The 241,227-nt window shown below is 39.2% G+C and overlaps 4 protein-coding genes, 3 long non-coding RNA genes, 1 other non-coding gene and 3 pseudogenes across 12 annotated transcripts; 5 read left to right on the top strand and 6 right to left on the bottom strand.

Moving 5' to 3' along the window:
• Positions 1 to 18,275: 18,275 nt before the first annotated feature.
• On the bottom strand, positions 18,276 to 32,970 carry FBXO43 (F-box protein 43). The gene is made up of 5 exons (XM_086696060.1): positions 32,108 to 32,970; positions 26,245 to 27,715; positions 23,364 to 23,466; positions 18,858 to 19,061; positions 18,276 to 18,754 (listed from the first exon to the last, which is right to left on the bottom strand). The coding sequence occupies exons 2-5, from the start codon at positions 27,696 to 27,698 to the stop codon at positions 18,506 to 18,508; spliced, it is 2,010 nt and encodes a 669-aa protein (XP_086552186.1). The 5' UTR covers positions 27,699 to 27,715; positions 32,108 to 32,970; the 3' UTR covers positions 18,276 to 18,505.
• A 4,048-nt stretch (positions 32,971 to 37,018) lies between these two features.
• Positions 37,019 to 39,644, top strand: POLR2K (RNA polymerase II, I and III subunit K). Its single transcript, XM_025922816.2, has 4 exons — positions 37,019 to 37,142; positions 37,734 to 37,801; positions 38,524 to 38,616; positions 39,444 to 39,644. The coding sequence occupies exons 2-4, from the start codon at positions 37,741 to 37,743 to the stop codon at positions 39,464 to 39,466; spliced, it is 177 nt and encodes a 58-aa protein (XP_025778601.1). The 5' UTR covers positions 37,019 to 37,142; positions 37,734 to 37,740; the 3' UTR covers positions 39,467 to 39,644.
• A 3,809-nt stretch (positions 39,645 to 43,453) lies between these two features.
• On the bottom strand, positions 43,454 to 44,640 carry LOC147571957 (uncharacterized). The gene is made up of 2 exons (XR_015246478.1): positions 44,233 to 44,640; positions 43,454 to 43,838 (listed from the first exon to the last, which is right to left on the bottom strand). It is a non-coding gene; the product is annotated as an uncharacterized LOC147571957 (long non-coding RNA).
• SPAG1 (sperm associated antigen 1) lies at positions 43,790 to 128,653 on the top strand. 4 transcript variants are annotated; one of them, XM_025922710.2, is made up of 20 exons: positions 43,790 to 44,288; positions 47,127 to 47,268; positions 49,299 to 49,458; positions 56,007 to 56,132; positions 60,253 to 60,317; positions 60,914 to 61,023; positions 61,865 to 61,970; positions 65,279 to 65,409; positions 67,656 to 67,762; positions 78,195 to 78,354; positions 89,201 to 89,575; positions 89,896 to 89,995; positions 95,300 to 95,452; positions 99,800 to 99,963; positions 103,351 to 103,483; positions 105,339 to 105,465; positions 114,213 to 114,368; positions 115,338 to 115,709; positions 115,812 to 115,930; positions 126,790 to 128,653. In XM_025922710.2, the coding sequence occupies exons 2-20, from the start codon at positions 47,129 to 47,131 to the stop codon at positions 126,800 to 126,802; spliced, it is 2,817 nt and encodes a 938-aa protein (XP_025778495.2). In that variant the 5' UTR covers positions 43,790 to 44,288; positions 47,127 to 47,128; the 3' UTR covers positions 126,803 to 128,653. The 4 variants fall into 4 exon arrangements, with proteins under 4 accessions (XP_025778495.2, XP_086551035.1, XP_086551036.1 ...); XM_086694909.1 differs by lacking the exon at positions 126,790 to 128,653 and having other exon boundaries at positions 115,812 to 116,794; XM_086694910.1 differs by lacking the exons at positions 43,790 to 44,288; positions 47,127 to 47,268; positions 60,253 to 60,317; positions 126,790 to 128,653 and having other exon boundaries at positions 49,321 to 49,458; positions 115,812 to 116,794.
• Positions 62,042 to 62,114, bottom strand: TRNAR-CCU (transfer RNA arginine (anticodon CCU)). The gene has a single exon. It is a non-coding gene; the product is annotated as a tRNA-Arg (tRNA).
• LOC147571955 (large ribosomal subunit protein mL39 pseudogene) lies at positions 68,458 to 71,826 on the top strand (annotated as a pseudogene).
• LOC147571954 (small ribosomal subunit protein uS5 pseudogene) lies at positions 116,928 to 123,105 on the top strand (annotated as a pseudogene).
• Positions 128,654 to 136,009: 7,356 nt separating the features above from the next.
• RNF19A (ring finger protein 19A, RBR E3 ubiquitin protein ligase) lies at positions 136,010 to 194,120 on the bottom strand. 2 transcript variants are annotated; one of them, XM_086694912.1, is made up of 10 exons: positions 193,980 to 194,120; positions 169,023 to 169,790; positions 155,087 to 155,295; positions 150,322 to 150,466; positions 148,877 to 149,039; positions 144,730 to 144,844; positions 143,794 to 143,955; positions 141,137 to 141,350; positions 139,300 to 139,443; positions 136,010 to 138,190 (listed from the first exon to the last, which is right to left on the bottom strand). In XM_086694912.1, the coding sequence occupies exons 2-10, from the start codon at positions 169,694 to 169,696 to the stop codon at positions 137,500 to 137,502; spliced, it is 2,517 nt and encodes an 838-aa protein (XP_086551038.1). In that variant the 5' UTR covers positions 169,697 to 169,790; positions 193,980 to 194,120; the 3' UTR covers positions 136,010 to 137,499. The 2 variants fall into 2 exon arrangements, with proteins under 2 accessions (XP_086551038.1, XP_086551040.1); XM_086694914.1 differs by lacking the exon at positions 193,980 to 194,120 and adding an exon at positions 171,077 to 171,298.
• Positions 177,259 to 182,208, bottom strand: LOC147571953 (uncharacterized). The gene is made up of 2 exons (XR_015246558.1): positions 180,179 to 182,208; positions 177,259 to 179,912 (listed from the first exon to the last, which is right to left on the bottom strand). It is a non-coding gene; the product is annotated as an uncharacterized LOC147571953 (long non-coding RNA).
• Positions 194,121 to 196,769: 2,649 nt separating the features above from the next.
• LOC147571952 (uncharacterized) lies at positions 196,770 to 200,198 on the top strand. The gene is made up of 2 exons (XR_015246539.1): positions 196,770 to 196,968; positions 200,030 to 200,198. It is a non-coding gene; the product is annotated as an uncharacterized LOC147571952 (long non-coding RNA).
• Positions 200,199 to 204,968: 4,770 nt separating this feature from the next.
• On the bottom strand, positions 204,969 to 205,507 carry LOC147571951 (large ribosomal subunit protein eL20 pseudogene; annotated as a pseudogene).
• Between the last annotated feature and the right edge of the window lie 35,720 nt (positions 205,508 to 241,227).

Raw genomic sequence — 241,227 nt, 5'->3', positions numbered from 1 at the left:
GCTCAACCCACGGTGGTAGCAGTGACAGGTTTGAGAACTCAGATCCTGCATGTATTTTAAAGGTAGAGCCAAGCGGATTTCCTGACAAGTTGACTGTGGGAAGGAAACAAAGGAAGTAGTCGAGAGTAACTCCAAGGATTCTGGCAGGAACAAACAGAAGGATAGAGGTGCCACCACTGGAGATGAGGAAAGTTGTGAGTGGACCACGTTGTGAGGGAGAGTTTAAGAAGTCTATGAGCCATCCAAGTGAAGATTTTGATCTTGCACTTGATATAGAAGCCCGGAATGTAGGAGATGTGAGTTTGAGAGCTGACATATAAATAGGCTTCTTAGGCATTTGCCTGCGCTGTTTTTGCTGCTAGGGAAGCCTTTTGGCCTTTTTCAAGCAAAAATTTCTCATTCTCCAATAGTGAGCTTGAGTGTCATCTTCTCTAATGTACCTTCCCATGAATTCCTTTCACTGGCCTCTCCTATTGTTCCTGTATCCTTGGTAAAAAAAAAAACTCGTATCTCAAAAACATACTAATATTAAAATAATCTGTACAGAGAGGCAGACAGTAAACTCCTGGGGATTGAAAGAGATACATCTTATTTCACCCCCAATCCCAACCTCCAACTCACCCTATGGAGTGCTTGCCACTTTGTAAATATTTGTTGAAATATCTTCTCTGCATTGTAGTTATTCTGCACTGTGCCCTGTTCACAGAAAAGATTTGTTTATCCCTGTTTCAGATAACCACACCAATGGGAGGTCAATTGTTGTTTTATCATCAACTGTGGCTAACACTAATTGCACACTTACTATGGGCCTCTAACAATATCTGTAAGAGACTGGTATTATTCCCAACAGTTTAGGAAACTGAGTCTTCCAGAGGTGAGATAATTTGCTCAAAGACAAACAGCTTTAAAGTGTTCAAGCCGCAAGCTGATCCAGGTCTGATTCCAAAGCCTTGCTCTTTTACAACCATGCTATGTAGACTTTCTTTCTAAAAATAATCTCATGAGATTTAAAAAACAACCCAAGAACGACACTGTAATTTGAACCCAAATGCATAAGTTGTAAGTTATTCTAACGTTTTGGTGATTTTATTTTTCTAACAGCTTTATTAGATGTGATTTGTATATCATCCAATTCACCTATCTAAAGTGTATGCTTTAGGGGCACCTCAGTGGCCCAGTCAGTTAAGCATCTGACTGGTGATTTCAGCTCAGGACATGATCTCACGGTTCATGAGTTCAAGCCCCACATTGGGCTCTGCGCTGACAGTGAGGAGGCTACTTGGGAATTCTGTCTCCCTTTCTCTCTGTCCTTTCCTTGCTCACTTGCTACCTCTCTTGAAACAAAAAAACAATAAAACTTTAATAAAATTTTATAAAAAATAAAGTGTACACTTCAATGATTTTTAGTACATTCATAGTTGTGCAACTATCAGCAGAATGAATTTTAGAACATTTTTATTACCTCAAAAAAGTCTCATACCCTTTAGCTATTATCCCCAATTCCTCCTTCCCCCACCCCTAAGCAACCAGTAAACTACCTTCTGTTTCTGTGTATTTTCCTATTCTAGACATTTCATATCAATGGAATCATACCATATGTTGGGCTTTCATGACTGGTTTCTTTCACTTAGCATAATGTTTCTAAGATCCACTCATATTGTGGCATGAATCAGTGCTTCATTCCTTGTTATTGCTGAATAATCTTCCATTGTGCAGATATATCACAATTTGTCCATTCATCAGTTGGTAGACATTGGGTTGTTTCTACTTTTTGGCTATTATGAATGATGCTTCTATTAACAGTCATGTACAAGTTTTTGCGTGGACATATGTTTTCATTTCTCTTGAATATATACCTAGGAGTAGAATTGCTGGGTCAAAAGGTAATCCTGTGTTTGTTTGGCAACTCTTTGTAATTTTACTACCAGTAGCGGATTGAGGGTTCTGGTTTCACCGCATCCTCACTAACATTTGTTATCACCTTTTTTATTACAGCCATTCCACTGGGCGTGAAATGGTTGTTATCTCTTGGTAGGTTTGATTTGCATTACCCTGATGACTAGATTTTATTTATTTTAAAAATATTTTATTCTGTCTCTACTCCCCAAACTAGCTAGTTTTTCCAAAAAGGCCTTTGTCTACAACTAGTCTGTTTCACTGTTGAAAACCAATGCAGTCCCAAACCCAAAGTTTATAATGGGAATTATATCTACATAAATGGAATTAAGTTTCTGTTTACTCTGATTCTGCACATATTGTTAGCAAATTTGAAGGATGTGTTTGAGATGCCTTTACTTAAAAATAGACTTTGCGGGGGCACCTGTGTGGCTTAGTCGGTTGAGCATCCAACTTCGGTTCAAGTCATGATCTCGCGGACTGTGGGTTCGAGCCTGACATCGGGCTCTGTGCTGACAGCTCAGAGCCTGGAGCCTGCTTCAGATTCTGTGTCTCCCTCTCTCTCTGCCCCTCCCCTGCTCATGCTCTGTCTCTCTCTCTGTCAAAAATAAACATTAAAAAATTTTTTTTTTGAAAAATAGACTTTGCAGTATACCTGTAATTCAATTTGGAGAACTCTGGAGAGCAGCTCAATCTCCCTGTAAAACAGCTAAGATTGTAATGAGAAGCCAACATAACCATGGAACAGAAGTGATATCATGTTAAGCTGCTGTGGACAAAGAAAAATGATCAGGTTTCAAATATGAGGCCCAAACCAAATGTTTCAAGGGCTGACCTAAATTGCAAAGACTAATTTACATAAAGGCTACTCTGTAGCCTGCTCAGGGGGAGAAGGTACAAGGATTTATTCAGTGATTTTCCCAAGTACTGCTGGAGAGATGTGCTAGGATGTGTATGTGTATGTGTATCTATATCTCCCTGACAATCAAAAGTAAACTTTCGGGCATCCTAGCCGTTTAATGATTTAGAAGTACTACTCCTTTCTTGAGTTTGGTGTGGTCAGGTCCCACTTAAGCCAATCCTAAACTTTGTTGAATGTGAACAGGAATAGCACCAAAAGCTAAAATTTGTATTATCACTGTGATTTTAATTCTTAATAGTAATGAGATTTTTTTTTTAAATAGCTGAGAGTCTGAATATACAAATGGACAATGACCAGACCATATATGCTAATAGAACTCTGACTCAAACCCCTGCAGCAACCAGTCTTAGAAACCAGATAACAACCTCTGCAGCAGTAGACCCAGAATGGCCAAGACTTGGTCAGTAACTGTCAGTTTCCCTAATTTTTGTCCCTATTTCCAATTAAGAACCAACCAGAGAAAACCAAGTATGCTTTCCAAACCAATCACATAGGATGCCCTCGAGATTCCAGCTAGCTTGCTTCCCTCTCCCCCATGCCAACGACCTCCAATCAGAGCATACCTGAAGTCTTCCCCTTTTTTCACCGTATAGCTTTCCCCCTCTCTTGCTTGCCTTTGAGTCTCTACCAAATGCGTGTGATGGTGACTGACTCCTTTGCCACATATGTAAGCTCTGAATAAATACCCTTTGCTTGTTCTTATTTGGATTGTTTTCATTTATTTCCACATGGCTAAACCATATTTTTAATTTTTACACACAAATGAATCAAAATGACAGAACAGTGCAGTAGATGTTTTCCCTGGCAGCTGGAGGGCAACATCTAATAACTTATGATACCAACCCCCACGGCAGTCCCTAAAGTAACTGCTGTTGTGGCAAGGAGATCAGAAACGCAAACTATAAAATTTATATTTTGTTTTTATTTATATTCTTTTTGATAATAATTACCTTTCCTTTTTATGACATTACATATCTATATTAGATAACAACTATATATCCGTATCACGTTTGACTGGAAAACAGCGTTGTTTTTCTATTTCTTAACAGTTCATGATTTTTCGAAGAAGGAATATAATTAGTTTAATACTAGGCAGTTTATTAACTTATCCAAGATAACTACCATCTGGACTTGCTGGTTTAGATTTATTATAATTATCAATATATTCCATTACATTACTTTGCTTCTTGCACAGACTGATGAGATCATTCAATTTTTAACCCTTCCCCAGTTAAAGTTTTAAACTCTAATATTGCTCTAGGCTATTGTAGTTTTTACAAACAGAGGATATAGTTGACACTTGAACAACATGGGGGTTAGGGAAACCAACCCCCTGCACAGTTGAAAATCCATGCATATCTTCTGACCCCCCCAAACTTAACTCCTAATAGCCTACTGTTGATCAGAAGCCTTACCGAAAATATCAAAAGTCAGACAACACGTATTTTGTATGTTATATGTATTATATAATGTATTCTTACAATAAAGTAAGCTAGGGAGAAAGTATTAAAATCCTGAGAAAGAAAATACACTGGGGTGCCTGTGTGGCTCAGTTAAGCATCTGACTTCGGCTCAGGTCATGATCTCCTGGTTCATGGGTTTGAGCCCTCATATGACTCTGTCCTGACAGCTCAGAGCCTGGAGCCTGCTTCAGTCTGTGTCTCCTTCTCTCTCTGCCCCTCCCCCACTCACACTCTATCTCTGTCTCTCTCTCTCTCAAAAATAAACATTAAAAAAAAAGAAAGAAAATAAACTGACAGTACTCTACTGTATCGAAAAAAATCTACATACCTACATATAAGTAGACCCAGTCAGCTTAAATCCATGTTGTTGAAGGGTCAACTGTACTTGAAAGTTGCTTAGAGAGTAGATCTTAAATGTTCTCATCACAGAAAAAATGTTAACTACGTGATGGGATGAAGGTGTTAGCTGATATGATTGTGGTGATCATTGTGCAATATAAAAGTGTATCAAATGTTGTACACCTTAAATATGCACAATGCTTTATGTCAATATCTCAATTAAGCTGGAAAAAAGGGAATATTACTTTTCTTCTTTTATTTTAATATTAGTACAATGTCTTGAATATATATTTCCCTCTTTAAAAAATTTTTTAAATATTTATTTTTGAGAGAGAGAGAGAGACCGAGCGTGAGCAAGAGAGGGGCAGAGAGAGAGGGAGACACAGAATCCGAAGCAGACTCCAGGCTCAGAGCTGTCAGCACAGAACCTGATGCGGGGCTGGAACTCACGAACCAGGAGATCATGACCTGAGCCAAAGTCAGACTGTGCCACCCAGGCGCCTTAACCGACTGTGCCACCCAGGCGCCCCAATGTATTTCCCTCTTTTGGTACCAACGCAAAAATATCTCGGCTGCCCTAGTGCATAAAAATGTGAACATCATGTTGTTTGCTTTCTGCATGTGTAGTTTTTTACCACTTAATTCTAAAATGATGCATATTTCACCTCCAAAGGCCAATATCTTCTACCCCTAAACACCTAATGTGTGTATACACACACATTTTAATTCAGCAAATGATTATCATATGGTTCATTATCATATCATGTGACAATCATTATTAATACAACAATTAATGTTTGCTCCATCATCTATCATGCACAAGACATTCTGCTAAAGGAGGTGGGGGGTGAGTAAAACGGTTCTACTCTTAAGGAACTGTTGCTACAAGTTTGTTGTAGAAAACTACAAGAATTTAATACAAATTAAGACATGCCAGAAACACTACAACAAAGGTATAAATAAACACTAGATTCAAAGAAGGTAAAAATTTCATCTTGTTAGAGAGATCGTTGAAAATGACTCGTGGAGGGGGCGCCTGGGTGGCGCAGTCGGTTAAGCGTCCGACTTCAGCCAGGTCACGATCTCGCGGTCTGGGAGTTCGAGCCCCGCGTCAGGCTCTGGGCTGATGGCTCGGAGCCTGGAGCCTGTTTCCGATTCTGTGTCTCCCTCTCTCTCTGCCCCTCCCCCATTCATGCTCTGTCTCTCTCTGTCCCAAAAAATAAATAAACGTTGAAAATGACTCGTGGAAAGAAACTCAGGATTAGCTGGATTTGATGGGATTTGGTATAGCAAAGGAGAGGGGAAGTGGGAAAAAGCAGAGGGGAGATTTAGGAAACCGTAAGGAGTCTAGTTTGGCTGGAACAAAGTGTATAGGGTGGAATAGTGAGAGAGATTGCTAGAAAGTTAGGACCATTAGGAGATCCTGAGTTCAGCTACATTTTTAATAGGAAGCAACATAATTGGAGCCACATTTCAGTACAAATTATCTGGCAATGGCTATTTAGGACAGATTTAGATGGGGAGGAAGTAAAAGCAAAAAGGCCTGTTAGGAAGCATTTACAGAAACTAGGTAAGCTGTGATTAGGACCTGAACCAAGCAAGCTCCACCTTCCTGCAGAAATGAGAATACCAGAGGGAAATAATTGGTAGCACACCACTGTTCAAACCAGGACTCACCATCATGGCTCTACTGCTCCTTTCACTCCTCTGGCTCCACTGTCCATGATGAGGGAGCCAGGAGGGCAGAGCCATTGGGCAAGTAAGTACAGACGGCCAAGGCAAAGACCCAGGTGCTAACAAGGTGTTCTAAGTCATCCCAGAAAACAGTGCACTCTTGCAATCCAGCTAAAATATTTTAATTAGCAACTCTGAGTAATAACTATTACCTAAATTTATTATACATGCATTTTTAAAGTTAAGTCAAGGAACATTTCCCCTATCTGGCAATGTCACATTACATCAACGTGAAATACATAAAAGTGAAATGAACTTTTTCAAAGGAGACCCAAAATCACCATAAATGAGTCTTTGGTGCCCCCTTGTGGAATGTTTAGTGTGAGCTTTGAAGTAAGTTACCTTCCACAGAGAAACAGTAGTGGGTTATTTCCATCTTTTAAGACATTTAAAGTACTTTCTATATAGGCTACATTATTTTTAAGAGACACAACTTAAAATAAGGCCATATAGGGGTGCCTAAGTGGTTCAGTCGGTTAAGCGTCCGACTTGATTCCAGCTCAGATCGTGATCTCACTGTTCGCGGGTTGGAGCCCACATCAGGCTGTTCACTGAAGGTGCAGAGCCTGCTTGGGATTCTCTCTCTGCCTCTCTCTCTCTCTGCCCCTCCCCTGCGTGCATGCACTCTTTGTCACTCAAAAACAAACAAACATTAAAAAGTAACTTGAACTAAGGCCATATAAATAACCTAATTCAAACAAGAAACATAAAAGATCATATGTTGAAAATGTTCAGTACATTTTTGTCCTAAATTTACCATTTGTGTGTGTGTGTGTGAATCATAAATTAAGAAAAAGTAATGGAAAAACTTAGCTTTATACGGGGCTAGGTAAGTACCAAAACTGTTTTCTCAATAGCACTTCTACCGTCAACTTTATTTATTAAAGTATTTAAATAGCTGGAATAATTCTTAACATCCATATTTATGCCCATACAAATGTTAGTGCAAAATGATCAGATAACTCTTAAAATGTTGTTTCTCCAAAAAAAAAAAAAAAAAAAAAAGAGGTTAGAGTGGGAGAGAGCCAAAACATAAGAGACTGTTAAAAACTGAGAACAGACCTTGAGGAAGATGGCGGCGTAGGAGGACGCTGGGCTCACCGCGCGTCCTGCTGATCACTTAGATTCCACCTACACCTGCCTAAATAACCCAGAAAACCACCAGAGGATTAGCAGAACGGAGTCGCCAGAGCCAAGCGCAGACGAGAGGCCCACGGAAGAGGGTAGGAAGGGCGGCGAGGCGGTGCGCGCTCCACGGACTGGCGGGAGGGAGCCGGGGCGGAGGGGCGGCTCGCCGGCCAAGCAGAGCCCCCGAGTCTGGCTTGCAAAAAGCGGAGGGCCTGACGGACTGTGTTCCGACAGCAAGCGCGACTTAGCGTCTGGGAAGTCATAAGCTAACAGCTCTGCTCAGAAAGCGGGAAGGCTGGAGGACAAAGGGAAGGAGAGCTGCTGAGCCCCCGGACGACAGAGCTCAGTTTGGTGGGGAACAAAGGCGCTCGCCAGCGCCATCTTCCCCGCCCATCCCCCAGCCAAAATCCCAAAGAGAACCAGTTCCTGCCAGGGAACTTGCTCGCTCCGCGCAAACACCCAACTCTGCGCTTCTGCGGAGCCAAACCTCCGGCAGCGGATCTGACTCCCTCCTGCTGCCACAGGGCCCCTCCTGAAGTGGATCACCTAAGGAGAAGCAAGCTAAGCCTGCCCCTCCTGCCCCTGTGCACCTTGCCTACCCACCCCAGCTAAGACGCCAGATCCCCAGCATCACAAGCCTGGCAGTGTGCAAGTAGCCCAGACAGACCACCCCACCCCACAGTGAATCCCGCCCCTAGGAGAGGGGAAGAGAAGGCACGCACCAGTCTGACTGTGGCCCCAGCGGTGGGCTGGGAGCAGACATCAGGTCTGACTGCGGCTCCGCCCACCAACTCCAGTTATACACCACAGCACAGGGGAAGTGCCCTGCAGGTCCTCACCACGCCAGGGACTATCCAAAATGACCAAGCGGAAGAATTCCCCTCAGAAGAATCTCCAGGAAATAACAACAGCTAATGAGCTGATCAAAAAGGATTTAAATAATATAACAGAAAGTGAATTTAGAATAATAGTCATAAAATTAATCGCTGGGCTTGAAAACAGTATAGCTGACAGCAGAGACTCTCTTGCTACAGAGATCAAGGGACTAAGGAACAGTCACGAGGAGCTGAAAAACGCTTTAAACGAAATGCATAACAAAATGGAAACCACCACGGCTCGGATTGAAGAGGCAGAGGAGAGAATAGGTGAACTAGAAGATAAAGTTATGGAAAAAGAGGAAGCTGAGAAAAAGAGGGATAAAAAAATCCAGGAATATGAGGGGAAAATTAGAGAACTAAGTGATACACTAAAAAGAAATAATATACGCATCATTGGTATCCCAGAGGAGGAAGAGAGAGGGAAAGGTGCTGAAGGGGTACTTGAAGAAATAATAGCTGAGAACTTCCCTGAACTGGGGAAGGAAAAAGGCATTGAAATCCAAGAGGCACAGAGAACTCCCTTCAGACGTAACTTGAATCGATCTTCTGCACGACATATCATAGTGAAACTGGCAAAATACAAGGATAAAGAGAAAATTCTGAAAGCAGCAAGGGGTAAACGTGCCCTCACATATAAAGGGAGACCTATAAGACTCGTGACTGATCTCTCTTTTGAAACTTGGCAGGCCAGAAAGAATTGGAACGAGATTTTCAGGGTGCTAGACAGAAAAAATATGCAGCCGAGAATCCTTTATCCAGCAAGTCTGTCATTTAGAATAGAAGGAGAGATAAAGGTCTTCCCAAACAAACAAAAACTGAAGGAATTTGTCACCACTAAACCAGCCCTCCAAGAGATCCTAAGGGGGACCCTGTGAGACAAAGTACCAGAGACATCACTACAGGCATAAAACATACAGACATCACAATGACTCTAAACCCATATCTTTCTATAATAACACTGAATGTAAATGGACTAAATGCGCCAACCAAAAGACATAGGGTATCAGAATGGATAAAAAAACAAGACCCATCTATTTGCTGTCTACAAGAGACTCATTTTAGACCTGAGGACACCTTCAGATTGAAAGTGAGGGGATGGAGAACTATTTATCATGCTACTGGAAGCCAAAAGAAAGCTGGAGTAGCCATCCTTATATCAGACAAACTAGATTTTAAATTAAAGGCTGTAACAAGAGATGAAGAAGGACATTATATAATAGTGACAGGGTCTATCCATCAGGAAGAGCTAACAATTATAAATGTCTACGCGCCGAATACCGGAGCGCCCAAATATATAAAACAATTACTCATAAACACAAGCAACCTTATTGATAAGAATGTGGTAATTGCAGGGGACTTTAACACCCCACTTACAGAAATGGATAGATCATCTAGACACACGATCAATAAAGAAACAAGGGCCCTGAATGAGACATTGGATCAGATGGACTTGACAGATATATTTAGAACTCTGCATCCCAAAGCAACAGAATATACTTTCTTCTCGAGTGCACATGGAACATTCTCCAAGATAGATCATATACTGGGTCACAAAACAGCCCTTCATAAGTTTACAAGAATTGAAATCATACCATGCATACTTTCAGACCACAACGCTATGAAGCTTGAAATCAACCACAGAAAAAAGTCTGGAAAACCTCCAAAAGGATGGAGGTTAAAGAACACCCTACTAACGAATGAGTGGGTCAACCAGGCAATTAGAGAAGAAATTAAAAAATATATGGAAACAAACGAAAATGAAAATACAACAATCCAAACGCTTTGGGACGCAGCGAAGGCAGTCCTGAGAGGAAAATACATTGCAATCCAGGCCTATCTCAAGAAACAAGAAAAATCCCAAATACAAAATCTAACAGCACACCTAAAGGAACTAGAAGCAGAACAGCAAAGGCAGCCTAAACCCAGCAGAAGAAGAGAAATAATAAAGATCAGAGCAGAAATAAACAATATAGAATCTAAAAAAACTGTAGAGCAGATCAACGAAACCAAGAGTTGGTTTTTTGAAAAAATAAACAAAATTGACAAACCTCTAGCCAGGCTTCTCAAAAAGAAAAGGGAGATGACCCAAATAGATAAAATCATGAATGAAAATGGAATTATTACAACCAATCCCTCAGAGATACAAACAATTATCAGGGAATACTATGAAAAATTATATGCCAACAAATTGGACAACCTAGAAGAAATGGACAAATTCCTGAACACCCACACTCTTCCAAAACTCAATCAGGAGGAAATAGAAAGCTTGAACAGACCCATCACCAGCGAAGAAATTGAATCGGTTATCAAAAATCTCCCAACAAATAAGAGTCCAGGACCAGATGGCTTCCCAGGGGAGTTCTACCAGACGTTTAAAGCAGAGATAATACCTATCCTTCTCAAGCTATTCCAAGAAATAGAAAGGGAAGGAAAACTTCCAGACTCATTCTATGAAGCCAGTATTACTTTGATTCCTAAACCAGACAGAGACCCAGTAAAAAAAGAGAACTACCGGCCAATATCCCTGATGAATATGGATGCAAAAATTCTCAATAAGATACTAGCAAATCGAATTCAACGGCATATAAAAAGAATTATTCACCATGATCAAGTGGGATTCATTCCTGGGATGCAGGGCTGGTTCAACATTCGCAAATCAATCAACGTGATACATCACATTAACAAAAAAAAAGAGAAAAACCATATGATCCTGTCAATCGATGCAGAAAAGGCCTTTGACAAAATCCAGCACCCTTTCTTAATAAAAACTCTTGAGAAAGTCGGGATAGAAGGAACATACTTAAAGATCATAAAAGCCATTTATGAAAAGCCCACAGCTAACATCATCCTCAACGGGGAAAAACTGAGAGCTTTTTCCCTGAGATCAGGAACACGACAGGGATGCCCACTCTCACCGCTGTTGTTTAACATAGTGCTGGAAGTTCTAGCATCAGCAATCAGACAACAAAAGGAAATCAAAGGCGTCAAAATTGGCAAAGATGAAGTCAAGCTTTCGCTCTTTGCAGATGACATGATATTATACATGGAAAATCCGATAGACTCCACCAAAAGTCTGCTAGAACTGATCCATGAATTCAGCAAAGTTGCAGGATACAAAATCAATGTACAGAAATCAGTTGCATTCTTATACACTAACAATGAAGCAACAGAAAGACAAATAAAGAAACTGATCCCATTCACAATTGCACCAAGAAGCATAAAATACCTAGGAATCAATCTAACCAAAGATGTAAAGGATCTGTATGCTGAAAACTATAGAAAGCTTTTGAAGGTAATTGAAGAAGATTTAAAGAAATGGAAAGACATTCCCTGCTCATGGATTGGAAGAATAAATATTGTCAAAATGTCAATACTACCCAAAGCTATCTACACGTTCAATGCAATCCCAATCAAAATTGCACCAGCATTCTTCTCGAAACTAGAACAAGCAATCCTAAAATTCATATGGAACCACAAAAGGCCCCGAATAGCCAAAGTAATTTTGAAGAAGAAGACCAAAGCAGGAGGCATCACAATCCCAGACTTTAGCCTCTACTACAAAGCTGTCATCATCAAGACAGCATGGTATTGGCACCAAAACAGACACATAGACCAATGGAATAGAATAGAAACCCCGGAACTAGACCCACAAACGTACGGCCAACTCATCTTTGACAAAGCAGGAAAGAACATCCAATGGAAAAAAGACAGTCTCTTCAACAAATGGTGCTGGGAGAACTGGACAGCAACATGCAGAAGGTTGAAACTAGACCACTTTCTCACACCATTCACAAAAATAAACTCCAAATGGATAAAGGACCTGAATGTGAGACAGGAAACCATCAAAACCTTAGAGGAGAAAGCAGGAAAAGACCTCTCTGACCTCAGCCGTAGCAATCTCTTACTCGACACATCCCCAAAGGCAAGGGAATTAAAAGCAAAAGTGAATTACTGGGACCTTATGAAGATAAAAAGCTTCTGCACAGCAAAGGAAACAACCAACAAAACTAAAAGGCAACCAACGGAATGGGAAAAGATATTTGCAAATGACATATCGGACAAAGGGCTAGTCTCCAAAATCTATAAAGAGCTCACCAAACTCCACACCCGAAAAGCAAATAACCCAGTGAAGAAATGGGCAGAAAACATGAATAGACACTTCTCTAAAGAAGACATCCGGATGGCCAACAGGCACATGAAAAGATGTTCAGCGTCGCTCCTTATCAGGGAAATACAAATCAAAACCACACTCAGATATCACCTCACGCCAGTCAGAGTGGCCAAAATGAACAAATCAGGAGACTATAGATGCTGGAGAGGATGTGGAGAAACGGGAACCCTCTTGCACTGTTGGTGGGAATGCAAATTGGTGCAGCCGCTCTGGAAAGCAGTGTGGAGGTTCCTCAGAAAATTAAAAATAGACCTACCCTATGACCCAGCAATAGCACTGCTAGGAATTTATCCAAGGGACACAGGAGTACTGATGCATAGGGGCACTTGTACCCCAATGTTCATAGCAGCACTCTCAACAATAGCCAAATTATGGAAAGAGCCTAAATGTCCATCAACTGATGAATGGATAAAGAAATTGTGGTTTATATACACAATGGAGTACTACGTGGCAATGAGAAAAAATGAAATATGGCCTTTTGTAGCAACGTGGATGGAACTGGAGAGTGTGATGCTAAGTGAAATAAGCCATACAGAGAAAGACAGATACCATATGGTTTCACTCTTATGTGGATCCTGAGAAACTTAAGAGAAACCCATGGGGGAGGGGAACAAAAAAAAAAAAAAAAAAAAAGAGGTTAGAGTGGGAGAGAGCCAAAGCATAAGAGACTGTTGAGAACTGAGAACAAACTAAGGGTTGATGGGGGGTGGGAGGGAGGAGAGGGTGGGTGATGGGTACTGAGGAGGGCACCTTTTGGGATGAGCACTGGGTGTTGTATGGAAACCAATTTGACAATAAATTTCATATATAAATAAAAAAAATAAAAAAATAAAAAAAATAAAAAAAAAAAAAAAAAAAAAAAAAAACTGAGAACAAACTGAGGGTTGATGGGGGGTGGGAGGGAGGAGAGGGTGGGTGATGGGTATTGAGGGCACCTTTTGGGATGAGCACTGGGTGTTGTATGGAAACCAATCTGACAATAAATTTCATATATTAAAAAAAAAATGTTGTTTCTCCTTATATCACTTAACATAAGTTTCTGACCATTTGTTTTCCAAACCAGGGGATCAGAAATAAGAAAGTCCTCTGTTTATTGGAAATAGGCAGAAGCCAAAAAGAAAAATAATATTCCTGTCCATTGGCTAACAACGCTGTCGAGGGGGCAGACCATTGTGGGAAAAGATTGTTTCCTATCCTAAATCAGTAGAAGGTAAAGTATTTGTTGGTTTTCCCCAGATTTAACACGCATTTTTCCCTTATGTCCTTATTAAGCAGAAAAAAATTTAAAAATAAAGTGCCATTTTTAATCATCTATCTTGTTTTGCAATCTTTTGAGGAACACAGAATAGACCTATCAATAATCATTTGGTGAAATTTTACTTGTTACTTTCACTCAATAATCAAAATGTGTAAGAATATAGTAATTACTGGAATGTGTTAATACTTATTTTCATGCCTTGTGTCTTTAGGTTGCAAAGACCTTAGACTGGAACAGTAGCCTTTCTCTGGAACTGAGTTCTCAGATAATAGTATATTCACGTGGTTCATTTAGTTTTCCAAATTATAAAGTTGCAAGGAACTACCAAGATAAGGAACTACTTCATTCAGGCAGAGTTGTTTTTAAATTAGAATTTTTCCCCCAACATGCCAATAGACTTTTCTCTTTTTTTTAAGCTTATTTATTAATAAATAAATATTTCTTATTTTATAGAGAGAGGGAGAGAGAGAATTCCAAGCAGGTTCAGTGCCGCCAGAGCAGAGCCCAATATGTGGCTTGAACTCATGAGCCATGAGATCATGACCTGAGCTGAAACCAAGAGTCAGGCACTTAACCGACTGAGCCACCGAGGTGTCACTAGATTTTTCTTTAATGGCAAAACAATCTTCCTTTTAAGACATGGTAATTATATGCATATTGAATTTATCACCGGGATCCTGCAAAGAGTTTTGTCATGTAAAAGTGACAGACTCCCTCTGGTGGAATCTCCACTTGTTGCCTGTGTGATCTTAGATTATTCAACCTACTTCTTGGTTTACCTGATATATATAAAAACATAAGATAATAACTGCCTTATAGAGTCACTGTGAAGAATAAATGAATTAACACATGTAAGGGATTTAGAACAGTCCCTATACGTAGTAAATGCTCAATTTAGGATTGAATTTTTTTTTTCCAAGCAGACATCTTTTACAAGCAAGTTAGAGGTTGACTTTATAGTTTCATTTAGCATAATGCTAATGATATCAAGATCATATATTCTATCTTCATAAATGGTATCTTGTCTTATTCTATTCATATTTAGCCAAATGTGTAGCTATACAAATTAGTACAACACTTTTAAAGAGTTTCAACAGTGATTTCATCGTACACCATTTATTTTCATTTTTCTCACTTATAGATAGAAGAAATGGGTTCAGAACCAATAAGTAACTTGCAGAAGGGCACAGCTAGTAAGTAGTTCAGGATATCCACTCGGGCTTTTTGACTCCTAACCTAGCACTCCTATTACATTGTAAGGAAAGTAGCTTCAAAAAATGTGTAAACCAAACAAATCCACTGATTACATGTTTGAAGCTACTTAAGAAATCATTTAGATCCCACTTTTTTGTATAATGAAGCATTAATCACTAAGATCAAATATTAAGAGATTACCAGATCATTAGGATAGAGTTGTAATGATTTACTTGATAAAAGTTACTAGTGGCACAAAAAAAATCTACTCGTTCAGTAAATATTTATGGAGCACCTTCTACTTGCCTGGCACTAGGCAAGGTCCTAGGGCTGTAATAGTATTTATTTATTTATTTTTTTTAATTTTTTTTTTCAACGTTTATTTATTTTGGGGACAGAGAGAGACAGAGCATGAACGGGGGAGGGGCAGAGAGAGAGGGAGACACAGAATCGGAAACAGGCTCCAGGCTCTGAGCCATCAGCCCAGAGCCCGACGCGGGGCTCGAACTCACGGACCGCGAGATCGTGACCTGGCTGAAGTCGGACGCTTAACCGACTGCGCCACCCAGGCGCCCTGTAATAGTATTTAAATCAAACATGATATAGTCCAGGTCTTCACAGAGTTTATAATCTGATGCAGAAAGAAAATTAAACAAATAGTTTGAATAAAGTAATCTAAGTACCATCCTATACACAGGAAGTACAGGATGCTATGGCAGACACCGTAGGGTAACTGCTCCAGTGGGTTACTGTAATACCTAATAATTTACAATAATTAGGGTGGTGGTGATTATTTTTTGAATAGTTAGAGCCTTTGTTTAATAAAGTTATTCAGGAATACTACATGATTTTCTTCCACTTAACCTACCCCTTAACCTCATTACAAATATAAAACCTACCAATAAAAAGCTTATCTTTTGAATTCCTACCCTGATCTTTTCTTTCTTAAGAATTGTTATTATATCTCTGTCCCAAAAATAAATAAAAACGTTGAAAAAAAAATTAAAAAAAAAAAAAAAAGGGGCGCCTGGGTGGCGCAGTCGGTTAAGCGTCCGACTTCAGCCAGGTCACGATCTCGCGGTCCGTGAGTTGGAGCCCCGCGTCAGGCTCTGGGCTGATGGCTCAGAGCCTGGAGCCTGTTTCCGATTCTGTGTCTCCCTCTCTCTCTGCCCCTCCCCCGTTCATGCTCTGTCTCTCTCTGTCCCAAAAATAAATAAAAACGTTGAAAAAAAATTAAAAAAAAAAAAGAATTGTTATTATAAAATCATTAAAATATGTGGTACTAAGCCCTTACACTATTTTCCTCATAACTACTTGACCATGATACTCAAATCCCAATTGAAACCAGAGATATAAAAATGTGAAACTTCATTGCTAACAGTACCTGTAGTAGACAAAAATACATGTAGATTATTGATTTCTAAAACTAAATGTGGTAAAATCTATGTTTTCAAAAGCAGAGTAAGATAAAATATTACACTTCAATAGACTGGGCAGCCACAAGACCACAAAGGTGATCCCATGGAGAGGGCAATGTAATTGCAACACATAAGACAACTACAAAGTGCTTCCTAATGGACAGGAACTAGGATTCCAGATTCTTACACTGCACTACTTACAATTTCAAGGATAAAGAGGCAAAAGAAATGCTTATCCTTCCTTTTTCATTTTCTGTGATAAAATAATAAAAATCAGTAAGATATGGGGAAATAAACTTTTAAAATTATATAGAATAGAGAATCTTGCATTTCAGCTTTTAAAAACGTATCATAAAATTGGATCTGTGTTTTTTAAGGCTTAAGAAGTCACTTCTGAAAAAAAAAGGGGGGGGGATGGGGGGTTACTTCTGGAATGGCATTTAAGCTAGGAAGAAATCCAGAGCATAAAATAGCAAAAATGTTCATATGACAGAAGATATGATTTGATCTGAGCCACAGAAAGAGAGGTCAAAGACAGATTAAATCAGAGTCATCTTTTATTAAAAGAATCAAGACTGGGAATAAGTTTCCTAAACACAAAGAAAATTCAATGAGGTTAATTAAATGATGTTAATAAGTATATTGATCCTGATGTGGAAGATATCTCAGGAAATTACATAGACACTGAAAACTAAACTTGATTCACATCAGTCAGAAAATGTGATATAAAATTCATGGACTGTGTAACTTATTAAAGACAAGTGACAATTTACTTATATTTATATTTAGCCTCCAAACATTCTTTGTGGAATTAGAAGGGTTATAGATAAAATTTAATATTTAGAAGTTAATTTTTTTAGTGAGTTAAACAACAAATTAAAATTTAGAACAGATTTTTGCAAATATCTCTCTAATTCACACTTTAAAATTGTCTTAAAATAATGCGTAAGAAGAGCTTCATTTTACATCTCTGTGTAGAATGTGTACACAGACATATACACACATCAGTTACCTAAAGACAAAGAAACTGTGACACTATACTCAAATTTTCCCCTCGTTTTAGTAATTTGTTGAACAACAGAACTTACCTCTTTCTTGTTGCTATTCTACAAATGGAACATCCCACCTCAAACCATTTTTGGAAAGAGGTACATTATAAACAATTTAGTAAATCTGATTATTAAAAAAACCCAATCTTGTCCAACTAGTCCGAATTTGTCACAATACTGATGCCCAGCCTAGATAAAACAAGTGGAATCTGTGATTATGGTTCTGGAATTTTTACGTTTATTTTTATTTACTTGGAGAGATAGAGAGCAAGCAGGGGAGGGACAGAGACAGGGAGACAGAATCCCAGGCAGGATCCATGCTGTCAAGCTCAGGGCCCGATGTGGGGCTTAAACTCACAACCCGAACCGTGAGATCATGACCTAAGCCAAAGTCAAGAGTTGGACGCTTAACCAACTGAGCCACCCAGGCACCCTTATAGTTCTGGAATTTAAAAAAATACTTATGTGAAATGCATGACTTTACTAAGATTCTCATTGTGAATAATCACGTCTAATAATTTACTTTTTATGTCTTCTTAGAAATCAATATGAAGTAAATTTTCTTTAACCAGAAGTCTGCTCAAATATGACACTAAATTGAAAGATTGAAATTATTGAGTGAATTCAATAGAACTTCTGAAAACATTTTATTTATATTTCATTTCAGATACTCATTTTCCAAATCTATAAGGCCATCTGTCTCAAGTTCAAAATTTGTAATATTATTTGGAAAACTATTTTTAAAAAGTGATAGAAGAACATTTCAACACATAGTGGTGAAATGCACAATTTTTAAAGGTTACATGAAACAGTTAAATACATACATAAGATAACATTAAAAATTCTTTATTTAAAAACACTGTTATTAAAATGGGTAAATATGACACAGTAAAACACTTTAAAGAAAACAGACATGGATTATGATATATACAAAATAGGAAATAAATCATCATCTGTCATTAATGGGAAAATTTGCATACTTTCAAAATATTCATAATTTTAAGTCAGACAAAACGTTGTTTAGAGGGAATGCTTCTTTTATATTTAAAGTCTCTTTAAAGGCGTTTTAAATTCCGCTTACTCTGGGCACTTCCTGGAAGAGCATCTTTTCTATTTCTTGGCTTTGCTGCTCCTCTGCTACATTCTTCAGACCCATGATAAGCACACAAACATAACACACAAAAGTCAAAACCACAGGCTGTGCGGCTACAGAGTCCCCTTTTCTTATATGGCTGGTACTTAGCAGGGGATTGGCACCTCGGGCAAGGTTTTAATGCTTCATCAATAAAAAGTGTTTTGGCAACCTGCAGTGAAAGCATACACACTAAATCTTCCAGTTTCATATAGAGAAACACTTTATGTCAAACTCTGAGTATTTATTTCTAATAATTGATGATAAATACTCACCTTAACATATTCTTCCTGTTTACTACTTAAGTGAGTAACAGAAGAGCTTGCTATAGGTGTCAAAACTTCTCCCCAAGGAGAACGTGTTGAAACTTGTTCTCTATGAAAACCTGGTATCCTAGCCTGAGCTTGTACAGATCTTAAAGCTGATCGATTTAAAAGATGGAGCCTAGTGGCAGCGTCCTCAACATTTAATAGAGCCCCCTGCAGCAAAAGATGAGAGGGGTCAATACGGTAATATCAAAAGTTCCAGAACAGTTTTCTGATTTAAATGTTGAAAGTGGTTTCACACTAAATTCCACAAGAATTTTCTCCCTAAGCTTTCCCTTTTGGAAAATTTTTTCTCTCTCATCTAACATTTAAATGTCAAAGAAATATAAATGAACAAAATTAAAACAATAAATGTTAGCTTTAAGTTTGCAAGATTGGTTATTTTTCTCTTTAAGGCATGGGTTGGCAAACTTTTCCTGAAAAGGGCCAGATGGTATATATTTTACATTTTGCAGGCCAGATAGTCACAGCTACTCAACTGCCATTTTAGCAAAAGCAGCTGTAGAGATATGTAAATGAAAGAGCAAGGCTATGTTCCAATGCAACTGACTTTAAAAGCAGAAGTGACGGACAGGATTTGGCCCACAGACTGGCGTTTGCCAACCCTTGTTTTAAGGCAAGGTTTAAGAAGAGGTGAATCTTTTCCAAGTTTGCCACAGGATATCATGGAATTCTCTGAAGGTTTCTTACCTTAGCCACACATCAGAAAAATAATGGGCCTGGTTAGACCATGAAATCCCATTGGCTTGGCTAGTTTTTACATGTAAATACTGGAGTCATTTTTACACTTACATTTTAAACAAGGAGGAAAAAAGGTACCTCTTATCTGAACCGGATTTCCATATTACTTCAATATTCAGCCAAGAAATATTTTCAGTAAGCCTTCTATTTTGTGAAGGTTGATAATTGGCATTCTTAACCAATTATCAAAATACAATGTGAAGCTCCTCGTGTGTCTAACTAAAATTGTGTTTCTTCTCCCTTAATTGTCTCCCTTTCTCACAATTGGCTCCTAACAGTGAGAAGAGTGAAAATATGAGAAATTATAGTAGGATAAGTATAGGAAATAAGGTTAGCTGATCATGAAAAATTCCGTGATTAAGTTTAACAACATATACATAAGTGTGAAGGATAAATATTCATTTTCTGAAATTAAAATGAATACAACTGAACTTTTTCAAGGACTCGATGCATCTCTTTATAGTACATTTGTATAAATAATTTGCAGGCTAGGCCACAAGCACACAACACTGGAGCACACCAAAATTCTGACAAATTTTGATGCAGTTGGTAAACACAGTGTGCATAAATTTAAAAAAATGAAGAGAGATACATTGTTGAAACACATTTCTGCCACAGATTAAACATTCATTTATTTAATAAATATTTCTAGAACTCCTAAAGGTACCAAGTGAATAAAACAGTGTAACTCCTGTCCTCCTCGAGTTAAAATGTGTGCTGCCATCTCGGAACAAAAGGAGGCAAAGCAGTAAACAAAGGCACATGTTCGTGAATGCCAAAATTTTTCAAACATAGTCACATCATGTTGCCAGAAAATATTTAAATGTGAGAGTGAAGTCACCATGTGGTTGTTCATTTCCATGATTATAAAAGAACAGTGAAGAATACAGTAAACTAAGAAATGCGATGGAAAAGGTGTGGTATCCCAATTCTTATGCTCATTCTTATGGCTGCAAAGCAAAGAGATAGAATTGTGATCTTAATACACACAGCTGGTGTGTGCCTTCCAATTTTCACACATAAGGAGCTTTCAGAGATATTACACAAGTATGAGGAAAACCATTAAACAACTTTGTTTTACAATGTTTCTTTTTGGGTTAACGATACACATTAGGATAGCTCAAGTGGAAAGCAACTAGTCCATATCAGAACAGGAGTGCAAAGTGCACCGGGAAGAATGTTTCTAGGGACAAGAAGGAACAGGAAGAATACCTGATTTGTTTGGACTTACACAGAGGAGATTTCCAGTTCTGGTGGATAATAGGAGATGAATCAGGGATCTGTATAGAGAAACACTAAGCAAAACAAAAGAAAGAAACTGGGCAATTATTAACTCTGGAAAAAAAAAAGTTATATAGGAAAAAAGGTGTATTCATAGTGTACTGCATGTTACAGCTGTCAATAACTCATAATAATCTCGACACATTCTTCATAATGTCAGCACCTAATTCTGACCGACTCCCACATGATGGTGTGGTTACAATGGTGAGACAGGAGAAAGGAATTCAGAGAGACAGGTGGGTGGGTAGGTAGTGGTAGTGGCGGTGAGAAGTTAGAGAACAAACACTCTCTCTAAAAAGTCAAGAAATAGCAGTAAAGGTGTGCTATTTAGAAATGTGGAGGTAAATCTCAGGAGGAACAACTGAAGAGTTGGAGGTAAGTGACTTGGGCACAAGAATCAAGAGTGAGAAGGGATAGGCAGGAGAATGTGTTTTGACCTAAGCCTCACAGTCCAATTGGACTTTTTAGACCATGTACTTGTTTTACTCTGAAAAAAAAATTAAAAAGCAAACGAAAATAAGAAAAAAGTTCAAGTAAGGAAAAAAAAGTATAGTCTTTGAGAAACAAAGTTAGAAAAGAAAAGTGGTGGCCAGGATATAAAGACAGAATATTTTGGGGCGCCTGGGTGGCGCAGTCGGTTAAGCGTCCGACTTCAGCCAGGTCACGATCTTGCGGTCCGTGAGTTCGAGCCCCGCGTCGGGCTCTGGGCTGATGGCTCGGAGCCTGGAGCCTGTTTCCGATTCTGTGTCTCCCTCTCTCTCTGCCCCTCGCCCATTCATGCTCTGTCTCTCTCTGTCCCAAAAATAAATAAACGTTGAAAAAAAAAATTAAAAAAAAAAAAAAAAAGACAGAATATTTTATCTAGAATTACCTGAAGTGTTGCAAAACACAAGCAGGTTTCTTTCCCTGTAGGATGTACAATGTAAATGGAGCTAACAGGTTAATATTATTAGGTGTTTGCTTAAAAACTGTTTTTTAAGTAGGTCCTCAGCATATAGAGCAGCACTCTAATAAGATAAGAAGAAGGCAGTTAATAATTTCACTATTATAAGCTCCCAGGATCAGAAGGCAGCAGTAAGTAGCCAGGGAGGGGCTGTGAATAAGTTGTAAGGCAATATCATAGGTAAGAAAGTAAAACTTTTCTTCAAAGTCAAATAGAAAGTCAATGTTTAAGTTAACTCAGTCCCTAGTATTTCATTGCTATGAGAAACCCACCAATCTGCGTCTAGGTGTTTATATCTGTTTGTACCATGCTTCATCTCAAGTATTGTGTTTTGTCAAATTAGAAATTTACATTATTTATGTTACCTAATGAAATAATAATTTATTAAATACTTTTTACTAGAACAAGAATAAGAGCATGAACTATCAGTTTCTTTCAGTAATGATGGGTAGGAAAAGGTTAAAAGTTGTGTATATAATACATATGGGTGCCAGAGTCATTAGATGCATTACATAAAGTTGTGTCCACAGGAAAAATTAGTCAGCTTCTACAGGACTTTTCCTGTACCCTCAAAGCTGGTCCTCAAATCTCCAAGAAAATACAAGCTTATGATACTTTACCAGTCCTAATCTGCCACGCTGACTCACCTCCAGGCCTTCCTGGATGCTAAACTCTCAGCTGAAACACTCTTCCCTGTCTTCACCTGGCTAACCACTCATTGGTCCTTCAGGTCTCAGTTGAGTTGCACTTTTTCTGAAAAGCCTTCTGTTGATTCTCAAGCATCAAATACTCCGTTTAAATGTTCCAACCGAGGGGCGCCTGGGTGGCTCAGTCAGTTGGGCGTAGGACTTCTGCTCAGGTCATGATGTCATGGTTCATGGGTTTGAGCCCCACGTCGGGCTCTGTGCTGACAGCTCAGAGCCTGGAGCCTGCTTCCGATTCTGTGTCTCCCTCTCTCTGCCCCTCCCCTGCTCGTGCTTTGTCTCTCAAAAATAAATAAGCTTTTTTTAAAAAAATGTTTTTTTAATGTTCCAATAGAACTAATTCTGGCCTTCCTCTAACACACCCATATTATAATCACCTGTTTACTTGTAACACCCACAGGGCATGAGCTCCAAGAGAGCAGAGATCATTTCAAAAAGGTTCACAATTGTAATCTGAGCAATTGGCACAATAATAGCCACTCAAAAGGCTAAATAGAAAATGCTATAAGGGTATCTAATTATGAATAAGACCCAGCATAGCACCAGTATTCAAACACTGCACACACACCCAAACAACATAATCCCACAAGACGCTCTTGATGTTAGGTTATCTACTCCACTTATGGACTGGAAGGAAATGGAGTTGGGGAAAAGTAAAACATTCGTGAGTGAATGTTTGGTAAATGGAAAAAGTTAAAAGATAGCAGGAAAACCAAATTAGGCTGTCCAGCAATATGAGATTATTATTTTTACAAATCCATTTGAGAAAAGTATTATATACGTTACCTCAGAATCTGTTTTCAGTTGTGAGATGTAAAATTTCCTCCTCCGATTTGCGTTTTTATCTTGAACAATAATTTCACGCCAATTTCTGCTTACTTTCCAAACACTATAACATAAAGGTCAGTTTTATATTGTATATATTCCACAAAATTAACTTTTTTTTTTTTTTTTTTTTGCCAATGGCAATAAGAAAAACTTAAAGATTCTGGACAATAAATTTAAACCTAAATATTTACATTAAAAATATGATTTGATCTACATTGTTGTTTCATATTATTTCACCATATGAAAGAATTCCTATTAAAACATTAAATATATGCCAGCATTATATCAATAAAGTATCTTATAAATGGTTAACAGAAAAACATAGTTTCGTATAAGACCAATATGAGCCCACTGAGAGACTGATTAAGAGGATTTAACTTCAAATGTGACCCAACAATAAAAAAAATTAGAACACAACATGCAGAAAATGATTATCATCTATAGAGTCCAAGAGGTTTTTTATCTGTTTCTCCTATTAAATCTATAGGAGGAAATCTACCATTGTTGATTAAACTTAGCAAACTTACCATTGTTGATTAAACAAACGTAAGAACTATCAATAATTCATTAGAAGTAGTAGATGCAAAATAACGATTATTATGATGGCTAGCACTCCAAAGTTCCTATTTTATAAACCAAAGTTTATGAGAATGAAGCAGCTAAAGAAAAAAAACCCCAACTTACATCCAGTGGTTGCCTATTGTCAATAACTTTGGCTATACTAATTATTAAAGAAAAATAATCTTTCAAGTGTTACTCTGCTCTTTTTTTACTACTCTAACTTAAATCACTCAAAGGGAGTAAGACCAGACAGCTAAAAAAAAAGTCCCTTGTTGTTACAGAGGTAATAAGTACTTGAGTTGTTAAGCTGGAGTACTTCCCAGCTGTCATGGCCACTTCAGTTGCCTTGCCTCTCCCCAAGCCAATACATGGGTCTTATAACAGATTAAGGAGAGAGAAAGGCAGCTAGACACCTATTAATGGGGAAGAAATGAACTATATAATTGGATATTTGCCAGTTATTTCAACTGACCATAATCTCTCACATTACCAAGAATAAACACTACTAACATTATACATGCATTCTACAGTACAAATACTATAAATCTGAAGGGGTGGGGAGAAGAGGTAATTATCAAAATATGATTGAATATCAACTACTCCCACAAATGAGCACCCAAAAGTATTACTCATTTTTTAACTGGTCTATATCCAAATACTCCAGCATATAAAAATAAAATTCCTGTATTTCAGCCATCCCTTTGATTTTATTAAACAACTATCCCATTTGAACATTTTTTTAAAGGCACATACATACAGGTGCACTAATCTGTTTATTATCCTACTTGGGTTACACCAAGTACGTTCCTGATCAAGTCTATTTAGAAAGGCCTTAAACCTTAATGTGAGTTTGTGGGACACTATTGGATTAGAAATCAGAGGGCTCAGTTATAGACCTAGATATATTCCTATGTCCTTGAATGACTGCTGGCAGATCACTTAACTTCTCTGGAACTCAGTTTCCTCATCTGAAAAATATGTGACTAGACTAGATGTTTAATGACTAGACTTCCATCTATGAAATTCTATGATTTTCTACAATAGCCTACAATTAATTTGTGGAGGAAAGGTGAGGAAGGGTTCAAATAGAGGTAGTGGCCATAAAAACGGCAAGGATTCTATGAACCAAACTTTTGACATATCCCTATGGAAAAACAAGTTTACCAACTCTCCCACACGTCCTCCCCCAACTGCCACTTGCAGAAGTCCTGTTCCACAAGGCTTCCCTCCTTCCGGCCATGGCATTCCCAAGGGTCTCGTCTTCTGATAGTCCTGCAACTCCCCAAAATTACCAGTATGAACACAGTCTCACTTTAGTCTTTGTAACCCTAGTTCCCACCCTTAATAATCCTAAATGTCTGTTTCTCTTTCATTATGTAGCAGCATTCAACATACTGAAATTTCTGTTAGCACAAATTCTTGTTTCTAATTCCTTGAAATTTTCAAAAGCAATTACCTTCCATGGCACTGTTGGCAATGAAAATGAACTAATCCGTATTCCCTTGGTCTCTAGAAAAACTAAGCCCTAAAATGAAAGCTAACCGTCATTTTGTATTCTAGAACTTAGATTCAATAACTAAATGGTATCCTTTGTATGTTGCCCTTTCTTAGTCAACATGACATTTTACAATATTTCTGACCAAGTGTCCTAACATTAATCCAATTTGCAATCTGGCAACAGGATGTGGACTATTAAATCATCAAATAATTTTCATGGAATAAAGCTTGCCAGTCTTGAAAATTTAAAGTTCGACTTTTAGAAACTCTCTTCCCAAATGACAGTGCCATGAACCTTACCCAGAAGACTATATTGACGCATCTGAAACAGGATTTAAATTTTTTTTTTAATGTTTATTTATTTTTGAGACAGAGAGAGACAGAGCATGAAAAGGGGAGGGTCAGAGAGAGGGAGACACAGAATCGGAAGCAGGCTCCAGGCTCTGAGCTGTCAGCACAGAGCCTGACGCAGGGCTCAAACTCACGGACTGTGAGATCATGAGCTGAGCTGAAGCCAGATGCTTAACCGACTGAGCCACCCAGGCGCCCCTGAAACAGGATTTTAAACAGAAGGAACCTATGTTACTAAGCTCTAGTAATATAGTAACTTTAGGGAAGTTCACTAAACCACCTTTGATAAAGTGTGAGACAACCAAAGAGAGAGATAATAAAACAAATAAAAAACAGGACAACTGTTCAACTCATAGAAAAGCTTTCCAATTAAAAAAAAAAAAAGTGATAAGAAGGAAGTTTTATTTCAGAAAAAAAAATTATTTCTTACCTGAATAGGCTTTCTGCAGTCAAGGAATCTAAAACCATAGCAAGAATATGCTTTAAATTTCTGTATTTTAATTCTGTTAAGACGTCCAGTTTCTCTATACCCATTTTCTTGCCAATCAGTCCCGTAAGTATACACTGAAGCACGGCTATTTGCCCCCCATCCCTTTCTTCTAATAATTCATGTGCACCATTCTGCTGGAATCTTTTTCTTTTGTTTCTCATGAAGAGCTCGTGCACTAACTGCAAGGCTGGGGTCTTTGATAAATTCTTAAAGCTTAACATCTTAGTGTCACTGCTCAGCTGACTCTCTGAGGGGTCTGAGGCAGCCGCTGGTGTTGTTTTAGAGTCAGAGTGGTCAGTCTGCTTTTCCCCTTCTGTCTCAGATTGTGAGCCATGCTCCTCCAGGGTGGACAATCTTCTCAGCCTTCTAAGATGCCTTGACTTTTTTACGGTGCTCCCCACTCTGACAGTTCCCTTATGTTTCTGAAGTTCTTGAAAAGAACCCTCCTGGTCAGAGAGGGAGTCTTCTGATTTTTCCAAGCAAAGTGAGTTAAAACCACTGTCTTCAGGTGTTGAAATATTGCCCCTCACTTTAGTTGAAGGGGAGAGCCTTTGACTTGCATTAAATTTAATGTTTGCTACAAGATTACTTATTGGAGTCACACGTATGTCCCCATCTGTCCCACAAGTTGTTCCACTAACAGAGGAGCCCAGAGGTTTGGGATATGTATTCTCATCATTAACAAACAGACTGCTATCACTAAGGTCATATGGGATAGAGTCTCTAAAACTATTGCCCTGAATCGGAGATAGACATTCAACTTCAAACAGGCTACAGTCATCTTTGGAATCATCAACCGTGGAAGTCTTCTGTTGAGAAAAATTAAGTCTCAATTTTTGACTGCTAGAGGTTGCTTCTTCTGTCTTCAAAGTACTAGTAACTAAAGGACTAAAACTGTTTTGCCGTGGAAGACCTGAAACATGGCTTGGAATATTTTTTTCTAAGTTGAGGACTTGGTTCATACTACTTTCTAGAGAACTATTTTGTGATTCAAAGTCCCCTGTTAGAAGAGAGAAAGATGTGTCCAACCTTCTGCGCTGCAAAAATTTTTTCCCACTGAGTTTAGGAGTTTCACAAAGTTCGGGGCTTTTCTCCTTTTCCTTCCTAGAAAAGACACCTCTCTTTTTTTGAGTTGGAGATTCTAAAGGATGAGTCAAGCCCAGATCTGAAGTTTCAGGATGTTCATGGATTAATGGTGGGCCTTTTCCTTTCTTTCCAAATAATTCTTTACCTGTATTCTCATCGTTGCAAGGCTGTAACAACTCATTGTAGCCACTGTCTTGAAATGAAGATGTAGAACAGTAGTCTCTGAAGCTGGAATACGTGAAATTGACAGGAGAGTCCACCTCATTTTCTGCTCCAGGGCAAGTCTGACCTAAATGTCTCTCTGACATCTTCAAAAGCTCTGTTTCTACAGAGGAAAACAAATTTTATTCTTCCTTTGAAATGAGGAGTTTGGCAGCTTACACCAAAATACATTTGTTAGGACTATAGATAATAATAGAAAATGCTACGGCAATAAAAAAAAGCTACTTTAAAAAACAAATCTACTCTAATATATACTCAAGTGTATCTTACTTAAGCCAACTTTTAACATCCTAAAAACCAAAACTTTTGGGTTATACATATTCACGGATTACTTGATAAGCTTAGTCTAAGCACCATGCACAAATATTTTCTTGAACTACACTTGAGAAAAAAATCTGACGGCATCATTTTTAGATAACCTCATGATATTAACAGCATTGATGTGCATAATTATAGTTTTAATATTTTAGCTATTTCTCTTGGCCTGTATCTAGTCAGTTGGATATTTCCCTTCAAAATTCTGGGTTATAAGTAAAGCTGCTTAAACAAACTATATGCTAATTTTTAAACACGTCTCTGGAAAGGTGTCAAATGAGTGCTGTCACTAGATTTAACTGCAATTTGGCTAAGCAACTCCAGGATAATGTTATTCATACTTGTAACATAGGCCTGTCACAGAAATCCAGTCCCCATGACTGCTCTCAACGTCTGAATTTCCAGACTCACTACTTTGAAAAGACTCCCTGGCTTATTGATAAATTACGAATACATTCTTCTTGAGCTAACTAAAATGAACCAGTGCCACATAGACATAGGGCCATTACAAACTTGGCATGTTATGCTTATTCATGTGTCATTTTGTAAATATTTTGAGATATAACATCCACTTGCAGGCCAGATTTCACAGATAACAGACAACTATTTACGGGAAATGCACCCTTTATAATATTCTTGAAATTGCAAGGACAGAATTCAAGTAAATTACTTAAGTTACTCAGTAATTATATTTGTAAGAAACAACACAAGGAAATACTCTATTCCTTAACCTTTTTAAACAGTATTATCACATTCCTTCTTTTTATAAACTCAAATCTTAACCCAAAGGGCACTAAGGGAAGAAAATCATCACAGTTTCTGGTATTTTTCCAGATTATTCAAAGGACACTAAGAAAACTGTCATTCTTTTAAAGTTTTCTCCAGACCAAATGCATGGTTTTTCTCTATTAAAAGATCCTAGGAAGAAAAACTTCAGTTGACTACAATGGGAAAGGAATATATTTATGCCTAGGTTACACCAGTTAAGTATACAAGTGAATGAGTTCTTAAAAACAACAAATCACTACTCCAACCGCAAAACAAAACGGTTTCTTTATGGTAAAATGATCACTGGAAGATTATTACTGGGCAAAGTATCTATGTGTTTTTCAACCTTTTAAACTTAATTCAATTTTGGTAAATTTGATACATGTTCTCTTCCCATCTAGATCCCCTCAGATCATGAGAATGGCTGCTATCTTCTGTACGTGCTTACCAGCCAAGATCATCAAACTTTGCTTTCTATAATTTGTATTGTATTTTCAAACAAAATATTAAGTTAATGACATATAATGAGCTTCCAAATTACACCTCTACCCATGAATATTTCCCCCTGAGAATCATTCTATTAAGTTAAAATTAGGTCGCAAAATCCTTCTAAAAAGAGCAAATGTAACAATTCGACGTCACCACTAGGTGTCTCACAGTGCTAGAATCTGGGAAACCGAGGCAAATTGTTAGAAACAAAATGGGGATGCAGATATAATCCTCTCCCCCCACCAACCATAGGCCACTTGATACAAACACATATATATATAAAAATCTAATTTCTTCTGTTCATCTATACATTCGAAGTTGCCTCCAATGTGCTTTTTTTCTCTGCTGTCATCATGCTCATCTTTCCATTTTCCCAAGATGTTGGTCTTAAGCAAAACTTGGCTGTTCAAAACTTAATTTTTAAATCTTTTAAACAGACATGCAGAATTATGAAATTCCTATTGACATATTTAATTTTACCGACTCAACAGTTCACTGATTAATCAAATGAGCCTCCTTAATACTCATGTTTAAAAAATTGTTAAAGCTTATTTATTTATTTTGAGAGAGAGAAAGTGAGAGAGAGAGAGAGAGAGAGAGAGAGAGAGAGAAAGTGAGCCAGCAGGGAACGGGCAGAGAGAGGGAGGGAGAGAATCCCAAGCAGGTTCTGTGCTGTCAGCACAGAGCCCAATGCAGGGCTCGATCTCATGACGATCCGTGAGATTATGACCTAAGCCAAAATCAAGAGTCAGAATCTTAACCAACTGAGCCACGGAGGCACCCTCTTTGAATGTTGAGAACATTTATCTCTACAGCGCTCTCAAGAAAGAAAAAAATTGGCAAGGATGGGGAGAAAAGGGAACCTTCATGAACTGTTGGTGGGAATGCAAATTGGTTCAGGTACTATGGAAAACAGTATGGGGGTTCCTTAAAAATTAAAGATAGAACTATCAAATGATCTAGTAATTCCGCTTCTGGATATTTATCCAAAGAAAATGAAAACACTAATTTGAAAGGATATATGCCTCCCTATGTTTATTGCAGCATTATTTACAATAGCCAAGATATGGAAGCAACCTAAGCGTCCATCAATAGATGAACTAATAAAAATAAGGTACATATATGCAATAAAATATTACTCTGCCATAAAAAAAAAAAAACTCTTGCCATTTGTGACAACATGGATGGACTCATAGGGTATTATGCTAAGAAGAATGAGTCAGACAAAAACAAATACCATATGATTTCACTTATATGTGGAATCTAAGAAACAAAACAAATTAACAAACAAAACAGAAACAGACTCATAGAGAACAAACTTGTGGTTGCCAGAGGCGATGAGGGTAGGGGGTGGTCTAAATACGTGAAGGGGATTAAGAGGTACAAACTTCTACAGCGACATGCAGAAGAATGAACCTGGACCACTTTCTTACACCATACACAAAAATAAACTCTAAATGGATGAAAGACCTAAATGTAAGACAGGAAGCCATCAAAATCCTCCAGGAAAAAGCAGGCAAAAACCTCTTTGATCTTGGTGGCAGCAACTTCTTACTCAACATGTTTCCGGAGGCAAGGGAAACAAAAGCGAAATTTATTTTGATGGGACCTCATCAAAATAAAAAGCTTCTGCACAGCAAAGGAAACAATCAACAAAACCAAAAGGCAACCGACAGAATGGGAGAAGATATTTGCATATGATATGTCAGATAAAGGGTTAGTATCCAAAATCTATAAAGAACTTATCAAACTCAACACCCAAAAAACAAATAATCCAGTGAAGAAATGGGCAAAAGACTCGAATAGACACTTCTCCAAAGAAGACATCCAGATCGGTAACGGACACATGAAAAAATGCTCAACATCACTCATCATCAGGGAAATACAAATCAAAACCACAATGAAATATCACCTTACACCTGTCAGAATGGCTAACATTAACAACTCAGGCAACAACAGATGTTGGCGAGGATGCAGAGAAAGAGGATCTCTTTTGCATTGTTGGTGGCAATGCAAGCTGGTGCAGCCACTCTCTCAAACAGTATGGAGGTTCCTCAAAAAACTAAAAATAGAACTACCCTACAAGACAGCCGTTGCACTACTAGGCATTTATCCATGGGATACAGGTGTGCTGTTTCCAAGGGACACATACACCCCCATGTTTATAGCAGCACCGTCAACAATAGCCAAAGTACGGAAAGAGCCCAAATGCCCAGTGATGGGTGAATGGATAAAGATGTGGTATACGTATACAATGGAGTACTACTCGGCAATCAAAAAGAATGAAATTTTGCCATTTGCAACTACGTGGATGGAACTGGAGGGTATTATGCTAAGCGAAATTAGTCAGAGAAAGACAAAAATCATATGACTTCACTCATATGAGGACTTGAAGAGACACAACACATGAACATAAGGGAAGGGAAACAAAAATAATATAAAAACAGGGAGGGGGACAAAACAGAAGAGACTCATAAATATGGAGAACAAACTGAGGGTTGCTGGAGGGGTTGTGGGAGGGGGATGGGCTAAATGGGTAAGAGGCACTAAGGAATCTACTGGTGAAATCATTGTTGCACTATATGCTAACCAATTTGGATGTAAATTTTAAAAAATAAAAAAAATTAAAAAAAAAGAGGTACAAACTTCTAGTTGTAAAATAAGTCATGGGAGTGTAATATATGCCATAGGGAATATAGTGAATAATGCTGTAGCAACTTTTTATAATGACAGATAATAAATAGACCTATCAAGGTGATCACTTTGTAATATATAAAAATATAGAATCATTGTGTTGTACACCTGACACTAACATTGTATGTCAATTATAATTCAATTTTTAAGAACACTTGTTAGAGAATGAAATACTACTTAACTATATAAAAAACAAATTTTCTTCATTTGTTAAATTGGAAAATCTTACCATCAGTAAATCTTGAGCTCTTAGATGTCAGTTATGAGGGCTTCCAAACAAGAAAATCTTTCACTCTGCCTTTAAAATTCATGCCAAAGTAATACCACTTAAAGAGAAACGTGCAGCAGCACGTGGCTGCTAAAATCGGAAAGGTACATAAAACACATGCTGCAGGGATTATTTCTAACATATGAAAAGGCCTAAATCACTTCGAATTTCCTCCAGCTTTCCAAATAATAGTAATTTCAATATCCTGGTTTTCTCCAGCTAGTCTCGGAACTGAGGAATCTTCCCGAAATCGGGTTTTTGAAAATGCAGTGTAAGCCGCAGCGCTGTCATTGACTTCCCCAAGGTGCTATCGGCGGGTGGGTGGTTAACGGTCTCACCAGGGCGTCCTTTGGCCCCGCTCGTCCCTCCCCGACCTTCCCAAGGCCAGGCTGGCGGCGGCCCGGGGTCGCCTCGGTTCCGCCGCCACGGCTCAGGGCCCAGAACGCCACCGAGAGGCCGAGGGCGGGTGGGCGTCACCAGGAGCGGAGCGAGCGGGCAAGAGGCCGGCTTCGGGGCCCCTCTCTAGTCCCAGCACCTAGAAAGCAAAGTGGGCCCCGGGCCGGCGGACGACCAGAGGCCCGCTAGCGGGCACACACCTGGGCCCCCCACTCCCGCCCACTTGGAGACCGAGGCGCGCCCGCACCGACCGGGCCGCGGGGCCAGGCGGGAGGGGAGACAGGCAGCCGCCGCTGGGTGCGTCAGGCAGGAGCCGCCGCCTCGCCCCCAGGGATGCCCGGCTATGGCAACCCCCACGCCACGTTCGCGTGGGGCCGCCGAGATTCCCTCCTTCAGTTTGAACTGCCCGCCCTGAGTAACCGCTACGCGCCGCCGCGCCGCCCCGCCTCGCCCCGCGCCGCCCCTTCCTCCCGCTCCGCGACGCCCCCGCCGGCCGCCCGGCGATCCGCAGGCTCTGGTCCGGCTTCTCCCAGAGGAGTCTCGTCCTTTTCCCACCCTTCCACCCCCACCACAAGCGCAGCCGGGCTTTCTAACTTCATGGGCTCTGTCTCTCCCCATTCTCACTTTGGGAAGCATTGTGTATCCAAGCTACTAGGTCCTGCAGTGAGATGCCAATAAAAATAATGTAGGTGAACGTTTGCTTGACAATGTTTCCGAGATAATCAGGTATAAAAAGCAGGTTACAAACCAAATGACGCCTTTTAGAAGTATAGATACACACAGGATACAGATATACACAGGATGAGGTCGGAACGGTATGACTTTACAGTATCTCTACAAGGGATTATGCTTGATTATGCTAGACGGGATGTTTTATATTACTCATTGGGCACCTATTCTATGCCAGGCTCCATCCTTCTGCTCTTGGCAGCTTCATACTAGTCTCCTTTATCTGGCTGTTTTCCCCTCTGCCTTTTCCCTACATGAGGCATCCTACCTCAGCATTTTATTGGGGGGGGGGGGGGGCTTTACCATTATGTGCCTACATAATTCTCATGCAGAGTTTCACCCATTACTTTTAAGCCAGTAATAGCAGCTACCACCACTCTCCTCCAACTGGACATTTCTGTATCTGGATGCCCTTTAGCCATCCAAAATGGAACATATCCAAAGTCAAACTCACTAACACCTATTAAGCTCTGCTCTATGTGCCAATCACTGGGCTAGGTACTGGGAAAGCAAAGATGAGTACACCACAGTTACTGGCCTTAAGGGGTTCACAAGTGCTGTAAGGGAGGAACAGTAGTAGTACTAAGGAAAGAGGACCAACTAACCCTAAGGAAGAAGAGGGGGTGGAACTAACTTTATAAAGACCATGACTTTGGGATGGATTTTGAAGCACAAGTGGCAATTTAAAAGTCAGACAACAGGTGATTGCAATCTCAAAACAAAATGTACAAGAGCAGGAAAACTGAAACAGTTGGGAAAACTATAGTTTGTTATAGCCAGAAACTAAGACTTATTTGAGGAAAGACCGAAGAAAATTCTTGAGAAGGGGAAGAAGCCAAGTCATGGAGAATTTTGGATGCATTTAAGAGAAGTTTATCCTCTAGGCCATGCAGAGCATTTTAGAAAGATCACTCCCATGGCAGAGTGGAGAACAGAAGGAAAAGAAGTGAGGGTGGTTGCAAGGAGACCACTTAGGAAGCTACTACATTACTCTGGAAGCCAGTGGGGCTGAAGAACCTGAATTCAGCATATTCAGTCAGCAGAATCAACTGCATGGGGTGGGGGGAGCACAGAGAACAGGTTTGGAAGAAAATAAATTGAATTTAGTATGTGGTTAGGGGACCTCGCTGGCTTAGTTGGTTAAGCATCCTACTTCAGCTGAGGTCATGATTTCACAGTTCATGGGTTTGAACCTTGTGTCGGGCTCTGTGCCAATAGCTCAGAGCCTGGAGCCTGCTTCGAATTCTGTGTCTCCCCCTCTCTCTGCCCCTCCCCTGTTTGCACTCTGTCTCTCTCTCTCAAAAATAAACATTAAAAAAAATTTAGTATGAGGTTGTTAAGTTTGAGGTACCTGTAGGACTTAAGATTAGGAATTGATGAATTACATATGCTTCAAGATAGCACCTGTCTGAAGCTGCCCCCATACACCCAGGTAGAGCGAATAGTGCTCTCTCTAGCTCTTCAAACAAATCTCTATGACAGCCATTTTGCCTTTCTCCACACAACATTTGCAATCCTCTGCTGAATTTTCTCCATGTAGTTTATCACCTTCTAAAATACCATATTATTTACTTATCTTGTTTAATGTCTGCTCCCCACTCCTACTTTAATGTAAACAGGGCAGGGAATCTTGCCCATGGTTTTAAAAAATTCACACAGTCCCAAACACCATTTAAACGCTGCCCTTTTCTTTCTCTAGTTAATTTATTTTTTTTCAGATATTACGACTGAAGAGCAGAAAAGTATATAACTCCTTTCTATCATTCAAAGAATAATCTTTACCTCCCCCCCCCCACCAAAAGTGCAAAAAGGAACCGAGTTACATGTAGCTTGTCCTGACTTTACTCACATACCCCAAATATAAATCACTCACATTTTCCTATTCTTTACCCACCACAGTCCTTGGCCTTTTTGTTTCCCTTTCTGGATTGGATGTCATCCCATTTCTTACCTCAGTAGTCTAAACCCATCTATTTCCCACAAGATCTAATTCTTCTTTTGGGGACCATGCAGCAAAACATAATGAAAGACTTTTCCAATCACCAAGACATTCAAGCTATGCAGGTATATTTAAAAGAATACGATCAAGGAAAATGAAAAACAGAGATTCAGGAGGAATCTTGCATCTTCATAACCATATTACAAGGAGTTAAAAGCACTAGTATCCAAGATAACAAGACATCCACCCTCATTGGGAGAAGGCAGTACAGAGGTATCTGGCGCATATTAAGTGCTCAAGAAAAGTTAGCTGTTACCAATGATAATAGCTTCCACTGACCACGCTCCCTACTGATCCTAAAACTATCGGTTCCTGCTAATTGGAAAAAGGGTGTTGGAGTGAGAACTAGCATCTACATGGACTCTTGTTGAAATTCTGGATTTCCTTGACACCACTTGTAATTAATCTACCCTTCCATAGGGTCCCAAGACCCATTTGTGTTCTACATGTGTTGATCCATTCTGATCTCCATAGTCTGTGTTATGTGCCAGAATCATCTTGATACCTCAACTGGAGAGTCAGAATCCAGGAAAGTTTGCAATTATTTGTGAAACTTTCTGGATCAATCCATTATCTTTCTCTTATGATAACAATAGTTTTATTTAATAATTCTTGTAGTAAAGCCTATTTTGACTGTTGTATTGAATTACCTTCTTCTCTTTGGTTGAGAGGAGGGATATTTTGTAAGAGAGCTAATGGTCAAAATATTTATGCTGTATGTCAGCCTGTCTGTGAAGGAAGAAGCAGGAAAATCCATGGTTTTCCTGGAAATTAAAAAACTGGCAGCCAGGAAGACTAGGAATATGAAGTAGTTGTATCCCCTATGCTGGTCTGTAGAGGTGTAACCAGTTGGAACTCCTCAAAGCAAAAGGTGAAGCTCAAAGTTCTCACGTTGCTGGATGGAAGACTGGAAAGCAGTATATTCTGCTTAATAACAAATCAAAGACAAAATAAATCAAAGATATTAACCTGTTTCTCTGCTGAACTATAATCGTTATTAACAACTGATCATCCCCTAGATTTTAGTTACTTCATTTTCTTCCTCCTTCTGATATAAAACGTCTGCTATGAAAGAAGCAAACGAATGTAAATGTTGTGAATCAAACTGATATTAATCCCATGATATTTTGATCTCTCAAAAAACACACCTCCACTGAGCAGATCGTTTGTTTCATCTAGGGAGGAATACATGAGATGGAAGGAAGGTCAGTAAATAGTTACTGCTACTAATATCCCTTAGTTTTAGGTAGAATTAGTTGGTGTAGCTGCCCTCATACCCACCTTTGCTTTAAAATGAGTAAAAGGAGTGGGTCATGACAAAAGCCTATGAAAGTTTCGAAAAGCAAAAATGAAATTATGCGAAAGATAGGGGGCAGCTGCTTCACTGGTCCAGCACAGGTATCAATCCACTGGAAAAAAACGTAATTTGAAAAGTGCTTTTCTACGTGAAAATCAGTGATGGGAGTTGTTGCCGTTGTGTACCTCTGAGTAACGGCTAACCTAGGATTCCAGGGGCACTTGGCATTTTCTTTTAACCCTCAGCCCTCCTGGAAAAGTGTTACTTTCTACTGACTTCCTTAGAGAAACAGACTTCCTCCGATTTGAGGAACTATTGGAATGCTTTGCTTTCCTTAAAAACGAAATAAACTGGGGCGAAACAAGAAAGCCGCAGAAACTAACACAAAAGTTCAAGCTTTGCCGCCTGTATGCAATCCGGGTTCTCGGCCACGCCTGGGGCGGAAGGGGCGGAGACTCCATGCATCATATGCCAGCGCCGGAAGTTGGTTGAGACACAGCGACGAGCCGTAATCTGGTTAAAGCGCGGAGTGCGAAGCTTCGCCGCGTAGGGAATTGGCTGGTTGGGATTAAGAGGTAGGTATTTGGGTTGAAACTGGAAAGACCCTCAAGGTTAAAAAGGTCCGGTATGGAAATCGGGAGAAGCTGGAGATTGAGGAGTGAATGGTGTTAGTACTTTGGTTTCGTTCAGTTTAGTTTGGCTTTTGGGAGTTACTCTTCTTAACTTCTGTTCGCATGTTTTCCTATTGAGGGATATAGTTTTTTGCTTTCTGCTAAAGTTTGGAAAAACAGGACTTGTGTTAAATGGAACGCGAGTTTTGCAGTCAGATTCCAGTGCCCCTGCCTGTTAGTAGCTGCATAATCCTGCGCAAATTAATTTACAAGCCTGGGTTTCTTCACCTGAAAAGTAAGGGCAGTACCTCCTAGGATTGTTGTAAAGATTATAATGAAATAACATGTGTAAAATGTTATCGTGTCCGGTTTGGGGGTTAGCGCGCAATACATTGTGTTTTTGTTTCGTCCTTTAGCTCTACCTATACAGTTTGAAAAAGTACAGGTTAGGAATTGGGACTTTTTTAGATTTCCCTGAGAAAAAATGAGGTATGGTTGGATTTGCAAGGAGCCCCTTTGAGATATTCAATATTTGAGTCTGTGATTTGATTTCAGACTATCAATGGATACTCAGAAGGACGTTCAACCCCCAAAGCAGCAGCCAATGATATATATCTGCGGAGGTAAGGGCACTTACATACATAAAGTGGGAGTGTTTTACTTCAGTTTTGAAATAATTACATTATACTTAGTCTTAAACGAGTCTTTAAAGTTACAAAGCAGAACACCAGCAACCCTAAAAAAACCTCTCATTAAGAGCTCATTTACTCACCAAGAAAAAGTGCAGCGCCCACTACTCTTTTTTCTTTCCTCCTTAATATGTTGGTTGTTAAATAACAAAAGTTCAACTGAGTACATTTTAAAGATGTGATAGGCTTTATTAATCCATTCATGAATCTGGCAGCATCCTGTCTAGCAAGTAGATGAGAACTCCAAAAGGTTACAGAAAAGGAAAGGTTTGTAAAGGTAGAGAGGAGTGGAAAAATGAAAATTATTAGCGAAGAATCCTGTGTTTAAGGTAAGGTCACCCTTCTAAGAGGAATGGAAAAATCAGTAAATTTCCTAGCACTGACAAGGAAATTCCCATATTGACTGGTCAAAGGTTGCGTTTCTGCAGGGCTGAAACTGCAGTTAGGTTAGGTGTTAGGTCTTGGTTTACTGATTTGGGGCCTCAACCCAAGTGAGGCCATTTGGGGCCTGTAGTTTTCTTTTTAACATGGCCACAGCACCATACTCTTGAGATTGAGTACATTTTAGTGCTTTGGGTGAAAAATACAGTTAAGATAATTTGCTTGTCTGTAATATTTTTCCTCTAGACATTGAATAAACATGCTTTCTTTTTTAGAATGTCACACGGAAAATGAAATAAAATCCAGGGATCCAATCAGATGCAGAGAATGTGGATACAGAATAATGTACAAGAAAAGAACTAAAAGATGTATCCTTTTAACTTGTTAAATATGAAGTAGATGGAAGTGAAGAATAATGCTTGGGTTGCTAGTCAAAGACTAATTTCTGGTAAATGGTAATAATTTTTGGTCTACTTACCAAAAAAAAAAAAAAAAAGCATGATTAGGATTTTCATAATCATTTTTATTTTCATAATAATTAATTCAGATGCATATACTAAATATATACTAGATTTTGGATCTCATAAGTCTATTTTTCAGGCTTCTATATTTAACTTATTTTACTTATACTCATTTTTGAGTTTGAGTTCATGGACAAACTAAATTATACAAAGAGAAATACAAATACTGTATATGAATGCTACCTTATGGAAAAAGCGAGGCTTACAAATTGGCCATAAGACTGAGAATACATTGTTATGTGGTAACTACAAATACAATATTTTTTAAACCAGTAAGTTACCTTGCCAGCATTGCTTTAGTGTTTTTTGGTGCATTGATCTTTTGTATCATGGAAAGGGGACTAATGAAAATTGAAATCTTTTTTTGTAGTTCTTTTCTAGTTGTTATAGTAAATAGTGAGTTCCGTTCTTTTGTGTATTTTATTTTATTAAAGTCATTTATTTAATCTCTACACCCAACGTGGGCCTCGAACTCACAACCTGAGATTAAGCATCACATGCTGTTCCAACTTAACCAGTTAGGCACCCCCCCCCTTTTTTTTTAAGTTTATTTATTTAATCTCTGTTTTTTGCATTTTAGATCACATAACTAGCAAATAGAAAGTGACTTGGAAGTGTTAATCTTTCATGTAATTTTTAAATATGTGTTTTGTCCTTAACTCAGTTTAATACAGTGGTGGTTTTTGATGCTCGATGAAACATGGAATTCAGAAGATTATCTTTATTTGGACTTGGACTTGCTGTTAATGTTGTATAGCTTTTGATGAGTGTATTTATCTTTATGAATACAACTACATGATTTCGTTTTAAAATTCATCTTGTATTTAGGCATCTATTAATAATGTCTATAAAGAAAAATTCTTTGTTCAATTACATTATTTATAATTTCCTTTTTTTTTTAATGTTTATTTTTGAGAGAGTACGAGCAAGGGAGGGGCAGAGAGAGGGGGACAGCATATCTGAAGCAGGTTCTTGGATCTGTGCACTGACAGCAGCAAGCCTGATGTGGGTCTCAAACTCAAGAACCGTGAGATCATGACCTGAGCCCAAGTGGGACACTCAGCTGTTTCAGCCACCTGGGCACCCCTAATTCACTTGTATTGTATGTGTAATCTGACACATAGGGAAAGTTAAAAGTGCTTCCCTAAATCACACTTTTAATCAAGACCTAGAATCTTGTAGGGGCCTTGTTGAGAATGAAGTTTACCAGTGCCCTGTGAAGGTCTGATTAAGTAAGTTCCTTGGAAACTACTGTTTTACATCAAATCTGTAAACCCTCCAGCATCATTTTGTATTGAGTATACCAGTGTACTTACTGTCACACATATAATGCATGCATTATTTTGAGTTATATTTTTCATTTGTTACTTGGTATAGGCCTTCTGATAAAATGCTTAACTATTTTTTAAATCTTGGGTGAGGGAAAAGAAACTTCAATGGTTGTTTCTGTAAGGCAAAGTCAACCCTAGGTAAAGTGGATGAGGCAGACTATTAAGGCAGGTGTAGTTTCTGAGGTGCAGTCATTAAGGTAAAAAATTCTGCTTTCAGGATATTAAAAAAGGGACTAGTTTACACTGAACTGTGGTTGGATGTTTAAAACTTTTGCCTTGATCTTAGGGATATGGATACTCAGACACTCCATCTGTTCCAGGATTCCATCACTATGGAATGTCCTCTGATAATCATTTCAAAGAGTAGATACATTCCACCTTCACTAATAGCTATGTGTGTCTGAAATTCAAAATCTTCATCATGCCATTTAAAAAAAAAAACCCCTGTGTTTCTACCACTGTCTTTGAATATTAAGTTCTGTAAATTTATTATGTGCTGTACAAAGTACTACCATGCTGAAATTTTTAAAGAGTGCTTCCTAGGTCTAGGTTTTCTTTAGCCATGGCTTTCATAATTTTGTAATTCTGCTATGTTCCTTGACCTTGTCTCTTTTAGATAAAAGAGTCCCAAATAAATATGATACGACAGTCCCCTAAAAAACTCCCAACACTTTGGATAATGTTGCTGTTAACTTTTTTATTTCATCCTAGGTCTTTTACATATTGTTAGTTTAATTGAATATTGTTAGCTTGTTAATTAGACAGTGGTTTAATGGAAAAAGTATTACCACTGGAATCCAAGACCAACATTTCAATCAGTCACCTCTTTGTGTCCCTTTCATCTATAAAAATGGAAGTAATTTTACCTCTTGCCTTTTTAAGGAAAAAAAAAAGACAAAAGATATATAATTGCTTTAAAAGATTCTTTTGAATAGTGATGTATAAATATAAAAATCAGTAAATCTGAGCTTAAAGTTGACATATAACTTGTTGCCTACTTAAACTGCTTACCAATGACTATGGATATGTATGTTCATGAAAAATGCATGGAAACAGGTTCAAATCCAGCCTTGCTACTCAGTGACTGGCCAGTTCATTTAACTTCAGCTTCATTGTCAAAATGAAGGAATTTATGATGGTCAGTACAGTGCTTTGAGATTCTGAAGTTACCTTCAGAGATTGAAGTTATGAAAAATTTAAAAATAGTAGATGAAATCAGAAATGGCCACTCTTAATAAAATACATAAGGTATGAAAGTGTAAACTGAGAAGATGTAAAAATGAGTTGCCTCTTCACATATACAAATCCATGGACACTTCCACCCCTCCTAGAACAATTCTGTGTAGAAAATTGGTCAAGGGGGACTGGCTCTTTGAGCAGAGGGCTGGAGGATGAGAAGGAACCTGACATAGCAAGACAAGAGGAAGGAGTATCCCTGAAATTGAGGAAATAGCCAGTATATAATGGCTCAGGGGTTGAAAGTAAGCTTGCCTTGTTCACACTTCAGAATGAAGCCCTTGTGATACACACTTTGAGGTAGGCAGGGAGGCCTGCTCACTTACGGTCTCGGGATGGGAGTAAGCAGGAGAGTGATACGGATTAAGACTTACTTGAGCTGTTCTGTAAGAATGGACAATGTAGGAATGGGTGATGGATGGGCAAGCTAGTTAAGGGCCACATGTAAATAGTTCAGGATAATAATGATGGCTGAGCCAGGGTGGTAGCTGTGGAGGGAAGTAAGAAGTACTTGGTTGTAACATAACATTTTGAAGTTGAGGTTAATGAGACTTATTGGTTAGTACTTAAGAGCTTAGTAAACAGTATGGACTTGGTAAAAGGCTTTGGGTTCAGATATCCAGTGTCCTTTATTGACTGGCCGTGTGACTTCACCAGGATTCGCTTTCCTCATTTGTAGTATAGGCATGAAATAATAGCACCTACCTCAGAGGTTAGTTGCAAAAGAAAATCCATAAAAGCTTTTACCCTAACAAATGTTAACTATTACCACCATTACTGTCTAAGTATTACTGTTTTCCACAAAGATGATTTTGTTAGTTTTAGGATTAGTCTTCCAGCTATGGGCCTTGCTGTCTCCATACTCTTGAGATTGCTCTTTCTGAAATACAGATTTCATGGCGCTGTCCTGCTGAAAATCCTCAGTAGCTCTCCATTTTGATAAAGTCAAAACTATTGGGAATGGTATATTTGATTCTTGATAATATGACTCCTTTTCTATCTCTGTCACAAGTTCAGCCCACTTAAACCACTTAATCTTTTGGTTCTAAGGAGATCTCTGCAGTTCCTTAAGCAGGTAACAGGACTTATTTCTTTCTTATCTGTCCTTTCCCATGCTTTTCCCCCTGCGTTGAAATGATCTTTTCTGGTGTTCTTCACCAGCATCAGAATTTTGAAGGATTGTTTTATAGTCCACTAGTTTCCAATATCGTTGAGAAATCCAAAACCATTCTTCTATCTAATTCTTTGTGTGTGATGACTTTTCTTTCTGGAAAATTAGAGTTTTCCTTGCCAGTGTATCGAAATTTTATAATATGTGCCTTGGTATGGGGCTCTTTTCCACTGTTCTGGTCACTTGGGTGGGTACTTTCAACCTGGAAAGTAAAGCTCTTCAATTCTGGGAAATTTTCTTGAATTGTTTAGTAACTTCCTGCCCTCGATATTTTCTTCTCTCTAGGTCTTTTTTTAAAAATCTAATATTAGACTTCATTGGCCTTTCTTATCTTTCCTTTTCCTTTGTTTCTTTGCTCTGTAAAAGGTGCCTTCAATTTTTCTTTCTTTTTTTTTTTTTTTAAAGTAAGCTCTACACACAACATGGGGCCTCAATTAATGACCCCAAAATCAAGAGTCACACGCTCCACTAACAGCCAGCCAGGCACTCCTCAATTTTAGTTTCTAATCCATTTATTGGGATTTTCATTTCTGGTATAATTTTAATTTCTACAAGGTTATTAGTTTTTCTTCAAAAATATATTTGAATATATATACATTCAAAGAAAAAGTATATATCCATCCTTGTTTCTTGGATGCAAGTCTTAACTCTATGAAGATGATAGTGATAATTTTCTTTTGCCTACATAGTCTATTCCAGTCATTTTACTTTTTATCCTACTTGTTTATTCAGCATAAATGTATATACATAATTATAACCAGAAGAAAACAGTGAAAAGAAAATTACAGGGCATGTGGAATTACAACCATTTCACCGAATATTTAAAGGATTTCTCCCATGCTGGAAGTTAGAATAGCCAGTGTTTTAAACCTAGGACATAGTTTTGAGTGAAGTTTGTTGGCTGGAATGAGGTGTGAAATGATTATGCATGGATTGGGGCATGTGATGACGTTCCCCATGACAATTTAATAAAGCTTACTAAGGATTATGCTAAAGTTTGAATCTGTCTATAAATATCAAATTTAACATTCTCTAGCACTGGCAATGGAAATAATAATAAATGTTAATCATGTTTTTAGCAGAGTTTTTACCACTATTGGTGCTGCTAAAGGACTGTAGATTTAATTTAAGTGCAGAGAGGAGGGCGAATTGCATTAATGAATTCCTGTTATGTGCCAGGCACTAATCTGAAATTATAAAGTGAAATCTATTTCCCCACAAATGATACCTATTGTTTTATTCATTTGGATTGTATTGTGCCTTATTTGCTTTTGTATCCCGGTGCCCAGTACAGTGTCTGACTCAACCAGCGGTCAGAAAATGTTGAACACCTGCAAAGGAAGGCAGAATCTTTCATTTACTCTTTTGTCTAAAGGGGAAGGGCTGAATCTGGATTGCCTTGTAGATATCCTGAACATTTAATTATATTTCTAAAATTGAAATGGAATGGTTATCAGTTTACAGTTCTGGATAGTTTTAACTATCCAGAACTGTAACGGCGTTTTAACGCCATCAAAAACGAATGCAAAACAGAAAGGGAACCCTCTCACTTGGACTCTTAACTTCTCCCCAATGATCTGTGCCGGCAAAGCTGGGCGCGGAGGCCAATCAGTGCGGCAGATCGAGGGCCAGCCAATCATTCGCAGAGGCTCTAGTCCCGCCCCCGGCGCTCAGCCTCTGGCCTTTGGGTACCCAGGCGGGGCGACACTCCCCCCATATCGGCACCTGCGGTGAATTGTGTAGCGGTCTCGTCCTTCCACAACGCTGGGTCTGAGAGCCAGGTGAGTACCTGCCGGCCAGGCGTAAATTACATCTTCCCATCGCAGTTCCCTCAGGGAGCTGGGGTGAAAGGCGGACCCTAAGAAGCAAATGTACGGTCGGACTCGACTGAGGGAGCGAGTTATGGGATGAACAAACGGGCTTTAGTTTCCTGCAGCTGACGGTGGCCGATGTTGGGACGGGGGTTGCTGGGGTCCGCCGGCGGCGACCAGAGCTGGGGAATGGGGAGCAATCTCAGTGTCCTCAAGGGCCCGTTGACCTTTGGGTTGGCTGTAGAGCTGAGGGTTCCCGGCCTGTCCCTGGCCAGCCTCCCCCGCCCCTCGGCGGCCGCGCTGTATACAAACCGTTGCTATGGCTGAGGAAGCCATTTCCTTTCGGTCTCCGCCTGCAGGGGGCGCTCGGCCCTGTGGTTTCTGGAAAGAAGGTGCCCAGGTGGAAGAAAACCGGTTTTCTTGTTGCGCATCACACTTTGCACTGGAGGTTATTTCTGCCCGCTGATTAGGGAATATGGGAAATAGATGTGGATCAGGATGATGATGAAGAGATTAAATCCAACTAGGACCGAGGTTTTTCCTAATCAAATTCCAAACAGATGTGGAAAGGTTCAAATGAGAGCGAATATTGTATGACTTCCTCTTTGGAACTTGAGAATTAACATTTAGTAAGATGCGCATTGTGCCGGAAAACAGCCCAAACAAACATGGTAGTTTTCAAAAAGGATTTTCAGGGAAATGTTAAAACTGTGCAGAATGAAATTCATTTGCTTAGGTAAGAGATGGCTCTGCTATTTCAAATGCTTTTCACTGTGATTTCTTCAAATCGTGAAATTTCAGGGGTTGCAAGATAAATTCAATTTGAGATCATGTATTTTAATCCTGTTGGATGTTTTTAAGTTTCTCCCATGAAAGATCCTCCAACTCTTTGGAAAAATTCTACTAATGCAACCCATTCTTTTCTGGGCAGCGGCAATCATTTAAAAGTTCTTCATGTTGCTCTCCAGTAACTTCTACCCTTAAAGCTGTCCTTGTGATGGGACATATTCATCATCCTGGGCCTTGCCAGTATAGTGTGCAAACCATAATCTCAGTTCTCAGTTGGATTTCATCCAAGAGCTGATGAACTGGCAATCCCTTTTCTATGCCCAAGTCAAGGCCAGCAGGAACATGGAGGACCAGAAGCACCTCTCTGCAGAGGTCTGATGTAGGACCAGAATCCCAGAGGGCAGGCATGCTGGAGGAAATACTCCTGGTGAATTAGACCCATTGCTACTTAATTGTTTTAAAATTTATAAACCAATATGTTTTACTGCAGTGTTTTTAAACATTTTTGGCAATGACTCATGATAAATTTATTTGCAACATGTGCATGTATTTCCACACATTTGTCATTTGTATAGACATGAAATAAAAGTTTTTACAAAACAAGTATTTACTTTAATGGTATGTGAAGTAGTCAGATATTTTTGTTGCTGTTCTGTTCTGTCTCATTGTAAGACAGTGCTAATCGCAACTCACTAAATTGATTCCAGGGGTTGCCACCTGCAGATGAAAAGCCTGGGTGTGATGCTAAGTATGTAGGCTCTGCAGTTGCCAACTGAGATTCAAATCCCCACTTCACTATTTAGTAGTTACATGACTTCGAGCAGGTTACTTAAAATACCAACTTCCGTATCTGTACAATAGTAATTATTAATTCCCCTCTCGAGAGTGGTTTTGAAGATTATGTGAGATAATCCATGGCATACAGTAACTTAGATCCCTAAGTGTTAACTGTTATTACAGCACTTTACTTAAAATAAAACCTACCTGTTACAGTAGTTGAAAGATTAAATGAGGTAATGTATGTAAAGTTCTTAGGGTGGTGCCCAGCACTCATTTAGAACTGTGTATTTTTTGCTGTTATTATTATCATCATAATTAGCAGCAGTATCCTTAAAGTGAAACTGTCCAAGGCCCCCATTCCCATTTCAGCTCAGCATTTCTTTTTTTTTTTTTTAATTTTTTTTTTTAATGTTTATTTTTTTTGAGAGAGAGATAGAGTACGAGCAGGGGAGGGGCAGAGAGGGAGACGCAGAATCCAAAGCAGGCTCCAGGCTCCGAGCTGTCAGCACAGAGCCTGATGTGGGGTTCGAACTCATGAGCCGTGAGATCATGACCTGAGCTGAAGTTGGACACTTAACCAACTGAGCCACCCAGGTGCCCCTCAGCAAGTGTTTCTTAAAGGTCTAAGGCACTACTTATGTTAGTCCTGAATATATGATGATGAATAAAGTAAGATCTCACTGTCTAGAAGGGAAGACAAAAATACATAATTAAAATACATGCCATGAGGGGCGCCTGGGTGGCGCAGTCGGTTAAGTGTCCGACTTCAGCCAGGTCACGATCTCGCGGTCCGTGAGTTCGAGCCCTGCGTCGGGCTCTGGGCTGATGGCTCAGAGCCTGGAGCCTGTTTCCGATTCTGTGTCTCCCTCTCTCTCTGCCCCTCCCCCGTTCATGCTCTGTCTCTCTCTGTCCCCCAAAAAATAAATAAACGTTAAAAAAAAAAATTAAAAAAAAATACATGCCATGAGAAAGGTATGGGCACAGTGCCATTAGAACACAGATCTGGGAGCTGTTCGTTGATGTGACGGCAGCAGGGAATGTAAAGGCAGGGAATGACTTAACTGTTGTTATCAGGGAGAGAGAGTTTAAAATGAGCAGCCTTCCTTCTTAGAAAAAACACAGCTCCTTTTCCATAGACTTGAAAAATAAATGTTACAGAAATGCCTAGATGGTTACTACTATCCAAATTAAGTCTTACTATGTATATACTTCATAACTTTTTTCTGTGCTACATTTCAGCCATGACTACCAAAGATTATCCATCATTGTGGGGTTTTGGAACAACAAAAACATTTAAAATTCCCGTTGAACATTTGGATTTCAAGTATATTGAAAAATGTTCAGATGTTAAACACTTGGAAAAAATTCTTTGTGTGCTCAGGTAAGCATTCAAAAATCATTTTATGTTTCAGTGTGCCAATTATATCGTGCCTTCTGAAAGTTGAAACTCTCAGAAATATTGCAGAAATTTTTCAAACATTGATGTTGGTTTTTTTGTTTTGTTTTGTTTTTCCCCCAAGTTAGGTTCCAAAATCATTGTTTTGATCCAGTGGTTAGTTTGGAGGGTTCTGGCTAGGTCTACTTCCAGCATGCCATTTAGGCTCATTAGTATTCAAGAGGATATTTTTCTTGCTTCCTCCACGTTTTCTAGGAGAAGGTAAAGTAGCCGTAGGAGTAGCCATTAGGAGATAAGGTTAGCTCACCAGCCTACCGGTTGATAAAGTTCTTTGGTACTCTCCCCCTCCATACTATCTGCCAACAAAGATGCCAACTTACTGTGAGCTGGTCACAAGAGAGGATGACGGGAAGATCAGGAAGTAGGACCAGAAGGCAGGGGATCTGGGCCTTCTTAGGGGGAGGACCCCGTGGTGGTGATTATTAGACTTTAATATACATCAGATATGGTTGTTAAAAATGCAAATTTGAGGGTCCCATTCCCAGAGATCCTGCCTCAGGAAATCTGGAGTGGGGCCCAGGAACATATGTTTTTAAACAAGTGCCTGGCTTATTGACATGCAGGTGGTCAAGGGAGCCCATTCCAAGAAACACTGCCCTGTGGCATACCAATCTGTGCCACCTATTTTGGATGTCATGGGGGGTTTTCCTTTCCTTCCTAATATTGCAGAAGCACTTGTGGAACAGGAATTACTCCTTTTGAGCACATCAATAGTATTGCTTTTGCTTGGTGGCAGTTCTATATTTTTTCCCTTGTGACCCCCTTCCTCATCACTGTGTCCTGTCCTTTTTTTCTCTGTTAACACCTTCAGCCTCCTGTCCTCCCTAAGCATCCCTGCTTATGCCCAGGCAGAGTAGATGTCATAACCTCATCATTTCTGAAATGGAACGATGAAAGATATCATATTTTTCCTTTTTTTCTCAGCAGTGTATGCACCTTTTCATTTATGTTTGGTCAAGGACTGATAAAGCAAATGAGAAGTTTGCACGATGGAAGAGTTTAAAAGCCACGTTATGTTGGTTCTAAGAAATTCTGTGAATGGCTTAATTAAATTACATTGCATTGGTTTGGAACTTATTTAATAATTTTTTTTTTTAAAGTTTATTTATTTTTGAGACAGAGAGAGACAGAGCATGAACGGGGGAGGGGCAGAGAGAGAGGGAGACACAGAATCGGAAGCAGGCTCCAGGCTCTGAGCCATCAGCCCAGAGCCCGACGCGGGGCTCGAACTCACAGACCGTGAGATCGTGACCTGAGCTGAAGTCGGAGGCTCAACCGACTGAGCCACCCAGGCGCCCCGGTTTGGAACTTATTTTAAAAATTTTAATTTGAAAGTGGGATTTTTTTTCTCAATTTTTCTAAAAATTTAAAAGTAAACAGGCTTACAAGAGAAATGGAAAGGATTGATTTTCTTTAAACAGCCATGAACAGAGTTTTCCATTTAACTCTCTAGGAGTGAATTCTGTTCCTGGAATGGTTGGTTAGAGATGTGTTGTTCTGAACCCTTCCTTCGCCATTTTCTTCCTATCCCTTTGGGGGAAAAAAATTGAGCTACAAACTCCTCCTTGGAAGGGAAATCCAGTCTCACTGTGTGCCTATCTCTAATATTGAATTTCCATTTGTAAGTTAAAATTATCTTATGTAACAAAGTGAACACGTTACAGAGGAGAGAAAATGTTACTTACTCAACTTTCAAAGTGTGTGATGGAAACTGGTGTCTTTGGGGCTCCATTTTTTCCTTCGCAGCTTCACTCCATAGAGTAACGTAAAAATGGAGGTTGTGCTGGTTGAGGAAGGGGAGTGGGGAGCCCACACTCCGGCCCTCATCCCTGTGCAGGGGCTGCCCTGGAGATCTCCACAGAACCCCTCTGCTCCACAGAGCCCAGCCTGTAAACCACCAGACTACATGATCTCTAAATAAAGTGGTAACTCCAAAGTCTGAATTTTTTTTAAAGGTCTGGTGAGGAAGGATATTATCCTGAACTTACGGAATTTTGTGAAAAGCGCCTTAAAGGCTTGGCTCCTGAAAGTAGAGCTTTGAGGAAAGATAAGCCTGCAGCAACAGCATCCAGCTTTACAGCAGAAGAATGGGAAAAAATTGACGGTGATATAAAGGTATAGAGTGACCCCGGTTTTTGTGGGTTTTGTGACATTGTCACATTAAATATATGTCCACTTCACTTTTCCAAAATCATAGACTTCTTTCCTTTTTTGTCAGTGAATGGCTTTTAGTGGCAATCACGTAGTATTGGTTGCTTCTCATACGCAGGAGAATATTGTGAATGTGTATGTTTGTGTCTGTACATCCACGTGTGTATTTTGTTTTATTTTATATATTTTTTGGTGTTTATTTATTTTTGAGAGAGAGGGAAAAACAGCACAAGTGGGGACGGGCAGAGAGAGAGGGAAACACAGAACCTGAAGCAGGCTCCAGGCTCTGAACTGTCAGCACAAAGCCCGACGCGGGGCTCGAACTCTTGAAGCAGGAGATCATGCCCTGAGCCGAAGTCCGACACTTAACTGACTGAGCCATCCAGGTGCCCCACGTGTGTATTTTAAATGACTGAACAAAATTCTATCAAGAAAATAATTCACTCAGCTTCTGTAAATAGAGCTCTACAAACATGTTGATTTATAATTTCTTTTGTATCATCCTGGTTATTTCCTCAGGATAAATTATTAGTATTCAAGCTGCTTGATCAAAGGATTTGAATAATTCTAAGACTGTTGAGACACATTTGCATATTCTCAGAAAAGTTGTGCCTTTTTGCCAACAGTATATAAGAATGCCCGTTTAAGGCATTCTTCACGGGGGCCCTTGGGTGGCTCAGTCGGTTAAGTGTCTGACTTTAGCTCAGGTCATGATCTCGTGTTCCGTGAGCCCGAGCCCTGCTTTGGGCTCTGCGCTGACAGCTCAGAGGCTGGAGCCTGCTTTGGATTCTGTGTCTTCTTCTCTCTCTGCCCCTCCCCTGCCTACTCTCTTGTGCACACGCTCTGTCCCTATCTCTCTCTCAAAAATAAATAAACATTAAAAAAAAATTAAGGTATTCTTCACTGGATACTGTAATCATTTTTTAATCAATTAAATAATTGAAAACATGATAAGGATGTATTTGATTACTAGCAACATTAAATTTTTTTATCAGTTGAATTTCTTCTTTTGTTAATAGCTATATCTTTAGTGATTTAGCTTTATTGAGGTATAATTTACATTCAATAAAAAATAGCAATGGTCTACATTTCACTGAGTTTTGACACATGTATATGCTATAAAACATTTCTATTAGCCTAAAAAGTTTTCTTGTGCCCCTGTGTAGTCAATGCTGACTCCACACCCTGGTCCCTGGTAACCGCTGATCTGCTTTCTGTCATACGGATTTGTCTTTTCTAGACTTTCCTATAAATGTAGCCATACAGTATGTGTGGTCTTTTGTGTCTTCTGTCATTTGGCATCATGCTTTTGAGATGTGTCTACGTTGTTGCATGTTCACAGTTGGTTTCTTTTAATCGCTGAGCAGCATTGAATTGTGTGGGTATCTCACAGTTCGTTTATCCACTTTCCGGTTGAGCAAAATGTTTTCCAAAGTGGCATTCCTGCCAGCAGTGTATAAAAGTTCCTGTTGCTGGGGTGCCTGGGTGGCTGGCTCAGTTGGTTAAGCGTCTGCCTTCAGTTCAGGTCATGATTTCATGGTTCGTGAGTTGAAGCCCTGCATCAGGCTCTGTGGTAACAGCTCAGAGCCTGGAGCCTGCTTCGGATTCTCTCTCTCTGTTCCTCCCCCACTCATGCTGTCTCTCTCTGTCTCTCGATAATAAATAATCGTTAACAAAAGAAAAGTTCCTGTTGCTCTGCATCCTGGTTGGCAGTTCGTAATGCCAGTTTTGTTAATTTTAGCTATTTTATTAAGTATGCCGTGGTGTTTCATTGTGGTTTTAATTTCCATTTTAATGACTGACTTTCCTGAGTGTCTTTTCATGTGCTTATTTGCCATACATAGATCTTCTTTTGTGAAAAGTCTTGAAATCCTTTGCCCATTAAAAAAAAATTGAATTATTTGTGTTCTTATTGAGTTGTAACACACGTATCTTTCATTAGATACACCATTTGCAGGTATTTTCTATATCCTGTGGATTCCCTTTTCATTTTTTTAATAGTGTCTTTGGAAGAGCAAAGGTTTTTAATTTGATAAAATCAATTTTTCTTTTACAGTCTGTACTTTGTGTCCTATTTAGGAAGTCTTTGTCTAATAATCCCAGATCCCCAAGTTCCTTCATATGATTCTTCTAGAAAGTTTCTAGCTTTAACTTTTAAATTTAGTTCTAGGATCAGTTATCATTTTTGGATACACACATACAATATAGGTATTCAAGGTTTCAAGCACCATTTAATGAAAGATTATCCTTTCCCCATGGAACACCTTGGTAGCATTGTCAAAAATGAATTGACCGTGTATGTAGGGGTCTATTTCTGGACTCTCTCTATTCTCTTTCATTAATCTAATGGCTCTCTTTACTCCAGTACCTCATTCTCTTGATTGTGGTAAGGCTTATATTAAGTCTAAAATTGGATAGTACAAGTCCTCCAACTTTGTTCTCTTTTTTCATCGTTGTTTTAGCTCTTGTAGGTCGTTTGCTTGCCAGTTACTACAAAATAACTTGCTTGTCTTTGGGTTGGGATTGTGATGAATTTATGGATCAATTTTGGAATAATTGACATCTTAACAATATTGAAATTCTCTGATCCGTGAACATCATATGTTTTCTGTTCATTTAAGTCTTCTTTAAAGTTTTGTCCCTGTATCTTGTAGTTTTTTTTAGTGTGTAGTTCTTGCATATTTTTAAAATTTATTCCTAAGTATATAATATACTTTATGCTATTGTAAAAGTTAATGTTTTTTATTTTTAAAAATTTTTTAAGTTTTATTTATTTATTTTGAGAGAGAGAGAGAGAGAGAGAGAGAGAGAGCATGCGTGTGGGAGGGGCAGAGAGACAGGGAGAGAAGGAATCCCAAGCAGGCTCTGCTTTGTTAGTGCAGAGCTTGATGAGGGGCTTAACTCACAAACTGTAGGATCATGACTTGAGCTGAAATCAAGAGAAGGATGCTTAACTGATTGAGCCACCCAGGCACCCCAAAGTTAATGTTTTTTAATTTCAATTTTTTTGCTTATTCTAAGTCACTTTAGTTATGAAATTTTATGTATGTACTATGTATTTATTTGTTTTTGGTGTAATAAAATACGTATCACACAAAATTTACCATCTTAGCCATTTTTAAGTGTACATTAGTGTTATATTCACATTGTTATATTCAGACATGAAAAAAATTTTTTTAATTTTTTAAATTTTTTGAAGTTTATTTATTTTGAGAGAGAGAGTGTGAGCATGAGTGGGGAGGGGCAGGGAGAGAGGGAGACAGAGAATCCCAAGCAGGCTCCATGCTGTCAGCGCAGAGCCCGACACGGGGCTCAATCTCACAAACTGTGGGATCATGACCTGAGCTGAAACCAAGAATCACACGCTTAACTGACTAAGCCATTCCAGGTGCCCATTATATTCAGAGATTTTTGAGTATACAGTTCAGTAGTGTTATATTCATCTTGTATAATCAATCTTCAGAACTTTATTTTATAAAACTGAAGCTCTATACCCATTAAACAACAGTTCTCCAATTCCCCGTGCCTTCAGCCCCTGGCAAACACCATTCTACTTTCTGTTTCATAAGTTTGACTAATGTAGATACCTCATATCAGTGGAATTTTAATTTCATTTTTATTTGTCCATTGCAAGTTTATAGTTTATGGTCTTCCTATATTGACTGTTACATTTACAAATTAGTTCTAGTAACTTTTTTTTAGATTCATTGGAATTTTTTATATTTAGGATCATGTTACCCACAAATAATAAAAGGTCTCCTTTGGCTTTTCCAGAATGGCTGCCTTTTATTTCTTTTACTTTCATTATTGCACAGGCTTGGCTCTCTAGTACAATGTTGAATAGAAATGGTAAGAGCAAATATCCTTGTCTTGCTCACAATATTAGGGAGATTATCATTCAGCTTTTTCTTCACCATTAAGTATAATGTTGCCTTTAGATTTTATGATGTGACCCTTTATAATGCTGAGGAGGGTCCCTTCTATTCCTTATTTGATGAGAATTTTTATCATGAATAGTTATAGAAGTTTATAAATTCTTTTCCTGCATTGAGAGGAAAATAAGATTTTCTTTGTAGCCTGTTAATAAGGTATATTATGTGCACTCTTTTCAAATGTTATACCAGTCTAGCACTCAGGGATAAATTCTACTTGGTCATGATGTGTCTTTTTTATATATTGCTGGATTTAATTTGCTAAAATCTTTTGAAGTATATTTGTGTCTGCAGTCATGAGAGTTCCTAGTCTGTAGTTTTCTTGTAATGTTGTTGTCTGGTATTGGTAACATGGTAATGGTGGCTTTTTAGAATGAGTTGGGACGTGTTCTCTCTTCTTGAATTTTCTAGGAAAGATTGTGTGTAATTGCTGTTATTTCTTCCTTAAATATTTTCCAGAATTCACCATTGATACCATCTAGGTCTCAAGTTTTCTTTATAAGCAAGATTTTGACTATGAATTAAATTTCTTGAACAGATATACAGTGCTATTCAGGTCATCTTTAGTGTTGTCGCTCTGTCTGGCTCCCTCTTCTTGGCTATTTTGCACCCCGTATCTCTGCAGTCTTTGCCTCCCTGAAGCCTGCACTCTGTTCCTCTGAATTCAATGAGACCACAGGGCTGTTTGGGTTGCCCTTCCCTATGTTGTAGCCTGGAAATTATAGCAGTAAATTGGGACAGATGCAGGACTTACCTCGTTTGTTGCCTTTCTTTCAGGGATCATTGTCCTGTGCTATCTATTGTCCAGTGTCTGAAAATCGTTGTTTCATATATTTTATCTGGTTTTCTAGAGTTAAGCAAGAGGGTGAATCCAGTCCCTGATACTCTATCAGGGCCAGGAGGAGATATCCCTTTATTGATTTTTCTATTGCTGTGTTTCTTACTAATTTGTAAGAGATCTGTCGTATATAGTCTAAATTTTCTTTCAATTTGTCATTAGTCTTTTAAATGTTGTGTGTGGTGTTCTTCATGTTTATTCATTAAAAATATTTTATGTGATAACTCTTCTTGGTTTTATCCTTTATTATCTTTTCTTGCATTTATATTTAGGAAAACTTCCTCTCCACCAGATACATATTTGCTGTGTTTCCTCAGAGTTCTTTGTGGTTTCCTTTTGCTGAAGAGATAACTTCCTCAAATGGATTCTGGAGAAATAGTTCTTTGTTGTTTTACTTTATTTATTCAGCATATTTTACTGGGTTGGATAATATATTTGAAGACAATTTTGAGGAATATGTATTCTCTAACCCAGGAAACTACACTTTTAAAAACTTTCTCATTTTGCCATTTTATTGACTTGAAATTGAAAATCTGGTAATTAATCTACGAGTTAAAATAGTAGTTTATGTCCAGAGTTCTTTGGCTTTATTTTCCAGGGAAAAACAGCTTAGTTTTAGTTGCAGAATCTGCTTTTTCCCAACCGTGTGTTCTTTCTCAGTCACTTCTTGATTTTGTCTCCTCATCTCCCTTTCTTTCATGCTTTTCCCTGCCACTTCTCCCTCTCTGTGCTGCTGCCCCCTGCCCCCCTTCTCTCTTTCTTTCTTCTTTTGTAATTCCTCCTCTTCCTTTTCACCTTTCTTCCCTTACTGTTTTTCTGTTTCTTCTTCTGTTTCACCTGTCTGCCTCCTTTTTGTCTCCCTGCCTCCTGATGCAGATAATATAGTTTATCACTATATCAACCATGTCTAATTTAATATGGTTTGACATATATTAGACCCTCACTATATAGCTGCTGAATAATAATAATAGAATTTCACAGATAACAAAGAAACCTCTCAATTTCTTCCTAGAACCTGTAACAATTCAGTTTAATAGACATTATTACGAACCTGTTATGTGCCAGGCACTGTGCTAGGTTCATACATAACGAAGATGAGACGAAGACATAGGTTCTGCCTCCAAAGGAATTTACAGAATGTGAGAGAGATGAACAATACATGGATGATTTTAAATCTCTGTGCTAATACATGGAGGAGGAGCATTTCGAGTCCAACCAGGAAGTTCAGGAAAAGCTTGTTTGAAGGGATGAGAGTAAGCTTGCAAGATAATGAAAGTAGGAAGGGCAGCACCATGTGAATGTGTGTAACAATCCTGAACTGTACACTTAAAAATGGTTAAGGTGATGCATTTTGTTTTGTGTATTTTACCACAATTTAAAGGAAGAGTAGATTGGGGCGCCTGAGTGGCTCAGTTGGTTAAGGGTCCAACTCTTGATTTTGGCTCATGGCATGATCTCACAGTTGGTGAGTTCAAGCCCCACATAGGGCTTTCTGCTGATGGCGCAGAGCATGCTTGGTATTCTCTATCTCCCTCTGCCCTCCCCTATTCATGCTCTCTGTCCTTAAAATAAATAAACATTAAAAAAAATAAAATAGCAGAAGAACATTACAGATAGAATGGCATGACCAAATAGTCCCCCCAAAAATGAACACTTAAGAAACTATGATGATGTATAGTCCTTTCTAACACCTGGTTAATTACTTCAAACTGTATGTTCATCTTTCTTCTCCCTCTTCTCAGAGTTGGGTATCAGAAATTAAAAATGAAGAAAATAAAATATACTTTCATGAAACTGAAACATTTCCAGTGGTGGAAGATAATTTGCCTCCAGTTCGTGGTTCAAACAGCCGTCTTCATGTTAGTAAGGTAGGCCATTTTGGTGTGGGGAGTGGGTGGGTGGGGGGGGGGGAGACGATTGTTGTTTATTGAGGGCGCTAGCTCAGTTTAATCAGAGTAACCACAGTGTGATGTCCTCTGAGAGTGGGGGTTATCCTTCAGCTGGCCGTGTGCTATTGCCTTCTTGAGTTGGCTGTGTTTCATCACCTGGTGATCAAAATGAAATGCCATTTCCCTTTGAAGACTTGCATCTTGAGCTTACCGCCTTTCTTCATTTTTCATTTGTTATGCCATGATCTTATGTGCTCATAAGATCTAATTCAGTGTGTGAGCATTTCAGGGAATAATTTTATCTGTCCAGTAGAAGCATAGAGGAAATAATTTGTAACATAATTAACTATGGACTTAAAGTACTCAAGCAGTTATATATGTCATTCCTCTGTTTATTGCATATTTTCCCCCTTATTTCCCCAGCCCCTTGTGATGATTTTTCTGTGGTTGATCCCTATTTTGTTCTGTAGACCTGTCCTTTTTAACCCATGGGTTTCATAGAGAAAAAACCTGTTGGAGTTCTAGGTCCATTTATATATTTTTTTTAATGTTTATGTATTTATTTTGAGAGAGAGAGAGCAAGAGAGAGGGTGAGTGGAGGAGATGGAGAGAGAGAGAGAATCCCATACAGAGCCCAACAGCACAGGGCCTGACACAGGGCTTGATCTCACTAACTGTGAGATCATGACCTGAGCCGAAATCCAGAGTCAGATGCTTAACCAACTGAGCCACCTATGTGCCTCCGGGTCCATTTATACTTAACTTCAGGTTACAACTGAGCTTCTGAGCATCCACCTGACTCGGATATTATAGAATCTAAGCCATTGTCTCACAGGCATTGGGAGTCTCTGGGCTGTTACATGGATCACACATTCCATTCCCTCTCCCCCCAATTTTTTCCTTTATTCCTATCATTTGTGGAAGATTGGCTACCCAGATCTCTTCATTCTGGATTAACTCGTTATTGTTATTCTCATTTCTTCTTTGAATACTCAATTTTATTTAAAAAACATCCATAGCTCTTCATCACACAGCTCTCTGATAATTAACTTTCCTGCATCTTTTTACTCCCCATTAAGAATAACTCATGTAACCAAGGTACACAGTAATATTGTAAGGATGCCACTGTCTGTAATCAATAAATTTGTTTTTATTGGACACCCGTTTTGTGCTAAGTCTGTGCTGTAAAAATGTAACAGGAGGTTATATAGTTCAGTGTGGTATTGTGATTATGAAAGTATGATCCGTGGATCCTGGGTGTCCCAGAGATCCTTCCAGAGGGTCTAGAAAGTCAATGCTATTTTAAAAAATAATGCTAATTCTTTGTCTTTTTCTCTGTGTTGACATTTGCAGCAGGTGCAGCTGCTGGTGTCTTAGCACAAATCAAGGCAGTGAGTGGGACCAAACTATACTAGTAGTTACTTTTCTCCACTGCTACCCATTTATAGTAAACATTCCAATTTAACTTAAAAATGTCTTCTATGAAACAACAAGACTTCTTTATTTTGTTAAATCTTGAGTCTTGAGGACTTATCTTTTTACTATTCTGTGTGACAAAATATGAAGTATTCAAAAAAATGCTTCAAGAGCCGCCAAGGTGGCTCAGTCAGTTAAACATCGACTCTTGATCTTGGCTCAGGTCATGATCTCATGGTTTAGAGGATCGAGCCCCGTGCATCGGGCTCTGTGCTAACAGCATGGAGCCTGCTTGAAATGTTTCTTTCTCTCTCTCTCTCTCTCTCTCTCTCCCCAACCCTCACCATGTCAAAATAAATAAATAAACTTAAAACACACACACACAAAAATGAAAAGCACTTCATGGTGAAGAGAAATCTAGGTTATTTTGAGATTTGTAGGTTCAGTTCAGTTTGCCAGCTTAAGTAAGCACTTTTTCCTGGAACAGTTTTTTTTTGGTTTTTTTTTGTTTTTTTTTTAATTTTTTTTTTCAACGTTTTTATTTATTTTTGGGACAGAGAGAGACAGAGCATGAACGGGGGAGGGGCAGAGAGAGAGGGAGACACAGAATCGGAAACAGGCTCCAGGCTCTGAGCCATCAGCCCAGAGCCTGACGCGGGGCTCGAACTCACGGACCGCGAGATCGTGACCTGGCTGAAGTCGGACGCTTAACCGACTGCGCCACCCAGGCGCCCCTTTTGTTTTTTTTTTTTTTAACGTTTATTGATTTTTGAGACAGAGAGAGACAGAGCATGAACGGGGCAGGGGCAGAGAGAGGGAGACACAGAACCCGAAACAGGCTCCAGGCTCTGAGCTGTCAGCACAGGGCCCGACGTGGGGCTCAAACTCACGGACCGCGAGATCATGACCTGAGCGAAGTCGGACGCTTAACCGACTGAGCCACCCAGGCGCCCCATGAACAGTTTTTAACTTGAAAGAGTGATTGACAGACAAATTGTGGTTATTCAGACTTAGGTGTTTAACAGACACTGTATTGAAAATGAATCAAGTGGGAGTGTCACTTTAAGGAAAAGAACTGACAGTGGTTTTTGCTAGTGATAAAATCTGGGCTTTCAAGTGCAGCTTAGAGTATTTCAGAATCTTATATGGCTCTTAAATAGTTGTGACAAAAAAATTTCTCCTTAAGGGGATACTTAAAGACTTTTCTGATGAGCTCCATGCAGATATTAACAGATACGATTTTTATTTTTATTTGTTTACTTTTTAAATGTTTATTTGGGGGGGGGGGGGGACAGAGGATCCAAAATGGGCTGTGCACTGACAGCAGGGAGCCCAGCGCTGGTTTCAAATTCACCAACAGTGAAATCATGACCTGAGCCGAAGTGGGACTCTCAACCGACTGAGCCACCCAGGTGCCCCAAGATTTTTAAACTGTAAAATGAAATGTAGGAATATTTGGAAGATCTGCATAACTCCAAGTGACCGTTGCCCAATGTTACAAAATTGTGCATAGGTAAATGACCCATTCAAAGTGGTTTCAGATTGTGACTAACTTTTAAGAAACCATTTAAGAAACTGTTGAACATTATGGCTATTGTTTGCTTTCCTCTGTTTCCCTTCTGGTGCTTGTGGGGGGCATGTGACCGAGGTTGGGCTGCTGAATGGCAGGGAGCTAGTGTCTGCTTAGGGATGGGCACCTGACCCAAGCTAGCCAATCCTGAATCCTTCCCTGGGATTTCTCTAACTGAAGTTAGAGAGGAGTCATTCTCCTTTTCCTTCCTTCCTTCCTTCCTTTCTTTTTTTTTTCTTTTTATAAAGACTTTAATTTTTTAATTTTAATTTTAATTTTAGAGAGAGAGAGAGAGAGCATGTGATTGGGAGAAAGAGGGAAAGGGGCAAAAGGAGAGAGAGAATCCCAAGCAGGCTCCATGCTCGGCGCAGACCCCAACTCGGGGCTCAATCCCATGACCCTGGGACCAGGACCTGAACCAATCAAGAGTCGGGTGCTCAACCGACTGAGCCACCCAGGTGCCCTCTCCTTTTCCTTTCTGATTGGGAGTCCCGTGAGTTTATAATCCCACACTGCTTGTGGCCACTATGCCTGCTACGTGGAAAAAGAAGAGCCAGCGGGGAAAAGGAAATCAGTAGGCAGAAAGAAACAGGGACTGGGGACAAGGGGAGAGTGGAAGAGCTGGAGGGGGTATCAGAATCTTTTATCTAGCAATACTGCTGCCTCTTCATCAGTTTGGTTACATAAGCCAATAGTTTATTTTTTTTAATAGAATTAGTCCCAGTTGGGAATCTGTCATTGGAAACAAAACTATTCTAATGCACCAAAGTAGTTAATCTTATTTCTCCAGTGCCTAGGTTTTAAAAGACTGAATGATAGTTCATTACTTTTTTGTTACAAGAAAATCACTAAAAATGAAATTTCACACACGTAAGTTTTTAAATTTTATATATGTACTTAAAGTCCTGTAGATCGCTCCCAGAATTAACTACCAATTTAAAATCCTTTTTTAACATACTGTATGTTATAGTTACAATACTGGAGTTGTTATAACTTCAAGAGTACCTATTTTTCTTAATTGGTATGTCTTAATCCAATACTTCACATTGTGTTTATCATAAAATCTAATCTTATGTTAAATATGTCTCATAAAATATGATTTTATTCTTTCAGGAAAAATATTCTAATAGTAGACCAACTAAAAGGAAAATCCCAAGGGATTATGCAGAATGGGATAAGTATGTTTTATATTTCTTTATACAAAACTTGTCACTGAAAAATTCTCTATCATAGAATATTGTAGTAATCTCTTAATTATTATAAATCTGAACTACCAAGTTACTTTGGCAGAGTACTAAGAGTATCTGGTCTAAGCACTTTTGATCTTCATTTTTCACTGAATAAATATCTATAGCATCCTTTTGTTTATAAAAGCAACCAAAAATAGGTAATCCTATGCCCACTGAAAAGAAAAAGGAACAAACATTTTAAATAGATAAATTATAATTTTAATTACAAAGCTCTGAACAGTTTCGGTCTGATTAACATGTATATCCTCTTCCCTCTCTCTCTGCTCCTCCCCTGGTTGCACTCTGTCTCTCTCTCTCTCAAAAATAAATAAACGTTAAAAACAAAACAAAACAAAAAAACCCCATGTAGATCCTCAATGAGTTGCATGGTTTCTAAGAGTGAAACAGGTAATTTGTGGCATAAACCTATTACGCATTTTCAGAATATGTCTCTAAAGGCACAGTGGTACAACTATAAGAATATCAATAATATATTTTATTTTCTTAGAATGTACATTTTTTCAGTTTTTTTCCTTTCATTTAAGATTTGACGTGGAAAAAGAATGTTCAAAAATTGACGAAGATTACAAAGAAAAAGCCGTAGTAAACAACAAGTCACATTTGTCTAAAATTGAGACAAGAATAGACACAGCAGGTAATTGGGGAAAAATAAGAATAATTTAGTAGTCTTTACAGTTTACATTTTAAAAATTATAGTAAAAGCTATTAGGTCTAGAAGGTCTAGAAGACCTTCTTTTTAAATTTTTTTTTTTTTTCAACGTTTATTTATTTTGGGGACAGAGAGAGACAGAGCGTGAACGGGGGAGGGGCAGAGAGAGAGGGAGACACAGAATCGGAAACAGGCTCCAGGCTCTGAGCCATCAGCCCAGAGCCTGACGCGGGGCTCGAACCCACGGACCGCGAGATCGTGACCTGGCCGAAGTCGGATGCCCAACCGACTGCGCCACCCAGGCGCCCCATAGAAGACCTTCTTTTTAAGCAGTACAGATTTCCATTAAAAGTTCATGGATTTTCTCCTAGAGTTGACCACCTCTAACAAATTCAGTTCCATCCTTTAACTACCTAATTTTATAAGTAATAGTTACACTGAGGTTTAGTAAGACTCAAAAATATAAGTATAAAACTATGTTTTTACTATAATTTTTCACTTTTTTTCAAATCCTCTTTTTCTCCAGATACCTCATTTTTTTTCTTTTTACCTCAAAATAAAAAGATATAGCAGTTTGTTTTCATTTGAAGTCCATAGGTGTATAGCTCCTTTAAAGTGAAGTAAAACCAATAATAGAAAAAATCTAAACACTCACAAATTGTGATGATTTAAAGAAACATTTCCTAAACTTAAGAAACCTTCTATTTCCTTTTATTTCCTTCACAATTTACTGCTTCTGTTGAAGTAAGCATTCTTGGATTTAAATTTTTTTAAAATTCTATTCAATTATATATTTTTTTATTTATAGCAGATAATTTATTTCTAGGTCTAACTGAGAAAGAAAAGACTTCCCTTGCTACTCGTGAAAAGGAAAAAGGAAATGAAGCTTTCAACTCAGGAGATTATGAGGAGGCTGTGATGTATTATACTAGGTGAGCAGATTTTTCTGTGATTTATGTTGCTTTTTTTTTTTTTTCTTTTTTTTTTTTTTAAGTAGGCTCCAAGCCCAACATGGGGCTTGAACTCATGACCCTGAGATCAGGAGTCACATGCTTTACCAACTGAGCCAGCCAGGAACCCTTTGTAGTGGTTTAAACTTCCCATTTAAAAAAAAAAAAAAAAAAGATAATGTTTCTATTTAATTGTTGAAATGATATAAATAAAAAGTCTTTCAGAATCATTTAAGATATTATACTTATGATTTATCATAAATTTACTTGTGTTTGGTTTGTTTTTTAAATACTTTTTCTCAACCCTTTAAGCTCCCCACCCCACCCCCAGTTTTGACAGAGGTCCTAACTTTCCTATTTGACAGAGAAAATAGAAGGCATCTGAATGGAACTCGACAGAAAGTCCATATAGCATAGAGGTTAAGAATTCAGGTTCTGTAGTCATACTGCCTAGATTTAATCATGACACTTATGATACTACCTCCCACCACAGGGTCTTTGCATATGCTGGGTCTCTGTGTAAAATATTCTTTCCTTTTCTCATTATCTAGTTAATTCTAACTTACCTTCAGATCTCATCCCATGCTTTACTTCTTTGGGGGAAGTCTTCCTTTACCTCCCAGACAAGGTTAAATCTTTACCCTACCCTCCACTCCTCCCCACCCTTAACCCCTAATTTATATGCTCTTGTAGCAGTCTTGCCTCTCCTTTTTTTTTTAAATTTTTTTTTTTGACGTTTATTTGTTTTTGAGACAGAGAGAGACAGAGCATGAACAGGGGAGGGGCAGAGAGAGAGGGAGACACAGAATCTGAAACAGGCTCCAGGCTCTGAGCGGTCATCACAGAGCCCGACGCGGGGCTCGAACTCACGGACCGTGAGATCATGACCTGACCCGAAGTCGGACGCTTAACCGACCAAGCCACCCAGGCGCCCCCAGTCTTGCCTCTCCTTTGTGGTACTTATTGGAGGTATAATTTAAGTTCGTGTGATTTGATAGTAAGTAGACTGTAAGCTCTGTCAGAGCATAGTGCCCTTGTCAGTTTTTTTATACCTTTGTATTCCCAGTGTCCAACAAAGTTCTTGGTTCATAGTAGATGTTCAATAAATACCTATATGAGCTTTTGAAGCTCTTATAGTCCATGAAAAGTAGACTAATTTCCTAAAACATTGTTACAAACTAATTGTGCTGATAGAATCCCTTACACCATCTTAGAAATAAACTCTCTACAAACTTTTATCCACCTTTGAAAAGAAGATTTTCTTTTTCAATGTTGTGTCTCTAAAGCATTTTATCTCTTCTGATTAGGTGGACATACAAGGTATGTTCTTTTATTCAGTATAGTCTTCCCCTTTCAGATAGATGGACATCAATACTGATGTTGTTCTCTTTTTGTAGATTTCCACCAGTGGAGTATCTTAGTCTATTATAGGGAACAAAATTTTTCTTGTCTTCTTTTAAGAAATCATAGAGGGAGGGGCACCTGGGTGGCTCAGTCAGTTAAGCGTCCAACTTCAGCTCCGGTCATGATCTCACAGCCCGTGAGTTTAAGCCCCGTTGGGCCTTGTGCTGACAGCTCGGAGCCTGGAGCCTGCTTCAGATTCTGTGTCTCCCTCTCTCTCTCGGCCCCTCCCCTTTGTACTCTGTCTCTCTGTCTCTCTCAAAAATAAACATTAAGAAAAAAAATTAAAAAAAAAAAGAAATCAAAGAGGGAAAAAGTAAAGCGGCATGGCATAATGGCTAAAGGAACTCAGACTGCCACTTTCTGACGTCGGGCAGATTCCTCACCTCTCTTGCCTCAGTTTTCTCAGTGTGATGACGCTGGTGTAGTGCCTACTTCGGAGCAGCTGTGAGGACTAAATAAAGCAACATACTGAAAGGCAGGATAACACGGTGGTAACAATAGCAGGTGCTGGAGTAGACTGGGTTTGAGTCCTGATTCTCATTTACTAACTTGTGGCCTTGGGCATGTTACTTAGCCTTTCTGTTACATCATTTTTTTTCATCCGTAAAGTAGGAAGAGCAGTAATATGTCTTTCGTGGATTGTAGTGAGAATTAAAGGAGCTTAGTGTTGAGTGCCTGGCACGTGGGAAGTGCTCAGTGTCAGGTACTTGTATTAGTTATTCTTACTTGTATTTTCTGTGTTTGGTCTCTACCCAACCATGTCATTGCTTTATAATTATCTTTAATGATCTTAGTAAATTGCTACTTTTTCTGGCTCTTCCATTTTCATCCTGTATTCTTCTGGATTTAGAAAACTCAACGCACCAATACCCTTATCTTTCCTATACTTCGGAATACATTATTTCACAGCATTCCAAATCAACTTTTTAAACAGCAACCAAGTAGGTTGTAAGTTCCTTCTCTCATCAGTTATTTTGCATTCATACTCTTAACACAACAAAATGTGCTCGTAAAGTCTGTATTCCTCAGTTACTACTACTCACCTGTTTTTCTTCAGTTAAACTTCTCAGATTAAATTATGAGCATTGCCTTAGAGTTAAATCTTTTAGATTATAAGCTAAACTCCTGTTTTTAGATTATAAACTAAACTCAACATAATAGCTTAATAAAGGGTATTAGTTGTGATTGATTGCTCCATTTTTTTTGTACTAGGAAATTGTCTCTAAGGGGTCAAAACATGTATTTGATGTTAACTAAACTGGTTTTTTGGGAGATCTATGGGCGTTTAGGTTACCATGTCACTTGTAAAGCCAGAGCCAACCTTAAACTGCTTAACTGGATATTTAAGCATCTGTGTAAATAGTGATTCAGTATGTTTACAGAGCTGTATTTTATTGCTTTTGATCCTGCAGGCTGTATTAGCTTGCTAGGACTGCCATAATAAAGTGCCACAGACTGAGGGGCTCAAACAGAAATGTATTTTCTCACCATCCTGGAGGCTACAAATCTGATCAAAGTGTCAGGAGGGCTGGCGTCTTCTGGGCCCCTGTTCTGGCTTGTAGGTGACTGTCTTCTCTCTGTGTCTTCAAGTGGTCTTTCCTCGGCATGTGTCTGTGTTCTAATCTCTTCTTATAAGGACACCAGTCATATTGGATGAAGGTACACCATCATGACCTCATTTTGACTTCATCATCTCTGTAAAGACAACGTCCAAATATAGTTATGTTCTGAGCTACTGGGGATGAGGACTTCAGCATGAGTTTTGGGGACACAATGCCACCCATGGCATGGGCTATGATTGTTCTCTTTACAACTTTACCTGAGTTTCTCTATCTTCATATGTTTTCCTCTGGTCAACTTGTTGCCAATAAGTGTCTCTCTTGTAGGAGTATATCAGTGCTTCCCAATGTAGTGGCCTATAACAATCGCGCTCAAGCAGAACTCAAGCTACAGAACTGGAACAGTGCTTTTCAGGATTGTGAAAAGGTGTTGGAGTTAGAACCTGGAAACTTAAAGGGTAAAAACTATTCATAGAATGCTTTAAATTTACATCAGGATTTGTTGGACCATTTGTACACACTGTAATTATACTAAGAATATTTCAAATACACTCTAATTTCTATATGTGAATCATCATCTTCATAAAGTGACTTTTAACTTCAAGTTTAACTTAGAATTTGAATTCCTGGTTATTTGTATTGAAGTAGTTAATAATGCCAGGGGTGTGAGTTTGGTAGGAGCAGAGAGAGAGGGAGGGAGACACAGAATCTGAAACAGACTCCAGGCTCTGAGCTCAAACTCACAAACCATGAGATCATGACCTGAGCCGAAGTGGGATGCTTAACCAAGTGAGCTACCCAGGCTCCCCTGTCTTTTTTTAAAATCTTCTATTTAATGTTTATTTGTTTTGACAGAGAGAGAGAGAAAATGAATGAGCGGGGGAGGGGCAGTGAGAGAGGGGGACAGAGGATCCGAAGCGGACTCTGTGCTGACAGCAGAGAGCCTAATGTGGGGCTTGAACTCACGAACCATGAGATCATGACCTGAGCAGAAGTCGGATGCTTAACCGACTAAGCCACCCAGGTGTCCCAATATTTGCCTTCTTGTTACTTACTTATCAAACTATCTTTTTATCCAAAAAATATCTAAGTGTAATTTAATACAGATTTTCTAACATTTATTAATATAATAAGCCCACACCAGAGCTCTAGAACCTTCTACCAGTGGCTTTGTGGGCATTTCCACTTATATGTCCATAGACATTTTAAATGTGTCCAAAACCAACTATATGTTTTCACCAACACCAGCACTCTGTTCTGATTTCCTGTCTCTGTGACTGCACAACTTTGCCATGGTCTATGTCCAAGGTATACAAGTCAGACTTTGCTTTCCTTTTCTGTTATCAAGAAGCAATCACTCCACAAGGGAGTAGCATAATTTACAATAGACTCTTTCTATTTCTTTTAAAAAAATTTTTTTAATGTTTATTTTATTTTTGAGAGAGAGAGACAGAGTGTGAGCAGGGGAGGGGCTGAGAGAGAGGGTGACACAGAATCTGAAGCAGGCTCCAGGCTGTGAGCTGTCAGCACAGAGCCCGATGTGGGAGTCAAACTCATGAACCATGAGATCATGACTTGAGCCGAGTCAGACGTTTAACCGACTGAGCCATCCAGGCACCCGGACTCTATTTCTTTAAGTGTTTATGTATTTGAGTAAATATAAACACTTAATTTTTTTCACATTGAATGTAATCTTTTGTGACTGTGAACATGGGTGTGCAGAAACCAGAGGTTCATGGCTCATTCTTTTTTTTTTTTAACGTTATTTATTGTCAGGTTAGCTAACATACAGTGTATACAGTGTGCTCTTGGCTTCGGGAGTAGATTCCCATGATTCATCGCTTACATACAACACGCAGTGCTCATCCCACGTACCCTCCTTAATGCCTGTCACCCATTTTCCCCTCTCTCCTGCCCCTACCTCATCAACCCTCAGTTTGTTCTCTGTATTTAAGAGTCTCTTATGGTTTGATTCATGGCTCATTTTAAGACTAGAAGCAAATTGGTCAAATTTACATTTTAAAATAGCATATTAAGGGGCGCCTGGGTGGCGCAGTCGGTTAAGCGTCCGACTTCAACCAGGTCACGATCTCGCGGTCCGTGAGTTCGAGCCCCGCGTCGGGCTCTGGGCTGATGGCTCAGAGCCTGGAGCCTGTTTCCGACTCTGTGTCTCCTTCTCTCTCTGCCCCTCCCCCATTCATGCTCTGTCTCTCTCTGTCCCAAAAATAAATAAACGTTGAAAAAAAAAATTTTAAATAGCATATTAAAATATACCAGATATAAAATTCTTACTTTTCAAAATTTCTAAGCCTGATTCTTCTCAAAATAATAACTATACAAAGTTCTCTCATTATACCTGGATAATGATGGGGCTATAAAGGCATTCATTATCAGTTTTAAATAGTTACCAAATTAGGGGCACCTGAGTGACTGTTGGGTAAGTGGCCGACGTCAACTCAGGTTATGATCTTGTGGTTTGTGAGTTTGAGCCCCGCGTCCGGCTCTGTGCTGACAGCTTAGAGCTGGGAGCCTGCTTCAGATCCTGTGTCTCCCTCTATCTCTGCCCCTCCTCTGCTAGCTCTCTCTCTCTCTCTCTCTCTCTCTCTCTCAAAAACAAATAAACATTAAAAAAAGAAAAGAAAAATATGTTCTAACCATGCTAGTGTACATTAAAAGATATAACTTTTTCTCGGTAAATTTTCAGCTCTTCTGCGCCGTGCCACTACATATAAACATCAAAACAAGCTCCAGGAAGCTATAGAAGATTTGAATAAAGTACTGAATGTTGAACCTGATAATGAGTTGGCCAAAGTAAGTACAGAAAGTGATTCCTCACCTAATTCTATTATTTCTGTATTTATGTTAAAATGATATCAGTCTTGCTGGATGAATGATGTTGAGAATTAGGTCACAGCTTTAAAAACTAGGTATATCCCAAACACCCTAAAGTGTTAATATCTATTTGAAGTGGAAGAAAGCAGGCTTTTAAATTGTCCAAAACTATAAGCCTACTTCTGAAGGATAAATATTTATTTATTGATTTAGATATATAACATTGTATAAGGTGTACATATGTTGATTAGATACATTTATGTATTGCAATATGATCACCACCTTAGCTTTAGCTAAGACCTCTGTCATATCACATAATTATTTCTCTTTTGTGGTAAGAACAATTAAGATCTAATCTCTTAGCAGCTTTGAAGTTTAGGATACAGTATTGCTGACTGTAATCTCTCTACTATGCATTAGCTCTCCAGAACTTATTTATCTACTCATTGCAAGTTTGTACCCTTAAACAACATCTCCCCAGTGTCCTTACCCCACCAGCCCCTGGTTAAAACCATTTTACTTTCTGTTTTTATGAATTTGGCTTTTGCAGATTTCACATATAAGTGATATCATACAATGGGGATATTTAATTTTTCTCTTTCCTGCAGTGTGGTAAGCAATGCTTTTCTCTGAGCCAATCTCAATTTATCATGCAGAGTGGTATGGAAGTTTCCTAGGTAGGATTAGGCACGCGCTCCATGGCCATAGAAGAGTGCATGGTAAGCATAGCACCACTGACAGTGTTTGCTGCCTGACTGAGCAGACTGATTCATATATGCACTCTGGGCTCTGTTTTGAGGCTTAAAGAGTAGAGGTAAGTGTTGAGAACAGTGAGGGGTCTGAGATTTTACCCTTCTTGCAAATTAACAAGCTAGCCTAGCAGAAGAAGCAAGACTTCTGGGTTAGACACAAAGTATTGTGTTATTCACACTATAGCAAACTGATGAGCTTCAAGTTCACGTCAGTTGCCCTGGCCCCCAAGTGCCCCAGGGAGGTGCAGAGTGGCCCAGATAGATGCTGCACACTCAGCAAGTTTATATCACAGCCAAGGAATCCCAAATTTAGGAATCCCCCATCTTTTATAGTGGAATACAAGCAAACCTATCCAAAATTCTGTTCCAGAGGGAAATATCTTTATTATACTGGAGAGCAAATATACCTCTCTCTTTTCTGAAGGGAAATACTCTCTGTTTTCCAAAGTTGTTCTCAGTACAAACATCCTCAAAAAGATAGTCCAGAACAAATGTCATTTATTGCCTCTGCTCACAACAGATTTAGAAATATGAGAAACCCATGGAGAAACTTTCAGCAGTAAGTTGTCGCTGTTTCCACATGCACCTTTTGGGTTATCTGTCTCACTCTCTCAGTAGCAGTTAATGTCCCTGGTGGATTTATCAAGTCAGCATTTCCGTGGATTAGGTTTAGGGCCCAGCTGAAAAAAATACGTCTTTTTCCCATAGTATTTCCATTTTATGGTGGTATATTTATTGAAAAGTTTGTATGACAATATTCTTAAAAATTTTTTCTTGTTTATTTATTTTGAGAGAGAGAAGGAAAGTGCATGTGAGTGGGAAAAGCAGAGAGAGAGAGGAAGAAAGAATCCTAAGCAGGCTCCATACTGTCAGCACAGAGCCCAACACGGGGTTCAATCCCACGAACTGTGAGATCACGACCTGAGCTGAAATCAAGAGTCAGACACTCAGCCAACTGAGCCACCCAGATGCCCCTCTCTAAAAAAAATTTTTAAACAAGCAGAACCACCTTTAATGTCACTACCCAATATAATTTCATATTTACATATTAACTTTCAAGACTTAACCATTTATATTTTAACTATATGCAAAGATTAACTCAAAATGGATCATATACCTCAGTGTAAAACCTAGAATATAAGAGTTCTGGAAGGAAACATAGGATAAAATTCATAAAAGAAAAAGTTGGTAAATTGGACTTCATTAAAATGTAAAACTTTTGCTCTCTGAAAGACATCATCAGAAGAAAAAACAGGACAAACCACAGACTAAGGAAAAAAAAATATTTTCAAATTGTATATCCAACAAAGGACTTGCATCACGAAAATACACATGGTCCCCAACGTACAATGTTTTGACTTACAAGTTTTTGATTTCCTAATGGTGCCAAAGTGATATGTATTCAGTACAAACTGTACTTTGAATTTTGAATTTTGAATTTTGATTTTCTTCCGAGCTAGTGATACGCTGGGCAGGGGCAGTGAGTGGCAGCTCCCAGTCAGCCATGTGGTCACACAGGGAAAGCGAGACACAACTGTTCTGTGCCCATACAGCCACTGTGTTTCTCACTTTCAGTATTCAGTAAATTACATGATGTGTTCATCACTTTATTATAAAATAGGCTTTGTGCTGGAGGATTTTGCCCAGCCATAGGGTAATATCAGTGTTCTGAGCACGTTTAAGGTGGGCTAGGCTAATAAGCTACAATGTTTGCTAAGTTAGGTGTATTAAATGCATTTTCAATTTACGATGGGCTTATTAGGACATAACCCCATTATAAGTTGAGGAAGAACTGTTAAGTTCTTCTCAAAACTCAATAACAAAGAAGCAAACAAGCAAATAATGCAGAATGATCTCTTTAATAAAGAGAAAAACAGGCAGTTATCATTAACTCCTCAAACTGAGAAGACTGAATTTAAACACGATGAGAAAACTGACCCTGGCACTGTCTTTGTGACGAATAAAAACATTTCAACTCCTTATAGTTGTGCTATCCATTTAAGTGAATGATCCTGCAGGAAGTCAATTCTGGGTCTTGTGGATGGACAACCTGGGGACATGTTTAAACCTTTGACCACATCCCAGGAAATTGAATTCCTTACTTTCAAAGATCATGGTCCAGTAGAAATGAATAAGGCTTATTAGCATTCTTGTGCCATGATGGTGAGCATTCAAAGATGAATGTGTGGTCAGTTTGGTCAGAGCTCCAGAGGTTTCTGTAATCTCTGGAGCCTTCTGCTATGATGCAGTTCTGGATAAGAGACGTGATAAGTGGATGCCAACAAAAGAGAACCTGTGTTCCTTCAGAGAAGATGCTCGTGTTTTAATTTATAAACATCTTCCATTTGAAACTCTGGAAGTGGAAACAAAAATGACATTAGAGATATTTCAACACAGCATGTATAAAATGGATTTCATAGAAGAGCAGTCATCTCAGAACCCTGAGAGAATAGTCAAGCTACACAGATTGGTCACTTCATTGATGTGAGTGAGGGTCCTTTTAGTCCAAGAACAAGTATTTGTTTCCATTAGGAAGTGGCAGCAGTTCACAATCTTCAAACCACCCAGTTGAATCTTGTATGAAGAATCCAGGGTCTGTCTTTACCTATACACTTAAGAGCACATGTTACAATATGGGATAAGTCATTGGAAAGATCTTGGAAAATGCTAACTGAAGCTCAAACTAAACCTACAGAGGAAAATGTACCGACCTAGCAACTTCCTAAAATGTAAATATGTATGGTAAATTAAAATACATATTTTCCTGTGAAAAAAATAAACTTAAAATCATACACCTACCGTATGATCTAACCATTCCACTCCTATGTATTTACCCAAGAAAAATGCAAGCATATGTCAATACAAAGATTTATGCACAGATGTTCTTAATGGCTTTTTTATTGCCAAAAATTAATAACAGCCTAAACATATTTCAATAGGTGAATGGATAAATTGTTATATCCATACTATAGACTACTACTCACAATAAAAAGGAATGAACTGATAGAGATATACAACAGTGTGGGTGAATTTCAAAATATTTATGCTGAGTAAAAAACAAAGTACATATAGTATGATTCTATTTATATAAAATCCTAGAAAATATAAACTAACCTATCATAACAAAAAGAACAGCTGATACAGGGGAGGGCCAAAAAGGAGATAGTTGAAAGAAACAGGAAGAAACTTGGGAATGATGGATATATTTATTATGGTCAAAAGCTATCAACATGTGCATTTGAAGTACACAAGTTTGTCAGCTATACCTCTGTAAGCTGTTAAAAATTGGGGGAAGGGGAGAGGGAAGATGGCGGCGTAGGAGGACGCTGGGCTCACCGCGCGTCCTGCTGATCACTTAGATTCCACCTACACCTGCCTAAATAACCCAGAAAACCGCCAGAGGATTAGCAGAACGGAGTCGCCGGAGCCAAGCGCAGACGAGAGGCCCACGGAAGAGGGTAGGAAGGGCGGCGAGGCGGTGCGCGCTCCACGGACTGGCGGGAGGGAGCCGGGGCGGAGGGGCGGCTCGCCGGCCAAGCAGAGCCCCCGAGTCTGGCTTGCAAAAAGCGGAGGGGCCTGACGGACTGTGTTCCGACAGCAAGCGCGACTTAGCGTCTGGGAGGTCATAAGTTAACAGCTCTGCTCAGAAAGCGGGAAGGCTGGAGGACAAAGGGAAGGAGAGCTGCTGAGCCCCCTGACGACAGAGCTCAGTTTGGTGGGGAACAAAGGCGCTCGCCAGCGCCATCTCCCCAGCCAAAATCCCAAAGAGAACCAGTTCCTGCCAGGGAACTTGCTCGCTCCGCGCAAACACCCAACTCTGCGCTTCTGCGGAGCCAAACCTCCGGCAGCGGATCTGACTCCCTCCTGCTGCCACAGGGCCCCTTCTGAAGTGGATCACCTAAGGAGAAGCAAGCTAAGCCTGCCCCTCCTGCCCCTGTGCACCTTGCCTACCCACCCCAGCTAAGACGCCAGATCCCCAGCATCACAAGCCTGGCAGTGTGCAAGTAGCCCAGAGGGGCCACGCCACCCCACAGTGAATCCCGCCCCTAGGAGAGGGGAAGAGAAGGCACACACCAGTCTGACTGTGGACACAGCGGTGGGCTGGGGGCAGACATCAGGTCTGACTGCGGCTCTGCCCACCAACTCCAGTTATACACCACAGCACAGGGGAAGTGCCCTGCAGGTCCTCACCATGCCAGGGACTATCCAAAATGACCAAGCGGAAGAATTCCCCTCAGAAGAATCTCCAGGAAATAACAACAGCTAATGAGCTGATCAAAAAGGATTTAAATAATATAACAGAAAGTGAATTTAGAATAATAGTCATAAAATTAATCGCTGGGCTTGAAAACAGTATAGCTGACAGCAGAGAAGCTCTTGCTACAGAGATCAAGGGACTAAGGAACAGTCACGAGGAGCTGAAAAACGCTTTAAACGAAATGCATAACAAAATGGAAACCACCACGGCTCGGATTGAAGAGGCAGAGGAGAGAATAGGTGAACTAGAAGATAAAGTTATGGAAAAAGAGGAAGCTGAGAAAAAGAGAGATAAAAAAATCCAGGAGTATGAGGGGAAAATTAGAGAACTAAGTGATACACTAAAAAGAAATAATATACGCATAATTGGTATCCCAGAGGAGGAAGAGAGAGGGAAAGGTGCTGAAGGGGTACTTGAAGAAATAATAGCTGAGAACTTCCCTGAACTGGGGAAGGAAAAAGGCATTGAAATCCAAGAGGCACAGAGAACTCCCTTCAGACGTAACTTGAATCGATCTTCTGCACGACATATCATAGTGAAACTGGCAAAATACAAGGATAAAGAGAAAATTCTGAAAGCAGCAAGGGGTAAACGTGCCCTCACATATAAAGGGAGACCTATAAGACTCGTGACTGATCTCTCTTTTGAAACTTGGCAGGCCAGAAAGAATTGGCACGAGATTTTCAGGGTGCTAGACAGAAAAAATATGCAGCCGAGAATCCTTTATCCAGCAAGTCTGTCATTTAGAATAGAAGGAGAGATAAAGGTCTTCCCAAACAAACAAAAACTGAAGGAATTTGTCACCACTAAACCAGCCCTACAAGAGATCCTAAGGGGGACCCTGTGAGACAAAGTACCAGAGACATCACTACAAGCATAAAACATACAGACATCACAATGACTCTAAATCCATATCTTTCTATAATAACACTGAATGTAAATGGATTAAATGCGCCAACCAAAAGACATAGGGTATCAGAATGGATAAAAAAACAAGACCCATCTATTTGCTGTCTACAAGAGACTCATTTTAGACCTGAGGACACCTTTAGATTGAGAGTGAGGGGATGGAGAACTATTTATCATGCTACTGGAAGCCAAAAGAAAGCTGGAGTAGCCATACTTATATCAGACAAACTAGACTTTAAATTAAAGGCTGTAACAAGAGATGAAGAAGGACATTATATAATAGTGACAGGGTCTATCCATCAGGAAGAGCTAACAATTATAAACGTCTATGCGCCGAATACCGGAGCGCCCAAATATATAAAACAATTACTCATAAACATAAGCAACCTTATTGAGAAGAATGTGGTAATTGCAGGGGACTTTAACACCCCACTTACAGAAATGGATAGATCATCTAGACACACGGTCAATAAAGAAACAAGGGCCCTGAATGAGACATTGGATCAGATGGACTTGACAGATATATTTAGAACTCTGCATCCCAAAGCAACAGAATATACTTTCTTCTCGAGTGCACATGGAACATTCTCCAAGATAGATCATATACTGGGTCACAAAACAGCCCTTCATAAGTTTACAAGAATTGAAATCATACCATGCATACTTTCAGACCACAATGCTATGAAGCTTGAAATCAACCACAGAAAAACGTCTGGAAAACCTCCAAAAGCATGGAGGTTAAAGAACACCCTACTAACGAATGAGTGGGTCAACCAGGCAATTAGAGAAGAAATTAAAAAATATATGGAAACAAACGAAAATGAAAATACAACAATCCAAACGCTTTGGGACGCAGCGAAGGCAGTCCTGAGAGGAAAATACATTGCAATACAGGCCTATCTCAAGAAACAAGAAAAATCCCAAATACAAAATCTAACAGCACACCTAAAGGAAATAGAAGCAGAACAGCAAAGGCAGCCTAAACCCAGCAGAAGAAGAGAAATCATAAAGATCAGAGCAGAAATAAACAATATAGAATCTAAAAAAACTGTAGAGCAGATCAACGAAACCAAGAGTTGGTTTTTTGAAAAAATAAACAAAATTGACAAACCTCTAGCCAGGCTTCTCAGAAAGAAAAGGGAGATGACCCAAATAGATAAAATCATGAATGAAAATGGAATTATTACAACCAATCCCTCAGAGATACAAACAATTATCAGGGAATACTATGAAAAATTATATGCCAACAAATTGGACAACCTGGAAGAAATGGACAAATTCCTGAACACCCACACTCTTCCAAAACTCGATCAGGAGGAAATAGAAAGCTTGAACAGACCCATAACCAGCGAAGAAATTGAATCGGTTATCAAAAATCTCCCAACAAATAAGAGTCCAGGACCAGATGGCTTCCCAGGGGAGTTCTACCAGACGTTTAAAGCAGAGATAATACCTATCCTTCTCAAGCTATTCCAAGAAATAGAAAGGGAAGGAAAACTTCCAGACTCATTCTATGAAGCCAGTATTACTTTGATTCCTAAACCAGACAGAGACCCAGTAAAAAAAGAGAACTACAGGCCAATATCCCTGATGAATATGGATGCAAAAATTCTCAATAAGATACTAGCAAATCGAATTCAACGGCATATAAAAGGAATTATTCACCATGATCAAGTGGGATTCATTCCTGGGATGCAGGGCTGGTTCAACATTCGCAAATCAATCAACGTGATACATCACATTAACAAAAAAAAAGAGAAAAACCATATGATCCTGTCAATCGATGCAGAAAAGGCCTTTGACAAAATCCAGCACCCTTTCTTAATAAAAACCCTTGAGAAAGTCGGGATAGAAGGAACATACTTAAAGATCATAAAAGCCGTTTATGAAAAGCCCACAGCTAACATCATCCTCAACGGGGAAAAACTGAGAGCTTTTTCCCTGAGATCAGGAACACGACAGGGATGCCCACTCTCACCGCTGTTGTTTAACATAGTGCTGGAAGTTCTAGCATCAGCAATCAGACAACAAAAGGAAATCAAAGGCATCAAAATTGGCAAAGATGAAGTCAAGCTTTCGCTTTTTGCAGATGACATGATATTATACATGGAAAAGCCGATAGACTCCACCAAAAGTCTGCTAGAACTGATACATGAATTCAGCAAAGTTGCAGGATACAAAATCAATGTACAGAAATCAGTTGCATTCTTATACACTAACAATGAAGCAACAGAAAGACAAAGAAACTGATCCCATTCACAATTGCACCAAGAAGCATAAAATACCTAGGAATAAATCTAACCAAAGATGTAAAGGATCTGTATGCTGAAAAGTATAGAAAGCTTATGAAGGTAATTGAAGAAGATTTAAAGAAATGGAAAGACGTTCCCTGCTCATGGATTGGAAGAATAAATATTGTCAAAATGTCAATACTACCCAAAGCTATCTACACATTCAATGCAATCCCAATCAAAATGGCACCAGCATTCTTCTCGAAACTAGAACAAGCAATCCTAAAATTCATATGGAACCACAAAAGGCCCCGAATAGCCAAAGTAATTTTGAAGAAGAAGACCAAAGCAGGAGGCATCACAATCCCAGTCTTTAGCCTCTACTACAAAGCTGTCATCATCAAGACAGCATGGTATTGGCACAAAAACAGACACATAGACCAACGGAATAGAATAGAAACCCCAGAACTAGACCCACAAACGTATGGCCAACTAATCTTTGACAAAGCAGGAAAGAACATCCAATGGAAAAAAGACAGTCTCTTTAACAAATGGTGCTGGGAGAACTGGACAGCAACATGCAGAAGGTTGAAACTAGACCACTTTCTCACACCATTCACAAAAATAAACTCAAAATGGATAAAGGACCTGAATGTGAGACAGGAAACCATCAAAACCTTAGAGGAGAAAGCAGGAAAAGACCTCTCTGACCTCAGCCGTAGCAATCTCTTCCTCGACACATCCCCAAAGGCAAGGGAATTAAAAGCAAAAGTGAATTACTGGGACCTTATGAAGATAAAAAGCTTCTGCACAGCAAAGGAAACAACCAACAAAACTAAAAGGCAACCAACGGAATGGGAAAAGATATTTGCAAATGACATATCGGACAAAGGGCTAGTATCCAAAATCTATAAAGAGCTCACCAAACTCCACACCCGAAAAGCAAATAACCCAGTGAAGAAATGGGCAGAAAACATGAATAGACACTTCTCTAAAGAAGACATCCGGATGGCCAACAGGCACATGAAAAGATGTTCAGTGTCGCTCCTTATCAGGGAAATACAAATCAAAACCACACTCAGGTAGCACCTCACGCCAGTCAGAGTGGCCAAAATGAACAAATCAGGAGACTATAGATGCTGGAGAGGATGTGGAGAAACGGGAACCCTCTTGCACTGTTGGTGGGAATGCAAATTGGTGCAGCCGCTCTGGAAAGCAGTGTGGAGGTTCCTCAGAAAATTAAAAATAGACCTACCCTATGACCCAGCAATAGCACTGCTAGGAATTTATCCAAGGGACACAGGAGTACTGATGCATAGGGGCACTTGTACCCCAATGTTCATAGCAGCACTCTCAACAATAGCCAAATTATGGAAAGAGCCTAAATGTCCATCAAGTGATGAATGGATAAAGAAATTGTGGTTTATATACACAATGGAATACTACGTGGCAATGAGAAAAAATGAAATATGGCCTTTTGTAGCAACGTGGATGGAACTGGAGAGTGTGATGCTAAGTGAAATAAGCCATATAGAGAAAGACAGATACCATATGGTTTCACTCTTATGTGGATCCTGAGAAACTTAACAGGAACCCATGGGGGAGGGGAAGGGAAAAAAAAAAAAAAAAGAGGTTAGAGTGGGAGAGAGCCAAAGCATAAGAGACTGTTGAGAACTGAGAACAAACTAAGGGTTGATGGGGGGTGGGAGGGAGGAGAGGGTGGGTGATGGGTATTGAGGAGGGCACCTTTTGGGATGAGCACTGGGTGTTGTATGGAAACCAATTTGACAATAAATTTCGTATATAAAAAAAAAAAATTGGGGAAAGGGAGGGAAGAAAAATATTTTGATATATGTGTATTTTTCATTCTAATTGGCATAAAACATGTAGAACTTTTAACATTACTTCAAAAAAAATGAGTCATGATTTTGTTTGTATAAAACTGTGTCTCACTGTATATACATACATGTAAAAATATATGTAGAAATGTCAGAATGTCAGTGTTATCAGAGTGGTAGGATTTCAGGTGGTTCTTTCTTTTTCATGCTCATTATGCTTTAAGTTTTTTAACCATGGACATGTATGATTATAATCAGACAAACCAATGAAGTTGTTTGAAAAAGGAAAGAAAGGTCACCATAAAAAGTGTTATCTTAGATATCTTTATTCACTTTTTAATATCTTCATATTCCTACCTGACAGGATGGTTATGTTTTTAATTAAAGGAAGAAATTTTCTTTAACATGGTGGTTATGTTGCAGAAGACCTTGTTGGAGGTTGAAAGAGATCTGAAAAATTCTAAACCTGCACCTAAGACTGAAACCAAAGGGAAGAGAATGGTAATCCAGGAAGTAGAAAACTCAGAGGATGAAGGTGGAAAGGACAGCAGAAGAAAACATGAAGACAACAGCGGAGATAAGAGTAAAACATCTTTTCTCTTTTGGTTATGCAAAAACCTCCCTTTTTATATGATGAGCTGGCTCAAATTTTCTCTTTCTATCAAAATTCTTAGTCTACCAAACTCTTTCTAGCTTTACCTTATAAATTCACAAGCAAGTTTTTTCTTTATGTTTTTCCTAATATAATCTTCCAAACCCATTTTTCTTCTTAACCTGGTACTCTTCTCTGGTGATCAATTCCTGATTATCATGGTATACTGATAATATCAGTAATATTATCATATTATCCATGTACCAGCCATTTGCAAGTTAACCTTAACCTTAACCTTTACCTTTCTCCTAGATGATTGTTCCGTATATATCTACTTGGTTGTAAACAAAATATGTTGCCTTCACAGGAGTATAGGACAAAGATGAATGCATTGTTGGGAAATTGCTACATGTGCCTCTCAAAAAAATTTTTTATATATGCAAAAGAAATAGGCATAATTTCACCTCTGGTATAACTTTTTTAAAAGAATCTAGACTAGGTAAACTTTTATCTTCATAATACAAAATAATGATAGTTACATCAGCTTTAAGGGGGAAGATCCACCTACTCCCTTGTGGGGGGTAGGGGGGTGGGTGGGCGGCTCTACCCCCTTCTGAGAGTAGCCTCCCACCCCCCACCCCAGCATTCAAAGGGAAAGCAACAGTTTTGAAAATCATTCATGGACGGAACTCAACTTGGCAAGTAACTGACAGAATATTTTAATTTTGAAAGAGAAATATAAAATGTTCATTCAACTTAAAAAAGAGGTAAACATTGTTATTTTTTCAGTGACAGAAATATAACATAAGATATATAGCTCAAGACAATATATGATCAGTGAAGACAGGGTAAAGACAAAGGGACCGAAAAAAAAGGAGGAAGAGAAAAAAGGAAACAGAGTAAGAGCACCAGGGAGATAGGAAAAGAAGAGAGGGCATCAAAAGGATTAAAAAAAAAGGAGACATTAAATAGTTTTTCAAGGATTGAGACTCACCTTTCAGCCACTTTAAATAAATTCTGGCAGCAAATATTGTTCTACAGGTTTATATTCATCTAAAGGTGTCAAGCCAAGTGTCTTAAAATTAAAGGAGATCATTTAAAATCTTACGTGGGGGGACCCTGGGTGGCTCGGTCGATTAAGTGCCCAACTCTTGATTTCGGCTCAGGTCATGATCTCATGGTTCATGGTTTCGAGCCCTGTGTGGGGCTCTGGGCTTGCGGTGCAGCACCTGCTTGGGATTCTCTCTCTCCTTTTCTTTCTGCCCCTCCCCATCTCATGCTCATTCGCACTCTCTCTCAAAAATGAATAAATATTTAAAAACTCTTTTAAAAAATTTACATATAGTGAAAATGGAGTTTTTTGGTATGCAGTTCCAACATGTATATAATTTCATGTGACAGCCACCACCATCAGGGTACAGAACAATTCCATCACACCAAAGACTCCTTGCTCTCCTTTTAGCCAAATTCTCCCCTCACCTCAAACCTTGGTAACCGATGATCTGTCATAATTTCTTCAAAAGTTTTTTTGGGGGGACAATACTATTTCTCCTTTCCCACAGGGACTGTTACGCCACAATTGTTAGACCACTTAGTATTGTCCCACAAGTCCTTGAGGCTTTTTTCCTTTTTTTCTTACGATTGAAAAGTTTCTATTGATCTATATTCAAGTTCACTGATTTTTTTCTTCTTTGATCCCAAATCTACTGTTGCTCCCATTCAGTGAATTTTAAATTTTGGTTATTGTGGTTTTCCACTCTGAAATTTCCATTTTTTAAAAATCTTACATTTCTCTGCAAAGTTTTTAAGTCTTTCTGTCCATTTTGGGAGAGTTTGGCTTTATTTCTTGGACATGGTTATAATAGTCACTAAAAGTCTTTGAGTATTAACATCTGTGTTATCTGGGGTTTGGCATTACTTAATTGTCTTTTCCCCTTGCCAAATGTTAATATTTTCTCTCTTCCTCATTTGTTAAGTAATTGTGTACTGTATACTAGCAATTTTAAGTATTATGTGGTTTTCAGTCTTGTTTAAATCTTATGGAGAATTTTTTTAAAGCAGTTAATCTGATTAGGTTAGGGTAACAGTTTTCCTACCCAACTTCTGTGGAATATGGGTTTTTTTTTAAGTTTATGTATTTATTTTGAGAGAGACAGAGACAGCACAGTGGGGGAAGGGCTGGGGGGTGGGGAGGGGAGAGAGAATCCCAAGCAGGCTCTGTGTTGCCAATGCAGAGCCCGATGTGGGGCTTGAACTCACAAAACTGTGAGATCGTGACCTGAGTCAAAACCAAGAGTCAGACACTTAACCAACTGAGCCACCCAGGCATTCCTGTGGAATATGGTTCTAATGTCAGTTTAGTTTCAAGACCTTTGCAATGCTATTTGGATCTGTCCCACCTGTACACAACTCTGTGACTAGCTGGGGTCTGGGCAGTGGTCTTCTCTTGTGATTCCGGTCTCAAAATTTTCAGAATGACGTTTAGGGTCACTTTATGCATATAGATCACCTGGAGGGTGCGTCCAGTCCATATACAATTCTTTGCAATTGTTTTCTTGAGTTCCCTTCTCTCTGTGATTCTTCTCTACTCTTTCTGGTTTCCAATGGTTTTCCTTCCCATTCCTCTAGCTAGAAAGCCAGACTTTTAATTTCCCCATTCTACCGCACACTTCCCATGACTGTGTGCCTCCAGGACTAAACAGCAACAGGACAGAGAAGAAAAGCAATGGGGAAGAATGCTTGGGACACAGCTTCTCTGACCAGAGATAAGAGTTTAGGTACCTACTTGGCTGCTGCTGCCTCTGCAGCTGCTGCAGGATTGGCTGGGGGCTGGGACTGGATAGAAAGGAAAAAAGGAAAAACCAGGTTTTCCCCAACTCTCTCTCATAGGTGCCAGCTAACTTGTTGCTTTAGATAAACTAAATAGAGGGCTTCTCCTGAAGCTCTTTCTCCCCACACCCAGTGCAGCAGTTCTGGGTTTTAGATGGCCTTTGACCCAGGTTAGGAGATATCAGAGGAAAGAAAAAACAGAAACTCACTGCTGGTTTGGTGGTATTTCAGGTTCTAGTTCCTTTTCCCAACTGGGCTGCTACCATTTACTTTTCGGTGTCCTCGTGTGCCTGCTGCATCAATTCTGTTTCAGATTTTTAGTTATATTCAGTGGGAGAGATGGGTGGAGTGTGTTTACTCCATGTTGACAGGAGCTGCCTTTCTCATTACTAGTTTTTTTTTTTTTGAAAGATTAGCACATTTGAAGAACTATGAAAGTGTTTTATATAGATTATTTTATTTAATTCTCAAGAAAGCTATAATGCAAACTTTCATAGATTAGGCAATGGAAGCCTAGACAGTTCTAGTTATTTGCCGCATATGCACTGGCTGTAAGTCACGTGGCTAGGATATGGCCCTAAATCTGTGTGACTCCAAAGTCTATCTCATAAAAGTGGTTACTGGATGCCAACTAAGAAAGTATATGTTCTATACTCTATAAAGTCCAGACTGAACATCACCAGGCTACACTGTCAAAGAAACAGATGTAATTTGGTGTTTATCTCCCTTGTGCTCACTGACTCTTATCAGAGGCTGAACCTATGTTGAGGAACAAGTGAGTTAAAAACCAATGTGATCAATTTTGATTAAAGGAGCATAAGAACTGAGTAGACATTTTTCCAAAGAAGATATTCACATGGCCAGTGGATACAGAAAAGGGTGCTCAACATCAGTCATCAGGAAAATGCAAATCAAAGCCACAATGAGATGTCACCCCAAATGTGTTTGAATTGCTGTCATCAGAGAGATAAGAAATAACAAATGTGGGCAAGGATGTGGAGAAAAGGGATCACCTGCTGACTGCTGGTGGGAATATAAACTAATGGAGCCACTATGAAAAACAGTATGGAGGTTCCTCAAAAGATTAAGAATAAAACTACCATATGGTCCAGTTATCCTATTTCTGGGTATATGTTCAATAGAAATGAAATCACTATCTTAAAGAGGTATCTGTACCCTTTTGTTCTTTTCAGCATTATTCCCAATAGCCAAGACATGGAAACAACCTAAGTGTCCTTCAGGAGATAAGTGGATAAAGTAAATGTAAGACACACACTCACACACACTAGAATATTTTTAGGAGGGGCGCCTGGGTGGCGCAGTCGGTTAAGCATCCGACTTCAGCCAGGTCACGATCTCGCGGTCCGTGAGTTCGAGCCCCGCGTCGGGCTCTGGGCTGATGGCTCAGAGCCTGGAGCCTGTTTCCAATTCTGTGTCTCCCTCTCTCTCTGCCCCTCGCCTGTTCATGCTCTGTCTCTCTCTGTCCCAAAAATAAATAAACGTTGAAAAAAAAAAAAAAAAGAAGGAATTCCTGCCATGTACAAAAACATAGGTGGACCTTTAGGACATTATGCCAAGTGAAATAAGTCAGAGAAAGGCAAATACCGTATGATCTCACTTCTGTGTGGAATGTAAAAAAAAGCCAAATTTGTAGAAAGAGAGAGTAGAACAGTGGTTGCCAGGAGTGGGGGCATGGGGGATAAGTTGGTTAGAGTGAAAACTTCCAGTTGTAAGATGAATAAGTTTTGGGGAGCTAATTTACAGCATGGTGACTATAGTTAAAAATGTGGTATTATATACTTGAAAGTTGCTAAGAAAGTATATTTTAAATGTTCTCACTACAAAAAAAAGTTATGTAAAGTGATGGATGTTTTAAGTAACCTTACTATGGTAATCATTTTGCAATATACGTATATACATATTTATATGTGTATATATGTGTGCATGTATATGTATATATATAAAATCATCACGTTGAACACTTTAAACTTACACAAGGAATGTTATATGTCAATTATATGTCAATAAAGCTGGGGGAGGGAGAGATACTAAACAGCCCTCCTCACAAATAAACATAAACAGGGAAGGGCTAATCATTAAACAATGAGTAATAGTCTATGATTAGTAATCTGAGTTAGGATTGTTATGTAACATCATTTAATAGGTTCATAAGATGTTTCTCTCTGAGTTAGGTGGTTATCCCTAACATTAGAACTACAGAGAAGCAATATTTTCATTCAGATTTCCAAGCAGCTAGAGCTTTAAGGGAACCATATCTGATCTTGTCATTCGTGCCCCTCAATAATTATTTTGTAGATAAGTGAATACTTAAAAATATGTGAGATTCCGAAAACAAAAATGTCTTGAGAGGAATGTAAATGTTAAGACCAGTTAGTTCCCTTTTATCAGGAAAGCAAATCCATAGGTGGAATAAATGGCTAGAAGCACAGAGGTAGTCCTTTTAAGATGAAATAAAATCAATGGGGCTATCTTATGCTCACCTTACCGAGTTCCATTGTTAGAGGTCCTGGAGCCTCGGACAAGACAGGAGAAATCGAAGTCACTTCTAGGAAATAATGTGAAAGCCCAGAGGGATGTTATTAGGATGGAATCCTTGCACGTGTTTCCCCATATCACCACATTCCGAGAAAGAATTCCTAGTCATTATGGGGTATGATGCAGGGAGCCCTGAAGGCCATGGAAAAATGCAGCATTTAGTGTTGTTTAACCTCGGCTGATAATGTTGCTCCCTTGCGAGCACCACTTGCGTTGGCCAGACCCAGTTCATCCCGACTGAGGTATAACATAACCAGTGGATTTAACTTAATGCTGACAGTTATTGAGCACCTACTCTGTATCAGGTACTGAGACAAGACAAATGATAGGTTTCCTTCACCTGCCCTTCCAAGGACCAGTATGAAGAAATATCTATATGTCAGGCTGATTAGGTCTGGGGATTTGAGTTTCTGGGCTTTCTTGGGAACTCCCCATCTATTTGTGTTTTCTCTCCCTACTGGAGAGCATTTAGATGTGACCATCATCATACAACTAGCTGTCAGAGGCTTTAGTATTTATTTTGTCTTTTTACAGAGTCTGTGAAGCAATCAGAGGAAATTAAGCATCTAGCCCCTCTTTAGTGCTGTTGCTTATTCCCCACTTAAAAATGAAATATAAGAAAATTAGATAGTAACTCACAGAAGAATAAAATACAGTTATTTCTCTTGTCCTGGAGTCAGTGGGATCAGGAAGGTGGAAGGGTAGGGATTTCAAAGAGTTAATAGACAAAATCATGAAAAGAAAGGTAAATGATGTTGACTGTAAAAGTGAAAAACCTGTATAAGTCAGATGTTATAAAAAAAATTAAAATACAAATGACAAACTAAGAAAAATGACAAGCAGTTGATAACCTTATAATATGAAGAGCTTTTAAAAAACAATAATCAAATGTTAAAATAGCCCAGTACTGAAATGAACAAAGTGTATGAACAGATAAATCACCAATGGATAAATTAAGTGATCAACAAATTTTGTATTGCTAATAAAAAAGGGAAAAGATTCCTTTTCTCTCCCATCAACTTGGCCAACATGGGGGTTTAAAAAAAAAAAAAAAAGAAAGAAAGTATCCTCTGACTCATCAAGGGTAAAGTGAAATAAGCATTCCTTTTTTTAAATTGAGATAGGATACATATATCATGAAATTCATCCTTTTCAAGTTCAGTGGATTTTAATATATTCACAAGGTTGTGCAACCATCAACACAGTCTAATTCTGGAACATTTTTTTATCATCACAAAAAGAAATGTCATACCCATTAACAGTCACTTCCATCACCCCTCCCCTGACAACCACTATTTTCTGTCTCTGTGGATTTGCCTGTGCTGAATATCTCATATAAATGGAATCATACAATATGTGGTGTTTTATGTCTGGCTCCTTTTACTTAGCATAATAGTTTCAAGGTCCATCCATGTTGAAGCATGTGTCAGTACTTTATTCCTTTTTATGGACAAATATTCTATTGCATGGATAATACTACACTTTATCTGTTGATGTACATTTGGGCTGTTTCCACTTTTTTGTCTATTATGAATAATGTGGCTATGCAAGTTTTGTGTTTATGCATGTGTTTTTAATTTTAATAACTGGAGTAGAATGCTGGGTTACATAGCAACTCAGTGTTTTAACTTCTCTAGGAACTGCCAGACTATTTTCCAAAGTGGCTATACCATTTTATAGTCCCACCAATATATGAGGATTTTAATTCCTCCACATCCTTGAAACACTTGTTACAGTTTACTTTTTTGATTATAACCATCATAATGGGTGTGAAGTGGTAACTCCTTATGGTTTTGATTTGCATTTTTCTAATGACTTACTATGTTAACCAGTCTTATGTGTTTATTATTATTTGTTTAGCTTCTTTGGAGGAATGTTTATCAAGTTCTTTGCCCATTTAAAAATTAGATTGTCTCTTTATAGTTGCATTATAAGTGCACTTTATATAGTCTGGATACTAGACCCTTGCACACAGTTTCTCTCATTCTGTGGGTTGTCTTTTTACTATCTTAATAATACCCTTTTATGCACAAAAGTTGTTAATTTTGATGAAGCTCAATTTATTTTCTCTTTTGTTGCCTGTGCCTTTGATGTCATATATAAAAATCCTTTGCCAAATCCAAGGTCATATAGATTTACTTTTATGTTCTCTTCTAAGAATTTTATGGTTTTAGCTCTTATATTTAGATTACTAACTTATTTTGATTGATTGATGTAGGAAGGGGTCCAACTTAGCTTTTTTTTTTCCCCCTCAGCATGTGGAAATGCATTGTCTGAACACCATTTGTCAGATTATTCTTTCCCCATTGAATGGACTTGGACACTCTTGTCAAAAATCAACTGGCCATAGAATGGGTTTGCAGACTCTCAGTTCTATTCTGTTGGTCTAGATGTCTATCCTTATGTCAGTACCACACTGTTTTGATTACTGGAACTTTTAGTACGTTTTGAAATCAGAAGTGTAAGTCCTTTGATTTTGTTCTTTTTCAAGATTGTTTTGATTATCCTGGACTCCTGTAAATTCCATATGAATTTGAGGATCAGCTTTTCCATTTCTGCAAAAAAGCCTGTAAGAATTTGTTAGGAATTATGCCAGATCTGTAGATAACTTTGGGTACCTTAAAATTAAGTCATCCTATCGGTAATGAAGAGATGCCTTTCCATTTGTTGGTTTTCTTCCAGCAATGATTTGTAGTTTTCAGCGTACAAGTCTTTCACCTCCTTGGTTAAATGTATTCCTAAATTTTATTCGTATGCCGCTATTGTAAACAGGACTGTTGTTGTAATTGTCAGATTGTTCATTGCTAGTATATCTTATACCCTGAAATTGCTGAATTTGCTTTTTAGTATGTGTGTGTGTGTGCGTGTGTGTGTTATACACACACACATATATATAAACACACACATACAAACACATATGCATAATATAAAATATATATAATAATATATAACAATTATGTCATCTGTTAATAAATGGTTTTACTTTTTCCCTTCCAATATGGATGCTTATTTTATTTTATTTTTTAATTTATTTTATTTTTTTCTTGCCTAATTGATCAGGCTACAATTTCCAGTATAATGTTGAGTAGCTGCAGTGAAAATAGTATCCTTGTCTTGTTCCTGATCTTCAGGGGAAAACTTTTAGGACTCTACCATTGAATATGATGTTGACTGAGTTTTTCATAATTGTACTTTATCAGATTGAGAAATTTCATTTCTGTTCCTAGTTTTCTGAGTGGTTTTCTTTTTTTTTTTTTTTTAAGTCATGAGAAGGTGTTGGATTTTGTAAAATGCTTTTTGTTTTTACTTATTTTTATTTTTTTAAGTAGGCTTCACACCCAGCGTGTGGAGCCCAACACAGGGCTTGAACTCATGACCCTGAGATCAAGACCTGAGCTAAGAACAAGAGTCAGATGCTTAACCAACTGAGCTACCCAGGCGCCCCAGGTGTCCCTGTAAAACACTTTCTCAATGTCAGTTGTGGTCATGTGGTTTTTCCCCTTATTCTATTCATGTGTGGTGTGTATATTGATTTTGTACTGTTGAACTACTTCCTGAGAGAAATCCCACTTGGTCATGGTGTATAATCCTTGTATAGGCTGTTGGATTCGGTGCTATTTTTGTTGAGGAGTTTTGCATCTACCAACTACCCAAACTATTGAAGGCTACTGAAGTAAGTCCTTGTGGCTTTAGATCTAATGGTTCTCCATAGGCCTTATACAGTTGACACTGCTGGCCATCCATTCCTTTGATATTTGTTACTGTTGAGTCCTTTCTCCCTGAAATACTCTTTCTTGGTTTCTGAGGCAGTACTCCCTCCTGGGTTTTCTCTCATTTCTATATACTTCTCCATCCCATTGGAGGTTTTTCTTCTGATCATCCTTTAAGTATTAGTATTTTTTAAGAATCCTTCAGAAGATCTGAGTGACCTCATCCATACCCAAACTTCAATGATCCTGTTTATATCAGCAACTCCCAAGCTAATTAGGACTTATCTGAAGAGTCAAGATAAGGGCACTCCTCTGAGCTACTTTTGGAGCCACCTCCTGAACAACTCCTCTGGAATGTTCCACAGTTCAGTACCGCCAGAACTCACAGGTCTTTCATGTTTGGGCCTCTGCTTACCTTTGTAGAGACTAACAAAGCTGTTCAAAGACATTTCAATCTTAAGGGAAGAGGTATGACTTTCAGTTCATTTCCCTGGAATCCCATAATCCAGTTATGCTGATTTCTAGCTCTTTTGCTCCAGGACATTCTTTAGCTTTTTCCTTGTGTCTTTGTTGCCCCATTTGTAAAGTGGGGATGATAATACTTGGTTTGAGGATTAATGATTATGTAAAGATATTGACCCGTATTAAGTTCCAAATAAACTGCAGCTATTTAGTAATAGACAGACTTGAGGGGATAATGTACAAGGTAATAGAAAATAGTACTAAATTGTCTTGTTTCTGCTGACACTGATCTATGCTTTTATCTGGTTTTATGCTGGGAGGGGACTTGAGCAGCAGATACCAGATGACGAACACTGGAGCCTTGCTCTAATAATCTTACTGGGTCCAATCTCAGGATTTATTGCTATAACAAGATCTTTTTATTGTGTTCATAATGAAGTCAGTTTTGGTTATTACACTTGTATGTGTGTTTTTATACTCAGCGCTTGCCTTAAGGTGAGCATCCACTGATTTTCATTTAAATATTTGTGGTTTTCTTTTTCCTTTCGTTGTTTTTAACGTTTATTTTTGAGAGAGAGACTTTGAGCGGGCGCACACACAAGCTCAAGCAGGGGAGGGGGAGAGAAAGAGGATCCAAAGTGGGCTCTGAAATCTTTCAATTAAGATCAAAGGAATTTACGTTTGCATAAGCATTGTAATGGGAAATTTATTGTTTTTAAGGCTCCCTTTAAAAACTTGGTACCTATTTTATATCACTTCTTTGCTAAATTCATTTTTAAATGATTTAATCACTTGGATTTTATTTCACTTTCGCATTATCTTTTTCTCCTAGTCCTTTAACGTAAGAAAATGGTACTCTGACGTTGGGTGCAATTAATTATTGTATCCAATGTTTAGTAACTTCATTCGTAAATTGTAAATGGGAGAAGGGTACACATATTTTCTAAGTTGTAGCTCGCCACGTATGCTTTGACATAGGGAATGACTTTGGACAGCGGTTCCGCCTCGAACCCGTCGGCGTTTAACGAGTTAACTACGGGGCGGCTTCCACGCACGGCCGGGAGGACCTGGCCAGGCGGTCAGCCCCGGAGCAGACCTGCCCCTGGAAGTGCCGGGAACCGCGCCTCCACGCCCGCGGGGGCAGTGCCCGCCGGGCCTTTCCCGCGACCCGCCCCCTCGGGCGCTGCGCCGTGCGTCTGCGCAGACACCCCCGCGGCAGCCGCGGTAGGTAGTTTCTCCTGATGATGCAAACACTCACTTCCCGCATCAACTTCCCACAGAGGGCGCGGAGCCGGCGGGAGCCAGGAGCGCCGCGGAGCCGTGCGCCATGGGCAACATCCAGAAGAAGCTGACCGGCAAGAGCGAGGGTGGCAAGCGGTCGGAGAGGGGCGCGCCGCGGCGGGGTCGGTCGCCAGGGGCCGGCGCGGACAAGCGGGGCCGACCGCGTGCTTCGGCGGCGGCGGCGGAGGGCGGCGCCAGCCGGCACCCTGGTGGCGGGCGGGGCGCGGGAGACCCCACCGCCGCGCCCCCGTCCCCCGCCGCCCCTCTCGGCCCCGCTGGCCTGAAGAGCCAGGGCAACGAGCTGTTCAGAAGCGGGCAGTTCCCCGAGGCGATCCTCAAGTACTCGGCGGCGATCGCGCAGCTGGAGCCTGCAGGTAGGCGAGCAGCGCCCGCGCCTCCCCTAGGGCTGCGGCTCACGGGACCTGCCGGGCCGCCGCCCGGTGACAGGCGCTCGCGTGCGTGCGTTCCTTCATGCGGAACAGACCCAGGGCGGGGTGGCACCGACCTGGGCGGGCAGCACCGTGGAATGCGTAGTGTGTGCGCGGGCAGGCCACTGCGGGCACGGGCCGCTCCCGGGGCGCCGCATTATGGGCGGCCTGCAGGACTGCAGTGTCCCTGGAGACCTCAGTCGTCTTGTGCTGAACTGTGACTGCGCTAATGGATTTTAACCGTGTTTAATTAAATGTGATTTTAGGAAGTGGAAGCGCAGATGATCTAAGTATTTTATATTCAAATAGAGCAGCGTGTTACCTAAAAGAAGGAAACTGCAGCGGCTGCATTCAAGATTGTACCAGGTAAACTGCCCATTTTCAGGTTTCTCAAGAGAGTTTTACCATTCCAGTGTGATGAATGCAGTATTTAATTGCTTACTAAATTTTTGCATGAGTCTGATTTCTTAGGACACTTTTTTAAGACATGTTAATTGAATTATACATGGAAGTCATAAATTCTTCTCTTTCATAAACTTCTAACTGAAGACAGTTAACAGAAGACTGCAAACTTTTTTCATTTCTATAGCCACCACCTTAATTCACGCTCTTTTCATATCCTAGACTACTGGACAAGCCTTCCATCTAACCTCTTTGCTGCCTCCAATCCACTGTAGTGTCAGAACAACTTTTCCTGAAGCATTATTTTGTGTTTCAAATAGGCATTCAGTGGCTCAGTATGGTGTTCCAGATAATTATAGGCTCCCTTTTTACCACGTTGCCCCCTGAACAAGCTTTCTGCTCTCATTTGGTCCACTGTCTGTAATGCCCTCTGCACATCTTTGCTTCTGAAATCCCTGCTCAACTAACCCCTCCCTCTTCTTTGCCTTCCTGGTCACTTGAATGGCTATAACCCTTGCACTGTCACTCTCACACCTGTGGGTACTTGTGTCATCCACTACACTGAATATTGAGCTCTGTGAGGACCAGAACCATATTTTACATACAGCTTTGCATCCTTCAAGCACTGTGGTCACCCATGTTACTCAACAAGTTACATACTGAAATTGGTGAATATATTTACATGAATAAAAAGTACTGTTTTCTTCCACTATCAAGGAATAAACCTGCTTCAGGAGCCCTTTGGAAAGAAGCTACTATTAAGTATCTAGCAAATAAATTGTATGTCCTGGTTTGATGTTCACAGTCCTGGTTTACTCTTGTGTGGTAAAATTATTACTGTCACCCTTTTTCACTCTCAAAAGTCCTAGTTTGAACAATAATTTATGTGGATAACCTTCCAAGAAGATGAACAGTTTAGGGGCGCCTGGGTGGCTCAGTCAGTTAGGCGGCCGACTTCGGCTCAGGTCACGATCTCGCGGTCCGTGAGTTCGAGCCCCTCGTGGGGCTCTGTGCTGACAGCTCTGTTTCAGATTCTGTGTCTCCCTCTCTCTCTCTGACCCTCCCCCCGTTCATGCTCTGTCTCTCTCTGTCTCAAAGATAAATAAATGTTAAAAAAAAAAAAAAGATGAACAGTTAATTATTTTTCATTGATAGTATCAGTATATTGATATGGGTAAAAACTTATAATATCTGTGCCTGAATTTTTTAAAAAAAGGTTGAGGGCTTGGATTTCTTTTTCCCAATTTTATGTATTTAAAAGTAAATACTGTATATGTTCACTTGGGCCTGACTATAGACCCCATCCACTGTTGTGCTAGCTCACATTAATTAATTGTTGTATTTTTAGAATTTTGTGAGCTGGTTGAAGTCAAATTGGTAGCTTGAAATCTACCAATTTGTTTGGCATACTAATACTGTGAAAATTGGCAAATCCCACAAATCTGGGGTTTTCTCCCTAGGAGGAGAGCCGGTTGTTCAACATTCACCACTGCCCATAACTAACCAACAAGACCATGTGAATTTGTGGAATATCAAGCACATTGTGATTTGCAGTTATGAACCTTGTAGCTCAAGTGTCTGTTGCTAATACCTTTCAGATTGGTCTTAGGTCTTCCTGCAGTAAGCAAGTTCAGGACTTTAATTAAAACTTGAGACCCCTAGGGGTGCCTGGGTGACTCAGTTAAGTGTCTGACTTTTGGCTCAGGTCATGATGTCATGGTTCGAACATCAAGTCCTGAGTTGGGCTCTGCACTGACAGCACGGAGCCTGCTTGGGCTTCTGTCCCCCTCCTCCCCAACTGACGCTGTGTGTGTGTCTTTGTCTCTCAAAAACTAAACTGTAAAAAAACAAAAACTTGAGACCCCTATAGTTAGGGCCACTGCAAAACAAATGGACTCACTTTATCCTTAAGTGAGATGGTTTAAGGTGGCAGACATAAAATTTGTTGTGTTTCAGTGTCGATCTGGGAGGAAGTCAACGATGGGATTCCAGCCATGGTGTCTAGGGAGGCTAGAATGGAGGTTTGTCTTGAAGAAGAGCAGGAGATGGCCTTCTGGGGAGGGAAGTGGCAGTGGTTTATTTAAGATGTCCTTAGATAAGAGCTGTGTTATAGGCCAAGGAATCCTGCTCTGCTGGTCAGTGCTGACCTCCGTAGAGGCCGACCTATTTCTGTGTTTTCTTGATACCTGGTTTATGAGTCCCAACATAAGGGGTATGAGATAATTTTACTCCAGAGCGGTGAGTCTCAAACTCGTTTTAATGCCAGAGAAACCATGATTGGCTTTTGCGAACATGTTGAAATCAATGTATTTAAATCTGTGTGAACTAGGAATCATTTAGTAGCAGAAATAGGACTGTATTTTCTTTTCATCTCAAGAAGATTGCATACATTTTAATGGAAGCCTATTTAGTTTTTCACTTAATTGTCTGCTCTTTGGAGAGTTGTTTTTTCTGCCATGAGCCCTTATTACAAGGCAAGTGGTAGCTGTAGTCAAACATTGAAAAAGAAAAACTCACGGGAGCAAACTTTAAAATAAGGAGCGGAGGGGATCCTATGAATTAGCTTTCGTAGATTGACCTATGATCTATACCTTTGTATGCATTTTGGGAAGAAAATGTTTGATTTTATGTGTCTGAATTCCTGGGGCCTGTTCTGAAGCACTTGCTCTAAGGTTTGTCCCGGGGTGTGCTGGGAGAATCACTACTGGGAGTGTAAGGGGTATTGGGAGAGCTCAGGGAGCTCTGGGCCCTGCCCGTCTCCTGGCCACAGTATCTCCATGTTTCTTTTAGACTTCCAGGTGAGCCATGAAACAAGGTTATGATGCCTAAGCTGAAGTTTAAAACCATTATCCTAGAAATTACCTTTGTCGTCTGTTCTCAGGATTCTTTATCACCTAAAAAAAAGTCTTCACTTTTCCCATCTGCCAGAGAACTTTTTTGGGTTCTCTAAACTATACCAAAATATCTTTCAGTGACTTTCCATCAAGGGTGTTTTGACAGGCTCAATAAAAATGAATGTTGCCTGATAATTCTTCGCTTTTGCTCCTCTGCTGCTCTCTGCCAAGCTTCAAATTAGAAGACTCTGTAGGGCCTTAAAAGTGTTAATTTGAATAGTTAAGTTTTTGTAAGCTCTGGTTTAAAAATTCTCTGTGTTTTTATGAATGAATGCCTTTTTTTTTTTTCTTAGCAGAATTTCCATTTATAAGCTCGTATTCATTTTCAGGCTTGTGGTTAAAGAGAAAAAACCTTGCATTTACTAGGCTGGGAGTGCTAAAAATTAAATGCATCATCTCACGCAGTGTTACATTCCACGCCTACCTCAAATCCGTCTTGAGTGGCTAAATAGCACCTTGGGCATTGGAAGTCTGTGGTGAAATGGGGTAGTTGTGGGGAAATGAGGTAGTTGTGTAAGTATTACACGTATTTACAATCCCTCTTCATGCCATTAATATCCCCGAAGCGTGAAACTAAGCTAGATTTAAGGCAGTGGTACTAGTGATAGATCCTGATGCTCAGAGATCTGTTTTCTAGTGTTTAAAAGCTTTTACTTGATCTTAATTTCTAAAATAACTTTTGGAGTGGCTCAGTCGGTTAAGCATCCGACTCAAGTCATGATCTCACGGTTTGTGAGTTCGAGCCCTGCGTTGGGCTCTGTATAGATACCTCAGAGCCTGGAGCTTGCTTCAGATTCCGTGGCTCCCTCTCTGCCCCCTCTCCCTATTGTGCTCTCTCAAAAATAAATAAATGTTAGAAGAAATTTTTTTAAGTTAAATAAAATAAAGTAACTTTTACTGTTTACAAAAGTAATATGTATGTGTTATAGAAAAAAATTTTAAAACCCAGTACAGTACGAAGGAGATCATTAAAATAACCCATAATCCTAACACCTGGGTGGAACAAAATGTGTTATTTTTTAAAGAACTGAAGCTAATTAATGACAGCCTCTGTGGTACACAGCCCGGGAGTGCACCCACACGTGCAGTTGAGTATGACGTGGAGAATTGTGAAGGAGTCCCAGTGGCAGATGACTCCAGTGAAGTTCCTTTATTTATAGTGTTTTTGCACTGTTTTGTGGTAGAAAGAACATTGGTTCAATCGGGTGTTTGCGGAAGTGCTTCCTCTGGCCCAGGCATTGATCTCCACACTGGGAATATAGTGGTGCTTAGGACAGGCAGTGTCCTTGCTTTCCTGAAGCTTAAATTCAAAAGAACTGACATGTGGGCAGATGGCCCCGTGTCTCTCCATCCCCTCACCTGCAGAATGAACGTGGGACTGTTTACCCTGCCGGCTTGTGAGAATGTCTACAGTGACCAGCACACGGTAGATGTCCTGTCAGAGCTTGCTCTTTGCCAGGTCACTGTAGACAGGAATAGACAGTAGATCCCCAAGACTGCTGGAGGAAAAGTAAAGCAGCCCTCACTCGTGCTTTCCCTGCAGCTGATCTATAAGCTGCAGGGAACAGAAGAGTTAACCAGAAGAGCAGACCTGCCGTCCCCAATGTGGACAGTCTGGTGCAGCAGATGCTCACTCATGGGTTATATAGAAAGTGGGCTTTTCCGAGGATCTGTGCACACCATACTTTACAATTTTAGTTAAGTTTGTTAAAACTAAGTATGATAGTTTTCATTCATAAATTCAATCTTTTGATTGTATGTTCTAGTGATGTTAGAAATACTTCTAGCCTAAAAAGTGCAAGATGAAAATTCATGATTTATAAGGAATTCTCATATACTTCCTTGATTCCCTCCAGTTTATTTTTTAAGCCCTTTGGCAGCAAGTAAATCATAATAAACTGTATGAAGTTCAGAGAGCTGATTTTCAAAATGTATTGCAAGCTTCTGTGGTTCTGTGCTAAGGTGCCTTGTTAAACACATAGGTGTAGATAAAAATTTTCCTTTTAATCCATCAGTAAGTAACAATCTTTTGAAAGCCTACTTTGTACCTGGTGCCACAGTGGGCTCTGTTAGGGCACAGGGGAGGGGAGGGGCATTGGAGGGGGTGAGACACATTGCCTGCTGCCAGGGAGCTCAGGCTCAGTGGGGGAAAGAGTAAATGCCAGAGTGCTTTGGAACTGTTTGAAATGAGGTATGCAAGTTTGATTGCTCTTCTACTCTGAGTTTGCCTTTCTAGTATGTTCCTAGGTCCCCAATATGGACTGGCAGATACATAAAAATATTTCTGAGAGTCCGGTACCGTAGTGTACGTTCAGTTAGTATAAGTTAAAAAGTAATTTTCAGAACAAGTGACATGTAATATTTTTGTCTTTAGGGCTCTGGAACTTCATCCATTCTCCATCAAACCTCTTCTTCGACGAGCAATGGCCTATGAAACTTTAGAGCAGTATCAGAAAGCTTATGTGGATTATAAAACGGTGTTGCAAATGGACTGCACAATCCAGCTAGCGAATGACAGTATTAACAGGTAACCTAACCCGAAGCAGTGCCTGAGGTCTAGTTGTTTTACAATGGAGCTACATTTTTCTCTTCCCCACCTGCAAGAACTACCAAAGTGTAGACTGTTCTATTATTTACTTTGCATGAATGATCGCCTTCTCTCACTCCCATCAAAACCAAACAGTTCTTTCTCTATAACTTAATTTCTAACTGTCCTGCAGTACATTTTGAGTTGTCCTCTGACACCTTTGTATTTGTTTCCTGGTCCATTTATTGCTGTTCAGTAATTATGGTTTTTTTTTAACTTAGGGTACAGATCTTTGCTGTTCTGAGCGCACAGCATTTAATTTCAGTATTTATAAATATCTGTGGAGTTAGGAAGTGTTTTCAGTGATGTTGTAAATCAGTACTAATTATAGGACAGGATCCAAAAATGTAGTGAAAACTGCCATGTTGAATCTTCTTCTCCTACAGGGTTTGCACATGCTCATTGGCACCACATCTGTCAGTGGAAACATATCTGTTGTTTCTCCTCAGGAGAACGGATGTCTTCATGAGCCTGCTAGATATTTGTGTTATATGCCCTTTAGACACTCATCTAGGATGAGTATTAACTTACAATGGTGAAATAGCAAAGAATTTGGATCTAATTTATATTATGACCTATTTACCCCCTGAGTGAGCATGGGAAGGTAAGAATTTCCAGACTTCAAATGGCTTTCAGGTGAAATTTGAAAATTACTAGTTGGGCAATATTTCTAATTATGTATAATATTTTCTGATTCCATTTGTCCAAAGTATAATCATGTGCGTTATGCTGTGCCCCGTGTTGGTCTAGTGTACCATGTCCCCCACCCCCCCACCACCTAAAGAGACAAAATGGGGAAAAATAATATAGTCTCTGTATTTAAGCAAACCAGAATATAGTTAGATGAAAAAAACACAAGACAGGTTATCTCCAACTGTGAAAAATGGTTAGGAAGGTGGGGGTTAACAGGCCAGGCCACCTTTGTGTAGACCTCAGTTGTTGGAGAGAGAGTGCCTGAGGTGGTCTTTGAAGAGCACTGATGGGACATGAGGAGACCTTGAGAAAAATTTTAGGAAATGAGAGTGGCATGTTTTGGATTAATTCATTTTATAAAATCATGCCTTACCTTCCTACATTATTTCACCACACTTTGGAGAAAACTGTTGGAAAGATCTGTATGTAGAGCCAATGGCCATCTCCTGGAACGTTCACTCTCTGGTCACGTGGAACCTGTCTAAAAGGGATATATACTGTTTATTGGATCTAGAGTGGGGCTAGCTGGAACCTTGGGCATTCACAGACTCTTTGATCTTGATCTTGTAAAATCAGGCAGCATCACGTGGGAGCTCTCCAGCCATTTGCCCTGTGGCACAGCTGCCTTGCCAAAGTGTCATCTACTGCCACATATATGCTTGAAGGTACTTTTCTTCTTTTTTGTCTAGTTAATTCCTTCCTGTCTATCAGGAGAGGGTCTGCTTCCTCTAGGAAGTGACTTTCACAGATACACCCACCTCCTGCCTCACCATACATGTATTTCAGGCTCTCTTCCCAGTGACCCCAGAACACTGTGCCTTTTATTACACAGCTTCCATATTATTTGTAAATTCTCTGTCCCTCTCTTTTTGTAAAATTATTTTTCTCTCATTCTCCTGGAAGTTCTGTGAGGTCAGGAATTGTGTTTTATCCATCTCTGTAGTTGAAGTACCTCATACAGTAAATATCCTCAGTAAAATGTGTTGAATGAAGTCATTCCCTAACAGCGTAATTCACTCCTGTGCTCTGCTTTGAATTTGCCCGACCTCCTCTGTCTGGTCATATCCAAGGTAGTTGGGGAAAGTAGAATCCTCTCACGGTTAGAGGTTCTTGTGAAACAAAGTTGGGAAGGCCCCTGAAGTAGCTGACAGAGAGGAAAGGCCTGTTGAAAGGTATTTTAGGAAATAACAGTTCACAGTGATAGGCTGGAAGGTCTGAAGGGAGAAATCTATATCTGACAGGCTGTAATTACATTTCTGAACCTGCTGCACTATATAGTTTTTAAAAGTGAAGTACAATTCACAGAAGGGAAAACTATTTTAAAATATACGATTGAGTGGCCTTTTAGCACATTCACATGTTGTATAACCACCACCTCGCTCTAGTTCCAAAACATTTATCGTCCCAAAAGGAAATTCTGTTCCCATTAAGCAATCACTCATTTTCCCTTATCCCAGTCCCTGGAAACCACTAATCTGCTTTCTGTCTATGGACTTCCCTATTCTGGGTAGTCCCTATAAGTGGAGTCCTAGAGGAGGTACCTTTTGTGTTTGGCTTCTTTCACCTACACAGTGTTCTCAGGGTTCATTCTTGTTGCAGTATATGTGAGTGCTTCATTTCTTCTTATAGCTGAATAATCCATCATATGGATATATATCATTTTGTTCGTTCATTCATCAGATGGTGGACATTTGGGTTGTTTGCATCTTTGAGCTGTTGTGAACGGCCTGCTTTGAACATTTTGTGCATAGGGTTTTGTTTATATACCTGTTTTTGGTTCCTCTTGGTGTATACTCAGGAGTGGAATTGCTGGGTCATATGGGAATTCTATGTTTAAACTTTTTGAGGATTGTGTTATACTTTTTATATGTTCTCATGAAGGTCCTTTTACATAGATTGACTTGTAAGTTTTTTTTAATTGGTTCTTACTGATGTTTTATAAGAAGGTGAGGAGGCTTTTTTTTGCTGTATTTCTTCTATAAAATATCAATTTTTAAAATTTCACTGTTCCTTTTCATGAATCCCATATTTATGCTTTTCCATGTGAGCAACAACAGCTTTTTTTTTTTTTTTTTTTTTTTTTTTTCCCAGTTTAAACATCTGTGCTTATTTTGTTTCTGTCTTCCATTAACCATATTCCTCTCTTCCTCTCCAGGAATCTTATATGTTAAATTTCCCTGCATATACTTATTTACTCCCTGGCAACACATCATCTCTTTTCAGCTGCTTCTTCCTTCCTCTCTGCTGGTAATACAAGTTTTGCTTGAAAATTCTTTTTTCTAAAACTTTTCTTTTTTTTTTTCTGCATTTGTGGGTGGTTTTACATTATTTTTCAAAAAAAAATTTTTTTTCACCAAAATATGTGAGAGTTGGTTAGCATAACCAATTTCAGCATAACTGAAATTTCAGTTTAAAAAACTGGGGAAAAAGTATGTGCATTGTATTTGTGTCTAGATAAATAAAAACTATTCGCACAAAAAGTACTATTGAGTTAACTAACTTGAATGCATTCTCCTAATTACCAGTAAACCTTCTCAGTCTTGGGGCACACCTTTTTTTTTTTTTAATTTTTTAAAAATGTTTGTTTATCTTTGAAAAAGAGAGGGAGAGAGACAGTGTGAGCTGGGGAGGGTCAGACACACACACACACACACACACACACACACACACACAGAATCTAAAGCAGGCTCCAGGCTCTTAGGTGTCAGCACAGAGCCCGATGCGGGGCTTGAACTCACAAACTGTGAGATCGTGACCTGAACTAAAGTCGGATGCCCAGCCAGCTGAGCCACCCAGGTGCCCTGGGGCACACCTTTTTGAAACCAGTTTCATTTCAAATACATGATTCAATTTTGTTTTAAATCTAAATATATTTTGTGTGTTTAAAATGATGACACAGTGATAATCGGAGATGTTAATCTGAACCTTTTGATGGTCATGAGTAAATGTCAGTAATACAAGGGCCCTTGTATTAGACTCCAGTATCTTGTCCCTTCATCATTATGTGTTTGAAAACATAGTTAATGGATAATTTTAGAGGCAAAAAAAAATACAAGGTAAGAGTATCTTAGCAATATGGAAATGTTTTAAGAAAAAACAGCATTCCACATTACAGCTTGTCCTCATCACTTTCGGCAGCTAGTCTTGAACACCTGTCTTTGGTGTATGGTTTGGGCATAGAAATTCTGAAGTGCTTTTGGTTATTCTCCAGAGTAATACATTATCAATTTAACAATTACATTAAATGTTATGCAAGACGTTTCTTTTAGGCCTTCTAAATTTTGCTTTTATTTTTCACTTTTTCAAAAAAAATACAGTTTTATTGCATATACATTAAAAATATTTTTTGAACCAGTTAGAAAGGCCTTCACTTTTTTCTTCTACAAAAAGGATCTAAAGTTAACATAGTTTTTGGCAACTTTTAAAAGTCCTTCTAAAGACCATTTAAAGGTCTGTGGACAGCAGACAGCTTAAGACTGTTTTCTGCAGGGAAGTACACAAATGCAATGTTTGTAAATCTTACTCTTGATTTGAGCTTCATGGATATAAAAAACAAATGGCATGATTAATCAAGAAAATTCATTTTCTTTTTAGGATAACAAGAATTTTAATGAATCTGGATGGACCAAGCTGGCGGGAGAAGCTGTCACCCATTCCTGCTGTGCCCACTTCCACGCATTTAGCTTGGCAGCCTGCCACAGAGACACCCCCAGACCAAGTGGGAGACTCCTGTAGCCATTCCCAGCCTGGCATCACAGGTAGGGGAGGCCTACAATCCTTTCTTGTGCGGGTTGTCTTGAGCTGTGTGTATATCTTCTCGGTAAAGCAGAAGGAGAAGGACATGAACTCAGGCATCAGACCCAGGTTTAAGTTAAGACCCTGTTCTCCCCCTAACTAGTCTTAAGTTGTTTCATGCATCCAGTGTCCTAGTGTGTATGAAAGGAGGAAATGTAACTATCTAATGGAGTTCTTAGGAATAAATGGAGATGTGCATGCAAAATAATAAAGGTTAAGTTAGCATAATTATTAATAAGAAAAAGAAGTAGCATTAGTTTACTACTATGCCTATATGTGGCAGGGCTAAAATAATAAGATTGGTGTGTTTGAAATAATAAAGTAAAATCCTACAATGTAAATATCTAGCAGGTATTTTCTTCTGCCTTCTATCATAGTTGTTAACATATCTGCATTCCCTTAGTACCTACCTCATCACGTTGTACAGTGTTTAATAAGTGTTGACTTCACTCTTGCTTTCTGCGTAAAGCCATTGAGGCCCCATTTCTCCTGCCTGCTTAGGAACTCTGTATATCTCCTTGAGCCTCATCTTGTAGACACCCTGAGATTCCTGAGTCATGATGTTCCAGTGGCTTCTCTTAGACCCTCACCCTCTTCATTGACTAGAAAGAAGATGCAGGGAACATCTGCTGAGGCTTTAAGATTATTTATTTATTGAAATGCTTATTTATTTATTTTGAGAGAGAGGGAGAAAGAGCGTGCGCACGTGTGCCAGCAGGGGAGGGGCAGAGAGAGAGGGAGAGAGAGAATCCCAAGCAGACTTGGGGTGAGATTGTGACCTGAGCCAAAATCAAGAGTTGGAAGCCTAACTGGCTGAGCCACCCAGGTGCCCCAGGGCTTTATGATTATTTAGCAGTCCTTGGAAAATCATGGGGCTCTCTGGTTTTCTAGAGTTTGCCATTAGAGCCTCGCACAAATCATTTGGTCAGTAAAGGGTAGCTGTTTGTTAACAGAGTGAATATACTAACTGTACCATAGATATGGGATAGCTAATTATAAGCACAAGTATAATCAGCTCTTTCTGTTCATTTTTATGTGATTATTAGAATAGATACCGAAGGTTTAAAAACACTGGGGGAGGAAAAGCTTAAGGAAAGTTTTTCAGCAAGTTATATAAGCCCTAAAACAGAATAATACTCTGTTTATGTTTTAGGGCTTATATATGCTAGATTTATGGGGAGTGTCATTGGCCCCATTGTATGAGATCTTTTGAAACATGACACATTAGAAATACTCTGTGATTGGGATGTCTGGGTGGCTCAGTCGGCTGAGCGTCTGACTCTCGGTTTTGACTCAGGTCGTGATCTCAGGTTTCAGCAGTTCAGGCCCTGTGTCAGGCTCTGTGCTGACGGTGCAGAGCCTGCTTGGGATTCTCTCTCTTCTTCCTTTTTCTCTGCCCCTTCCCTGTTCGTTCTTTCTCTCTTTAAATAAATAAATAAACTTAAAAAAATTTTTTTTTAATATTCTGTGATTTAAAGTAAAAGATGAGAAGTTACTACTTCATGCCATTGTGCAGGGGACAAATAAGATTATTGTTAATATTCCAAGTTTATATTACAAGTTTAGTGTGTTAAGATTTTTAGATTATAAAATTTAAAGATATTTTAAATTTTAATTTATGGATTTTTATATCAGGTGACTCCATTGGGTAATTTACACAGATTTAAAACTTTAGATATTCATACTTTATGTGTGTTAAAAAACTTTGATTGCAAGTAACAGAAAATCTATTGACAGGTTGTAAGGAATGGCTTTGGCTCATGGAACTGAAAGGGCTCAGGCAGGCCCTAAAACCAGGCACAGCTCATCAGGGCTCAAGTTCTGATGGAAAATAATAGAACTGCAGCAGTTTTAGGCTTCATGTGTGCACTTAAGAATGTCTAAAGGGAGAGAGACGCCATTGCTTTGGGTGGCATTAATTTAACAATGAGAAAATACGTTACACCTAAAACCCTAGCTTTTTTATCCTGTTCCTTTCTTGGCCCAGAATCTAATGGTAGTTACTCTAATGGGTCATGTGTCCATTCCTGAGCCAGTCCCTATGATGAAGGAATGGCCTGCCTGGATTGGCTTAAGCCTGAGTTCTTGATCAGTGGAGTCAGCTTCCCCTGAACACCTGGGGTTAATAGGAGAGGGGTGATAGCTGAATGAATATCAAGGCACTCTTAGGAAGGGGAAATGGATCCTAAACAGAGAGTCAGCCATGATCACTGCATGATAACAGGTAATGGTAATAGTTGGGACTCTCTCTTTGAAGATAACAGAAAACCCAAACCTTTATGGCTTAAGCAATAAAGGTTGTTTACTGGCTTGTACCATGGAAAAGTCCGCAAGTAATGTAGCTGCAGGGATGGTTGGATTCAGGATTCGGAGATTCTTTTTTTTTTTAAATTTTTTTTTTTTCAACGTTTATTTATTTTTGGGACAGAGAGAGACAGAGCATGAACGGGGGAGGAGCAGAGAGAGAGGGAGACACAGAATCGGAAACAGGCTCCAGGCTCTGAGCCATCAGCCCAGAGCCTGATGCGGGGCTCGAACTCACGGACCGCGAGATCGTGACCTGGCTGAAGTCGGACGCTTAACCGACTGCGCCACCCAGGCGCCCCTGGGATTCGGAGATTCTTATTTAGCTCTCTATCTTGACCTCTCTCTTGCTCTTTTCAGCCCATTTTTAGACACACAGACTCTCCCCTTGTGTCATCGGATGGCAGAATAGCTCCTCCTTTCCTCCTCATTTTCCACTGGAAAGAGCCAAGAATTTTCAGAAGCTGCCACAGAAATCTTAAGTGTATCTTATTGGCTCTCATAGGCCCATCCCTGACCAATTAGATTATTGTGGCTAAAGAAATATAATGTGCTGATTAGTAAAAAAATAAAGATTACTCCAAATGGTAGGGCTAGGGTACGGTTTGGTTTGCTTTACCTAAACTACAGGACAGAGGGTGGAGGAGGTGTGATCTTCCAAGGAAATGCGGGGCCAGATGTCTGCCTCAGGCATGAACAGGTTTGTTTGTTCATTTTTCATGAAATAGTTTTCCCACCAAACACTGTAGATGTTTGTATCTTCAGCAGAGGACATACCAGTATGGATAAAATAATATAATTACTTATATTTTATTTTCTAATTTGAAAAAATATTGTAATAATTGTGTAATTTTTACTTACAGCCAATTTGTCTTTTTAATTTGTATACCAAGTTTTGTTCCACGTAGACTTCAGCTCTGCATGGTATGTGTGGTCAGGTTAATTTGCAATAGAATATCTACTTACAGATGTACTGAAGATTTTGTAGAGGTGCTTATATGAATCCTTCGTCTTTTTTTTTTTTCCCCTTGGGGGGTGTCCCATAGATGAAAAAATGTTTAAAACCCTTAAAGAAGAAGGAAATCAATGTGTAAAGGACAAAAACTATAAAGATGCCCTTAGTAAATACATTGAATGCTTAAAGATTAACAACAAGGAATGTGCCATTTATACAAACAGGCAAGTTCTTTGTAACTTTATGTATTTCTTACGTTCATTTTTTTTTTTTATTAAAACATACAAATTAATTGCCGAATTTTTTTCCCATCATTTTGACAATTTATATAGCATATTGTCCTAGGTGAGTATTCTTAGGTCCTAGGTGAGGCGGGCTGGGCGTCTGGTTGGTCTGCGACACAGGTTCCGCAGGCCGTCCTCGCCGCCCTGACGTTGCTGCACTGTCCCGTCTTGGCCGTTTGGACCCACTGTGGCTTAGTCAGGTCTGCACATCATCCTCCGTGTAGGAGCAGGAGTCACCTCCCTTTCAAACTAGTTCTTAAGTGTCCTTTTTCTCTTGAAGTCCTAAGAGAGGGGACCAGCATCCTTCAGTGCATAGCAGGAATAGGCAGATTGTTCTGGAAAGCTGTTTAGAGGCCATCTATACCACATAATGGTAAAAGATCGCTCTAGAAATCTGGTGATTGGGGAATCTTAGGAGTAAGTAGAGTCTGGGGTGATGAGGAAGAAGGCTTAGTTCCTAAAGAGCAGGGACTCCCAGCACAAGATTTCCTAGCTATTTCAGATGAATTCTTTTTAATTTAACTTCTCACTGCTTTGTTTTTGTACATGTTTTCCTCTGTTGGCACCCATTTTGCTAAAAATTTTGTCATTAACTCCAACAGGTAGTTTTCTACTCTTCTTCTGTTCAGTCTCTGCGGTTCTGGGCATTAATGGCCACTCAGTTTTTCCTGGAAACCGCCTCTCCTCTTGGCATCAGTGCAGACACTCACTTGCCTGGCTCTTTTCTTCCTCTATGGGCCTTTCTTTCCCAGCCGTTCTCGGGGTTCTGAAGGTGTAGGTAGGTCCCTTTTTCACTCTGCATGCTCTCTGAGCCATTGCATCCTCCCTTCAGTTCCATTACCTTTCAGTTGTGTCCCCCACAAATCTCTGTGTGGGCTCCAGACCTAAGCACTCCGCTCCTCTCTGCCTTCCTGACCGATGTGTCCCTCTCCTAGTGTGTCTGCAAGCTCAGATGTCCTACTTCTAAATTCCTCTTGGGGGAGCCTTTCTCTCCGCCCTCCTCTTCACCCATGTCCCATCACCACTGTCTTCTCCGAGATGTCTGCTACCCCCTCCACAGAACAGACTTGTTCCCTCTCGTCTCATTCTCTGAATTGCAGCACGACTAATCTTCCTAAAACATGGTGAACATGTTAGCCCCTATTTGAGAACCCATTGGTGGACTTGCTGGAAGCTCAGGATAAAGCTCAGGCTCCTTGCTCTTCCCCGTCTGGCCTGACCGCCCTTCTACCTCATCCCTGCACCCAGCCAGCCATATGGCACTTAGTTCATCAAGAGTACCTTGCTCTCTGTCTTTCACTGTGAGACTCTGCCGTTGCTGGGCCATTGGCCACCCTCTCCCCTCCTGCATCTTAACTCTCAGCCCAGTGCCTTCACACTGGATAATTCTCACCTCCTACTCTGGGCTTCAACTTAAATGTAACTTCTTCTGGGAAGTCTTCCCCGATTACTCTTGCCTTTGCCTCAGCCCCACCAGATCTGGTAAGATTCTCAGCTGTGTGTTCCCAGAGCATCCTGTTCAGATTTTATTATGTTTGCTTATTTTAATTGTCTCTTCCACTTAGACTATAGCCTTCTTGAGGGGCCTGAGCTGTACTTGTTTGCAGTTGTATCCCCAGTGCCATAATTATGTATATTGCAAGAAAATGCCATAATTAGAATAAAATGTTAGGCTTCAATGAGACAGCCAACAGACTTTTTGAGCTATGTTCTGATTGTTATTAACTATCTAAATTTATAGTGTTGTCTTTGCATTTCATAATACGTAATTGCTTTCATAATTACATTCTACCAGAGCTCTGTGTTACTTGAAGCTGTGCCAATTTGAAGAGGCAAAGCAGGATTGTGATCGGGCACTTGAGATAGATAACAGGAATGTAAAAGCGTGCTACAGACGAGCTCTGGCTCATAAAGGACTCAAGGTGAGGAAATCTTCATTTTAATAAGTAAATTTCAGCTCTGAAAACAATATGTGGTTTTTATGAACATGAATCTTGGGAGTGAGATTATCGTGGGATTTAATCCTGGTTCTTTGCTAACCAATCCTGAAAGCTTAGAATAGGCCTCAGATTTCCCCTACCTTTAATGTGGAGCTAGATATTTTCTAAGATTCCTTCCAGCTCAAAAATTATTATTTTATTTCTGGATTTTCCGAGGACTTTTGTTAGTTAATGACAGATCCATTTTATGGAACAGGAAGGTTTGTTACTGAATCACTGAAGGCAACCACTGGATTCCTCCACCAAAGGATTCAGGTGTCTGTGGGGTGGGAGGAAGGCATCAGAACGGAAGCTTGGTTCACCAAGTGAAAGTTGGTAGAGACATCAGAGATTGGTGATTTGGGCCTTAAACTGGCTGCTTTAGAGTGGCATTCTTCTCTAAGAAAACCACACCATTATTTGCAAAGAAAGTATTGTATAATTACACTTTTCTTTAGGCTGATTCTTCTGCATGGAAAACTTGAATGAATGTACATATTTGTACAAAGTAATGTCACAAAGAAAAGTCAGAACATACTGGGCTATGGCATTTCTTGAAATTGTTATTTCTTAAAAATCAACTTGATTAGGGTCTAATACAATGAAATTCACACATTGTAAGCTTTCACATCTTTTAATTTTTTTCTCTTTAGAGGTTTTTTTAAATTGAGATACAACTGACAACTAACATTGTATTAGTTTCAGGTATACAGCCCAATGATTTGATTTGCACAGTGATCACCAGTAAGTCTAGTTAGCAGCCCATCAGCACACATAGTTGAAATTTTTTTTCTTGTGATGAGAACTTTTAAGATCTATGCTTGTAGCAACTTTCAAATATGCAATACAATATTATTGTATCACCATGCTGTGCATTATATCCAATGAGTTCTTTCTTTCTTAACTGGAAGTTTGTGCCTTTTGAGCCATTTCACCTACTCCCCAGCCTTTGTCTTGCCTCTGACAACCACCAGTTTGTTCTTTGTGTCTGTAAATTCAGTTCTGTTTTTGGTCTTGTTTTCTAAATTTCACGTACAAGTGCAGTCATAAGGTAATTGCCTTTCTCTGTCTTACCTCACTTTTAGCATATGCCCTCAGGAGCCATCCATGTTGTTGCAAATGGTAGGAGTTCCTTCTTTTGTATGACTGTAAATAGACCACATTTTTTCTATGTGTTCATTCATTGATGGACACTTAGGTTGTTTCCATGTCCTGGCTGTTGTAAATATTGCTGTCGTTAACACAGGAGTGCAGAGGTCTTGCAGATTTCATGTTTTCATTTCCTTCAGATAAATACCTAGAGGTGGAATTGCTGGATCATATGGTAGTCTTATTTTAGTTTTTTGAGGAGCCTCCATACTGTTTTCTTTTTTTTTCTTTTTTTTTTTTTTTTTTAATTTTTTTTTAACGTTTATTTATTTTTGAGACAGAGAGAGACAGAGCATGAACAGGGGAGGGGCAGAGAGAGAGGGAGACACAGAATCGGAAGCAGGCTCCAGGCTCTGAGCCATCAGCCCAGAGCCTGACGCGGGGCTCGAACTCACAGACTGCGAGATCGTGACCTGAGCTGAAGTCGGACGCTTAACCGACTGAACCACCCAGGCGCCCCCATAACTGTTTTCTATAATGGCTATATCGGTTTCCATTCCCACCCATAGCTCACGAGGGTTCCCTTTTCTCCACATCCTCACCAGCACTTGTTATCTCTTATCTTTTGGATGATTGCCGTTCTGACAAGAGTGATACCTCATTGTGCGTTTGATTTCTATCTCCCTGCTGGTTAGTGATGTGGAGCATTTTTTCATATACCTGTTGGCCACCTGTATGTCTTCTTTGGAAAAATGTCTGTTTAGTTCCTCTGCTCATTTTTTAATCAGATTATTTTTTCGATATTGAGTTCTGTGAATTGTTTGTGTACTTTGGATAACTGCTTATTAGATACAGGATTTGCAGATATTTTCTCCCACTTGGTAGTTTTCATTTTGTTGATGGTTTCCTTCACCGTGCAGAAGCTTGATGTAGTCCACTTGTTTATTGTTGCTTTTGTTACCTTTGCTTTTGGCATCAAATCCAAAACCCAAGACCAGCATCAAGGAGCTTACCACCTATGTTTTCTTCTAGTAGTTTATGGTTTCAAGTCTTATGTTCAAGTTTGGTCCATCTTTTTTTTGTTGATATTTGTGTGTAGTGTAAAGACAGTGGTCCAGTTTTCTCAACAGCATTTATTGAAGACTGTCCTTTCCCCAGTGAGAATTCTTGGCCCCTTTGTCATAAATTAGTTGACCATTTATGCATGGCTTTTTATTTCTGACCTCTCTGTTCTGTCTTACTCATCTCTGTGTCTGTTTTTATGCCAATACCATACTATTTTAATTACTGTAGTTTTGTAATGTAGTTTTTTTTTTTTTTTTAATTTATTTATTTTTGAGAGAGAGAGACAGAGACAGACAGAGCATGAGCAGGGGAGGAGCAGAGAGAGAGGGAGACACAGAATCCAAACCATGCTCCAGGCTCTGAACTGTCACCACAGAGCCCGATGTGGAGCTCAAACTCGTGAACTGCGAGATCATGACCTGAGCCGAAGTTGGACGCTTAACCAACTGAGCCACGCAGGCATCCCTGTAATGTTTAAAATCAGGAAGTGTGATGCTTCCAGCTTTTTGTTCCTTTTTAAGATTGCTTTGGCTATTTGGGGTGTTATGTGGTTCATATAGTAAGTTTTAGGATTGTTTATTCTATTTCTGTGGAAAATGCCACTGGAATTATGAATAGGGATTGCATTGAATCTATAGATTGCTTTGGGTAGGGTAAACATTTTAAAGGTATTATTTTTTCCCATCCATGAGCATGGAAAGTCTTGCCATTTATTTCTGTCTTCTTCAGTTTGTTTCATCAGTGTGTTATAGCTTTCAATGTGCAAAGCTTTCACCTTCTTGGTTAAATTTATTCCTAGGTATTTTATTCTTTTTGATGCAGTTATAAGTAGAATTGTTTTCTTAATTTGGTCATTGACTTTTGAATAATGTAAATTCTCGTGTAGCCATCACTGCAGTCAAGGTAAATATTATTTACATCTCTCTAGGAAATTCCCTATGCCCATTTTTCTTTATTCCCCTTATTCTGCCCCCACTCCCAGGCAGCCATTCATCTGGTTTCTATCACTGTAGATTAGTTTTGCTTCTTTTTGACAGTAACATAAACATAGTCCTATAGAATTTACTGTTTGACTTTTTTTTTTTTTTTGCTCAGCATAGCATCTGAGAGTTAATCTGTATTATGTGAATATTAGGAATTGTTTCTTTTTTAAATTATTAAAATGTTTTTTATTTATTTTTGAGAGAGAGAGAGAGAGAGAGACAGAGCGTGAGTAGGGGAGGAGCAGAGAGAGAGGGAGACACAGAATCTGACGCAGGGTCTAGACTCTGAGCCACCAGCACAGAGCCGATGTGGGGATTGAACTCATGAACCTCGAGATCATGACCTGAGCCAAAGTCCGATGCCCAAACGACTGAGCCACCCAGGCGCCCCAGGAATTGTTCCTTTTTTATTGCTAATTTTTATTACTGATTATACCACAACTTTTTTTTTTTAACATATTCACCAGTTAATTACATTCAGCTGTTTCTAGTTTGGGGCTATTAATATAGCTGCTATGATTTTTCCCCGCCCACATGTTATGAACTTGTTCATGAATTGGTACAGCAAGAGACCAGCCGTGAGTAGGAGTGGGGATGGAGAGAGATGGTCAGATCATGAAAGGCCCGAGGGTCATGCTGTGGTGACTAGGCTTGATCCTGAAGGTGGTGGGAACCCCTAAAGGCTATGTGGTCAAGGAGGGCACAATGGGTCAGATTTGCCAGCAGTGTGGAAGGTGGATCACTGGGGACCCAGCACGGAGTAGGGAGATTGGTTAGAAGCTACCAGGTCAGCTGCCTGAAGGAAGGTAATGGCAGAGGGAAGAGAGAAGGCCTATTAGTTTGCCGGGGCTGCCATAACAAAGTACCCACATCACGGGTTAAACAACAGAACTTTATTTTGTTAGAGTTCTTACGGTTCTTAATCTTGAGATTAAGGCGTCAGCAGGGATGGCTCCTTCTGAGGGCTGTGAAGGAAGGATGTGTTCTAGCCCCTCTCCTGGGCTTGCGGTTGGCTGTCTTTTCCCTGTATCTTCACGTTGTCTTCTGTCTGTATATGTCTGTCTTCCACTTTCCTCTTTTTTTAAGGACACCAGTCATATTGGATAGGACCCACCCTAATGATCTCACGTTAACTTGATTACTTCTTTAAAGAACCTGTCCCCAGGGGTGCCTGGGTGGCTCAGTCGGTTGAGCGTACAACTCTCGATTTCGGCTCAGGTCATGGTTCCCGGGGTCATGGGATTGAGCCCTCCATCAGGCTCTGGCACTGACAGCGTAGAGTCTGCTTAGGATTCTCTCTCTCCCCCCTCTGCCTCTCCCCCGCTTACACTTGCTTGCTCGCTCTCTAAAAAATGAAAAAGAACCTGTCTTCAAATTACATTCTGAAGCATACATTCTAAAGTGCTATGGGTTAAGACTTCAGCATAGGAATTTTTAGGAGGGGAACACAGTTAGCCCGTAACAGAGAGATTAACTGAAGTAACTGAAGGTCGTTTGAAGGTAAAGTCGACAGGACCTACTGAGCAGATGGACAGAGGAAGGAACAAAGGTGGTACCTCCAGGGTTACTGGCTTGGGTAGCTGAGTGGTGCAGTGCAATAATGGAGGGTATTCAGGAGGAGGGAGAGGCTTAAGTGGGGAGGGGGATAGTTAGGTTTGACGTTACTGAGTTTGAGGTAATTCTTTTAGTTCCTGCCCATCACTGACGGGGAAATACTAAAAATATATTCTGTAAAACCTGGTTTTGTTGGGAGAGGGCGGTCATGTTTTTCTACAGTGCAGCATATGAGCTGTGCTCGTTGCTCCTTGAGGAGTCAGGACTTTCTGCATCGCACATGCACTGAGGTTGCCGCGTGGAGACTGTGCGGTGACCTCCAGACCATTGGAGCCACGCAGCTGCCTGCCCTCCCTGTCGCCCCTCCCAGTTTGTTACAAAGGATGCAGATGAACAGCCGGGTAAAGAGGTGTGTCGGCCCAGGTCCAGAGGGGTCCTGAGCACGGGAACTCCCGTCTTCATGGAGCTGGGGTGCGCCACCTTCCCTGCAGGTTTATGGCACGGTGCGCACGTGACCTGACACCCCCCCACCCCGACCCGACTCCTGCTTTTTTTTGTTAGCAACACGCTCATTTATAAACCTCATGTATAGATTCCTTAGATGGTATGTGGCACCATGAATTAAGAGAGGCTTCTTCAAAACTCCCTCAGCTTTCTCTGAGCTTGATGAATTCAGGTACGTGAGGGTAGGTGTGTGTGATGACTCACGAGTGTATGCGTTTCCAGACTCTTAGAGCAGGTTTACTCCAGGCTGGTTGCCTGACTCTTGGAACTTGTCTTCCTGACACAATGTGAGAGGTGTACCTAACGAAAGACTTTTTATACTCCTTTGGAATGCATTCTAGAAATTGTACTCTGCAGAAAGATGATCCCAAATTTGAGTAATCCAACCCACTAGATTATGAGGCTGGCAGTTTGTTTTTCTGGTTTGATTTCCTTGCAGTTTTGTTTATATGTCCTGTAGTTTGAGTTATGTGCCAAGCGAATTTAGTTTCAGTATCTTCAAAAGCGACAACTGCTTACAAAACGCACCAGAAGTCATGCCTGGATCCACTTCCTTGGCGTGTCTGGGAGGGGCTGGCGCAGAGGCTCACGAGGAGCAGGTGCCCTGCCTATAGTTAGTAGCACGCGCACACACATGCCAGTTTTAAAAATCATGGGGCTTTCACTTAGAATTCCTTTTTCCCCAAGTTTTTGTTTAAATTTCAGTTCACATACAACGCAATACTAGTTTCAGGTGTAGAATTTAGTGATACAGCGCTTAGTGTAACACCTGGTGCTCATCACAGTAAGCGCCTAGGTCCTTGATCCCCAACACCTAGTTCACCTGTACCCCCATCCACCTCCCCACTGGTGACCATCAGTTTGTTTGTTCTCCAGAGTTAAGAGTCTTCCTTGGTTTGCCTCCTCCCCCACCCTCTGTGTTCATTTGTTCAAATTCCACATGTGAATGAAATCATATGGTATTTGTCTTAGAATTTCTTTCTTTAATCGAGTGCCGCTTACGTACGTGCTAGACTGTGGGAGCGGAGTGGTAAATAAGACATCGTGCTTGCATTAAGGAATTTGCAGCCAATTAATTGGGTATGCTAGAAGGCCAAAAATATCAAAAAGTAACATAACTCTTATTACAGTTTAAGTGCATCTATTAATATATATATTATCACAAACACATGTGATTGTATATATATTTTTTAAGGCCTAATGGTATAATTAGCAACTTTGAACGTCTTCCTTTTTGCCAGAGCCATATTTTTCTCTTTGTGTATGCTCTGCTCTTCCTTCCCGCGTGGCTGTTTGTCCTCAGGTCTTGTGTTCTCTGACAACTGTGTCAAAAGACGACTCCTTTGGGGCGCCTGGGTGGCTCGGTCGGTTGAAGGTCCGACTTCGGCTCAGGTCATGATCTCATAGTCTGTGAGTTCGAGCCCCACGTCGGGCTGTGGGCTGACAGCTCAGAGCCTGGAGCCTGTTTCAGATTCTGTGTCTCCCTCTCTCTCTGCCCCTCCCCTGTTCATGCTCTGTCTCTGTCTCAAAAATAAATAAACGTTAAAAAAAAAAATTTAAAAAAAGACTCCTTCCTCCTCGTTAGTATCATCGGAAACCTTGGTTTTCTTACTTGCATTAGTGATAGTCCATACTTACTCATTTGTTTACTTTTTTATATTGTTTCCCTTCATAAGACAGAAACTTCCATAAGGGCCAGGGCCAGGCTGCGTGACCATTTTTGGGATCTGGCCCGCGGGCCCTTGTCTTCCAGTGTCTCCACTTTCCTGGCTCTTTTTCTCTTTACATTTGCTCGCCTCTGTTTTAACTCTTATCGAAGTGTATTTCCTATTTTCTTAGGTCTCCTTCAACCAGACAGATTGCTCTTTATGCATAGATTTTTCTTGAATGGGTTGAAAAACCATACATACTGACTCTGTGACTGGTGGACTTTCATTTCCAAGGCTGTAGCTCACAAATCTGTTTTCAGGCTTCTCGCTAGGATTCCACAACTGTATTCCCGTTCACTTTCTGGTCATTGCTGCCTCGATCATCCCAAGAATTATCTCTCTGTGCCTCAGTTCCCTGACCTTTTAAATGGGGCAGAAGTTAGTATGTACAGGGCTGCTGTGAGAGTAAACTAATACTTTCAAAATGCTGAGAATGGTCAGAGTTAGCAGGAACTACCTCAGCTTGCCCTGCTGCCCCACTTGCTTGCCTTTCGGTATGGTTCCTAGCATGAACACTTAGGATGGAAATACGGTGTCATTTGGGTTTTCTGTAGCTGGTTCCAGCTGTACTGTTGTGACACAATGGTATGTGATTTGTTCCTAATAGTTTATAATGTACTATCGTTTGTAAACAATTTACCCTTTTTAATGAATTTGAGCAGATTTAAGTTTATCTGTTTAAACAAATCACTTTTGCTGCAGTGTCCTGCTGGACAGAGGGAGAAGGGATGTGGCATCACAGCTAGTCCTCCAGGAACATCACGTAATCACAAGCTTAGCTTCCTGTGCCCCAGCCTCCAGAGCAGGCCGTTATTGGTAGGTCATGAATACTTAGGGAGGTTATACATCATTGCAATTCTTTGCCTCCTCACAGAATCAACTTTGGCTTAATCAGAACATTGGTGTAGTCTGTAGTTCTAGAATATGGCCTGTCACATCAGACTGATTTTGTGGCCTCTGTCTCAGCTACCACATTCTGCTATGCGTTTAGATGCCTTTTCTTTGCCCTCAACCTCTCCCAGCGTATTGTCTGACTCGATGGAAGAATAAATGTCGACGCTAGCCTATTTGAACAGTATACAACTTTGAAGGGTTTTATGGTACAGGATACGATGTGACAGCTGACATTTGTATCACCCTTTATGAAAGTTAAAACCGCTCGTATTACTACTTCATTTATGCTAGGTACAGCTTTGTGAAAACTCGAGTAGGAAAGCTTTTGTTATCCTTAAAGATGAGAAAACTGAAACTCAAGAGGTTAAATAAGTAGGATTTTGTTCTTTTTTTTTTTTTAAGTTTATTTTGGTGGGGGCGGGAAAGACAGAGGCAGAGAGACTGAATCCCAAACAGGCTCCACACTGTCAGCACAGAGCCTGACTTGGGCTCAGACTCATGAACCGTGAGATCGTGACCTGAGCCGAAATCGAGATTCGGACGCTTAACCAACAGCCACCCAGGCGCCCCCTTCCAGTTTTTTAGGTAGGTACTAACATGAGGCTGTTCGTTCATTTCGCAGACAGCAAACGCCTCCTGTACATCCAGGATTGATGATTGTGATACACAAGTGAACTGGAGTCTAAGAACTCCAGATTCTGTGCTCGCTTTTATGGGTTTTAATATTTCAGTCCGAGACTACTTTGTGGGCCTGACTTTGTAATCTGGGCACTACAGGGAGCCCACCGCACACATTCTGCACCACTCCGCCCCTCAGTCTCACTCCTGCTTGGGTTAATCTGTGCCTCTTCTTTTGTCATAAAAATTATTTTCTCTGCCTTTCTACTTTCAGGATTATCAGAAAAGTTTAAACGATCTCAATAAAGTTCTTCTGCTGGATTCAAGTATTATTGAGGCAAAGATGGAACTGGAAGAGGTAACCAGACTCCTTAAGGATAATGCATCATTCAACAAAGAAAAAGAGAGAAGGAAAATTGAAATTCAAGAGGTATTTGTATTTGATTAACTTTGAAAGTACTCTTTGGGGATTTCGTAGATGCTAAAATCCTATTTCTCTGAGTTCTACAAAAAAAAATTATTTTCTTTTTACTTGGATGTCCAGTAAAGGCATTTTAACCAGTTATAAAGACAAAACTTTCCTTTGCTATAATTAGCCACTGTAGATCCCAGCTTGTGTCCATCGAGGGTACTGGGAGTCTGCATTCCTGAGGTTTCTCCTTTCTCTCCCCCAGCCACCCCCACCTGGCCTATAGTTTGCATTGTTTCTGCTCCAGATTGCTCTGGAAGCCTGTTTGCTTCAGGGTACACCTGGAGAATCCTGACAGGACTCATTCAGTGTCAGTGGCCCTGCCAGCCATACCCCATAGGGATTTTTTTGATTGATCGAGACCTTTTTAGCACTCTGAAACAAGACTGGCCTAATCGGAGATTTTGGAGTATCCCAGAATCAAACTCCGTGTCTTGCACTCTAGCTTTTTCGTTTGGCATCCGTGAAGAATGTCAGCTCATGAATTCCTGTGTCCTTGTGGATGCAAATATCATATCCCATTTATCATACATTTCCGCTAAGAGTAAGAGGCGAATATGTGAGAGAAACTAGAAGTATTTTCCAAGGAGGGAAGAAAAAATATTTTAAGTTCATGTCTCTGTTAAATGTGAGGAAATATTTGTCACGAAAAAGAGGTAAAGTTGTTATAGGTCTTCTTTCATAGAAAACTAAACCTCATGATCATATTTTCAGTGTCAAAAATTTTTTAAACTTAAAAACATACTTTCATGAATGGATACTTAACACTTCCTAAAAAGAGTAGGTTTTCCTATTCATTATAAAGTATACACTTTTTTCACTTAGAATTTGACTAAAATAGAGTCTACCAGTGTTTTTCAGTTCTTTCCCATTTTAATAATTTGTGCAGTGGCTGTTGTGTCACAGTATAATTTTTTTTTCCTCATGAAGGTGAACGAAGGCCATGAAGAAGAGCCTGAAAGGACCTCTGAGGAGGTGTCCAATGACTGCTTTGCCACCAGGAAGGAGGACACAACCAATGGGCCACCAGCATACTGTGAAACACTCCCGATCGCCAGGCCTACCAATGCCTATGAATTTGGTCAGGTTATAAATGCCATCAGCACGAGGAACGATAAAGAGGCCTGTGCACACCTTTTAGCCGTCACTGAACCGAAAGATTTGCCAGTGTTGTTGAGTAACAAACTTGAAGGGGATACATTCCTCCTCCTCATTCAGTCTCTGAAAAATAATCTTATTGGGAAAGATCCTTCTTTGGTGTATCAGCATCTTTTCTATCTAAGTAAAGCAGAAAGGTTCAAGGTAAGTGGCAAAACAGAGATACTGATTTTTGTTTTAGGGTATCTGTAACTTTAAAATGTTCATTTTTAAATGGAGCTAATACAGTTTTTCTCCTTCTTCCAGATGATGTTGACACTAATCAGCAAGGGCCAAAAGGAGCAAATTGAACAGCTCTTTGATGACCTCTCAGACACACCAAACAAACATTATACTTTAGAAGATGTACAGGCCCTAAGAAGGAAGTATGAGCTTTAAATCAAGGCTATTGTTCGATTTCTTCCATGCATGTATGAGTTCCAGTAGTGCTAATGGGATGGTATTGTAATAGCGTTGCATGGATAAAACGTGGTTTCGAAAAGATCCTTTGGTTTGGACTGTAAAATATTTTATGTATTTTTATATAGAGAACATGTATATTCTACGATATGCTTTTATTAGTTGTAAATATTTTCCTACGTACCAGAGCTAACATCTTTATATTTAATAATAAGTATATTTGGAACTTGTTCAAGTACGTTTTAATTTATATTCTAAATTTTCTTTTAATAACTCGTTAAAAATTTGAGTTCCATTCCTTTGGGCCATAAAGGATTCCTCTTAAGTTTGATAGAAGTGTATTTCTTTAAAAGTGAAAATCATTAACAGTGATTATTATATCACCTTTATTTCCTGCTATGATATATATATAAATACTATTTTATACTACTTCTGGATTACAATCCACTAAGGTGAAATGTAACACTTAAATCTTACAATATGAAATGATTATTAAATAAATTATTAACTTAGAGCTATAAGAGAACTTCTTTTCTTACGTGGAAACATTGCCTAATAATTAAAGAACAAAAATAGGCAAAAATTTCTACTACTTACTACTTTTTACTAGATTTTAAAGTGCGGTTTCCCAAACAACTGTATAAAAGCAGACTAAGCCTGCATTGTCCCCTCCACATTTTCCCCAACGTTTAGATGTTGTCTTCACCCTTTTTTCCCACCCCCTCCCCCCAATTTATTCCCTCAACGGAAAAGTGAAGTCTTATTAAAATCTCCTTTGTTAACTGGGTCAAAGTAAAGGTATTTCTTACAATAAAACATTCAGGTCTCTATCAGTGTACTGTCATTTATTGCTATAGTTTTTATCAAGTTCTTTTTCTGGAGCATTCTGTCTTGAGAAGTGAATATCACAGGTGAGTATCACTTTCATTATTTGCATATTCTTTAATCTTTTGGAATTAATAGAATTTTAAAAAATCATTGGGGGTAAATGGTATCTTTCAAACTGACATTTTTCTTTTTAACGCTTTGTTCATTAATGAAAAGCTGATTCTCCTTTTTTAATGTTAGTAAACTTTACAGTAGAGACATAAAAAGGAAACTCTTTTGTTGACAGTTACGTACCCAGCACCTAGCTGCACGGGGCTGTCTGGCAGTGGTCACCTCTCCTTCAGAGGAGGTGGAAAGCTGTGAGTGCCCAGCGGTGCCAGTTGTGTGGGTCATGGCTGGAGAAACCCGTTTCTGTCCAGTGACAGCCAGGGTACTGAAGTGGGAACTTCATGACTGAGGGGAGGGAAGACAAGGTGAAGGAACTGTAGATAGGAATATCAAAGAGCATTAAAAGAATGCGGTTCCTCAAGACTTCAGCAGGAAGTCTGCCCATATGCCTCTGGGAGTATCCCACTCAAAGACCTCCCCACCAGATTGCCCCACTGGGTCCACAAGCCTCCCCAAAGCCCTGAGTTAAATTCACGCCACCTCTCACTATGTGCTGGATCCCCGTGCGTGCTCCTGAGCGGGGCAGTGAGAGCAGGCCTGGTGATGAGAGTTTTCTCAGAAAAATGGACCAAGAGTCTGTGGGCAAGGGAGAAATCACACACTAGAGCTGTGGAGCTATAGCACCACCTTCTGGAAAACAAAAGGTTCCAGCAGCTAGACTTGAGTTACAAGAAAAGATGGAAAAGTTTAAGAATTCTGCCACTAGAGGGAGCAAGAAGAGTGGAGCAGGTTCACCCATTCAAAGGCTGAGGACACCTCTGACTTAGTGACACCAGTGATAGTACCTCATCTGACGGCAACCAGTGAAGACTCGGGAGGCGTCTGTTACTTCAAATGTGAAAATAGCCATGCAAACGTACAAGGAACATGAAAAAATATTTCACCCTCCAAAAGACACCAATAATTCAACGACTACACACAAAGACATAGGATGTTGCAGATCTAGCTGATAAAGAATTCAGGATAGCTGTTTTGAAGAACACGACAAGCTACAAGAAAACTCAATGATATTAGGAAGGAAAACATGAAATCAACAGAGAAATTACAAACAAGAACCAAATTCTGGAGTTGAAGAATTGAGTGAATGAGATGAAGACTACTATAGCAAGCCTCTGTAGAATAGAGTAATTGGAAGACAGAATAAATGACTTAGAGAATACAAATTCTCAAATGATGCAGAAGACCAAAGGGAGAAGGGGGGCAGAAAATGTAGTTTGAAAAATAATTGAAAATTCCTCAAACCTGGGGGAAAAGACTTGAACATCCAAAGTCACAGAGCTCACATAGATCACTGTAGTATCTCAATGTGGAAACACCTCCCAGACATCATACAAGGAAACCACCAAAAATCAATCCTAAAGACGGCTGGGGGAGTGTAACTTACAAAGGAAGCCCCATTAGGCTGTCCACGTATTTCTCAGTGGCAAAACCCTAGAATGACATTCAAAGTCTCAAAAGATAAAAACTTTCAGCCAGAGTTACACTTCAGCGATGAAGGAGAAAGACTTGCCCAATAGCCAAAGCTGAAAAAATTTATCACCACTAGGTCTACCCTGCAGAAATGCTGAGAGGAGTTCCTCAAGCTGAAATAAAAAGATGCTAATCAGTGACATAAAACCATCTTTACACTGGTAAAGGTGAAAAATACTCAAATTTAGAAAACTCTAATTCTATAAAATGGCATATTAGCCACAACTATAGTATACCATCTTAAACAATTAGAATTTTCTGAATTTGAGTACGTTTCACCTTTTCCTTTAGGAAAAGAGTATTAAAAATAACTTGCTACTATAATTTGCTGACCGTACACAATATAAAAAGAAATCTGATGTCAGAAAATATATATAAGAGTAAAAGATGAATAGACCCTTTATAGACAAATGAAGATAAGTTGCTATCAGCATAAAATGGACTCTTCCATGTATGAAATGTTTTATGTAAACCTCATGTTAAAAAATTTAGATTCACAAAAGATAAAGGAGAAACCATATATACTACTGTGGAAAATCAATTTACAGAGTTGAAACAGAAGGGAGGAAAGAACTGGGGAAAAGGAATGATGGAAATATAGAACAGGAAGGCAACCAGGAAGATGGCAGTTGTAAATCCCTACATATCAATAATTACTCTAAATGTAAATTGAATTCACCAATCAAAAGGCACAGAATGGCTGGATTAAAAAAAAAAAAGACAACTATATGCTCTGTACAAGAGACTCACTTCAGCTTTAACACACACAGGTTTAAAGTGAAGGGATGGAAGAAAATACTACTTGCAAGTGAAAACCAAAAGAGCAGGGATTACTGTACTTGCCCTTAGACCAAACAAACTAAGCCAAGAGTGGTAAGAGACAAAGAAGGTCATTATATAATAAAGGGGGTCACTACAGTCAGATGATACAATAATCGTAAACTGTATGCACTCAACATTGGAGCACCTAAATATATGAAGCAAATACTAACAAATCTGAATGGAGATGTGGAGAATAGAATAATAGTAGAGGACTTTAATACTTCACTTAGAGCAATGGGTAAATCATCCAGACAAAATCAACAAGGAAATGTTAGAATTAAATCATACTTTGGACCAAATGGACCTAATGGTCATATAGAACTTTCCATCCAATAGCAACAGAATATATTCTTCCCAAGTACACAAGGAACATTCTCCAGGATAGATTATATGATAGGACACAAAACAAGTCTTAGCAAATTTAAGAAGATTGAAATCTATCTTCTGACCACAATGGTACGCAACTACAAGTCAACAACAGGAAAGCTGGAAAATCTGTAAATAGTGGAAACAACACAATTCTGAATGAGTGGGGTCAAAGAAGAAATTAAAAGGGAAATAAAATTTATCAACTGAAAATGGAAACAGCAAACCTGTGCAAAAGCAGTTCTGAGAGGGAAGTTTAGAATGATAAATGCATATGTTAAGAAGTTAGATCTCAAACAGCCTCACATTACACCTAAAGAGCTATAAAAAGAACAAACTGAGCTCAAAGCTAGAGGAAGGAAGGAAATAAAGATCAGAAAGACAAGAAAAAAATACAAAACAAGAACAAAACATTTTTCAAAAAGATAAATGAAATTGACAGACTATTAGCTAGACTAAGAAAAAAAAGGCAAAATCAGAAATGAAAGAAGAGACATTACAGAAATACATTGGATCGTAAGAGTCTACCATGAACAGTTGCATGCCAACAAATTAAGTAATTGAAGAAATGGATGAGTTCCTAGAAACACAGAATTCACCAAGACTGAATCAGAAAGAAACAAAATCTGAACAGATTAATAATAAGAGATTGAATTAGTAATCAAAAGCCTCCTAACAGAAAATTCCAGGATCAACTGGCTTCATTGGCAAACTCTACCAAACGTGAAGAAGAGTTAACAATCCTCAAACTCTTCCAAAAAATTGAAGAGGAGGGAATACTTCTAGGCCAATTCTATGAGGCCAGCATTACCCTGATATCAAAGCCAGATAAGGACCTACAAGAAAACTAAAGACCCGTATCTCTGATGACTGTAGATCTGCAAATTCTCCACAAAATATTAGCTAACCAAATTCAAGAACACATTAAAAGGATTGTATACCATGACTATGTAGGATTTATCCCTGGGATCAAGCGTGGTTCAACATGGGCAAATCAGTTTCATATACCACCATTTAATAGAATGAAAGATAGAAATCACACAGTCACCTGAACAGATGCAGGAAAAGCATTTGACAAAATATCCTTTCATTTTAAGAACTCTACAGACTGGAAACAGAAGGAACATACACAATAAAGGCCATACATGACAAGCCCACACCTAACTTGCTCAGCAGTGAGAAATCAAAAGCTTTCCTCTAAGATTAGGAACAAGACAAAGATGCCCACTCTCACCACTCCTAATACAAGTGTTGGGAACCCTAGCTAAAAGAATTAGGCAAGACAGAAATAAAAGGCATCCAAATTGGAAAGGAAGAAGCAAAAATTTTCTTGCAGTTTATGTTGTATATAGAGAAAATCCCGAAGACTCAAAAAACTATTGGAACTAATCAATAAATTTAGTCAAGTTGCAGGATATAAAATTGACAAAGAAATCAGTTGCATTTCTGTAACCATAAGCATCTGAAAAAGAGGTAAAAACTATCCCATTCACAGTAGCATCAAAAACAAAATACCCAGACTAAATTTAACCAAGGCAGGTCTGTACAGCAAACACTACAAGACATCATTGAAAGAAATCAAACCTTACACAAATGGAAAAGGATTCCATGCTTATGGATTGGAAGAATTAATATTGTTAAAACGTCCCTATTACCCAGAGCCATCTATAGATTCAATGCAATCCCTATCAAAGACCCAATGGCATTTTTCACAAACATAGAAACCAAACCAAACAATGACAAAACCCCTAAAACTTGTATGGAACCAGAAAAGAGCCCAAATTGCCCAAGCAATCATGAGAAGAACAAAGCCAGAGGCATCACACTTCCTGATTTCAAACTATACTACAAAGCTTTAGTAATTGCAACAGCATGGTACTGGCATAAAAACAAGACACACAGACAAGTGGAAGAGAACAGAAAGCCCAGAATTAAACCACTACATATATGGTCAACTAACACTCAACAAGGCAGCCAGAATACCCGGTAAGGAAAGGATAGTATTTCAACAAATTGTGTTGGGAAAATGGTATAAACACAGAAAAGTGAAACTGGACCCCTCATCTTATACCACTCACAAAAATTAACTTGCAAAGGTCAAAGATTTAAATATAAGACCGGATACCGTAAAACTCCTAGAAAAAACAAACAACAACAAAAAAACAGGAAAGAAGTTCCTCAATATTGATCTTGGCAATTTTTTTTTTAATGTTTACTTATTTTGAGAGAGAGAGCATGCAAGCAGAGGAGTGGGCAAAGGGAAAAGAGAGAATCTGAAGCAGGCTCTGTGCTGTCAGCACGGAGTCCAATGTGGGGCTCAATCCCATGAACCATAAAATCATGACCTGAGCCAAAATCAAGACTCAGAAGTTCAACCAACCGAGTCACCCAGGTGCCCCAATCCTGGCAATGACTTGTGCACATGACACCAAAAGCACAAACAACAAAAGCAAAAATTAACAAGTGGGACTACATCAAATTGAAAAGCTTCTGCACAGCAAAAGAAATCAACAAAATGAAAAGGTACAGAATCGGAGAAAATCGTTTGCAAAGCATATATTGGGTAAGAGGCTAATATCCAAAATATATAAACATTTTGAGAAAATGCCAAGTGGCGGATGGCACTGGTGTTAGTTAGACCTGGAGGGCCTGTGGGCCCTGGAATGGGAGGTCATGGTGGCTTCCACAGAGGCTTGGGCAGCAGCATCCAGGGCTGGGGTTACAGCTATGGTTGGGCCATGGCTAAGACCAAGGCCAAGGCGCTTGTGGAGGCAAGGCTGAGGACAAGAAGTGGATCCCCATTACCAAGCTGGGCTGCCTGGTCAAGGACATGAAGATCATGTCCCTGGTGGAGATTTCTCTCTTCTCCCTGCCCATTAAGGAATCTGAGATCATTGACTTTTTTTTGTCCTAGGGGCATCCCTCAAGGATGAGGTTTTAAAAATTATGACTGTTCAAAAGCAAACCCTTGCTCGCCACTGGACCAGGTTCAAGGTATTTGTTGCCAGCAGAGATTACAATGGACATGCTGTTCTGGGTATTAAGTGCTCGATGGTAGCCACAGCCATCCATGGGGCCATCATCTTGGCCAGGTTTTCCATTGTCCCTGTACGGCGAGGCTACTGGAGGAACAAGATCCACAAGCCCCACACCATGCCACGCAAGGTGACCTGCTGCTGTGGCTCTGTGCCAGTGCACCTCATCCCTGCCCAGAGGCACTGGCTTTGTCTCAGCCTCTGTGCCCAAGAAGCTACGATGACGGCTGGTATTTATGACTGCTACACCTCAGCCAGGGGCTGCACTGCCACCCTCTGGGCAACTTTGCCAAAGCTGTTTTTGATGCCATTTCCAAGACCTACAGCTCACTTCTGACTGTGTTTACCAAGTCACCTATCAGGAATTCACTGACCGTCTTACAAAGGACCACATCAGAGTCTCTGTGCAGAGAACCCAGGCTCCAACTGTCACCAGCATATAGTTTTATACAAGAAAAATACACACACACACACACACACACACACACACACACACACACACACACACAATCCGCACACACCCTCACACTACTCAGTAATGAAAACCAATCCAAATAAAACATAGGCATTTTCCCAAAGAAGATTTCAAAATGGCCTAGAGGTTACATGAAAAGATGCTTAACATCATTAATCACAAAATCACAATGAGGTATCACCGCACACCTATTAGAATGGCTGTCCTCAAGAAGACAAGAGAAGCACTGGTGAGAAGGTGCACAAAAAGGAACACTTGTACCCTGCTGGTGGGGTTGTAAACTGCAGCCGCTATGGAAAACAGTTTTGAGGTTCCTCCAAAAAACTAAAAATAGAACTATCAATATGATGCAGCAATTCCACTGTGGGTATATACCCCAAGAAATGAAAACAGGATATTGAAGGTTATGCAATCCCATATTTATTGTAGCATTATTCACAACAGCCACGATATGGAAACAGTTTATGCCCGTCAACTGATGAATGGATAAAGATTATACATACCCATACACAACAGACAATGTAATGTTATTCAGTCACAAGAAGGAAATCCTGCCATTTGTGACAACATGGCTAGACCTTGAGGACATGCTGAGTGACATAAGTCAGAGACAAATACTGTATGATATCACTTTTATGTGGAATCTTAAAGCCAAACTCCTAAAAATAGAAAAATAATAGTTACTACATAGAACTACCAGGTTGGGGGAACAGGAGAGATGTTTACGTGAACGAACTAGCACTAGAAGATCAGCTAAGTCGTAGAGAACTAATGCACAGCATAATGACTGTAGACAACAATATTATAAGCATCAAACTTGCTAAGAGACTGATCTTAATTATTCCCACCACAGAAAAGAAATAATTATGTGAGGTGATAAAGATGCTACCTAGCAGTACAATATATAAGTGTACCAAATCAGTTATGTACACCTTAAATTTACACAATATGTCAAACATTTCAATTAAAAAAAAACTACCATACTTGGTTTTGAGCTTTGTGCTAGGCATGTGTATAGTTTATTACACACTAATTTAATTCTTATAACAACTTTGTTATAGATGAGGAAACTATGGCACAGAAAAAATCACAGAAAATGTATATTAAATCCCTGTAAATTAACAAGGGTTACAAATATTGCAAGTAGTTGATCCAAGATTCAAATCTTTGAACTTACGCTGTTTAATGGAAAATATCAAACATAATGGAATAATTAGTAAGGTGCCTGGTCTTTAAGTTACAGCTTGTAGAGGCAATGAACATATAAACTACCAATCTTGTTAAACTAATAGAGATGTAATAGTGATTATGTAGAGCAAGAGAAATGCCCAGTACTGCCTGTGAGGTTAAGATAGGTTTTAAGGAGATAACTGTGCAGCCTGAGTTTGTCATTTGGATGAGAAGAGGGTGTGCCAGGCAGAGGAAAGAGGAGACACAAAGGCATCCAGATGCACATCGAAGGTGCATGTTGAACGCAAGTGTGAAATAACGGGGCGTGTTTAGGGAACTACGTGTACTCTTAATCTTAGAGGAGCAGAATGTCTATGTGATAGGCCTGAAGGAATGATAGTTGGATAAAACAGAAAGCTGTATGCTGCATATAAAATGGTAGAAATAGAGTTTTAGTTATAGATGTGGTTCCTCTGTGAGTCAGTCGTTGCCTGGTTTTCTTCCCCTTCTCGGCATACACAAGATGGGACTTTTCAAACTCTGTGATTGGTTAGGGACACATGACAAATCCTGCCAACAGAGTAGAGGTAGAAGTGATGTGTCCCTTCTGGGCCCAAGTACACAACAGCTAGTACAGGCCCTGCATGGTCTTCACCCTTGCTACAGTGACTGAGAAAGGCCTCACATTCCAGTTAGTGGGTTGTAAGAAGACGACAGCTCCATCATCAGCCTGATTCTTTGAGTGTTGGTCTGAAGCGGATTCCTACCAGTCTGCATTGGACAGATAGCATGAATGAGAAATAGTCCTTTTTTTTTTTGTTAAGCCACTAAGACTTTTGGATTGTTTAAAATTATATCCAAAGACTTGGATCTGTTTCTGTACAGTCTTTCCTGATCTCTCAATCCGTAAAACCAACCTCACACTGTTCATCTCCACATGAATGCCTCATAGACACCTCAAATGTAGTAATGCCCCAAACTGAACTCTTGGTTCTCTCAAACTTAGGTTTCACTTGTTCTTTATCTTGGTGAAAGATACCAGCATTCATACTCTGGCCTAAGCTAGAAACTTCAGATTCCTCCTAGACTTTTCCGGCTCTTTCAATCTCCGCATCCAGTATTCATTCAGGCAAACTGTTTTATTACCCAGAGAGGGCACATTCACTCAACATCGACTGCTTTTGCACCAGACGTTTCCCTGCTCTTCTCTCTTCCTTCTTACTTCCCAAAACCACAAAGCTAATTCCCAGGCATCCTTTAAAATCCAGTTCAAATGTCCTCTCCCAGAGGCTTTTCCTCACTTGCCTTGGCTGAGTTAAGTGATCTTTGTTTTCTCATAGTGCCTTATGCATAGCTCTACTATAGTTTTAACCACTGTTTTTGTGTTTTGATCTGTGATCATGCTCAGCTACCTGACCTTAACTGAAACAACAGGCCATCTCATCTAACTGCTCCAATCTACTCCCCTTTTGACTAATGACCAGATTTTCCCTGTTCCTTCTCTTTTAGAAAGTAATTTTCCCCCTCCTCTCTAGTGCTGATCCCTCATGCTATCCTCCCCTCTCTTCAAGGGCTTTCCTCCCAGAATAAATCCATCTTTTGCATATTTCCCTTTCAATTACAGCCTTCCTCTCAGTCTCCAAACCCACTCAACTCTTCCTCACTTAAAGTCCTTCTCTCAATCTCCCAAGTTTCCATCCTTTCCTACACCATATTTTCAAAAATAGATAACTTCTTCCATTTTTCTTTCCTACCTCCCAAATTTCCTTTTTTGAAAGAAATTTGGCCTCTATCTCCCAACACTATTCAAACTACTGCCAACAACATTTATCAGATCCAGAAGCTTTTTCTTTGTCATAAAACTGGGTTACACTGTGGCCTGGGGAGGTTTTTTTTAAGAGATCCTCATCTAACTCTACTCCATTTACATTGAAGTCCAAATAAGAACACAACAGAATATTATGCAGTCTGAAATGCTGATGAACCGTGACTGTACTGGTTTTGCTCTTATGCTGAGATTGTGGGCAAAGGAGGGGAAACTTGAAAGGTAAAGCGGCAAAGCCTTAAGGGCAGCTGCAAGACTGAATCTAAAATGGCTATTTTGGTTCTGAGTTGCTCAGAATGATCAATAACGTATCCAGGCAATTTCAGAGAGCACCTTCTTCATGAGCAAGATCTCAGAATGCCAAGGGCTCTGTAAATTGACACTGCAACATGATGGACAGATTGAGAATCTGCTGTTTGTCAGGAAAACTTTCATTTCCACTTCTTAAATGCATTTTGGTGAAAACTCCCTTCACGTGACCAACTTGTGGCGCCTCACTGCTGGAAATGTGCTCTTCACTAGAGGACTTCTCAGGAAGAAGTATTAAGGGCTGATGGTATTTGTGTGCAAACAGAATAATTAATCATGAGTTACAGATCATTATTTTAAAGCGATTTCAAAGATATGTTTTATACTTGTTTTTCTAATATACTATTTGCCATCTAGGAACAAGATGTAGCAAAGCATGTTCACGTTTGGAATGTGTTTTACTCTCTCAGCCAGTTGCCACCACTTAGACAAGGACCCCCAAAAACCGACGCAGAAGTCCTGCCTCTCAGGTCTCCACACAAGGGATCTGTCTCCAGAATGTATTGAATTTCAAGTTCATAGGTTTTGATGCCTTTTGCCACACGTCAAAGTAAAGAGATGGTTGAAAGTTAATCGATGGTACAAAGATCAATGAAAAACAAGCAGGAGATAAGAGTATAAGAGACTCTCACAGCTGCCTCTTCTCTTTTTCTCTGGGAAACTACTTTAGAGCATAAACCTGGAATTAAATCCTAACTCTGATACTCAGGAGTAATGAGCTCATATAAAACTCTGTAGAATCTCAAGGATTTTAGGTTCCTCATCTGCAAAATGAGGAGGGATATCTTCCTACCGTTCAGGGTTGTAGAATGATGTAGTTTATGTAAAATACCTGGCGGTACTTAGTACTTTTATCTTTCCTTCCATGTTTACAATTGCTCTCTTCCCATATGTATATCTCATCTATGTTGCTAGAAAAAGAGAGCTCTTTTCAAGTATTATGGACACAATGTTACATTAAAAAAAGTATTATGGACACATTCATTATTCACTTACTGGGTAAGAGATATACATTAAGACCCCTCCAATAGAAACAATACAGCCAGAGAAGTGACTAGCCTTGGATATCTGTTACCATCTCCTGGGAATTAGTCATGACAAAGTCAAGAAATTACTCCACAGGTTGAGCAGCAGAGAATCTAACAACATGCATCTTTCTTTTCCAACCTGTCACTGTTTTGAGGTGTGTCAACACAAACAGTTGCATATTCAGAGTCTGGCATAGGCTGGTGGGTGCTTAGTAAATGTTCAATAAATGAATCTAGAGGACACTGCCCTAAAAAGGTGCTCTGGTTAACAAAATTCAGATTAGAGAAGTTCCTATTATTGACAAATTTATAATGCTCTTCTAAATATTTCTCAAACAGTGGTTCTTAGAATATTTGCTCAGAATTGCTTGAGAATCTTGAGTCCAAGGGGCTGGGAACTTAACTTTTAAAATATCTCTTCTAATTCTTAGGCAAGTTGGAATCTACAACCCAATGCCAGAAGGCAAGTTGTGCAATTACTAATACCTGAGTGGCACAAGCATTGTAAGTGAACTAAACTACTCAAGACCCTCTGAATAAAGTATTGTGGAGGATAAGTAAAAAGGACAGTTTCTGATTTTAATGAGCTTATGACTAATTTGGAAGAAACAAAACCAAGTTCCAGAAGCTCTAGTAGGGGAAACAAAAGCATCAACGCAATGTTTGAGTGTCAAAGTTATTACAAGGGCCAAGAGGAATAAATCAAGAACATTTTCAGGAGAAAGCAAAGTCTAAGCCAGGTTTTTGAACAGACTTGGGTGGACGAGAAGAAAGAGCTCAGTATGATTAAATTACTTTTCTGCGGAATTTTCAATATCAGAAAGCAATACAAACCTAGTAATAATAACTCTGCTGCTGGAAGCTTCATTGTGTAGCAGGCAGAAGCCAGACAGGAAACTCAGGAACCAAACTGACTTGGTTTTCTGTTTTTCCTTAGGGTTTAAATAGTGACCTGTCAAATCCAAAAACTGCTAAAAATTGAACATTACTGGCTACCTTATATTTGATCTCTTCTATGTCAGCTTCTTACCTGAAAACAGGACCAAATATTTACTATAATTAATCAGTGGGTTGGGAGGAACAATTTTAATCCTAATTCATATGTGTGTGAAGACAAGGGCAAAGATTCAACTAGAATGGTTACAATAAAACAGACCAAAAAAAAAAAAAAAAACCAGACAGACAATAACAAATGTTGACAAGGATGTGGAGGAATTAGGAAGTATACATATTGCTGATGGGAATGCAAAATGATGCGGTTGCTTTGGAAGTTTGGCAGTTCTCCAAAAAGTTAAACAGTGTTACCATATGACCCAACAATTCCACTCCTAGTATTATACCCAAGAAAACTGAAAACATGTTCACACAAAATCCTGTACACACATGTTGTTATCATTTATAATAGCCAAAAATGTGAGAACCCACTGGTCTATCAACTGATGATAAACAAAAATGTGTTATAACCATACAAAATATTATTATTCACCCATAAAAAGCATGAAGTACTGATATATACTACTCCATAGATGAACCTTGAAAACACTAAGTGAAAAGAAGCCATACATAAAAAGCCACATATTATATGAATTTTATGTGAAATGCCCAGAACAGACAAATCTATTCAAACAGAAAGTAGCTTTAGTGGTTGCCAGGAGCTAAGAAGACCATGAGGGATGGGGGCCGTGGGGGGACCACTGGGGAGATGGGAACTGGTTGCTAGTGGATACAGGGTTTCTTTTGGGGGTGATGAAAATGTTCTAGTATTAGGTAATGGTTATGGTTGTATAACCTTGTGAATATACTAAACATTACTGAATTTTACACATTAAAAATGTTACAATATGTGAACTGTATCTCAATTTTTAAAATTGAAGGAAAAAAAAAGCAAACCACTCAATTCAAATAATAACTTACAGGTAAACTCTGGGGTCCTCCAATCAATCCAAACTGGCCACCCCTTTAAGCTTGTCAAGATTTTACCAAAAGGAATAAAAGGTGAAGATGGAAGACTACTTAGACTGGAAACAAGGTAAGGATGTCTCTTTTACCAGTCCTATTTAATATCTTACTAGAGATTTAAGTCAATAGGTCCAAAAAAATAAAAAAATGTTGCTAATGGCATCTAGATTGGAAAGAAGGATATAAAACTATTTGCAGAGACATGATTGTCTATGTACAAAAATCCTATGGCTGTACTAAAACTCTTTAGAGCTAATAAATGACTTACAAGTTTGTAGGATTCAAGAACAATCTACAAAAATCAATTGTATTTCTATATAATAGTAACAATCAGAAATTGAGATTTAAAAAAATATCCGTATACTGAAAACTATAAAGCACTATTGAAAGAAATTTAAAAACTTAATAATAAATGGATAAGCCATGTTCATGAATCAAAAGATTCACTATGGTTAAGATGCCTATTTCCCCCAAATAGATCTATAAATTCAATGGAATCACAATAAAAATCCCAGCAGCCTTTCTGGTAGCAATCTAGAAATTCCAATAGAGAGGTAGCATTCAGATCAGTGGGAAAGGATCGATTATTTAAAAAACAGTGCCTTCACAAAAACAGCTTTCCATTGGAAGAAAATAAGATTGGACTTCTACATTATAGTAAACAAATTCAAGACAGATTAAAGCAAATGTAAAAAATTTAAAAATCTCACAAGAGGGGGCGCCTGGGTGGCTCAGCTGGTTAAGTGTTCAACTCTTGATTTCAGCTCGGTCACCATCTCACGGTTTGTGAAATCAAGCCCTGTGTCAGGCTCTGGGCTCTGCACTGACAGTACAGAGCCTGCTTGGGATTCTTTCTCTCCCCCTCTCTCTGCTTCTCCCCGGCCTGCATGCTTCCAGTCTCAAAATAAACATTAAAAAAAAAAAAAAATCTTCCAAGAAACCTAGGAGACTGTAAGTATAATTTAGGAGCAAAGGAGACCTTAACTGTGATGGGAAGTTCTGAAATATAGAATTAGATAATAGAACTTTCATATAGCAAAATTGTGTGTGTGTGTGTGTGTGTGTGTGTGTGTGTGTGTGTGTGTGTGTGTGAGAAAAGTGTGTATGAGAAGCCTCTGAACTGTCTTTGCAACTTATCTTTATAGTCTAGAAACATTCCAAGTAAGTTTAAAATAAAATGCACGGCAGGGGCACCTGGGTGGCTCAGTCTGTTGAGCATCCAACTCTTGATTTCAGCTCAGGTCATGTTCTTATGGTTTGTGAGTTCAAGCCCCACATTGGCTCCATGCTAACAGTGCCGAGCCTGCTTGGGATTCTCTCTCTCCCTCTCTGCTCCTCCCTGCTTGTGCATGTGCGCTCTATCAAAATAAACAAATAAACTTAAAAGAAAAGATTCAACCTAATAAAATTCTACATTGTTTATAACATGTGCAGCAAAAAAAGTTAATAAAGCAAATGGCCAAATAATAGACTTGGACAAAAATATAACCTGTAACGAAAAACTAATAGTTATATATAATGCATAGATAATTATAATAACTGTAAATATATAATAGCTATGATAAAGATCCCTTTCAAACTGAATAAAGAGAAAACCCCTCCAAAAACAGGCAAAAGATACAAAAGTCAGTTTAGAAAACAGTACATCAAATACCACCAATTCTCCTCCTACAAAAAGATAAACAAATTCACTAGTGACCAGGGAAACATAAACATAAAATCAAATAATACATATTACTTTATGCCAAATAGTCTTGTAAAAACTATAAAGCTCTAATATTTACTATTCGTTGAATGCAGGGGAAAGGAGACTCACCTATTGTTAGTGGAACTGTAAATATTGATGGCCTTTTTTAAAAAAGGGAATTTGATAACCTTATTAAATTTAAAACTACATAGACTTTGCAACCTAGACATCGGAAATCCGTGAAACTATCTCCCATAATTAAAACTACCAGAAAATAAGGACTTACATGAGGGGCTGCCTGCACACTTTTGTAGAGGAGTGGGGCGGGGTGGGAAACAAAAGAGCCAAAGAGAATGCCCATCATATGCAGCCATTAAAAAGAATGAGCTGGAGCTGTACCAGTTGACTTGGACTAATTTCTGTAAGATATTGAGAAAATCAAGAAAATGATCAATGTATATATGCATTGTGCATGACCATGTAACATGGAGAAAACTATGCTATCATACATACTTGCTCCTTTGCAGGGGTTATGGAGGAAGGTAATGTAGAAAGGAGGGGCTGAGCAAAGGTGGAGCAAAGAACAAAGGGAAAGAAGGGAAAAAAGGGCTGAAAGGGAAAGTAAATTCTTTCCTGTGCATTCTCTGAAACATGTTTGCACATTACCTCTCTAAATCAACAAATTTCTTTATCCAGCTAAAGTATCATATTTCCTATAATAAATGACAATACAACAAAAAGCCCCCAAAAGCAAAATTGAAATGCCTTGGCTAAACCAACCCTGAAAAATGCTGTTCCAGTTGATGAGGGAAATAAGGCAGGAGAGCTGCAAATCTCCTTGCAGCTTGCAGCCCACAGACAGACACCAGAAACATGCAGGGTGTGCCTTCCTCAAAGAAATCACGGCTGCCTTCATGTTTTATTAAAAACTAAAAATGACTGGGGCGCCTGGGTGGCGCAGTCGGTTAAGCGTCCGACTTCAGCCAGGTCACGATCTCGCGGTCCGTGAGTTCGAGCCCCGCATCAGGCTCTGGGCTGATGGCTCGGAGCCTGGAGCCTGTTTCCGATTCTGTGTCTCCCTCTCTCTCTGCCCCTCCCCCGTTCATGCTCTGTCTCTCTCTGTCCCAAAAATAAAAATAAAAACGTTGAAAAAAAAAATTAAAAAAAAAAAAAAACTAAAAATGACTTTAACAGCAGCTGCCCCTCAAGGTCCTGAAACCCTGTTTCAAAGTATCTTAGAAACTTACTTTATCTCTATCTCCATTCCCTCCACAAACTTAAAAGTATATAATCAGTCACTCCTCACAACCCTAGTGCAGCTCCTTCTCCCCATGGGTCCTGTCCCTGTGCTAAAATAAAATCACCTTTTTGCACCAAAAATGTCTCAAGAATTCTTTCTTGGCTGTTTGCTCACGAACGCAAAACTTCCAAATTTCATCATAGTGGCTGTCATACACCTACATTTATGAACGTACGTGATATAAAACCTTATTAAAAGTGACTGCTTTTTCAGTCACTGTCTTTGTTTCCAAAAACTTGTTCTAACAATGTAATGAAGAGACTGGTACCAACTCTGAGGCCTAGGCCCACAAACATTCTCATTGCCGCTGCTCAGTTATTCTGTCCCATCATAGCAAGCTTATCCTCAATCTCCTCTTCAAATATAAAGTACTTATTAGTACATAACTTATAGGAAAAAGAAGACATGGTCCTTATCCTCAAGAGCCTAGAGTTTCTTTCTTTCTAAGATTTCTCTTGTCCCAGTATTCTGAATTCAGAATTTGGAGGCACTTGGTATACCTGTGCTATGAAGCATCTAAGTTTTACCTCCTCCATGCTGGATAAAAGGTAGTTGAAATAGGTGTTCCAATTATTAGGCAAAAGGCTGGAAAGAAAAACAATAAAAGCAAAACTCTCATTACCATAGAGCCAGAAAAATTCACAGATTCTAGGATTAGTAAACTCTTACAGAAGAAAGCCTGCCACTCCTTACTGCTCATGTTATATCGATAAAGATGAACTGCTTCTCAAGCTGAAAATCTCATTTTCTATAATATTAAAAAATGATTCACAATGCCCAGATAGCCTTAACAACAATTTTTACCAAACATTCAAAAAAGATATAATTCCAATCCTATGCACTCTGATACTGAAGTTTATCCCAGGTTTGTATAATATTTGAAAAATCAAGTTCATATTTTAACCATATTAACCATAACTGTATTAACCCTTAAAGGAATAAATCACAATTATATGACAGATGTCCCTTCCAATAGCAGTCAATAAAATTCAACATATTTCTCAAGGTAAAAACTCTTGGCAAACTAAAAGACAACTTAATAAACTTGATAAAGGGCATCTACAAATTTATCCACACAAATATCATACTTAATGGTTGTTATTCAGCACCTTACACTTGAAGTCCTAGCCAGTGCAAATGAGCCAGAAAAAGAAATACATGATAGAAAGATCAAAGGGGAAGAAACAAAACCGTTTGAATCCTGGCTTTGCCACTTACCAGCCATGTCACCCTGGACAAAATACTTAACTCTGTGCCTCTGTTTCCTCATCTATAAAACGGGGACAATAAATACCTCCTTCAGAGAGTTGTCTGAAGAGTAAATAAGTTAATATTTTAAAAGTATGTAGAAAGTGTTGGACAATTCAGAGCACTGTAAAAATGTTAGATAAAAAAATAAATTATTCACACATGACGACTGTGTACACAGAAATGTCAAAGAAGCTTAACTACTGGAATTAAAAGTTATATTCCCTAGATATGAAATTACACAAAAATCAGCTGTATTTATATATACTATCAGTAACAAACAGAAAATGGCATTGAAGAAAATATAAAGTTCCTCAGGAATAAAATTTAACAGAACACACAAAAGACCTCCACAGGGATAATTATAGACCCCAATGTAATCCCAACTAAAACTGGCGGAATTCAACGTTACTCTAAAGTGGTTATGGAAATGTAAAGTGTCAAGAATAGTCAACACACTCTCCAAGAAAAACAAGGTGGCAGATTTGTCTTACTAGATGTCAAATACCAAGACTGATGTCTAAATAGTCCATTAACTCACCTGGGAGAAGATCTCTTTCTGCAATGCTCATCCATTTGGTTTGGATCTTTTAGATCTTTACACTAATGTTATCTAAGCAGAAATGCTCTGTATAAAACAGCACTACCCAATACCTCTAGTCCCTTGATTCCGCACTTCATGTTTTTCATAACACCCATCGTCTGACACCATTTTAAGCTATGTGTATGTTTTTCATGTCTCTCTCCCCCAACTATAGTATAAGGTCATTGAAGCCATGGTGTCTGATACAATGCTGTATCTCCAGTCTACTTTGTTACTTGGTTGAATAAATTGGCAGGAATCCCAAAAATTCTGACTAGCATATGAAATACAATGATTAAATTTGAACTAAATTTAAAACCTGCAAACTCCCTTTCACTATTCATCTATTAAATGATGGTTACCAAAACACTGTAACTCTCCCCAAGTTTACAATACTATTCTGAGCATTCAAAACCCACCAGTATGTAAACATTGGCTTTTAGCAATGATAACTCATGCTTCAATAAGGGAAATAAATAAAACAAGCCTATTAAAAGGAACCATATAAAACGTAGCCCTGAGAATCCTAATAACTCTGGCTATAAAGGCAAAACGATCAGAGAACAGGAGGTTAGGTATTTTGCTCATGTAGGAATTAATAGCTATGATGGTTTTCAACATGTATTTTATCCTTTGGTGGTCAAAGTTTACATTTAACTAGACAATATGCTGTGGAAAGTCTTACATATTTACAAATTAACTCAATTTGCAGTGAAAATAATAGTGATGGACTGTGTAAATTTTCCATAAAAGCAGATTCAGTGCTCTGAGGCTGGGAATTTGTATATTTAAGAGAATCCCAGTAAACTGGTGGTCTACATAACGAACAGTAGAGTAATGCCATTATAATCTTTGTATTCTTCTCTCTCACTACTCTGTGACTTTTCCCCTGTAGGCCTTAAAAAAAGCAAACTACAAATGGTCTTACAAAGATTTTGGTGAGTTTAGGCCTGCTTGAACCCTGGAGTATTCTCGTGTTTTCAGGGTTGAGCTCCAGGGGAATTTGGCTTGGTCCTAAATTAATCCAAGTGTGAAGGCTCCGTGGGGGATGAAGGAACTTCTGAAACCAGTGGAAAGGTTTAGACCATTTTTTCAAGTGAGACTGGGGCAGTACTTGTTGAGGGCACACCCAGAAGTGGAATGAGGTACACTGAATGCACTGACCTCCTACATGGCACCACTTTTGCCGTATTCCTCCAAAACTCATTTCACTTTCCATTTAATCTTCGGTCTTTTACAGAAATGTCAAGAAGGTGGGCAACATATGCATACATATTAGTTTCATTATTAACTATGTAACAGGAAATTTAAACAATTACCAATGCATTTTTTAGAGGCTACGAGGATGGAAAGCATTTGATTACAATTACTAGCTTAAATTTAAATGGCTCTAGTTTCATGGTCTTATGTTGCCAGAGAAAATCTTAGAATAGTCTTATCTTTTTACTTTTCTGTTAAGATGAGGATTTATAATACTTATCTTTTCACAATTTAATGATGGATCTATTTACTTTCCAACCAATTCACTTTAAAAAATAAAATATGTTGATGAATAAAGCAGCTTCTTTCTAGAGGAAAGGCAAGTATCAGACATGAAGAAAGGACAGTTTCTAACATTGTTTGTTGAGAATTTCAGCAGATGCTTCCTTTTGGGCTGAGACTAGGATACAGAATCATCTCAATAGCTTGCAAGATCTATAAATACCTGCCATATAGCAAATAAGTATTCTTGTTCTTATAAAAACACTTGCAAACGAACCATAAGGCAGTAATACATTAGTATTTACATTTATTTAATGTATGCAGTTTACACACTCACCGTTGAACAAAATTGGAATGCAAACAAATATACAAATACCATAATAAGCATTATCAAATAAAATAACTGGCACTAGTGTTATAAGCATATTAATGGACCTGGTGAGAACAAGTGATGGAAGAAGACTGCAGCCCAGGGCATTTTTCTTTTTATCAAAAGAAAACACTCAGTAGCACCATAATGGCAATACTTAACAGAAACACTTAAGATGGAACATTTCAACTGCTATCATTGAGGTTAACCTGTTTTATATAAGTGAATTAACAGTATAGGCAGTACTTTGGCCAACTTCTGTTTATGTCAGCTGACCACCCTCCATAAACAAAAGCAAAAGAAAGTAAAGCCAGCCATACACGGATCCCCTCCTCAGTACTTGGTACAAACTCTGCACCGTGCTTTGAGCTCATGATCAGAGAAGATATGCATGTGTTAAAAACTGAGGTTATGTAATCACTGAAGCCTGAGTGTGTCTTTGGTAGGCTAATACTTTTTCAGCGTTGTTATTATTAATCATGTTTATCTATCTTGTATTTGTCTACATAATCCAAAGTGGCTAGAGAGGACACTATGGAAAACAATACAGCAAAATCTTCAAACAACTAGGCCCTTAAAATCCAGTCTACTCCAAAGGCACCAAGAATCAATGGGGTGCAAACGTCCCCTTGGTAGAAGGTGACTTTTTTGTAATACTTATAAACTAATGGAATTGTATTTTGTAGTTTTATAGATCTTATTTGGTGCTGTCAGTATACTTAATTACCTACTTTTACGCTTTGCTTCTAAGATGGCAACAGCAAGATGCAAGATATAGAGAGAGTACCAGGTATTTCTATTTCAAAGTTGTGCAAAAACTGCCACAATCTTGCTCAGAGTGTCTAAGTATCCAAATGGTAGCAAATGGGCTGCATTAAGCTTTATATATCCACACTGCATATGAAGAAAAAAAATGAAATTTATGCTCAGTTATGAATAGAAATGTTACAAAGAGGATCATATACTGAGAGTAACCTGCAAAGTTCTTTAAACAGTATCCTTTAGTGGTTTCAATAAAATGTCACTAACCACTTATCTCTAAGCCTCAAGTTTTCTTCATAAGAATGTTTCTAATTGCATTAGCACTTTATACTGATTATAAATTAAGCCAAATTTCTATCTAAATACACAGTATGTGCTTCAAGCATTGTTTTGTGGTGAACACACAAAACATACTTCTCTTAAGAATTATTGTCCTTACAATAATGCACTTTTTAAAGCCTTCATTTCATAGTTTGGTAATTAAGATCCACATGAAACACAATGCTTTGCTGAACACGAAAAATGTATCTGCATTAGATTATGCAACCTGGCATTTGCTGGTAACTTGAAACTTAAAGTAGTCACATGTAGTTCAACCAGCTCCAAACAAGGTTGTTCAGTGGTAATTAATTTGCAGCATTTATAGGCCTAAATTTCAGTCTGAATTGCAACTTTTAATTCCATTGTCTGATGTGAGTGGTTATTATTTGTTTCTTTTAGTGCATCACCAAAATATAAATCAACACTGGGTTTTATTCCATTGTTACCATGTTCTTCAGCAATATGATTCAACTGTGGAACTTCTGAACACGAAGCAGTTTTGGTAAGCACAGAGATGCTACACTGATGTGGAGAATTTTCCAGACGGTCATTTTCTACCTCAGGAAGAATGTTAACAGTAGCAAAGCGGGCATGATAATCATTGGAACCATGACTACAAGAAGTTTTCATGCTTTCTAGGTCAGAACAACTAAATTCAGAAAAATGACTAGAGTGCGAATCCGCTACAGATGGCATACTGTCACTCAGGGATGGAGCCTCAAATTCACTTGAGTTCGTGCTTTGCTGTTCTAACAACTGTGCATCCATGTCCTCTCTGGTCTCATTTATCTTCATGGTACTCTTTTTCCTCAATTTACCACTTTTTGCTTTCTTTCCTGCTGTTGCTTCTTTGGACCACTTGGTGGCACCGGATTTACCTTCAGGGAAGCCACTGGATGAACCACCAGGATGACTCCGAGCGGCGCTGCCATCCTCCACGCTACTACTTCCGCTGTTGTGCCTGAATTTAGATGGCTTTGATTCAATATCTACTTGCACCTCCAGACTGTTGCCTTCTCTGGAACACAAGAGTAACAAATATAAACAAATTTCTAACTTCCTTTTATTTTGATTCAGGTTAACAGCAAAGGGGGAGGGATTCTGTGTGAAAAATTCAGACTACATAAAAGCTGTCAGAACAAATTGATGTAGGACAAGTTCTATTAAAAAATTACTTGAGGGGCGCCTGGGTGGCTCAGTCGGTTAGGCATCCGACTTCGGCTCAGGTCATGATCTCATGGTCTGTGAGGTCAAGCCCTGTGTCGGGCTCTGTGCTGACAGCTCAGAGCCTGGAGCCTGTTTCAGATTCTGTGTCTCCCTCTCTCTCTGATCCTCCCCCATTCATGCTCTGTCTCTCTCTCTCTCTGTCTCAAAAATAAATCAAAAAACATTAAAAAAATTTTAAAAAAATTACTTGAAATAATAGGACTATATTTACAATAATGCTTTAATTAAAAAAAAAAAAACAGAAATAGCTACATTTATTGCTTATGCTGTTCCAGGTACTATGTTACCTTCTCCATTTTTTTTCAGAATAGCTTTATTGAGATGTAATTTACATATCACAAAATTCCCGTTTAAAGCACACAATTCAATGTTCTCTAGTGTATTCACAGAGTTGTACAACCATCACACCACCACCTAACTTCACAACATTTTCATCACTCCCACAAGCAACTCTGTATCCACTTCCACTGCCTGTCTTCCCACCCCGACAACACCTAATATACTTTCTGTCTCTATGGATTTGCCTACTCTGGACATCTCTTCATTTGCTTTTCCCAGAGAACCCAATGGTTGGTAACCACTATTTATGATAGTTTTGCCTAATGATAGGAATAATTCTTTTAAAATTAATTTAAAAAATACTTTAACTTTTGGGGCACCTGGGTGGCTCAGTCAGTTGAGCGTCTGACTTTGACTCAGGTCATGATTTCATGATCAGGTCATGGGTTCGAGCCCCGTATCAGGCTTTGTGCTGACAGCTCAGAGCCTGGAGCCTGCTTTGGATTCTAGGTCTCCCTCTTTCTCTGCCCCTCCCCCACTTGTGCTCTGTCTCTCTCTCAAGAATAAACATTAAAAAATTAAAGAAAAAAATCTTTAACTTTATAACAGTTCTTTCCTTACTTGTCCAACGGGATGTAGGAATTCAGAATAGATCCTGCCATTGCTTTGGTGCTGGCATTATCACTAACTGTTCCCAAGCTGACTGTGCCAGATTCTCCACTTAGACTGTACCGTTCTTTCTGTACATCTGCTTGTACTTCCAACCTTAAAAAGCAGGGAGGAGATAAAAACTGAAATTACATATAATATCAGACTACTATAATACATATCTTCAAATAATTCCATTAAGAATCCCTAGGAATTAAGAAACTATTTTAGAAACAACTACCAGCATTTTTTTAGCCTCCTTTTATTTGATTATTTAAATTCTACTGCAGCACACGGAACAGTACCAGCCATCCAAATAAAATAGGAAAAATTAGCTGTCTGCCAAGTAAGATACTAACAGAATAACACAAAAAGGACATAAAGGATTTTAATTAAATATGCTGGCCATGTTTGAGTGTGAAACAAAATCTGAATACACTAAAAGCCATTCTACTTGACAGAACAATGAATCAAAAAATCATGAGCATTTATATATTAAAAATGATCCTATGAATTTGACCTGATTCTTTAAAAAAGACATAATAATAAACACCACTATAACTTAAGAGTTTGTATTTAAAAGCAACCTACCTGAAAATAAGATAAATACAACCAATTTGACTTTTGGGGTGCCTGGGTGGCTCAGTTAGCTATCTGACTCTTGATTCTGGCTCAGGTCATGATCCCACAGTTCACGAGCTCAAGCCCCACATCGACAAGCTCTACATTAATGGTTCAGAGCCTGCTGGGGATCCTCTCTCCCTCCCTCTCTGCCCCTCCCCCACTTGCTAGCTCTCTCTCAAAATAAATAAACTAAAAAAAAAAAGATCCTGGGGCACCTGAGTAGCTCAGTTGGTTAAGCATCCGACTTCAGCTCAGGTCATCATCTCATGGTTCATGAGTTTGGGCCCCACGTCAAGCTCTCTGCTGTCAGCATGGAGCCCACTTTGGATCCTCTGTGCCCTTCTCTCTTTGCCCCTCCCCTGCTAGTTTTCACTCTCTTGCACACAAAATAAATAGATAAGCTTTAAAAACATTTTTTAAAAAGATCCTATAAAATATCTGATTCTTTAAAAATGACATAATAATAATATAACTTAAGAGTTGTGTTCAAAAGCAAGCTACCTAAAAACAAGATAAATATGACCAATTTATCTTTTAATTCATGTATACTTTCTTACATTAAAAAAGCTAATAAACAGAAGTAAAGAATACTGAATTAAAAAAGAAACAAAGGAAGATAAAAATGCTTTACATTTCTCCTACTTATCTGTATGGCTGTTGGTAAAAGACTTGGTGAGAATGAAATAAACATAAATATACAAAAGGATTCAGGTGGACTAGACTACCCTGGCCTCAGTTCACACACTCCCACATATCTTGATTCCTCCTGCTCCCCTAGGTCTTAACCCAATGTCTCTTTTTCTAACATCCAGCTGCTGCTGTCTTGAGAGGTAAGGTCCAGGCTTAAGTATTTCCTTTACTGTGCCTACCAAAGCAGCTCTAGCACTGATTCATAACATCAGATGTGACAAGTGCAGTGAAAAAAACTGGCAGAATGCTATGCCATAGACTTGGCTTTTACCATACCATGGGTCTATACTATTATGACAGAAAATTCAAACAAGTAAAAACCTCCTGTTCACCACTAAGATTCATTTTTAATATTACCATTTTCAACTCTGACACAGCCTGGTTATATGTAATCATCATAATGATTACATAATGACATAATCGTTCAAAATTCTTATTTAATGAATAATTTGTAGTTAACAGAAGGCAAACAGAAAAGAAAGCACAGTTCTCTTACCTGTTAAAACAGTTTACCATGGCACTTCCTGACAGACTCCCTGTTATACTGGCTCCAGCCAGAGCCATGGTACTGGCCGTTTCACTCAAGTTGTCTCGAATGGCTCCTATTCGATCCATGTGGCTTCCACTTGCGCTCAAACTGCCAGTCAGACCACCAACACTTCCCTCCCCTATGCTAGGGTTGTGTCTTGCTTCTGCTACTGAAGTTGTGTCTAAATGCAAATATTTCAAAGAAATTAAATAAGTGTGATTATTAGTTTTCCTCTTCTTAAATTCCTCTATGATTTCAGATAGGACGTTTTATTATAAAACATACACAGGAACAGAAAAGACATCTGGAGTCAGGAACAAGTAACTATGGGGTAAAGGGAAAGAAAAGTATCTCAGAGTTTAAAAACAGATTAAGGACTAACTCTCAGTATTAAACTGTCACCACTTTTTGCCATAATAGAACTGTATGGGAACAGACGGTCGCTACACTTGTGGTGAGCATAGTATAATGCAGAAACTTGTTGAATCACTATGTTGCACACTTGAAATTAGTGTAGTACTGTGTGTCAACTATACTCAAGAAAGAAAAAAAATAAATAAATGAGGAATGAGAAGAAATGGGAGAGGAGAAACTGGTTTTCTTTCTTTTTTTTTTTTTTTAGGATTAAAAATACTAGGATTTTTGTATGCTAATGGAAACAAATAAATATGATGAAAGCAAGTACCTACTATGTTCTGGGTGCTAAAAATACAGTAACAAAGAAGACACATATAGCCCTCATCCTTAGGAAACCAAGTAATCAAAAAAGTTATTACAAATTGTGATAAGTGCTTTTAAGGAATCAAATTTTTCCCTTTAAGGCAAAATTGGCTTAAAATCCCACCCCTTCCCAAAAAAGTGGTCAGCACTTTTTAGAAAATCCAGATGATTTAGGAATTCTGTAAAAAATGTGACGGTTGAAAAAGTTAGCTGACTTTGGAGGCAAATATGTGAGTTTCCAACAAGGTTCCATTTAAACTACTTATTATTCTCCAGGTCAAGAAAATGGGCCAGAAGCTGATTTCTAGATATGTCCTACAGATCCAACTGTCTGTAAGCTATTATAAGATCTGACACCAGGGGAGAAAACTATTCCAGGCAGAGAGAACGGCAAGTTTAAAAGTCTACAAGTAAAGGTGTACTTGGCATCCTCAAAAACACGAAGGAGGGATGGTATAAGATAGGAGAGTGACAAGAAAGAAGTTCAGAGATGCAGCCTAGGACAGATCATGTGGAGTGAAGCTGTACAGGCCATGGTAGGGATTGTGGATTTTTCCTCCAGCACAGTTGGAAGCACTAGCAGAGTTCTGAGCAGAAGAAAGACATGATCTGATTTACGTTTCACAAGTTATCACTATGGCTACACTGTGGAATAGTGAGTGGAAGATAAGATGATGGATGAGCTAAAGAAGCTATTACAATAGACCAAGAAGAGGATAGTAGCTTGGACTAATGGAATAGTGGTGGTGAGGGTAAGAAATGGTTGGATTATAGCTAAATATTGAAGGAAGCACCAGAATCTGATGGATCTGATGTAGGGTAAGAAGGGAAAAGGAGGAGTCACTGTAAGTGAAGGTTTTTGGCCCAAGCAACAGCAAGAATGGAGAGGCTACTTAATGAGGTGAGGATGATGACTGAGAGAACACGTCTTAGAGTGAAGAATTTGGTTGCAGACAAGTTAACCTTGAAATTCTTGTTAGATATTCAAGTGTAGATTAAAGAGGAGAGTTAGATGTACAAATGTGAAGTTCAAAGGAGAGTTCCAGCCTAGACACAAATTTATGAGTCGTCAGTCTACATATTATTTAATAGAGGAGATTATAATGCAGCGGGTGTAGATGAAGACTGAGAAGAAGTAGCCAGGAGATATGATGAGATGAGAAAAGGTTTCCCGGAAGATAAGTGAAGAAAATATTCAAGAAGGAGGGCATGGTCTACCATGTCAGGTGTACTGGTATATTAAGATCAAACCCAAAAGGTGACCATTATATCTGGTAACATGGAGGTCACTCATGACTCTGCTTTAGTGGAGTGGTAGAGATAAAACCCTAGAGTGGAAGGGTCCAAATACATTTGGAGTGAGTTCAAGACAGAATGGGAGGTAAGAAAGTGTATATTATCTTTGTACTTCTGCCTAATTATTTCCCGAAGACAAATTTCTATAAGAAGAATTGCTGGAATATAGAACATGCACATTTTTTAAGGTTTTACTCCTACTGGTAGTCTATGAGGGCCTTTTCATTCTCTAGTTAATTCATATTTCTTTGAATAACAGTGGGTTGAAGATATTCTCTATTCACTGGCCATTTGCATTTCTTGTTTTATGAACTACCTTTCTCTTCATATCCTATCCTTACTGACTTGTAATATTTTAAGCAAAATTGAAGACTGAAAGTCTAGAACTTCTAAGACATTACATTTCCAGTGTAGGTTAGGTACCCAGAACCCTTCCACCCGTTTTCATCCATTCACCTTTCCTAGGCAGTATTTCAATGATATACTTATGGATGAATGCTATTAGGCCTCTGGAAAAGAAGGCAATGGAAATTCTAATTTGCATGTTATCTATCCCCTAACATAAACTATTAATAAGTACATTTTCTTCCTTTGCTTAAAGGACTTACCTACAGCTGTATTAGTTCCACCAACATTTATATCATTTTCATCATCAAATTCAATCCTGACTCCTTTTCCATTGCCTGCTGAGACTCCACAACCTCCGCTTCGACAGAGAGAAATTGGAACAACACCATAGACATAGGCTAACATAATAGGAACACCAATACCTAAAGAGGAATTAAATTAGTCATTAGAAGGCAAAAAATAAATCATAGAAACATGACTTTTTAGAAAGCCTTTTCAAGAGAAAATATACAGGAGAAAAGTGCTGTTGCTCTCCAACTCTTGCCCAAAGTGGATTTACCCAGCTGATAAGGGGAACAAATTCAAAGCTCCGAATCTTTCAGGTGACACTCATGAGGTGAAAAAAGAGGTCAACCTTTTTAAGTGCCAAGTCTTCAAACTGTATGGGGTGAGGGAGGGAATAAGCCACTAAGAATTTACCAATTATCCTAATGCTAGGCTCTTGAGTCTATAATACTTTTAACCAATACAATTACTCAATGAGAGGTTTTCTGTAGGCTCAGTTTAAATTGTCCTTAAATACAAAAGTAATTATCGTTGGGATGAGCACTGGGTGTTGTATGGAAACCAATTTAACAGTAAATTATATTAAAAAAAAAAAATACAATGCTTTCAATTCTTCCACAAAACTTAAAACTTGAGATTATTGTATTTTTTTTTTTAATTTTTTTTTTTTCAACGTTTTTTATTTATTTTTTTTGGGACAGAGAGAGACAGAGCATGAACGGGGGAGGGGCAGAGAGAGAGGGAAACACAGAATCGGAAACAGGCTCCAGGCTCTGAGCCATCAGCCCAGAGCCCGACGCGGGGCTCGAACTCACGGACCGCGAGATCGTGACCTGGCTGAAGTCGGACGCTTAACCGACTGCGCCACCCAGGCGCCCCAGAGATTATTGTATTTTTAAGCATTTTCTTACCTACAGTTACTGCAGCTACAACTGGAGATACTATTACAGACAATGTTACACCACCTGTTATGGCCAAATTCCGTTTGTGCTTTGAAACGTCCTTGCCTTCGTATCGGTTGTGAATCTTGAATTAAAAATAAAAACGAGGTGAAGATTTAAAAACACATTACGTATTTAATTTAAATGAAAGTCTAGACATACATTTGATAGTAATTTAAAGTGATTTCTTTTATAATTTCATTCACTTAAGTGTCCTAATTGAAGACAAATGTTTTAATGTTCTTAAACCACATTCTTACACATAGTTTACTCCTCATTAATAATTTGCTTCAAAAAGACAGTGATTTAATAGATTTTACTTTGTGTTTACTTTTAAATAGTCTTGAGTAAATGTATAATCTTATTCAAGAATAGTTAAAATCATGTTTTGAGCAAAGAAGAAATTAAGAATATTATTTTCAACACAGTTATGAATTGGATATTTACTAATAGGATTACTCCTAAGAAATTTAGCATTTCACAGGTTTCTAAATAAACATCCCTGAATGGTAAAAGTTGGCTTCTAGGGGAGATTTCTACAACTTTTTTTTTTTTTTAATGTTTATTTATTTTGAGAGAGAGAGACAGAGAATGTGAGCCGAGGAGGGACACAGAGACAGACACAGAATCCAAAGCAGGCTCCAGGCTCTGAGGTGTCAGCACACAGCCCGATGCGGGGCTCAAACCCATGAACCGTGAGATCATGACCTGAGCCGATGTCAGACACTTAACCGACTGAGCCAGCCAGGCAGCTCCCCCTGCCCCATTTTTTAAAAAAATTAACCTTTAACAAGCAGTACGAATAAGCAAACACCACTAAATAAGTCACTTAGATTCCTTTTTATAAAGAAAAATATTATCAAATGACTCAGAATCCTGGGGTCCCATTTATAGCTCAAAGTAAAAAGGTGAAAGAGGGAAAAAAGAGAATGCTGCTGCCAGGGGACAGAACTTAGATCTACTTAGCATCTTTGTATACAATATAAGTAGTAATAAATAGAATTTAATATCACATTGAAAGTGGCTTGGGAGATATATGAACTTCAAGAAACAGCTCAGTATCTGGGATGCCTGAGTGGCTCAGTTGGTTAAGTGTCTGACCTCAGGTCAGGTCATGATCTCACAGTTTCTGAGTTCAAGCCCCATGTGGGGTTCTGAGCTGACAGCTCAGAGCCTGGAGCCTGCTTCCGATTCTGTGTCTCCCTCTCTCTGCCCCTCCCCTGCTCATGCTCTGTGTGTGTCTCTCTCAAAAACGAATAAACATTAAAAAACAAAACAGGGGCGCCTGGGTGGCGCAGTCGGTTAAGCGTCCGACTTCAGCCAGGTCACGATCTCGCGGTCCATGAGTTCGAGCCCCGCGTCAGGCTCTGGGCTGATGGCTCGGAGCCTGGAGCCTGTTTCCGATTCTGTGTCTCCCTCTCTCTCTGCCCCTCCCCCATTCATGCTCTGTCTCTCTCTGTCCCAAAAATAAAAATAAAACGTTGAAAAAACAAACAAACAAACAAACAAAAAACAGCTCAGTATCTTTGGTCTCGTGAGTTGCAAGGGCTAAAGCTAGTAAGTACATTTCTCCTGTTTCAATAGAGATTCACAACAGCCTTCAAAAGTGTGCAAGTAGTCTCTAACATAAGATACTTGACTTATGAACAATATTACAAGTGAGGTTTAATAAAATAATTATTATTATATGGTTATTTTGAAGGCTATGAGGTACAATGAGTCTTGTGAAATATATTAAACAGTGAGAAAGCTGGGGTGGGGAGGTGGGAGAAGCATGCGTGGGACAAGAAATATTCCTATTTCCTAGTCAGAATCTTGTTTCCCAGCATTGACTATATGTTCCTATGGAATGGGCCTCTATAATTGCCTCAACAGTCCCTGCAGGTAGAGATGGCAGCCCCTCCCAAAGGTATCTTTCATTACCCTTCAGTACTGCAGCTAATTCTTGCTCCTCTCCCAACTACCATTCCTGAAAAACAGCACTGAAGCAGAATAAAGCCAAAACTAAAAACTGACAGAGTAAACAGGAACCCTCCAGAAAACTTTTCACCCTTAAGCACTAATGTTTAATTACAGTGATCATATCATACTACTTCTGGTTCAACTTAATTTTTTCTATTTTACTATTTTGTGCCACATTTTCTATTTGTTATTGCAAATAAAGACTAAACTTTTAGGTACTTTATCAACTTAATAGGTTTGCCTGGGCTGATTTGTATCCCCAAATACCGCAGAGAAAATTGTTTCAATGGAAAACTAATTCATCAACTTGTAGATGTTTGAAAAAAGGAGACTGGTAACTGCACCTAAGACTTGAACAATGAGGTAAATAATCCCTCCTCTATAAATTATTTGTAAGTGTGTGCAGTACAACAGTCTCTATTTACCTTCTACTTCTATTTCTAAGTATCTGAATAAACAGTTTTGTTTTTAGCAAAGGCTTGCTTTGGATAATCACATGGAAAAATTATTATAATCAGCTATTATGTATGGGACACTTTAAACAAGCTTAGTTACTTAAAACCTTCCATAATAAACATTTGGCTCATAAGTATCTATGTTTATCCTTGGTCCCAAAGCTTATTTTTTTAAAAAATAGTATGTATTGTTATTTTTCTGATTATAAAAGTAATATATGTTGAATATTTAAAAATGTGCCTGTTATATGGAAAAGGATCAGCTTTGTCTTGAGTTTGGTCCCAAAAGTCTTAACTGGAATTTAATGAAACAATTCAAAGGGAAACAGATTCTGACTCAACATAACAATTACAGATAACAGGCAACAGAATGGGCTGCTTCAGGAGTTGGTGTTTCCCCCATTACTGAAGTGCCCAAATGGCTAGAGGAATTTATCAGGATTCTTACATAAAGAACGTATCTGGGGGCGCCTGGGTGGCGCAGTCGGTTAAGTCTGACTTCAGCCAGGTCACGATCTCGCGGTGAGTGAGTTCGAGCCCCGCGTCAGAGCCTGGAGCCTGTTTCAGATTCTGTGTCTCCCTCTCTCTCTGCCCCTCCCCCGTTCATGCTCTGTCTCTCTCTGTCCCAAAAATAAATAAACGTTGAAAAAAAAAATTAAAAAAAATAAATAAAAATAAAAAAGAATGTATCTGTGTTTACATCCTAGCTCTGCTTCCGTTTGTGTAACTCAAACTTTCCTAAACCTCAATATTCTAACACATAAATTTCTGTGAGTTTAAAAGGAGTCAAAGTACGTAAAACACCCAGCACACAGTACGAGCTATATGCCTCTGCTCTATTCTGCAATTAGATACCTTCTATAGTTACTTCTCAATTCTGATTTTCTATTAGCCACTAAGTGACTTCTTAGCCACTTCACAAATTATCCCTTTAACTTTTCAAAAAAGAATTATTGAATAGCTAATGAAATATAATTCATCATTCACAGGCCACTCACTGGTAATTATTGGTGTTTGGACCTTCAAAAGATTGTTATAATCTACAAAACAGCATATTTAGTAATAGCAGTAATCTAAGAAAATAAAAGCTTTGAACTAAAGTTCAAAATAATTCAGGAACTGGCTAATTATTCTTTGCCTTGAGGGCATGTGTTTTTTAGCCATTAACTTTTTCTAGACCTGACTTTACAAGGATATACATCCATGCGAAAAATATCAGGTGTGTCCTTCAATACTTTACACTTAGAGTTAGAAAGGTTTACAATACAAATGTACTCAAGTTTTCAGATTCAGGTAATTTCAAAGCAAGTCTACTTTTTAAAAAAAAATTTTTAATCTTCATTTATTTTTGAGAGAGAGAGACAGAGTGTGAGCAGAGGAGGAACAGAGAGGGAGACACAGAATCCAAAGCAGGCTCCAGGCTCTGGCTCGAACTCATGAACTGCAAGTTCACGACCTAGCTGAAGTCAGATGTTCAACTGACTGAGCCGCCCAGGTGCCCCAAAGCAAGTCTACTTTCTAATGCATTCGTATGAGTTTGCTGAATGCTGAAAATTTATTATTTTATGAAAAAGTAGTTTTATACTGAAAATACTAAAAATGATCTTTCAAAACAAATAAAAGGCAAAACAAAAATCATCAACCTTAATCCTAAAGATTTAGAATAAGATATTAAACTAATAAGGAATCAAGCATTTTACCTTACGGCCCACATAGACAGGAATGCCAATAATCATTGCAGGGATAGCAATGCCAGCTATTAAAGCAATTCCTACAGGAGCACCAACAAGTGTCCCCAGCTGCCACAATATCTTCTTCTTTCGGCTCCAGGGTTTCTTCCCCCAAAAAGTACAACCTGATGGACTAATGAAAAAAATTATAACTGTAACCACTGTAAAACATAATAATGACTACAGAAAGACTCTAAAAGAAAATGACTCTAAAATGAATTTTTTCATTTTAGACTCTAAAGAAATGACTCTAAAAGAATTTTCATACTTAGGAATGAGGTTTTTTCCCTTTCTTTGAATTCTAGGTTCATTAAAAGCCAAAAAAAAAAAAAAAATCAGCGTAAGAATCACCATAAATTATTTTAAAAGGATACTGATAGGGGCACCTGAGTGGCTCAGTCGGTTAAGCGTCAGACTTTGGCTCAGATCATGATCTCACGGTTCTGTGCTGACAGCTCGGAGCCTGGAGCCTGTTTCAGATTCTGTCTCCCCACTCTCTGCCCCTACCCTGCTCACACTCTGTGTCTCTCTCTAGCTCTCAAAAATAAACATTAAAAAAAAATTTTTTTTAAAGAATACTGATAACTAGAATTCAGGTTAAATATTTATCCCTAGGGGCGCCTGGGTGGCGCAGTCGGTTAAGCGTCTGACTTCAGCCAGGTCACGATCTCGCGGTCCGTGAGTTCGAGCCCCGCGTCAGGCTCTGGGCTGATGGCTCAGAGCCTGGAGCCTGTTTCCGATTCTGTGTCTCCCTCTCTCTCTGCCCCTCCCCCGTTCATGCTCTGTCTCTCTCTGTCCCAAAAATAAATAAAAAACGTTGAAAAAAAAAATTAAAAAAAAAAAAAATTTATCCCTAGTTCTCCATTAGCCGGAAAATGTTAGTTTTTGAAGAGTAAATTAATGCAAACATGCTTATTTCTATCCCTGTTTTAGGCATACAATTATCTGATTATATTAAGCTCACTTTGTGGAATAAATGAGGAAATTTATATATGAGAAAATTAAGTGGAATTATTTATGACCTAGCATAATTACATGGGGGTATAAAATACTAGCTTTCTAGTTTAAAAAAAAAACAAAACAAACACAAAAAAAGAAGAAATCTAGGTTTCCTATTTTTGACTAATCCCAAATGACAAGCACAATAATTTGGTTCCATTTAAATTTATGTAACTGAAATAAAACACATCCCTCTAAGAATCTTATAAGCACCAAGTTTAAAAATGCTTAGGATAACACAGTTTCAAATTCTTTTACAATATAAAATTATATTTAGATACAAATAGCTCCTTTTCCCTTCCCACCCAAGTACTAACCAGGCCTGATCCTGCTTAGCTTCCCATATCGGACATGATTGGGCGTATTCAGGGTGGTATGGCCACAGACTAAATAGCTAGCTCCTACTATAAACTTACCTTAAATAATGTAAATCTGAGATTTCTTTCATACATAACCAACAAAACTCACAACCACAGACAGCACATGTCATGTGATTACAGCTCCCATCATTCATCTTTATTATATAAGCAGCACATCGTGGACATGGCTTTATATCATCAGCTATCAGGAAAACAGAGAGACATGTTTGTTTAGTACATAAAACTGGTCTAAAAATAACAATTTTAGTAGATAATCAATTGCAGCAATGCCAAAAAAATCTTAACATATCAGATTGTTAACTGAAGAAAGGAACATACTTTATATTAAATTTTCAAATTGTAAACATTTTCAAACACAGAACAATGAGAACAAACAGTGACAAAATAATAAAAAGAGAAAGGAGAACCAAGGACAGCCCTGGGCAAACTGCAAACTACATAAAGTTTGTCTTTGTTCCTACCTCATAGCTGTCTTCTCTGAGTGGCACTTGATATTCTAAAACTTTTCTAACCATCTCTACTTTATTAAAATGTAGATATTCTTTATACTACAGAATAGTTATCTTTGTCCTTTTTTTATTCATTTATTCAAATGCTGTTTCTGGATAATGCACAGTAATATGGTTACAATGCACACAGGTGCTAAGTTAAAATCAAATGGTACATAACTTTTGGAATCACTAACATAGAATACAAGTTATCTCAAATTACACAACTATTTTGAACTTTGGCATCTAAGAGCAACCAGTAAATTATTTTCTATTATTAGTAGTGAGGTATATTTTCTAACTATACACAGTTAAGAAAAGATATGCATGGTACTAGCCATTGAATTCAAGTATTTGTTCCATTTTCTTACATGATAAGCATTAAACTATATTCTAGTTTCCTTTCTAAAAGTTTTATGGTCATATTTTACAGTGAATTCAGCTTTCCTTACTGCTTCTTTAAGAGCCAAAGCTGGTTTTTAACTTAAGAACTCATCAATGCTCACAATCAGTATTTTAACAATTCAAACAATTTTGAGCAAACTGGTAACTCTATGCAGCCAGATCAAGAATATAAAAATTAAAAATATCCCTAAGTCATGATTTCAATGATCCAAAGGACATAAAGTCTGCATTAAAATATTTTTAACACTGGAGCATAAATTTTAAAAAGCTAGCTTTTATAGGTGATATAATGTCTAGTACATCAAATTAAAGAAATACTATCTGCTTAACTGGCATATTAATTGATAAACTTCCTCATTCCAGAGTATACTCAAGTAGTAAATATCTCAATTAGAGGTGGGAGTAAAGACACTCGACTTTGGCTCTGATACATTCAGAACAAAATGAAAGGGGACATCCTCATTCATTCTTATGTTCTAAAAACACAAAACAGCCTTTCAATACGCTTAGATTACGTTAGAGAATGAACACCATAAGGGATTTTTTTTTGAGGTCTCCTTATAGATGTGCATGTTTTCACTGTGTACTTATCTACAAAAGGCTGTTTTGTCTTTGTCTCTTTTCTTAAAACAAATTAGAAAAAAATTCACTGTGTACATATTTTTCTCTCAAAATGCAAAAATCCTAAATAGAGCTATTTTACTGATTAGATGGTCAACTGATGCCCCATTCCCTGAGCATCAATTAATCCACAGCTGCTTTATGTTAAAAGTTTCCTGTTTGTATTTAAGGTGGGTTTGACAAAGTTTTGTGGTTTTTTTTTTTAAAATCATATTTCTATTTGCTGTTAAAATATGGGCTGGCCTACTGTCATATTAAGAAAAAAAATAACAGGTTACAAAACACTATATAATTTGTTAAATTTGTCAAATCTCAAAATTTGTTTAAAAATTTTCCCACCCCCCACCATAGTACCTGTAAGGACTTACAACAAAATGTTAACAGTGGTTATCTCTTGGGGTGGTAGCATTAGGGAATAGTACACAGGGGACAGTAGAAGATAGGGGAGTGGAAAACCAATTAAATGTATTTTTAATAAAGGGGGAAAATATAGTAACAAAAGTGAAAAATATAGTTATTTAAAATGTGAACTCCAAGAGCATAAACTCCCTAGTAGCTATAAGGAAGTGTCTCATGTAGATGCAATACTGTCACAGTTTAAAGACAAATATAATCACAATACAGCACTCTTACTTATCTTCAACTCACTCATAAGGAACAGTCAACTGATTATTATCGTTATGTCAAGCAATCTTTAAAAGTACAGCCAATTTTTCAAAGAATCATGATAATGGGAGACAAAAAATACCAAGATATCTGGAATAATGGGAATTAATAAAACCATTTCAGATGGTAGTTTCCTTCCCTCTTCCCCCCGCCAGCCAATAAGCAGCCAAGTTCAAGTTTATAGATTATATCAAAAGAAACTATCACATAAACATTTGTCCTGAGAGTTCTGATTTTTAGAGCACTGAAAGTAAAAAGGCATGTACTTAAATTTTCAGAATTATAAGATTTTTGAAATATGGAAAAATTCCAAATGAACTTTTTAAAATAATCACCTTGGGAGGCTATATTTATTCCAACAATGCTACTATTTGGCTCAAATCATTTGGGAAGTTTTTCTTTCATAATTACTTTCAAAGCAACTTAATATAAAGAAAATCACTCTCGAGAGCACCTGGGTGGTTCAGTCGGTTATGCAACCAATTCTTGATTTTGACTCCGGTCATGTGTCTCATGGCTTGTGACTTCGTGACCCACATTGGGCTCTGCACTAACAGTGCACAGCCTGCTTGAGATTCTCTCTCTCCCTTGAGAGATCCCTGCTTGAGATTCTCTCTGCCCCTCCCTCCCTTGCACTACCTCTCTCTCAAAATAAATAAACTTCAAAAAAAAAAAAATTATTCCCATGATCAGACAGTCACATTTTACTTTGGATATATCCCAAACCGGTGATTCAACTTGGTATGATATTCTAGTGGTTAAACTTAGCTCCAAAGGAACTTCTGGTCATTTCCAAATATCAAACTGACATTAAGAAGATAGTTTAAGTGGCTGTATTAGTATCTAAAGGTTATGACCAATAAGGTGTTCCAGGGTAGCACTGCTGAAAAAAAAACAACAACATAAAATCCCCCATGGTGAATACTGTAAGATCAACATTTATTTGGATGACTAAATCATGATGTTTAAAATCAATAACAAATGCAAATCTCTAGCAGGTGACTGGTTTCTCTAGTTTCTCCACCTCTAACAGCCAGAGCACCTACTATGTGTCAGGAAATGTTTCAACCTTATAGACATAAGTATTATTAATATCTTCATTTTATAGCTGAGACAACTTGCTCAGGGTTGCACAGAGAATTAGTGGAGAAGCTACAATTCATATCCAGAGACACTGATTCCAGGGTCAAGTCTGTGACTCAGTATGTCATGTGTCCTATAACCAATCAACACCCATCCCTACATTTAAAAAAGAGGAATATCATTTCCAAGTGGACCATTCAATGGCTACAGCGGACTCTACAGGGTACAGTTTACATATATCAGGTCCTCTCTGAATTGCTTCTGGACCCACACCTACAATTCATTATTAATACCTTTGAGTTCCACCCCAAATCTTCAGGAGAGTAAGCAGAAACAAGTCAATCAGCAAACAAGCATGAAAATCTGTGTACATTATATAAAATATTAAATGTTGACTTTCAAGTTTATATCATTTTAAATGTTTAATTTAAAATTCAACTTTAACTACTGAATAAGACTTTTCTCTGATAGCATTAAGTATATGACTATCTCAATAATACACTGCTGGTAGGAATGTAAATCATTTTCTTGACAAATTTCTGTACTTTCCAAGTTTTTCCATTTTATAATTAGTGAGAAAAGTATTTTTCTAAAAAAAACTATTTTTCTAAAAGTATTTTTCCTAAAAATCCCAATAAACAATGAAATTTTGTAAATGGGAAATATTAATTTTTGGAATTTTTACTCAAAGAACATTAAGAGATTCAGAAAAACTTTTTAGGGGCGCCTGGGTGGCTCAGTCCATTAAGCGTCCAACTTCGGCTCAGGTAAACGATCTCATGGTTCGTGAGTTCGAGCCCCGCTCAAAACGTCAGGCTCTGTGCTGACAGCTCAGAGTGTGGAGCCTGCTTTGGATTCTGTGTCTCCCTCTCTCTCTGCCCCTCCCTCACTCATGCTCTCTCTCCCTCAAAAATAAACATTAAAAAAAATGTTTTTTTTTTAATTTTTGAGATTTAGAAGATGCATACATTGTTTGTGTACATATCCCCAGGTAATTTTTAAATTCTTAGCCAAAGACACAAAATTCTTAGTGTCCTCCCCACTAAGGTATGATTTGAATCCTTGATCACAAAATTAGAAGAGACATCTGTAAATAAAAGATGTAGTATTTCACAAAACATGTAAATGAAAGAATTCAAAAAATAAATACCATTTTAAACCTGTAACTTTGTGATATTTACACAATTAGAAATAATCTAAAGGTAATATATTCAAACTTAATATTTTATTAAAAATCTTTGCTAAGCTTTGCATAATACACCTTTATAAATTACAATTTCAGACATCCTTAGCTATCAGTTATGCAAATCATCACGGCACTTCACTTTTTTACAATAAAATCTTTCCAACCTCAGTACCATTTTCTTCCACAGCAAAGATTGAGTGCTTCTGAGACAGAAATGCCAACACATAAAACACTTTCAAAAACTGAAGGGAGAAAAGGTAATAACAGGAACTGAATGCTGCAGTTTTTATTAAGATAACTATAGTGCTCTGTATGTGTCAAGTATCTTATTAGAAAAGTTAGACATAAGTACCTGCTGCTCCAGATTCTTGACTATAACTAATGGATGAAGAACGTATAGTTCTCAGACGTAAACTCTGGGCTCTCTCTTGCCGAGCAGCATCACAGGTCTGATTGGGGTGCCAAATTTGTTTACAGTGGTAGCAAAACTCTGTTCCACAGCCTTCTCGCCCACAAGTTAATTTTGGACAGCTAGCACATCCAAATGCTATCACAGCGTATCTTCAAAGAAGAATAAAAATGATTTCAAATGTGACATAAAAGAAGAAATATTAAGTAAAACAATTAGCCAACTTCAGTGCTATTCCTGTTTTCTATTTATGCATGACCAAATAGTCATAAACTCTATCTCATCAATATAAAAGGGGGGGAAAAGTGAACAATTCATAAATGAAGACATACAAATGGTTCAAAACATTTTTAAAGTTCCATTGTTAACTAAGATGGCAAACTACATATATAGTTAACTTAATCCCAATTTTATAAAAATTCTATTAAATTAGTATAATATGCACACAGAAAACACTAGAAGGAAATACACCAAAAATCTTGACAGCCGTTTTGCTGGTATTAGAGTTCTAATTTTCTGTTTTATATATTTATACATTTCTGACTTAAAAATTTTTTTTAATGTTTATTTATTTTTACGTGGGGGAGGGGCAGAGAGAGAGGGAGACACAGAATCCAAAGCAGGCTTCACACTCTGAGCTGTCAGCACAGAGCCCCATGTGGGGCTCAAACTCACGACTTGTGACATCATGACCTGAGCTAAAGTTGGACACTTAACCGACTAAGCCCTATAGGCACCCCTATACATTTCTGATTTTTATAATTACTTGTTACTTTGAAAATCAGAAAAACAAAAATATAACCTATTTAAAATATAATGACTGTGAATGAGCTATAAGTGAATGGCAAACTGCCAATTCATAAGTTTTGTGATTATCTAGTATTTATGCATAAATTCTCATATTAATGTTTCTAAGGCACATGCTGAAAGTGCTCTTTGGTGCCGATGTCCTACCAAAAAGTACATAAACTTGAATTCTCAAGCAAAAAAAATTTTTTTCCACTTAAGATAAAAGACTGAGAATAGTAGATTCATGACTTGCCCCAATACCTATTCTCTAAGTTAATATTTTTGTCACTTTCATGTTTATTTTTGAGAGAGAGAGACGGACAGAGTGAGCATGCACGTGAGCAGGGGAGGGCTGAGAAGGAGATATAGAATCCAAAGCAGGCTCCAGGCTCTGAACTGTCAGCACAGGGCCTGACATGGGGCTTGAACCCATGAGCCGTGAGATCATGACCTGAGCCGAAGTCAGATGCTTAACTGACTGAGCACCCCCCGATATTTTTGGCACTTTAATAATTTATTTAAAATAAATTCTGGGCACTCTTGGACATTTATCCCAGAAAAATGAAAACTTATGTTCAAACAAGTACACAAATGTCTATAGCAGCTTTATTTGTAACAGCCAAAAACCAGAAACAGTTTAGATGTCATTCTTCAACAGGTCAATCAATGGTTAAACAAACTGGGGTGCATATATACCATGGACTGCTACTGGAGAACAAAAAGAAACTACTGATACACTTAACAACTCTCATAAATCTCTGGGGAATTATGCTGAATGAAAAAAGTCCGTCTCAAAGTTATATATACTGTATGATTCCATTTATACATTTTTGAAATGACAAAGTTTTAGAAATGGAAAACTGACTAGAGGTGGCCACAGGTTAAGCGATGGGGTAGAGGAGCCAACAGGGTGTGATACAGGTGGATGTATTTATAAAAGAACAACAGGTATATGACTAAATATACATACACACACCAGTAAGTACAAGTAAAACTGGGGGAATTTAAGATTGGTAGATTATATCAATGCCAATATCCTGGTTGTGATGTTGTCTTATAGCTTTGTAAAATGGTACCACTGGGGCAAACTGTGAAGGATACACAGGATTTCTCTATTATTTCTTATAATTACACATGAATCTATAATTATCTCAATAAAAGTTTACAATAAAAAATGTTTAGGGGATTCTGGTTCTCTTTGAAAGAGACACAAACAAGTCTTATTTATATATAAGAAGCTTTTGGGGCGCCTGGGTGGTTCAGTCGGTTGGGTGTCCGACTTCGGCTCAGGTCATGATCTCGCGGTCCGTGGGTTCGAGCCCCGCGTCGGGCTCTGTGCTGACAGCTCAGAGCCCGGAGCCTGTTTCAGATTCTGTGTCTCCTTCTTTCTCTGACCCTCCCCTGTTCATGCTCTCTCTCTGTCTCAAAAATAAATAAATGTTAAAAAAAATTAAAAAATATATATATAAGAATCTTTGTAAATATCAAACATTTCCTTTTGCCTGGAAACTTAGGGGAGTTTCCAGGGTTCCTTTTGTTATTGGCAGTAAAATTTAAACAGTAACTGTCACTGAGATTTTTATTAAATTTCAAAATAATCTACAAAATTGTAAAGTTTTAATAGTCAAGAAGTTCCTCCACTTTTGGACCCTTTGCTTCCTTAATATCTTCTATCTTACCCTTTAAACTTAAATTTTACGACTTAAATTCCATTTTATTTTTGATAGACCAATTCTGCAATTACCACTATCTATCATAAATATGTCCAAGCATGACTAACTCAAAGGTAATTTATGTATCGGCGTCAGGTAATTTAGCAAAGTTTAATTTCCTGAGGGCTTATTCATTGCATTCTCAATAAAAAGAAAAAAGTCCTCAAAGACTCTACACTTTCTCTTCTACAAATTATAACCCTAAGCAGTCTTTAAGGTAGTAATTTCACTGAAAAGGAAATGACCTTCTCTTCTAAAACTCTTTTCTAACCTAGCTTTTCTTGAAGGAAGGGAGAAAAGGGACACAGGGAAATCTCTGTGTGTATGCAGGGGACAATGATGCTAAGACTGGCTGTTTTTTAGGCCAGTCACAATTATAAAGGCAGAAGAAAAATTTAGGTTACCTGGTCCAAATTCCACTTCTACCCCCTATTACTGAATAGTTTCATGTAAATTACATCATCTCCCTACAACTAAGTTTTCCCAAAAATATAACAGGGACTCAAGAAGTTTGGCTTAGGCTCAGTAGTCACCCAAAATCAACTTCAGCTTTAGCCTTGATCTTTAGAATGCCAAATAAGCAATTCACCATTTCAGTGATATTTCTAGTATCTCTGCACCTGTGTCTGATTAATGACCATGTGATCATACAAGTTACTATCCTTTCTACAGCAATATAAATAATGTATGTCATTTTGGATTATTAGTATCTGAATATTCATTGTAAAATAACCATTAGTAGGCATTCTAGACAGAATAAAAATCTTATGGCTTTATATGGTGAAATTTTACTGGACAACTTAAGTTGGAAAAATAAAATGCAATAATTATTAGTGATGACTGTGAAAGCCAAATTTAGATACAAACTAAAGAACTTTCAAACAATTAAATAGGGAAACAGATTTACAGTTAATATGAACATTGAGAGTGCTATAACAGAATTTAGGAAGAATATAGCCATTTTGAGTAAATAAGTATTTATAAAAAATATGAGGTAGATGAACAGAAATTAGGTTATATCAGGGCGCCTGGGTGGCTCACTCAGTTAAGCATCTGACTCTTGATTTCAGCATAGGTCATTATCTCACAGTTGTGGGATCAAGCCTGGTGTTGGACTCCACACTGAACATAGAGCCTGCTTAAGATTCACTCTCCTTCTCTCTCCTTCTGCCCCTCTCCCCTGCTTGCACTCTAAAATAAATAAAATTAAATTTAAAAAAGAAATTAGGTTATATCGTAATTCTAACCTCGGTTGAAAGTTGTTCAGTATACTACTATATCACTAAATAAACCTTTAAGAATTGACATACTTTTTAATGATTTAAGCTATGAATCTTTTAAGAAAAAGTCCTTATTAGAGAATTCTTCACATTTTGACAAGAAGAATGAAAAACAGAATGTCAACTTTGCCATTTTAAAATTTCATGACAAGATGCAGTGTATGGGTGGCTCAGCTGGTGAATCTCACGGTTCATGAGTTCGAGCCCCACATCAGGCTTTCTGCTGTCAGCACAGAGCCTGCTTCGGATCCTTTGTCCCCTACCCTGTCCTCGCTGCCCTTCCCCTAATTTCACATGTGCTGTCTCTCAAAAATAAACATTTAAAAAACAAAGTAAAATAAAATTTCATGACATGAGAATTTCCAAAATCTGATACAATATCCATGAAAACACAAAAGGGTATGGCAAGAAAACTGAGGTCTCAAAACGCATTTTATTCTCAATAATCAAACTTCAAACAGCTTCATAAATTGCTTTAAGATGAAAATTCCTTACAGTTTTGAGTCTAAAGACTTAAGCTTGTTGAAAATAACTGCTTATAAGTATTGAATATCTCTACTTAGAATTTTTTAAATATGCAGTATAATTATCAGGAGCAAACTAAACAGCTGACATGTAGACTAGTATCCTACAGTATGATGTCAAACACTTAACATTTGATTATTTTTTAAATTATTTTTTTAAATAAAATTTTATATTGGGGCACTTGGGTGGCTCAGTTAGCTGAACATCCGACTTTGGTCATGATCCCACAGCTCGTGAGTTCAAGGCCCGAGTTGGGCTCTGTGCTTACAGCTCAGAGCCTGGAACCTGCTTCAGATTCTGTCTCCCTCTCTCTCTGCCCCTCTCCCATTCGTGCCATGTCTCTCTCAAAAATAAATAAACATTAAAAAAAATTTTTTAGGGACACCTGGGTGGCTCAGTCGGTTGAGTGCCTGACTTAGGCTCAGGTCATGATCTCACAGTTCATGGGTTCAAGCCTGCATCAGGCTCTGTGCTGACAGCCCAGAGCCTGGAGCCTGCTTCGGATTCTGTGTCTCCCTCCCTCTGCTTCTCTCCTGCTCACGCGCTCGCGCACTCTCTCTCTCTCTCTCGAATATAAAATAAACATTACAAAAATTTTTTAAATTTTTAAATATAAAGTTTTATATTTACTTTTGTATCCTCTAAGTTCATCACACCATAATTAGTGATATTTGACTTTGGCCTTGGAGCAATATTAATTTGACATCTGGTCATTTGGCATTTGTTGAAAATGTAGGTTAGATGCATCTCAAAAATTAGGATATAATACTAAAAAGAGTTGTGATACATAAATAAAACTGTGTGTGTGGTTATACAGGGAGAGCGAGAGAGGAGAGAAAGAGGTGGGGAGAAAGGAGGGAGATGGGGGGAAAGAATATGTTCATAGCACGTTATGTACTCAAATATTAGAGATAAAGTAATAAGAAAAAGTATATCAAACTTGTTTTATGTTACTTCTCAGTATTTTTTTTAAAGGAAAAGCTAAGAAATCCAATCCCAGAACTAAACATTCACGTCCCAATCTGTTCAAATCACAAAGAAAAATAAGTTTATCTTTCCTAATTCTGTTTTCATGAATGTATATTTTGATTAAAAGTTAAGGCAGTCTACCAGTTTTTTCTTATGTTAACAGTTATTGAATACTTACTATATAAGTGTTCGTGTTCATACATATTCAGTCCTAATAATAACTTTGTTAGGCACATTCTATAATGCAGCAAGAATTAAATGTACCTAGCATTCACACGTTTTTGAAAGCAAAATGTTGGGCCTTTTGAAGATGATTTTCATTGTGTGGGAGCTGAACTTTTTTTCCATTGGAAAACAGCTCTCAAATTATAATGGAAGCCAATGGTAAAACTAAATATAAAATGCTTCCTTTAAAGAAACATTTCAGGAGTCTCTCTGCTCTGATGTATTAAGTGTTATGTGGGAAAAGAACACCCTCAGATGTCAGAGATAAGTGAATAATACTAGTTAACTAAACATCTTTGGCTTGAACAGTATTCACATCTTGGTTTAAAAGATACTCCATTTCCTTCTACAATCCATTATTTAACTCAAGTCTTACTTTCCATCTCTATTCTTTCTACTTAAAATGTTTTTAAGTTTATTCACCCATTTTGAGAGAGCAAGAGAGAGCAAGCATGCAAGCAGGGGAAAGGGGGAGAGGGGCAGAGAGAGAGAGAGAGAGAGAGAGAGAAGAGAGAGAGAGAGGGAAGAGAGAGAGAGGGAAGAGAGAGAGAGAAGTGAGAGAGAGAAGAGAGAGAGAGAGAGAGAGAGAGAGAGAGAGAATATCCCAAGCAGGATCTGCACTGTGAGTGCAGAGCCAGATGTGGGACTTGAACTCACAAACCCGGGGATCATGACGAGCTGAAATCAAGAGTTGGACGCTTTACTGAATGAGCCACCCAGGCACCCCCCTACTTAAAATGTTTAAGCCTCCCTATTTAGCAGGAGTGAAGGGATAGGAAGAAACGGGAAAGGTGCAAAGGGATTCGAATAGGGCAGTCTTTCCAGAAATATTTTCTGTTCACTGAATTGCTAACAGGAGGTCTATACTAACAAGTACTCAATGGTCAAGTTAGGAAAATGCTAAGCAGAATTACTTTTTAATTTTTTTTCTTTGTTAATCCTAGGATTTTCTAAAAAAATTTTTTTAACATATCAATGATCAGTAGACAGTGATTTCCAGAATTTATTTCACCATGATGTCTATTTCCTGGTAGAGTTTTACAGTACTAGAGTTCTACAAATTACACTAATGATCACACTTAGGAAGTAGGGATACCAGCTAGGATAGTATAGTCTGTCTATAGCAAATTCCTCATGAAGGAACAAGTAAAAAGAACAATAGCTGTATTTCACATGAAATGTAATCCTAAGAAACATATAATAGTCCCCAATAAAAATATTAAAAAATGAGAAAAAAGAAGAACGATTATCTAGGAATCAAAGATACATTTTTTGCCCCAAAGGTAAATTTTAACACAACCTTTAGAGAACAAAGAAAACATAATCACAAATACCCAAACTATTTGATCCAGATAAGGGGAAAAGTAAAATTTTGTATCAAAATCAACAGGCTCATGTTTCCACTTGCTAAAAGTTACTATTATTTTATGGAAAAGGAGTAACTTGCTTAATATATTTGGCAGAGTGTCTAGGTAATGTGAGGCTCATCTCCTGGTTCCCTCTTTCAGAAGCTGCTTACTTCCTACAGAGGACGAATTCTGTTGTGCTTTCCGCTACATGCTCCAGGGGAGGCTTACAGTTGTTGAGAACTGCCCAGACTATTTGGAGAAGTCAGTCTTATTTAGGAGTGAAGTGTAAGCAAGCTATTCTGGCTGCACATCTAAAGCCACACTCTTTAGTTAACTAATTAGTAGAGAGAGCTGACATGTCTCCTGTCATATCAACTTGGTTCTGAATGAAGGTTTGAGGGAACGTTTTTATTGATTCCCTTAAAACTCCATCAAAAATCTTAGTATCATAACAATGTCTGGTATAGCAGAAGTTTATACTGAATTACATAGCATTAAAATCTATCTAGATCAATTTTATGGTTAGGAAGAATAATTTTAAAAAGAGCAAACTCTCAGCTCAAGGTACTTTCAAACTCCCAGAATACTTTTATGAATGTCTATTCTAACAGATACAACTTACCACTAGTTATGAATTACAACTTCCACTGAAACATGGTTTACTCATGATGGTTCCCTATACACAAAACCTGCTGTTTTCTAAGTCACATGTACTTGTTTCCTCTGGAGAAAATAAAAGTTGGATCTGTTCTCTGTATAAAATTTCTAAAAGGTCAGCCTACAAAAGCATTTCCAGCATGTCAAAAGATGGTCAAGTTATTTTTTATTTTTTTAATGTTTATTTATTTACTTTTGAGAGACAGAGAGAAAGCACAAGTGGGGGAGGGACATAGAGACAGGGAGACACAGAATCCCAAGCAGGCTCCAGGCTCTGAGTTGTCAGCACAGAGCCTGATGTGGGGCTCGAACCCATGGACCGTGAGATGATGACCTGAGCTGAAGTTGGATACTTAATGACTGAGCCACCCAGGTGTCCCAAAAGATGACCAAGTTATGGCTAAAACCTTTTTGTAGGATGGAAATAAGAGTTATATAGATATTAACTGAATTTAAAATATTTAAATATTAAAATTTGAGTTTAAAATATTGTTTAGTTGCTATAGCTCCATTTAAGTTTATGAACAGTATCCTCCACCACAATAATTATATAGAATAATTTAAATATCGGCCAGTTTGACACTACACAAACCTGATTATAGCTGATCACATTGCTTTAAAGTGTTTTATTGACTGGGGTGCCTGGGTGGCGCAGTCGGTTAAGCGTCCGACTTCAGCCAGGTCACGATCTCGCGGTCCGTGAGTTCGAGCCCCGCGTCGGGCTCTGGGCTGATGGCTCAGAGCCTGGAGCCTGTTTCTGATTCTGTGTCTCCCTCTCTCTCTGCCCCTCCCCCGTTCATGCTCTGTCTCTCTCTGTCCCAAAAATAAATAAACGTTGAAGAAAAAAAATTTTTTTAAGTGTTTTATTGATGGTTCTTAAGATAGATGATTTATGTTTGTGGCATGTGGTTCATTCAACAACTCTTTGTTGAGCATGGGGTTAACCAATGGTTACAAAGAAAAATCAAATATATATATATACACACACATACACACACACACATATATACATTTTTGCCCTTGAGGGGCTCACAGACATTATTAAATCATTAATCATATTCTTCTATAATAAATGTTCCTATGTATTCAAAGCTCCCCATCAAAGTCAGAAGCACTCACCTGAGACAACAGGGATAATTTGTGCTGGTAGAAGGGTGGCACTGAAACAAGTGATGACCAAAACTGATATGCTCACTTTTTGCTATGTGCCTACAATGTATAAACCAGGCCTCCTGGGCAGAAGGTAATCAGATGTTTTTACTCAACACAGGTTTTATGCTTTCCTTCCTAAGTGCCCCTCACCCCAACACTTCTTAGCCACGGCCAGATTTTTCTCTGAACCTGTACAGACTGCATGTTCAAGAAGCAGTCTGGCTAACTTCATCCTGGTTAAATCATAGCACACAGGTTTGGCTCCTTCTCAAGAGGAGTTTTTAGAAATACTATCTTTTAAACAAGCTTCATCTGTCCTGGCCCTCAGAAGAGTGGAAAGAATATTAGGTCAGAAACCCTGAGAGATCTCAAATAGAAACCAGGTCAAGTTTTCTTTATGCTCTGAGCTCAGGGCAGTATTTCTCAAAGTGTGTTAAACTACATGTTTAAGTAAAATTAAGGTTAGACACACAAAAGGGTTATATTGATAAATGTCAAATGCAAAAGAAAAAATTCATAACTTCACAAACAGCATTTCTAGAAAAAAGCCTTTCAAATGTGTTGCACAATGAAAGGTATTAAATACTATATATGTGCCAATGGTCCTAGTTGCCTAAATATTTCTATGACTTACTGACAATCAGATATTTACCAGTATTCTTAATGCCAGATTTAAATAATAAATGGATTTTAAGTTAAAAAATGTCCTGGGGCACCTGATGGCTCAGTCGGTTAAGCGACCAACTCTTGATTTCAGCTCAGGTCATGATCTCGCAGTTTGTGAGTTTGAGCCCTGCATCGAGCTCTGCACTGACAATACAGGGTCTGCTGGGGACTCTGTCTCCCTCTCTCTCTATGCATCCCCTGCTCTTGTGTGTGCACTCTCTCTCAAAAATAAATAAAACATTAAAAAAAAAAAGTCCTTCTGTGGATCCAAAGATTTTAGTAAGTTCTGAGAGGGCAGGGATTTTTGGGTTTTGTTCATTATTAAATCTCTACTACCTGGCACACAGATGCATTAAATATTTGAGTAGCTGTCTGACTTAAAAAAATTTACAGCAAAACTTAAGAAATGGACATGAGGAATGATAAATAAGAGCTATAAAATAGTTGTTGTGTGCTAGGAATTATGCTAATAATAAAATTAAAGATCTATCCCAATTCTTAACACAATAGGACAGAGATTCAAAATCAGATCTGTATATGCTCATGCTAAGTAAAAATGAAACTTTTAATGAGAGTTTATGTAGTATTCTATGTTTTCAAGTTTTTTTATGTTTATCTACTTTTGAGAGAGAGCGAGCGTGTGCACCCGCACGCGCGAGCAGGGGAGGGGCAGAGAAAGAGGGAAACACAGAATGTGAAGCAGGCTCTAGGCTCTGAGCTGTCAGTACAGAGGCAGATGTGGGACTCAAACTCATGAACCCACGAGATCATGATCTGAGCTGAAGTCAGACACTTAACCAACTGAGCCACCCAAGTGCCCCTCTATGTTTTCAAAGTATACATATACATTTTAGGTTACTGGATGACATTTTCTACATAATGCAACCATAAAAGCCTACAGTGTAATCAAGTATATAAAATATGCTCTTAATCTTGAGAGACAGCATAAATCAAATGTAAATGAAAATACATACTTAAAAGTTATGTTGACATGTTTTCTTTGTCCTTTGTGGGTAAAATACTAACAACCACCAACCCAAAGTTAACTTATAGTCAATTTAATCAAGGCCAATTCTTTGTTAAACTTATATAACAATCAAGTGGTTGTTTTCCTAATAACAGAATCTATTAAAGTAGTTGTTTCTATTATTTTATGATATTTATACTTGAGTTAACATTTAATTTCTCCAAAATATTTAGAATATTAAGCCATTTTACTTTTTTAACAATGAAGTCTCAATGAGAAGAAAATGGGCGAAAATAACCCAAAGTATGAAATATTTTTAAATTTTACTGAAAAATGTCACACATACAAAAAGGACTTATAAATGAATACCCCTGTATCTACCACACAAACTAAGAAAAATATCAGTAGAGTGATCATATAATTAACAACCTAAACTGGAACATGTGAGAGCGGTGATGCTATTAAAAATTACACCAGTACAGTAAGTGTAAACTGAAACCACTGAGGGAAATCAGAACCCAAGGTTACCTCAGTTATCAGTGGCTTTAGAAGCCCCTTGATTGCCCCTTCAAATTCACATCTTCCTTTTCAATTGGTAACCATGAAACTCAATATGATTCATCCATTTTGCTTTTAATGAACAATTTTTTTCTTGTTTGCTATTACGAACCTTCTTAAACATGTCTCCTAACAAAATGTCTCCTGGTACACAAGAGTTTTTTCAAGGTATTTCACTAGGAGTGGATCTTTTAAGTTACAGGGTAAATGTGTATTCAATTTTAATAATAGTAATAATAATAATAATAATAATAATAATAATAATAATAATAATGGCAGTAGGTGAGCTACTCTTAGACATATGTTTTCTTCTGGTTCAATTTTTTCCTTTTATTTATAAAACTTTCCTTTGTAACCTGTTTTGATTTTGTTTTGGTGTTATTACATGTGATGACGATCTATTTTTTTCCCCTCAAAGAGCTAATTTTCACAATTCTGTATGTTGAAAAATCAATCCTTTCCCAGTTTATGTTTCCCCTAAAATCAAGTTCTTATATAAACAAGAATCTGTGTCAGCCCTTCTATTGTGTTCTATTAGGTTGATACAATTGATATCTATTTGGACCACATGATCAGTCAACCCAGCACCAGAGAATATACCTATTTACTGACCAGAAAGTTTGTGCCCAGGATTTACGGTCTCAATCTCTTAGGGCCACAGATTCTGACACGTAAGCCTTTTAACTTATTCTATCACTTTCAGACTTTTTCTTTTAAATCTATTAAATGCTTGAAGGAACTTGTGAAGCACTTCTTACCCTGAGGTTCCATGAAAGGTAAAAAACCATATTCTTTCTCCAGACAAAACAATATATAGGCATATTCCTCACTATTTGAAGTCTTGCTATAGAAGTATTTGCTATAATGATGTGTAAAAATGTTTTTATAACCTAACATTTGCTGTCCAACTTAAGATCTAATGAACGTGCACACTTGCACGGTGAAACTGCACAGGAGTCCAGGGGACCAAGTGATACAACTGTATCCAAGCTGTTCTTCTCACAGGATAAAGCCTCCTGTTCAAGTTATTTAAAGGTATTGTTCATTATCCCTATTTTCTTCCCATCTTTTTCTTGAGAGTTTAATTCTTCATGGATCTCAGAGTTTGCTTCTGTCATATACCTGGAAGCACAGCCAACCTTGGCCCGGTTTAGATAGTTATCTTTAACATAACATTTTATTATTTATATTCTAGTACAAGCTCCCTGCAGTAGAGGGGAGCATAGTTCAAATCTGATAATAGTATTTCTGAGTCCTTCACACAACTAATAAGTTCATAAAATGTTCAATAATTAGGTACTATTTTTAATGCTTTGTATTACACTGAAATCCTTGGTAGACAGTTAAGTGCTAGTTATAACTGGGAAAACTGGCTGTGATTTGCACAGGCTGGCAACATATCATTACTTTTCTCATTTAAAATTATGGAATGCAATTGACTGATGAATAAAGAAGATGTGGTATACATATACAATGAAATTTTACTCAAAGATCAAAAAGAATGAAATCTTGCCATTTGCAACAACATTCATGGAACAAGAACATATTATGCTAAGTGAAGTCAGTCAGAGAAGACAAATATATGATTTCGCACGTATGTGGAATTTAAGAAACAAAACAGATGAACAGGGGAAGGGATGGAAAATTAAGACAAAAACACAGAGGAAGGCAAACCATAAGAGACTTAAATACAGAGAACAAACTGAGGGTTGCTGGAGAGGTGTGGGGTGGGAGGATGGGCTAAATGGGTGATGGGCATTAAGGAGGGCACTTGTTGGGATGAGCCCTGGGTGTTATATATAAGTGATAAATCACTAAATTCTACTCCTGAAGCCATTAGTACACTATAGGTTAACTAACTTGGATTTAAATAAAATTTTTTTTTTTAATTTTTTTTTTTTTTCAACGTTTATTTATTTTTGGGACAGAGAGAGACAGAGCATGAACGGGGGAGGAGCAGAGAGAGAGGGAGACACAGAATCGGAAACAGGCTCCAGGCTCTGAGCCATCAGCCCAGAGCCTGATGCGGGGCTCGAATTCACGGACCGCGAGATCGTGACCTGGCTGAAGTCGGACGCTTAACCGACTGCGCCACCCAGGCGCCCCTAAAATTTAAAAAATAAAAAAAAATATGGAATATAGGCTAAATGCAATCTGAAAATTTGCTACTCAACAAGCTTTCAATAATAGATTCGATTCAGACAATAAATCCTGAAAACTTCATCTGAGAAATTAAACTCACATTCCACCCTCGTCTCTGATTATACCCACATAATCTTGGAAGTTCTGGGTTTTCCCCAACTCTTACTTACAATCTCTGGTTTACTAATGGTATGCTAAATAACATCCGGTATTTGCAGCTTTTGTTCTTCTTAAAAAACATATGACTGCTTATTCCTAGTTATAGCAACTGTACACAGTAAATGCTCTATAAAAAGAAAATGCTGTTAAACATAATGAAATACTGAAGCAAAATTATTATCAACGTTGAGAAAGTGGTACTTGTAATTAAAAACTTGAGACAACTGAAGTATTATATAACCTCTAGATCTTGAGACTAGCAATACTGACGTAATACCAACATGTACACATGACACTATGGCACACATTAAGGTATCATGTGCATGTTTCAAAAGGATCAGTTGAGTTTATACAACCGAAATCCACCCCCCGCATGAAAGCAAACAAAATCCCTGATCATTTCATCTGTTCTACCAAAATAACCGTTTTTCCAAATGAATGGGGAAAATCAACTTTGCCCACAACTACATCCTAGTACTCTATCATCTTATCCTTTTCTTCTGAAAATGCTCTTAAGTGAGTATGTGAAGAGATACAATATAAAAATGAGTAAGAGAAGATTCTTGCCATTAGCATCAAAACACTGTGCCTGGCACATGGTATGTACTCAAATGCATGTTTGTCTTACTGAATGAATGAATTACCTGACATGTTAGGATTTTTGAGTAATAGCTAATTCTTGTTTTATCCACAGAAAAAATATTAAAGAAAAAACAAACAAAATCTTACCCACAATCTGGAGCCGGACACCACCTACAATCAGGATCTGCAACAAGCCACCGTCTAAGCATAAATTCTTCGTATTTTTCCATCAAGACATCATCACTTAATATCAAGCGAATATCATGGGGATTAAACCGTTCAGTACATTCTGGGCAACTGATATTAACTCTACTTTCAGATATTTCTATCCTTAGATATTGTCGTAAGCAATCCACACAAGATCTATGATGACAAGTCATTATCTCAGGAAATCTGTCCTTAGAATGCCGCAGAAGGCACAAAGGGCACTCTATAAAGTCTCCAATTTGTTTGCTGAGAGAAGTTAATCCATTGTCAGAGGAGGTATTTGTAGAGAAAATGGAGTTCTTATCAGTACACATTTCAGAATGTATACTTTCAATGCTCGCAATTCCATCCACCCCGCCATTTAGCTCCCTTGATTTACGTTTGTTATCCTTTTTTCTCCGAAACAGAGAGCCTATTGAAATTCTTCTCTTTTTGGGTGCCTTTTTCACTGAAGGCAAGCTCACAGATGAGGCAGAAGACTGAAGATCACGATCTGAACCCATTTGCCGATGTAAACTCATGTCTAAAATGCTCATTAGAATTGAGTCAGGGTCTGTGTTTACACACAGCCCTTCATTATATTTAGAGATAAAACCTATTTCTTGTTCTTGCATTCAGATTAAGTCATGATGTAAGAAAATCCTACTTGGTTCCTTCGGTGAATTCTTGAAACAGCTGGACTTACAGAAGACGGTAATCATAGATGTTCTGAAAAACAAAACACAACACCAATATCATTTTACTGTATTCTTAGTCTGCATGTTTTTCTTAATAAACTTACAACTTTACTATAAAATTTCAAGCCAGTATGTTATTTAATCATTACATTGTTTTTTTTAATAAGGCCAATTTAGTGAGAAGTCTACACAAGAATGTAATATAGAATGAATGTTAAAAAAAGTATATTCTTTAATCTTGATTAAAAACTCTAGATTTGAGCTGACCTTGTCATTTTTGAAATCTGATAAAAAAATTTTCATCATTTTCACTCAGACCTCATGATTCCCCAATGCTTTTCAGAGTTTTTGTAAACTGACAATAACATATTCACACAAATACAAAGGATTAAGTATAGCTTATACACTCTTGAAGAGCAAAGTGTGTGTGTGTGTGTGTGTGTGTGTGTGTGTGTGTGTGTGCGTGCTCTTACCCTGCCAGATGTAATGACTTTTAAAGTTACAGTAATTAAGATGACATAGTGGTTACATCACACAAGGCTGGATACAAAGACCAATAGCAGACAGTCCAGAAAAAAAGTCTCACATATATGTGGATATATGTATGTGGTTACATTATTGAGCACTAAGGATGGCCTTTTCAAAAACAAAACATAGTACTGTTTTACTGGTTACCATCTGAGAAAAGGAACTTAACCTATAGCTCACCTCATGCATAAAAATCAATTCCACTTGGTTCACACATCTAAGCATGAAAAGTAAAACTGCAAAGTTTCTAGAAGTCAATAGAAGACAATATTTCAGTGAAAAGATTTCTTCAACAGAAAAGTACTAACCATAAAAGAAAAGACTGACAAACTGTGGAGTGTAATAAACTCAAAAGGTAGTATTAAGGGAGTGGGACTACACATTTGCCACATATAATAAAGGATCAGTACCCAGAATATGGAAAGAATACTTACAAATCAGTAAGTCAAAACAGATAATTAAGAAGAAAAATGGAGAATGTGTGCCTGGGTAGCTTATTTGGTTAAGGCTCTGACTTGATTTTGGCTCAGGTCATAATCTCATGGTTCATGAGTTGGAGCCCCATTTCAGGCTCCATGCCGACAGTGAGGAGCCTGCTTGGGAGTCTCTCTCTCTCCTCTCTCTGCCCCTCCCCTGCTGGTGTGCATATGCATGCTCTCTCTCAAAATAAAATTATAAAAAAGAAAAATGGGCAAGGGACTTAACAGAAACTTCACAGAAGGATATGAACAGTGTCAACATCATTTGTCATCAAGGAGGTGAATATTAAAGCCATGTTGAGATACACACCCAGTAGGATGGCTAAAATTCAGACTGACATTTCCAAGTATTAGCAAAAGGGTGCCTGGGTGGCTCAGTCAGTTAAGCATCCGACTCTTGATTTCAGCTCAGGTCATAATCTCATGGTTCATGGGTTCTAGCCCCATAATGGGCTCTGCATTGATGGCGCAAAGCCCGTCTGGAATTCTGTCTCCCCCCCTCTCTGCCTCTTTCTCTCAAAATAAATAAATAAATAAACAAACAAACAAACATTAAAATAAAAAAAAATTATTAGCAAAGATGTGGATTGCTGGTGGGAGTGTAAAATGGCACAACTACTTTGGAAAACTGTTTAACGGTATCTAGCAAATTTGAACATATAGATAACTCTATCACTCAATTATACTACTAGAAATAACTGCACAAAAAAATGAATGCATACACACATCAAAAGATATATATAACAATACTAATAGCAGCATTAGCTATAGTAAACCAAAATACTAGATGCAAACCACACTTCCAACAGTAGAATAAGTTGTGATATATTCACATTCTAGTATATTAGAAATCAATGAAAATGAACAAAATACAGCTTCACACAAAACAAGAATAAATCTCACACAAAAGAAGGCATACTGTATGTATAATTCTACTTAAATAAACTTCAAAAACAAGCAGAGCTAATATGATGATAGAAGTCAGGATTATAGCTACCCTTTGTGGGGAGGCACAAAGGGAACTTTGACATATGTAGTGGTTACAAATATATGTTCTCTTTGTGATAAATCACTGACCTACAAATCATGTTTAATATACTTTACTGAATGACTGTAAAAAAATAAAAAAGCTTCCTGAGATGATATCTACACACATCCTTGAGAAAGTCACACTGATTTCCCAACATAAAATATAGAAAAACATTTCACTCAGATGAACTTTATTCTTGTCCATCAATTTTTATTTTCCCATTATTTGCAGCATTCTCTGATAATTCTGAGGAATACAGGGTTTAAGAGTAGGTTTTACCAAAATTTTCTGCATATTTTCTTCTTTGTATGTTATTTTATCTTGCATCTGAAAATGCCTTCTGTACTCCACAGTGCAATATATTTATCATAGAACAGTACAGAGGGAATCTATCTTGGGGAACATATCCTAAGAATTTATCATTTAAAACAGTAAACCAATGGTACTTAATCAGGATCACCTGGGAAATTTTTCAAAATATATACTTTAAGAACTTGATAGCCATATAATTTTTTATCCAAAAGAGAATTTTGTAAGAGTGAATAGAAGCACTCTTAATATTTAAACTAGGATAACAGGGGCAAACTGGAACATGTGTTCATCATATTTAGGAAATCCTAAAATATTGTGCAAATACACAAATATGCCTCAAAGAGAAAATAATCTGAATACTAAACCTTTAATATTTCTATATGGTAAAAAATACTATAAAGTAGAAAGACAATATATTAGAAAAACATACATAACAATGAACAAATTTCCCCACTACACAAACAGCTTTTACACTTAAGAAAAATGCATATTCTGATAGCAAAATGAGCAAAGATACAAGGAGGATGTTTAGAGAAAAAAGAAGTACAAAAATTAGAAAGATAGGATACAATTTTTAACGATAATCACAACTAAAGAAATAAAAATTAAACATTAGATACCCTCTTTACGCACATTAGATTGACAGATTGTAACGGGTTGGTGAGTGTGTACGGAAAGAAGCATCTATGTTAGGATGAGTGCAAGCAAATCAGCACAATTCTAGGGAACCAATTGGCATTTTCTATTAAACTTCAAAACGGAAATATTCTTAGGCCAGCAATCCTACATGTAAAACTTATCCTTCAGACAATAAAAGGACACAGGCATGCAAAGACAGTATGCAAGGAAATTCACTGCAGCCTAGTTGATAGAAGCAAACAAAACAAGACCAAAAACCCACACAAAATCTGAAAATAACTTAAATGTCTAACAGGGGACATGTAAACATAAATGAACCCACCACAATTTATGTGCAATGATATGGAAAGCTCTCTATATATAATGCTGAGTGCATAACTGCAAAACAGTGTGTATAATGTGAACACATTTGTGGAAAAAACACTCACACAGGCTTACATATACATACGTAATTTCTGGAAAAATGTTAAGAAATCATTAACAATGGTTACCTTGTAGAGTACAATCTAGTATTGACTTTCTGCCTTCTGCAGAGCTTAAAACTGTATCATGAGCATCTACTACTTAGAGTTAAGAAACTGAACCCCACAAAAAACAACAAAAAAACATATTTGCCCTAAAGCTAACCTATCAAAAATAGGATGGGGTCCAGAGTTCACCTGTTTTATATTTAGTCAGTAATTCAGTGGCATACTCTGATGAAGAACCACTAATACTAAGGAGACTTACTTAAAACACTCTCACTTAAAAACAAAACTCCATAGGCCTAAGCCTCCTAAACAAGGCTTCTTATCTTTCATTATTTTAGGTACAAAAAAACCCAAAAGTTCCATTAAAAACAACTGCTTAGTTTATTAGTCATTGTCAGCCTATGGGATTATAGTGAGGTACCCCTTAACCTATGATATAGAGATGACAAGAAAGACTTAAAAATCTACATAATTTAATGACTATCTTTCTGGAGAAATAATCCACAGAAGTATCTATAAGCATGTGACTGAAGAGTATTAGGAATGCCTCAGTCAAGGGAACTTTGGCTAACTTGGGATTTCTAAGACTGCACCCTAAACCACTAAAAGAAGAAAAGAAAGTACTACAGAAATTCTGCCAATTTGGACAGATGACAAAATGTGTGAAATTAAAAAAAATTTTTTTCAGTGACTCAGGAACTTATTTTTAGAAAAAGTCAACTTCACTCTCCAGTGAAAAATAAAAACCTATTATTTGCATCATTTAATATAGTACTATTCTTTTTGAACTCAACTTTTTATTTTTTTGATGTTTAATTTTTTGAGAGAGAGTGCAAGCCGGGAAGGGGCAGAGAGAGAGGGAGACACAGAACCCAAAGCAGGCTCCAGGCTCTGTCAGCACAGAGCCTAATGTGGGGCCAGAACTCACCAGCCATGAGATCATCACCTGAGGTGAAGTTGGATGCTTAACTGACTGAGCCACCCAGGCACACCATGAACTCAACTTTTTAAAGAAAACTATTGGGGGCACCTGCGTGGCTCAGTCCACTGAGCACTGGACTCTTGATTTTGTCTCAGGTCATGATCCCAAAGTTGTGGGTTGAGCCCAGCATGTGCCTCTGTGCTGAGCATGGTGCCTGTTTAAGATTCATATTCTTTCTCTCTCTCTCTCTCTCTCTCTCACTCTTTACAATAAAATAAAAAAGGTGCCTGGATGGCTGTCAGTTGAGTGCTGGGCTCTTGATTTTGGCCCAAGTCATGATCTCACAGTGCATCAGGCTCTGTCCTGACAGTGTGGAGTCAGCTTGAGATTCTCTCTGTCCCTCCCCTCCTCGTACTCTCTCTCAAAATAAATAAACTTAAAAATAAAAGATTTACAAAAAGAAATAAACTATCAACTATAGGAATCTGCATTATGTTCTGCCTCATAAATGCACATTCCATTAAAAAAAATTACTGAGTTTTTAATGAATAGACACTTCTCTAAAGAAGACATCCGGATGGCCAACAGGCACATGAAAAGATGTTCAGCGTCACTCCTTATCAGGGAAATACAAATCAAAACCACACTCAGGTATCACCTCACGCCAGTCCGAGTGGCCAAAATGAACAAATCAGGAGACTATAGATGCTGGAGAGGATGTGGAGAAACGGGAACCCTCTTGCACTGTTGGTGGGAATGCAAATTGGTGCAGCCGCTCTGGAAAGCAGTGTGGAGGTTCCTCAGAAAATTAAAAATAGACCTACCCTATGACCCAGCAATAGCACTGCTAGGAATTTATCCAAGGGATACAGGAGTACTGATGCATAGGGGCACATGTAGCCCAATGTTCATAGCAGCACTCTCAACAATAGCCAAATTATGGAAAGAGCCTAAATGCCCATCAACTGATGAATGGATAAAGAAATTGTGGTTTATATACACAATGGAATACTACGTGGCAATGAGAAAAAATGAAATATGGCCTTTTGTAGCAACGTGGATGGAACTGGAGAGTGTGATGCTAAGTGAAATAAGCCATACAGAGAAAGACAGATACCATATGGTTTCACTCTTAGGTGGATCCTGAGAAACTTAACAGAAACCCATGGGGGAGGGGAAGGAAAAAAAAAAAAAAAAAAAAAGAGGTTAGAGTGGGAGAGAGCCAAAGCATAAGAGACTGTTAAAAACTGAGAACAGGGGCGCCTGGGTGGCGCAGTCGGTTAAGCGTCCGACTTCAGCCAGGTCACGATCTCGCGGTCCGTGAGTTCGAGCCCCGCATCAGGCTCTGGGCTGATGGCTCAGAGCCTGGAGCCTGTTTCCGATTCTGTGTCTCCCTCTCTCTCTGCTCCTCCCCCGTTCATGCTCTGTCTCTCTCTGTCCCAAAAATAAATAAACGTTGAAAAAAAAAAATTTAGAGGAAAAGAGTTTAAAAAAAAAAAAAAAAAAAAAAAACTGAGAACAAACTGAGGGTTGATGCGGGGTGGGAGGGAGGAGAGGGTGGGGGGTGGGTGATGGGTATTGAGGAGGGCACCTTTTGGGATGAGCACTGGGTGTTGTATGGAAACCAATTTGTCAATAAATTTCATATATAAAAAAAAAAATTACTGAGTTTTTAAAACAAATGGTTGGGTTGCTGGCAGGAAAAAGAAGGAAAAAATATGTTGTATACCATAATACCATTACAGGGATGCCTGGGTGGCTCAGTCGGTTAGGCATTCGACTTCGGCTCAGGTCATGATCTCACAGCTCGTGAGTTTGAGCCCCACATCAGGCTCTGTGCTGACAGCTCAGAGCCTGGAGTCTGCTTCAGATTCTGTGTCTCCCTTTCTCTGCCCCTCCCCCAATCACGCTCTGTCTCTGTCTCTCAAAAATAAAGATGTTAAAAAAAATTTTTTTTTTTTTAAATACCACTACACATTAGAGTTTAAAGTGCTTTTTAGGGGCGCCTGGGTGGCTCAGTTGGTTAAGCGTCCGACTTCAGCTCAGGTCACGATCTCGCGGTCCATGAGTTGGAGCCCTGCGTCGGGCTCTGGGCTGATGGCTCAGAGCCTGGAGCCTGCTTCCGATTCTGTGTCTCCCTCTCTCTCTGCCCCTCCCCCGTTCATGCTCTGTCTCTCTCTGTCTCAAAAATAAATAAACATTAAAAAAAAATTTTTTTAAAAAAGTGCTTTTTATTTGTGTCTTGATTCAAACCTCACTACCCTATAGAATAGGTATTATTAACCTTATTTGATAGACAGGAAAACTGAAGTTCAGACAAAGTAAATATTGCAAGGTTAGTAAATGATAGGGTTGGGGTTAAATTCAGGTCTTCTGACATCTCAGCCTCAGTACCATCATCAGCCTACAGTTGCCTTCATGAAACAACTTCTCCAGGCGCTATCAGGATATACAAAATTATCTCAGAAAATGAAAGACAATTACATCTTGCATATCATCCAGGGCCAGTCTTAACTATCATCCTTCAACTCCATGTCTCATTCAAGCCATTCTCCCTTTCTGAAATGCCACTCCCTTTTCTCTCCTCCTAATCAAACTGTACTCCACTTTTATAACTCAGATGAAACTTTACTTTGTTCACTTTTTCTTTCCTGATTATCTTTAACTTTTTAATAAGGTTTTTAATAAAAATTTTTTAATGTTTATTTCTGAGAGAGAGAGAGAGAGAGAGAGAGATCGAGACCATGAGTGGGGTGTGGGGGCAGAGAGAGAGGGAGACATAGAATCCAAAGCAGGCTCCAGGCTCTGAGCTGTCAGCATAGAGCCCAATGTGGGGCTCGAAACTCACAAACCATGAGATCATGACCTGAGCTGAAGTGGGATGCTTAACAAACTTAGCCACCCAGGCACCCCTAATACGGTTTTTAAGGTAGAACTTGAATATTTGTTTTTTTAACACAACAGAGCCAAGATGGTGTCATGAACATAAACATCATGAAGAAATGCCAAATGAGTGTTTCTTAAAATGATACAATGTCACTGAAGTGATATTATTCCAGAACTACAAGAAAATATGAGTCTTCCCCCACCCCCAATTGTTATTCCTAGGCACATATGTCTTCTTTTTTTCTTTTTAAGTCCAATTAGTTCAGGCACCTGGGTTGCTCAGTGGGTTAAGTGGCTGACTCTTGATTTCGGCTCAGGTCACGGTCTCACAGTTTCTGGTATTGAGTCCCACACTGGGCTCTGCACTGACAGTAGGGAGCCTGCTTGGGATTCTCCTTCTCCCTCTCTCTACCCCTCCCCTGCTCATACTCTATCTTTCTCAAAATAAGTAAAATAAAAGAAAAAGTTCAATTAGTTCATATTAGGTCTACAAAGAGAAATATCAGGTCTCCTGGATTAAATACATAATAATTTATACATAAAAGCCGAGATGTTTACATGGTACAACACCATTTCAGAGCAGGAACAGAAGATGAATGACAGTAAATGTACTAATGATATAATCTGAAATATACCCAACTCCTAATAATCCCCAATATTGGAAGCTCTTTACTATCTATCACAGGATTTGTCAAGTTGTAATGCACTGATGATATAAAGCAGAGAGGGGGAAAAGATAACTGAGGTGGGGCTCCATAATAGTACTGTAATTGGTTTAGTAGGAATATCCAAAATAAAAGTAGGGATCTGTAATTAAAAATGCTAGAAGAGGTTAGCTACTGAAATAGAAAACAATAATAAAATACAGGTAGACCCTAAATTATGTATTTTCACTTAAGTATCTATAATCATAATCACTGTCACACCAATGGCACAAGGAATTCCTGTCACCTGTTAATTAAGCTATGAGAAATGTCTCCTTTCCCTCTTTTTCAGTCTAGCATAACTGACAAGTAACCAAGATTGCCAGTTGCTGCTGCATACTCATGCCCCTGAAGAAAATGGTTGGAGAATTAGTTTTAACGCAGGCAAACGAGCCCCAATCTTAACCTTTTAATGCACTTCAATGGAAGAGTATCACCCAAGACTGGTATTGGGAAGGACAAAGATCTGCGCTTGCTTATCTAACCTTCCCTAGTCCAGTGTTTATACTCCTGTAAAGTCAACACCATTTGATTCTTACTTTTTTCTACCTCTTGGGAATACGTGAGGAATTATGAAATAGGAATGACCCAAAACAAAGATATTTCTACCAACATGTGTCAAAGCTTTGTAGACTAAAGATTTAGTAAAAGTACTGATAACTTTGTACTGACTCATAAAATACATCTAATTTGGTACCACACTATTTTTTTTTATACTTTCTAAAAAGTACAGAAATTAAGCATTCCAGATGAAGTTCCTAATCAATAATTATAATACCATTTTAAATGAAAATATGTACCATATATATTTTTTAATGTTTTATTTATTCTTGAGAGAGAGAGAGAGAGCGCACGCACATGAGCAGGGGAGGAGCAGAGCAAGAGAGGGACACAGAATCTGAAACAGTCTCCAGGCTCTGAGCTGTCAGTACAAAGCCCCACGCGGAGCTCGAACTCACAAGCTGTGAGACCATGACCTGAGCCAAAGTCAGTTGCTGAGCCACCCAGGCGCCCCTACCATATTTTAAACACTCAATTTATAAACACAGGATAGATAAGAACAATCAGAAGGCTCAAATTCAGACAAATAGTAGTCCATGGTTTTAAGAAAAGCTGTATGTATCAGTCAGGGTCCTGGCAAAAACAAAGCATTCTCAAGGAAGTATCTGAAATTCACATTTTAACAAGTGTGGGCAGGGTTAAAGGAACCAAAAAGGGATGGAAACTATTCAGGAACCCACTGCCACCCTTTGGAATGAAGGGGCAGAAGGAAGCAATTACCGAAGAGCTGTGCAACAGCAACTGAAAGAATAATATCCAGCTTCTCTCTCTGGCTTTCCAACATCCTGCCAATGCCTCACATTGGCTAAGTCCAACAAAGGAGTCCAAACAAGGTAGTCTTTAGAAGAACTCCCTCTGGGGCACAGAGCAAGGCAGAGAAGGGTTAAGAGTGGATCTGGAGGGGCAAACAAACCCAGTACTGGATATATAAAGAAGAGAATTTTGGAGTCAAGACCTGGTTAACTGTGTTTAGTCATAAAATCCCTGCATAAGGTACATTACTGAGTCTGTGATCTCCACTACAAATAGATGTTAGGAGAATAAAGTAGACATGTGCTAAAAGTACCTAACAAAACCTGGCACTATACTAAACGTTAGTATACTAAATGAAGTGAAATGAGAGACAACTTTGTATTCCTAGTGCCTAACACAATGTGTAACTTACAGCAGATGTCTAATAAACTTTGACTAAATTATGATGCAGAGTACACATAAGAAATGAGGAACTGAGGATTCTGTTCATATCTTTACCTTTGATTTGCTATCACTGTATGCTCCGTATATTAAGGGATACAGCTTTTTATATACAGCTTTTTATAATGAAAAAGACAAGAATCTTTACCCCATGAGTGCTACAAGAGAAATAAAACAAGTATCTTAACACTATATAACTTCAAGAATTACAGATTTAAGATTTCCCCCAATAAACATCTCCTAACCATAAACACTTCAATAGCACCTGAATAGCCACCCACATGCTAAATGATTTAAAACTAATAAGAGGGTATTCTGGAAATGTAGAAACCTGGGCAAAAAAAGTTTACAGACAATAAATCACTTCCAAGAGAAAATTCCTTTATACTCCTGATCTGTTTTTGCCTGTTATTTAGCTAAAATTAGGCCTCTTATGGGGCGCCTGGGTGGCGCAGTCGGTTGAGCGTCCGACTTCAGCCAGGTCGCGATCTCGCGGTCCGTGAGTTCGAGCCCCGCGTCAGGCTCTGGGCTGATGGCTCGGAGCCTGCAGCCTGTTTCCGATTCTGTGTCTCCCTCTCTCTCTGCTCCTCCCCCGTTCATGCTCTGTCTCTCTCTGTCCCAGGGATGAATAAGCGTTGAAAAAAAAAATAATAATAAATTAAAAAATAAATAAATAAATAAAATAAAATTAGGCCTCTTCTATTACTTCTCAGAAAGGTTAAAATAGAGCCAAAATCCAATAATTTTGTGTCTAAATACTAAGTATAAGAGCAAAAGTACCTTACAACTGTTAATTTCAGGTTTTTTTTTTTTAGATGTCTGACATCTAAATGTTTAGCATGTCTAAAAACTTGCATGTAATGAAAACACGGAATATTTACTAGCACTGTTGAAGAGAACAGCTAAGTCATTTTTTTTTTTTTTTGCTGATTTAAATGTTTTTTTAAAAAATTTTATTTAAATCCAAGTTAGTTAACATGCGGTGTAATAATGGTTTCAGAAGCAGAATTTAGTGATTCATCACTTCCATAGAACATCCAGTGCTCATTCCAACAATTTAGCCCTATTTAGCCCATCCCCCCACCCTCTACCCCTCCAGTAACGTTCAGTTTGTTCTCTGTATTTAACAGTCTCTTATGGTTTGCCTCCCTGTTTTTATTTCTGTGTTTAAATGAGGAGGAAGTAGGTACAGAGATCCCCACCAGAGTTTCTATTGCTCACTAATTTTGGTTACTAGTGAAGCCTGAGCTATTTTATATTCAAGTGAAAGAGTCAAGAAAGAAGATAAACAAAATTTTCTATTTTAGATATTGTATTCTATTGAATACAATATTCTACTGAAAAACATAAAAGGCTACTAAACTTCTTCAGTAATATACACTTATGTTGTAAAGGTGGGAAAAGAGGAGGAATAAAAAAGGCTTTTAAATTTCAATGGCTATATACTTGAAAGATACTTTTAATATTTTTCACATGTGTACAAGTCACTTACATTTCATTTCCTATGACCTAACCACATGCTCATATCCCACTGTTGGGACTTTTCCTTTCTGATATATAAAACCCACGTATATAGAAAGAACAATTGCTTTTACATGTCAAATACATTTTTAAAAATTTGTACTTGATGGCATAGCAATTTTCCAGTGTAGGTATTTCAAATTTTCTTAATGTGTTCCAATACCATATCTTACTCTTTATGACTTTTGGGTTCTACACTTGTCTTGAAAGAGTCTTGTTCACTCCAAGATTATATTTCTAAAATCCTCTCATGTTTCCTTCTGGTACTTCTATAGTTTATCTTTCTGCTTAAATCTCTCATCCATTTCAATTTAATGTTAAGAATAAGCACATATCAAAATTTATGTTTTCTAAATGGCTAGTCAGTTACCTCAACACCAGCTGTTGAATAATCTCTTTTTCATTCACACCTCCCACCTATTTAATAAGCTACACCTAGTATGTGAATTCATGCTATCTAGGTGGTATGGACTTTTAAAATAAGCTCTTGAAATAAACTACCAAACCCTCTTGTTCCAATTTGTAATCCCACCAGTCAGAAAGGTGCTTATTTCCCTGAATTCTTACCAACATCCTTTGCTATTTCAATAGCTTTTTCTGAGTCACAAAAAAAAGTACTTCAATTTCCATTTATCTGATTACTAAACAAATCAAACGTTTGTTCACATTCACTGTCCTATTTCTTTAATGATTTATCTGTTGATATGTTTTTGTCCGTTTTTACACTGGAATATTGATGCTCCTTTTTGATTTTAAGCTTTCAATATTTACTTTCTAGCATTTGTCCTTTAATTTTGTGACATTTTGAAGACATGTAAAATTTTTATTGAGTTATATATACAAAGCTCTTCTGTAAATTGTTTTATATGCTCATAAAATCTGTTCAGAGGATAAAATCTATTTATCGATATATATACACCATTTTTGGTATTCATTCCTTCTTGAGGATACAAGTTTCATCACAAGTCATTTCCCTCCAGCCTGAGGAGCATTCTATAGCATTTCTGCTGTGCAGGTCTCCTTACAATGAATTCTCTCAACTTTTGTTTATCTGAAAAACGTCCTAATTTTCACCTTCATGTTTTATGGATATTTTTGCTGAATTCAGAATTCCAGGTTGACAGCTGTATCCTTTTGAACTTTATTTAAAAAAAATTTTTTTTAATGTTTATTCAATTTTGAGAGACTGAGCATGACCTGGGGGGGGGGGCTGACCTGGGGGGGGGTGCAGAGGGAGGGAGGGAGGGAGAGAGGGAGAGGGAGAAAGAGGGAGACTGGAGAGGGAGGGGGAGAAAGAGGGAGACTGGGGAGGGGGAGGGGGAGGGGGAGGGGGAGAGGGAGAGGGAGAGGGAGGGAGACACAGAATCCAAAGCAGGCTTCAAGCTCTGAGCTGTCAGCACAGAGCCCGACATGGGGCTCAAACCCACAGACCACGAGATCCTGACCTGAGCTGAAGGCAGACGCTTAACCAACTTAGCCACCCAGGCACCCCTCAGAGTCCCATAATGTAAACAAATACTTATCAAAATCCATTTTAAAGCTTTCTTTCTAAAAGACAATATATACTATTCACAGCAACTCTATTTTTCATAGTAACAATGGTTTTCCTGATACCATAAATAACTGACAATTTAAGTTATAGAAAAAGGAATCACTGGTTATCTGACCAAATGATCTAGTATACAGAACATTCATTTAGGTCACAGGGCATAACTTCAGGAACCAATACTGATAAATAAACAGTGGGGGAAAACCTATGTTTCCGCACTATCTCCTATGTAGAGAGTAGCTAGGTACAATTTAATGTAGCAATTGACTACCAAAAAAAAAAAAAAAAAAAAAAAGAATTATCATAAGCCACCCCTGGATCAGATCACATTAGAAGTGATGTACTAGAAATGATGTGTCCACACATAAGCTAATTTCAGCCCAAAGTAAATAGAGCTTTTTGTAAATCAGAACCATCTCATTAAGAGAAGCTTAAGGCATTAATGTTTCTGGATTTTCATATATGCCTTTCCCTAAACAAATATAAACCACTAAAGTTTATTACAATAAACCTTGTTGTTACTCAAAAGATTATTTAAATGTTTAAAGTTTTTAAGTTATGCCATTCATTTTACCAACTTTAAATTTGGAAAATCCCTATTTTCCTCTAATAAATCTATCCCCCAATATACCTGCCAAATTCAGCTGGAGCAGCAGTGCAGGCTCCAAGCATAAGTCTTGCTCTCCAAATAATATTAAGAGGACACACTCTTTTATAAAAACTCTCAATTATTAAACATCTCCTTATACAATCTGGTAAAAATATAATAGGCACAACAACAAATTTTTGGAGGAGGATAAAAATGCTTAAAAATAACAGCTAATACATGGACAGTCTTCAAAGAAATCCATGAAATCTCTAAAACAGTATACTAAATCATGAATATATGTATATTCTAGGGACAGAAGCCACAGCTCTCAAGAAATTCTCCAAGGAGCCTAAAGTATAACAAAAGTTAACAGCTACTGCTGGGATGCTGGAATTTCTGTAAAAGTTATTTTCAGTTTCTTTAAATTTTCTGCTCTCAGTAATTTATATTAGTACGATATTCATATCTGTACTAATTATTACCTCAGTTAGAACATACTTGTATTCCATTAAGATTTGAAGTTGCAGTTCTTTCCAAAAGAGTTAAGTTTTGGGGAAGGTTAAAAAACAACTTTCAGGGGCGCCTGGGTGGCTCAGTCGGTTAGGCGGCCGACTTCAGCTCAGGTCATGATCTCAAGGTCTGGGAGTTCGAGCCCCGCGTCGGGCTCTGTGCTGACAGCTCAGAGCCTGGAGCCTGTTTCGGATTCTGTGTCTCCCTCTCTCTGACCCCCCCCCCCATTCATGCTCTGTCTCTCTCTGTCTCAAAAATAAATAAACGTTAAAAAAAAAAATTAAAAACAACAACAACTTTCATTCCTAAAACAAATGTCTCAGGTTCACAATGCAAGAATAAACGTGAGGTATGTAGATGGCCTAGAATAATTTATCGAACATTTAAGAAACAAAATTCTACAAATAAAGGCTAATCAATATTGTATATTCAAAAGACAATTGAAGGGCGCCTGGGTGGCTCAGTCCGTTGAGTGACCGACTTCGGCTCAGGTCATGATCTCACAGTTTGTGAGTTCAAGCCCCATGTGGGGTTCTGAGCTGACAGCTCAGAGCCTGGAGCCTGCTTCCGATTCTGTGTCTCCCTCTCTCTGCCCCTCCCCCACTCATGCTCTGTCTCTCTCTGTCTCAGAAATTAACACTAAAAAAAGATTTTTAAAAAAAACAAAAGACAATTGGTTATAAACAGGCATATAAAGAGATTTTAATGCTATTACGTCATCTTCACTTAAAATGGCAATTACGACTGGAAAATGTTAAGTTTGTCATTCTTCATAGAGTCAATAGCAGTATCTCTATTTAAAACATAATGGACCCAAAGAGATAAAATATTTGATGTCCAATGAGAAAGAATCAACAATGATGCTAGAAATACAGTCTAAATGCCTTTCAATTTGTGAATGTCTCCTCAGAAACGTGACCATATTATATGCAGCTCTAAGGAAATCTGGGTTCTATTTATTGCTACCAAGTGGTTTTGTGGCTTTGGTTTAGTAACAACTTCTCTGTATCATCTGTAAAACAGGGAAAACAGAACTGTGGCAGAGATATTATATACTCACCTGTTTCATTTTCCTCCTGAGCACATATGAGGACCACATTTTCCATTCCATTTGTAGCTAGATGCAGTCATGTGTCTAGTCCTGACCAATGTGAGTTCAATGATGCATGCTCCTTCCAGAACTGGTCCCTAAATCAGCCCTTCAAACATCCTCTGAGGTCTCACTAGTAACTCTGGGGGGGACTCCAAGCAGGCCATAGGGGCAGCTGAGTCACGAGATGGAAGGAATCTGAATACCTGAGTCATCCACATGGTTTTTTGTGTGATGAGAAATAAACTCTTTCATTGTGCTCCATCATGAGATTTGGGGGTTATCTATTTCAGACACAATAATCTTACCTACCTTAGTGGGGGGAAGATAAAATGAGGTAAAAAATTTAAAGTAGAAGATAAAATGAGGAAGGGATTTTTTTTTAAATTTTTTTTTTAACGTTTATTTATTTTTGAGACAGAGAGAGACAGAGCATGAACGGGGGAGGGGCAGAGAGAGAGGGAGACACAGAATCTGAAACAGGCTCCAGGCTCTGAGCAGTCAGCACAGAGCCTGACGTGGGGCTCGAACTCACATACCGCAAGATCGTGACCTGAGCCGAAGTCGGACGCTTAACCGACTGAGCCACCCAGGCGCCCCGAGGAAGGGATTTTTAAATTCTATACAAATGTGGGGTAATGATAGCAACTATTTTTTTATATATATTTTAACGTTTATTTATTTTTGAGAGAGACAGACAGACACAAGCAGGGGAGGGGCAGAGAGAGAGACACACACACACACACACACACACACACACACACACAAAGAATCTGAAGCAGGCTCCAGGCTCTGAGCTGTCAGCACAGACAGGGGTTCAAACTCATAGACCACGAGATCATGACCTGTGCCCAAGTCAGACTCTTAACCAACTGAGCCACCCAGGCACCCCCACAACTATTTTTTTAAATGTTTGTTTTTGAGAGAGGGAGAGACAGAGCGTGAGTGGGGGGGAGGGCAGAGAGAGAGGGGGAGACAGAATTGGAGCTCAGGCTCCAGGCTCTGAGCTGTCAGTACAGAGCCAGATGCAGGGCTAAAACCCACGAACCAGGAGATCATGACCTGAGCCAAAGTCAGAGGCTTAACTGACTAAGCCACCCAGGCACCCCATGATAGAAACTTTTTATCCAGAAAGTAAAGCAGAAACTTTGGAGTCACTACATCTGGGTTCAAGTTCAGCCTCTGACACATATTAGCTAGGTGTGTGACATTGTGTTAAATTACTAAGACAGTTTCTTCAACTATAAAATAAGAACAATAATACCTACAGCCCACCAGATTATTATTAGGATTAAGTGAAATAACATATACAAAGAATCCAGCAGAGGGTATGGCACATATTAACCACTTAACAAATATTATCCAAACTATTACAAATATCTGAGAGGATGGCACAAACCACCTACTGGATAAAACTGTTGGAAGGATTGTAACACTTAAGGCTAGAAATAAAATGAAACAAATTTTTGGCTCCAAAGGGCTTTTCTAATGTAATCAGAAAAGTTAGGCTTTTGGTAGTTTAGAACACATCAGTATAATACATTAAATTCTCTAAGGTAAATATAAATAATGATTTTAGTCTTAAGTTTATATAGCTACAAAGCTACCTCAAGTGATCGTTCTAATATTACAAGTGGGATAATTTCAGTTCAACTACTTATAAATGGGTGAAGTGGGGGTAACTGAAACAGATGATTAGCATAGGCACTATCAGTTTCCAGCAAAGTTCTTTAGAAAGACTCAAATACACTACCATGAGCTCTATCCTTAAAATAGTTTCTACAATTTCACAGAAAAAGAAACTAAAAGTTCAGAGTAAATGATTCCCATATACCACAAAGCTTCTCCAAAGAAGCAGTCCTTAAACAGCTTCACAAACATACACCTGCTACATTTATCTCTTAAAGCCTGTTAGTGATTGGGAGGTAGAACAGAATGGTACTTTGTGGTTTTAGTAATATTCATTACAAATAATACTCATTACTTAATCCATTACAAAAAGCAAGCTACTGCAGAAAGAAAAGGCATTATTCATTCCATTTTTCCAATTAAAAAAAAGATTAAAAACATTTTGGCTGGCTCATTCCAGACCCTCTTTGTTCAGAAAGGGAAACAATACATCAGTAGGGAAATAGCTGGGAAAGCATAATGCAAAATGCTGGGCATGACAGAGTGCCCAGAAACATTAAAAAGTTTTAAAATAGGTTTTAAAAAAGATACCTAGGTGTCAAAATTTTTTGAACTGGTTAAAATACTCATTGCTACAGATCAACAGAAGGGAATTACTAACCTAGTCTGAAATCTTAGTCTATCTACTGTTTTGAATTTCAATGTCCTTATTTGAAAGTTGAAGTGATTGGACCAGATAATGTCTAAAAGACTATGATTCTAACATACAAATGTGTAGAGTTTTAATAGACAGCATATTCCAGAGTGAAAAGTGGATAATTTAGACTGTAAGATAAAGAATTTTTGGTTTTAAGAATGTCTCCAAATCCTCGGGCACCTGGGTGGCTCAGTTGGTTAAGCATTTGACTTTTGATTTCAGCTCATGATCCTGTAGTTCATGCATGGGTTTGGGCCCAGTGTCAGGCTCTGTGCTGGCAGTGTGGACCCTACTTGGGATTCTGTCTCCCTCTCTCTCTCTGCCCTTTACCCACTCATGATCTCTCTCTGTCTCTCTCAAAAATAAACAAACAATAATAAATAATAAGTTATCTTCAAATTCTCTCAAATGTTAGTATACTCTTCTGCTTTAGTAAATCCAGTTGAATGAGTATAATCTTTGCCTTTCTGATAATCTTTTTCTAACCGATTAACATATTTTTTGAGACCAAATACAGAAGCACATAGGACACTGAACTGGAATTACTAAGTTGAACTGAAAGTCAGGATATAAGACTTCACTTGGTTTTACAACTCTCCCAATATGACTATGCTTCACTCTCTTACCCTGTCTATAAAACAAGGGAAAATGTGCTATGATCTATTTCACTGGATTAGTATTAAAGTATATGTCTTTGAAACACTTTGAACCAGACAAGACTGTTACAGAAGAGATTTTTTTCATTATTAGTAACTTATCATACCAAGTCTAAGTATAAAAACAAAAGAAAGAAGTTCCCATGAGACTACTGCATATGGGAAGTCCTCTTACCTCCTACATTGGAATCAGTTACAATTAATAAATCAATATAAGATGTTCTTATAATACACAGAATCTGGAAATGTGACTAGGCCCATTGCAGCACCAGATTTTAAATCTCTGATCTACATAAAAACTGCCTGAACTAATCTATCCTTCAGTTTTTGTTTATATGAATAACCAACATTTCTTAAATAGGCATTCTTAAAATCATGAAATAAGGAAGGTCCTTTGGAAAGAGGGGTAGGGACAGATAAATAGGTGTGAATGGCAAAAATAAAACCATTCAGAAAAGATATATTATGTACAGCACAAGATGTATTATGTATATATAGCACAAGGACTATTTTATCCAAATCAAGGGTGGCAGTGGTTCCCTAGTAAGAAGTTATTCACAAATATAGCTAAATCAAATAGATGCTTCCTTACAGCTAGCAAAATACCCTTTAATTAAAAAAAAAAAAAAACTTAGGGTGGGAGGGAGGGGAGGGTGGGTGATGGGTATTGAGGAGGGCACCTTTTGGGATGAGCACTGGGTGTTGTATGGAAACCAATTTGACAATAAATTTCATATATTGAAAAAAAACTTAAACTATTATTATGGATGAATATTCTTTGCCTTTTTGCATAAACATAATACACTTTACTAATGTCCTTAATAAAAATTTCTGGAATCACGTAGTAAGTTGAACAGTGGCCTTCAAAAGAGATGTTCCCATCCTAGCCTGGAACCTATTAATAATATCTCATTTGGAAAAAAATTTTATAATCACTGACCTAGAATGATTGTGGAGATAAGATAGAAGAGAAGGACCTTAGATAAGCAGAGAAGATGAAAAAGAGTATTCCAGACAGACAAATGCATAGGAAAAGTCATGGAGGTGAAAACTATCCACATTTTGTTAACATATTTACCAAATAGATCAATTGGCTGCAGTGTGGGGTTTTTTGGTAGAATGGTGAGAGACTTAGGTTAGATTGTGGAAGGCTTTGAATACCATGAAAAATCTGAAATTTATCTGTGGGAAGCAAATGGTGATTTGTAAACAAAAAGACTAACGTAATCATGCAGAAACCAGGTGATTAATGAAATTTCAGTCTGGGAAAATAGAAAGTGGTCTGAGCTTTTGGCTCTACCACATTGTCCAACAGCACTTTCTGAAATGATGGAAGTATTCTAGACGTGCACTGTCCAATATGGTGGCCAGTAGCCACCTACAGCTATGGAGCATTTGAAATGGGAGTGGTGCAACTGGGGAACTGAAATTTTAATTTTTTAAAATGTTAACTAATTTAAACTTAAATAGCCCCATGTGGCTAGTGATGATACACTGGACTGAACAGCTCTAGAGTTTTCTCACTTATAAAATGCAAAGTGCAATGAGAACATTAGTGTCCCTAGGCTAAGTTCCACAGCCAAATAAAGTTGGTGCAGCATTCTGATAAAAGCAAACAGGTATTCAAGCAGATGCACCTGAGCATGACTAAAACAGTTTCAGGTTTGTAACCTTTTCATTTCACTCTTTCCATCTCCTTGATTTATTTAAGAGACCCACTCTGTCTCTTGCTGATTTTTCAAATTGGTCTTTAGGTTGATGTTTCCCATGAGTCTATAGTTAAATAGGTAAGGCATCTAATTTAATAGAATTTCTGTGGAAAGGAACAAACATTTCATACAAAAATGCCCCTAGAGCTATGCTGCCCAGTGTGAACACATACTGGAAAAAAAACCAGTATGAATAAAAGAATGTAAAGGCACTCATACATGTTGAAATGATAATATTTTGGATACACGGAGTTAAATAAAATATATTATGAAAATTAATACACCTGTTTCTCTTTAATTTAGCCAATAGAAAATCTTAAATTACATTTATGACTCACATTAAATTTCTCTCAGACAGCCCTGCTGTAGGGAAAGTTATGACATAGATACCTCACAATATACATACTTCATTCAGTTAGTACATACTTACTCAGCATCTATTATTGTCAAGCTTTATGCAACGTTCTGAGACTTTAACAGTGAAGAAAGAGAATGGTCCCTGCCATCAAAGAGCTTAAATTATCTCCTACACTTCTGCACATTTTACATATATTATCTCATTTGTGATAATGCATAAAGATAATTTAACTTTAGAATACTTTACCATTTGGGGGAGCAACGATCAACGTATAACTAAGAAATTACAAAACAAAGATTCACACTAATGACTATTTTTGTGATACACTAGTTATATTACTATGCTACATAATATGTATCTGGAAGCCTAATACTATCACATTCCCAGTAGCTTCTCCTGGTTTCTTGATCCCTCCCTCTAACTAGTTTGCTCCCTCTTTATGGCTCACCTCTCTCAGACTGCCTCTTCGACTGGCAACCTGCCTGCTATTCACATTACAGCAGGGTTATTTATACTTCCAGGGGTCTCCAAAGAAGGAAAGAGGTTGAAAATGTAAGTGTACATAATTTCAAGCAGCCAACTTCAGTTTTTTGAACCCAAGACTGAGTTTTGAAGTTTCTTTTCAGCTTAAACTAGGTAATTTCTGTAGGATTTTGCTTTATAATTCAATGCACAAACTTATTTGAGGGCTGAAACAACTCATTAGTTTTGTTCTACTGAAGCTTTCACATAAGAAAACTCTCCCAAATAGGGCTTCAGAAACAAATTAACAAGTAGTATTTCTCTAGCAAACGATTTTTAAAATAAAATACTAGGTAACATCAATAGGTCAAGAATATATAGGATTTTAAGGTTAATGGCACAACTTTCAGGAAAATGTTACTAATAAACTAAATGTTCAGGTTTCACAGCTACAAAGAGAGCAAATACAAACAAAACTACTGTACTTTATCAAAAGGTGGCAATTTTTCCTAATTTAATAAAATATTACTAATATATGATAGTTATTGAGAAACAAAATGAAGTACCCAAGTTTTAACTACCCAAAATGATTTCACTGCCTTTTTTGGTTGAAGTCTACCAGCATCTGAAATACAGATGTGTTTAGGAAAGGAATACTATTCCTTGGTCTTTAGCTGTGTGCAGGTGTGGCTATATACATAGTTGTTTCAATGTTACACATCTGCTGCCAGCAAACAGAAAACTTACTTTATGATATTAAAAAAAAAAAAACTGAAGAAAAATAATAATTACTCCCGACTGGGGAAAAAAATCGCCTAAGGAAAATGTAGCTATTCTCCTTAAGTAACTGGATTAGCCTTTTGCTAAAAAGGAGTCAAACCAAATTTAAGCTAACATACTTCATATATGATCATGGGTCCTCTCAATCATTAACTATTAGTGCTACCATGCCATCAAATATACAATGCAATCAAATATAAGTTTAGAAATTCAACTTCTGTTTGCTCTCCAGTCCAAAATGGCCTATCTTTTATACGGGCCCCAAACAATAAAAGAGCATAAAGTTTAGTGCAAAACCAGCCTGCCTTTGACAATCAACTGTCACTTGTTAGTGGCATCAGAAAAACAAGTAACGATTCCTGAGATTTCCTTTATAACTTCAAGATAGAATAAGTATAAGGAGGCAATTCAGATATAAATGTAACAAAATTTATCCCCAGCTCACTCTTACTCTGTGCCCAGAACTAGCTTAGGGACTTTTACATGTTATCACAAATATTTGTCCTCCTCTTCCCCTTTGATAAATTCAGAAAATTACATTGTTCAGTCCTCAGTGCCCTCCAGATTAAAAAAAACAACAAAAAATAAAGGAAGAAGAAAAGCAGGAGGATGGGAGATGGTTACAAACCAAAGAACTTCTGTGATAAGTCTAAATTAAGTGTTAAAATCAGAACCCACCATAATATATGAGATTCTTTCAAATGTTAAAAAAGTTTGCTTCAAATTACCTATATTTAATTCTATCTAACAACCTCATTAGAATAGTATCTTTCAATCTGATCCCATTAAAGAGAGGTGGCCCCAAGGTGTCTTACATTCAAACTGCAAAAAAAATTACGACTTTCCCTACTTCAAATTTCTGAGGTGCATTTATTTTCCGTAAAATGAAGGATCTTTAAAAACAGATACTGATCTTAGTATCTTTCATACATTAGGTGGAAAAAAATATGGTTTCATTTAGTCAAGTAGAAAAGCACCCCAAATTCTACAAATCACCACCAAAATTTTAAAAAGAAATTAAAACAGTGGTTAGATGACAGTAAATTGGGACTGCTCTTTATATAAACTCTAATCTTCAACTGAGGCCTTCCCCAAATAAAACAACAGTATTTTAAGTAGCTACTGTCTGAAGACTTGGGTTGTGTTTCAATTCCTGAAACAAGCTGCAGTTTTAAAAGTTAATCTTACTAGAATCCTCCTGGAAGTCAAAGATATTGAAAAAAATACTTTAACATAAGATGCCAAAGTAGAATTATTGTTCCCTCAGCAAGACACCTTGCGGTGACATTAATAGTTTCCATGGAGGCATGAAATTTAAACTTCAGTTATACTGCATACAGTCATTTTAAAGGAGAAGATTAAACAAAGAAAAAGGTTTTGTTGTTGTTGTTGCATAATTTGATTAAGCCCCAAGACTGAATTCCAAATCTTTACCATGGAATTGCAACTGGCAAGGAAAGAACATTTGAAAATAAGAGTTAACAATAGATCATCGCCATTTTCTACACAGAGAGAAGTATTTACATTTTAATTCAGTTCAGGCAGCTGGGTGCTAAGGACGCATAAAAAGGCAAATATGGTAATAGCTTCAATTATAAACAGACGTGGAGAGCTGCCTATTAAGATGGTTAATGGCAAAACTGAAAATGAAAACAAGGCATACCGTCATACTTCCCATAACCAAGAGTCAAGGCAATCTAGGTTAAAATAATAAAAAACGAATAAGCCATATTCTCACAAAAAGAAAAAGAGAGAAGTGGGACTGAAAGAAAAGATCACGATCATTTCAAGGCAGCCAGTCAGGGGGAAAGACTGCTTGCTGCCTCCACTGTTTACTAATATTTAAAACTAGCATTTCCAGTCAACACCTGGGTTTGAAAATCGCAGCAGCACGGAAAGGCTGGGTCCTTTCCGACGTAAACCCAACAGAACATTCGGCAACGTTTTGCATAGTAAATATTACCCAGAATAAAGCATTGTTCGCGTATTTCCACCTTTAAAGACCAAAGAGAAAAAACAAAAACAAAAACGAAGACCCTTGTTTCTCCCATAAATAGCCTTCACCTCTCTCTCCCTTCTTTTACTTATCGCCCTTGCCGCGGGGTTAATGAACCCTAAACTTCTTTTTCTTCTTCCCATTAATGGAAACGGGGGGAAAGAGCAACGAGAGAGGGGAAGGAACCCAGATGACAGGAAAAACTGGGAATCAAAACCAGTAGCGTTTCTTCCTGGGCGAAGGCTAGGAACTCCCTGAAGGTTTCGCGTGACGGAGACAAGCCTGGAAGACCCCTATTAAACCCCTGTTAACGTATCTGCTGAGCCCACGGCAACACCATTTTTCGTCTCATTTCTGCTTCTGAAGGGGGTGGCAGTTCCCCCGGATGAACCTTCACGGGCGCACGCCTCCCCTTCCCTAAAGCCCCCGCAGCAGGGGTTGGGGGGCTGTGGCCCCCGCTCCGAATTTACAGCGAGGCCCGGAAATCGGTCCCGTTAGAGCCGATTTCACCCATCAGGAATGCACTCCACCCCCGCTGCCTCCCCGCGGCGGCCGCCCTCGGTGTCGGCAGCTTCAGGGGCCCGGGAAGTGCTGCAGGGGAGCGCCGCTCTGCCCGTCACAACACTGCTGGGTCGGCCGCCGACTCCACAGACTGGCCGGGCCGGGAGAGCAGAGCTCGGGCGGAGCCCGAGCGGCCCAGGGGACGCCAGCGCCGGGCGGGGGACGCGGAACCAGCCCCAGGCCTGACCCCCAGGTCCAGGACCGGCCCCGGCCTCGGCCCCGGGCTGAGCCCGAGAGGCGGTGCCTTTCCCGTGGGATTTCTGAATCCATTTCCGTCCCGGGAAGGGGCGCGAGGGCAGCGGCCGTGCCGGAGCGCCTCGGGTCGGAAACGGGAGCCGCCCCTGCCCTCCTTTACCCGGGCGCAACCTCTTCCCGTGCCCGCCCGTACCTTCAACTCCTCGGAGCGGCGGTGGGCGCCGGAGTGCGGGTGAACAGGCCCATCTCCCGGCGGCAGCGGCAGAAGCCGAAGGAAGTACGGAGGAGGTTTCCTCAGACCCGCCGAGACGCCTCTCAGCTGGGGCGGAGGGAACGCAGAGGAGGGGTCCCGAGGGCCGCTTTCCCGAACTCCTCCTCCGCAGTTCTGTCTTGACGGCTGTTCCCGGGAACCAGCGCCACAACTGCCATTCTCCCCCTCCTTCAGCCCCCGCTGTCTCCGCCTCCTCCTCCCACTCCTTCCTCCCGCCCCCGGCCCACCCAGCCCCGCCCCGCTCCGCCCCGCTCCGCTCCGGCGCGCTGCCCGCGTGCCGTGCGTCATGGCGTCACGCCCACCGGGCCCGCCGCGGGCGGCTCTGGGACGCTGTCGTTAGCTCCGGCGCGTTGGCCCCGGCTGGTCTCGGCGCGCCCCGCCCGCGACCGGGTGGCCGGGAGGGCAGCCCCTCGCTTGTCCTCTACGCGGGCCAGTCAGCCGTCCTTTCTGCCCCTCGGCCCGCAGCACTTCGCCCTTAGCGGGGCGGGTGTCTCCTAAGAGAATGGGTGGGGTGGCCGGATCTGCCCCCTAGGTGATGGGGGATGCTGGACTCGAGGACCCTGGCTTTTTGGTGTTTCGCATGCCATAAATTATTCGTTTCTTTGTGTTCTCACGGTTCACCTGCTAGATTGGCAACCCCAGGGAAAGCAAGGCCGGGATGTTGCTGCAAGTTTCTGCCGCTCCCCGAGTGAAATGTTTTCCCTTCCTGTGGCTGCGCCCCCACCCATTTGTTCTTACAGTTTTAAGCAGGGGCTGCTAGCAACAGCGCTTAGCTCAATGTGAGGGTGCAGAGAATATCTGCCACCCTCCTCTTCCCTTCCCCCCATCACTTAATTTCACAAAGTCGCTTAAGTATTCAGAATTCATACTTCAGTACTTACTGATACATTCTGAATTACTTTAATCCAGCTTTATCTGTTCCATCCCCTCTTATCCTATAAGCCAGTCATGCCCCCTTTAAATTTTTTAACCTGCACGTGATTTAGTATCAGTTCTTTTTAGCTGAATAAACATTCAGTGCAGACCTGGTCCATTCCCTCATAGTTGATTTCTCTACAAGATTCCTTGGCATATTGAGAAATGGAATGTTATGGATGCTGGACAGAATGTCCATTTGCCATCTGTTACTTAACAAAATATATCACCCTATCTATTCTTGTTTTAGTGTGTCTGTCCAATTTAAATTAGAAACAAACCAAGGAGCCATGGTGTTTCAGACGGTACTTGGTAGCTTTGGTAACCCAGTAAATGTTTACCAATTAGAAAACTAAACAAGCAAGGCAGTTAAGCCCAAGTATTTTTTTTTTTTTTACCACAAATCTTAAAAGAAGTAATGATGAATATGTTTATTTTCATTTATTGGAAGTTTTAAAGCTGTTTTATACTCCTTGAAGGCTGCCTACCATTTAATCAATGGGATACTTTGTACAAGTAGTACCAGAATAGTAAGTTAAATGGATTTATGGAACAGTATTCATACATAATATAATCCTTGAGAATGTATCAACATGTTGAACATTTAAGAACAGATAGGGCAATGGCTTGAAAGGAGGTTTTGAGTAAAGAGGCTGTGCAAAGTGGAAATGGTCTTGTACTCTGTACATTGTCATATTTTCCAGAGGTGCCTTTTCCTGCTTGTCTTCTTGAAAGCTGGAGGGATTTCCTACTCTTCACTAAGGCAACATAGATATATTAAAAAACAAATATGTATTGAACATCTCCACTTGAATCCCCATGGGTACCTTAAACTCGGCCTGTCCAAGACAGAATTTCTCTTTTCCTCTAAACTTGTGTCTCTCATTCACCCAGGCCCAAGCCAGAAAGCTAGGATTCTTACCAAGCACCCTCCTTTCAGTCACTTCCAATTCATAATTAACCATCCCTGTTAAACATTCCTGCACTCTCCCTTCTATACTCTCCTTTGGCCTTTAGGGCGGTGATTTCTACTTTGCACATTAGAATCCCCTGAGGAGCTTTAAAAAAATCCTGATGCCCAGGCTGCCCCTGCCAATTAAGTTAGTATCTCTGAGGTTGGCACTCGAGCATCAGGATATTTTTTTTTTAACTCTCCAGGTGATTCTAGTGGTTGAAAACTATTGCTAGGGACTCATCATTATTCACCAGATTACTGCAAAGGCATAATAATTGGCCCTAGGTGCCTTGAATTTTGGCAGCATTGTCCCTTCTTTCCCTACTGTCTTCTAATTCATTCAAAATCAATTCAATAAATATTTATTGAGTGCCTAGTATGGGGGGGTCCCAATATAGCAATGAAAAAGATAGCTCTTGTATCTGGTCTCATAGTCTGGGGGAGTGGGGTGGCACAGTTGGGGGGAGGAAGAAAAAAAAAAACAAAGAAATAAAGGAAAGGAAATAAATTTACCCGTGTAACATATAGAAACCAGGAAGGCTGTTACCTTAGTTTGGTGTCTCCAACTAAAGTCTACTCCTCTGACATTTGAGCTGGGTTCTACAAGACAAGAGGAGGCAAACAAGTTAAGGGATGGGAAAGGTAGAGGAAACAGTAGGTGCAAAGGTCCTAGCCAAAGTTGCCAAGTTTAAGGCAGCTAGAGACTGAAGCATAATCAGGACGAGGGAGTAGAACATGGAGTTAAAGAGGCAGGAGGAAGCCAATTATGTAAGACATTTTGAGGTCATCATAAGGAGAATTCTAAATGGTTGGTATGATATATGATTAGACACAATAGATTTTCAAGTGGAGAGACACCTGATTTACCTCGGAAAAGGATCATTCTGGTTGCTCTGAGGACCACATTCTGGCAGAGCAAGACTGGAAGCAGGGAGACCAATTAGGAGGCTACTTCAAGAATCTAGGAAAGAAATCAGAGTTCTTTGAACCAAGGTGGAGACGAAAGAGGATGGTTCCAGTATTTGTTTAGAGGCAGAATTGGTAAGACTTGCTTAGAATGGAGTGAAAGCAGGGATGAGAGGAAGAGAACAGGGTTACAATAACAGCTGCTTTTTACTGAATACATGTTACCTGACAGGCATTGTTCTAAGTGGTTTATAAGTATTCAGCCATTTAATAATCATAAGAGTCCCAAAAGATAGGTGCTATTCTTTTTTAAAAAAATTTTTTTAATGTTTATTTATATTTGAGAGACAGAGAGAACAGGGGAGGGACACAGAGAGACAGAGACAGAATCTGAAGCAGGCTCCAGGCTCTGAGCTGTCAGCACAGAGCCTGACGCAGGGCTCGAACTCACCAGCCAGGAGACACTGACTTGAGCTGAAGTCAGATGCTTAATGGACTGAGCCACCCAGGCGCCCCAAAAGATAGGTGCTATTCTTATCCCATTAACAAATTAGTATCTGAGGCTTGAGGGTAAGTAATTTGCTCAAAGTTACATAGCTGGTAAGTGGCAGAACTGGGATTTGGACCATGCAGGCAAGTTAGTCTGACTCTAGAATTCATATTCTTTTTCTACCCCAACCATAGCCCCCTCCATTGGTGTCACAGTCAAAGTGAAATTTTCATCCACATTAAACTACTTAGGGTACCATAAATCCTTTCTCCTTCCTCCACTTCTCTCCTCCTTCTTCTTTCCTCCCTCTCTGTTACACATGAGCATTTACTTTTCTTTGCACGTGCTGTCTACTATACCTAGAATGCCCTCTCCCCCCTCCTTCCCTTCCTGGCTCAATGTAGCAACCTTTGCTGGTCCTTACAGGCTACGTCAGGCCCACCTTTATGGCTCCATAGCAACCCTGTGCTTACCTCCATAATTTTCTATGTAAAGTGCTTCATCCTTATTTGTAGGTCTTTCCCACTAAACTTTGAAGGCAGGTAACTTAATGCCCAATACATAAGACAGAGAGCAAGGAGATTTTCTCTGGTCATTGGGAGATACAAATGTGGTAATGCATTGTCCTTGCCTTCAACAAGCTTGTAAACTTGACAAGGAAACAGACACATAGAAAATCACTCTAATACAAGGACCAAAGGTATCATAGAAACAACATGTTATAGGACAGGACATTGGAGGCAAGAAAGTTGGCTTGAAGGTTCTGCTGGGGAAAAAAAAAATGCAACCAGAAACGGGATCTTGGGGGCTTTATTCTCCACCATCATTTAATATGGCTTGGGGAGGCAGCCTTGGGACCTCATCCAGACAGACTTGGGAGATCCACAGTTGATTCACTGGAATGTGCTACTTCCTGACTTCTCACTTTTACCTGTCCCTATGTGAATAAGTGTATTGATCTCCAGTTCAATTCCCTTTCTGGCAAGGTCAGAAATTTCTTCTTATGCAAGTCCCTCCTTTTTCTCATGTGTGAGGCTTCAGAACTTGGGTTCTAGCTGTGGGACCTTGGGAAAGTTACTGAACTCCTATGACCCACAGTGTTGGGCCCAGTGTGTAAGGCGTGAGGGTTTTGCCCTGCATTACCACAAGGGTGTCACTGACATAGACCACACTGTGGTCATAGATCTCACGTGGATGCGCTTCATAGTAGCCCTTCTCAACATGACCCATCATGAAATAGGGGGAAAATAGTACCTACCCCATTGGGTTGTTCTCAGAACTAAATGAGTAAATGTAGATACAGCACTTAAGCTTGGCATGTAGTAAATCATCAGTAAATGTTAGCTGCTATTACAAGGTAAAGGGAAGCCGGCTAGAGTGGGAATTAATCCAGCTAGGATTTTAAAAGTGGGGTCATCTGTGTCCCTGCTTGGGTGGTTCTCTTCATTGTTAGGACCATAGAGGGAATCTGGAGAGGAAAGCACTTTTCTCTTCCAAATTGAGGACCTAGGACCCTCAGGGGAAAAATCCTTCAGGTGGCTGAAAGCTGAGTTGCTCTGATCCACCAATTCCTCCTGCCCCATCTCTCGCTCACCACCTTCCACACGGAAATGGCACCATATACTCCCCAAAGCCAGCCCAAGCCACTCATTCTTGTGGAAAGATTAGACCCCCTGAAGGGCTATGAATCAGCCTTTAGGGTGGTATTTCTCAAAGTGTAGGCTAGAACCATCATTGCTAGAATCACATGGAGCACCTGTTAAGATAAATTCCTGGGTTCTATCTCAGACTTACAGAATCATTATCTGTGAGATGGTAGTCCTGGAATCTAGTTTTTAACAAGCTCTCCGGGTAATTCATACTACATGTTTGAGAACTACAGCTTAAGTGCTTCAGCCATTATGACAATGTCCCAGCTTCAAGCAGTTTTCTTTCACAAGATCTCTCATTAGGCTCCTTAGGAGGGAGGGTATCTCATTCCTCTTCAGGGGACCCATCCAGTTGTCTATAATCTGGTTCATTCTCCCTCCCACCCATTATCAGAAATGGTATCTCCTTTAACCTTCTCTTGGTAGAGACTGGAGCCTCAGGCCACCATTACCCATTGTTTATTCCAGTCTTTCTTAATTACCTTCCCTATTTGACTGATTCATGACTTACCCTACTCTGAGCTGGTGACCTGGGCTAGAAACCCCCAGAACCCCTTATAACTAGAGCTGGTTAGACTCACTCTATGTTGGACAGGGTACGTTTGGCTGACTAGGTCCAAAGTGATGTGTTGCACTAGAAGCAGGATATCAGTGGGTGATGAGCAAGGACTGAGAATGACCATATGTCCCAGTTTGCTCAGGAGATCCCTGGCTTATACCTGTTGTGGGGGCTTAATTATTAATGGTACTCCTTTCACTCTCAAAGAGTCCTGGGTTAAACAAATTATCGTCATCCTGATAACGAGCCTCATGTCAAGACCAACAGTTGCAATGCTTTAGCCCTTGGATTGTGCCTAGACCACCCCCTTCCTACTCTCCCAGCTGCCAATCCAATGGCATGGTTCCTTCTTCTCAGATTTCCTTAATGAATTTACTTTGGTGTAGTACTTTGGACTTACATTAAGGGATTTATAACAAAGCACCGTGAAAATTGTTGCTATATTTACTCTCTCTGACTGTATCTGAAGAATGTTTTTTGTTTTTTTTTTAGTTTTAGCACCTGGAATAGCTGTGTTTCCCCTGTTTATTATCCCCATTTGTTTTGTCTTCTGGCTACCTAATGGAACTGACAGTATTTCTCTTGGCCATGAGGAAGCTTAGACCTATGTATGTGGCCTCCTTCTGGTCTGTATATGGATAAAACAGAACGCACTTTACACGCTTAACTTACTCTTTTTCTTTTAATTTTTAAAATTTTATTTTAGAGAGAGAGAGCATGAGGGGAGAGGGACAGAGGGAGAGAGAGAGAGAGAGAGAGAGAGAGAGAGAGAGAGAGAATCTTAAGCAGGCTCCACACTCAGCATGAAGCCTGAGGTGGGGCTCAATCCCATGACCCTGGGATCATGACCTGAACCAAAACCAAGAGTCAGATGCTCAACCAACTGAGCCACCCAGACACCCCATACTTAACTTACTCTTGACTTGAGTCCTCTGTTTCCATTTCTTCACTAACTTGAGATTTAATTTCTCTGGTGCTACATTATGTGTATCTGTAACCCATCTTTTATCCTTTTTGAAACAAGGCAGGTATAAAAAATGTTTACGAACACATTCTCACAAACAAACTGGTACTAATTGCTAGTTACATAACTGAAAGAGATTATTTTAAAATGTATACAATGAATAATTTCCTCACTTCAAAATATAGCATTAACAAAATGAATAGCATTTTTAAAAAAAATTTTTTTTTCAACGTTTATTTATTTTTGGGACAGAGAGAGACAGAGCATGAACGGGGGAGGGGCAGAGAGAGAGGGAGACACAGAATCGGAAACAGGCTCCAGGCTCTGAGCCATCAGCCCAGAGCCTGACGCGGGGCTCGAACCCACGGACCGCGAGATCGTGACCTGGCTGAAGTTGGACGCTTAACCGACTGCGCCACCCAGGCGCCCCCAAAATGAATAGCATTTTAAGTAATGCTGGATTTAGCATTATTCAACTGCGTTATCTAGCAAGTGAAAGATTCAAACGAAAGCAAATGAACCAAAGATTAGATTAATTTTCAAGCTGAACTATTTTTAGATATGACCCAGAACCTTATACAAATAATGTAATGAGGAACACTCACCTATAGAAACCGCATAGCCCAATTAGACTCTATTCAGGGGTGTTTACCTTCGTAATGAAATTCTCTGCTGTTGGACATGAAGAAAGGGAGAGGAAGGGGCAGGTCAGGGAATCAGATTTGAGAATGTACATTCCAGATAATAATGATCCATGAAGAGGAGTCTTTGGCCAGACGTATGTGGCCTGTAACAGTCTCCAGACAATTATTCTTACTGCTGGCCTCGATAATATTGCAGGAGTTGGGACAGGAAGCCATATAACATAAAACCACATAAAGAAATTCACCTTAATGAAATTACTGAGAAATACATTTTTTACAACTAGTTTATTTGGGAGATTGTGCTGAATTTACAAGACTTAAAGTTATATGGATAGTATGGATAGTACACTGTATTATTTTATGGATAAATTAGGCATCTAGTTAAATGTGCTTCAAAAAAATTTCGCCCCAAGTTTATGGAAAGCATGCTAAATATAGTGATTTCTGCCCCTTATCATCATAAATATACCCATTTATCTTTCTTTAATTACAAAAATTTGCAGAGAATATGGGAACCTGTGTAACTCCTAAAAGAGCAAATGTTAACATTTTCTCATATTTGTATTCCTTTTCAAAGCAAAAGAAATGAAACATTATAGCATTGAAGCCTCCTTTGTTACTCCTCCCAGCGCCGCCCCCCCCCCCCCCCCCCCCCCCCCGCCCTTCCATTTCTCTCCTCCCAAGGTAACTGTTATCCTAAAAGTTTTACCCTTCTGGCTCACATTGTTATCCTTTTATGATATAAGTGCATATTCACAAATAACACATTCTGTTGTTTTATGTTCTAAATATAGTTTTTGCTAAACAACATTTTTACATAAATGATATTGTACCAAACGTATCATTCTACCTGCCTTCTTTTTTTTTTTTCCTAATCAACATTGTTTTCAAGATCTACCCATGTTGATACATGGAAATCTATCTTATTCATTTTAGCTGCTTAATAAATGAGTTTTCTTATACATGTCTCTTTTTGCACATATGGGAGACTTTCTCTAGAGTATATACCTAGAAGCAAAATTACTGAAGACACTCTTTTGAAACTTGAAAAATACTGGAGACTGTCTTGTGGCTGTCCTCTGCTCTGATTATACCTGTAGGTATTAATAGTTAGTGGGTGAAAAAAGTAGGCATGTGTATTTGAATTCTCAGGGCTCTTCCCGTAAAGGTTCTAAAATTATTAATACAGGGAGATGAATGTCCATAAATCAAAGTTCCTATATGTCTATTCCCTCATCTTTATAATGAGGGTAATGAAAGTACCTCCTTCTTAGAATTTCTGCGAGAATTAAATGAAGGAATAAGTGTAAAGCATTCAGCACCTGGCACTTAGTAATAGCTCAGTAAATATTAGCAATTATCAGTAGTGTTATTTTAAGATGAGTGGATACTGGATTCAGTGGCTTTTATCTGAAGATAGTCTGTCACAGACAGAATTTTAAGGAAGAAAGAAAGTGTTATCCCCCCTGCAATATCATTTTTGAAAGTTTTATCTTTACGTTTTCCTTTTCCTTTCAAATTGTGTTTAGTATTTTTGGCAGAATATAGCACTGAAACAGTAAGAAGATCCAAGACATTTAAGCAGGGAGAAAACAGTAGGAAAGGTGACTAAGTATAAACTAACCCCTGCTGGCCGTGGACAGCCTGTTTTTGCAGGTGCCATCCTCCCACTTTTTTTGCCTTCCCTTCTGTTCAATGGTATTGTCAGGAAACTCATCAGCAATTAACAAAAGCAATTCTGTTTCTGGGGTGGTTTCAATTTAAAAAATCCCATCTACCTTTGCCAGGGGAATCCCGTCAGAAATGTCAGGAGAAGAGGTATTTAAAAGTTAACTTCCTGGCAAATGTGGTCAGAATCCAAAATGACTGATTAAAAGCCTGTGTGATGTCAAAAGGCGGACGAGAAATGACATGTAATACCTTGAATACATCAGCTGATATTTGGGGTTAGAGGGAACAATTTGTTACCTTACCCAAACGGATACTTGGGAGTTTTCAAAACAACAACAAACCCCCCAAAACAAAACTATCACAAGTTTGGAGCTAAAATAACTGTGCTGAGCCAACATTCCTATCAGTGATCAAAGAGAAAAAGATTTTAAAATAGTTGAATAACGAAGCAAAGGAGAAATATATCCGAAGTGTCAGGGCTAGCAATCTGTATTCAATTTCAAATTGCTTCTGGGAGTTTTATATCCTGTGATAAAATAAAAACTTTTAAATAATATATCGCAAGGACATGAGGGGAAAACTGAATAATTACGACAATGCTGTGATTTTGAGATGGTGTTGTTCAAATAAAAATTCCCTCACACTAAAATTGTATTATCATTTATTTTTACCAAGAAGAGGAAGATGCCCACGGGTGTCTGGGTGGCTCAGTCGGTTAAGAGCCTGACTCTTGATTTTGGCTCAGGTCATGATCTCATGGTTCATGGGATCAAGCCCCGTATTGAGCTCTGTGCCGACAGCACAGAGCCTGCTTGGGATTCTTTATCTCCTCCTCCCTCTGTGCCCCTCTGCCACTGGTGCTCCCCCTTTCTCTCTCAAAATAATTAAACATTAAAAAAAATAACAAGAGGAGGGTTTCCAATCCAGATTTTGTACACTGTTGGTTCCATACATCACAGGAGCTATTTTAAATGATCTTCTCAGTGTTTCAGTGTTGAATAGAAGAGGAAATAATTTCATAGCAAGCATTCGAGGATTTAGAAACAATACTTGAGACATTCTATTTTCAGAAGTACAAATGTGCAACGCAATCGAATTCAAGGACTGATGACTAACGTAAATGGTCAATTGCCAGGAGGTAATTCTTTTGTTTCCACTTTAATATTTTACTGATTTATAGACCCAATAGGAACACGTGTAGAGTTTTTGTTTTTCTTTAAAATGAACAATGGGTTCCCCTGAAATATCACATTTAGAAGACGTACGTAGGAAGTCTGGAGGAGAGAGGAAGGTCCTTTCATTTTCTTCTCCTTCCAGTGCCTACGCCAACCTCACTCCCATCTAACAATGAGTACTGTTTTCTCTTAATTAGGCTTCTAATGTAACTTTGCATTAATTTTTCACAAGTGAAGAATTAAGAATTTGCAACCTGAGAAACCTAAGTATATGTGTATGTGTGTTTGCATAATGTCATAAAAAATTAAAACAAATAAAATAGAACCTTATAATGTGACATTTCAGTAAGAGATGATAAGAAAATTAATTCATAAGATTCATCTTTCAAAAAGAAAATCCTAGAGAAGAAAATATGTTTGCTGTTAAAGGCGGAGAACTTAAAACTGAAGGGTCTTAGCAGAGGGTTTGATTTTCAGGTCTTCCAAAGAAGCAAATCCACGGTCATTCTGGATCTTGGCTTCCTGTATTGTATCTGCTAATCTGTCCCTCTGTTTGACCTGACCAGTTCCATGGTCTTTGATTCTCGTCAGACTGTCACCTCTGGGCCTTTTCCTCTCAGTGACCTCTGGACAAGATACATGTACCTAGGAATTTCATTCTAGTTTTCTGCCCTCAGCAGCTTCAAATCTCCAGCCTGTCTCCTGGGTCCTTAAGCCCAGTATTTACCAGATCTCTGCTTCATCCTACAGCACAGAATATAGAACATAATTAACTGATAGATTTTCCGATCATTGTTATCAACCCCAATATTGCAGAAAATATCTGCGGATGTTTATGATGGTTTATATCCAAGTATTTATATATGTTGATATACAGAGAAAAATTAGGATAGCCCACATGTACTTTTTAAATTTTTTATTTAATTTTTTTTCTGAGCACTCTGGTTTTCCCAAAGAGTCCTTCTGGGCCTACCTCCGGACAGGGAGGCTCTGCATCTAAAAATACGTGTTGGGCCTCTTGGCGGTGCAGCATGGCTTGTGCTGGGGACGCAGGACCCAGTGGGGCAGCGGGAACTCGATCTTGGAGTCCCGGAACTGCTGGGCTGAGGGTTGGTGGCACTTGCTGGGTGCGATCTCCTCCACCTTCGTGATCTGGATCCAGTGAGCCCGGCGTGGTGTGGAGGGCCCGCCCGTGTCTCAGTAGCGCTGGGTGACAGCGCCTGCCGCGGTCGGTTCCGGTACTGTCGGTACAGGTTGTGGGAGCCCCTGCGGGAGTCAGAGCACAGCCAGGTGCTGAAGTCCCTCACTCTCAAGGGGGATTTCTCCAACACCTGTCCACAGTGGACGATTTCCCCCAAGACTTCTTCATCTTCTTCAGCTGAGACACAAAGCACCAGAAGCGGAACTTGGCGACAACATGATTAGGCGCAAAGATTCATAAGCGATAGAGGGGCAGAGTATGGCATTTGGGGATGGGCAGGAGGCACCCCACCACCTTGTAGTCTCACAGCATGCCCCAGGCCTTCAGGGTGCTCTCTCCGCTCCTGCCGCCAAGCAAGAAAAGACTAGGATAGCTCATAATTTTAACGCACATAACACATGTCAATCACGTCTTTAATTTCCTTCCCTCTCTCCTCCCTTAAAAAAATTCTGGGGTGTCTGGGGGCCTCAGTCGGCTAAGCATGTGACTTTGGCTCAGGTCATGATCTCACCATTTGTGGGTTTGAGCCCTGCCTGGGGCTCTGTGCTGACAGCCCAGAGCCTGGAGCCTGCTTTGGATTGTGTCTCCCTCTCTCTGCCTCCCACACTTGCTCTCTCTCTCTCTCTCAAAAACAAACACTTAGGGGCGCCTGGGTGGCGCAGTCGGTTAAGCGTCCGACTTCAGCCAGGTCACGATCTCGCGGTCCGTGAGTTCGAGCCCCGCGTCGGGCTCTGGGCTGATGGCTCAGAGCCTGGAGCCTGTTTCCTATTCTGTGTCTCCCTCTCTCTCTGCCCCTCCCCCGTTCATGCTCTGTCTCTCTCTATCCCAAAAATAAATAAACGTTGAAAAAAAAAATTTAAAAAACAAACACTTAAAAATTTTTTTAAAAACGCACTTATTTATTTATTTTGAGAGAGAGAGAGCATGAGCACAAGTGGGAGATGGGCAGAGAGAGAGAGAGAGAGAGAGAGAATCCCAAGCAGGCTTCATGCTGTCAGTGCAGAACCCAATGCAGGGGTCAGTTTCATGAACCATGAGATCATGAGCTGAGCCAAAACCAAGAATCTAACATTCAACCAACTGAGCCACCCAGGCTCCCTACATTGGTGTTGTAAAGGGGCTCATTGCTGAAAGAATAAAATCATACCATTTGCAGCAACATGGATGGAACTGGAAAGGTATTATGCTGAGTGAAATAAGTCAGTCAGAGAAAGACAGATATCATATGTTTTCACTCATATGTGGATGTTGAGAAACTTAACAGAAGACCATGGAGGAAGGGAAGGGGAAAAAAATAGTTACAGAGAGGGAGGGAGACAAACCACAAGAGACTTTTAAATACACAGAACAATCTGAGGGTTGATGGGGGTATGGGGGAGAGGGGAAAATGGGTGATGGGCATTGAGGAGGGCACTTGTTGGGATGAGCACTGGGTGTTGTATGTAAGTGATGAACCACGGGAATCTATCCCAGAAACCAAGAGCACACTTTACACACTGTATGTTAGCCAATTTGACAATAAATTATATTAAAAAACAAACAAAAAATAAATAAAGGGGCTCATTGCCTAAAGCCCTCAGAAGGGCTTGACCTTGACCGTCTATTGCTGCTTTCAGTTGGTCTTCATCTTCAACCCCATGTCCAGCCTGGCTTCCATCACCCTTGCAGGCATACTGGACCCTCTTACCCCTTTTCCATCCCGCTCTCTCAGTCACACCAATTCCAATCTGTCTGCTTTTCTATTTCTTGTTTCTGAACTTCAGAAAAATGCATACCAGCTAACCTCAAATTAGCAACCCCATTATTCATTTCTTATTGATTTCGAACAGCTATTCCCAGTATTCCCCATTCTTCTAAGTTCCTAATGTCCACTCTCTTTCCTTCATTTTATTCGACAAATACAAATTGAGAATCAACAATATGCCATGCTTGCTATGCTAGGTGATGGGCATTACCGTAGGGGCCCAAAAAATCCCTGCTTTGACAGATCTTACCATCTAGTGAGGGAAACGAAGGTAACTTTCCACCCTTTCTGCTTTGCTAGAAACATCCAGGTCTTTTGGGAAACATCAGCCTCTTTACCCACCCTTTCTCTATGTCCTCTGTCTCTGCTTCTTTGTCTCTAGTTCCCCTCCTATCTCAGAGGAAAAGCCAATCTTATTTACTTTCCCATATGAGCTCTTGAATTCATTCCCTTCTTCCCTCCTCCAACACCTTACTTCCTTATGGTTCTTAATACTTTTCATTCTGAAACAAATGATATTATTTTAAACCCTTGAAATAGTCTGTATTAAATACAAAGCTATATTTTTACTTTCTTTGATGAAAGAAATGCTGAGTACATTTGTTAATATCTTCAAAATCAGAACTGGCAGAGTTTCTTTGAATGCTATCTTATTTTTTTTTTTTCTTTTTGAAATCTTCTTGAAATAATCAGCATAGGAGCCAGTGGATTAGCATTTTTGGATCTGGTCTAAACATTCTAATGAATAGTTCCTCAGCAGATATGTCGGTATCACTTCTTTTAAAATGATTTTATTTGGATTGCCTTCCAGGTACTTTCTATTTTGCTATGAAAAAGTCCCAAATACATAGGCTTGGTTTTCAGTTTTTAATCTTAGATTGGCTAACAGATACCAGAAAAATTATTTTCAATTTCTGATCTGCTAATTTTGGATTGGTAGGGAAGGGTATTTCAGTATCTAGGAAATCTTATAAAAATTTCTCATTAGATTTAGTAATTACTTCTCATACACTATTTACTGCACTGGTTCCTGAAAACCTGTCTCCTATAGGCGATGTCACCTATTACTTTACTGTGACCAGAACCTGGAAAATCCTGAGTGTATGGTCTTTCAATTCCAGTGTCTTATTTTTCAGTAAGAGGGTGTTAGAAATTTCCCCTTAGGAACACATCTGGTTCCTCTTTTTAAAATACTACTTTTTAAAAAGGGCATCCCACAACACAAGTTTGGAAAGGTGATGAGAACATCACTGATAATTTTGTTTTAGCATTGGTCTTCAAGCCAGCATTTCTTCTTCAGGGAACCAGACTAGGTGAGCAAGAAGCACTAATATATTATCTCTCTGTTGCTGTTGACACATTCTGACAATGAGCTATTGTAGAGATCTATGGGAAAACTGAGAAATAAATCCTGCCAAACAGGTAGGCTCTTCAAATATTTGAGGTACGAGTCCTACCCTGTAGTGAGAGTCTGAGACCTCAGAACTTCTTTAAGGGGGTCTGTAGTGCATGCATTATGGGAGACAAGGTGCAAGGGCAATTGGTATCTACCCTGGCACAATGTACCTTCCTTCTTTGGGTCAGGGAAGGGGCTTCACTTTTGACCACATCCTCGGGGTTCCAGTTGCACATCTTCTTTAATGATCATAATTGGCACTTTTCCAGAGCCTCAAGTACCTAAGATCTCCTGTTGCAGAAGCAGGCTCAAGCTGGTAGGAGGGAGTAGTGGGGCAAGAAAGCAGTGGAGATGAATTGAAGCAAAGGAGCTAGCTCTTATCAGGGAGGGGTCAGCAGTTAAGATCTTCCAGTCAAAGCAGCAAGGTGAATTTCAGTTCACTTTGTAGCGTGTCTATATGCAAAGGGTCTATAGTCCAAGGGGCTGGGGCAATGTGTAGCAAAAGCTTCTGGGTAAGAGTATCTTTTTTTTTTTTTTTAATGTCTATTTAGTTTTGAGAGTAAGAGGGAATGAGTGGGGGAGGGGCAGAGAGAGAGGGAGACACAGAATCTGAAGCAGGCTCTGAGATGTCAGCACAGAGCCAGACGTGGGGCTCGAACCCACACACTGTGAGATCATGACCTGAGCCGAAGTTGGCCGCTCAATCAACTAAGCCACCCAGGTGCCCCTGGCTATGAGCATCTTAAGATAGTAAGTGGGTATACAAATCGGAGAGGCCCTTCCAAATTCTGGAGGTGAACATATAGCCCCATGAAAAGTGTCTTCTGTGAACCAGATGAGGGAGTCACAAAGGAATCAAGATCCTAGATGACACAGCTGAAGTACAGAGGGCTTTAGTTCCCAGAAGGATGTGGGGTGGAGGGTAACTAGAATCTGGGACTTGGGTCAAAGGCTCATCAGACCGGTTGCCTATGTGATGATGAATTAGAGCTCTGACAACTCTGCCCTAAAGCAGTGAACAAATGTGACAAATTCCAAATCCCTGGCTGATATTGTTTTATTGGCCATGGGAGAGGGGTGGAACAGCTTACTGGCACCAGTGTCTGCTTATCCAGAACAGCAGGCATGAAGCGAAAGTGGGGCAAAGGTTGGCATAACTGACCTGAAACCACAGGTCAAAGCTTAGCATCTGATATACATGTGTGCACACACGCACAGCAGCCATCGGCCAGAAAGGCTGTCCAATTATTAGTGGTACAACATATGACCCAGGCGTTAGCAAGGAACAGAAACCAGATTATTCAGGAATGAAGCATGGGCACTGGCCCATACATAAGCCAAAAACCAGTTGGGTAAATGGAATACCAGAGGGTTCCTTTTTTTTGCAGCAAGGTCTACAGGCCTTATACCACCTGGTCATAAAGGATCACATTTTGGCAGGACACATAACAGGGTAGATCCTGAAAAAACACAAGAAAAGATGGGAAAGAAAAAAAAAAAAAGGAAGTTCCATTCTGTTGGCTCAAAAAAGTACCACTTGCATAATTACAAAAAGCCTGACTTGGCAACCATTCATGAGAAAAAAGACCTGGGGATTTTGTTGGTAATAAGCTCAATATAAGTGAGTTTGCGATATAGTGTTGCAAAAAAGGCCAATGAAATCTTCAGTTGCATTAGCAAAATATAGTTTCCAGATAAAGGGAGGCAATGGTCCCATTGAACTCAGCAGTGGTAAGGCCTCATCTGGAGGCTTATATCTAAGCACATTTTATTTATTTTATTTTATTTTTAAAAAATTTTTAATGTCTATTTATTTTTGAGAGACAGAGAATGAGCAAGGGAGGAACAGAGAGAGACGGAGACACAGAATCTGAAGCAGGCTCCAGGCTCTGAGCTGTCAGCACAGAGCCCGACGTGGGGCTCGAACCCACAAACCATGAGATCATGACCTGAGCCGAAGTCAGTTGCTTAACCGACTGAGCCACCCAGGCGCCCCTCCAAGCACATTTTAAAGAAAGACACACATAAGTCAGCGTGAATCCAGAGAAAGACAATTAGGCCATAGAAAAATCTGGAAACCATGTTACCTGATATGTGTCAGAAGAACTGTCTGTGCTTGGACGAAAGAGAAAAGACTGGGGTGGGAATGTCTCTCCCCACACTTACAAGATTGTGTGATGAGAGGAGTAATCTGAAGGTTTGTTAATCCACAGGGCAAACTGAGAATTGGGTTTCAGCTCACTGAAACGCAGAAATTTTAAAGAATCAAAACTGTGTGACAATAAAAGCGCTTTCTGAAATCACGAACTATCCGTTACTGAAAATGTTCAGGTCAAGTTCGAATGATCTTGCAAGGGATCTTAATTTTCTGTACGTGGAGTGGGCAGGGGAGGCGTGCATGAGAAGGGAAAGGGAGCTGGGTTTGTCCTGGGAGTACTTAATAATTCTCCACCAACAGTGTTTCCATGTCTAGACAAGATACTTGTCTAGTATCTTAACATTTTCTCCTTCCAGACATCCTTTCCAATTTTTATTTTTAAAGAAAGGAACAATCTTCATTTGATCTTTTGTTTTTGCTTCGAGTGGAGTGCTATTATTGTTTTCACCTGTTCAGCATTTTTGTATTTGGAAAGAGCATCCTGATTTCTTTGGGTGACTGCCCCTCCCTCATTCTTGGTTCATAAGATTAGAGTGGTGTTAACCACCACCACCCCTCCTTTTAGGGGTGTTCATATGACCTTTGCCTGGCCTACTAGTGTTTCAGACAGTGATTAATTCAGGGATGGGCATGTGACCTAAGCTGTCCAGTAAGAATCAATTCTAAGGTGCGTGTGTGTGTGTGTGTGTGTGTGTTTTACTGGAACTATTAGGAACTGCTGGGACCACTTCTTTGTTAATTGTAAGGCTGGAGTTGCCAGAAACAAGCATGTGGAAAGAGTCTACAAGAGAATGAAGCCAACACAGAAAAGTGGGTGTGGCAGTGGAGAAAGAGAAAGAATATCCTGATGATATTGTTGAACCTCTGGACTTTCCAGTTACACAAGCCAATAAACTCTCTCTTTGGTTTAGATCTCTGTCTCTTGAAACCAAAATAGTCTGAACAATATGTTTGGGCTCTCCATTTCTTCCTAACTTCTCTCGTCCTTCTCAGCTCTTTACGTGGTATCCGGGGCCCGTGGCAACTTGCCTGCCCACCTCTCCAGCTGCATCTATCACAGATGGCTTTGACACTGATGTAGACACTCAGTGCTGGTATGGAAGGGGCAGGCTGGCTCTGTGCCAGTCCTTCTGAAATCTGACTCCCTTGCGATGTTTTTGCAAGGAACCTTCTTTTTACTCCTAAATGCTTTTGTCTCTGAGTCTTCCTTTCAACATACCATTTAAAAAAAATTTTTTTTTAATGTTTTATTTATTTTTGAGGCAGAGAGTGACAGAGCATGAGCAGGGGAGGGGCAGAGAGAGAGAGGAAGACACAGAATCCGGAGCAGGCTCCAGGCTCCGAGCTGTCAGCACAGAGCCCGACGTGGGGCTTGAACCCACAAACCATGAGATCATGGCCTGAGCCGAAGCTGGACGCCCAACCGACTGAGCCACCCAGGCGCCCCTCTGAGTCTTCCTTTCATATTAATCTGTCCATTTCTTTCTATGGCTCCTCCATTTTTCTACCCTTTAGATTAGAATCCTGGTAGTCCTCTGAGACATATTTATTAAGCACCTCCCATCTGGGCTAGATGCTGGTGATTCAACAGGGAAGTCAGCATACACAGCCCCTGTCATCTTGGGCTTAGAGTCGAGGGGAGAACACTAACTGGTGCAGCTGTATCCAAATCACAACTGGAGAGAATCCAAGCAGCTGCCCTTCTGAACTTTGATTTCACACAGTGTAGGAAAGCCGTCATCATACTCTTAAGAGTTATATTTTCCCATTGCAGATGTAGAATACAAAATTCAAAAGGAACAAAAAGAGTGAAAATTCTCTTTTTTACCTCTGTCCCTCAGTTCCCACTCCTTTGGCACCCCTCCCCCCAGCAACTATTAATAGTGCCGTATGTATCAATCCAAAACAAGTCTGTGCACATGCAAGCAAATATACACGTGTATGTTCCCCATCCCCACCCCCTTTATAGAGAGTCTTTGCACCTCACTTTTTTCCTCAATAATGTATCTTGGAGGAATGCTATACCAGTACCTATAAAGGTACACTGTTCTTTTTATTCATTATTAATTAATTAATTTATTTATTTTGTTTGAGAGAGAGAGAGAGAGAGAGAGAGCTTGTGAGGAGGGGAGGGGGCAGAGGTCGAAACAGAATCTTAAGCAGGCTCCACACTAGGTGTGGAGCCTGATGCAGGGCTTGATCCAGCAACCCTGGAATCATGACTTGAGCCAAAATCAAGAGTCAGACTGGCTCACCCAGGCACCCCATACACTGTTCTTTTTAATGTATGCATAATATTCAATTGTACAGATACACCCTACATTACTTAAACTATCTCCTATTGACACACCTTAAGTTGTTTCCAGTATGATGCTCCCACAAACAAATTTGCAAGATTATCTGAATTATATATTATTTCATATGTATTATGAATTATCTACAAGATAAATTCCTAAAAGTGGGATTCTTGAGTCAAAGGATATGTCTAATTTTCCACACTGATATCGATTGTCCACTTATTTCCCAAAGTAATCACATACTTTTAAGTCTGTCAGCAATGGATGAACACCTGCTTTCCGACATCCTCTTTGACAAAACCTATTATTAAATATTTTGGTCTTTGCAAATCTGTTAAGTGGAAATGCTATCTCATTTGCATTTTAACTTGCATATTTTATTGAGTGAGGCTGAGTATCTGTTTGTGTTTAATATTCACTTGTATTTCCTTTCCTGGAAATATTTGTTCATGTTCTGTGCCCATTTTTCTGTTAGATTTTTGACCTATTGATTGGTATATGCACTTTATATTTTATGGAAATTAGCTTCTTCTCTTTCATATGTGGTGCAATTTTTTCTACACTGCTATTTAACCTTTCATTTTGTTTATATGTTTCTCTTTTTTGCTTTCTTTTGTTTATTTTTGCCAAGAACATGACAACTTTTAATCTTCTCTCTTTTTCATCCTCTGGATGTTGGTAAGTCTTAAAATTTGTTCCTTCTTACTATTCTCTGCTGGGGGTAAAATGAACAGACCATTTGTAACCAAGGAAGATAAGTGGCTAAGAAGCACAAAGAACGGTCATCCTCATAAACAAACAAAAGAAAATACAAATGGGATTTCATTTTTTACTCTAGCAAAGATAATCAGAGTGAAACCAACATTGCTACCCTCTGTTGGCAGGAGCGCAACTTAGTTCAATACTTTTGGAAAGCAAATTCTCAGTAAGTAGCGAGAACTTTACATTTTTGAAAAATCCTTATTCAGTAACAGCACGTCTAGAAATTTATCCCACGGACATACCATCAAGATGGACAAAGATTGATGCATGAGATGTACTTCCACACAGCACTATTTTAACACGGGAAGAATTGAAACAATTCATAAGCGGTTGTCCTACAGGTAAACCATGGTTTGGCCACACCAACGAAGGCCACATGGCTACAAAAATAATGCTATTAATGACGTGAGAAAATTGTCACACTATTACACTAAAGACGGGATTCAAAACTGCTTGGACAGTGAGATCACAACTGCATTAAAATTAAAAACTGCCAAGAAGTGTCAAAGCAGTGGTTACTTGTGTTTAGAGGTATGCGTGAAATTTTTCTTTTTACCTTCCTATGATTTCTCAGATTTTATAATGCGCAAGTATTATATAGTCTGATAAAACTAAAAGTCAAAATAAGCACACCTAAAAGGAATGTAAACCTATTTCTAGGATTTATGCTTTTTCTTTGTGTTTCCACAGTGACCACATAGGCCTTTATTTATTTGCTTTTCCCACTGGGATTATTGAAACAATCCATATTACCCAGTCTGGCCTCCTCTGGGCTCCTCCAATCTGTTAGACTACAGGAAAACACTGCCTATCTTTACCCGTGACCCACAACGTCTCCCTGCTCCCTACCGCATGATGTTTACATTACTCGGGCTAGTACATCAGCCCCTCATAATCTGGCCCCTGCTCTACTTAAATCATCCAAGTGGATTTCCTGCTACTCTCCAGGGACATCCTGCATCCTGGGGTGGGGGTGGGGGGGGTCTTGTCACTGTGCCACCCTGGGCCTTTTTGACTCTGCTCATTCTGTGCATTGTTCTCCTGACTGCCTTCCTCACGCTCCCTTTGTGCCCATATCTTGCACATCCTTAGGAGGTTCCATCTCCCCCTTGGTGGAACTCTGAATCATGTCCTTTCAAACGTGGCCGTGGTGGAATGCCTCGCCGTTCTGCTACCATTTCTCATGGGCTGATATCCACTCCCCAGCGGTGTTGAGAGCTCCGTGAGAGCCGGCAACACTAATCATAATCTTTTCTCTTCCCACTCGGTGTGTGCAAAGTGCCGAGCAGAGGGAAAGCCCCGGGCAACTCCCGAGGAGGCTGCTGTGACGGGCAGGTTCATGGGCCCTCTTTCCCCTGTTCTTGCCTGGAAGCCTCACTTGTGAGGAGGCCCTGCCCGGTGGCAGGAGCAAATTAGAGGAAGCCCTGGAATGGTGGGGTTCTCAACCCTGGCTACATATTATTAGCATTTGGAGACCTTTAAAAAATACAGCTGCTTGCTCTCTTCCTCCCCCTGCCCTGCTCAGAGGTTTAGAACTTAATTGGTCTAAGGTGGGACCAGCACTGATGTGTTTTCTAAAGCTCGCTCGCTGACTCTAATGGTTTCATTAACCCAGCCCCACTGCTCTCAGGCCCCAGCCCTTTTGGCATGAGCCCCTTCCAGCACTTTCCTGTCTTGTTTCCAGGCAGGAAGTCATCCTAGAACTGGTCAGAGACTCCAAAGAGGCTGTCTTTAGATAAATGCTTTGGCATCGGCGATAGCCTTTGTTGTTTTTCAAAGGTGTTTACTTTCAAACTGACAACTGCCTGCCTCAGAGCCTGCTCTGAAGATTGCCTTGCATGGGTTGTCTTTCAGTCTAGACAGCAAGATAAGCTAATGGATGGACAGACCAGCACTAGGGTTAAAATAAGCTCATATCACCCCCCTCCCCAACAAAACACTGTTTTATAGCAATCTGATTGAAACAGTTTGTATCACATGGGAATGCAATATATAATTTGTGTGACAGAGCTAGAACAAAATATCAAAGAAAAGAGACCATATACATACAAAGAGCAAAATCTCAACCATTATAAAAATTTGACTAATGTATTAGTACACAGCCCCCTGATTTATACAATAACAAAAGCAATAATAACAATTTTTAGCACTCACTATGCACCAAGTACATGTTCTAAGGTTTTTTTTTTTTATTGTCTCATTAATCTGACAACCTTATGAGGTAGGTATTATTATTAACCCTCATTTTATAGATGAGGAAATTGAGGCACTGAATTACTAAAGAATTTGCTAGCTGGTAAGCATCAGAGCCAGGATTAGAACGCTTTCAGGGTTTCTGTTCTTAACAACTTTCTAAAACTAATTCCTATTTCAAAGGAAAAAAAGGTTTTTTTTAATATCCAAAGTTTTTCATATATCTGAATGTGTATTAAATACCTTCCATTAGTTTTCTTTTATAATTTTCAATGAAAGTTCTTCCAAAGTATACTATATGCATCACTGCTTCTTTTTTTTTTTAAAGTATATTTATTGATTTTGAGAGAGAGAGAGAGAGAGCACATTGAGGGAAGTACAGAGAGAGAGGAAGAGAGAGAGAATCCCAAGCAGGCTCTGCACTGACAGCAGAGAGCCTGAGGCTGGGCTTGAACTCCCAAACGTTAAGATCATGACCTGAGCCAAAGTCGGGTGCTTAACTGACAGAGCCACCCAGATGCCCCTACACATCACTGCTTCTTAAATAGAGGAAAATGAACGCAGTGTAACCTTTTCTTAAAGACTCCATGCATCATAGACTTTAATTATTTGGGAAGGCTAAACGGAGCCCGATGCTCTCAGGTTTTTTAAAACTTGCAGTTAGGTCATTTTGACCCAGTGCTCTGGACAATTATGATGGTCACCTTTTTCATCGGTCCCTTCTAAAGGTAACTAAGTGTACTGCTCATGGGCCTTACTGAGGCATCAGCCCCAGACTGCTGTGCTCTGTTCTGCACAGGCCTTGCAGTTCCTCAGCCACAGCCGATGACACGGAGAGGACACCTGACCTAAAGCAGTCATGCTCTAGGCTGCCCAGAATTCTGCAACACGAATCAGTGGGAAAAGTTTAGCCCAAATGGGCAATACGGTCCAGATTCTCCCCTTGGGGAGTTTGAACTGAGAATTGCTAGTTAGTAGTGGGAGCTAACTAGAGAGAGCCAATAGGATGGAACAAGCGAAAGTTATGCGGAACCAGATACGATGATAAGGAGAAGCTGTGAGATAGAAAGGAGATAGAGAGCAGGAGTCACAAACTTGGATACCCTCAGCAGCCCAGCAGGCTAGGTCAATGAGAGAAGAGGGCGTGGCAAAGGTAATGGGGCCCGGTTAAGTTTCCTGCAACTGCCAAGTTCATGTCCCACCCAAAGACTGGAATTCTAAACAATGTGGAGACACCATGCTGGCCAAACAAAATGAGTCTGCAGGTTGAAATAGGTCAAGAACTGGCAGTTTATACATTCCAAAGAGAGGATGAAGAAGCCAGTTAGAGGCAGGCAGAGAAGCCGAAAGACTTTGCCAGCTGTAGCCAAGGGGAGAGCTGAGTCACATAAATAACTGATCACTGAGGTGACGATGTGTGAGCTCCTGATGCTGAAGTCCTGGGGTAACCTTGGATTCTCGATGGTGTCCTGGTTCCAGTCTTTCTGAGGTTTGGCTCTGTGACAGCGTCTGTTCTTCCAGAGGCTTGGTGATCTGGCCTTTCGTGGTTCCCACGAGGCCCTGTGGGGCTGAGATCCCTGTTTTCTTCATTCCTTATAACTCCTTCCCCTAATATTAGATGTAACTTGAGCTGTTCCTCGGAACTACAAGAGCCTAAGGAAAACACTCTACATGGCCCCAGATTGCTCTTTTTTTCCCCCTTGGAATTATTGTTCTCCTATTTATAGTTTCTCTGTTTCTCCTTTGCTGCTAGGCTGTCAACTGTCACTTTTTATTGCCATAGTGTGCTTGTCTGTACTAGCCATTCTCTTTGTTATTAAGGCTACTTGTAGACTTGGACACTGGATCTGGAAGCTTGGTGGAATTAAAACAATTTTTTTAAGTAAACAGGCAATCAGACAAGAGTGAACTTTATAGTATGTCAATTACATCTCAATAAAGCTGTGATCCAAAACTAAATAAGCAATGAAAGACTTTTAGAGTCACATGAGCTTTAGTATATGTTTTGGAAATGCAATTCGTTCAGATGTCTTTCTTGTTTACTTTTAGACTTTTGGCTCTGGTCCAATCAGTGAACGTCTTACTAAAATATCCCTCGGTTCCGAGGAACCAAACATGCTGGAGCCAGCACAAGTAAAGGAAAGGAGATTTATTTTAAGACATTATACACAACCCAGCTGAAGAAAGTATGCATGGTCAGACAGATTCTCTCCCATTCTGTCTCTTTCTTTCCCTCTCTCCCTCTGGCTGCTTGGTTTCCTAATCTCTTGTTGTCCTTGTTTCACGTCTGTTCCATTATCCTCTCTGCAGACAAGTTATTTTGTAAGGATTTTAGTTTCTTTTCCCTCCTAATGCTGGCTAGCACATGACTTCGGGTTGCCAGACTGCCAGTTTTGGCAATGGCTCTTCATGACCTTGCATCTTCAATGCCAACACCATCCAATGCAGCCTCCATGTCTTTGAGAATGTGATTGACCCAGTTTGAGCCTCGCGTCTGTTCCTGAGCAAATTAGCTGGTCAGAGAGCTAATTAGTAGAGCTAACTGTTCCTGACACAATGCCCTTCCAGTATGTAGGCAGTGGCCTCTCTGAGCAGATTTGAATACGGAGGAAATCATTGGCATTTCCACCTGAGTGAAATTTCTAAATTTCTGAGCTCTATTTTGTTATTCCATGTTTACTTTTCCTCTTCCTTGTTTTTCTCCATTCAGAGCTTAGAATCCTGCTAACAACAAAGAAACTGCTAGTGGTATTAGCTATCACCATCTGAAATTAGTCAACAGGCACTATCTTGATTTTCAAGCATGTGCAATTACAAAAGATATTAAAGGCGATTGGATAGTTCTCTTCAGTTCTTTCTGATCTCCTTTCAGGATCTTACTATTCAACTATCCTTTTAAAACTTTAGTTCATGGTAAACTAATTATAATGCATATTTCCTTTTTCACAATATAGCTACGAGCTGTTGTTGGTTGATACGTCAGTGAAAAATCACTTTAAACTCCACATTACATCAACACAGGGATGCTTTCCGGACCAAAAAGTTGTCACTGTTGTAAGGATGTTTTGACCATTTGTCTAAAATCACTGTTTTTTATGGTGTTTCCTTCCCTTCACAAATGTATGAAATAATTACAAGTCAACTACCGGTGGAAGAGCTTATTATTCATTTTTTAAAAGATGCCAGGTGTTAGAGGAAATTTTTCTCCTAGGCCAAGACAAGAACAGTTCTAATTCAGAAACAATAAAATGCAAATTAAATGTTTTTCCATTCTTAATTGAACGCTGAATGGTTTACAAAACATTTTCTCACATGTGATTGAACTTAATACTCAAAGATAAGATCGTGAGGTCAGTACTATAGAATCATTTTGTAGCTGGAAAACAGGGTCAGAGAGGTTATATGACTTGTCCCAAGTCACGTATGCTCCAGATAAACACTAAAGTCTTTTTACTCTAAATCTTATGGGTTTTGCATGGCGCTTTGCTTTCCCTTTACTTTATCCCTATTTTTTTGGGGGGAGGGGACACCAGTTAATGGTTGTATTTCAGTGTTTCAAAATCTGCAAATTCTCAATATAAGCTCCTTGATATATCTCGGCTGGTTTCTCTAACTCCAAAGCCCATGCACTTTATGATATAACAAAACTACCGCTTAATTATTTATGCAGAGTGATGGATTGAGGGTTGCCACAGCCTAAGACATGGTCTGACCTGTCCCTCACGGTTGAAATCACACACACCATTTTAATTCAGTGTATCCCTTTCTAACTCTTTCTAACTTTGTCAGGGATGTAACCCTAATTATGGAGATTAAAATAAAATGTAAACCTCTAACAAAACCATTCTTGCAAGGAGTAACTGTCAATGCTATCTAAAAGGAGCCAATTAGTCCCCTAGATGAGACTGTGATTGCATGGTGGTGGTGGTTAGGAAGTTAGCCAGCTTAAAAGAAGAAATGTTTTTTAAAGAGATATGTGCATTTGCTATTGATATGTAAATAGATCCTATTAACTACCCAAAGGGTTATTATCACTAAAGTAGATAAATAGGGCTTCTAACTTGGAAAACCCTCCTTAGCAGTTCAAATTATTCTTGGTACACAAAAGTAATACAATGATGCAGCTTTTTAAAAGTCTCTGGTTCAGACTTTTCATGGATTTAGATCTGTTTTCCTCTCCGTTGCTCATCTCTAAAATGAGCAACATTTTGCTGTGTTTATTAATATACAAGAGGCAGACATTAGACTGGCATTTAGGTGCTCTCTGTTCACAATTCACTCAATTTTGTTTGTTTATGTCACATTTGGTGCGTCTAACAGGATCCTCAGGACTGTGCTAAGCAGAGGGATTCTAATAGTTCTTACGGTCTACAGAGTATGAACAAGAAATAACCCACATGTAATAAAATACTAAGAAACAGAGGGACACCTGCCAACACGAGTTATTTTTATTTCAAATCCTTCCTTCTTTGTGTTGACTATATTCCTAATCTCTTTGCTTAGAGGCATTTAGGATCACTTGAGGAAGAAAAATAATCTACACACTCAGGCAACATTTTAGGAGAAAGTAAACTAGGGATAGCTGAGGGAAAGGGCTGAAGGGGTGAGGGCTGCAGTTCAGAACAGAGGGGAAAATGGAGAGGTACATGCAGAAACACAGCGGCATTAGATTTCTGTTTAGGCTGGGATTCAGGTGGATGTTAGGAAGAAATGAGAGGTTATTTAAATAGGACCACAGCGTTGCAAAACATTGAATGTAAAGAGAGGTAAAAGGTCTCCTTTTCATATATGAGTTTGTGGACATGTGAAATTAAAATTAAATGTGTAGTGGTGCCTTGGTGGGTCAGTTGGTTAATTGTTTAACTCTTGATTTCGGCTCAGGTCATGATCTCATGGTTGGTGGGATTGAGTTCTGAGCTGGGCTCTGTGCTGACAGCGTGGAGCCTGTTTGGGATTCTCTCCCCACCTCTCTCTGTCCCACCCCGACTCATGATCTCACGTGCATGTGCTCTTCCTCTCTCTCTCTCAAAATAAAATAAACTAAAAAAAAAATTAAATGTGTAGAAGCTAAATAACAGAATTATATGTTTGAAGGGAGGATTTTATTCCAAAGTATAAATGTAAATTGTGTGTGTCTATGTCTGTAACTATATCTATGTCTCTATACAGAGACATGAAATTCATGTCTCCAACTCACAAAGAGATCATGACCTGAGCTGCAATCAAGAGTCAGATGCTTAAACGACAGAACCACCCGGGTGGCCCAAGACCAATGCTTCTTATTCCTATTATTAATAGTCCTATTTTATAGTTTACACTCTTTTAATAAAATAAGGGCAAAATGCGGGGCGCCTGGGTGGCTCAATTGCTTAAGTGTCCAATTTTGGTTCAGGTCATGATCTTACAGTTTATGAGTTCTCTGATGTCAGCGCAGAGCCTGCTTTGGATCCTCTTCCCCCGCCCTCCCCCCCTTCCCTCCCTCGCTTTCTCTCTCTCTCTCAAAATTAAATAAATATATATTTTTTAAAAAGGGCAAAATGCAATAAATGATTCAAATCATTGTCCAAACACTGAGACAGAGAGAGATGGCAGTATGTTTGAAACTGACCTGTTATCTACCAGGTAGATAACTGACCTCACATAATCATGTGAAACACAATGAATCTGAAATACAAAGGCTAGAAGTTCAGCATGTGGAGTCAATTTAAGGGCATTATCTAATATATGACTGTGGAATAAAGTCAAGGAAATCAAGTGAAAGGTCTAATGCTGAAATTATTTCTTCAGGAAGATTTGCAATGTATTTGAATGTATACGAATAAGAAAACCAAGAGATTAGATAGGAGGAGGATTTTTTTAAGTAAAGGGAAAAGATAGTAGAAATTTAACTGTTCTGAAAAGGCAAATGTCTCAGTAAAGTTTCAAAGGATTTGGGGCCTTTCCATCGTAATCTCCATCAAGGAGATGGGACTTGGGAAGTCTTGAGTGAGGTGAGGTAATTTATTTCCTTTCAGTGGGATTCATTTTCCAAACCTGATAAAGGAAGAAATTATTCCTCATTGGATTGATGTAAACATCTGCAGGAAAAATACATGAAACACTAGTGCAGTGACTGACACATAGTAGGTACTTAATACACGGTAGCTTTTTTCATTAGATGGATATTTTAAGGAATAATGACTTCTGATGGTCATGGACTATTCGCATAGTTACTAGAACATTACTCTAACTGGCATTGGGGAAAAGTGACACCAATGACAGCAGGATTTACTCCATGGCTTATGTCTCCAAACGCTGGTTCAGGGGTAGTATTTTGCAAAGACAGGAATCCTACGGTGGTGATGTTTTCCCTTCATTGCCCTGTGAAATGGCTCTTGCATTCATCCCCTTCTTTCCCTTCCTACTGCCATGGCCCGTATTGATATTCATACCCTTTAGCCATAATCATGGAAAAATCTCCTAACTAGTCCCTGTCTTTAAACTCTTCCCTCTACATGTGGCCTCTAGTGAAATCCTTTTAAAACGGATTTATTATTTACTTGCCTCTTAAGAACCTGTGATAGCTCCCCATTGTGTGCAGAATAAAGTCCATCTTCCTTGCTGTTTTATTCTGTCTTCCACACAAGGTCCCTGCTCGCCTCAGTAGCCCTATTGCCTCCTGCCCTTGCCTCTAAAACTACTGCCATATGAAAAGGGAGATTTTTTTTTTTTACATTTCAAAAATAAACAACTTCCGAATCTTAACTTTTTCTGCTTTCTGTTGTCTTAGTCTAAAATGTCCTTTTCCTGGGTGAACTTCCAATCATCTGTCAAGGGTCAACTCAAACACTGTATCCTCTGATGAATATGTCAGGTTGGAATTAGTTGCTTTCTTCACTGCTCCTATCATATAGGAGTCCTATCATAAGTCCTATATCCTATAGGATGGTGTATATTGTGATAACGAATTTCTGTTTCCTTTCTAGACTGTAAGCTCCTTAAAAGCAGGCGATTTTCTTTTCTTTTTTTTAAGTTTATTTATTTATTTTCAGAGAAACAGAGACAATGCGAGTGGTGGAGGGGCAGAGAAAGAGGGAGAGAGAGAATCCCGAGCAAGCTCTGCACTACCAGCACAGAGCCCAACATGGGGCTCCAGCCCACTAACTGTGAGATCATGACCTGAGCTGAAACCAAGAGTTGGATGCTTAACTGACCGAGCCACCCAGGGGCCCCAAAGCAGGCCCTGAAATTATGTATATAACTATGTGACTAAGGTATAGCCTCTCCTAAAGGCCAGGAACTGTATTTGAGGTCCTTTTCATGACTGTAGGTTTTGTCCTTTTAAGGTATTTTCTAAAAGCATGATATGACAGACACCGCTAGTTGAAGACTCAACAGTCCTTCCACTGAGCTGGCAAAACCATCACCTATTATTGAAACTGGAAACTCTGTCACTTGATTTTCTAGCCTGACATGTAGTATGGTAGGTGACTCAGGTCTGGCCAATGGGAACTGAGGGAAATCTAGTGGGGAGAAAATGTCTAGGAAACATTTTTCTCTAAGTTAAGAGAGAGACACATGAGGGAAAACCCTTTACTTCCTTCTTACCTTTGAATATGGCCATGAGAAGATGTGATGCTTGGAGCTCTGGTTGCCATTTTGCAATTGGGAGTGTAAGCCAAGACATAGGAGAGATATTGCCCCAGAATTCTGATATTGTTGTGCTACGTGTCTAACCATTCCCAGAGCTTCCTATGATTCCTGTTATGTGAGAAAATGGGGGGGGAGGGGAAACCCATATGTCCATTATTTAAGTAATTTTCATTTGGGTAGGTTTTACTTACAATAAAATGCATCCTAACTGATATAGAGGATATGTAATTTGATCCCACAAACACAAAGTACAAAATAATGATTGGATTTGAGGTTTTCTCTTCAACCTTACCCAGACCTCTGGTTCCTGCAGCCTTTCCTTTTCGTCTCATTCTATCAGTCTCTAGTGGATGCATTTCCTTTCCTGTCTAACCAGAACTCCAGCATCTCATCAGTTTCTCAGTGAATTCATCCTTTCTGCTGCCAACCATTCCTTGTGTTGGCCTTCAGCACTCCTACACTGTTGATGTTGGGCAATACAACTAAGGAAAATTGCCCAACTGTGCAATGGGAACAACTACAATTTCAAGGTTTCCAGACTCACCTGGGCCCTTAACATCATTTAGCTTCTCTTTTATTTGTTACTGGTTAGGTCTCTTCTCCATTCTTCATAACATATGTTCCAGATCTTAGTTGTTCTTCACCAACCTATTACTCAGCCCTGTGACCCTCCTGTTAACAGACGATCTTGTCTCTTGCTTCAAGAAAATGGTCATCAAGAGGTATATGACCCTTTAACTTCTCACTCCTCTACTTACAAATTTTGTTTTAATTTCTTTCCTTTATGTTTCAGCAGGAGAAGGATTCATTTTTGTCATTATAAACTGCTTTTCTAATCTCCTACCTCTTTTTGCAAACTTACTATATCACATACCTTCCATCTCTCCCTCTCTCTCACGATAAATGTTTAAATCTTTTGTCCTCTCCACAGAAGTAAAATCTTACTCCAAATGTAAATACAAAACTATAACATTTTGAAAGAGAACACAGGACTTTGGATTAGAAAAAGATTTCTTAGATAGGACACAAAAGTATGAACTAGAAGGGCGCCTGTGTGGCTCAGTTGGTTGAGCGTCCAACTTCGGCTCAGATCATGATCTCACGGTTTGTGAATTCAAGCCCTGCATCAGGCTCTGTGCTGACAGCTCAGAGCCTGGAGCCTGCTTCACGTTCTGTGTCTCCCTCTTTCTCTGCTCCTCCCCTGCTCACACGCTGTCTCTCTCTCAAAAATAAATAAAGATTAAAAAAAAATTTTTTTTTAAGTATGAAGTATAAAAGAAAATGCTGATAAATATGGACTTTGTCAAAAATCTAAAACTTTTGATTTTCAAAAACACTGTTAAGAAAATGAAAAGACAGGGGCACCTGGGTAGCTCAGTTGGTTAAGCATCAACTTTGGCCCAGGTCATGATCTTATGCTTCATGAGTTCGAGCCCCACGTCAGGCTCTGCGCTAACGGCACAGTGGAGCCTGCTTCACATTCTGTGTCTTCCTCTCTCTCTGCCCCTCCCCGACTCATGCTCTGTGTCTCTCTCTCTCAAAAAACTGAATAAACATTAAAAATTAAAAAGAAAATGAAAAAACAAACCAGAGACGTGGAAAAAATGTTTGAAAAACATATATCTATTAAAATACTTGAATCCAGATCATATAGTTTCACAACTCAGAAAAACCCAACAAGCAACTTAATTTTTAAAATTTGTAGGGGCACGTGGGTGGCTCAGTTGGTTAAGCGTCCAACTCCGGCCTAGGTCATGATCTCACTGTTCCCGAGGTCAAGCCCCATGTCAAGATCTGTGCTGACAGCTCAGAGCCTGGAGCCTACTTTGGATTCTGTGTCTCCTTCTTCCTTTACTCCTCTCCCACTAGCGCTCTCTCTCTCTCTCTCTCTCTCTCTCAAAAATAAATAAAACATTTAAAAAATTGTTTAAAAAAATTTGTATAATTCTACAAGAAAAGAAAACTATAGGCCAAAACTCCTGATGAATATAAATGCAAACATTTTCAACAAAATATTAGCAAATCAAATTCAATAGTACATTAAGATGATTGTATACTATGATCAAGTAGGATTTATTTGATCTTGGGATGTCAGGATGGTTCAACATATGTGGTCAATAAACGTGATACACCAAATTAATGGAAAGAAAGATAAAAATATGATCATCCCAGTAGTTGCAGATAAAACATTTGACAAAATACAACATTCTTTTGTAATAAAAACTCTCAACAAATTGGGTATGGAAGGAACATACCTCAACTTAATAAAGGCCATATATGACAAGCCCATAGTTAACATCATATTTAGCTGTGAAAAATTGAAAGCTTTTCCTTTAAGATCAGCAACAAGACAAGGGAGCCCACTTTTACCACTCCTATTCAACATAATATTAGAAGTCTTAACCAGAGCAATCAAGCAAGAAAAAGAAATAAAAGCCTTCCAAATTAGAAAGGAAAAAGTGCAATTGTCTTGTTTGCAGATATCATCTTATATATGGAAAACCCTAAAGATGCCACCAAAAAACTGTCATAACTAATCAGCGCATTCATTAAAATTTCAGGATACAAAATCAACACACAGAAATCAAATGCATTTCTATATACTAACAACGAAATATCTGAAAAATAAATAAAGGAAACAATCCCATTTACAATTGCACCAAAACAATGAAATACTTAGGAATAAATTTACCCAAAGAGGTGAAAGATACATACACTGAAAACTGTAAGACTTTGATGAAAGAAATGGACAAAGCCACAAGTAAATGAGAAGTTATCTCATGTCTGTGGGTCTGAAGAATTACTATTGTTAAAATGTCCATACTACCCAAAGTCGTTTACAGATTCAACATAATTGCATTCAAAATTCAAGTGGCATTTTTTACAGAAATATTAAAAACAATCCTAAAATTTGTATGAAACCACAAAAGACCCTAAATTGCCAAAGCAATCTTGGGAAAGAAAAACAAAGCTGAAGGCATTATAATTCCTGACTTCAAAGTATATTATAAACCTGTAGTAATCAAAACAGTACTGATGTAAAAATAGACTCATAGACCAATGGAATAGAACCAAGAGCCCAGAAATAAACCTGTGCATATTTAGTCAACTAATATTTGACAAGGGAGTCAAAAATAGAGTGAAAAGGATAGTCTTTTCAATAAATGGTGTTGGGAAAATTGAATAGTCCCATTCAGAGGAACAAAATTGGACCTCTATCTTACACGACTCATGAAAATTAACTGAAAATGGATTAAAGACTAAAGCACAAAACCTGAAACCTTAAAATTCCTCCTAGAAGAAAACAGGGGAATATCTCCTTGACATTGGTCTTGGCAATAATTTTTTTTGGATGGGACACCAAAATTTGCACAAGCAACTAAAGCAAAAATGAACAAATGAGACTGTATCAAACTAAAAACTATCTGCATGGAAAAAAATAATGAACAAAATGAAAAGGAAACCTACTGAATGGGAAAAATATTTTCAAATCATATATATGATAAGGGGTTAATATCACAAATATATATACAGACCTCACACAGCTCAATAGAAGACAACAACAATAAACAACAACAATCAAACCAAGCCAAAAAGCAAAAACAAAACAACCCAATTAAAAATGGGCATAGGAACCAAAGAGACGATTTTCCAAAGAGGATGTTTAAATGGCCACAGGTACATGAAAAGGGGCTCAACATTACTATTCATCAAAACCACAATGAAATGTTACCTCATACCTGTTAGACTGGATGTCATAAAAAAGATAAGACATAACAAGTGTTGGTGAGAATGTGGAGAAAGAGTAACACTTGTGCACTGTTGGTGGGACTATAAACTGGTTTAGCCACTATGGAAAACAATATAGAACTTCCTCAAAAAATTAAAACCTGAATTAACATATAATTCCTGCAATCTCATTTCTGGCTCTCTCTCTCTCTCTCTCTCTCTGTAGAGAGAGGAAATTAAATCGGAATCTTGAAGAGATATCTGCCGTCCCATGGAGACAACTGAAATGTCATCAGTGGATGAATGAAGAAGATGTGGTATGTATATATACATATATATATATACACATACATATGTACATACATACACACAATGGGATATTATTCAGGCATGAGAAAGGAGGAAATTTTGTCATTTGCAACAGCATGGATGAAACTTGAGGGCATTATGCTAAGTAAAACAAGTCAGACAGAGAAAGACAAATAGTATGTATGATATCACTTACATGTGGAATCTAAAAAGGCAGAACCCAGAAACAGAGAGAAGAATGGTGGTTACCAGGGGCTGGGGAAGTGAAGGATAGGAGATGTTGATCAAAAGGTACAGACTTCCAGTTACAAGATGAACAAGTTCTGGGGATCTAATGTACAGCATGGTGATTATAATCAACAATACTGTATTATGTACTTGAGAGTTGCTAAGAGAATAGATATAAAATGTTCTCAGCACAAAAAAGAAATGGTAATTGTGTGAGGTAATGGAAGTGTCAGCTAACACTAGAGTGTTAATCCTTTCATGTTATATAAGTATATTAAATCAACGTGTTGTACCTTTTTTTTTAAAAAAAAATTTTTTTCAACGTTTTTTATTTATTTTTGGGACAGAGAGAGACAGAGCATGAACAGGGGAGGGGCAGAGAGAGAGGGAGACACAGAATCGGAAACAGGCTCCAGGCTCTGAGCCATCAGCCCAGAGCCCGACGCGGGGCTCGAACTCACGGACCGCGAGATCGTGACCTGGCTGAAGTCGGATGCTTAACCGACTGCGCCACCCAGGCGCCCCAACGTGTTGTACCTTAAACTTGAACAATGTTGTGTGTCAATTATATCTCAGTAAAAGTTGCAAAAAATGGGGCACCTGGGTGGCTCAGTGGGTTGAGCCTCCAACTCTTGATTTCGGCTCAGGTCATGATCCCAGGGTCATGGGATTGAGCCCCACAGTGGGCTCCATGATGAGCATGGAGCCTGCTGGGGATTCTCTCTCTCTCTCTCTCTCTCTCTCTTTCTCTCTCTCTCTCTCTCCCTCTGCTCCTCTACCCTACTTGCATGCTCTCTTTCTCTAAAAACTAAAACAGAAAAAAAGAGTTGCAAAAAAATTAGCAAAAATATTGAAAAGGCACTTCACCGAAGAAGAAGAGGTACAAATGACAAATTAACATATGAAAAGATGCTTAATGTAATTAGCAGAACACAAATGCTATGGGAAATGTAAACTAAAACCAGAATGAGATATCACTGTGAATCTACCAGAATGGATAAACTTTTAAAGACTGACAGTGCTAGGGATGATGCAAAGCAACAAGAACTCCTATTTTGTTGGTAGGCAAAATGATGCAGCTACTTAGGAAAATTCTGGCAGTGTCTTATCAACTTATATCCTTCCCACTCCCAAGGATTTACCAAGAGAAATGAAAATATGTGTTCACATAAAGATCTGTACACAGGGGCGCCTGGGTGGCCCAGTCGGTGAAGCGTCCGACTTCAGCCAGATCACGATCTCGCGCTCCGTGAGTTCGAGCCCCGCGTCGGGCTCTGGGCTGATGGCTCAGAGCCTGGAGCCTGTTTCCGATTCTGTGTCTCCCTCTCTCTCTGCCCCTCCCCCGTTCATGCTCTGTCTCTCTCTGTCCCAAAAATAAATAAACGTTGGAAAAAAAAAAAAAAGATCTGTACACAGATGTTTATAGCATTTTATCTATAAATGCCCCAAACTGGAAGCATCCCAATATCCATCGACTGCGAAATAAATGGACAAATTGTGATGTATCTCTACAGCGGACTACTGACTAGTCACCGATAAAAAGGAATAAACTACGAATACATGGAAAAACATAGATAAATCTCAAAAGCATTATATTAAATGAAATAATCCAGACACAAAAGGCTCTCGTTTGATTCCATTCACATGGTATTCCGAAGAAGTCAGTTTGTGGAGATAGGTATTAGATAGGTGATTGTCAAAAATTGGCAGTAAGAGAAGGGGACACAAGGGAACTTTTAACATTCGTTGTGGTTACTATATGACTGTGTACATTTGTCAAAACTCCTAGAGCTGTATACCTAATACATTAAACCCGAAAAAAAAAATCTTGTATCCTAAAAAAACACCCTTCTACATGCCTCCTACTCTCAAAGTTCTCGGAGGGAAGAGACTTTTTCCGTGTAGTTTGCATTTAGCTAATATTTATTTACTGCTTATTATGTGCCAAATGTGCATGAATTGCTGGAGAACAGGGTAAACAAGACAGTTTGTCTTTGTCTTCAGTGTATAGCTTGAGGGTTAATTACCAGGTCTTTCTTTCTTTCTTTCTTTCTTTCTTTCTTTCTTTCTTTCTTTCTTTCTTTCTTTCTTTTTCTTTCCTTCCTTCCTTTCCTTTTTCTTTCTTTCTCTCTCTTTCTTTTTCTTAACAAGCTTTACAGAAGAGTCAACTAAATTTAAGGCTCTTTTTCTTTCTTCTTTCTTTTCTTTCCCTTTCTTTTCTTTTCTTTTCTTAACATTTCTAACAAGCTTTACAGAAGAGTCAACTAAACTTAAGGCTTGTATCTCACCTTCCTGCCGTCTAAGTTTCCCTCTCCATTTTAGTACAATTTCTTTTGATAGGTAAGCAAAGACTTCTTATGGCCAATTCAATGGAGGCTCTTCAGTTCTTACTTTATTTGACTTTGGCTTTCTTTTTTTCTTTTCTTTTTTTTTTAAGTTTATTTATTTTTGAGACAGAGAGAGACAGAGCATGAACGGGGGACGGGCAGAGAGAGAGGGAGACACAGAATCAGAAGCAGGCTCCAGGCTCTGAGCCATCAGCCCAGAGCCCGATGCGGGGCTCGAACTCACAGACCGCGAGATCGTGACCTGAGCTGAAGTCGGACGCTTAACCAACTGAGCCACCCAGGCGCCCCTGACTTTGGCTTTCTTATGACATTTGGGCTGGTCATTCCATTTTCCCTTAAACCTCTTTCTTTCCTTGATTTTGGAGGGACAACTCTGTCCTGATGTTTGATTTCTCAGACCTTCTACACTGATCACTCTTCTACCCAGTAATTTTCAGTGTTCCCCAGGGCTCTAACTCTCTTAAGTTCTTCTAGGAGGCTGCACATACTTCTTCCAAGAATTCAACTACTATGTATGCATCTACCTAGAAATTTTTGTTCATCTGTAATAAAGACTCCCCAAATAGTGGCTTAAACAAGGTACAAGTCTGAACATAGGCAGTCCAAGGCTGCTGTGGAAGCTTCACTGTGTCAGCAGGGACCCAAGTTTCTATTTTTCTGCTCAGGCATCTGCTATTTGAGGATTTCATTTGCAAGGTCCAAGACGGTCTAAGTTGACAGACAGACCTTCAGCCTATAGGCAGCAGGAAGCTGCTGGAACTGAGCATCTGCCCCTTACCCCTGTGCTTTTAAGGACGCTTCTTGGAAGTCCCACAGAGCACTACAAGGAGAATTTGGTCACAAAATCACAGAGATCTAGACTGATGTCTAGACTGAGATCTAGAATCCCTTATTTCCGGAAGTAATATGTCCAGTTAAAAATGGAAGTGCTAGAAAAATCATCACTTTGTAACCATCATAGTAAATATTGATCTGGACAAGCATCATCAGAGAAGCCTCAGTCTGGGGAGGAAAGTTGCCTGAAGAGCAGAACATTTATATGGTTTTAAAGTATTTCTCCACAGATTGCTTATTGGTCACAAAGGGGAAAATAGTAACTACACAGTGGAGAAACCAGGCAATACCCTGACTGGATGATCAAGATGAACGTAACTAATGAGGAGCAGCCAACATCATGTGGCCTCCAGATGTGACCCTGTGAAGGACATGACATTGCTTGTGTGGTGTTCCAGCTGGAAATGCATAACCTGAATCTAATCATGAGAAAACATCAGACAAACCAAGATTAAGAAACAGCCTATAAAAGAACTGACCTGTGCTTTTAAAAAATGTCAATGTCATGAAAGATAATGAAAAGCTGATGAACTGTTCCAGATTAAAAGTGACTAAAGAGACACAACAACCAAATGTAAAAGGTGATCCTGAACTGGATCTGGTACTGTGGGAAAACAAAATGCTATAAAGGACATTATTGGGACATTTGACTAAATTGGTAGATACGTCAGACAGAAAATGAACAGGACCTAATGACTCAATGTTCTGAGTCTGTTTTTCTCTCCCCAGAGCCACTGGCTTAGTTCAGGTTCTCAGCATTTCTCCCCTCAGCCCTCTTACAGAATTTTCCAAGTGATAGAGTGAGGTCCATTGTCTTTCCCTTCTGTTTTTTAATTAAAAAAACATTTTTTTTAATGTTTATTTATTTTTGAGAGAGACAGACAGAGGGTGAGCTGGGGAAGAGGCAGAGAGAGGGAGACAGAATCCAAAGCAGGCTCCAGGCTCTGAACTGTCAGCACAGAGCCCAATGCAGGACCCGAACTCACAAACCGCGAGATCATGACCTGAGCGGAAGTCGGACGCTTCACCGACTGAGCCACCCAGGCGTCCCTATTGTCTTTCCCCTCTAGTCTGTCCTCCATGTTCTCATCAGAGTGATTTTCTGAAGCACGGATCTGATTATGCCACACTCCTTGTCCTTGTCCACTCAGGCTGCTATGACAAAAATACTATAAACTGGATGGCTTACGAACAACAAACATTTATTTCTCTTAGTTCTGGAAGCTGGAACGTCCCAGATCATATCACTAGCAGATTGGGTGCCTCGGGAGTGCCTGTTTCCTCACCGAGGGCTGTCTTTCCCCCATCACGGCATATGGCCGGAGGGGCAGGGGAGCTTTCCTGGCCTCTTTTGTAAGGGCACTAATCCCGTTCATGAGGACCTGGACCATATGATCTAATCACCTCCCAAAGGTTCCGCCTCCTGATACCATTTTGTTGGGGGTTAGGATTTTAACGTATGAAATTTGAGGGATCACAAAGATTCACTCTATAGCACTCCTAATTAGAAAGCATCTGTGGCTTGCTATTGCTTATTCCTAGTCTGCTGGACGAGACCCTTCACACGGATACAGAGTTCCTTGTGGGCTGTTTCTCTCCTGTACTCCCATCTCAAATGGCTCCAGTGTGATGAGTCTCTCCGCCTCCAGTAGTCACCACATAGCACCCAGGATGACATAATGAGGCCAAGGATGAGATGGAACAAGCCAGCAAGATAGAAAGTGATTTTGAAGCTTTTATCTAGTTTGAAATATAGGCTGGTCTACCATGAAAAGGACTCCATTAAATTTTTTTTAAAGGAATTAATTTTTCAGAGAAATAAATAAGTGTCGACCGTTTGTGCCAACTCAAAGGAAAGGGCAAATGAAGATGGGCTTGTTGGCTAACTTCCATCCTAAAATTTCCTGTGAGGCTATTAGATGCAGCCAGCTACGGAGCTCATTATCTTAGTCAGAATTATTCTATCAACAGCCCTTTTTCTTTCTGTCACAGCTGGTGCTGAGAGCCCTATGTCATAAAAAACTTTGGGAGCCTGTACTCCCAAAGTTTAGAACCCTTGCCGAATGGAAACTAAATCACTGTTGTTGAATCAAGTGACCCATGGGGTTCCCAAAGGAATTTTCCTTTATGTGTTATAGTTATGTGGTGAAAACTCATGTTTTTTCTTACCCATGTGGCTTTTCTCCCATTTCCCATCTGCTTACTCCTGTAATTGTTCCTAAATGTTACTCCATCAATCTGTTTAATAAACAAAGATTGCTTACCTCCCTTGTTCTCAGGAATAAGAAAGCTTCACAGGAATTGCATTCAGTGCTGAGTTGATCCAGTTCTTTTTCTCTCAAGTAAGATTACCAGCAAACGAATACTTGTTTAGAATTCAAGACAGAAAATCCAGCTATTATATATTGATATCTATTGCATGTCTATACCCGTGTCTATCCAGAAATTTATATTTTTAAGACATCACCTTTAATTGTTGTTGAGCATTCTCTTAAAAGCCAAAGGTACATCAATTTAACGAATCGTGAGAGAGGATTGGGACTACAATTGTGACTTGCTTGGTGAAGATTATTCTTTCTGTACCAGGTCCCTTGTCCAGTAGAATTGTAATTTGTGACCAAACACCATGCTCATCTCCATATAGGAGAGAAGGTCTGCAGAGCTCCTAATAGCTTTGTGTTTCAGAGGGACTCTTAGTATGTCATTTAACTAATTTGTGTGCTTGGTATGTCTCTATTTCTACTTTGCTCTGTGAATTACAAAAGTCACTTGCCTTATATTCTCGGAGTAAGTGAAGTAATACATTATCTGTGACAGTAGCAATTTCTAAGCTATAGATCCATTTAAGGTAAGTTATCATCCTTAGACTCTAACGTCATCCAAGATTTACAATTAGATTCCAGGAAATTGATGAAGAAAATCTCAGTAACTCTCTCACTTTCCCAGAGAATACTACCAGTTCATCAATATTTATGTGAGTTTCCAAAGAATTGCCCCGAATCATATGTGTTAGATGCTTCCAAATACAACAAAATAGTGATTAGTCTTTTAATAGGACAGATAATATCACTCTACCCACCTCACTTGAGGCTGTGAGAACCTTATGAAGTGATTTATGGGAAAATGTATGAAGTGTTACTCTAATGTTAAATACTATTATTAAAAATAATAGTTTTGGGGTGCCTGGGTGGCTCAGTCAGTTAAGCCTCTGACTTCAGCTCAGGTCATGATCTTGCACTCTGTGAGTTCGAACCCCATGTCAGGCTCTGTGCTGACAGCTCAGAGCCTGGAGCCTGCTTCAGATTCTGTGTCTGCCTCTCTCTGCCCCTCCGTCTCTCATGCGCACGTGCTCTCTCTCTCTCTCTCAAAAATAAATAAACGTTAAAAAATTAAAAAAAATTAATAGTTTCTTAAGTGACATATGTGACCAGATTATTATAAATCTTGAGAAACCACCTAATATTATTTTCTGATAATAAGTAGACATGTATTCTGTTCACAAACCAGGAAGAGTAGGTGCCAAAGCCTGGTCATTCATTGCCAAAGTGAAATCAACCGAGCTTGGAAACTGTCTTAAGGTGAGCCACTCGGGACTGGACTTCAGCTACCTGAATTGCCCCACTCCCAAGGCGTTATTTAAAGTTTCTGGTGGGAGGGCCTCTTTTATTAAGCCCTTATTTTATTTATTCTCAGAAATAACAGTCAATGGATACAACAGCCTCAGCACTGGAGGGAGGCGAGGTGGGAAGGTATCCTGTGTTCAGTATGGCTGTGCAGGTTGTTTAAGGCTGGATCCATCTGAACACAGTCTAACACAGTCAGAGCCTGTGCTAGACATACTGTGAAGTAGAGTCACTACGATTATTATCATCCTTATTTTAAAATTAGGGAATTGAGAGGTTAAATAAGATTCTCAAAGTCATATAGCTGATAGGTGCTAGAGCCAGTATTTGAACTCACAGTTTGTCTCCAGGCTCTATGTCTTAACTTTGACGCTATTGACAAGTAGTTGAGTGCAAAGGCCTGTGGACAAGCCATAGCCAGGATGTGTGGGGGAGTCAGAAGAGTGGAGAGGGTACAAAAGAGATATGGCAGAACCCCAGAGGCAGCTCTGTCTGCCCTACCCCAGGAAAAGGTTTGGGCAGAATATTTGTAACGGAATATGTATGTATTCAAGGAGCATTCAAACCAGATGGGACCTTGAGAAATAGCCGGTGTCTTCCTCTTACAGATGAAGAAAATGCAGTACCAGAGAAGTTACATGAGTTGCCTAGGGTCACACAGCTCGTTCATTCATTTAATCATTCCCTTAGTCAAGTATTGTACTAGGTGCTAGGAAAACAAAGTTCTGAAACATGAAAAACTATAAAAGACATATGAGCAAAATGTGTGAGAACCCGGAGACTCTCTGGGGGAGTCCTTGAAGGCTTCCCAGAGGATCTGGCATTTGGGCTGAGTCTTGAAAGGTGAGTAGGAGTTTGCCAGAGGAGAATGGCAGGAAGATCATTCCAGGCAGTCCAGCTGGTTGGTGGCTGAATGCAGTCTAAACCCCCTGGATGCTGACCCAGCCCAGCACTCTACCCATACTGCAGGGAAAGAAATGCCTGGTCTTGGGAAGATTCTTGCAGGAATGTTCCAGAACACTGGAGCACACATCAGGAAAATATACACAATTGGTGGTAATTGTGAAAATCTTAAATCATTTCTATTCTCCAAAAGCAAGGATTTCACATCTCCTACTATTTAATTATAACTTTCATCTAAATTGTAAATTATATCTAAGTTGTATATAGAAGATATTTTAATGTATCTATTTTTTCCATTTTAAAACCACAGAGACAATTTACTGTACTGTCTCAAATTCCTTTTATGATTTTGTTTAAAGATTTCCTGGGAAAATTGTTTTTTACTATTCTTTTAAACTTCATATATGATTGGTGAGAGTGACCACTATCTTTCAATTCCAATATCTGTTTGGCAAAGCATTTGTTAACATTTCCTTCTAAGAATGATAGTATATTTTGTTTTCTGCCAGGATCCTAACTCTCTTAAGAAAGTATGACTGGCCAGAGCCTCCAGGATTCAGTCTCCTTGGTCTTGAATAGTTGCAAAAATGTATATAAGATTCATGGACTTTGTTATTTTTTTATTTTTTAAAAACATTTTTTTACATTTATTTATTTTTGAGAGACAGAGTGAGACAGAGCGCGAGTGGAGGAGGGGCAGAGAGAGAAGGAGATACAGAATCTGAAGCAGGCTCCAGGCTCTGGGCAAGCATTCAGCACAGAGCCCGATGTGGGGTTCGAACTCACGAACTGTGACCTCATGACCTGAGCTGATGTCGGACGCTTAACCGACTGAGCCACCCAGGTGCCCCCGTTATTTTTTAATTAAATGACATTTTCCTTCCAAGTTTTTTTTTTTTCAGACGAAAACAGGAACTAAGTTGCTTAACTGTGCTTTGAATATGTGGTAAGGTTATGCCCTCACAAAATCTCCTAGCAGAGGGCGTGAATTGGAAGTCAAGTCCAGCCTGAGCCTTATGAGACTCAGAAAATGAAGACTTCTCCTTCTTCACACGTAGTAGCCAATTGCACTGGCAGTTCTCTTGGTTACCCCAACCACAGGATTGGTCTTCCGGGAGAACTCAAAAAAAACTTAGAATATCAATTCCAGCTAAACTTTTGCCCTTCAGAGGAAAGCTTATCACTCAGGGCTGGGTTCTAGTTACACTATTAACTTAGCTTTGAACACATAGGTCAGCCGGGACTTGAACCCAGTCTGACTCTAGAACCTTTGGTCATAACCATCAAGGTGTGTGGACTCCCTCCCACTTGGAGCTCTGCTTCTAGCCTAAATTTACAAGTCATATAACATGATAGCCCTGGAGACCTGAATTTCCAGCGTTTGTTGTCCGCCTCGCCCCTCCACTCCCTATGAAGTAAAGAATCCTTATTCCCTGGCTATTTCTGGCAATTTGCTAAGGTAAGAGATGGGGGCTGGGGGCGCAAAAGTGCTCACACACTTGCCTGTTGGCAGCATCCAACCTATTCCTCCTCTTCTGTTCCTATTCCCATCATCAATGTTTACTGTCTGGGAAGGTGCTTTTAATGCCTTATGATTGCCTCAGACAATGGTGTCTTCCAAATAGTGTTATAATAAGCAGCAAATACTTGTATAGCAGTCACTATGTATGTTCTAGGCACTGTTCTAAGGTCTTGGCACATATAATTCATTTGATCTTCTAAACAGCCTGGTGAGGTAGATACTATGTTATCCCTCCATTTTACAGATGGAGAAACTGAGGCATAGAAGGGCTAAGTAACTTGCCCAAGGCCAAGTAGCAGATAATGAAGCTAGTCGACTTCAGTGCCCTCAGTCCTAAGCACGTAGGTGTATTGCTAATGTTCCAAGACATGATCCAATTGTTGAGGTGAATGAATGGCTCTGGGTTCCTTTCATTAGTGATAAATAGGGCTTGCTCCCAACTGGGGCTACCCTTGGTCCTCTCAACCGCAGGCACCATCTGTGCTCAGATTTTCTCAAATCCTTTGATGCAAACGACTCCTTGGTGTTCTTGAGTAAATGCTTCCTAAGGAATATTCGGGTTCTATAAGCACAGGCAAGGTTTACCTGCACTTACTGGTCAGTTTCCTACACAGAAAACTTGAAAGCAAACACAAGTCAAGTCTGTGACGAGGCAGCTGCCTGTTGTGTACAAATCATTTTGTGTTCATTTACTCATTTTCTCTCCAACAAATACTTATTGAGCACCTGGTCTGCACTCCGGCGATTTGGTGGTAATCAAACAGTCCACATTCCCGCCTTCACGAAAGTCATATTCTGCAAAGGAGCAGTTTAGCTCCTTGGAGTCATGCCTCAACCATGTCCACATTAGAAGAGGGTCTATACTCCACATTTGAATGATTAGGCGGTCCCACAGCCACCTTCATGGGCCTGCAACCCCTGTGGTTCCTCAGGATCCCGTGCTTAGAGGGATGTTTGTCTCAATACTCTGCTGTCATCATTTTGGATCTCTTACAAATTTGTGAATGATGGTCCTGCATTTCTATTTTGCACTGGGCTCTACAAATCATATAGCTGGTCCTGACTGGCCCTTTAGATCTCCTTGCTTATGAAATTGAAAACTGCTTACGATCTTGAAACAGGTTGTTTTCTATTCACATGTCAGCGATCTCTGGTTTAAGTTTCCATCAAAAATCAAACTCAGGGTCCCAAGATGATGGCCACAGGTTTACCTCCTCCTCCTCCATCTCACTCCAGAAATCACCGTGTGTTGCTGTGCACCAATCGGTTTCTGTAACTCTGACAACAAAGATCAATGGAAGATAGGAACTTGCATTGGTCATTGACTAATAACAGAATAAGGCCAAACTCAAGGAATAGCATCTCACCAAACCATTGTCTTGATCTCTTTGGGCATGTGTTATCTCCCCGCCTGCAATCTATTTATTCTTTCTTCCTCTCATTTCTTAGATAGTGATGGGAGTGCTGAGCTATTTGTCCCTTGGATACCACATGGGACTGAGGAGATGTGGCAGAATTGAAAAGAGGAATACCCAATGACCCTGCTTTTAGCCAGGTTGTAATGTAGGCATCTAGATTCTAGATTTTTCCGTGACCTCTCAGAGTCCACGACCCATTTGCTTTTTCCCCTTTCTTAAAACTTGCTCTGTGGAAAGTAGAAAAGAGATAAAATCAACTGAGTTTCATCAAAATGCAAATGACTGATAAGACTTACTGTGTACTTCCTCTCACGACATTTCACTTTTAATTTAGTGCAAACCCCATTTGATAATGTTTGAGCAGAAAGAGCTGATAGGAGGATTCTGTGCCGGTGAGTGGGTGCTAGAGGCTGTGTGGGGAGCAATGGGGAGAAGATGAGAGAAGAATAGAGGAGAGATCTTTCCACTGACTCTTAAGAGTGGCCCTGAAAGACCCATTCTGCCTCAAATAAAACGGAATTGCTCTGCCCGTTTGAGTGTGCAAGCTGTATGCCAGGTGGAAAAGGTAAATTTTTCCTCAAAGCCCAAAGAAATGAGTAAATGTGTCAAATGGTGACTGGGGCATAAACATCTTTGTGAATTAGCACGTAAGGAGCTTGGTCCTGTCCGTGCCCTAGTAAACATTCATGTGACTGTCTGTTGTCACTCAGACTGTTCCTTAAGTGGGGGCATGTGTATCCACAGGCCTCTCTTTTTCCTGATTGTTTTGTCTTCCTTTCCTAGGAGGCCCTTTGTTGCTGGCTGGTAAATTGGGTCTCATTGTTGCTACTAGTCTTCTGGTAGCTATGCCTGCGATTTTTTTTTTTTTTCATTTTATGTTTATTTTTGAGAGAGAGAGACAGAGCACCAGCAGGGGAAGGGAAAAGAAAGAGGGAGACACAAAATCCGAAGCAGGCTCCAGGCTCTGAGCTGTCAGCACAGAGCCCGAAGTGGAGATTGAACCCACGAACCGAGATCATGACCTGAGCCGATGTTGGGCACTTCACCGACTGAGCCACCCAGACGCCCCAATGCCTGCGATTTTTAATAAAAAAACTACCACAATGTTGTTGACTAGGATGGACCAATAGTCTAAGAATATACATCGCAGACACGCTCAGTTAATTCAACCGAGTCAGCTCCTGGGAGCGAATGAATTAGAGTACCGTGAAATCTTTTGCCACGATTTTTTTTGCGTAAGTTCACGCAAAGTGCAAGTGTAATGAAAGGCCCTACAAGAGACGGTAAATGTCATGGGGCTGACTTTGTCCTGTGAGTCTGAGAGGATCCTCTGGAGGAACAGAGGAAGCAGCTAGAAGGAGAGAAGTGAGCAGCAGACGGTAGAGTATTGGAGTTGATTTGGGGAACCCAATCAGCCCCTTCAAGAGGAGTGAAGCAGGGTGCGTGGGACCAGATAGCATGGCTGTGAGAAGCCTGCCCCAGTTCAGGCAGGGTGGTGAGGGCTGGCCTGGACTTCACATGAAGAATGGGGGGGCATCCTGAGTGTCACAGATGGGGGCCTAGAGATGGCATTATGTCATCTATTGGGCACATTATTTAGTAATAAAAAGAGGCTGAAAGTCATACCTTTTGGGGCTAAGAAAGGCAAATGTTAAAATATGGAGAGCATCAAGAGATAGATGCAAAATGACCATATCGAAACCTCATGTACTCTTTGGGGGCATTCTAGGCTCCAGTTCCCGAGTGGAATACTCCGTCTCACTGAGGCAGAACGCAGAGGTTTGGTAGCAAGACCGCCCGGAAGGTGTTCTGTCAATGAAACAGAGAAAATGAACAGTTTGTGCATGGCCGGAAAACAAAGAAAAAGCTTCACCGGGGTTGGCACGTTCACTAGGCAGGAATTCAGGGGTGCGTGGGGTAGAGTAGGGGGCTAGGCGTGAATTGTTGGGGGAGGTATGGGGTCCCTATACACCTAAGAGTTTAACAGATCCCATCTGGAAGACTTGGATGTGTAAAGCCTCACTTTGAGGAACTGGTCGGTTTAGTTTGAGCAGAAGCTTGCAAAATTGGAAAACCGTGCCACTAATATCTTGGGCGAAACTGTAACGTCCCCAATCTGTTGACCTGAGAAACACCTATTATGTAATCTTTTACTATATCTTTTTACTACCAAATGGGAATAATAAGCTCAAATCTTCCTCCTAAGACAATGCGTAAAAAATGCTTAGCAGAAATTTGTTACTTAGAAAAATTTCCATAAACTTAAAAGCTCTTGTGTAATTAAACCGCAATGAAAATGTGCCCCTTTTTGTCAATCAGGGGAGCCCACTGGGGATGAAAGATGGCAACAGAACCATTAACAGAGCTCTCCATGAAGTGATTGGGACTTCGAGAAAAGAACTACCAGAATTGGGTGATTAACCACATATGTGGGGTGAGGGAGAGAGAAAACCGAAAGAAGAGCCAGTTTGGGGGAGAAATAATGAATTTTGTTGTAGACTGGACATGGTCAAGCTTTTGGTAGGAGCATCCAGCAAGCCTGGAGGGAGACAGGGACTGAAGCTACAAATGGGGGTCACTTGCTTACAAAGTGGTCGCTGAAGCCATAACGGTGGGTGAGTCCATGAGATAAGAGCAGGGAGCCAAAGAGGAGGATGGAGGTCAGGACAGTAGAGACAGCTGCAATTAGTAGGTAGAAGGAGAGAGAAATGTAGACAAAGAGTGCTGGGAAGGAGACTGAGAGACGAGAGGAAAACCACAGGAGTGGGGAAAGAAAAATGATCGATCACGTCAAGTGACCTGGCGACTGACAAGGAAAACAGTTCTTCGACTTGGCAAACTGAACTCATAGATGACTCTTAAGGCTACACCTTCATTATATTTCAGAGAATAGAAGCCAGATTGCAGGGGGTTGAGGCATGACTGATTGTGGAGAAAGTCAGTGA

Source organism: Puma concolor, chromosome F2 (genome assembly GCF_028749965.1).
Source record: "Puma concolor isolate L17-30 chromosome F2, mPumCon1.1.hap2, whole genome shotgun sequence".
In the NCBI taxonomy this organism is placed as follows: domain Eukaryota; kingdom Metazoa; phylum Chordata; class Mammalia; order Carnivora; family Felidae; genus Puma; species Puma concolor.
Note: the sequence above shows the minus strand (reverse complement) of the source record. Positions and strands in the feature narration are given on the sequence as shown.

What these genes read in the sequence shown, in the direction of transcription:
- FBXO43 (XM_086696060.1), bottom strand. Translation starts at nt 27,698, where the DNA reads ATGTCAGAGAGACATTTAGGTCAGACTTGCCCTGGAGCAGAAAATGAG. An exon ending in AACTGAAAACAGATTCTGAG is followed by an intron (nt 19,062 to 23,363) that starts GTAACGTATATA and finishes CTTTTGCTGCAG; the next exon opens with GGGGCTCTATTAAATGTTGA. An exon ending in AACAGGAAGAATATGTTAAG is followed by an intron (nt 18,755 to 18,857) that starts GTGAGTATTTAT and finishes CTTTCACTGCAG; the next exon opens with GTTGCCAAAACACTTTTTAT.
- POLR2K (XM_025922816.2), top strand. Translation starts at nt 37,741, where the DNA reads ATGGATACTCAGAAGGACGTTCAACCCCCAAAGCAGCAGCCAATGATA. An exon ending in AATGATATATATCTGCGGAG is followed by an intron (nt 37,802 to 38,523) that starts GTAAGGGCACTT and finishes TTTCTTTTTTAG; the next exon opens with AATGTCACACGGAAAATGAA. An exon ending in CAAGAAAAGAACTAAAAGAT is followed by an intron (nt 38,617 to 39,443) that starts GTATCCTTTTAA and finishes AGTTTAATACAG; the next exon opens with TGGTGGTTTTTGATGCTCGA.
- SPAG1 (XM_025922710.2), top strand. Translation starts at nt 47,129, where the DNA reads ATGACTACCAAAGATTATCCATCATTGTGGGGTTTTGGAACAACAAAA. An exon ending in GATTATGCAGAATGGGATAA is followed by an intron (nt 60,318 to 60,913) that starts GTATGTTTTATA and finishes CTTTCATTTAAG; the next exon opens with ATTTGACGTGGAAAAAGAAT. An exon ending in TTCCCAGCCTGGCATCACAG is followed by an intron (nt 99,964 to 103,350) that starts GTAGGGGAGGCC and finishes GGTGTCCCATAG; the next exon opens with ATGAAAAAATGTTTAAAACC.
- RNF19A (XM_086694912.1), bottom strand. Translation starts at nt 169,696, where the DNA reads ATGCAAGAACAAGAAATAGGTTTTATCTCTAAATATAATGAAGGGCTG. An exon ending in TCAGATTTACATTATTTAAG is followed by an intron (nt 149,040 to 150,321) that starts GTAAGTTTATAG and finishes TTTTTTCATTAG; the next exon opens with TCCATCAGGTTGTACTTTTT. An exon ending in ATGGTAAACTGTTTTAACAG is followed by an intron (nt 139,444 to 141,136) that starts GTAAGAGAACTG and finishes CTGCTTTTTAAG; the next exon opens with GTTGGAAGTACAAGCAGATG.